We start from the raw sequence: 288358 nt of genomic DNA on the forward strand, positions 1-288358 counted from the left end.
GTATTTCTTATTATAGTCATGCTTATAATTTTCCTTTCCAGCAAAAGAAGCAGAAGGTGTATCAATTTAAAATAAACCTACATTCATTTTCACAGGAAACATGTTCTTATGGAGCAAGGCTTTAAGATCTCTAAGATTCTCACATTCTGAATATCAGTCTTGCATTTTAAAGTGTAGAAGCCTTATCTGTGGGTGTAATTAAAATTCAACAGAAATCCATAAATGTCCCAGAATCATTAGTATTTCTAGACAGTTAGGATCATAAATCATTTGTGAAACTTTATTGGAAACCCATAGAAAAAAGCTTTTCCCTTTGAAATAGTCTAAGACATGACCTTCAATGTTTCTATTCTGTATGGAGTTAGAGTAATCGCTTGTAGGAATTTTAAAGTTAATATTGTGTGAGTGCTCTCAAGAATGTGACAAACTGCCTGTGTTTCTCAAACCTTTGTACAGTAGGCACAGTATTTGTTGTGCTGTTTAACCTGGGATAACCAAAGGGGAGCTGTTTTCTGTGACAAACTTTTCTTTGACAAGACCAAAACTAAATTCCTGCTTTGCTCTCAGGACTCTGAAGTGGTTTCACGTTTTCTGCTAACAGTCAGTCTTGCATCTTTCCTCCTACCACTTGCTTTTTCTTCATGACACACAGATAAGGCTTAGATTAAAATATATTTCAGCAGGGGCAGGGCTGAAATGTGCTTGACACAAGGGAGAGCAACAAGAACTTCAGAACAAAAGGCATGTATTTAGCAGCTGAGGACCCATCTTCAAGGTGTGAGGTTGTCAAGTGTCCAGTCAACTACACTATGGGTGACACACTGAATCATCCCACAGATGAGTAATTTGCAGAATAGAAAAGGGATGGACATTATTGAAGGAAGTCAGGGTGCCTGTGGCAGGTGAGTGATTGAACCACTGGGTATTTCTAGTAGGAATCTGAATTCCAAAACCACAGAGATGCTTCTGTAGTCTGTTGGAGGTCCCTTAGCAACACAATTCAGAGGTGTTCAGCATATTTGAGACTGAATATATTAAACACACTTCTGTAAAATTTAAGTTTAGAATTTTTCTCTTAGGTCCCCTAGCAATTACTTTATTATGTTAGCTTTTCTCAGAATTGATCAAGCTAAGCTGGTGTGCCAAATATATTTTTCTTTCTCAGGAGCAGGTTGAATCAGTTCTCCAGTTCTGTGCAATGATTTCAGCATTAGCACTCTTTCTTGTCTTAGCAGCACTTCAGCAATTCAGCAGGCTGGTCTTATATGCCTTTGCATGAGGGATTTTTTTTTACATTTTCTCTCTCTGCTGTATCTAATGTGTAAACATGAGGGACAAAAGATTGGTCAGTGTTTCCATTATGGCACGGACCTCCGTGGGCTCATGTATATTCACTATTATTAGACGGTTCATATGCCTTTAACCCATCACTTAATGGAGCACAAATCAGTCAAGATTTGCATTTTGCTTGCTATTCAAGTTTTGAAACTCATGAGCTCCCTGCCTAACGACAGGAATATTTATCCAGGTTAATTGATAAAATCTCCTCAACATAAAGTGCTCTAGGAAACAATTTCAGAACACTTACATGTTGTATTAACATCTCATTATTTTATTGAACAACCCCAGAGCAAGTGGGGATGTAGGATGAATGATATGTGTTTCCTAATGACATTTTCTCTAGAAAATAAGCTCATCTTTTTTAAGATATCTGTATGTTCTTTTTCTTCAGATCCAAGTGTCCTTAATATCTTTTCGGCCTTAACTAACAAAACATGAATTCATACAAAGCAGTTGCTAGAGTTTGAATGCTGAATGGCTTGATTGCTTGCTGTATATTACAGTGAGTTTTAATAGAAAATTAAAAAAAAAAAAAAAAAAAAGAGGAAAAATCAGAAGAATTGCCATAAAGTCATAGGCAATATGTAAACAGAAATAGAACTAAATTTCTTAAATAAATAATTCATTACAAGCTAGTACTCCAAGCTTTTTTCCCACCTTTGCACTGTCTCTTTTTTTTTGCCTAAGGACAGCTTTCTATGAATTTACATCATGATAAATGTGTCTTTAAAGCAGTGAAGCAGAGATAAAATAGATGGTTGGAATTTGCTGTGGAATGTCACACACTGTAAAAACTCCAGTACCTCAGGTTAAATAGTTGTACAGATTTAGTACAAAAAGGATTTAGTACAGTTTATTCCTATTATCTGTAAAATATTTATGTAGCTGATTTTCCCCCCTATATTAATAAATGTTTCAGGCCAGGTAATTTCATGTCATCTCAGTATTAATTTTTATTGGCAGCAGACTGAAAGTAAACCCTTGTACTTTACTGCTCTGGTGGGAGAAGGAAGACTAATTGGTGTTATTGTAAAAGGAAATAAAGCTAAATACTTCTCATCCACTACTGAATTGAATGAAATTAGGGCAGAGGAGGCTGTTTGTCAATAGCAAGTTATGATGAAAACCAATTAGAACAAGTCCTGTGTTATAAATAGGAATGCAGCATCACCTTTTCAATCTATGGACAAATTTCTGGAATTTAGGAAGATATGTCTGTCCAATATGTTTATTTATGTAATGTAATAATACTTAATAAACTAGTAAAGTTAGATAAACATGTATGTGTCTTTAAAGTAAGTATTTTAGGTGTTTAATTCTCATCAACAAATACTTAATTTTGTCCTTTCAGACAAAAAAGTGCTGTCAATTTTTTTCTTGTTTTTCTTAAAAGATGAGGAAGTGGCTTTCTATTTGGTTGTCTTACTCATCTTCCTGCTCTAAAATAATTCCATTTTGTGGCCTCTTACATTTCACAAATTCCTTCCCCATGTTCCATCTCTAAACAAAAGAAGAAATGGACTTGCCACTTTGCTAAGACAAACATCTGGAACAGCTAGGAAAAAAAAAAATCTGACTCATTCTTGTCTATCATGTATACATTACGTTCACTAATATTTTTTTATATAAATATATCTTGCTTAGGCTGCCTTTTATGTCATGCCCACAGCCACTCACTTTCCTGACATTTTAATGTCAGCCAAATGTTCCTGCCAGGTATGGGAACAAAAGCTCCTCAGGAGAAGGTTGCTGTGTTGATGGGATATTACCAGAAAAACCCAGCTGTTCTAAGCAGTGGTTTTGATATCATTACTAGTTTTATCTACTGTATCAATAATGAGCACACAAGAATGGTTTTATTTTAAATGAAAATTAAATTCTAATCGCAACAGGGATTAACTGACATACCTGTCTGTTCCTGCTGAAATTCAATATTTAGATACCATATTATTACATGCAGCATTTCCTGTTTATGTCTTACTTTGTGCTCTGGTGAGCAAACCCTTCTGAGTTCTGAGGTTTCCATCCAGACATAAATACAGGCACCCTGCCCTGGCACTACAGAGCTGTGTGCAGCAGGGTTGGCTCAGAAGTCCCTCAGGACAGTAGCAGGTCCTGACTCTGGAGGACTTCTCAGAAAACAGTGACTCTGTCTCTGCCCTCTTTTGCTGCCTGGTTGAAAGGAGACCATCATACTTGGATTTCCCTCTGGTTTTGCAGGATCTGTTCATGTGAGTACTCCTTAAGCAAGAGATGGTGATTTTAATAGTCCAATCCAGAGTTAATATTACTCTGCATTAAATTTTTTTTTCATTACAAGATAAATTGTACTGCCCATGTTTCAAGCATCAAAAATTTTCTTAAGTTGTTACTTTTCTTAAGGTGGTTTTTTTTTTGGTGGTTTTTTTTTTTTTTTTTTTTTTTTTTTTAACTGGACTACTTTCTGTTCTATCCACCATCTCCTAAGTTTTTATTAGGAGGGAAAATGAGTATTCATGTTCTGTTCACCTTCTCCATTCTAATTATTATTATTATAATATATGTTCTTTTTTAATAAAGTATTTTCTTAGCCCATTAAGTTACCTTTCTAAACTATATGTGCCCTTCTACACCTTTTCCTCTCCTTAATTTTCTTTAAATCGTGCCCTCCATCAGTGTATGATTTTTTTTTTTTTTCATTTCTCTTTCCATTTTTAATTCTAAGCTATTCCTAAGTATTACCATGTGTTTTCTCCCTGTGAAATTATTGGAAGACTGGACAGATGAAGGTGTCTGACTTCCAAAGTACTTTATTAGCTGCTTCTCCTGCTTCCATTTCCATCTCTCCTTAATAGTTACCTATGTCATGGAAACCCAGCACTTCCAAAGGAGTACAGGTTTTGCTTTCCACTCATTTTGCCGTAGATGCTTTTTGGTCCCCAAAAAATATAAAATAACAGTTAAAGCTGGGCAAGTACCTTATTATTTATCATGTTCTTTAAATAGTCTGGATGTTCTAAGAACAAAATCATGAATCAATGAAGACCTGCTGTGTTTTGTTGTAAGTTTTCACTGAATAATTTCAGTGAGAGATTTTCACACTGAATGCCATTCACCAGTTTGGTAAGATAAATCACTTGATATTAGTATTAAATACATTTAAAAAGTTGGCTTTCTTTACACCTTTTCTGAAAGAACAAATATATCCCCCTCCCTTCAGTCCTGGTCTCCTTCGGAAATTGTATGGAAAAAGGAGGGAAACAAGTAAAGTTGCTGTTTTTTTCCCCCCACAGTATCTGGTTTATTTCTGCAAATCATTGATGCAAACTGAACTAAAATGAGTATTGATCTGGGGACAAATCTAGCCCTAGAAAACTTCTGTGTTTACAGCAAGCTTCATGAAGAAAAAAAGCTGTTAAAAGTTGTTACTTGTTTCACGTGTAATAGTATCAAGTGTACAACTATCAGACTTGATGATGATAGGATGCATACTTAACTCAAGATGAAAAGAAGGTTGACTGGTTCGTTTAAAGATTCAAGCAAGTACTACATAGAATAACAAGCTTCATAATTAAGAAATTTGATCTCTCTTATTTTGCTGAAGTATCTGATCTATTTGTCCAATGACGCTGCAACCCCAGAGGTACCAGACCTCTTATGCCTCACAAAACTGCTGCTGTCCAGGAAGAGAAACAGAGAACGATACAGAGCTGGGAGGGGGCAGAGAGAGAATTTTATTGGAAGCTGTTAAAGTGGTTGCTATGAGACCTTCTCCAGCTAACACAGGCACAGCAGTGTGTGAGGCTGTTAAATCATTGCTCTTGCATTATACCTTCCCTTTCTGCCTTTTTTTTTTTTTTTCTTTTTCCCTAACACAGCTTTTATAGTTGTTTAAGATCAGAGAAAACACCTGCCAGTTGCTTTTTCTTCTGTTTCAGTCCCTTCTGCTGCTTCGTGCAAGATGGAGCTAGAAAATGCAATGATCAGCTCCTCGAGCAGTTCTTCAGCAGGCTCCAGAGAGTACAAGGTGGTGATGCTGGGAGCAGGGGGAGTTGGCAAAAGCGGTAAGTTTCAGCAACAATATTTTGGGAGAGAAGGGGTGAATTGGGAGTATAAAGTTCACCAGAAAAGGACATTGTTTCGTTCCTCTTTCTCTTGCACATGGCTTGGATAAAAGGCTATAGTTCGTGACTGGGGCAATGAGTCAGCTTAATTTGTTGCAGACTGAAATGCTGCAAGCCTTTTTAATTGGTTATTTGTGTAGGGCTGACCTTGGGTGTGTTGCGTGTGAGGAGAGAGCAAGCCAGGCTGCTGCTGTGAGTTTAACAGCAAGTGCCTGTGTTGCTCTCCCACTTGGTGAGGGCTGGTGGTTTGCTGGACAGTGTGGATGTAACTTGGCCTGAGGGTCCTTGTGCTCCGACAGAAATCAAACTAACTGCAAAGTCAGCTGTACAATGCAGAGTGTGGGGGATGCCTGCAATGACTCTGTTTTTCTTCCCCACATATTTCTTTAATTTTTTTTTTTTTTTTTTTTTTTTTTTTTTTTTTGAGTATCATTGTGGCTCAGCTGAGTTTAGTCTCCTCTCTGGTCTGGACAGGTACAGCATGCCAGCCTGAGTCTCACTCCAGGCTATAAAGCAGATTTGCAACATATTTTAATATCTCTGTCTACAGCTGGCAAGATATGCTAGTGTCTGACAATGATATCTCTTCAGAGGAGTCATTATTTTCCCTGGACAGTGTTTTCTTTTTCTCAGATATTATCAGCTTTGATTTATTCTCACTGAAACCAGCATTCTCTGTTCTTACAAAGACTTTGCTGAACACGCAGAGTTTGTCTCAGAAGTCAGTATATTGAGCTGGCCACACAACATGAATTTAATTGCATCCTTTGGAAATTCAAAAGAACAACAGAAAGAGAAACAAAATTGCAAAAAGCAGGATTATATAATATAATGCATCTCAGCTAGATTCCAAGGAATTTTCTGGATAAATAGCTGTGACACTAAACTGTAATAACTGTGTAGATCAAACAAGTTTTATTTATATTCAAGCAATTATATGAAGTATAGGTGCAAAAAGTTAAAATGTGAGTGAACATAATTTTCTTTCTGTATCCATAATCTTTGTGGTTTTGTTATATTTGGCTTCAACTTCAATGGCACATCTCTCAATGAAAGCTATTTCCCATCTGTATTACTTAACCAAGCAAATAATTCTTGCACAGATGTTACTATATAATCACCATATAAAATGGGAAAGAACAAAATATTGGTAATCTCAGGGTAAATTTCTGCAAATTCAGATTATCTTTTCCATAGAAAAGCAGATATCCAGGATGTGCCAACTGGAACTTTCAGTAAAATATCTTTGGGTTTTTTTCCTTACTTAAGTATTTTTAAATTTCTTTTTTCTTTTTTTTTTTTTTTTTTTCCCTGAGTGTGTCCAAAAGATGGCAGCAATTTCCCCCACCCCTAAATATATGTTTGTAGGAAAAATGTAATATTGAAAATTTATTCACCACAAAGTATTACAAACTATACTACATTCAAAGCATGACTGAATCCTAACAACCAAACTTTACATGTAGGTGGAGGAAATTTCTGAGTTTCCATTTACTGTTAGATAAGAGTTGAAATCACAAATTTATTTAGTTCAAATTTTTGTGTTCAGAAAATTTTAGCTGTTAATTTAATGAAAATAAAACCTTTATATCTGTGGATTGAACAAGGTATGATACATCTCCAAAGCTGAGAAATACATAATTAACAAGTAGAATTGTGTGGTCTAAAGAAACTAAAATGGGATTAACTGGATATTTATGAAATTCTGTAGGATAATTGAAAACTTTCCCTTGTAATCATGAAAGTGAAACTCCTGGGTGAAAAAAAAGGATACCTCAGCAACTTAATATTATTAACAGTTCATAAGATAGGAAGTGGGCAGTTCAACATTTACTTTCTATGAACTTCTGATGTGTAATGGACAAGAAATATTTCAGTAGAATCCTGAGAGATAGTCCAACTGTTAGAATTCAGAGAGAGATAAAAAATAAAAATAGATGTCATTCCATAAATCATTAATTCATTCTGACTGTTACATAAACAGGATTAATTTACACTGGATTAAAAACAGAAAAAGGCATTAATGACTACTTTCATTATACAAGATGAGCTTTGCTTTCCCCTAGTGACCTAGATTCAATGTGTCCATAAAAACCATAAAATTTAGCCATAAAAATGAATCAGAGTAGAATAAGGATGAAAGGAAAAAAAATAATTCAGTTTCCAATTTTGATTTTGAAAAATCAGTGATATGTGGTTTGATATGTTGATAACATCCTGCCTTCTTTTTCCTGTCTTCTCCCTCCTTCTTTGCTTTTATATTGTGATAGAAACAGTAACAGCTGGGGTTAAATTACTGAGTGGGAAACCTCTTTCGGATGAAAGCCTTTCCATTCCTCAATTCATTCAAATATTAAATAATTCAGGTTTGGAATGTATTTTCCATAGGAACCAAGCTGCAAAAATGTCAGATTTCTTTTTACCCTGGATGTAGTACACTTCCAGAGATCCCCTGGGCATTTTGGTCTTGTGGATCCAACCCTCCCCTGCTCTCTACCTGTGACACTTGTGCATGGAGTGGAATGAGCAGGAGGAGACCGAAAATGAATGTTCTTTGGGCATTGGATTAACTCAGGCTTGTCGCTTCACTTCTCTGCTCAAAGATGGCAGACAGTCCAGGAGGACAGGCAACATCCTTTTATTTGTCCTATTCAGTGTGGTGTAAATTTCACAGGAATTTGTAAAAGAAGATGAACACTGTGTATCCCAGGCTGACACCCATCGCATGCAGAGTAATAATGTGTAAACTGCAAATGGTCTGAGAATTGTTGCTTATGGGTTCTCACATTTCAAAATCAATTTTAAAAAACTAATACTAATTATTAAAAAAAAAAAAAAAAAAAAAAAAGTCTGACCTTATTTTATAGGAGGAAAAAAACACCACCTCAACTTGCAGCTCTGGGAGAAACAGGTAATAGTCGCGTCTAATGAAAATGTACAAAGCTAGCTGTAAATTTTTATAGGAGTTGATTTCTGTACTGTAATTATGGAGTATATTCCCTAGAATGAGTTATCCCTTCTAAGACTTATGAAAACAGAATTATTTTTATTTTCAGAGCAATATGTTGATTTCTTATGTTGTGTAAGTTGAGCTCATTGTCAAGAACATCCAGTACAGGTTGATGCAAGTTCAGACCAAAGTTATGCTAGAACCAATAATTAAATTGAAATTAAACTGAAGTGAATAAAGTAAATTTTGTATTGACTCTCATTCAATTATAGTCCATATCAAAATTATGTGTTTCTAATTTTAGTTATATTTCAATTAAGAATTTGGCATCTGTTCTTCTCTGTTCTGATGACAAATATCAGGCCACCTCAGTGCCACTTAAACTTACATGAAGTTACCTGACACAGAGCTCAAACCCTGAGAACCTTGGAGATTCTGAAACCTGTTTTACTCACAAATACCTTTAGAGATCAGTAAACAAGGTCCTCTCATGGTCCTTGCCTGATGCAGATCAGACCTCTGGGGTTAGCTCTGTTTTTCAGTGTTACAAATAAAAAACATGCACAAAAGAGCCTTTCAATCCCAGGCCCACCCATTGCTGCATTTTATTTAGCAAACCAGTTACACTGATAGCAACACTTAACTGTAGCACATTCTGCAAAACATTAGTGATGATTAACCCAGGGCTTGCAAAGTGACTGCTAAAATGAACAAATTGATGTTCCTGTGCAACTGAATAAAATAAAAAACCTCCCTCTGATGAAAAATTATTACCCAAGCCATCTCCAAACACTGATCAGATTGCACCATAACCCACCTTTATGTGCATCTTCTTGGATGAATAAAAATATTGTTTTAGTGTTTTCCTGGTTTTTTGTTTGATTGTTTTTTTCCTAACCCTGGTTAACAATGATTTATTTAAGGCTGAACATGATCTACAGTTATGCCAGGTAAATAAAATTACATGGTTATGCATAGCATAGGTTTATCATAGGTGTAAAGTGAATTTCTATTTAGCTGTTTTATGGAAGTTTTTTCTCAAACTGATTGCCAGATGATCTGTTGCCACTATATAAAATTTGAAGATATTTTAAAATTGCCTAAAGACATTTGCAAAACTAATGTATTTCCAGTTTAATTGTATATTAGAAAGTATTTAGAAATGTATTTTCAGGCTTCAATCTTAAAAATAATAAAAAAGAATGGATGAGAAGAAATTAAGAAAATATTCTCTCAAGGACAGTGGAGTAATAGTGTGAGGAAATGTATTCTCAGACTGGGCTGGCTAAGAGAGGCATTCTTACCCATTGATTTCCTTGATTTTTGTTTTGTTTTGTTTTGTTTGTTTTTTCCAGTGTGGCATAGAGGCTGTGTTTCTACAGATGCAGGTGACTCATCCAATTAATTTCAAGATCATGTGTACACAATAACTTCCAAAATGTGTGAAAACAATTATGTTCTCTGTGATGTGGGAACTTCAGTATGAGGAATTAGATTAAATCTGCAATTTTCTTTCATTTATGTGCTCAACTGCCTTTTTTTTTTTTTTTCCTGGATGGGTTTTACCTCTTATTCTGCCTTGATAAAGCAAATTATGTGCCTATTATTTTCAAGCATGTCCTCCTGACAAGAGTCCCCAGTAAATAGAGCACCATGGAGTGTTTGCTGGAGAGCTGACCCAGTGCAGCTGTTTGCAAACTCCCTGGAGATAAATTAATGTATGATCCAGGTTACACTGAAAGGGATGAAGGGCAAAGGTAGAGATTCCAGTGGTATAAAAAGTGGTGAGCTTGAAAGCACCACTTGGGCCTGCTGATACTGTTCTTACCCCACCACTGGGCCTGGTGGGGTAATGGCCTCTCTGGACATCGATCAAACCCCTCAGCAGCCTTTTTTTTTTTTTTTTTTTTTTTTTTTTTCCTTTGGAGGGAGTTGGTTTTGATTCAGTTGCTTATTTTCCCCAGGAATATTTTCAGGTACACCTGTGCTTCCCTAAACGCCTGGTAAATGAGTCAAAGGAAAGGTTCTGGCCTTCTCTCATGTCCTGAGGCAAGCCAATCACCACGGTGAAGGTGTTGGATTTAATTACTGTTCAATATGAGTCAAGGTGAAAAAAGTTCCCTTTCAAGTGCTTGGGCATGCTGTGGATTAGACTTAAGGCAAACTAAATTCCTTTTTTACCCCTCAAAGTTCACTTATCTGTAGATTTTGCTGTTTTAATTTTTTCTTCTTCTCTTCTAACTGCAAAAAAATGCCAATTTAAGTGAAGAAATTGAGATATTTATTAGCAAAGACACAGATCTGTATGCCATCTGAAAATAATTGCTTGTTCCCTTATCATTCTCTGTCTGAAAAGCAAACAAGCAAACAAAAAAATAATAATCCAGATTTTTATTTCCTCAGCTGTTACAGGGAAATTATTGAACTTATTCAGATATAAAAAGAAATAGAAAAGGAAGGATGAAAGAACATGTATTTTTTTACTAGACACAAACTTCCTTTGTGGTATCAGTTTTGAAAGGGTAGGGGTACTGACCATTTAAAATGACATATAAATTCCTTTGGTCGCTTCATGGTGCTGCCTGGATAGTTCTAATGCAGAATTGCAGGTGTTTCATGCAAAATAATGGTGGCGCACATTGTATTTTTTGCCATGAAAAAGCAAACAAACACCTTGTAGAGAATGCCAGACAAACACATCCACAGGTATGGGTAAATTCCAGTTTTCTCCTAAACCAGATTAAGCTCTAGAATTGTACAAAGGCAGAGTTCCTGGTAGGTTTATGATCTTTGATAGCAAAACTGTCCATGTATTTTACTTTCCTCCACAGGTAGATAATTGAATTTGCTTCAAGCTAGCTTCAAGATTTTGTGTAATTCTAGCTTCTAGACATTTTATCTCTTGGCTAACAACTTTGCTAATAACTGTGTTTTCTGTTAGTAGTTGTGGACAATGATGAGCTCACACCTTGATTTTCTTTCACTGCAATACACTGAATATATGAAACTTCACTTTTAGGACCTTATTTTCCTGCTCAGAGCATCGTGTAAGCTTAATTATAGAGCCCTAATATTTCCACATCAACTTTCTGAGTATGAATTCCAAAAAAATTGACATGCTCTTCTATTAGTGGCCTTATTAGAAGAAAGACTGCCTACTGGTTTCCTCTGTGGAGTTATTTTTGTTCCTCAGAGAATAATGAATTCTTTTATTCAGGTGTAGTTCAGAGAGGTCACATATAGAGAAATATCTGCAGTAACTTGAAGCTATTTTCTCTTTCCCCCAGTGCAGTCACCTGTGCTATCACATCTCTCATGATGACCTAAATTCTACATTTTCATATATCTTATCTTATTTGGGACCATTAAATACGAGAATTCAAATTATTCTGTACCCCTTTCTGATATTCTTAATTTATCTTTAGTGTATATGTTATCCACTTAAAAGGGTCAAATACATTATTTATAAATAATTTTCTTTTGTCTATCGTCAGACCTTGTAGACAGAATTGTTTGCCTCAGGGAACTGAGTACAAGATGTTTTCATTATTTTGGCAGTTCACATAGTTCAGTGGTTATAGGGGTGGGGGATTCAATTATACCCTCTGTATTTAATGTAGGGAGTTTCTGCATGTGAGGTACCAGCTCAGTGCTGAGAAATCTGACTGGAGTCCTGGATTCTTCAGCACTAGAGGATGCCTGATAAATAGGACAGAGTTCAAAGAAAACCAACAGAGATGATAAAAGGAGTGACACAGTTTGATTTATGATGACAAACGACTATAACTATATTCAAATAGCTGCTGTAGACAGTAATTCATGATTCTTTATTGTGCAACTTGCATATGTATACAGAGATTCGGTGTAAATGGATGCAGCTGTGATGTGAATGGGTTGATTTATCCAGTTTCTCCTATCATAACACCCAGATGATGAATACCCACCTGGATAAGGCAAACAAGCTGGTCACTTCCATGCCCCTTTGGAACAAGGGATGGAGAACTCAAATATTTAAAAGCAATGAATAGCAAGAAAAGAACACATATATTCCAAAATTTGAGGAGGAAAGCAGCCAGAATTGCTTTGTGGAGAGTAACAAGTGATGAAATTGCAGTTAGAACATGTATAATTAGAGGTATTTTTGAGATCTTCAAGACAAACTTCCTTTGGTCAATAAGAGGGGCATATGCCCTTAATGATTTGCTTAAAAGCAAGGTGGAGCAAATTGTGGAGGAGTCTTTGAAAGGAATAGGCTGGTGAAAATTTTGTTAGTCTAAGGGCTTTACAATAAGACAGGACATGTTACAGAGATTGAACATTAAAAAGCAAATACATCAGAACAAGAAAAGCATTTAGAGTTTTCAAATTCTCTTATAGAAGAGAAGGACTAATATCATCCTCAAAATTATGAGAAGAGATAAAAGTCATCAGGACTGATGTAGCTTTAATTATGTAGATATACAACAGTTTTGTTTTCAGGCTGCTAAACAGAGATGCTTAAGCTAGTCTCAAGACTGGAATTGTTTGTTGTGTACAAAAAAAGGTAATTTATGTTGCTTCAAACAGAACTAAAATGTGTCCTTCTGACTATAAAGGCTCCAGCAGAGCTGGAAACATGCTGAGATAGCACCCTGAAAGTGCAGGCCACCTCATATGTGTGTTGGGTAGTGGTGCAGATGGAAGGCAAACAGATTTGTTAGCTCACCTCCTGCTCTTCTCTGCTCCAGGGGTGGAAATGGAATTTAATGACTCAGGGTCTTCACCTACACCGCCTCTATGTGAACAATTATGTGAAGGACCCAGGGCAATGGCCTGAACCTGAGCTGGGGGAGATTTGGTTTGGATATCAGGAAAAGGTTCTTCCCCAAGAGGGTGTTTGGGCAATAACAGGTTCCCCAGGGAATGGTCACAGCACCAGACTGACAGAGATCAAGAAGCATTTGGACAATGCTCAGGCAGGGGGTGGGATTTTGGGGATGGCCCTGCTCAGGGCCAAGAGACAGATTTGATGATCCTTGTAAGCCCCTTCCAAGTCAGGGTATTCTATCATTCTAAGTGATTAGTACTCACAGAAGGTTATATTAATGAGTCTGCATGGTGTTTCATTAAAGCAGAGTTTCACTTAGAGTGAAGATTTTAGTGACTTGAGCACTGCTCAGCTTTTCCCATTCACAGTGCTTGCTATAAAGAAACAGAAAACCTTCCGGGCTATTGCTCACCAACAGGAACTGGACTATCAAGGACTCTCCAACTTTCAGCCACGCACAAATCTGCCATTTGAAATGCCCAGATTGAAGTCTCAAACACGGGAAGAAGCACTGTTTCATGACAATGACTGGGCACTGTCGGTATCTTTGCTGTAAACAATCTGTTGAGGCAGCCACAGGAACAGTTTCCCTTCCAAGCCATCCCTGCTGCTGAGCCCAGCCATCTGCAGCATTTTTGGCATGTGCTATCTGCTAGAATTTGGATGAGATTAATTCCATTAAGGACACTCTTGAAAGCACAATTAAGATTTTTTTTCTTCTTCTTCTGTTACTGCTTTCATCTCTTCTCTTTCCATACTTTCCATTTTATTCCCTTCCATTCCTCTGGTTATCCTTTTCCACTTTTAATTTGTTCTTTGACTTTAATTAGTCTCCCTTTATGCCTGCAAGCCTGTCTAATTTTCTTTTGTGTAAACTGGAAGTCTCATCATGCTCACATGACTCCAGTGACAGGAATTGGGTGTTACAAGTGTTGTGCAGGATCCCAATTTCATAGGAATTGTGTTGGGAAGACGCTGTTCTGCAAACAGTGAAATTTGCTAAAGCATTACCTGCCCACTAAGCAGTGGAGACACTGGCTAAAATTACTTTGTTTCAAGGTGGGTGGGGAAAATCCAAAAGATGAGGGTGTCAATGTGTGCATAAAAGGCTATCTCAGGAGATGCCTAGTTGTGTATTGTTGGCAGTCTCCAAAAAAGTTACGTTTTCAACACATGTAGTCAGTGTTTTATGTTTTCATTAAAACCCTAGAACAAAACTAGTTATTTCAGGGGTCCTAAAGGTGGGCTCACAAATGTTTGTAAGTTTTAAAAATTAATTTCTTAAGCTTTGGCAAAGTAAGAGCTGTAATCAGCTGAGAGACTGATGCACGTAGTTCTTCAGCTTACACTGACTACAGCTATGAGAAGAGCTGTTGTGTAATTTCTTTCCTTGAAGTGCTAATGTAATTCTGTAATTCTTGTCCATTTTCACATGCCCCAAATAAATGAGTACTAGCTGAAAGTCATATTCTATGTCAAATCCCGATTCCATTACTAACTCAATTGCTCTGTCAGATTGTGTGATTCTTTCAGTAACTTTGCCAGCTTACTACCTGCAAACTTGCTGTTTGCACTGAACCTTTCTCTGCTGAACAGGATCTGGAGTGTCTTTTCAGAAATGTCTCTTTAGCAGCTTGCAAAATGTGTACTGTTATTTTAGATTTTTATTCAGGATGCTCAAAGCCAAACCCAAGTGCTGTCAAATTCTCTGTTTCAAAAACAGCAACTTCTTAAGTCATTCAGAATGCCTGGCAGGCTTTAAAAATCCCCCTTCTCTATTTTTTTTCTGGACTTTCTAATATAGAAATGATGCTCTCAGTTTGATTAAAAAGCAGTCGTTAGAAATTTTTTTTTGCTGTGAATGATCTTACTTGGGCTGCATGGTGACATGATCATTTGATCACACATAGCATGCCAAAGCTCTGTTCTGTGCAGTATCTGACAATGGGCACAGCCCAAGGATGTGTTCCTGGGATTCATGAGGGTTCCATATGTTTGTAGATAAGCTCTAGAAATACATTATTTCTCTTCTGGGATTCGAGGAGAAAAAGAAGAATCTATTACATCATACAAGTATATAATGTATAATATATGAGCTCCAGAAACCAGGTTCTTGTGCCTTTCTTCCATTTACAGCAGTTTCAATGGATTTCCCAGAGTAAAAAAAAAAAAAAAAAGAATTTGCAACATAATCTCTCTCTCTCTCTCTCAGTGCATACTCTGTTTACTAGTCTGTTCCTATAAAAGTGGAAGTCAAAACCCCCATTTTTCAAATCTTTAACAAGATAATTAAAAGTTATTAAATGCCTGACATAACAAGGACATGTCAGGTTATTAAATGCCTGACATAACATAAGCTTCCTATTTTTTTTTCTTTTTTCCCCCAAGTTACATGCTCAAAATGACAATTGGCTCTGATATTTGATGATGAGGAAGGGATTAGAAAAAAATCAAAATATATAAAAGAAGCAATCCAAGCAGTTTGTATGGGAAATATTAACAGGTATCAACAATTAAAAATAGAAAAAATAGAAAGATAGAAAAAGATTGAGAAAACAAAAAACTAGAAACAGATGAGTAAAGGAATGATAAAGCAGTAAAGGGATAGAAGGAAAATGAAATTTGTACTTCAAAGAGCATTGGTTTCAGATGCTGTCTTTCCACTGCAGTTATCCGACGAGGTGCTAATAGTCCGTGGTCATATCCCAACACCTGCTGCACATACTGGTAGCCAAAATGCACACAGAGGTCATGTTAGGGGATCATTCTTCTGCTTCTGTGAACTTCTTATCCCATGTTTCTCACTCAGTGGCTCTCTGGAGTAGGAAGCTGGAGAGGCATCATCTAAGCTGTAGACTGGCATGGGTCAATGTCTTCTTCCAGGTAACCAGCCACAGGACAAGAGAAAATGTCTTCAAGTTGTGCCAGGGGATGTTTAGGTTGAAAACTAGGAAATATTTCTTCAGAGAAAGGATGCTCAAGCATTGCAAAACGCTGTCCATGGATTCACCATTTCTGCAAGTATTAAAAGAACTTGTGCATGTGGAGGTTGGGGACATGATTTTGTGGTGATACTGTAAATGCTGAGCTAATGGCTGAGCTTGATGATCTTAGGGCTCTTTTCATACCTTAATTTTTCTATGATTCTGTAATTCTAAGTCTTCTGAGCACAGGCCTTTTTTGCTTTCCTCAGCCATGTAAAAAGCTGTGCAAATCCAACATTAATATAAATTTATGGGGTGCTAGGCAAAGCGATGCTTCTTGTGTCTGGTGTTCTGACAGCCATCCAGAATGGAGAGGAGTCTGTGGGTCCCAGCCTTAGCAATATGCAACACCCTGTGAAATCAGTGGGAGGCACAGCATTTATCGGGCTCTTCTGTGTTCTTTGAAGAACTAGATTCCTCCTCACACAAAAATCTTCAGCAGAATTGTGAATCACAGTGATGCTGGAGGGATATCTCCTTTGGTACCAAGACATAAAATTCTGTTTTCCCCCAGTTTGGGAAAAAAAGGGCAAGATGTAAAACAAATATATGTGTTTCTATATGTTTTCTTTTATCTTTTGTGACCCAGCTCTTAACTTTGCTCTCACTCCTCAGCTTTTACTGTTCATAACAATATAAACAAACCACTAATTCACTATAATAAATTTTGAACAAGTGGCAGTAGGAGGAAAAATCTAAACAAAATGCCAGTGACTATAAACAGATTTAAATACACATATCCCTGAAACATGCTCATGAAAGGTTTATTTACTGTAAAGTAACACACATTTTCACTCTTTAAGGAAAATAGTTGTTAGTGCCAATGTGTTATTCAAAGAATTTATAGAAAGCTGTGCAAAACCCATTGAGATAACAACTTGGGCTGATTGACAGTGACAGCATATTTAAAGAATAGGATTACTTGGTGATGGAAGTTTTTTTTTTGGGTTGTTTTTTTTTTTTTTGGTTTTTTTTTTTTTTATTTACCTAAAAATAACTACAGATCAAATTGGTTTGTGAAGCTGTGTTTTATGTTCCTAAAGCAACACTATACATGAGTTTTAGTGAATGAGTTTTAGTATATTAAATTTTTAGCAATATTTAAACCAATGAATGTTGGGATACTTTGGGGTGGTGTAATTCAAATACATTTTCAAGCTTGTGAATAAGATGCATTTCTGATTTGCTGTAAGTAGAAAAAATGCAGAAATTGAAATTTTTATTCCAATAAATTGTTAATTGTTCCCTTTCTGACTCCAAGCATCACAAATAAAGTTAGTAAAAATCATAGACAGCGAGTACTTTACAGGGATGGAACACTTGGGAATATATTTAGCAGCACTGATGTTAATTTAGTCACAACAAAAAGCAGGATGTGGATTGGGAACAGATGAGATACGTTGTAGTAGACATGATTGCTCAGGAAATGACCTAGGTAGACACAATTTGTACACAGTTTGTACTGTGATGAAAGTTTCTGAGGGGATCAAATATTTCCCTGGATCACAGTCAAAGTTCAATGCCATAGACAAATACTATAAATAATTATTTTCAGGTTGCATAACAAGCTGCCAAAAAATCATGAAGATGCTGGTGATAGAATTACTCGCCTCTGAGTACTAATTCCTTCCACCCACTTTTATCTCTTTTCTTCTTGCAGGGTCTCCCTTTAAGTATATGACAGAATTTACGAGAGGAGTAGGAAATGTAAAATATCACCTCTTTATGTTAGTAAATGGTGTAGACCCCATGCCATGTTTCAAAATTCTTTTTATTTTTCCCACAAACCTACTGTAAGTGTATTTCCTGCCAATAAAATATTTTACCAGGAAAATGACAATGTGGAAGGGCTTAGATTTGCAATCTAATGTGAAAGGGCTATTTTGTTCCCATTTTATTTTATTTATATGTCTAGTTTGTTTCTGTATTTATATGAATCTCAGGATGTTTAACATACAATGAATTTTTCACAATGGCACAGTGTTTAAAAGTTACCTATTTTCAGAACCCTCTCTAGCTAAACTGACAACCAAATACACATTTGTTTACTTAGTGGGAAACCAAGATAGGATGGGCCTTATTTGTTCTGTCAGTGTCTTATGTGTCATATCTGTTCAGCTCAGTGATTACTGTCAGTATTGTGGCATTTAAAAGAAGACCTGAAGAGAGTGGAAATGCGATTTGTGTTCTGTTCTGCCTCACACATCACAAAGAAAACTGGCAGCTTGACCTTAGCAGTAGAGCAAAAAGAATACAACTCTTTTTTTTGTACACTGAGAGTTCCAGCCAAATGAATGCATCTTAATGGGGAAGTCACTCATGCCAGAGTAGGTGGGGAGGGGAGGGAAACAGGGAAATATTGTGCAGCTGAAAAAAAAAAAAAAATCTGTGTTTATTCCTGACTCTTTGAAATTACCATAGAATGCCTTGACCCCTATTTTCTGCCCTACCTACTGAAATAGCTGAATTAAAGTGGTTAAAGCAGTGCGTGGTTAAGTGGGATGGAACAGAGAGAGGGAAAGATGAAGGCATTACCCTTGTAATTTCTGTAGAATTGGAGAGAAGCATCAGAGAGTATTGTGTCCAGCTAATATTATAACGCAGTTTATAAGAGCACTGAAAAAGCAATGAACCTCAAGAGTGTTTTGTGTTTGATACATAATGGAGGAAAACAGCAAACAGGATTAATATTTCTGGGCTGCAGGAGAGTTTCTAAAGTTTAAAACCTAAGCCTTTGGTTAAGGAATTACAGTGGATTGATCACAACCAACATCCAAAAGCAATTATGGTGGATTGATCCAGCTAGTTGCTCACTCCCTGGAAGGAAGTTCGGAAGTTCAGAGGAAAGAAGGAAGTTCGGAAGGAAGAAAGTTCGGAAAGAAAGAAGGAAGTGAAGGAAGCGTGGAAGTGCGGGAGGAAGGAAGGAAGGAAGGCAGTTCGGAAGGAAGGAAGGAAGGAAGGCAGTTCGGAAGGCAGGAAGGAAGGAAGGCAGTTTGGAAGGAAGGAAGGCAGTTCGGAAGGAAGGCAGTTCGGAAGGCAGTTCGGAAGGCAGTTCGGAAGGCAGTTCGGAAGGCAGTTCGGAAGGCAGTTCGGAAGGAAGGAAGGAAGGAAGGAAGGAAGGAAGGAAGGAAGGAAGGAAGGAAGGAAGGAAGGAAGGAAGGAAGGAAGGAAGGAAGGAAGGAAGGAAGGAAGGAAGGAAGGAAGGAAGGAAGGAAGGAAGGAAGGAAGGAAGGAAGGAAGGAAGGAAGGAAGGAAGGAAGGAAGGAAGGAAGGAAGGAAGGAAGGAAGGAAGGAAGGAAGGAAGGAAGGAAGGAAGGAAGGAAGGAAGGAAGGAAGGAAGGAAGGAAGGAAGGAAGGCAGTTCGGAAGGAAGGAAGGAAGGCAGTTCGGAAGGAAGGAAGGAAGGAAGGAAGGAAGGAAGGAAGGAAGGAAGGAAGGAAGGAAGGAAGGAAGGAAGGAAGGAAGGCAGTTCGGAAGGCAGTTCGGAAGGCAGTTCGGAAGGAAGGAAGGAAGGAAGGAAGGCAGTTCGGAAGGCAGTTCGGAAGGCAGTTCAGAAGGAAGGAAGGAAGGAAGGAAGGAAGGAAGGAAGGAAGGAAGGAAGGAAGGAAGGAAGGAAGGAAGGAAGGAAGGAAGGAAGGAAGGAAGGAAGGAAGGAAGGAAGGAAGGAAGGAAGGAAGGAAGGAAGGAAGGAAGGAAGGAAGGAAGGAAGGAAGGAAGGAAGGAAGGAAGGAAGGAAGGAAGGAAGGAAGGAAGGAAGGAAGGAAGGAAGGAAGGAAGGAAGGAAGGAAGGAAGGAAGGAAGGAAGGAAGGAAGGAAGGAAGGAAGGAAGGAAGGAAGGAAGGAAGGAAGGAAGGAAGGAAGGAAGGAAGGAAGGAAGGAAGGAAGGAAGGAAGGAAGGAAGGAAGGAAGGAAGGAAGGAAGGAAGGAAGGAAGGAAGGAAGGAAGGAAGGAAGGAAGGAAGGAAGGAAGGAAGGAAGGAAGGAAGGAAGGAAGGAAGGAAGGAAGGAAGGAAGGAAGGAAGGAAGGAAGGAAGGAAGGAGGAAAAGCTGTGAATGCAAGTACATTTAAGAAATTATTTACTAATTCTCGCTGCAGGCAGTTTTTTATCCTATTCCTGTAAATCAGGGCCTCAGCTCACATAATGGCTGCTCAGGAATACATATGCCCTAACCTTGAATGATTCTGCTTCTTCTTGCTTTCCTTGAGCTTTTATTACTGAGTGCAATATCATTTGATATGAATACCTCTCTAATCCGTTCAGATCAGCTGTCTCAGCTGTGTGTTCCCACAGGTTCTTGACTACTCCTGCTGGAGGCACAGTGGGAAAAAGGAATAGCCTTGATGTGGTGCAGAACAGTTCATCAATGACTAAAACATTGGCGAATTATCAACCCTGGTTAAGTCACAGAACCAAAACCTGCCACCAGACAGGCTGCTTTGAAGAAAATTAACTTCACCACGACCACCTCCTGTACACAAATTTATAGCATGAAAAGGAGTGAAGGAAATGTGGGATTCTTTTGAAGTTTGAGTCTATAACATCATAACTAACTGTACATTAGTACTGACATGCTCTTCTGTTTTGTTGAAAAGTTGGAGGCCACAAATCCTGTGGGAACGAGCATTGTTTTCCTTCTCTTTCTTCCTTGTTTATAACTTGACTAGTTTTTAAATTTTTTTTCTCACCTTTTTTTTTGTAGAAACATGATAGTTTGAAACTGACTTCTGTTGGCATGGAGATATTTGTATCTTACATGTGTATGGTTTTCCTGAAGTCCATCTGGAATATTCTCCGTCCAGCTGTGTTTCTGGGGGCACCACCACTGAATCCAGCTGAGTCTTATGGTCAGGTGCTGAGGTATTTACATAGTGTTTGAATTGTTTTCCACAGAGGAGGAAGTCTATGGCGCAGCACTTTTACTGCAGCTGAAATTAGGTTAGCACATTTAAGCATAATTAAATCATCATTGCCAAGTGGTGTGTCAGCAACACCAACATTCTTTTACCATTTTTAAAGTACTTATAGTTCCAAGGAAAGTTAAATCTGTTAGATTCTTTTCCTGGAAAGAATCTCTCCAAGCCCATAGTGACCAGTATTGCAGTCATCCTCCACAGAAGGCCTTTAGTTTCAGTTTCTCCATACAGCACCATATTTCCACGTCAGTCTGGGAGGCCAAGCTGCTTTTGAAGCTCAGGACTGTTCAATTCAGCCATTCTGTGATAGCTGAGGAGGTCTGGGCCAAAATCAGCCATATGCAGGAACGAGACACAAAGCACTGAGGCCAGTGGAATGGGCCAGCAGCATTCCCCCTGCAGAGCTGGTGCCATGTGGGACAGATCCCTCAACAGCAGTGCTGTTGCTCTCATCATCTCTGTGACACTGGATGCAGCACTCATTGTCCAAGTGGTTTCTTGGTTTATGTTTTTTTTTTTATGTTGTTGTTGTTGTTTGTTTGTTTGTTTTGGTTTGGTTTTTTTAAGGCCTAGTCATTGCTCATGCCTTGTCAGCATCTTTGGCAAATTCTTAGATCTGCTCAGTGGCAGGGAATGGTGATTCAGAACCACAGTAGTCAGTACTGAAGAATGCAGTGAATACTGATAGCTATTAAAGACAGATGAGGTTTTGTCCCTCTTTCTTTCAATTAAAATGATTTCATAAATCATAAATGCCACCAAAAATATATATAAAACTAACCCCCCCTTATTTTCTTCCCTATTTCATCTGATCTAATATAGTGCTTAAAACTGTAGTTTGTGGGTGTATATTCGTTTTGTTTCCCCTGTCACTATTTTGCGCCATACTTATTTTTGAAAAATGCATTTGTATTTGTTAATTTTTGGACATTAGAAAGATGCAGAAAGCTCAAGTGAAGTCCTGTCTAATGGTCCCTAGACAGCCATAAATCTTTGCCTGGATTTTAATTTTCAGTTTTTCATTTTATAAATGTGCCTCATTAATAAGCTCATCATTTACTTATAAATAAAAATAAATTTAAGTTACATCATGTGTAGCAATCAAATCACTGGTATTGCAACAGATGCTACATATGCTGGTTGAATTGAGAAAGCTATTGCAAACATAATTAATGAGTAAATGTAAATATCTTTCTGCTCTAAGCTTCCCAGTACCCTGACACTGTAACCTGGGGCTACTTTGCTCTGATTATCTGATGGCAAAACTTGCACTGAAAGACAGAATCTTTACCTCTTCTATGATTTACATATTTTGTCCTACTTTGTGGTCTAGTGTCCATCTCTGTGCTCCTGTTTCTCATCAGTAAAATGACACCAGAATTATCTGCCTTCCTTTGTATGCAAGAAGCTCTCTGAACTTCAAATGCAAAATACCTTTTTAAAGCTGTTAAGTGTTACATCTTTGCAGATGTTTCAGCCACAAGCTGCCATTACGTGCAGCTTAGTTCCATTACTGGTACCAGGTGACAAGTTCTTTGAACTCCATCCAGATATGCCACCTCAATAATCAAACTAAGAGATAACCCTAAACATGAGATAAATTCTGTAAAGATGATACAACTAGGCATAATGGCTCAAAGTAAGAGAATCTACAATAAAGTGTGGTAAATTAAACAATCAGTAAAATCTTCAAACAGAACTTTGAAGACAGTACACAGGTTTAGATGAGTTTTTAGGCAGATATTCCTGGCTGTGAGGGTGGTGATGCCCTGGCACAAGTTGCCCAGAGCAGCTGTGGCTGCCCCATCTCTGGAAGCGTCCAAGGCCAGGTTGGACGGGTCTGGGACCTACCTGGGATAGTGGAAGGTGTCCCTGCCCATGGCAGGAGGTGGAACTTCAAGGTCTCTTCCAACCCAGTCTGTTGTATGATTCTATAATACTTAGTTGCTGAAACTACTGGATTGTTGAGCAGATGTGGAGGCACAACCAGATCCTTTTTGTCTGTGTTTTGGGCAGGATCCAGTTTTGTTCCTCTTCCCTGAGATCTGTTCCCAAACAGAAACTCCAAGAGACAAAATAATAATTTCAAACCTTGGTGGCCTTATATATGGCACATCTCTTTAGGAGTTCAAGACTCAGGCAGATGTGGGATTTACCAGAAAGAAGCATTCAATAAATTCAATGGGGAGAAATTTGGATACTAAAGATAACTAATCCAGACAATATTCTGAATCCAGATATCTAGGCTCTCTAGGTTCATGGATTGAGGAGGGCAGTATTAGACACTTAATGCTTTCTATTGTTTGCCAGAAACCTGGATTAGTGAGCAATTGGGATGTAAAACTGTCAAAGGATAGGTGGGAATAGCCATAATTCACCTCTGGGCAAGGGTGATTGATGTAATTGATGCCAAGAGTTTTTGAAGATGATGAATTGTAGCATTCAGTAGCAGTTCCTATTATTGCATAGTTTTAATAGTGTTTTGTCTAATTTATATAAGATGTATCTGATGGAATAACTAAAAAAAAAAAAATTAATATATCTTCCCTCTATTAAAACCATCCATAGCTGTGGTGAAAAGAATGGCCTTGTTTATGTAGAAAATATATAGTGTACTCATCAGTGTGATGTGTATCTTCCTTGGACCTTAATCCACTCAGTATGTGAGATTTTTCAGTCCCTAACCTAAAGAGCGAGTTTCTTTTAGCTCCTGCAGACTGATGAATTTAACTTTGGAGTTCCCTAACACAGCAACCTTCAACATGCCCACAGGCAAAGATTGCACTTATATTCCACTTTTATTAAAGCAAGTTAGATTTATGAATTTTTTATTTTCAGCAAGGCAAGCAGTAAGCACTGGCTGTCCTACTGCAATCTTCTTTTCATATATTTTGCAAGGGAAACGATTTAGCTTCTACATATAGACAAAAAGGGGAATCAGTTATTTAGACAGTCTTAATTTTGTTTGCAGAAGGTACCCTAGATTTTTGTATGTATTTTACAAAATGTATGTTACTGTGAATAGTTTTAGGGATGTCTTAAGAAAGAAGCAACATCACAAAGTACATCTCTGCAAGGAATATTTTTAATCTTGGAGTAGCTAGGTTTTCCAGAAATGCAGGATTGAAGGCAGCTGACAGCTTGCAAGACTTTGCTTTGCTTGCATTCAGGCAGACAATTCTTACTAGACAGTTACTTTATATTCATAGTTTCACTGAAGCAAGTTAAGTCAACAGTTTCAAAATGGTATCACCATATTTAGAGAGTTTGGTGAACGATGAGTCAGAGCTTTGTGGAGCAGACATCTCTCCTGACATCGATATCACTTTGTCTGCCGTGCTTCTCACTTTCGCTGGCACTTGTTCTTGATTGATCTCTTGTTCTGCACCACTTGATTCATCACGGTCAGCGATCCATGGGCATGAAAAATTCATCCCGAGACAACAAATACTTTGTAGCCTATGATATTTCTTTCCCTTGGGTTTCAAGACAATTAATTCCTCCAGAGAGCAGAAAACTTACAGATAATAGCAATTTTTGTGGTGAGAGCAAGCACAGTTGTGTATCTCCATTCCCTCACACAAGAATAAAGGTAGCGTGTTACAAAGATGAATTATCTAAATAATCAAAAAGTAATTCATCTGAGTGGGTGTACAAAGGAATTTATTTCTTCCTTTATGCTAAGTACTGCTTAATAGTGTGTACTAAATTTCCAGAAAGTTGTATGGATCTATATCAGCGGCAATTTTTTTGTAAGGAGAGTTTCTTTTTTAAACTATGCATCTTATTAGATACATAAATTGCAATATGTTGTCTTAGTGTTGCTATACCTTTATTTGTTAAATGACTACTTGTCTGGGTCAAATTTAGTCTCTCACAAACATAACAGCCCTGTAAAATGTACTTCTCTCTAAACTTGCAGTTGACATCACCTTTTTCACCACAGCTTCCAACTAAAAAGAGCTGGGATAATATTCTGCCTCTAGATACTATGGAAAATCTGAAATTAAAACTATGAAATCAGCCATTATTAGGTGCAAGAGGTGAATAGAGAGCTCTTAAGTCACAGGCCAAAGTCTTATCCCTGAGATTAACTTTCCTCTTTTAAAATGGGAGTCAAATTTACAAATCATTAGACCTAGAAAATGTGATATTTGATAAATGCTGTCTGATGCCTTTTAGGTTATTCCTTGTGAAACAAAGTGGCATCTGAAACAATCAAAGAGACAAATGAAGTGAGAACTTTGCATAAGAGACAGATGATATGTAATTTAAGCTACCTAGTGGCTGACTACAGTAATTGAGTTGAATAAATTGCTTTCCTCCACAAGCAGTGGAGTTGTCTGGTGCAATATGTGCAAACAGCTTATGAACATGGGGTGGGGCTAGGCATTGAGGTGCATAACTGAGGTGAGGGGGTCCCAAATCATGCACCTGCTTGTGCCTAGGCTCTCACCACCTCACCCCTTTGTTTGTGCTTCTCTCTGTCACTATCTATTCAGATTAAACATATATATCTAGTTAATTTCTTTTTTCTATTTTGGAAAATATAGGTATTTTCTCTTTACATCTCAAATGCTGTGTCATATTACAATTCCTGTGTCACTGCAATATAGGACATCTCTTTATTTATTTTATTTTATTTTATTTTATTTTATTTTATTTTATTTTATTTTATTTTATTTTATTTTATTTTATTTTATTTTATTTTATTTTATTTTATTTTATTTTAATTTTTTATAATTTTATTTTAAATTTTTATTTATTTTAATTTTTTATAATTTTGCCTCATACTAAATCCCTAATAGTTCCTGAGAACTGACATAAGCCTGATGAGAGTAATTTATTGGAAAACAATCTTTACAGTTGCTTTGTGTGTGTTCAGGGATGCAGCAGCTCCATTAGTGAGCATTGCAGGTCAATTCCAGTCGCCCCTGACCAGTGCTGTGGTTGTAATGAGCTGTATTCCATTAAAATGTCAAAAGACATTGAGCAGAAGCACATGTTTAGATGCAACTGGCCAATTCTTCAGGTGACTAGATTTGAAAGCAGAATGATATCATGTCACTCTCTAATATATGGTAGCCTCCATGAAAGGAATTTCCTTGGCCACACCATTAAAATGGGTCATAAAGATTGAGGTTCCTATCAGATGATGTGTATTGGAAAGTCTGCCTGTGTCTGAAGATACTCTGTCTCTGTATTCTATTTCTGTCAGGTCATTATTTGATTGAGTCAATTAATTTTCAGACTGCTTTTCATGCAGCATAGGACATGGTTTGTGCTCTTGGCTGCCAGGGCTCACTGCTGGCTCATGCTGGACCTGTTTTTTTCACCAGCAGTCCAAGTTCCCTTTCCCAGGGCTGCTACTTGGCCACTCATCCCCAAGTTTATGCTTGTGTCCAGCATTACTCTGTCCCAGATGCAGAATCTGCCATTTGCTCTTGTTGAATTCTACAGAAGTGATGTTTGCCCAATGCTCCTGTCTATGTAGATCTCTCTGCAAGGGCTGTCATCCCTTAAGAAAGTCAGCCAAGAGGGATCTTCTAAGAATTCAGTTTCTATTGCTCCTCAAGAGCCCATCTTGAAAGTCAATCATAAAAATTAAATGGATTTTAGTAGCAATTTGCTGAATGTCTTGCTCTCCATCAGCTGTTGGACAAACCCCAGGGATTTCCCTGACTTTTTTCTGTATCTCTTTCTGGCCAACTGTATCAGAATGTTCAGTGCATAGCCAGACCTCAGGAGTAAACAAGGCAAAGCCAAGGCCCTCTAGAATGAAAGTAGCACTGAGAAAAAACATCAGCATTTCTTCTTGACCCTTGTCACCACATCAAATGACTTAGCAGTAAACATACCTGGAATGAGATCAGGTGTTCAACAGCTTCTATCTATGGCTTTCCAGAAGGCTCCAAAGGAGAGAAATGCAAACCAGATTCAAATAGGATGGAAAACTGTCCCAGTTCCCATTTAATAGCACATTGATACAGCTATACTTGTGGAGAGGATTACAGCAAACAAGGTCCCTTTATGAGAGAAATTGCTACTGTCAAGTGTCTTGAAATATATAAAACCAAGCTAAAGCCCAATTTCTGTTAAATATTGTACTTTTCAGAATTGATGTGCAGTTGATCCAAAACCAGCTCTTTACAAAAATCAATTCAGTAATTGCAAAATATGTAAAAACAAGCTGTGCACCTGCCTTCTCATTATCCACTTGAGGATAACATGCTGTCAAAGGAAGGTAAAAAGAAACAAATTCTGGAGGTAATTTACTTCAACAATAATCGAAGGAATCAACAATATAAAACTCCATGTTAAAAAATAAATGGAAAAGGTGACTCTCTTCTTCTGGATATTCTGTGAGTGACTGGATCACTCTGACTGAATGTTTGGTTGATTTTCCTTTCTGTTACATAAGGTTGTAGTTAACATAGTCCTCCAAAGCCAGCTGAAGATAGTGGCAAGATTTATGTTGACTTCATTGTGCTGTGAACAGAGGTGTAATCACCTCTCTGCACCAGAAGTTTTACTGTACATTCTTATACATAACTAACCCTAATCTTCCCTCAGTTCCCAAAGTTTTTCCCATGTAGTGATAAATACACAGCAGAAATTTTATAGGACTTTCCTTTCTACACTGACATCAGATAGGGGTTGAGTTTCAGATTTATGTGAAATTCAGTGTTCTTCAAAATGCTTTTTTTGGTTGTGCAAAACTGTTGAAGAATCTCAGATTGCTTATAAGTACTTTGAAGCAATAGGACTAAAATTTGTCCAGTTTGAGAATGCACAAACACAGCAAAATGCCAATTCAGTCACTGAGAATTAATTTTGACGTCTTATGTGATAGAAACCCACTTAATACATTCAAAAAGTTTTAGGCTCAGGTACAGAAGACTTTTCCTACTTAGAAAAGGACAGATCTCTATCTTAGCATTCATGCATCAAACAAACTTCTTGCTACTGATATTTAGAGTGTGAGGAGGACAGAGCAAGTCCTACATTTCATACATGCAAGATCTTGCTCTTGGGTTTAGATACAAAAAGATGCAATTCACTTGAAGGAAGCGCTTAAGGGTGCAGTTGTGCAGTTACTGTCTTGGGGGAAAGCGATAATCCTTGTCCAATACCTAAATCTATGGTTGTCCTTGTATCTGAAAAAAACCCCGGAAAGCCATCTCTATTCTTAGAACATAACCAGGGGCAGCAATTCCATGGAGAAAAAGAAATTAAATAGGTATTTAAACAATATATCAATGGATAAATTGAATTACATTCTAATATCTGCTTTTTTTTTTTTTAACCTTTCTATAAACTAATGAGCCTCATGTGTTCAAAAGAGCAATTAAAGAGCTCAGCTACAGAATAGTTTAATGACCTCCCACACTGAGAGGTTATTTGATATTGAATTTTTTTTCTCTTTCATCTTAATATGCAGATATATTTAATGGAGAATAGGGCTATTTACCAAAGTGCTGGGAAAATATCTCTAGCAGCATATGAAGAGAGCAGATCATATATTACACCAGCTATTTAATTCTGATTTTGATAATAAAAAATTAAACCACAGTGAGTATTTAAAAAAATAAAATGCCTAAATTATTTAGAGGAAGCCAAACAGACTATTGTTCTAAAAGCTCTGATCTTCTTTTCTATGAACATACACTTTTAATAGCTTACATTCTTCTTATACATTTTCAGAGTTGACAAAGACTTCTAAAATCCCTCCTACCTTTGCTGAGGTATTCTGAGTTTATGAAACACCAAAGAATTTAGATGAGAGTAAATTTCAGATCCAGTTACTTCAAAGAAGGTCCAGAAACAGATGTTTAAACAGATCTATTACAAGGAAAACTGGAGAAATCTTCAGATGTTTGTAATGGATGTTTCTCCAGGGAAGTGAGGTTTTGGAGAGTTATCATTTAGGGCACAGCAAAAGTGACTCTCTGAATCAAAAGTGATTCTCTGAAAATCAAGGTAAGGACTCCTGCTTAAGTTTATACTCAAAGACTGCTTAATGGAAAAAAAATGTATGAGCCTTCAGACTCTTTTAGAAACATTCTCTCCATAGGAAAACATGTTCCTGCACAGGTTGTACATATACTGAGAATTAATAATCAGACCAAGAACTCGAAAAAGCCAACTGAAATAATAAATAATTTATAACACTTTTGATCTGATACTCAATATAATAAATTGAGGTGATTCCATAGACTTAAATGAATGTGGAGTAGATCCTGTGTTAGGGAAAGGCTTCAGACAGGGCAGGCATCATTAAAAATGATGGAATTGGTGGAAACTTCTTTGTTAGATCAGCTCAGCATCTAAACTGAGAAAAAAAGGAACTCTCTGTTCAAATAAAATGATAGCTGAGCAAGTACATATGACAGAAAGCAAAAAAGTACTTCCCATACTTCAACAGAATAAATGGAAATAAAATCAAGCTGGATAAACTTTAGCTTTGCTGGATGATAACTTCTTTTACAGAATATTTTATAGAGGAATATTTGACAGCTGTTTTTTACATGAATACTTTGTCTTTATGTTGCAAGGTAAGGGATAAGCGTAAGCTAATCAAAGCTACATTTAACAAGCAATTATTTTAAAAAATTGAATCATTTTTTTATAAATGAAATGGTCAGTGATAGCTATTACTGTGCTCTTAGGACCAGCCTGTCTTTCTTAAAAATGAATCTGCTCTTTGTAAGCCAGGAGCAATCATTATTTTCTGCTGATTTCAAGCTTCTGTTGGAGAGAGAGCGCTTTTAACACTCCATAGAGACACTGCAGAAGAAAAGACTTTAATTAACAAAAAAACCTACAGTTAAACTGAAACTACATTAATTGACAGTGAGCAACCTTTGAAATATAGGGAAAATAGTAATTTCCTTTCTTATGATTTTCTCAAGCTTTTCTTCCTAGTCAAATATGTCATGGTCTCATTCTCATCCTTTGATTCAGGCTTATCAAAGATGCAAATGACTCCTGTAAAAATCAAGAATTTTCTAATTGCCTTTCCACAATGCATTATCTTTTTATTTTAACAATGTGGCAGAAGCTCAGACCCACTGTAAATCTTCAGTTTTTCATTAGGGACTTGAAACCATTTTTTGCTTTGTTTTTTAGGTGCAAAGAGGGTGATATTTCACTTCACACTTGCTATTTTATCTCCTCATTGATAATTTAGCTTGCTGACAGGAATGCTTTACCTTCTGGCACGAGTAAGTGGCACAGAGCTCATTAACCTAGTGACTGGTATCTGGGATCCTTTGGCCCAGACCATAGCTGTGGACAGCTGTAAGCTCCTGGTGCCTGAGAGCAGCTCTGCAGACTGTGTTCTTTGCTGCTGAAGACTTCAGTGATGTATTTTCAGCGTGCAGATCAATTGAAAAAGTGCCTGAGCAGCATCTGTTGTCTTCAGGCGCCTAAATTATTTATATGCCTTTTTAATTACACTTTTCTTTTGAAATGTCTTGTCTTTATATGTGATGTAGAAGTGAGTGTCTTTAACTGGCAACATTTGAACGCGGTTTTAACTTTCACAGTGTTTTCACTATTTCTCCAGCTTTGTTTTCAGCTATACCCTGTGTAACTGCAAGTCAATTGTAACAGAAATTATCACAGTATTTGTTAAAGAAGCACATCTGCAAGAGTCTAGAGCAATACTTGGGAACTAGACTGCATGATTTGTAATCCGTGGCCATAAAATGAGTATAACTATAAAATGACTGTTTTGAGCAGTTTTCTGGTCTTGAATTCTTCTGACACATTTTCCAAACAGAATAATGATATGAATTCATAATTCTGAATATTTCCTGAATAGGCAATACATGTCCAGATATCTGCTATATCACATCCAAAACCTGCCAATGAATCTTCAGGAACTGAGGTTGTCTTAGCCAATAGGTTTGTTGCTAGATGATCATAAAATCACAGAATCATGTAACCACAGAATGACCTAGGTTGGAAGAGATCTTAAAGATCATGTAGGTCCAACTCCCCTGCCATGGGCAGGGACACCTTCCACTCTTTGGATATACTTCTTATAGTGAAGTTTCTTAACATACATTAACAATAAAAAAATGCTACTCACTTTCTTGTAGGTGAGAAAACAAAATAAAGGTTTATCAAGGAAAACTTGTCTGTTGGTTTTACAGCTCTCAAGAGAAATGTGCTATTTATCTTCATAGTAGACTTTTAGGAAAAAATTGGGAAAATATTACAATAGTCTTTAAATGATCTTTTAAATCTCACATGTACCCAAAATAGCAAATATATATATTTATTTGAGATAAAATGTTCCTTTTACAAATTTTCTTTGCAGACTTATTTTTGAAAGACATGTACATTGTTAAAATTGTATGATACTGCAGATGAGTCAAAATCTCCCTGTTTTGAGTCACTTAACCTCTCATCCTCATAACCAAAAATGTCTTTGTATTGCAGAAACTGGTCTTTTTTTAGGTGTGTTATTATGGTTTTAACTTCTTGTGATGTGTATGGAGGTATTTGCTTACATTTTCAAGTCTTGGCCAATAAAACTCTGCAATAATCCTTAGCTTGTGTAGCTCAGTGGGACTGAAGATTTTACTTCTTTGATGTTGCATAGCTTACCTTGTAATAAAAATGGTCATTCAGTTTCTAATTGCATTGCACTTTGCAACAATCAGATCAAAACCTAGAAGGAGAAGGCAGGAATAATTCTGTAAAATTGTTGCTCTGCACTCTCATGAATTTTTCAGACTATTTTCTTTGTTCAGTGGTATTCTGAAGGAGCATCACTAACCCAGACTAATAATGTGCTGAGACAGGGACAGACTATAATTACACAGCGAGGAATACCTGGGCAAAAATGTAAAGTAAATCAGCTTACAGAGAGTAGTGTTCTTTGCTGAGCACAGAAGGGATCTGTCTGTTTTGCCCACTCAGAAAGGGGAAATTCACCCATTCTTGAGGAAGAGGGAGGAAAGGAATCTCAGCTGTGTGCGGCACACTGAACAGGGCAGATATTCACAAACCCAGATCCTGCCTTGCCTGATCTAGCAGCCAACAACCTTGTCTTGCAACCTTTTCTGAAAGGATCATTAGGATTGGTAACCATTATTTGTGCTGGTGTGAATTTGGATGCCATAACTCTTATTTCTTCATTTACTTCTTGCACTTCACTGTTTACGCTGTGGGAAATCTAGAGTGGCACATTTTCAGCTTGGGCACTTATCCAAGACACATGCCATCCATCTTTGCATATGCTGAGCTGCTAATACACGGGGAAAGCATTCCCTTAGTTTGTTTGTGAATTGCTTTATTTTCCAGTTTGGTCTTCTCCTCCCAGTGCGGCACACCATGTTCACTGTAATTCAGACAGCCCTGGGGTCCAATCACATTGATAGCACACACAGTAAAACTGACAGGTAGACAAATGCTGACCCATCAAACACAGCATGGTCAAAGATTCTATATATGCCAATCAATTGGATCAATGTGAAATGGTTCTATATATCTTTTTTCTTTTTTTTTTTTTTAATTTTCCATTGACTGATGTGCTACATCATGGGAGAGTAATGATGGAGGGTAAAATTAATTTTCATTGGCATGTGTCATCTTGTATTTCTATTTTAAATATTGAGGATATTTGTCAAAATACATGCCTTGTTGTCACAGATTTTGTCATTTATTTATCACTAATCTTTAAGGCAAATTTGAAACTGGAACATAATTTTCACAATGAGGTTTACGGCCCCAAGATCTTGCACATGAACTTTGATACATAAAACCCAGTGTTACAGTTTGATGCTGGTGCAATGCCAGCAGTCTTATGAAAATATACGTATGAAAATACCCAGGGATACCCTGGATTTATGATGTATGATACAATATGGTTTTCATTAAAAATATGTTATTTCTTCATGCTTTCCATGCAAAACCCAGTTTATTTCTTTAAATTGTCTCTATGTTATCCTATTTTGTGATAGTAGGCTTCCTGAAGTAGGTTTGGTTTTAAAACTCTAGTTAAGACTGGTCATCTAACAGACTTAGAGTCATCTAATTCCTTTCCTAGACAGCAAATAATATTTTTAATAAAGGAGGATCATATAAAGAATATGCATATTTGCACAATCATTAAATCGGCAGGCAGTGAAAAATGTGTATTTCGCTATATTTTTCATGAAGCCCACTAGAAAGCTATTCCTGGCATCTGGATGAACACAATCCCATGTGTGTTCTGCATGACACATGATTCACCTACCTCACAGCATTTAAAGATTTCCATATGTTCCTTGAATTGTCAGAAATCACTGGTTCAGCCATTCTATTGAAATGATAAAGTGCTGGGTGGCATTGAACAGGTAAATCACAACATTGCAGAGATGTGTCTGCTCTGGAGTGTATTTCCTACTAACATTAAGTCACCTCTCCAAGTTCACTACCTGATCAAGTGTCCAATAAACCAAGAATATGTCTGTATTTTTCTTTACCTGTGAGTTTGTACATCATTTTATCCAGCATTTCTGAAGTGGTTTTACCATGAAAATTATTATAAACATGTGAAATATTAGTCTTATAAACATCCACATTCTGATTACTTTAGAAATTAAAGCAAAATATCATGCAGAGATATAATTTTTAATTCAGTGAGTTCTTTATATCGAAATATGTTTTGGTGTTGACGAGAGCATGAATAAACTGAAGTAGGAAAAGCAATCACTCTCAGGATCATGCACCTATCTCCTATAAATGCTTCAAGAGTCTCAGTGCTATCAGATCTAATGATGCCAAGTATTCTTTCTGAAATTATATCTTGTTATTTATTTCATATGTCATGCTGAGTAAAATGGCATCATTTAGCAATGGAAGCTAAGAAAAGATTTATCTACAAAATTAGTGCATGTTGCCTCAAAATGCTGCAGCAATGAAAAAAGAGAAAAACGTTCAAGAGAGAAAACATTTTAAATACCAAATTCACCCTAAAAGGCTGAATTATAATCTTCACTGTATGCATCTTCAAATCTTCTCCAATTCAGTATTTAGTATTCAAATTTATGACCTTAAAATAAAGTCTGTTATGATCTTTTCTCAGTGATTCAAAACAGTCTTGTAAATTTTCTTGTGGGATGAATTCTCCACAACTCAGAACAGTTACTCCAAACACATTCAACTATAACTATATGCTTGAATCCTACTGAAAAAAAAATCTTAAATATATTCTTGAACACTTTCATAAATAAATTATTTAGCAGTTTCACAGAATAACATCTGTACCAGAGATTCTTAGTAGGATCGCATCTTGCCAACATATAGAATTGACCCAAAATTCAATCAGTTTTTACCACAGGTTTACGCCAAAATTGCTTAGGTCTGGTGACTAGAGGACAAAACATTTAATTATTTCAGCAAGAATGAGAGAGACAAATACCTAAAATGTATTTTTTCCCAAAGTTTCAGTTTTATGTTGACAGTTTTTAACTCATTTTTTTTTCAATAAAATTCTCTTCAGTTTCAAGAGTTTTTCTCCTTTTCATCTTAAACACATCCATTAGTGCTGGCAACACTGGCTGTACCTTTATTTTGCAGAAAACAATTTGATAGAGTTAAAATTCTGTCTCATTTCACTTCTATTAACTCTAAAGCCTCATCATAGTGTAGGACTTATAACTCTTTTAAATTAATATTGGTGGTTACATATACATAATACATATGTGTACACGTCCTTTATTGGTTTCTTTGGGGTTATGGGGTGGTTTTTTTTTGTTCTTTTCCCCTTTTCCAATTTCCTCAGACAATAAAAAGCCTCTCTAAAGATAAATATTTATAGCAAATTGTGTCTAAGACAAGTCTTCCTAAATACTCTAAATAATAGAGAAGGTATAACAAGAGAATGAAGGAGGAAAAAGACAAAAAGGACAATTTAAGGCTAAGCGTAATAAACAGTGGCGATATTTCAGCAGCCGTTTATCTGTTGCACTTAGGTAATTTTTTGGGCTGAGATTATGGAAATATTTAAAATGTTAAGAATTGAAAGAAACAGGATATGCAACTTATTTTGCACAGAATTTTACCTATGTGAAATTCACCTAACTTAAACATATAAAACATAGTTGTTTACAGCTAGTGTAATCTAAAGGCGTTTACGCCCACTGGAGAGAGTAGAAATTCTAAGACATGATTCAGCAATTGTTGAATAATGTCAATTGTTGAATAATGTAACTATGGCATCTTTTATTTTGTGACAGATATAAAGATTGTTGTCAATTATTTTAAATATATTTTTATATATGTCACTGCAACAGTAGTCTCCTCCAAGTTTAAGAAAATCTCTTTAGCCCATCTGTCTTGTACTATAAACTCAGCAGAGATTTCCAGAATGCTTCCGAGTTGTTGGTGAATAAACAAAAATTTGGAGCACCTCTGTTATGGAAAGAGGCTGAGAGCTGGGATTCTTCAGCTTCAAGAGTTGAAGACTCTGGGAAGATCTTTTTGAGGCCTTTCTTAAAGGAGATTTATAGGAAAAGACGGAGAAAGAATTTTGACTGAGACTGTAGCTAAAGGATGAGGATCTTTCTGTTTGTAACAGAAAGACTTAATTCAGAGCAGTACCTTCAAATAATTTCTTTTATGATGAATATGCTGGGGCAAGTGCCCAGAGAGTGCACAGGATGCCCAGAGAAGCTGTTGCTGTGCCATCCCTGGAGGTGTCCAAGGCCAGGTTGAACAGGGCTTGGAGCAACCTGGGATAGTGGAAGGCAGTGGCAGGATGTGGTACTCATTGAGCTTTAAGGTCCCTTCCAATCAAAACCATTCTATGATGCTTTGATTCCATGAAACTTAATGGTGCACAAGCTGTGAAATCACACCTGCCACTGTTTATAGTGATTACTGCCATGAAACATCACTTAAAGAAAATAAATCATATTGACTTAGAGACTTTTATTATTAACTAGTAACAGGCCACCCTGGCAAATGCTGTAATTTCAGATTTGAAAAACCTCCTTTATTCTTTGGATGCTGACATCTACAGCTATATTGGTGTCATCATTAAAATAAAGCAGAATTTCAGACAACTCACCTGCACTGTGCCTGGGTTTGAAATAAAAGTGGTATGTCACTTTTCAAGGCCTGTAAAGTACTAAAAATATGTCTAATTTAAATATGAAGTGTAGTTGTCTTGAAACCTTTTTAATTAGTTCCACAAAGGGCTCGTGAAGTAAGACTTCAGAGCACCTCTTGTATGAATATGAACAAATGGCAGTCTGGACTATGTAGAGGATATTTCATGTCAGCAGATGGTATTTGAATGTCAGATTTACATCCTTGTGTATTAGGTGAAATTTCGGGGTTAATTAATATATTCTACCCAAAAGTCTGTAAATACTCCAAATACAAGAACCTTTAATTTGATCTAATTCACTATATTCTCAGGTTATATATTATGCTTCACAGTAATCAACATATTTCCAATATAAATATTGCCAGAAGCTGAAATGTTAATTTTACACTTTCCCAGTTAATCAGGAAAAAAAAAAATAGCACTTTTCTACTTGATTTAACTTCAAATATAATTTCATAATCTTTGACTTTTTCCTAATATTTTTCCTCAAACCCTTTTATCAGGAAATATAATAAGTAAATTAAACTGATTGAATATGATATACATGCTGCCTTCTTAACAGAAAAAGATTGTGTCACATAAATTATAATGGACTTCTGGTTGCATTCAGTGTACAATTTGTACGTTCTATAGAATCCTAAAGGAAGATGTGTTTGTTTACCTGTGGTGCCTCAATAAATGTACTTTAATATTACTTTTAGGCATACAGTATAGATTTTTTTAGCAGTACTCTCACTAAACAAAGACAAGTTTGTGTTTTTTAAGTTGTGCATGAATAGATCTTCATTGTGTCCAATCTGAACATCACATCGTAAATGAGGTTGAGAGATAGAGGTTCAAATAGGCATTATGGAAGTGCAGAAATAAATGGTCTGCAGCTTGGAATATAAATGTACATGTGTGTGTTTATATGTTCACGTGTGTGTCTATGAACAATTATGTGCATGACTGTGTATATAAGCATAATTTTTCACCCTATGTTTAACATTTCTGTATGAAATGCAAAACTGGGCAGGTAAAACCATGATTTATTGTTGGATGATGCCACTAGCTGCTTATTCAGTATTCATCATTGCACGCAGTGCAAATTCAGCCACAAGATTTATGCTAAGGAAAAACTTCAGATAATTAATGAAATGCTAAGTTTTGTCTACATTTCTCAAATGTAAAAAAAAAAAAAAAATACATTGAGAAAAAATAAATAGCACTCCTTCTCTTTGAATTACTTATATGCAATGTTCCTCTCACATAGTTATTTTAGCAATAATTATTTTTAAAGCAATTAAAATAAGTGAAGTTTTTTCATTTGATTTTGGGTGAAACTCAAGCTATTGTCACCCAAAGTTCCATGACAACTTTTAGGAAACATGGAATTGTGGTAATGGGTAAGAAATAAGAGTTATCTCCCATTTATAGTCCTCCTCTTTTGTCTAGATGGTGCCCAAGCATTACATTGGTAAAACTGGGGGAAAAAAACAGCTCTTCTGAAGAACTGTGAGATAGCATTAATTCCTAGGTCAGCAGTGGAAATTCAGCTCCTTGCTGGTGTCTAGGATGCAGTTCCTTTGTGACTTCTTCAAGGCATTAAAGAAATCACAAGAGAATGCTGTTGAAATGAAAGGGAAGTGTGATGACATCAGCGAATAAAATGAGCTACAAAATTCTGAATTAAATTTTATCCACAGAAGAAGCTTGAATAGACTTTTGAGCAATTAGTTCAGGTAAAGGTGAGGATCAGCACAGGATTAGTGGTTTAAGGTTTTTACAAGCCCTAAGTCAGTGCACCCTCATCACAAGTCTATTATAATGAGAGACATAAAGTTTACTGTAAATTATTTCTTCCCAGAAATGGCCCAGCCATTGGTGCTAGACCAGATGGTGATTCTCCATTTTTGGCACTGCTCTGAGCTTCAGGGTGTTTCTGTACTGTTTGTTGTGCTCAGATGGCTCATGAAACTAAATTCTAAATATTGTGTGTAAGCTGCTGCACCTGTTCTAAAGGTGAAGTTACCTGCTGCAGATTCTCCAGATTCAAAACCTAGCAGTTGCAGGCAGCTGTGACATTTGGGATGTTCATTCTGCCTAACTTGAGCGCAAACATCTGCCTTATCAAACATCTGTACCCGAGCTGCTGAAATGAATGTTCACTTTAGGACCGTGGGTATGATGACCCAAGGACCACTTTAAACTGGCTTCAGTGAGCATCAGATGGAGACCAGAAGACAGAAGACAAATTTGAAAGACATTCAGCTCTAGGACTGAACACAGATGTCTATATGTAGGCCAAGACTAAAATTGCAGGGTCTCTCCCTAGTATAAGAATGAATTTCCATGTGACAATAAATATAAAACAAACCAAACAAACAAACAAACAAACAAAAACCAGAAAAAAGGGTCATAAAGAACTCATAAAGCCGAACTAACTCACCCATTGAAACATTTGCATTTGTACGCAATAGATTCATAATATTACACTACATCATGATGTCTTGGAAGTTTTGACTGTTTTATGCAAATAGACCTGAAAAATCGTCTGAGATTTCCCCCTTACTAAGCCAAAAGTCAGCTTCAAACTGCTGTCCTGTACATATTTGGACTGTACTTCATACATGGTTTTTTTAATTTTGCTGTTATTTATAGCTGGTAAATTAGACTCAAGCTGTAATTTAAAAGAACAGTTAGGATGGCAGCAGAGATAAACCCACCTAAAAATAAATAAATCCCCCACTGTAGTTTGGAATATCATTACTTCAGCATTTCAACGGCCTACAAGTCTTTATTAAAGAGTTTGGTCAGATCCTTCCCAGCTAGCCAAAACTCAGGACTTTTATCATCAAAGCCAAGGAGTCCAGAATCAGAACCTCCCTTTCAGAGAAATAACTTCAAAATTCCTAATGGTTATTGTTGACCCTGCTGTTTATTAAGGAAACGTGCCTTTGCTTGCCTGCCCCTAAATGATTTTCTATCTGACTAATAGCAGCTTCAGCTTTTTTAGGAAAAAAAAATACTGTGGGTGATAACAGGGAAGCGTGTAGGTCTATTAGAAAGGAAAATCCTGGAGGTAAAGGTGACAGCTTTACGGCACCAGTCCCTGTGTTATTTACAGTGACTCATTTTGTATCTAGTGTTTCATATTGGCGAAGCCAAGGGCTGGAGCTGTTTGTTATTTACGCCAACCCCATCAGGGGGATGGGAGTATCCAAGGGGGCAGAAAATAGGTCTGTTGATTAGAACAGTAAATTAGGGGAAGGCAGAAAGACAGAGGAGAATAACTGGATTCCACAGACATGCATAAACATTTCATGTGGTTTGCTGCTTGTTACTTGGCTTCCCTATAAACTGTGAGCCAGACATCTTTAACGTAATAATAAAGCTTCCCTCCTCATCCCACTCCCTGGGTTATTTATCTCTCTGGTTTGTCAGACCTTCTGTTTGTCTGACCTTTGCTATGGTTAAAAAACAAGGAGTTGTTTAATTCAGAGTGTTGAAACTGCCAAGGAGGCAAAACTATCCTCTGTACAGCTGCATAAGCACTTGTTTTTGACCTAGGTGAAAAGGAAACCCATATGTGGGAGGTAAATTTATCTTTTCCTTCTACCACACTGGATTTAGCTCTTCAAAAAATGCCCTGAGGGATCACTGGTCTCCATGCACCAGTTCAGAGATCATCACAGAGCAGTCTTCCTGAGCTGTAAGTTCTCAGGGGATTTTACAAAGGTCTGTTTTCTTTCATTATATATTTTATCAATATTGTTTCAACATCAATAAGAAAGTTTAAAAAATTAGAGTATCAACTCTGCCAACATATTAACCAATTACCAAGATGACATGCAGGACTTGTAGCATATTTAGTTTCTTCAGAAGTTTTGTTTCTCAAAATATTTATTTCTTTATTTCATATATAAATATTTTAAAAGTCACAAATGTATTGCACAGATTTCACTATTTATTCTTTAAATACATAGTTTTAATAACAGTTTCTCTAAATATCTGAATCTCTCCAGAACACTTTTTGGTTTGGTTTGGTTTGATTTTCAATATTGCACCTTTCTGCTATCTCAAAATTATACTAAAAGAATTCACTGAGGTTTGCTAAATTTTGCAAATTAGCAGATTATACCCAATTTTGGCAATTCACATGAGCATAATTTTGTCTTTAAACATACAAATAGCCTCATTGACTTTAAAGTAAAGTAATGCTCCAGTTTCAACTTCAAAAGCATATATGATTAGAGGTAGAAATGAACATGCCTTATGAAATTATACATTTTGATATACTGATGGTAACTATATTTTTTTTAATTCACTTCTCTTATTTGCTCTTTTTTGCATTATTTCTGCTTTCTTGACTTTTTGTGTCTGCTTTACAGACATAGTTGACAATTTTAAAAGCATTTAAAGATCTCACATACAGTTATTTTTCAGAAGTTATATCAGAGTAAGGAGAAAAAAAATGCCAAATGCTTTTGAAGAGGTAAATTTATCACACAGAAAATAAGGCAAATTCACATGAACAGCCAATGGTGCTGTGACCACTCTCCTTAGCTCCTACAGGGTGAGGCATCTAACAAATTACATCACTCTGAAGAGAAGCTGGAACGTGAAACCATTTTGTAGGTATCTTTTTTTTTTTCCCCAAAAAAAATACTCATGCATCTCTCTCTTTCTTTCTTTCTCTCTCTCACACCTGCTTTCTCTCTCTCTTTCTGTCTATTTTTCTATCTGTGTGTGTATATATATATATATATATATATATATATATATATATATATGTATCGATTCTGTCATTGTTAGAAAACTTCTGAGGAAGAATAAAATCTACTGAATGAAATAACATAGCTGAGAATAAAGGTCTCCCCAATACCACTGACAGCTCTTGCTCTGGTTTGATAATTAAGTGAAATCAGTCAATTTGCAAATGGCAGCAATAAATTGAACATGGCCCATATATTCTATGTTTGCTTGGGTTTCACCTATGCAGAGATTTGAAGATCCTGTATAATTGCAGTTCTTTTTTTATGTCTTGGCTAAAGGAGTTACATGAGCTCTAGATCTGAGAGTTTATAAAAGTTTCTTTCTTTGCAAGAAAAGATATTTTTCAATTAAAAATTAATCAGGAATTGATTAATTTATTTACTAAAAAAATCAAACAAAGTTGGGTTTGATATTGCTTCTTTCTTTTCCCTTTTAAAAAAAAATTATTATTTTGAGACATGAAATCATACTTGCATCAAGGGAAAGTTAAAGGTAATAAGTGTATGCATTTGCAAAATGTAAAGGCAAATAATTACAATGATATGTAGATAAAAGAGAAATTTCAGCCTAAATAAAAAGGTTTGCCACTGATCTCAGAGTCACAGTTTCACTCATTATGGTTTATTTTGAAGATATTTAAATACTCCTGCTGAAGGCCATTGTGGAAAGAGAATTGCACAGGTAAAAACTTACATGAAATGCCAGCTAATATCAATGGAGAAGCTCATAGTAATTTCTGTGTATCTTGCTTTATATCCTTCAAAACTTTTGTGCAACATTTATCTCTCAAAGGGAGAGCTTCCAAGCCCTATCATGTGTGTCACGTAAAACTGAAGTAAAATCTCTAGTGAAAGACATACTGCAGAAGAAAAAATATAGTTTCACTAGAAACTGGACAGAGATTATTCATTCTGTGCTTAGGTGAGTGCTGCAGAATATATATTCTCTGAATCAGAAACAGAGAGAAATACAAAAAGCAGATTGTTCAATGGATTTGATTTGGCACTAAAATGGTGTTCAGGTTATGGAATGCAGTGACCTCATAGTTAGATGTTAAAAACCAGGCTTAATATCCAGATCTTTTTTTGCTTACTTCCTTTTGATTGAATTACTTTATTTTCCAGTTATAAATCCGTGCCATTCAGCCAAAGACTTTGCTGACTAAAACACTGATGACGGATGAGTCATTCTGTCACATCTATATCACTGTACCTTTGAAAAAGACCTGATTCTCCCCTTTTCTGGTAACTGAGCTGAGTCATTTCTGAATCAGCATAGCACAATGTCCTCACACTGCTAGCATGCAGAGTACTACAATATCATCTTACTCACTGGGCCCCTAAAAAAGTCCTCCTAAGTGGTTATATATGTATATATATATATACACACTATAAGGAAACATTTCCAGTTGTTGTAACCTAAAGATATGTGGGTTTTTTGTGTTTGAGGTAGTCATAAATTTATCAGGGTGTTAAAAAAGTTCCTCTATGGTTTTCAGCTGCCAAATCATGATTTTTAGGGAGAGGAGTTATGATGCCTCAGCACCACCAAGACGAAATTTCAGTGTTATAATTACTGTAGAGACTGGGAAAACATAAACCCTAGTCCTGTGATGGAGCAGATGAAGTAAATCTCCCGACCCTGGGGGAAAATTATTTTTGTTAAGGAGATCTGATTATAGAACAAGTTTCCACAGTAATTAGAAAAATCCAGAAATGGCGACATATATCCTTCTTTTATGGTCTTTTATGAACAGGAAGTTAATCTTTAAGTATTGTTTTTCAAAGTTCAAAAAATGTTTTTTATTCATCCATCTCACCCCAATATATTGTGTTTAAAATTAAATCTCAGAAATCCTGAGTAGAATTTTGCCTCTAATGTAAATGTCATGACTTGCATAGGTACACCGTGTTTGTCTGGGGAGAGTGGGAAGGTTTGGAAGGTTGTTTCAGTTTGGCTTGGTCAGTCAACCGACTGTGTGGTTGGGATTTTTTTACCTGCTGCTGGTTTTTCATGGAAAGGTCTAGGGTCACCAAATAGGGCTTCTGTCAGCCATCAAGTGAAGGTGATATATAGCACCATAAACCCCTGAGACACCTTGTTCATGCAAGAATAAATGACACCAAGGGCAGAAATACACGAAAAGTGAGTTTAGCCCAGAAGAATGGAAGACTGAAACTCAGCGTATTCTGAGGCCTAAGTGTTCCTGGGTCACAAGTCATCTCCTTCCAGCTGTAAGAAAAAAAAAAAAAAACAACAACATTGTCAAGTCTTTCCATGTTGCTCATATTGAGAGCTTTAACATTTCTCATTCACACGGAGGATACAAGACTGAATAGGATAATGTAGGTTTTCTCTGTGAAATTACAATCAACCCTCAAACTTTTTGTATGTGTTTTGCAGCTTTCTGACCTTTTCAGTGGCACACTAATGCTGTAATAAATCACCTCTTTTAGTGCCTGAAGTGCTACCTTTCACCCTCAAACATGTCTGGCAACTGTGCCTGCCATCAATATATCACCATGTAATGTAGCATATACATGTGTCAAGCCATATGAATGTGTTTTTGGCAGATGTTAACTTCCAGCCAAGTTTGTACTAGAGAGCAGGAAGAGGATGAGAGGCCTCATTTCACCTTTTCATAGTTGTTCTTTGTAGTCTTTTGATCTCTGTCACTAACTTGAATGTCTCCTGCAAAATACTTGATCTCATGCCTCCTGCCTCCTTTCCTCCACATAATTTCATGTTGAAAGGATTGGTTAAGTTTGTTCTTTAAAATTTCATGGTTTTGCTAGCTTGATTTTAGGTGAACAGTTAAGAAATGCATTCACAGCCAAATTTTACACGGCAAGCCCATAAATCTCAGAGCTTCCTGTCCATGGTGTTGCCTTGGTTTTCTCGCAGGTTTGGAAACTGAAGCAGAAAAGATGCTGGTGATAATCAAAGGATAGAGAGCTGGTAGCAGTGTCAAAAGCTCAAAACACCTCTTCCCAGATTCACACAATCACATAAAACTTCCTCAGGAGTTTTTCAGTGATTACTATGTAAAATGAAACTAACAGAAAGCATAAGAGTCAGTATTCTCCTCTGGGATAGCTCATTATTTCCCATTGTTTTTTCTCCAAATTACCTGCTGTTTTCTGGATCTAGAAAGTCTCTTCTTCCTGATTACCTTCAGCCTCTAAAGTATTTAGATGTTAAGATATTATATTTCTTTCCATGCCCTTAAAATGTTAAAGCTACTGTTTAGAACTGTAGGATGTCTATTACAACAAGTATAAAATTCCAGGGCCATCTTGGATGGGATTTTCAGATACCTGATCTAGTGGGAGGTGACCCTGCCCATGGCAGGGAGTTGGTCTTTGAAGTCCTTTTAAGCCAAATTTTTATTCAGACTCTATTAATATTGTTACCTTCATGATTATTTTCCCTGCATGACCATATTCTAAGTTACAAAACAGAAGTTCTGCTCCATCCAGATCTCATTGTCCTCATTTCCAGGCTTTCTCAATGGTTTGATTTGTTTGTTGAGGAACAGTTCATAATTACCAGGCTTTTAGATTTGGATGTGTTGAGGTGTGGATGCAGGGGAAATAAACTGAGGAGCCTCACCTTTCCCTGATCTTACAGAAACATTTTCATTACAGTAGCAAAGACATTAAGAACTCGTGTTGGTGCAAGAGTTAATGTGGCAGGTTTGACTTGTGAAGTGACTTGTGAAGTGTTGCCTAATTAACTGAGCGAGAAAACATCTGAGATATGACAAGTAAAATATGTTGAGTGCAAAGTCACCTCAGGAGTGAGGAATACTTTTCCACTCATATAATGCAGATCATGTGGTATTTAGCTCCACCGAGATAAATAACACCACTAAGAGAAATGTAAATTGAAATATATGAGTAGGAAATAAATTATAGAGGACAACATTCTGGGAATAATCAAGAGTTTTTGAGGAACTGAAATATTTGTTGAGATTTTAACAATATTCTGGAGTCAGTTTTCTGATTTAAGATGTATCTTCAGAAATGCTTTCTTCTTTGTTAGTCTACTTCCTTTAAATATTATTTGACCACTATGGTTATTAACAGAAAAAAATGTGTCAGATATTGAAGAATGAGAAAATTTCTGATAAAAATGCAATATTTTAGATTTTATTTGCATTTTCATTGAATAGGAAAGCCAGCATATTAAGCTACCTTAATAAATAGAAATGAAAAAATAATTATGAAAGTGATAAATAATTATCTATAAATCATGTTAATTTATAGTATAAGGGTAAATATATGTAATTTATCATAAAATATATAACAGTAGTATTAGTAAATCAGTTTCATACTTACAAAAATGTTGATGTCATCAATTCAAACCAGTAAATTTTCCTTTATTTAGTACAGTTTCCTATCTCAAATTTCATCTAAACCAATTTTCTCACAGTGAAGTATTTCAATTTCAGTGGAAGTTATATCAGCAGCAGGAAACAAGATCATAACTTTAATCATCAACAACACTCATCACTCTCTACAGCTGCCTTGAGTGGAGGTTGGAACCAGGTGGAGGTCAATATCTTCTCCCAGGTAACAAGAAGAAATGGACTGAAATTGTGCCAGAGAAGGCTTAGATGGAATATTAGGGAAAAATTTCTTTACTAAAATATTTGTAAAGCATTTGCATGGGCTGCCCATGCAGTGTTGGAGTCCTCATCCCTGAAGGACTTAAAAGCCATAAGGATGTGGCACTTGGGGACAAGGGTTAGTGGTGCCTGGGCAGTGCTGGGTGAATGGTTGGGCTTGGAGGTCCTTTCCAACCTAAAGAATGCCCTGGTTCTATAAACTTTCAAAAAGACATCTGAGCGTTTGAGAGAGAGGCACAAAAGGTTATAGTTCAGATCACCATGGGCAGATAAGAACCTAAATCCTGTTTAGTCAAAGGGAATTAGCTGCCAACAATATCTGTGAATCTGGATGTTATCCTCAATTCACTATAACTGATACATTGAGAAAACCTGGCACTGGAAAGGAAAGAATGAATAAAAACCTCATCTCCGCTTCAACCCTGAATAAGATTTCTGTGAGGATTTAAATGGAAGAGTGTGTCTTCCTCTTTGATGTGTCATCAATTTTCCAGACCATAGGTTTGATGTTCAGAAAAGTTGGTACCACATTACAGAACAGCAGCTACTCTCTCCCACTCACAAGAAAATACAGCTGCTGTCACTGCCAATTCCTCACTGCTTGATGTATGGGGTGTAATTTCACATGGAAGGTAGCACAGGAGCTAACCACTAGTTTATGTTAGGAAACCTGCAAACAACCTCAATTTGCCACTACCTGAAACAGCAGCAAACCAAGCCTGAGAATCTCAAGTTATCATTACAGGGAAACATGTCAGCAGTTAAAAAAAGAATGAAAGAGAAATAAATGTGGTTGCTGAGAAGTTTGTTTGTTTTTTTTTTTTGGTTTTTTTTTTTTTTTTGGTTTTTTTTTTTTTTTTTTTTGTTTTGTTTTGTTTTGTTTTGTTTTTCCATTGAATGAAATGACTTTATCCTTTTTTTGAAAGTGATTTTTTCAGTGAAACCAGCTACTTGAGGCTGGTAGCAGCAAGCCAGAGCCCCCTTGTACGAAGAATGACCCTATATTTCTCTTGTTTGCTATATTCCCATTTTAAAAATGAGATTTATCCATTGACTTTAATTGAAATGTGTCTATCTGCAATGGTTCAAGATCAGTTCTATTCTTCTCTGAAATAATATGTGAAAATTGAGTCTTTCTAGCTTTATTTAATGTATTCTGCTTTAAAAATCACATTATCCTGGAACCTGCTTTAAAACCTATTTAAGTCATTATATTTTGGATTGCTCACTAATGGAAGGCTTAAGTTGCCATTGGATTTGCTAACTGAAGAACAGTAGAAAACACATTAAGTTTTCTTTCTGATTTTAACTTGATGGAAGAAACACAGTGGGAAAATGCACTAATGGTAGCATTTACCAGCAGTAATTTCTGTTTATTAAGGCATCTTGTCAAGTCACATAAGCTAAGCAGGGTAAGGAATGTTCAGTATTTTTGTGGGAGAATTTCTGGGAAGGGATCAGGGATACACTATGGAGGAAATGGTTTGTAAGTGGTAGCAATCTACCTTATCATTACCATTAATTTGTATCACATTATGATGATGTCTCTTATGTGGGCAATAAATGCAACTCTCACCTACTTCCTTGTTTCCTAACCACTAAATGGAATTTTCAACAGAAATTTTACAATGCAGTGTGTTCTGCCTCCTGACCTGGAACTGAGTCTGGGTGTAGGTATTAATGGTAGTTAAAAGTCTTCAGTGCAGCCATTTTTCACTAGATTGTGCTGATTCAGAAGACATGGAACTTTTCTGCCATGAAAGCACTTTTCCTGGATGGTGCTTTCCTACAAGTTTCTCATGTCTAGGATGAATTTTTTTTGCACATTTTCTGAAGTTCATCCTTCAGTCCATGCTGGAAAACTGTAACCACTTCCTAGTATTTGTCATTTTTTGAATAATGACGCCTTAAAGGAAAGTAATGAAAATTCATGTCTCTACATCTAATAACTATAGACCAGGGTGAGAAAGACCAGGGTGAGAAAGACCAGGGTGAGAACTGCTCTCTGTTTTTTTTTATGTATTCATTCAAGATCATCCAAAACAAAATATACTTTTCTACCATTTTTTTCCACTCACCTTCCTTCCTAATTCTTTATTTTTACTCTTAGGGAACACATTGTCTCAACATACATTTCTGCATTGAGTCCTTTATTTAATTCTGATGCAAGAGGAGTAATTAAAAACTGACTATTTTCCAAAGAAAGCATCTGTTACCACTAGCTCACCTCAACATATTTTGATTACAGTCTACTCTTATTTTACAGTGGTAAGGGTTACAGTGGATAAGAAAGAGTTCCCTGTTTCTGCTCCAGCTGCCTTAGTAACTTGATTTTCTGTTTAAAATTTGCATGGAGCTTTGTGCATTTAATTTTCATTGTAATAATATTAATTAAATTTAAAAGACTTTTGATTTTAAGACTATTCCTTTCTGATGCCTGATATTCTTTTCAGTGAACTTCAGCTTCTATAGATGAAAAAAACACCCACCAATTTATCAAAAAAAAAAAAAAAAAAAAAAAAAAAAAAAAAAAAAAAAAAAAAATCCAATGCTGTAGCAGCATCCCAGCCTATTCAGGAGATTGTGTTACAAAAAGATTCTGTACTTTTCTAGTACACCAGAATGTGCTTAACACAGAAATAAAATTCCACTTACCTTCATTTCAGAGCTAATCCTCAATAAATAATACATTGTAACACCTAAAAAATTAATAATTGCAGCTCACAGATTTTGCAGCATTCACTCCTGAAACAAGTGGCAAAGCTTTTGGCCAAATCCTTAAAGGGTATGACAACATAAAAATGGCTGTATTGGGCTGCAACAAAGGTGTCTTGAGACTGATCTCCTGTCAGTGCATCTAGTCTGTAGTGGTGTTTGGGGAAGAACAGAGTAAAAGACATTAAAACTTCTGCTTAGAAATCCTCACATCCTCTGGCACTATGAAGATCTCACCCCTTTTTTGTGGGGTGAGATCTTTGAGTTTACTGCAACTCAAAGTTTTTGATTTAAGTATACACTTTACCATTTACCATGTCATGGGGCAATCATACAAATATCTATAATCAATCTTAAAAATATAAAATATATAAAATATATAAATAAATATTTAAATATAAAAAGATAAAATAAATGCAAATAAAATCAAAAGAAATATCTTATGTACTCCAATCACATAGTCCTTTGGAAAACTGTCATCTAGCTGATGGAGACAAGTGTTCTTAGGAAATTATAGGAAAACAAACTCAGAAATGCAACATATTTTGTTCAAAACCATAAAGGCTGCAGATGGGCTGACTGTGACTTCATTAATTGTATATGAAACTCCCTCAGCTTCTTCCTCTAACCCTCCCACCCCAAGAAGATCATAAATCTAGGGCTATTAATTACTATTATTACTATTATTATTATTATTACTATTATTATTATTATTATTATTATTATTATTATTATTATTATTATGTTTTATGTTTTATGTTTTATGTTTTATGTTTTATGTTTTATGTTTTATGTTTTATGTTTTATGAAACAATGCTTTCCATATGAAAGCTTCTTCCTGGAAAGCAAAAATTTTCATAAAAGTTTCATAAAGTTTTTGAGATCTAAAGCATGTAATATTTTAGGAAACCAAAACTTCATTCTTTATTTCTGGAACTGATATTAGTTGTGTATCTGATTATAGATGCTATTCTTATTAAAATGTTATTCATTAAACTAACATTTTCCCTACTTGAAACTGATAATAGAGAGGGGAAATCTCTAAAAGAACCTAATAGTTCACTGATTCAATACTTTTACTTAAAAAACTCGTTAATATCAAAGAGGTTTTTTTCCATTTTCCATATCTGAATCTTGTTTCAGAAGATGCCTCATATGATGTCTAAAAATATTTTCTAGCCCATAACCTAAATTAGTTCATAGCTCATATTTCTCATTTGTTTCATAGCAAAGTTTTTGTTTCATTTTAATACTTTTTGCTTTTCTCATTCTTTCTGACCTTGAGTCACAAAACTTGCAGAAACTGTACACAGATGAAATCTTTCTCAGATTGCATTTAGAGAATATTGAATTTTTTTTTTTTCTCCTCCTAATGTACTTCATAATTATTGGTGTCTCTAACAACTCAAAGATACTGTGAGTGTTAATGCAATTCATAGAACTCATTAGATTCTTTATATTTATTTCTTCTCTTTCCATGACAATGTCTCTTCCTTTGTTTTTAGACTGTACTTTGCCACCTTCTCTATTCTAAAAATAGCTATATGCTTTCTTCTTTTTTTCATGAACATCATGAAGTAATGCTCAAATCCACTCACTTTACCATATTATATTTTTTTAATATCCATCTTCTATATGGGTCTCATTGAAACCTCAATATTTATAAAAAAACCACAAGTTAAAGATCCACTGGAAGGATGGATCTAAATTAAAATGATGTGAATCAACCCTATGGAATCGCTGGTCTCTGAGATGCAAATATTGTGATAATTTTGTTAGAGTGCTTAAAGTGTAGGATTTTGTAATGAGGGTAAAGATTCTGTTTGAAACAGATTTATTATACCATCACACCATCACCCAGGAGAGAGTCAATATGTGGAAGCTCTTGGGTGACTAAAGAGGGACAGGAAGAATGAGATATTCACATCAGGGATACTATTAGCATAACAAATATTGTGTAAGCTTGCAACGTACTCTCCAACCTTGAAAAACAGATGTAGGACTGGTTTCAAAGTTTGTGGTATAAATGAAATTTAGAACAAATTATGAGAAGAGTGGGATTCTATTCTATCTGCTTTCACAGCTGTAGGAGTATCAAAACATTTTTCCTATTGACTTGTGAGCCCACTCACATATATATGCTTTTAAGATTAATACTTTCTTTAGATGAATTTTATTACTGCTGTACTGGTTGAAAGGATGTTTCAGAATAAATATGTGACCTCAGCCTTTTTCTAAGCACAGCCATTTTCTACTCAGTGGACAATAAAATAGTTTTAAGGGGGATTTAGAATTATATTGAAAATAGAAGACAGAACAAAGTTTATTATTTCAAGAAAACATATATATTTCTATGCCAGCATAAGTATAATGTACAGCCTTTTAGATAGTTAATAAACATTGTATGAGCATGTTTGGGAAAAAAAAATCTGAAGGATTTGATCTGAAGGATCTGAACCCCTTTCTTGTTTTAAAAAGACAAGAAAACTTTAAAGTTGCATAGTTACTGATGCATGTCAGGCTTACATTTGCTCAGCTGGGGCAACCTGCATTTGCTTAGCCACAGATGGATATAAAGAAGATGCTATTCATCTGAAACAATGATCCTTTTACTTATCATAGCTTCTGTGTGATGTACATGTCCCATTTAAATGAAATGTCATAAAATATTCATTAAAAATTTTCAGACAACTTGCAATTCAAAATGTTTCACAATATCTGCTATGGATTAAAAGGGTTTTGCTTGGCTTGATTTGTTTTTTTAACCATTTCTTAACTGAAATTGTTTTTACATGTGTACATATTTAAGAATCAGTCTTACGAATTTATTCTATTTTCAAATCCTGCTTTAAAGCCACATTTCTTGCTTTGTGTGTGGCATAAATCAGCCAAGTGTCCCTAATTTATAGACCTGTAAAAATTTGGTGTAGTATAATTTGGATTTCCAAAGGGAAAAATTCACACAACGTTCAATGACAGCTTGAATTTGTTAGGTGTGAGTGTTAATTTATATGGAAAAAAAAAAAAAGGTAATGGATGAGGAAAACCATGGAACCAAGGAGAATATTTTCAACACACAGCATGAAATACCAATACCATTTTTCTGTTAGCTTTCAAAATTAATTCACTTTGGAAAATGACTTTGGAGCTGATGTTAGTAGCAATGAAGAAGCCAGCATATTCCAGATGAGGCAGGTGTCCTGCTGAGGAGCCCAGATAGGGCAGGTCTAATTCCCAAGGCTCCAGCTGAGCTTCATGGCTTCATGCCAGTGGTGATTGAAGGTCCTTTTCCTCTGGAAAGCACTCCCATCAATCTTCAGCCATCATTCAGAACTAATTTTTGCATGTCCAGCAGCCAAGTCTCTGGAATGCCTGGTAAAACTGGACAAAGCTGTTGTTACATATCAGATGTTTGGAGGCTTCTTTGTCTTTCATCCTCCTGGTATAAGGAACTTATTTTTTTGTGACGACAAATCAGTTATTCCTTTCCCATAGACAAAGTGACCATCTATGCCTGCTCTGAAAATACCTTCTGAAGTTTGGTATAGCAGCAAATGCAAATTTTTATCTTAAGGAACACACAGAGGAAGATGGGTTGCAATTCCCACTACCTATACATCAATTCCTTATCTTGCATTGTACTTCAGTGATTAAAAATATCAGTGTACCTCAATTGCTTCTGTACCTTCTACCTGGGAGAGAGTGCTAAATCCCTGGGTGAGAGGTGACAAAGACTAAAGAGGCCAAAGAAGTTCCTTCCTCAGGTGATTAGGAGGTATCTGTGACAAAGGGCTGTCAGGGAAGAAACTGTGGGACAAAATGAATAAAGAAGGCAGATTTTATTCATCATTTTTCCAAGGAGATGAATGTAAGGTGTTCTCATTTCATTACTTTGAGTGCTTCTTTTGACACATTTCTCAAATTCTGTACCTCTCCAGATTCATTTTATATACAATCATAGAAACATAGAACCATTCAGATTGGAAAAGATCTCTGAGATCCTCAAGTCCAGACATTAACCCAGCACTGTAAAGGTCTCTACTAAATCATGTCCTCACGTTCACATTCCTTTGGAACTCTTCCATTTTTTCATGCCACAATAGAAAATTTGATATTTAATACAACATGTTTCTTTCAGTCATGATTATTTCAGCCCTCTTGAATCCTGTGAATTTGATGAGGATATAAATGATGTATTGACTCATGGCTGTCTCAGGCGAGAGGAAAAACATTTACCATGAGTTCTGCCTGTCCTCTGAGAATTTTTGTTGCAATTATAACTGCAAATTTTGTGACGCAGGCGTAGCTCCAGAAGGAAACAGAATGAGATCAGCTGCAGAATAGTTTGGGGTGTTTTTTAAAGAAAAAAAAAAAAAAAAGCTTGGCAAGAAAAAGTAGCAGGTAGAGAAGCAAATTGAATTAATTTGTGGTACAGGGCCTCGGAAAGCTGGAAATGTGTAGGCATAAACCATATGAACACCATCTCTGCTAGCTGTCTCAGCTCCTAGGAGCAAACTAGGCAGATAACATCAGGCATGAATTTGTTCTTCATAAACCACTAACAGCAATCAGAATGGAGGTGGCTAAAAATCTGTCACAATTAAAACAAAACAAAACAAAACAAAACAAAACAAAAAAAAAAACAACAAAAAAAAAAAACAAACAAAAAACAAAACAAAACAAAACAAAACAAAACAAAAAAAAAAACCCAAAAAAACCAAACAGGTGAATCTCCTGGAAGCAAAAGTGTCAAACATGTATAGTGCTTAAAATAATGCATCTGAAAACAGATAATACAGAAGACATGAGTGTGGCTGTACATAGATTTATTGCTCCATAATATATATGGACTGAATGAGCTTTTTCTTACACAGTTACCCTCTCTGGGTATCTATGAATTTATAATGCTGCTTCTTAGCATTTATATTTGTCTACACTAAAGATGCAATAATTTATTAACATGCTAATAAATGTTTAATACTTCTTCTCTTTATAATTTTAAAAAACTGTTTCCCTACCCTCTGTTTCTTGAAAATATGAGAAAGACAAGCATGAAAATAAAACAATGCTGTTTGGAAAGTCAATGTATTTATATACAGACTTTTACAAGGGCTCACATCTTGCTCATAACCTCTGTCGTGCATGCTGTTGAAAGTAGCTGAGATGTTCAAGACATGAGGCAAAATCTCATGTTGGATTTCATGTGTTGTTACTGATATTTATGTTTCAAGTGGGCTACTTTTTTAAACAACTATCTATATAGTAGGTGTAGGTGGATTTTAATGCCAGAAAAAAAAAAATGGAAAGAAAATGGTTTAAAAATCAAGCAGTATTTTAAAAATTCTGTTTGACCCTATTTTTTCCCTTCTATTTAATTAGAATTCATATATTTAACTTTTGAAAGGCTTTTATTTACAACTGTCATTTTTTGGGAGATACATTTTTTTTTAAATTATTTGAAATTCAAACTTATGAGGAAAAAACAACAAAGCAAATGTAACTTCCCAAGTTCTTCTAAATGCTGATGGTGTTACTGTAGTCACTGAATACTCAAGTTTACTTTCATGGTTTTTCAAGGCCAATGAACTTCAGATGTCACGCTGGGCAGGATATGAAAGTTTATGTCTTCCTACATAAATTGGAATTCTACTTCCAGCTTGCCACCTGTTCCAAATGTCAGAATGCAGTTTTCCTGAAGTCTCATGTAACTTCCCTAAAATTTCTGAAAGCAGTTAGTAGTCAGTCATAAAACAGTGTCTTCAGAAGAAAGGTTCTCTGGGTGGTTAAGAGAAGCCTTCATCTGTTGCATCAGGTTTGATGAATTAGGTATCACTAAATACACCAGAAATCAAATTAGGCACTCCAGTTAGTAGCACGTTGTAGCACTGTGAAAACCTTTATGAATCAGCCTTGTAAGACACATTTTATGTTTTTGCCATGGCAATTTTCATCTGTATGCAGTATCAGATTAACAGTATTTACCAAGTGTTAAAAGCATGTAAGATCTTAACACAGGAGTGGTACAATGAAGTTTGGAAATTAAGACAATTAAAGAGATTTAATTCATATTTTTCTTCATTTATCAGTTCTGAGTTATCAATGCAGAGCCAATACATCGTTGCAGAAGTAGACATAGAACAAAATAGCGCTCACAGTCTGAGCTGATACTTGCATGAGTGAGTTATCCATGTGTTCTTCTGGCTGTTTCTATTTAATGGTGGTGATATAATTATTTTTTCTTCCCTCTCTCTTTTTCCTCTGCAGCAATGACAATGCAGTTCATTAGCCATCGGTTCCCTGACTACCATGACCCAACCATAGGTGAGTACAGGCTTTTCTCCCCTTCATCCCTTTCAGTTTCTCTGCCTGTGTGAGACTGTAAAACAGTGAGAAGCTGCCTCTAAAAGGACCTTAGATAGAAGCAAGATTTGCAAACTCTGGATTTCAGCTTAATTTTGTGATGGCAATTGAGTTGTGTCATGGTCTTACCATAGATATTTCTTCCTGTTGTTCTTTATACAAAATCTCTTTCAAAAACACAGTTCTGCATTCATGCATTGTAACTATTAATGTAATGCATTTATAGTGACAGATTATGAAACAAAATTAAAGAATTTTAAACTCAACTCCAGTCTGGAGTGGGGTTTGTTTGTCTGGTTTTTTAAAGTTCTATTATTTTAGTGCTATTTCCCAGTATTAAAGTCTTAGCTGACCTTCTCTAGGAACATCAAATGGCTGCTTAATTTAACAGAGTTGTGCTCTGGGATTACACACACTACTAACTTCGTTGGGTTTACCCACTTTATAAACTTGTGAATATAGAAATTCACACATATCTACTTTACGCTTTATGGCAATACTTGTTTTTATCTGAAATAAACTTTAAATGCTGTGTGACTGTCAGAACTGCAGGTTTATTCATTTAAGAGTGCCTTTATTACTTAGTTTTATTTATACTTGCATTTATACACACTATCCATGTAGAATATTTATTTATAATAAGGAAAAGATGGCAGAATCTGGGTCCAATAAGTGGAGAAGACACTAAAACCATTCACATTTACAAAAATTTCATTGAGGGAAAAAAGAGAAATCAATTCATCTCAGACAAAAAAAAAAAAAAAAAATTTTCTTTGAAATTTTCAAGTATTGCATACTCACCTTTAACTTCTGAAAAATTACTATATCACTAGATAGAGCACACAAGGGCAGTTTTCTTTATATTTTTTATTTCTATAGTATTCCACATTTCCTGGATTTTAAGTCTTGGTAAATGGTCGTGACTTTAATAATGAAAAAATGCAAAAACTCTTCATGTCACTAGTAATTTCATAGCTGTTAAAAAAAATTGCAAAACACCAATGGGATGTGTCATCTCTAAAGACGGCAAAACTACTGTGGAATTGTTACAAATTCATTTGCTTCTCTCAGGGAAAAAAAAATGAAACCATTAAATCTAATTGGAAAAGAGGTACATTATTAGTTATCGACATCACTAAGTTATGTACATACATCCATCCCTATTATTAGCTATCCACCTGCCATCAGTATTTATTCCTATATTGTATCTCATCATAATCTTAGATTATTAGTCTCTAGACACCACCACAATATGAATAATAGATAATCATAAAGAGAAGGAAAGCTTGTGGTGCATTCTAAGTACATGCTGCAGGAATGCCTTGAGGACTTGATCAGGATGAAGGTCTCCTTGAGTGAGAAAGTGTTTCTACTCAGTAAAACCAACACTAAAGAAGAGGAGAGTGGGTAAAGTGAACAGGGAATTATTGAATTCCATCTCACCCAGCTGGCTAGACACAAAACTAGAAGTACAAGTTTTTTCTCTCCAGCACTACTCTTACTCAGAACATGATGAGGACATCCTGAAAAAGTCTTATTATTTGGCCTCTAAAACACATACTAAACAGAAGAGAATGATCTTGGGCTAAGTATGCATGTTTTTTCTTAGGTAAATTTGTGGTACGGCCTGTTAAAATTGTACATAAAACCAAAAAAAACAAGTAGAAGGAATCACTTGCTGTCACATCTCTAAGAACGAACACATAATTTTCAAATGACAGCCCATTGAAAAAAATTATACTGTTGAGACTGTTTTTACTACTTTTAAGCTACTGGTCTCAATTCACAGAATTAGTGTCATGTTTGGTTATACATCCACTGGAATTATATTTTTACTAAAGAAAATAAGGGGATCCAAAATGAGCACTTCCAGGGCCAAGACTATGCTGATGCCAGGAGAAAAGGTTATTCCTCTAAAGTCATGAAGAGATAGACACAGATGCTTTGTGTCATGGGGAAGTCATCATCTAAGGTCAGAGCAGTGATGTCTCTAGCCAGAGTTTTGTTTCTCACTGAAACCCAGCAGCAGATGATGCAGAAATTACAAAACAAGCCACATATGAAATCTACATTCAGGCTGGCTGAGTGACAAAGCAGAAAATTAAATACAGCTTTTCTTCTCTCTCTGAGATCCCTGATTTCTCTGGATATCAATTTATTGCCTTTCCCTTGTACTATACATTTCAGGCCCCTTCCATTTCTCAGCAATTTTTATCTTGTTTATGGAACCTATGTGCTGCCCTGAACTGTTATGGACACCTGACCTCACTTTTTTTGGGTACTTCTTTGGAAATGTCTAGCTCTGTGTACCTGCAGTTTTATTTCTCTGGGCATTTTTAAGGAACAGAGGTTTCTGTGGAGGTCACTGAATGGGTGAACTTGTCCAGAAAAAAAAAAAAAAAAACAAAACTCTATGATGTGTTTAAATGATAATCCAGAGATTTCCAGTGTTAACCAAACTATTGAGACTACAGCTCTCCAGCTGAGCATTAAGATAAGGTGGATTGTCTCATTTGCTTGACATGAACATAAGAATCTAATAAATACCCACCTAATTTTTTTCTGATGTTCTTGCACTACCTATTACATCCTCTTTATTTTCTGTGGTATGAAATTGTGGTGGCAGCGACCATGATTCTCAACTGTGCAAGTTTAGCCAAGATTTAAAGAGGTAGTGCTGATAGAATTGATGCTGTCCCTCCTTGCACTTGATGGGACTTTTTCTAATTAATTCTCCTAAAGCAAATAGATGGTAGTGAAATAGAGGGACCACTGTAAACAGCATCATTGTCCTTGAAATCCCAGAAGTCTATCACTTTCAGTTTTAAGAGCAAGTTGTTGATGACCCCAGGCTACCAAAATATTGATAATCACTTTGTAATTTTTAACTTTTCATTGTCCACTTTAAGCATTAGCATGAAAGTGGAAAAATAATTTCAGCTGTTTTTCATTTCTGTGGATTCCTGTGAAATAGTTTGTTATACATGCATACATTTCAAACGTGTTAATTTTGATCTTGAAAGGGCTATGCAAATAGGTTTAGAATTATTTACATGTCTTTTCTCTCTATATTTATGATTTATGAAAGGAATACCTAGACTTTTGAAGAATTTAATGGATGTTGTGTGTATACACATAAATACAGAAATAGATGTGTCAGTATTCATTTAAAATATAGAGTAAACATTGATTAAAAAGTTGAATGCTACCTGGATTGCTAATTTTAATGCTGTCACTTTGAGTTTAATGCCACTTCAAGATCAAATGGGTATCATGGACATATTTTAGGTTTGCTACAAGCATTGCAGTTCAAAATTTTGAGACAGAAACATACTACTTTTATATGTAAAGGGTGAGCAGAAGGGTAAAATTAGTATTAGACTGTACGTAAAAAAAAAAATCAGAGCTTAGCACTTTGTGAAAATAGAATTATTTTAGCATATATTTAATATTTAATTCTAGTCAATAATGGGCATTAATTCCAAATGGCAATGGATGTGATCATTTTCTGGAACAAATGGCTAAGAGCAATTTGCAGTCTGCACAGGCTTTGGCAACATCACGGAGAGTTAATGCAAGTGGAGTGTCAGGAAAGGAAACACGACATAGAGCAGCAAACTGGACAGGCTCCAAGATGCTCATTAACCATGTGACTAATCTTAAAATGAATACATAATGCAAACGAGATGCGAGAGCAGCTTCCTGTTTTGGTGAGATATCACTGCATGAGATTGTGTCAAATGAGCAGTTGAGGGCGTTAAGGCTGTGTCAGTGTCAAACACTAATTGAAATGGGTGTGGGATGGAAAGCACTCTAGCATTTAGCACATGAATTTCCATGAGGTTCCCTAACGAAGTGGTGCATTCACCAGTGCATCAAATAAAATGCATTTACTCATCTTTAATAAGATGTTGGAAGTGCGGGGGTGAATTTCAGACAAAAAATATGTGAAATATAGCTGGAAATATTCTAGGTTTATATAATGCGTACCAAAAAATGTCTGTGATATAAAGATTGTATCTCTTTTGAAGGTACAATAATGAAAAAGTATAAAGCAAGGGAAATAACTAACTCATTAAAAATTAAAGAAGACAAAGGTGGGACACATCTGCTAGATCTGGGGAGAGGCATCTTGCCACAAAAGTTCCATTCACATTTATGTTCAGGGTACAAAAAAGTTTCTAGAACATTTCTGCTCTTATGTAAAACTTGAATGCATGTGTAGACCATCCCTAAATTAATTCTCATTCTCGTTTTTTATACTGAAAGTAAATAGATTGGACTGAGCATGTGATAACTGGATTTGAGCCACAAAATTGTTTGTTTTCTTTTTTTTCCCTTTTTTTCTTCTTTCATTCATCATTCTCCATATATTTATTTGCCTTATCCGAGATGACATAAAAAAATAATATAAATTGATCAATTTATCTCCAAGGACTGTCTCCCAAGGGTATTCACACTGATTATGTAGATGTAGCAATATTACCTCTATTTTCCATAGTCATCATTGTTCAAAACAAGAAATGAAGAATGTACAAAATACTGGTGCATTATTTTTAACCATATTCTTAAACTTGTGTTTTTATTTTTCATTTTGCTGTCTGCTGGCATTATTTGCATTATTAAGAGATTAATAATCACTTTTGGTGTAAAGCATTTTGACTTAGGTATATAAAAAAGAGCAGAGATTATGGATACTCTGTTTGACTAAGGCTCACATTTATACATCCAAATTATAAATTCTGCACATGAATCATGTATCTTTGTTCCAATTATGGGAAATTCAGGGAGATTTAGGACTGGAGATTCAGTTCTTTGCTCAGTTCCTTTATCACAGTTTGTGGGAGCCATTTGTGTTCCTCTGGAGCATGTCCTGAGAAGGGAGCAGAGATGGGGAAGGGTCTGGAGCACAACTCTGATGAAAAGTGACCAAGGGAGATGTGGGGGCTCAGCCTGGAGAAAAGGAGGCTTAGTGGGGACCTTCTGGCTCTGCACAACTCCCCGACAGGAGGGGACAGCCAGTGGGAGGGTTGGGCTCTGCTCCCAGGGAACAGGGATGGGACAAAAAGAAATGGCCCTAACTTGCTCCAGAGAATGTTTACATTGGATATTTTTTTTTTTTATCCCTGAAAGGTTATTAAGCAGTGGCATAAGCTGTCAGGGCAGTGGTGGAGTCACGAGTCCCCACCCCTAGAGGGATTTAAAATCCCTGTAGGTGTGGCATCTGGGGGCATGGGTTAGTGGTGGGGTTGACAGTGCTGGGTTAACAGTTGGACTCAGTGATCTCAAGGCTCTTTTCCAATCTAAAGTGTTTTTTTATGAAGGATTCTGCCCTGCAGTCCTGCTTTGGTTCAGGATCTGGGCCCAGAAGGCTGTAGATCTTCCAGAGGTCGTGTGTGGCTGATATCTGCCCCGCTGTGAGTGTGACACAGGATCTATGGGTCACCAGAGCCCTTCCAGTCCAGTGAATGAAAACCAGAAAATATTCCCAAGAGCATATCAAACATCAAGACTCCAGTATGGGCAACTAGATAGCGTCCACTCTTCAGAGTAAGGAGTTTTTAGCTACCTACCTCGCACACAGAAAAATAGTTTGTAGGTTTCTAAATCTAGATGCCTGAAGATGAATTGTGGTGCATTCTCTGACAGCTTGTCAGAGCGAGGACCTTCACAAATCACTGTGACACCTCAGAGTGTCTGGTTAGAGGAAAATGGAGAGTGAGACTTGCTGTGCACCATCCTTGCTAAGGTGGCAAAAGAAAGGAGAACATTGTCATGTGTCTGGCAGTGTAGGTTCTTCCATAGTTAGAGAAAAATAAGCCACACATAGAAAATTAGGGAGTAGCATCAAGAAATTAAGAATGGAAAAAGTGCCCAAACTGCTCTGTTGGTTTAGATTTCAAGGAGGCAATAACACGCCTTCTGCTTAGTGTTACTGTTTCATCCTAGTATGAAAGGAAATACAAATTATTTGTAAGTACAGAGAGGGGAGACTGGAAAAGCACAGCATATTTTTATCTCTGATGGAAACAATTTGACTTGAAAACCAAAAATAATCCTGTTTCTCTTTGAGACATTTCTTTTTAAAAGGCAGTATTTTCTCTCTAAAGTACACATTAATGATAGTGGGATAATTTCTCAACATTTCAGTATGGGATATGTTTGTCTTAGATGAAGTCTCAGATCATGATGAAATTTGATTCTTTCTGTTGAGAACTTCAGTATTTTTCTTGTTAAAGGACTAGTCTGGTCCTATTCTAAACATGCTGTGTTACTCAGTTACATGATCTCCTGCTCTAATGTTAAACTTTCTTTCTTTGAACTTTGCTTTCATAAGGCATCTGTTCAGTCCTAAATTGTTTTCAGACTTCACACAACAAATTATCAAGAAAGAAGTTGTGCTTTTTCTGTCTATACTCAAGGGGAATCACCCCTAAACTCCTGGTCATAATTTTATTGTCCAACATTCAGGTTTTCTTACACAAACAACTCATGGAATTATTTTTAGGGCTGTTTACATCAGGTGACAGTGCTTTTTCAATTAACATTTTCAAACACCAGGGAAATGTCACTTAATCTAATAATTTTCTTTTAGTAACATCTCTGATACAAACAATCTCAGAGAAGCAAATTTTTTAAAATTCTGTTCTACACAAAACAGTCAATTTTTTTCTTCATAGCAGCTTTGTACAGGGCAAAAGACCTCCAATTCAGCAATAGGTGGTTTTGGTTTGACTCCACCAAAAAACCTTTGCTTCCCCTGTTTTGATCCACCAAGTCTCTGATTGATAAATCTAGTAGAAGCAGAAAAAGAGCTTAAATGGTTCTGCTGACAGAAGAGGATATTCTCAGAACTGAGCTCTTCAGTCCTCCTCTCAGGCCTACAATTATACCCTAATTTTAACCCAAAAAAGATAACTGAGGCAATATCTCCTTCTTAGGTTCTTCTCTGATCTCCTGTAGTAGAGTTTCACAGGCACACTTTCACTGGGTTGAGCTCCACATGTGATCTGTGGAATTCAGCTCTGAACCTTTAGATCCTGACTGATTTTGGCAGCAAAAAAGGTCTGCATCTGGATGGTGACATCAGAGACAGGAGAATTTATATGTTTACCCAGAGCTACTATCCACAGTGAAGCCACGCACCTATTGTAGTTTCTAATTAGCAGTGTAAATATGCAAAGTGATAGAGCATGATTTTGCCACCCTAACTTCTGCATTTCACGTTAGTTAGATGAATAATTCCTTAAAATATGAAATACAATAAAGAAAGCCTAGGTTCTTGGGGCTAAGTTGGGGTAGAGTGTCATGTTAAGTGGCTGCTGTGGATGTCCAGTGTCCTGGGAATTATATGGCTGAAGATGGAGTGAAAACCAAACTCACTCTGTGGCCTTAGCCTGGTGGTTCTGCCATGGGTGTGACAATCCTCATTTGGTGATTGCAATTGCCATTAGGGTCATGAACTTAGAAGGACCTGAAGCAAGACTTGCAGCCCATGAACAGGGAAAACTTGCTTACCTGTATCCTGTATATTGTGATTAGCAAAATTATTTTTTAAAATTATTTTTGAAATTGAAATTGAAAGAGACACCCATGCCACGGTTTTCTAGAGGCGGATGATTTATCGCGCTCAATTCAAAATTCTTCATCACAGGACAAATATTTCCATTAACCTTTCTTTCATGGAAGCCAGCAGCCATCTACACCTTACTAAATCCAAGGCACCATCCATGCTAATAACCATGCAGATGTAGCCAACTTGCTAATTACTTCTCCCGAAATGACAAGAAGTGAATTCGTAGCCCTCAGATTCTCCCATCCAGTAGCGCAAGCACGGACTTGAAAGAGTGGTGAAATTGCTGCCTGCTATTCTTGTTCCCCAAGATAAGGGTACTTGGATTCCTGCTAATTATCATGTTTTGATTAAACAGGAGTACTTTGTTCACTTTGTTCATGTACGCCTTTGAACGAAATGGAATTTTTCTGGAAGCAGAGAAAGTAATGATATGCTTTTATTAAATATTAGTAGCATTATCTACATTGCAAGCAGTTCCTAACAGCAAGTGCAATGGTTTGCCTGAGTTACCTTTAACCTTAAGCTGCAAAATTGCTAACTTTTACAGAGAAATTGTAATTTCTCTGCAAAATAAGCTAGATCTGAGAAAAATAGCTTTATTCACTTGGGTGGGGGACACTTAACAATTAAAATTTAGCCTGTTTGGAGGATTACACTGCAAGTTCTGATGAAGACCTGAGCGAGTTTTCTGGGCAACAAACTTTGTCCTATACAATGATTAACAAAAAATTAGTCACATATGTGCATATTTGCAGATTAAAATCATAAATGGTGGCTTTGTTGATTACAGTATTTGCATCATAACTGAAAGCTGCTTCACCAGACCAAACTATTCAGATCAACTGTGTCAATATTTCAGTAAAATCCATGCTGGATCCTAGCATGGAGATTACTCAAACCAGAAGAATTCGATGTTTCACAATAGGAAAGATTGGAATGAGCTCCTCCATCCATGTGTTTGGGAAAATGAAGGAAGAAGGGTTGTAAAATAAATTTGATCTTGATCAGAACTTGTGGCCACTCTGTGACCTTATGAAAAAGCATTTTGCTTTAATTAATAATAATTTTATTTTGGAGGGGGAAATGTTTATCTGCAACTAGAAAATAAAATGTTGCAAACGGTAAAAAATTAATACATGGTATAGTATTATAAAAATACTCACTGTTTCTGTAGAAGGATATATTTGCATTGGTGTTTCTTGTGCTTAATTTTCAATCTGCCAATGGGCCTAATATTTTTCTCAGGAGTGGATAAAGCCACATATACTGTTATGCTCACATATTCTGCAGTAATTTATAAACGTTGGGCTCTGATGACAGAGATCTGACTAGGTGCAAGGTGGTGCAAGACCAGAAAAGGTAGCAAGATGTTTGCCTTGATGACTACCAAGGTTTATATTTTTACCTCCTTTGTCTGGAAATAGGTATCTTACCTTGAATTTTCTATTGTACATGGTGCTTTGTGTTCTTGTAGATTACTCCATATAGAAGAAATTCTCTCCCATGCAAAACTGTTCAGCACAATAATTCTTAATTTTAGCTGTTCTTGAAAGCTGGGCAGGCCATTGCCTCCATTTCCAACTGTTTTGTTAATAAACTTCATGATCATGAGAACCCAAAGAGAGAAGAGAAACTAAATTTAACTGGCTCAGAGTTCAATTCCCTCAGATTTCTGATCACACAAAACACTTTAGAGCACAGATAATGTTGTTGGTTTTTTTTTCTTTTCTTTTTTTTTTTTTTTTTTACCTACCATAGACTAAGTGATATTAAGATGCTTTTGCTTCCAGTGCTTTTCAGCAAAGAATGAAAGGGCACCACAGTAATGAAACAACAAGTTGACATTCAAGAAGAGGTTCTTGTACACATCTATAGGTAAAACTGAAAAAGAAACAAAATAGAAGATGGAATGTGCAATGGATAACCCATTTCCCAATTTAAAAGGCACTGAGTGCATTTCAGGTCACCAAGAAAACTGGCATCTACTTAGCCAAAACTGAAAATCAATCAGGCTGCTTCAGCAGCTCAGTGTTATCAGTCCTGCCCTACAGAGCACAGATCTGAAACATTAAGCAGCCCAACAAGAGGGAGAAAGTTAATTTGAGAGCAGCTGTTTTAAGACAGATACATAATGGCATTAGGAGAGGAGCACTGTGGTGAGGTGAGAGCCGAACAGAAATGCACATTAGGCTGAGGAAGCTTTTAGGTGAATTATTGAAAGCAGACACAGCCAAAGCCTGAGGTAATGGAGTCAGAAAAGAGTATGATGAAGGTGGATGCTAAAAACTAGTAATAATACATCGTGAGGCTGCATGAGACTTATTGGGCCTAAACTGAAATTTTTATTCTGCTACAACAGTTCTGGATGTTCATCAGGTTGCCAGAGGTGGTTTACTTCAAGGGAAGTAAACATCCCTGGAATTATTCAAGGGCAGGTTGGGCAGGGCTTTGAGCAACTTTAGTCTATGGAAGGTGTCCCTTCCCATGGCAGGGGAGTTGGAATGAGATTGTTTGAGGTCTCTCCCAATTCTAACAATTCTGTGATTCCATGGTTCTATGCACTGTGCCCCTCTAAGCATTTTGACACCACTTTTCATTGATTAGGATTAAATGAAGAGGATTTGTTTGAGGATCTGGACATACTCTAGTTGTGTTTCCGCTTTCCATTGAAGATATAGCAGTTCTTATATTAGGAGGACAAAATCAGCTACGAGATGTTTTGCTCTTTTGTTTTCAAACATAGATAATAGAATCATTACTTTTTTTGTTTAATTGTATTTATTTGCATCTTCACTCCTTGAAATTATGATTTATCTTATGAACTGCAAAATCACAAAATAATTTTCATTGGAAGGGACTTTAAATATCATTCATTCCAGCTGCACTGCCATGGGTAGAGACATGGGAAGGTGTAGGAACACCTTCCACTGGACCAGGTTTCTCCAAACCCTATTCAACCTGGCCTTAAACATTTCCAGAGATGGGGCAGCCACAGCTCCTCTAGGGAACTTGTGCCATTGAGAACTCAGGGATAATATTTATATGCCATTGAAGGAACAGAAACCTCTAAAACAGAATGCAGCAATTAGTTAAAAGCATATTATGACACTGAACAAAGGCTAAGTAAAGGAAACACTGTGTTTTCAATTGAAACTAGGGAGAGGTGGAATCTACAGCAGTGATATGCATTTGAATTTAGCAAGGCCATTTGAAAACATTACAGAATATTTTCTGAAGATGTACGTGACCAAAGCTTTGGTTCAGTATCTTATCTATGAATATTTTTATGGCAATTTGAATGCTAAAATGAAAACAGAGATATAGAGATTTCTGTATTTATTATCATGCAACTGAATGCACAGTGAATAAATGAATGAATTTCTTTTACTATAAGCACTTAACATGAATAATGTTTTATTTTTTCTCAGATTATTTTAATTTTCTCAGGGCCTACACTATAGGTTTTTTATAGGCTAGCTGGGAAGTAATATCTACATTAAATGCTGCATTACTTACCTACGTCTCTTTCATAGAAACAGCCGAGATGTTCAGAATATGTGGTTACTGAAGGAAGTGTTTCTAGCTGTGGATTTAGAAAGGAAGAGGTATTTTTTTCTCTCTTCTGCAAACCATCATCAAGATTCTTCTGCCTGGAATAATACTGTCTGTTACCATCACTTTCGTAGGCTGGTAACAGGCAACGTGTGCTGTTAATATGAAACTGAGTGAAACCTGAAGGATCTGACAAAGACATGACAACGCTAAAAAAATGACAAATGGCAAATACAGCTCATTTCTCATAATGATGAGAAACAAGTCATCCCTGGGAAGAAAAATTGGAAATATTCCTAATTGCAGATAGAATAACAGAATGAGCTGAGTGGGGAGGAACCTACAAGGATCAAGTTGGCTCAAGTCCCACTCCTGACCCTGCACAGGACATCCCCAAGAATCACACCACATATAATGATGTAACAGAGCTGGAACTGGAATATTTAAATAGCCTAGTACTAATATCCCTATTTGCATTATATTAAAGGATACTGCTATCTATGTGAGTATTTACAAAATACAGGGCAATCAAATCTGTCAGTCCTTCTCCTCTAAACCACCCACTGCTTATCATGTGTGCAGAGCTTATAGGAAGGCAACCTCTCTGACTTGGTGTCCTTGCCTGCAAAATGCTGATAGCAATGCTCACCCAAATTGTAAAACACTCATAGTCCAGGAAAATAATTATATGCTAAGGGAGGTTTTAATAGCAATGCATTTTGATGGGTAATTCCTATGACATGCATATTCTTATCTCAAAGAGGAGGAATTTATGTGTAGTATTTGGTACAGTGGTTTATGTCTATGTTCATCCAGTCTTTTCATTTAAAAAATTCCTTGCTGTAAATAGAAATAGCACCCACACAGGCAAAGACTCATGACCATCCTACAGCCAGGAGCATTGCTAAATTAAAATGCATTTGTAGAAGATAATCTAAGCACACCAAGAGCTCTGTCTCCTGCCGTTGCTTTGGCACACAGAGGGAGAACAAGAAGAGGCAGAATTCCAGGTGTGGCTGACTGAGTTTGGATTCCTTCTGCTGGCTTGACACCTCCTCAGTCAAATAAAATACCTTTTGGCTCTCCTCTGTATGTGAATCTGATAATTTTTGACTGCAATTGGTATTGTACAAGATAGAGAAGAAGGGAAACTTTATTTAGAAGGCTTAGAAACAGAATTAACAAATGGAAGAAAGAAGCATCTGACCTAAATTTCAGGGACTGGAACGTGTCTGTAATGCAGACAAAAAGCACAATACAACTCGCCATTAAACTGTACATCATTCAAATCTATTTGTCATGAAGCAGTTACCTGCTCATTACTGAAAAAGTACATTGATATATTTTTATGAATTCAGCTTCTCTAAGATAACTGGTCATAACACAACCTTGTATTAATTACCGTATTTCTGTCTCCAGAATTATGTCCTATAAAAAATGAAATCTGAAAAAATGATCATGAATTAATTTCAAACACAAAAAAGACCACAAAGCCAGATAACATAAAATTTAAACAATTTTTTTCTTTAATTTTCTAACACTGCAAAGGGCGATTAAAAGTGGAATAAAGAGAATAAACCCCCCCTGCCCCACCAAAACTTAGATATTCAGTAAAGGGGGAAATAATTTAAAATTAAAAAGAAATAGGTACCATTCAGCACAGTTGGATCTCTATTTTTTTGTTCCACTCTGCAATATATTAATCAGTCAGTATTAATTGAAGCCATATGATATCATACTCTGAGAATAATTCTGTATCTATTTTCATTTTTATTTTTAATCTTTGCAGGAAATAAGATTCTAAAAAAATAAACATTATATGCGGGGAAAAAATAAATTATCTTTCATGGTATAGTTCATATAGCCACACATGGTTCAGATTACAAGAACATGGGAGTTTTGTTTTCTTTTTGGTACCCTAAAAAATGTTCATTCTTGCAGTCAGTGTTTGAAACACAATTAGCAGTATCAGTAAGTTCCATCCACAGATTTTTTCATGCAATAACCTACCGTCCTGCAGAATTTTACCCAAACCAAAAGCTGAGACTTTATGATTAACCTCACAGAAAAACAACTAATCCTGAGCTTAATTGGAGCAATATAGTTATAGACTGATTTATTGTCTAATGTTTGATTATCATTCATGCCTATTTTGTATGTTCTTTTAATGCTTTACTGCAATAGCAGCTGGATTTTGGCCTTTTATTAAAAACCACTCCTTAGAGCTGTAAGATGTAAAGCATAAATACACATGGTATAACAGCTCCCAAATTAGTTTTATAGGGAGCATTATATTTATATTATAAATAAATTAGATTAAAGTTTACCACACTTTTACACTGTGAGTAGTGTAAAAACAGCAGACACTATTTCTAATGCAGATAATTTTTAAAGGGAGGATATTGGAGTGTGAGTTTATTAGTGTTACTGATGAAGATTTTCACAGTTTGTTTCATATACATTTAGATGCAGTTTCAGAGGAACATCTTCACTCCTGTTCTTCTCTGTCCACTTCTTCCTTCTTCTCTGTTCCTGCTCTTTACAGCAAGGTCTCAGAACTTCCCTTACCATGATCACAAACTGTACTATGCTGCTTGGACTAAAAAGACCAGCCACACATTGGGAAACGTGTGAAAATACCAGGATCTCTGCTTAATCTCATAGCTACCAATGAACCAATAAAATATGGGTCCAAGATACAGATTTATCCAACTCTTGACCTCTAGGAAGTGGTTTATTTCCAGGTTAATGCCTCTGCATTATAATTTTAAATAAAATAAAGATGTTTGCCCATGCAATAGACAGAAATGAGAATTAAATTTCTATTTACATTACTTTCTGAGATGAAATCCCAGTTTAAAAGTAGATCTAGTTTAATCCCAGTTTAAATTGTAGAGCAGAACTAAATTGTACTGCTCTTCCTCTTGGTCTTTATGACATGATATGGGAAACATGGGTTTCAATTTATGAGTCTTGCTTCTGCCTTGGAAGTAATGAAATGCCCAGGAGATTAGTGAATCCACAGGAAAATGGACAGGCAGTGCCTCTAGTAAGAGTGACTGTGTTTGAGCATTAAGAAGGTGATTAAGGAGGTGAAGCTCATAAGTGGGTGCTATGATTTGCTCTCTGGTATGAGGGCATGTTGGCTCAAGACAGTGATTTCTTTGGCAAGTGCACACTTTAGGACTTCCTCTTAAATGTGTGCCTGAAGAAAACTAGGGGTTAAAACTCCTACCCATTTTCCATCTATATGTAAGTTGAAAATACCCCTGCTTATCACACCCAACTGAGAGCATTTTTAGGCTTCTCTTTATTATCTGTACTATCCTGATTTTTGCACCTAGGCAGAGAGAATATTACAAAGGAAACTCGTATCTCCTTCCTGTTTCATCTCTGCATTTCTTGGAGCAAAATAAAATCTTACATGTGAAAAACATTTGCCTAGAAAACTATTTAGATTCATGTACTTGGTCAAAGCATATCAAAACATGTTTTTCTACTACCAACAGAAGACATCACCATACATCAAGAATGAAATTGAGACAGTGATTCTAACATTCCTTTATGAAAAGTTTTAAGGTCAGTAGTTAGGGAAAGCAAAATAAATGAAAATTATAAAATGTCTTTATACATTCAATATTATGTCTGCAAAGTAAAAATAAAGATAGTCTGCCTCCAGCTTTTAACAGCTGAAACTTTTCTGATGGCAGTGACATTGTATCAGGGTACACCTGGAGTAGCTCAGCAGGGTAGATATCTGAAAGCTGTGGCTTATATTCAGAAGCCAGTGGATCTTTTAGTTATAAATTACTCTGAACTTGTAATTCCTTTTTTTTTTTAAAAAAAAAAAAAACAAAAAAAAAAAAAAAAAAACAAACAAACAAACAAACAAAAAAAAACACAAAAAAAAAAAAAAAACACACAGGATTTATCTAGCATCATTTTTATCCAAGTAAAATTTAAGTAGGAAATTTTTTTTCACATTAACTGTTTTAAAACTTCTGTATAAATATTCATATTGGTCCAAGTGAAAAGGGAAGGAAGATCACTGGCTTTAGAGAATCCAGCTGCAGAGACAAGAATGCAAGCTAAATTTATGGAAGCCATATGTTAATTATGTATGCAGTAATGTATTGCAAATGGACATCCACCTGCATGGAAGTACATTAATAATGCTTGATAGCATCAAAAGAATTCATGTGAAGGAAATACCATGTTTGATTTTACATATATTGCTATTTTGTTTTTAAATTTTGGTTAACAGAAAAGAAGAAAAAAAAAAAAGGAAAAAAATCTACTGCAGGTAGATTGCACTGTCATGAAGTAATAAATTACTTAAACTGCAAGTAGTCCAATTCCTTTTATATGGTCCCTCTTTGCCACACAGTTTCTTATTCAGCAATCCTTACAAAATGATCTAACCAAAACATATGGTAGTTGGAGTGCTCTGGTTTTCTCAGCAAGGTAATAAATCATACAATTAATTAAGCCTCTGGGCCATCTTGATATCAATGGGATTAAGTATTTGTTTAAAGAAAGTCATGTGCCTATTTGCTGAATTGAGACCTAAAATAAAGGGGAAAATACTGTGTGTGAGTATGTCATAAAAGACAGCAATCCTCTGGCTGGACAGGAGGGGTCTGAGTTAAGGCTATGCAGGTTTGTATCCAAATGCTTTAGTTTTTTTTATTCTGCTGGTAGAAAGCAGATTTTTCCACACTTTTATAAAGTGTTGTAAGACGCAACATGTATATTATGGAGCGTCCCAAGAATTCCAACTACCTGCCATATAATCCCATATTATGATCTCAATATTATTTCAACAATGTTTGAAATGGCCTGTTCCTGAGAGTCTCTGCTAGGACTGACTCTCAGGACAGGCCCAGCCTCCTGACCATGGTTAATGACATTTCTCAGGTTCAACAAATGCAACTTGTCTTGTCTTCATGCCTCAGTGCACTTCCAGTGTCAGTCACAAAAACTACTCAGGCTGCTCTGAGTGATTGTTCAATTAAAGAGCACAGATAATTTCCAAGACTCTTTCAAGTTTAAACACGGGCCAGTATCTACACTCCTTTTAGTCTTATGAAGAAAATACTAATGTTGAGAGGGGAATGAAATTGAAATGTGAGGAAAACAGCTTCTGCAAATAGTAGTTCACCTTTTCTTTGTTTTTATTCTTCTAAATTTAGTTGACAAAATCATGAGCTAAGGGAAGGGTCCACAAAGCAGTGTTTCTCCTCCTCTGCCTAGATCCGTGATAAGTTTAAGGATGCAGATTACAGAATTTATTTTTAAAAAGCTTATTCTCTTCCTTTCTAAAGATATACAGAAACTAAAAGTTTAAATAAACTTATTTATTATATATATTTAAATAAGAAGTTTATTATATATATTTAAATAAGAAGTTTAAATAATTGCTCTGACATACCTGAGCCAGGACCCTGTTCAGCCACAGGGAGACTTTCCCAATAATTTAGACAATCTTTGAAATTAAACTATTTGTTAGAAAATCTCTTTGAATGTGTCATTGTGGTAAGTAAAAAAACACTCTGTTGAACAGCACCAGCACAACACTTCTGAATCCTTATGACCTAAGTAACATTTGGGGTCTCTATTTAAAGAAAGGGAAATGCTTCCCTTTTAAAGAAAGGAAAATTTAATTTTTGTATTTTGAGGTAGTGTGATGGAACAGACTCTCTTTTACTAATAGTTTGTAGTGATGAAAGAATTTCAAGGAACTTTTGAAATAAAACAATGTCAAGTCAGATTGGAGAGCTTTCGAAAAGCCTACTCCAAACTAGCAAATCTGCTTCATTTTCCATTCTTTGAGCCACTTATATACTTAAGCAAACTGCATTGTGTTTTTCAGAGGATGCCTATAAAACTCAAGTCCGAATTGATGATGAACCAGCCTATTTGGACATTCTAGATACTGCTGGACAGGTGAGTAATTTTCCAATGTGAGATATTCAATCAGAAATAAACTCAAAAATTTTAACCTCAGAGGTATGGATCAAAGTGCTTAAAACAAAGTTCCCTATTCAAGCATAAAAGAAGCAATGGCAGAATAACATAGAGGAATTAACAAAGGGGAAGATTAAAGGAGTGCTGCAGTATAGAACAGCATAACTTCCAAATCTCATCAGAGGAGACAGACAGGCTGAAATGAACAATAGATAAAAAGACATTTGTTTCTTTTTCTCTTTTATGCAGGAACATCTATCACAATAATGAAATTAATAAATACTGTGTTGATTGTTTTTCTCATTCTTCCTTCGCTATATGTATTACAGGAATTTTCTGGTCTACTTGTAGGCTAAGTATTTTGTTACATTTTGTCTTCTTCCCACGTTATATCTAAATATCAAATGCTCACCTATAAGGAAAAGACCTTAACACCAAAAGTAAAACACAGTGTTACATATGCAGGTTTCCCAGAAAAGTTGTGGCAAGAAGTGTCCAAGGCCAGGTTGGACAGGGCTTCGAGCAACCTGGAATAGTGGAAGGTGTCCCTGCAAGGGGGGTGGAATGAGATGAAATTTAAAGTTCCTTCCAATCCAAACAATCCCCTGATTCTGCCAATTCTATGACAGTGTGTCTGCTGTGTGAACATCAGCCAGGGAATTAAGCTTCATATACAGTAATGAAGAAGGAAGAGTTAAATACAATAACTTTCTCTACCTGAATCAGTTCATTTCCTTTCCACTTCAAGATATTTCTACTGTTTAATCAAAGTGCTACCACTTGCTTATCTTTTCCTCAGACGTGTCTCAGGGTCTGCTTGAAGGCTTTTGTAGTTTCTTGAGTTTCCACAGTGTATGTGCACCTCATGCAGGAACAAGACAAGCAAAAAGGAACTTAAACATACTTAAATAAACAAGGAAATATTTGGGAAGCAAAAGCCTGGTAACCTTGTTCTCAGCTTCCCAGAGGTCTGAATGCACCCAAGCTAGGCACTGCAAATGGTGGGAAATGCAGTCTGCTGCCAGAAATGTAAAGAAAGTTCAGCTATTGTCAGTCATTTTCATATGTACAAATTTTTCATGATTTTAAAATTTTTTTATCATATGAAAAGGCTAGAACTTAAACCTCATTCTTAATTGGTGGGAGGAGGACATGATTGCCAAGGTTATGAATTTTGTCAGAAGAAACAGTTGCAAGGTAAGAAAAGAAATCAGAATACTTCAGTCAGTGAAAAGTGGTGAACACAATGATACAAAAAAGCTGGAGTTTATCTCTAAGTTTTATCTCTATTAGGAGCAAAAAATCCACAATATTAGAGGTCCATGGTATGTAGTGACCAAGTAATGAAATGTGGTGAAGATATTTCATAGAATCATAGAATTTTAAAAGTTGGAAAATATCTTTAAGATCCCTGAGTCCAACCATTAACCCAGCATTTCCAAGCCCACCACTAAACCACATCTCCAAGTGCCACAGACATGTGCTTTTTAAATCCCTCAGAGGATGCTGACTCCACCACTGCCCAGACATCCTGAGCCAGGGCTTGATAATCCTTTCAGAAAAGACATTTTTCCTCATGTGCAATCGAAACCTCCCCTGTTCCCTCATCCATTCCTCTTTGTAGCAAGCAGAGGTGTGTGCAGAGGCACCACACAGCAGATTTATCATCCCAGGCCATTTTACAGCCTGAGCATAGGTATTTTACTTCTGTTGAAATGTTGAAATGAATCAACCAAGTTGATTTGATATGAGTAAATCTCTGTTTTAAATTCCCCTGTTGTTCCAATGCAGATTGTCATCACTGAAACACGTTCCCAGCATAACAAGGAAGTTCTTCCCACTTTCCCTCCCCACGATTTTTCAGGAGCTGCCCATTCTAAGTGTCCTGGATTTAGCTGCTTGTCTTTGTAGATGTCTTTGGATTTGTTGCCTCTCTGTCTGCACTCCACAGCTCCAGAATAAATCAAGACCTAATCCAACTCCCATTGAAGTCAGCAGCTGAAATAGGCTCTTTCTTCACAGAGCACTTAATGGTGCTCTCACTGAAGCTCACACAAATTCTGCTTTGACTTTGGTGACGCAGGGTAAAAATCCAAAGCACCCATTTGTGCTGCTGCTGATGTGTGCCTTGATGGTACCTAGCTGTTTTTTTTCCCCTTGGTTTTATGTCAAATTGAAGATGGTAATACAGCTTCTAAATCAGGCAGTGGAAAACTCATTTGTCTGGGTGTCCTCACAGTCATAAATACTTCATCATCAACTTTGAATAATGACTTTAATCACTTCAGGAGATCAAGCAGCCAAAATTGTGATTCATCCTTATTTGGGAAATACAAGAAATCAATAGCAAAATGGACTAAATTGAACGTATTTTGTTGTTGTGCTGGAGGATATGTTGCAACAAATATGTTTCTCCTTTCCCTTCTGTACCTATGGACTAATTAAGAATTTCAACACTGACCAAATTAACTACTAATAATTAACACAGTTTTTAATTGTCAAATCTAGACTTAAAACCCCCAGATGTGATTTCATACCTGAAACTGCCTAAAAATCGTAAATACTTTAACTGGTAGATCCAGCTTAAAACCTTTAAAACTTAAATGGTGCTTCAAAAATACATTTATGTTCTCAACTTTCTGAAGTTAAAAAAACAACCCAACATTAAAACAATGTGAAAACCAGAAACATTAATAAACTTGCTCATGTAGTTACTGATTTTTCTCTTGTGCATATACATAGACACTATAACATAGAACAATTGCTCATCTCAGGAAGTAAATTGATGTTGCATGGACTCTTTATACACCATCATTTGTCCTTTTGTCCTCTTCCAATACTGTTTTTCCACTGAAGGCAGAACAAGAGGCATTTTCTTAAAGAATGTAAGGGCTGGTGCAAGCCCTTACATGTGTCCCTAAACTCACTACCCCCTCTTTTCAGCACCCTTTACACCTGCCAGCTGGGCAGCTTGTGTTTGCTCACCCCATTTAGCTTCAAACAGAATTTGTTTGCCTCAGAGGACTTCAGGAGAAGGTATTGATGTAGCTCCTGGTAGCTGGATTGTCATAAACAGACCTAACCTGAGCTATCCCTACCAAAAAAGCTTTTAAATGTGGTGTGCTACAAGGAAATGAACAAAAAATTGATGCTGGTATTCTTTTACAGTGGCACAACTGAATCTAGAAGAAGCTGCCAGTAATTTCTTTGGCTCTTTAACTAGAATTATTATTCTCAACACAAAAATTTTTCTTCTTGCACCTACATTTCAATTAAAACCAAAAAAAAAAAAAAAAAAAAAAAAAAAAAAAAAAGCAAATTAAGCCAAACACATTGACTGTGTGACTGAATTAATAGTTATAAAAATGAGGAAGTTCATTTTTTTAGCTTTTAACTCCCAAGGCTAGCTACAATATGGCATGTGGAGTATGTAGGGCAAACTTCATGGAAATCTGCAAATGAAAATTAGTATCCATAAAGATAGCTTGAACTTCCTTGTTCACCCATATGGGACATTTTTTGAGTCACTTTCCCTTGAAATTCACCCATGTCCACTGAGTTTGGGAGTGGTGTTGGTGGAGATAATTCTGGGATTTCCCTTTTCTTAACCAATACACCATAAAAATAATATGCTTTTACATACATTTAATCTAAATTTACGCAAACTCTTTGGTTTCCAGCAAACTTGCAGGTGCAAACAAAAGGACATTCAGCTCTCAAGCACTTTATTCTGCATTCAGTTCCCCTCACAATTATTCTCAGAGAGTGACAACCCCCAACTGCTCCAACGGCGCGCAAAAAGCCTCCACACGGAGTTATAGAAACCTTCTGTTCGCTCATTTACGCTTTCTCACCTTCCCTTCTAGCTTAAAAATATGTTGCTACTTCTGGAGCCCAGAAGTATGCTCCTCATGGAGCACCACAGCAGTTATCTCTTCTGCTGTATTTATAGACTGTTGACTGACACAGGAGCTTTTATTCTTGCCACAGCTTTCCCCTGTATGACACATTACCCAATCTCTCTGCGTAGACCTCACGCCAAACACTAAAAGAGCAGCAGAGTTTCCTTCACTGAAAAACAATCTGATCTGACATGTAAAAGAGGCAAAAAATTGTTTTCAGATACAAAGCAGGCAAGAATGTGGAAAAAATGGGTTTCTGTGCCTGTCAGTGAGACAATACATTCTGAGATTATTGCACCAATTTCTGTTTGCTAAAACGTGAGCTTTTTATGATAAACTTAGTGCACCAGTATATTTCCCAGGTGTGAGTCAGAGACTTGAAAAATGGGCCCTAAAATGTGATGGCATGCCATTTCAGGCAGATTTTCCTTTGTCTGGAGTTGTGTGCACATGAATTCATTTCCAGGCAGACACTTTTCAACCTGACAACAACAGTGCGCTCTGTACCGAAATCCATCTCTCGAATTGCTAGCAAATCACAGGACATGTTTATCCTGCCAACCTGCAGGACTATGATTCTTGCCCCCTGCTTCAAGCTTTGAAGAGGAACCATATTAGTCCCAAGAGCCCTTCAGATAAACACGCTTTCTCAGACTGAACACTATAGTCCGATGATTCACTCAGGCTGTTATCTGAGACCCCTCTGCTTATTATCTAAACATGCTGCTCTAATCCTGAATCAATGGAAGTGAAATCTCAAAGTACACTAGTGCAGCTTATCTCAAGGAAATGTAAAATGCCTTTTTGGCAGTAATTATGTCTTAATGGGCCTTTACAACATGTTCTTATAAGGGGAAAATAATTTTATTGCACTTTCTGCTAGGTACTGTAGTGCATAAATGAAATCCATTTTATTTTTAAAGCATAGAGATACTGAAGTAAGTAGCAACTATTAACACAATGTATTAGATGAGAAGAGCATTAGTTTTATTTCCTTTATATGTTGTTCCACAGGCTGTTGAAAACATACTTAGAAAGTATAAAATCATAACACTGAAATTTTCCTGGGATCTTGAGACAAGTTGTTCTGTAGTTTCTGGGAGCAGCCAAAATGTCTCCCTTGACCTAGTAATTTTATTTGCCAATGGACAGATTGTGGAGAAACACTTATTTGGCACAGTTACAGAGTGGAAAAAACAGTTGCAGTAAATCACAGATGAAATTGTGGACCTGACACCAGCTTCCTTCAGATCATTGGCAAAATATTCCTTGACTTCAGTAGGAAAAGATCTAGGCATATGCTGATAAAAATGAGTGTATAACCTTGCAGCTGGCAGCCAAGACTCCTAACTTCCTTTTTCATCCCTGTCCATGGGTGAATCATGATGCAATAAAGGGTGGATCAGTTTGTATTTCTAGGCCTGCATTTATCTTCCTGTCAAACAGGTGCAGTAAAATGTTGCAGGGAACAAGCATTTAGGGTGCACATCAGCATTTATTGCGTCTGACAATACCGATTGCCTGCCCATTGCTACCATACCTCTTCAGCAAAGTCCGTGGTAGTGGTTCTGTACTGCAGGTGGTGGAAAGCTTTCCAGTTTTCTGTACTCTTTCAACAAAGTCTTTATTTTTTCTCACTTGAAATGCTTTTCTACTCACTGTTCTTCATCTTTCCCTAATTTTCAACTTTCAAAACCAGATAAATATGCAGTGATTCTGCTAAAAGTTTAAATATTTTTCTCTTTTTAATAAAATAAGAACATAGAAGAAAATATATTACAATTTTTGAAAAAAATTGGAAAATCTTTTTTTTTCTTCTTTCCATGCCTTTATTTGTAGTATTTCCTTGTGGGTTTTTTGTTTTGTTGCTATTGTTGGGGTGGGGCTTTTTTTTTTATTATTTTATTTGATTTATCTTTGAGATGGTTTTGGTTGTTTATTGGTTTTGTTCTGGTGTACATTGTATGGAAAACACCTATATAAACACATTCCACATGAGTAAACTACATTCAGATCAAGATTATGATAATGTAATTTTTCCTTTTCTCCCATCACTGGAAAATATTCTTCACTTTTTCTTTACACCAATGAATGGTACTGAAGTACTTTGAAGTTCCAGCAGACACTGCACATACTCTAAGTGTGTCCTGATTTCTTTATATATATGTGACTGTCCTAGATAATCTCACTAGGAATTCCATTTTACAGAGGTTTTCTATCAAAAGCTACTTGTTACCAAGCAGTTGTACACAAACCAGGGACACCAGTGGGCAGAAAACTGAATTCCACCTCTATCAGTTTTCACAAAGCTCACATCATAATGATATTTCCAGGACTAAAAAAAATTGGCTTGAATGCTGAGAAAACAACCACATATTACAGCACCACACGGTGCCCATTTCCCCTGAACAAATGACCAAGAAATAGTTCTTTTTGCAGAGCAGGGCTTTAATGCTTAATAGGAGAAGTAGGTTGCCCCAGAAAATGAGATTTTCAAAATTAAGTGTCTTTTATGCCACTCTGAAGCTTTGAACAGTAATGTCTCCAGACAAAGAGAACAAAAGCAAAAAATTATATAACGTTATTGGAATTATCCAAACATTTCACTTGCTAAACCACATGAGGAGGACAGCTGGAAAAAAGTTTTCTAAAAATGTAAGTTTTATTTCCCACTAGGAGGAAGGAGAATAGAAAAAACCTAAAGCCAAATAATATCTTTCAAGATGGAATTTCAATAGTTTTGACACAGAACCTGGAAGTGAAATTCCCTCCCATCAAGCAAACAAACACAAAAACTCCCAACAAATAACAAACAAACAAGCAAACCTTAGCAAATTTTGAGCTCCATTGCTTGTTACCTTGTTATAATTTGAGAAATGTTATTCTATAAATCCAGATTTTTCAAAGAGGGATTGATGAGCAAAGTAGAAACTCAATAAAATAATTAGTGAAAAAAAAATTCTCAGGGTTTTTTCATTTTTTTTTTTCTTAGCAAGCTATATTTTTGGATATATGTTTTTCTCACTTCCATAGAAGAAAGCTTGCACAGCTTGCATAGATTTTTATGTGTTTTTTAATTTGTGCCTGTTGGAAGAGGAGAATAAATTTTTGTCATGAGTGTTCCATGTTGTTATCAGAGCTGTGGGATGATGTGAGACAAACCATGCCAGGCAACAATCTTATCTTTTAATAAGACAAAAATTCACAAGTTTAGCAGTACCTACATTGACTATACTTGTGTCAGAAATCAGTGTGTTAATGCCTTGGACAAAGCTGAAGGAGTCAGACTCCTCTAACTTTTGGACATGCAGATGAGCTTTGGCCCTGTGTAGGAGAGTTTTGGCATATCTCAGAAGTTATTCAGTGTCTTTCAGGATCACAAAATCATGGAATACTTTAGATTGGAAGTCGCTGTAAAACCCCTGCCATGGGCAAGGACACCTTCCACTATCCCAGGTTGCTCAGAGCCCCATCCAACCTGGCCTTGGACACTTCCAGGGATGGAACAGCCACAGCTGCTCTGGGCATCCTATGCCAGGGCCTTACCCCCCTCACAGGGAACAATTTATTCCCAATATCCCATCTAACCCTGCCCTCCATCAATTTAAAGCCATTCCTCCTCCTCCTGTCGCTCCATGCCCTGTTCCCAAGTCTCTCTCCAGTGCTCTTGTAGACCCCCCTGGAAAGTGCCTTAGGGTCTCCCTGGATCCTTCACTCTGTCTGTTAGATCTGCTGATCCAACCAAGGTACCGCATGTTTTATTTTTTTAGAGCTCTGCCTTTATCCTCATGTTTTTTGGGTGGTTTTTTTTTTTTTTTTTTTCCCTAACACAATAAAAATTATTCAGAAATATTTGTGCAATGGAAATAAAAAAGCATGTTGGGAAGTCACAGGGACATGACAACTCAGTCCTTTTATGTCACAAGTTCGCTTTGTAAGCAGCTCAAAATCCATGCAGGATTGTAGCACAGGTATTTTGCATTCACCTTGGTAGTGATTTATGTAGTCCCCAGGGAACACACCCCTCAGATAAACACTGAGCTAAATTTCAGTTGCAGAAATGAGTGCACTATTGATTAAATGTTACAAAAGTCTAAAATAGGCACTCTGCAGATTGCTTGATTCTTCATTTCCCCCCTTTTCAGGTTCTCAGATTAAATTATATCTCTGCTGATGAGTAGGGCACAGGGGAGGGAAGAGAAAAACCTGTATGGTGGAATTTTTAAGGTCATCACACTTGTTAGGGAAATCATCATGAGAGAGCATATATGCAAGCCAGAGTATAATTTGCAGTCATTTATCAGAGCAATGAGGTATCTGACTCCACAGCCTCCTGGTTTACTTCTGCAAGGCTGCACAAGGCCTCGCTGGGGATCGTGGCAAGCCTGTGATGACCACAGAAGCTGACAAGAGCATGTCTGAATCCCTGCAAAGCCCTTGCTTGCAGCTGCAGGCATTACCTCTTCACTAGTGGGTTGTTGTGTGGTTTTTTTTTTTGTTTTTTTTTTTTTTTTTTAATCTCTGCTGTTCACCGAAATGTAATTATCAAGGTATTCATTTTTCCCTTTAACCATTTATGATGCATTTGTGATAAAAGGTGAAAACTGGCTCTTTTTTGCATATCAATGAGAACAGGGGAGAAAGTATTGTGTGGTGCATGATAAACCGAATGCATATGGGGGTGTTAGAGGTAGTTAACAATGAAGATTGCTTCAGTGCCTGCATTTAGAAGAAAATTGCTAAGGTGTTTATCCCTCAGAGAGAGACCATTAGCATGAATATGAAAGAAAAAGGCAGTTCTCTGAGTTAGGGAGTGTAGCACTGAGGAATTTTTACTGGCATTGTGGAGAATTGATATGGTGATTTCATCCATATTTAGGGGTGAATAAAAAGTAGATATCATCTCCCAGGTAGGTGATGGATTGCATCTTTTCATTACTGCACATGACAAACCATCTTGGGAAGAGCAGGATTAATAAAGTTAACAAAAGCACAGTTGCAGAAAACTGGAAAATATATTATCACGTGGAAGCAGGAGGGCAATTAGAGTGGGAACATTGGGAATCTTAGTGAAAAGAAGCTGTGTCTGGAGGGAGAGTCTGAGTGCCAGTGCAGGTTATTTACTAGCTCCTCAGTAAGAAAGAATGGCCACTCAGTGATGTTATATTTTGTAGTCCTGAGTTATTTTATTGGAAGTTGCTCAAATCTGTCTTTTTCTCTGCCTTATTTCTTTCCCTTTACTTACTTTTTTTCTATCAGGCTGGTGTGGCTCAATCTTTTTGCATAAGTCATGATGCAGGACATGTGAATACAGAATAGTGAGTCCATATAAAGTGCTCTGCAGTTAGGGAGGGGGCAGTGAAATTGTCATCCATCAGTGCTCAGGATGCAAAGGAACATTGACACCTGTTTTTCAGGAGGCTTAGTCCTGCATAGTCTGTGACTGAGAGCAGTGCCAGATAGCATGGGAAGCAGTATCACAGCTGAAAAGAGAAGGGGAACCTGAATCTATAAGTCCACTTGTGGGAAACAACATGATTTCACTGATGGTGAAAATAGATCGTGTCTAACAATGATTTAAAGTCAATAAAAAAAAAATAACATCACAAATCCATTATTTTCAGACAGGGTGAAAGCTTAACATACCAGTTCAGAGCCTCAGACTCATTTGGATGAAGATGAGAGCAATGTCATCATGAATTACCCTGATTGAGTAATCTATATTAAGAAACTGCTATCTTTATTTTTAATTAATTTCTCTTTACATTCAGAACATTAGTTGTGCATCAAGTCTCTTCTGTATTCAGAGATAAGTGATGTATTAACCAGTGGGAAGGAATCCATCTCTTTCCATGAGAATACATTAGTTTTTAGAAAGAATCCTGAACTGAGGTGTAATGCAGCATCATGTCCTTTCTGGGACTGAAGTCCTGTTTCTGTAGTAAGCAGGTTTCTGCTGAAGAACATAAGTATAGGGGAAATTAGGAGGCAGAAATAATTTTAGAAAGTTTTCAGCCAAAATGTTGTGAAAATCATGAATGTAAATCTATGCTTGAATTTTATAATCAGTGCATGTCTAATTGTGTTTCTTAAGTTGCTGATCATCCATTCAGTTGACCCTCTAAGCTTGGACAATCTTCTTGCCCATAGGCAAGGTCTTGAGGTGCTGTCAATCACTCTGCCCAGGTGAGCTAACTTGGAAAACGCCTAAGAATCAGCAGCTAAAAAGCAATGCTGCTATTTGTCAGAGAAATACCTGTGCCTTCTACAAAGAACACCTGTCATGAATATTCTTCTTCTGTTTCCCTTTCCAGGTTAATAAATTAGCTTAAACAGGGGTTGCCACTTGTTTTCTAAATTACAGATCAATTTCAGTGCCTTCTGAGCGTTATCCTTGTACATTCCCAGAATTAAGAAAAGGCAACTGATTTTGCACAACGTGGAGTTTGTAATATTGCCTTGGAAGGCAGTCAGATAAAGCTCAGAAAGCCATTAGTCTGCTGGGAGCTTGGACTGAATCTTTTTTATCTTCATACTTCTCCCGTCATCAGTGATGTGCATTTTGTCCCCAGTACAAATTCACAGAAGAAAAGGGATATTGCTGATTTACAACAGAAGCAAGAATTCTTTTCTGTAATTACAAGGCATGAAACACTGACTGATCATTAATCAAGGGACTGATTATTATAATAATCCACTGCAAGCTCATGGGCTAATTCTCATTTATACTAATCCCACTTTGAACTGCTCCTGAGTCATTACTAGAATGGGCAAAAAGGGTTGTGAGAGATGGGTTTAATGCTCAGTTAGAGCAATGCAGAGACTTGACGAGGAGAAGAATCCATCTCTGTCCTCTGTGTTTAAACCAGAGCCCCTGCATTTTCTTTGGTCTGTCTCTGAGCTGTTACTCAGCTCCCTTCCTTCCTCCCAGTGATGTGGCAGATGGTTTAGGCTGGCACAGGTTGCTGAGTACCACCTGCTGCAAATTTTTCACTCTCTTTTTTTCTGTGTAACTCCTTTTGTTGTTGTTGTTGTCATTTGCAAAGGATGGCCGGAAATAAGAGGGAGTCAAGAAGAGAGTGTGAAGTGATGTTGATAACGTTCTGTGCTTTCTTGTTTTCTGCTGCGTCATTGCTGGGAACCTGTGGCTGGTGCAGGCAGGGCTCCTGCGAGCAAAGGCAGCAGGCTGGGAACTTTGGCTTCTGTGGTGGAAAAAGTGTACCTTTATTATCTCATAATGTTACTCAACCCATGCTGAGGAACAGCATTTCCCACTGCTGAGTGCTGTGAAGGGAAAAATCCTCAATTGGCTTTAGGCATTAGATGCTGCATTCTCTTGATCTTTTCAGCTCCCCTGGAAATGAAAGAGCCTTGTAGAAGCTAAATGAAAATTTAAAATGGAGAGGAGGAGTAGCCTTATCATCCAAATGTGTGAAGGATATGAGTGGGCAGGGCCTGGCTGATATTGTGGACATCAGAAGCAGGGCTCTCTTATTTCGTCTCTGTCAGGGTAGTGAGAGAGGTGCAAGAGAAAAACACCCTTGGCATCTTAAACACTTCCCTGAGGATGGGTTGAGTTACTCTCTGGAGTCAGTCATATCTCTCTAATGACTGTAGAGAGAGGGACTTGAAGACTAAATAAAGAGATGATTCTAAATTTAGAATACCTCACTACCACTTCAGAAGGCAGAAACCACATGTAATAAAGCCTTTTGCATCTAGATTAATACTGGTATTATGATGTTTAGTCGATATAATATCCAGCTAACATCTTATCTGGAAGTTTTCTTATTTGAAATGCAACTGCTGCAGGTTTCTTGCTTCTTGCTATTACAAATAATTTTTTTTAAAAATACTTGCTTTTGTCCTCTCCTCCCCTCACAAAAACAAAACAAAACAAAACAAAAAAAAACCCAAAAAAACCAACAAAAAAAACCCCAAAAAAACCCCAAAAAAACCCAAGCAAACAAAACAAAAAAAACCAACAAAACAAAACAAAACAAAAAAACAACCTCACACACTAAAAAAGTCCATGAAATCCAGATAATTATCACAGCACTTCTCACCAGTGTACTTTTGTTAGGTAAATCTATTTCAAGAGGTAAAAGAAAAGCATACTTTATGACAAGCAGTGCCAGGTGGATGATATGTAATTCCTACAAAGTCAACTGTGGTGCTTATGTGTGTAAGAGAACTTACTATCAGATAGATAAAGGAGATTTGCATTTTGGCTTTAGAAAAGATTTGCTGCTAAAAACTAATATTGTATTGTATTGGCAAAAAAAAAAAAAAAAATCCAGAGACAGAATAAATTTTCAACTTACTTTTAATATGAAAATTCTGAGTGAACAATGATGTTTCACATATTTTTAATTTTGTTTTAATTTTTTCTTCCCTTACTATTTGAAGTTTTTTTCCCCTCCCCCTGCATCCTTTTTGTTAGTTTTATCCTTATTTGGTTTTTTGCCATAGATGAACAATATCCTTCCTGTTTGCAAGAATATATCCCACTCCTCAAGTGTTCACTATAAATATGAAAAAAAACAGTTTATAATAAGAACGACCCCTGTGGTAATCAGGGAGACAGTTTTGATTAAGAACATCTGTTAGCATATTCCTGGTTCTAAAGTCAAGCAGAACATAAGACAAGAAGATATAGAAAGTGACATTCTTCAAACTGTGAGGCTGGCCTCCCTGGGGAGGCTCTGACCTCTTCCAGAGATACAAGCCAAGATCATAAAAAAAAACCAGAACAGACATCAAAATGTGTGGAGTGCGTGTGTAGTTTGAAAAACATGACACCTTTGCTTCGGAGGTGCCGCATCTTTAAATTTCTAAGCACCACACTTCTGAGGAGTGTGGGGAAGGACTGCACTTGCAAGCTGTGTTTACTGCTCAAACACATCAACACACAATGAAAAAGGGGGGCAGGAATGGCAACCTTCTGCTCATTGCCTTGTCCATTTTTTTCTTTTTTGTTCTTCTCTTCTTTCTCTTCTTTCTCTTTTATCCTTCTTGGGGCTGTCAAGGCCATCTCTGAGCTATGCACAACATGGGGATCTGGGAGAAATGGCTTCACTTTAGAGCTCTGCTGGTGTAAAGTGGGGGTGTGGGAGATGCTGCTTCTAAACAACTTCTATTCTGAGTTGCATAAATGCTTTTCTAACCTAGCACTCCTTCTCCAGCATTGTTCAGGAGGAAACACTTAGGAAACAGCAAAGAAACAAACTGGCTTTGCTGAACTTAATTATACATCATTCTAGACTCTTTCAGTCAGCAAGTCAGGGCTGTCCTGAGCTTAACATGAGACCCAGACTTATGTTTTACAATAATACAGAGACCAACCCTTCATAAAGATCAGGGTATCTGAGTGTAGTGTGATTTTACTGCTCAATGACTTTGTTTCCTCTTCTGGACACATTAAGATAATGATCTTATTTGGAAAAGGTTCCGATCTCTAATGAAAAAAACCCAACATACAAGTTCTATTTATATACCCATTACAACAGCATGAACTTTAAAATTAATTTAAAATATTGTTTTTTTTGAAAAAAAATTATCTTGCTCATTATGAAATGTGAGATAAAAGAGTATCAATCAAGATGAAGGAGAGAAAACAGAGGTTAGGCATTTTCTTTTTGCTAAGTTGTTTTCTTAAAAGCTGCTAGAAAAAGCAAGAATACACAGGAGGACAAAATGTGGAAATAGGAACACTCTCCCAAGTGTATGGAAGTATTTCTTCAGTGTGAATGGATTGGATTATGAAAGACAAAGTTTTGCTAGAATTGGGAATTTTGAAAGATTAAAAGGGAATGAAATAGGCTTCTAAGATACACTGGCAACTGCACATAGGTCAGGAAAAATGTGGAGCTACTGCTGGAACAAGTGACGAGGAACATGGAATGTAGAAATGCACTCAAGGCTTCCTCTCTCCCCATCTTCAGAAGCAAGCTCTGCTCTTATGCCTCCCAGGAAAGTTTGAGGAAGGGAGACAGTAGAGGGGGATAAATTAGGGAGAAGTGAATCAAGCTGGGTGTAGGCAGTTCAGTACCACAGGATGAGATATCCAAGTACGTTGAGGAAGCTCCTTGATATCATTGTGAGGCTGTTCTGATACCTATGAAAAATCATGTCAGATGCCTGATCACTGAAGAAAGGCAAATGTGACATCTCTCTAGGAGCAACTTAACCATCAAGAGACTTCCTTGTCAGTGTTCTTCAACAACAGGTAGAAATATATAGTCTTATGAGGATTAGTGGATTTTTTTTTTCTTCATTCAATTACACTGGAAAAAGAAAAGAAAAAAGTTATGTTGCCTTCTTTCAACTTCTAGAAAAATTTTGTTTTGTTTCTGTCCAAATTTGATGCTTGTTCTCAAGTATTGCATCTCCTGAGAAGAATGATGATTTGGTTTCAAAAGAGTTTTTACCACACTTTTCAGTTAAGTCTTAGTCATAATACACAAGAGAGTACTCAAGATTGATGTCAAGCTGCAAAGTGCTGTAAGCATGACAAATCTTCACTTTAATTTTCAGAATTGATTTCCTTTTGAGGGGGTGTGATTTCCTTCTTTCTTTTCCCCTTGGCATTTACTGACTTGGGAATGTTTTGCATTTTTTCCCTTTATTGAGTAGAAATTTGTATCCAGTACTATTCCTGAATGATTTTAAGAGGTTCTTTTTACAGCAGGAGAATATTAAAGATATTAGTGTGACAGATGCACAGCTTATTTTTTTAAGGGAACCATATAAAATATAAAAATAAAAATACTGAAAAATCTGTAAAAACTTTGTCTCTACACCTGAACATTCACAAAACCCAGGTCAACTTGGGTTTTAGTTCTGGTTACTGTAGGTAAACATGAAAAAAAGTGGAATCTAGAGTAAGACTTGGAAATTAACAAAGAGATGTAATTTCTTCTTAGTCCTTTGTCTTTTTTATATGATATGCATACAGATTTGCAAAGATTTTAGTGTATTTATTGGTAATTAAATTAATTCTTTCTCTTAGTATGTATTATTATGATGAGGTTCCTGGTGAAAAGGAAAAAAAAAAAAAAAAAACAAACCACTTATTTTGAAATCAAAACACAGGCTTTTTTATGTTTGATCTCGGAACCCTTGACTTTGTACCGAGCAATCATGCCAAGAGAAAAAAGCTGAGAAATGAGTGTCAACATTAAAAAATTGCAATGGAAATGAGTAGCTGAGTTAAGAACAGAAAGCCAATGCTATGTCCTCAATCGAGTTTGCACAGAATATTTAATGCCTCTGAAAATGGATCATTTCAAAATTGACACTAAAGTATTTTGCCTGTTTAGTCTAATTTATCAGTGGTAATAGCATGTCATAATCAAAAATGGCATAGGTAAACTCATTCTTATGCTGAAAGTTTTACCTACGCCCTGGCATGAACCAGAATGTGTAGGTAGATAATTCTGACTCAAAAGTGTCAGTCCTAAAAGCTGAGAACTTTGTCCCTTTGGAATGATTCAGTGTGTGAAATTAGGAACCCAGGGCCTCCTATCAGTCAGGAAAAGCCATTAAGCATCCCTGGGGAGTGATCCTGGGAGTACTCATGCTCCAGAACATCACTTACTGTGAGTAACTTAAACAGGGATGTGTGACCTAATTCCTTCTTGGTTTGCCATAAATGGCTATAAATGAGTGTACAAAGCTCTGAGCACTTCCTAAAGGTGGATCACCTCACTTAAACAGAGTTCATTCTTTGTAAAAGGTTGTGCAGAGCTGTCATAGAGTGGTAAAGTAGTTGATTTATGAAATTTCTAACTCAAGGAGACAGGTCATCTGGGCTGGGCGTTAGGTTCCATGTGAAAACGTGTACTTTGATCTATCAGCTCCACTCAATTGTATAAACCCTCTAAAAATAAGTAATAGGTGCAAAAAATAGCTAATGAGATAACTAATGGTATAACTATTTTCCAGCATTAGAAGCAGCCTGTAGTCCATTAATGGCATTGAATTGTTTACCACTTTTTACAAAGACAGCTTAGACAGTGGACTGCAGCTGCACAGCCAGCTAAATTCAGAAGCCTAATCCACAGATTTAACTTCACTGAAGGCTTCCATTGTCTGCTCAGACTGAAGGAATCCTGAACTAGTTCTGTTCCTCCTATAAAGGAGACTACTCTCCTACTAATGGTGTAGAACAGTTCTAAGGGATTGGTGCAAAGAGGAGAAAATCAGGGTCACATGGGATGGGGGCTGCAGTGAGATCTTTGTCCTGGTATAAAAGTCTGGGGTCTGAGGGCAGATAATGGATTTAATGACTGTGTTTAGTCATTAGCACTCCCTGCTCTCAACTTGGAGACTTTGAATGAGATGTATAGTTTTGTATTGCATCATTTATTAATCTAGTAGCGTAGATGGCTAGAAGAGATCTGGGAACAGAGGCACAGCTCTGTTCTGTCTCTTGTCCAAACCACGGAGTGTGGAATCCTTTCTGTTTGATATCTTCGGTGTTCAGCTGCTCTACTGCTTGCATATCCAATTTCCAGAGGATGGGCTACATTATGACCTGATCCACTCTGTCTTGTAGCTTAGTAGTTAATAAACTCTCCTGGGATGCTATGGGGTGATAATTCAGAGATTTTCGAATTCTGAGTAAGCCTCAAAGCAGAATCCTACCCTTAAATTGCCTATTAGTCTGCCATTTTGAAGCTTAGTTGGATGAACTTTTTCCTGCAGCAGGTGAAATGTTTTGGATGATTTTTAAAGCCCTTGGGTAAAAGATACATCATAAATAAATGATAATGGTCAACATGAAAGTCTATTCACAGCAAGTATTGTCAATCAACATGAGCAAGTATTGAGAGAGATTTAAGGCTAAGACTTTTAAAAGAGCATAAGAAATCCATTTCCCTTCAATTTTCAGCAAGGCCTGATATATATATGTAAACTAAACTGTTCTAAAAAATCCTAAATTCTCAATAGAGTAAAAAATAGAGGATTTTATGCTGCGTGCTGCTGCTCACAGAAATGGTCCAATGTTGATATGTGCATTCCTTTTTTATCAGACCTTCCTGCATCTTAATATCTCTGGAGAACTGATTCTGTCAGGAGGATTCTGATCCTGACCGACTGTTGCCATGGTATTGGGTTATTCTGGGCTGTGATCAAGAAAAACAAACAAACTTGAGAAGGATACTGGCTTTAAAACATATTCTCAAGCCACGGTGCCTGAGACTATTTTTTGAAAACTAAATCTTGATTTTTTTGTACAGTGTGTCAGTTATTAAAAGCTTCTGGAAAAAAAAACATACCACTAACAAGAAGCATTGCTGTGACAATAAACATAAAATGAGAAAAATGCAGGAGGAGGAAATGGGGCCAATTCTTGCACTGTTTAAAATTGTTCATTCTCATTTAATGACGTTACCCCACACTGAAGTGAAACCTCCATCTTTTCTGAGACCCTTTAAAAAAGTAGAACTTTTTGAAGGACAGATCCCTGTTTTGTTAGGCATTGTTCCAAAACTGATGGCGACCAATGAATATCTTTTTGATATTACTGAGTTTTTGAATTGAGTGCATAATAAGGAACTTGTACTTGTCTCCAGTTCCTAGGTAGTAATATAGTTTCTTTTACATTGAATTTTAATATTCATTCAGTTGCAAGTCATTTGTACTGGCAGCACTGAAGAAGTTTCTGGTAATACCTTGAGACAATATTTTCTGTATGCAGGCGCTTGCATAATAAGTTCACATTCTTAGAAGACAGAGCTCCCTTGATGGGAAAAGAAAAAAAAGTCCTAAGAGAAATCCTTATTATTGGGGTTGATGAACCCAGAAGGATGCACAAATTTCAGCAAGCAGTGTTTACAAGGGTAAAACAAGCAATGTGAATTTATGTAGGGAACGAGGGAAGTTTTCTGCAAGTTTGTTATTTACAGATGGATAATTTTGTTTGCCAAATTACTGAGCATGTTCTTCCTGTTCTGCAGGCAGAATTCACAGCCATGAGGGACCAGTACATGCGAGGTGGAGAAGGCTTCATTATCTGCTATTCCATCACAGACCGCCAATCCTTTCAAGAAGCAGCTGAGTTTAAGGAACTCATTTATCGTGTCCGGCACACCTATGACATCCCTGTGGTGCTGGTGGGAAACAAAATAGACCTTGAGGAGTTCAGACAGGTAAGAGACTTCTCTTCTGGTTTTGGCTTGGTTTTGCTTGGCTGCCTCAGGGGTTTCTGCAGCATATGTTGTGCAGTGCTACTGAGAATTATTAGCACAAGAAGAGGTTTAATCAAAGAGCGACAAACTTGTAATGAATGAAAGTCTTTGCGGTGCCTTTCATTCATATGTTGTGGAACTTGAAGCAGCATTGGCAAATCACATCTAAACTTTCTCTGATTTTACTTGAAAAAATTTGACTATGGTTATCAAAAGATTTATATATATTCATATATATATATATATTTATATACACAGAAAGAGCTTCAGTGAGGACCTTTGTGGAAATATACCTTCGGTTTCTGCCATTAAACAGAGGTTTGGGTTTTTTTCCCAAACGTATTGGATTTGATTAAAGGTTTTTCAACCTCAGATTAAAAAAAAAAAAAAAAAAAAAAAAAATCTATATGAGACTACATCTGCCTGAAGATCCAGTGACTGTGCTATCAGAGTCTTCAGGTAAAAAGGGGACATACAAGACATGAATTCACTTTGATTTGTATACAAGATTTCAGCTGCTACCACCACCCATAGAGAAACAGAATTTTTTTGACTACAAGGTCAATGGCTGTGGCTCTCTCAATGTCTTTAATAATCTTTGCTCACTTTTTTCCTTTTGCTTCTTCTACTTCTTCCTTACTGTTTGCACTGGTGAGCTAGAGAGAGATCACATTAAAATGTCTTGGTTGTGGCCTGGTACTGAACAGAAAATATGCCTAATCTACAACTAGAACTGCTTTCAAATATCTGACTTCTGTGCAGACATATGTAACACTTAAATAAAATGGTGTTTTTTTGGTTCATTAGCATCTGTGCTCACACAATCCTGTCTACTCTTTTCCACTTATCCTGTCACTCTTCTCCCCATTCTGTTGTCTTCTTTATTCTACCTGAAGAAAATCCAAGACAGCACTGAGCTTGAAATGAGCCTTAAAGATCTGATTATGCATATTTAAAACGTTGCATCTGTTTTCCAGATCATTTGCTTCCTCCTCAGATCAGGCTGTGACAAAACCTTATTGGTGACAATCCAGCTGCAGTTTAACAGGGGTTTCAAACAGGAGTGCTATGTGCTTTTACACCAGAAGGGGAAGGATGAGGGTTTGGGAAGGATGTGAGTTCAGTTGTTTTGCTGAGAGAACTGGACATTCACTTAATTCCAAAGCAGGATACAATTGATTACCTACAGTTATCCCTAGATGAGGTTTCAGCAGTGCTCTATTTCCTAACTGGTATGAAGACACTCTTTTACAGATCTCTGCCACTATCTCTTTCTGATCTCAACTTTTGTTCAACTTTTATATTTTCATCACTGTCAACATACATAAAAATATATGCCTGGCTCTTTACATGCTCCTCGGTGATTTAGTCTGGTCTCACAAACAGGAAAATTATTGTGCATGAGTATCAGGATTTCACCTACAGCATTTTAGATTAAGGGGCATGGGGAGGATTTTGGGAATAATATTAGAAATTAAGCCTGTGAGATGTGATAAACACACTGAAAACTGCTCTATGAAGTCACCACTGATGATCCTGCCTGAATATGCGAATGAGGAAAATCCAAATTCTGGTCCTACATTTTCAAAAGTTTTCAATGAAGCAGAATTTAGGCCTTCAGAATGTTTTCCTCCACAAGCCCTCTACAAATACCAACACATTTGGCAGTGTCAGAAGGGTTTTCTCAAGTATTCTGCCATCCAGACTTTCACCCTTAAGTCAAAGACTAGTAAGGCAGTGTAGACCAGATCTGCTCCTTTAAATAAAGCCTTTGAATATGACTGTGTGTCAATAATGAACAACAGTAGAGAAAAGCAACTTTTTATGGAGTCCATATTTTGGAATATTGTTTTTAAATTTCGACAATCTTTACTCCATGGCTGTTGTCTGTATGATTAGTTGGTGCTGAGGTGTATAAGCTGTGCTCCTAGAATGTGTCTTCACTTTAATTTCATTCATTTCAGATTCCACTCCACAATTCAAAGCAAATCCTGGTTAAGTGAGCAGATACTGCTCTGAGTACCTTCCTGACCTAAACTGAAGCCCCAGTGTGTGAGATGACACTTTTGTGCCCAGCTTTAAGCACATATTAATGCTTTTCAGTGTTTCATTATTTCAGAACTGGGACATGAGGCTATGCTGTATGTTTAACAAACACTGAAATAAGTTTTATCTATGCTCACTTGTAAGGTTAAGCAATATCTCAGTAACTGGACGAGCTCTGGAAAGGTATTTCAAGGTCGTGCACTGTGGTTACAGCTTCATTACAAGCATTCAGATGGCCAAGAGTGACAGCCAACTAACTCTGGAGTGACAGGCAGCAATGAGCTGGTGATGTAGGGCATTAACATATCAATGAACAAACAGGGAGGCACACAAGCACACCAAATTCAAACAGCTGAAAAATAGTAGGTGTCACAATGCAATCGGCCAGGTTGGAATTTGACCGGGGCACCAGGGATAATATTGTTGCTTTGTTTAATGACATTTTTCTCCTATGAATTTCATTAAAACAACTGTAATGTTATTAATGCTATTTCAAGACATAACATTAAGTTCAACATTTCTAGGCATCATTTCCATTTAATGACAATTCTGCAACAATTAGACTGGCCGTAGTCTGGCTTGGCCAGACAAAGCTGTTGTCTGAAATGTGAATCCCCATACAGTACAGTTAATAATGTATGCTGCTTTCCTCAAATCTATCAACAGGACTACAAGAAAAAAACTAATCTGCAATTAAAATTGTGACTTAAGAGAAACACTGCTGAAAAACAAAGAACAATGAGTTTATTATTTTTAAATAATGTTTTTATTTTATGATGGCTTGAGTGAAATTATAGTCTTTATGCGTGCCTGTGATTTTTAATGTCCTAACGCCTAAATGGCATTGTCTATACTCCTTCTTAAAGCAAGTTTTAAGTTATACTCACCAGCCTATAGAACAAACACTTTCAATTTTTTCGGAACAACGTGGGAAAAAATGTGCAAAAACTGGGTGGAAAAGAGAGTAAATCATTATCTTGATGTTTATGTGGTGGCAAGGCACCCTCCATCCCCCACTGAGCAGGCATGAATTGCTCAGGCATTCACAGAATCATGGAATGGTTTGTATTGGAAGGGACTTCAAAGCCCATCTCATTCCAAGACCTCTGCCATGGGCAGGAGCACCTTTCACTAGACCAGGTTGCTCCAAGTCCCATCCAGCCTGGCTTGGAGCATTTATCTGTGTCCATTCCCTGATTTTTTCAGCCATTGCTCTAAGAAACACTCAAATATTATATGCATTAAATTCCATAGCTATTTGATAGAAAAATACAGAACTAAATGATTAGATAACATTTTCATTTCAGTGTTTTCAAACAGAGAAGCCATTAAATCAGTACATGTATGCTTGTATGTCTTTAATTATCATCAGATTTTCAGAAACATGTAGAACCAGCTGTTTGAAAATGCTGATACTTTCGCTTTAATGCTGATACTTTCACCTTGTCTCTTTACTACAGATGAACACCTGATTCATACTGTTTAAAACGTGTAACAGATGAATATCTAATTAGAACATATTCATCTTTAAAAAATACATTAAAGCTATTCAAGTTCATGCCATACTAATGTTAAATTGCAGCTTTATATAAAAAAAAAATTAATAGTTAGGACCTGTGGCATTACTGCAATGTTGTTTAGAAAATATACAAAAGCCTTTACCTACTAATCACTCCAAAACATCAATTACATTGAGAAATTTAGAGGGAAATTACTCAAGCTCCATTTAATAATATGCTACAACTCTGAACTGTAAAACATTCTTTCTAGAAGCTTTTCTTAACTTTTAATGTAGATGTTAGAAGCCCTCTTGAAATTCTAGCCATGCAGAAATATCACAGCCTTCATGGAGCAGTTTTTCTTGTTTTTGTTTTTAGACCCCAGAGGAATCAGCTGTGGGCTCAGTTGAGTCCGTGGATAATATGTTGACGTCTATTTTGTCTGAATTTAGGAGGGCGGCTCATGTTTCTTACAGCTCCTTGCCTCTCTGGGAATCCCGTCATCAAACCTGTTAGCTTTGCCAGTATGGTTTTGTTCTTGAAAAGAATTATGCAGTTGTTTACTCTTCCACCCATGAGTTGCCTTACTGGCTTCAAGCAAAAACCTGAGAGTAGCAGTGCCTTTGTGTCGCAGTGCGCCGTCGCGGGGCGTGCCGGGCGGCGAGTGCAGGGGCGCGACCGTCCCCCTGCGACTCTGCAATCCCAGCTGTCGGCAGGTTCGGCACAGGGACAGATAACAAAGACACGGGTCTTGGGGGAAACCAGAGTGTATTTATGGGATGGACAAGATGGAGCCCCAAGACAAAACTTGGGGGGGGGGGGGTGAACAGAAATTTTATACAGTAACTCAGGAGGACGGGTGCAGGAACATTAACCAATGAGGGTAAAGCTGGGGAGTGGTCTAAGGTGGGACTAAACTATTATAAACCTAACAGGGGAAATAGGGGAGTGGAATAACACAAAGTAACAAATAGGGTGTCGAGTATAACAAAATAGACAGGGAACACTCTGGAAGGAGGGGTAGGATAGGGAGGATTGACAAGGAACATTCTGGAGAAAGGGGTGGGAAAAGGGAGGACTGACAACTTGGAATGGAGGGGGTTAGGGAGGACCTTGGGAAGATTGGCAGCTTGGGAAAGGAGGAGATTAAGGGGGAAAACAGGGGGCAGACATGAATTTTAAACAAAACACACTACAACACCTTTGAAAGCATTTCCCTCTACAACCTGCTCCTTTAGTAAAAAATGAAAAGATCAACATGAAATCTACCTTTTTCATCCAGAACTGTAGTGGTGGAACAAGGGGGACTGTGTTCAAAGTGAAAGAGAGTAGGTTTAGATCAGATGTTAGGGTGAAATTCCTGTCTGCGAGGGTGGTGAGGCCCTGGCACAGGTTGCCCAGGGAAGCTGTGGCTGCTCCTGGATCCCTGGGAGTGTTTATATAGGGCCAGGTTGGATGGGGCTTGGAGCAGCCTGGGACACTGGAAAGTGTCCCTGCCCATGGCAGGGGGGAGGAAAATGGTGGTCTTTAAGGTCCCGTCCAACCCAAACCATTCTGTGGTTCTGTGATTCTATGATTTAACATGGAGCAATATATTACTTGGACTGCAAATGCATTACAGAGCTTTCATTGTATTTTTCCCCTGAAGTTTTATCATTCCAGAAAATAATTCTCAAACCATGATTACAGTAAGTTCTCATGATCAGAACCAGCTGAATATTCTCACTTCAATGAGATTTTACTCTGTATTTTGCTCAAGATAAGCCAACTGGTTATCAGACAATGTGAATGTCAACTTTTAGGTTTTCATTTTGACAGTTGCTCTATTTTCACGCTTCTCAAACCTTGAAATATCAGTTGAGTCTGAGACAGATAAAGGTTTTTGTTTTGTTTTGCTTTGCTTTGCTTTGTTTTTGTTTAGCTTTATTTTCTTAAAAACTTGTTTTCATTTGGTTTCTTCTGTGTGAGTAACTTTATATCAAAAAATTGTCAGTTTGTACCTTCTGGTGCCTGGTTGAGACACTGAAAATACTTCAAGAATTTGATATTATATTTTGCTTTTATTTTTATTTTTCAGTGCATGACTATGAAGCACTGTTTACTAGATGCTCCCTTACTCATATTATGAATCATGAATCTGTAGTATTATGAATTTCTTACCTTAGAATCAGGCTCAATTCTGTTGCTTTTGGGATTAAAACTCCTTTGAAATTTGTAACTGTACTTCAACACCAGCAGTTCCACTTTCTTTTGAAAACATTAAATGTAAGGTAGGTAGAAGTGTCTGTACTGAAGAAAGAGTCGTTTCCCATTATTCAGACCAATGTCCTACACAAAGAATGAAAGGTTTCAATTTTCCTTCTGAACTTGAACTGCAAGTCAGGAGAAATGAATTTTTTGCTGCTTATTAACAATGAAGAGTATACATTTGTGCTAATTACAAACATTTTAAATGGTGAGATTAAATGACTTGGCTAGACTCTCTATAAAATCCACGCAGAAAGCCAGGATTTATTACATGTCATAGAAGTGTCTCATAAAATGAGATGTATCTGCCTGGGAAGAAGTCTGTCTTGCTGCTGACAGCAGAGGGAGGCTCAGACAGCCATCTTCTTTGCCTTTTTGTGCTAGCATTTTGGTGAGATGAAAACTTATAAAATTGTTTCTGACATATTTTCAGTTTAGAATCCAAACTTACTGATTCATTCTGTTATTGCTGCTGCTAACTACAGACTGTACTTCTGAACCATGCACTCATCTTTTCTTTGATTTTTGAATAAACAAAATCCTAGACAACAACTACAAAATCATAATGGAAGTTTAATGGAAAAAATCCTGAGGAGAACATGGCACAGAAGAGCAAATTCTTCAAAACTATGTCATGTCCAGAAACGGGGAGCTAAGGAAGGGTCTGGAGCAAAAGTCTGATGAGCAGCAGCTTAAGGAACTGGGAAAAGGGCTCAGCCTGGAGAAAAAGAGGCTCAGGGGGGACCTTGTGGCTCTGCACAGCTCCTGACAGGAGGGGACAGCCGGGGGGGTCGGGCTCTGCTCCCAGGGAACAGGGACAGGAGGAGAGGGAACGGCCTCAGGCTGGGCCAGGGGAGGCTCCGGTTGGACATCAGGGAAAGATTTCTTTGTGGAAAGGGCGGTCCAGCCCTGGCACAGATGTCCAGAGCAGTGGTGAAGTCCTCATCCCTGGAGGGAATTAAGAGCTGTGTGGATGTAGCACTTGGGACATGGGGCAGTGCTGGCCTTGGCAGTGCTGGGGGAATGGTTGGATCAATGGCCTTAGAGGTCTTTTCCAGCCTCAGTGATTCTAGGGTTCTATTTATTTGAATTTTTTCATTGCATTTTTAATTCATTCTTTCATACATTTTGATTCCATTTGATTGTTCCTTTCCCATGGATATTCATGTAGTTCCATTTTCCATCAGTGTCTGATGAAAATGAATTGCATTTTTAAGGAGTTGCCGTCATCAGTTACATGCACCTGCCTACATATTTCCTTCCCACATGATATCACATCATATTCTTTGTTTGGGCTTCAAAGTCTGTACAATATAAGCCATTTTTGCTGTTTTGATGGAGCTATGACAGTTGTCTGAATATTTGGAATTAAAACTACTGAAGTTGTCATGGTGTTTTATTATCCTAGAAAACTGTCAGACCTTTGAATAATCACTTTCTTGCATTATCAAAATGCCTATCTGGATTCTGTCATGTTCTTCTATGACTTTAACTTCTATTTTCTTTTGATTGATTTTGATTTTTCAATGTTTCTTTTTACGCTGGCCATTGTCCTAAGTAGTCTTTCTCATATAGTTTTTAGAAAAGAATATTTATAATGTTTTTCCTTCTGAGAAAAAAGAAAGAAAGAAAGAAAGAAAGAAAGAAAGAAAGAAAGAAAGAAAGAAAGAAAGAAAGAAAGAAAGAAAGAAAGAAAGAAAGAAAGAAAGAAAGAAAGAAAGAAAGAAAGAAAGAAAGAGAAAAAAACATAAAGAAAATATAAAAAAAAAAGAAAAAAGGAAAAGGAAAAGGAAAATAAAAAAGGGTATGTTTTTTCATGTCAATGCAATTGTAGAAGAAAATCTGGCAGCTATAATCTTTTGGAAGGAAATTTTATCATTGTCAACAGTCTTTAGCAAATGTTCATTTATACAAAGTTTACCTCCTGTCATTACAGTGCTTTCATGTTTCCACAAGTTACCCCAAACCACAGCTTCACATTACCCAGGCTGCAGTAAATGCCATCAGACACACAGACAATTGTAATGAAACAGTTGGCTCATTTCTCAATTTATAATTGTGTTAACCTCCAGTGAATCACTCAGTAAGTCCTGTAATTCCTTCAACATGGAGTAGAAGACATTTGAAGGGGACTAAGATGCAGATAACAAGCTGCTTTGTAGGAGAAGGAACAACAGGAAAACAATAGCTGCACTGCAGATAATAAAATGTTTATAGTGTAAAACCTGGATATTCGGAGATAAAACCAAAGACAGCTAATTGCTTGTAGCTGAAGCAGGAGAAAGCAGGACGTGTAGCCAGGGGTATACACAGGGGAGGGTGTTGCAAGGTCACTTCACTGCTAGGGGTACTAAACAGCAGCACAATTTGTATTGCTTTGAAAGGCTCACAGTACTTCTTATCTCTACCTGCTCTAACTTCACCATCCACCTCAGAGATCTTTGTTCTGCCTATGTGCTGAATCCTGACTTGGCATGACCGTGTGTGACTTCAGTGGGAGAGCACCTTGAAGGAGAGGTTTGAAGGTACAGAGCTGCTCTCCCACCTCTTGCCTTACTGACAGAGGATGCTTCTCAAGGTGAACTTGGGCTGAAATTTGTCTTCTTGTCTTGCAAATTAACTGAGATTGACTCTTGCGAAGGTTTTCATGTGGCAGTCATGCTGGCAGGATCTTTCTTTGTGATTAAGGCAAGCAAGTCATGTTATAAAACTTCCACACAAAACTCCTGTAGGGTTGGAGGAGTGTAGGGCATGACTACAAGTGAGTTCATGGTGCTGCAGCTTTCCTTAGAATCCCTCAGAGGGAATGATGTTGGTTACACAATGACCACACAGAGAAGTACAGCTTGCAAGGGAAAACACAGTGGCATCATTTTTTAGGTGGCTAGTGTTTAGTTAGGAGCCTGTACAGATGCCTGTGCTGGATATTTGTTGTGATTTGACTCTAGCCAGCAGCTAAGCACCTGGCAGCCACTCACTCATTCCTTTCTGCTCCTGGTGGGGAGGAAAATTTACAAGCAAAAAAAAAAAAAAAAAACCAAAACAAAAAAAAAAACAAAAAAAAAAAAAACAAAAAAAAAAAAAAAACAAAAAAAAAAAAAAAAAACAAAAAAAAAACCAAAAAAAAACAAAAAAAACCAAAAAAAACCCACTTTAATAATTGGAAAAAAAAGAAAAAAAAGGCTTTTAAAAAGTATATTGATGATACTAATAATGAAAAGGAGAGAGCGGGAGGAACAAAGCCCAAGAGGAAGAGGAACAAGTGATGTCCACCACCCACTGACTGATGTTCAGTGTGTCCTCAAACAGAAATAGGCAGCTCCTGGCCAAATCCCCCCAGTTTATGTCCTTCATGATATGGAGTACCCCTTTAGCCAGTTTGGGGTAGCTCTCCTGGCCATGCTTTCCCCTGGCTTTTTGTGCACCTGCTCATGGGCAGAACATTGGACATTAAAAAGTCCTTGCCTACAGTGAGCACTGCTGGGCAACAACTAAAATTTCACTGTGTTGTCAACATTACTCTCATTCTAGATCCAAAACACAGCACTGTACCTGCTACTAAAAAGAAAATTAACTCTACCCTAGATGAAACCAGGACAATTTCGGAGAGAGCTCGTCATCCCTGAAGGATTCCCATAGCTCATTTTTCACCAGCATAGCAAGGTGTAAGGACAGAGATGTGTGTGGCTCTCACTCCACTTCTTTCCCTGCTCCAGGGCTGAGGACAAAATTTCATTTTATTAATTTTCCATGTATCTGCTGAAGCCTTCATTTCCCTGTGAATCTTGCTCTTGAGCACTGTGTACAAGCTCTGTGTAACCTTTTGTTAACACAGAGGAGGAAGAGTCAGGAACACACCACAGCAGGCAAGCTGGTGGGGCACAGTTCTGCCCCTCCACCTTCCAGGCTGAAAGCAACAGGACCTCAGAATTTATCCTGTCAATTTCCCTACAGGGGCACACATGCAAATGATGCAATCTTTACATACTTGTTGCTGTTTTTACAGCAGCAAAAAAAAAAAAAAAAGTTTCATCCCAACCCTTACATGTTACTTAGTACAGTTCCAGTTCTCAGGAAACTGAGCATATGCTTAATTAGGGTGGAATTAATAAAATTTTTTCAGTTTATTCTGCACTTGAGTGAAAACGCTGCCCTGAAAGTGAGACAGTAAAGAGCAACTTTGTAAAAATAAAAATACCTTTGCAAAGTAGTATATTAATATAGACAGCCACATTTACAGAGTGGGTTGTTTGCACAAAAATGTGAATTTCTGGGAACAAGGATAGCTTCCTATGTGGTTTTTTTTTGTTTTTTTTTTTTTTTTTCAGTAGGAGGTCAAACTACTTGAAAGTAGAAACTTTGCCAGAATTTAATTACAGCTCGTTATGATTTTATTAATAATAAGAGCATGACCTAGCATTTAAAGAAATGAAGATTAATCAGTTTAATCATCTTTGATTTTTTAAGATTGCTTGTATTATCGTCTAAATGACTCACTTTTTTTTTTTCCCAGATGAGTTAGGAAGTTAGAGAAATTTGTTTTTAATCATATCTAACAATTTGCCTAAAAATAGCAACTTTAGTTTCACACATTAAGTGACATTAAGTGGTGCAGTCATGAAACTCAAAATTTTTAAAAAGCCCCTTATCCCTCCCGCCTCCCAAAAACACTATACAAAAAAGTAAATTAAGGGGGAAACATATGTTAATACCTCATCCACACTATCCAAATTTTATTATATGAAATCTATGGAAAAATGGCAGCTTCAAATCCTCTGAGTAAATTGTTTGATATAACACAGTTATTTCAAGAAGAGCTGGTAAATCACCTATTTTAAAATGACATTAAAGCACATTATTGCACTTGAAACTCAAGATGCTAAATGTCTACAAAACATCAAAATTTGGGATTCAGTGTTAGTCATTTACATTACTAATGAGATAGTTTTGCTGATCAGAACCCCAGAGCCTGTCTGGGAGTTAGGGTATGGTGTGTTGTTTATTTGAAATTAATTGGTATTTGGTTTGATACAGCTCAGTATCTTCATCCACCTTCTCCTGATGAGTGTTGCTTCTAAAAGAAGAAAAGGATGGACATCCCTTCTACCATTACTGTATTTGTTTCCTCTGTCACTCAGGAAATATTCTTCCTCTCTGTTTCCATCTATGTCATTTTTCCCACTGACTACAATTAAAAAATGTTACTAAGGAGAAAAATATGTCTTGTTAATTTTTTTAGTCATCTGGTACAAGCTGACACACATATGCAGGGTTTTCTGTGTGCTTGTGTCTGTCTGCATGTTTTAACACCATAATTTAACACCAACATTGTGCTCAGTACAGGATATTCATCAGCACCACAGGCCACCCCTGGGGTATTCCTGTCATAAATAGTTCAACACTGAAATTTGGAATTAATTTTACATTTGCTCTAAGGTGGTGGGGACTAACATAATGATGTGACTAATATAATGTCTTGGTTAAAAAAAAAAAAAAAAAAAAAAAAAAAAAAAAAAAAAAAAAGTAAAATTGGCCTTGGTTCCCTAGATTCCATTCATTTTCACATCTTACAATTTCTTGGATTTTAAAACCTGGGGAAGCATGGTTGTTTTGTTGGATTTTCCACCCAGCCTATTCTAAAATCTGGGAAATATTATGCCAGATGTTCTTAGTCTGGAGCTACTTTAAAATACAGACCAAAACTCGTGACCTTCCTATCATTGTTTGAAACCTTCCTAGCAAATAATTTAAACCCCACACCACCTACTGTCACCAAGTCCTAGAATATTTTCCACTGAAGCCAAACCCCAGGATTATGCTGGGCGCAGGTGGTTAGGCTGAGAGGAACATTCAAATCCTCAGAGTTATCCAGGCATTTTCACTTCATTCTGAACTGATGCAGGAATGCGGGTGTCAGGTGGCACCCCGCTGATCTCTTTTGCTCTCCTTCTCAACAAATTGTATGAAGAAAACTGTGTGGATTTGCTCCACTCAATTAAAAAATACAGATCTTTTTTTCCTAAATTTTTTTTTTATTAATCGGTTGTTTGTTAGATCCCAGGAGGAGATTGAAGGTGTTTGTGTGTTTTGTATAGTCAAAGAAGGAAATAGAAGAAGAGGAGGGTGAAAGTGGAGGTGATTTATGCTTTCCTTGGAGTGAAGTACATCTTGAGCATTCTCCAGACCTGTGGCCTCTGGCTTGAATAGGGATACAGACCCATGTGGTTCGTTTCCCAGTGCCACCCACTGAATAAATGCTGCTCATGGAGAAGCTGTATTCCCTTTTAACCCCATTTTCTATCCCGCCTGAAGTGAATGAGATGATTTCACTGATGATTGCCTGTGACTACAAGATGGCTCTTAATGGCTGGTAACCTTGTCAAGATTATAGTGCTCCCAAAACCAGGAGGGGGTTAGAACCTGAGAGTGGTTTGATTTGATTTTGAGGATCTGCAATGCTGATAATCCCTGAGATCTGACAGGAAACAAACAAGTCCCCACCAAACACAAACCAAAACCAAAAGAAAACACAGAAACCAAAACAAAATAAAACAAAAAAGAGGTCCAAAACAAACAAACAGACAAAAGAATGGTAGAGTTAAAGCGATCATAGATGGGTCAGCAACACTTGATCAGTGACACTGAAGCCTGAAAGTCCTTTGGGAAACATCACCACTTCAGACATGGTGGTGTCTGCAAGAAATTATTGAGTCCCTAAGTAAGTATAATATAAGAATTTTAAAGGATTTAATGTTAATATACTCCTGTATTTTGAGACAGAGAGTATTTCACTGTCAGATATCTTTGCTCTTGCTAGAGTTTTAACCTTATTTGATAATTATTTGTGAAGAGAAAGAAGTTTGGGAGTGGTTTATAGGTAGCAGTCATTAATTACTGTTTTTCCTTGTTTAAAGCATACACCTCAGTCCTTTGTTTTATTAGGAGACAACTTTGGGTAAGATAATTTTGTGTAAGGATAACTCTTAGATTAAAAATCTCCATTGACCTTACTAAATTTCTGGGGAAGAATTTTGTTGTATTCAATGTTACTTGTTCTTCACTCACTGGAATCTGGAGCACAAAGACATGGCTAGATGGGGCATAGTGGTAAAAGTGCCTTTTTATTCTATTCTGGAAATCTTTTTTGACATTCTTATTAACAGGAGTGAAGAAATTCACATTAATAATAACTGAATTTTTCTTTATGCCAAAATATGTCTATCTAAGGCACAATTAATTTTTCAGAACTTGCTGGAGAATCTCCCACTGTTTGTACCATTGTTCTGTGAACAGAAAGACTGACATACTTTCCACTGCTGTCAACCTGGCAACATTTATTTCATTTAAATTTAACTCACACACACACTAAATACTGCTTTGACTAATTTAAAACCCTATAATATAAAAATAATTTTATATATGTCCCGTTTGCCTGACATTTTCAATATGGAATGTCTGTAAAAGAGAAATTGGTTTTTATGGAGCACAGGTAAAAAGGCCATGTGGGAAACTGAAGATAATTAATGAAAAAAAAAACCTCATAAAAAACAGTGGAATAGTTCCAATGAGAATCTGTTTCATTCTATTTGTGCAATAAAGTTAAAGGCTTGTTGTTATGCCAAAATTACACAGTAGCACAGAAATCTTTATTTTTTATAATCAGCAAATTCCTTAACCTTGTGACTAGATAGTCTGGTCTTCTTCAGAAGTGTTCCTCACTAAAGCAAGATAGCATTGGAATGGCTGTTTTCCTTCAAAAATTAAAAATATAAACAGCAAACTTTCATATTATTGAAATCTTCAGCAGAAAATACTTCTGTAAAAAAATGTGGTATTTACACAGAAAATTAACACAACGCAATGCAAAATGTACTGAAAAGAAAAACTAGCATGCTACCTGAAATTAAGCAATGAGCTGTTACTCAGAAACCCCATAAGACCATTATCCACTTAAATGTATTAAGCCTTCAGCTTCTTCAAAGCATGGTTTTATTTGTCTAGATAGTGATTGAAAATATATAATTTAGGTTATCTCCACTTTTCTATAGTGATGGAAGTATCAAAAGTGCCTATACTATATTCCTTTTCCTCCTGTGTGTGCTTCTCATTGGAATTCTACAGTCTGAGCAAAGTCTGACCTTAATGTTCTGCCTTTACCTGCCTCAATATCTGTGGTTTATCTTGATGAATAATGCACCTAAATGACAGGATTTTGTGGTATTTTATTCTGAACAATCACAGGAAAGACAGAGAATGCTGAGGTGACTTTGAATGATAGAAATGAGGGTACTTAATACTGAAAAATGGTGTAATGAAATTAAGTTTAATTTATTATTTATATCAGGGTAGGAGTGGTTGGTATAGAAGATCTGCCGTCAGAATATAAGCTTCCCAAAATTTGGAATTAGGAGTTTAGGTTTGAGGGTTCTTTAGTAGGCTTTCTAAATTCAATACTTGGGCAGCTTATAAAAATGCTAGAATTGAGAGGTTTTACAACTAACTGATAATATATCTGCTAACAAATCATCAGGAACAGATGGTATTCACCCAAGAGTTCCAAGAGAGTTGAAGTATAAAATTGCTGAACTATTAACTGTGCTTGAAATGGAATCAGCAACAGGGAAATGGAAGATGGCACGTGCAGAAGAGTCCAGGGAGCTGCAGACCAGTAAATCTGAGTTCTTCTAAGAAAATTCATAATTACTACAAGAAAGAGTAGGAATAACAGATATATGAAGATGAATAAATAGGAATAGCAAATATGTGAATAAATATCATTTTACAGGCAAAAGTTGTATAAGGTTTCAGAAAGATAACTTGTGTCTGACAAATTAAGTCAACAAACATGGGAAAAACAGGATTATGGCCATAAGTTTCATAAACTTAAAAGTAGTTTTATGTGAATAAAAAAAAACAAAATTGAAGAAAAATATGTCACGTGTTACTAAATGTCAAAAAGAAGAACTAACAAAGGTAGGAATAAATGGTGAAAAATGAAAAGTGATTACCTTTTTAAGTCCAAATAGCTAGAGATATTCCTCTTTGAAATAGATCCATCAATGTCTGGACAAAAAAGGTGATAGACTTTCTATTTAACTCTTTTGGTAAGTATTTAACTCTATTTTAGGTGGTAAAAATGACACTTAAATATGATGAGGTTTAAGAACAATTCTAAATATATTTAGAGGTTTAAGATTAATTCTCAATATTTTTAGTATAAAAAATATATATCCTTCTTAACAATACAAGATTGGAGGAAAATTAGTTGATTGAGCATGTTATATGTTTAAAAAATGAAAATTCTTTTCTACAGAGTGCACAACTAAACAATGGAACTCATTGCTGTAGGAATCACAAATGCAAAAAACTTTTTAATGGGTTAAATAAGTAATTCAACTGGATATGCAAGGAGTTTTAAAGGAAAACATGACATTCTTAATTCAGGAAGTTCCTGAGCCTTAGATTCCCCAAAGATGCAAGGAGACAGCAATAGTATTTCATAAGTTTCATCTACTTTCATGCCCTGTCTCTGAGCAAGTTGCTGCTATCATCAGTTGATGATAGCATGGAGGGACAAGACAGAGCTGACGTCTAATTTATTCAGTGTCACGGCTGTTCTGCTATAACACATATATAAAATGAACCATAACAACTGAATTTGAGACGGAAAACACACAAAAGTCTCATGAAAACAATAATTTACATAAGTATTTACATTTCCATGTACTCATATATAATACATTAATGTGTACAGCTGTATTAACACAGTGTTAATATAGAGTAATCACTGTAGTTATATTATGATTGTATGATTATTATATAATCATTGATATTATATGATAATTACTGCTAACGATGGTTGGTATGGGTATGGGTTTCCTCTGGGATTCTTTCAGTTTTCTTCCTTGTCTCTTTTTGTGAGGTACTCTTATTTTCCAAGCAAATGTTAGCTTGAAGCAGATGTTCAGTCTGCACTATAAAACAGTCCAGAACACTGGTCCCCAGAGTTCTTTCTTTTCAAAAGTCTATGAATCTCTTAATACTCTTTCCATTTATCTTTAAGTTCAGGGAGAGTGTTAGCAGTAGTCATATTTATTAGAATAATTTCTGGCAAGGAAATAGAAAAAAAATTATTAGATAACAAAGCCTATTCAAATAGAACTAAAGGTTTCCAGAAACCTTTCTTATATCTGTGTTCTCTAAGCTAAAGTACATTTTAAATATGCACATAAGACAAGAATCAGGAAAGGTGTTAGAGACAACCCAAGAACCCTGACTTCTACTCATCAGATCAAGCATCAGATAACATTGTCTCCCTTGTGCATGATTATATGCATTGTCTCATTTCAAAGCAGAAAATAACAAGTAGTAAGGGGTGGAGAGATTCACTGATGCAAGCTCCAAAGCCTAAGGCTGACGTTGCCTTTCAAAACAATTTTGGCTATGAGTGCTTACAAACAGATGTCAGGCTGGGGAAAAAACTGATCAGCAGTGCCACTAATTTGATGTCCTCAATGCTTCACTAGCTGGATGATTTCCCATCCTGGACTACTGGCCCATTAAACCTGTCTTTTATTACACAGTCATAAAGCTGAATGACAGAAAATACGTAATTGAGACTAGTCAAATAGAAAGCAAAGGATCTGTGTTGATCCCATTTGTCTGAGATAGAGAGGGACAAATTGGAATCTAAGGGCTAATATAGAGCAACATTAAAGTGTTTGCTTTCTATAACACAGAGTTGAGATCTTTATAGCTATGTGGAGAAAATGCTGGGTGCATAGACGGAGCTATTATCCCAGTTATCTGACATGCTGGGAATAAAAAAATCAAACATATTTCCTAAGGTCTTTGTGTTACATTAATTTTTGTCCTAAGATGAGGAGTCTGGATAAAATCTTTGTCAGTGGCATGAGCAGTGTAATCAAAGGCACCTCCAGTAATATTGGTGATAACACCAAACTCTGTGGGGCAGGAGGCAAGGGATGCCACCCAGTGGGACCTGGACAGGCTGGAGAGGTCGAACTGTCTGAAAAGTGTAAAGTTCAATAAGGCCAGGTGCCAGGTCTTGCAGGTGGCTCAGGGCCATCCCAGTCACAAGAAAAGGCTGGGCAGAGAATGGCTGGAGAGCAAACCTGGGGAGAGGAACTTGGGGGTGTTGGTTGATGAGAAGCTCCACGTGACCCAGCCATGTGCACTGGCAGCCCAGAAAGCCCCAGCTGTGCCCTGGGCTGCATCAGAAGGAGTGTGGCCACCAGGATGAGGTGGGGAGGGATTCTGCCCCTCTGCTCCTCTCTGGTGAGGCCCCACCTGCAGTGCCACATCTTTCTCTGGGATTCCCAGAACAGGAAGGTTGTCGAGCTCCTGGAACGAGTCCCGAGGAGGCCACAGAGATGCTTCCAGGGCTGGGGGACCTCTCCTCTGGAGAGAGGCTGGAGGAGCTGGGATGTTCAGCCTGGAGAGGAGAAGGATCCAGAGAGACCTTAGAGCCCCCTCAAGTGCCTAAAGGGAATAACTGGAGAGGAACTTTGGGCACGGGCCTGAAATGACAGGACAAAGGGGAATGGCTTTAAACTGAAAAAAGGGGAAGTTCAGATTAGGTATTAGGAAGAAATTTTTCTTCCTAAAAATTTATTTTTAGGAAGAGGGTGGTGAAGCCCTGGCACAGGTTGCCCAGAGAAGCTGTGGCTGCCCCATCCCTGGAAGTGTTCCAGGCCAGGTTGGAAGGGGCTTGGAGCAGCCTGGGATAGTGACAATTGTCCTTGCCCATGGCAGTGGCTCACAATGAAATTAACTTTACAGTGCATGACTTCATTAAGGCAGAAGTTATTCAACTTATTTGCTAAAACTTTGTTGCTCCTTCAGTCAGGAGGAATATGTTCAGGAAGAGTCTGTATGATTGTAGTCATTATCTTGGTATAAAATGCTTCATCTGTAAAAGCAGACTATTTCTACTAAATAAATATTAATAATTCAGGCAAATTTGAGATGCTTGTTCTACTCTAACTGCCTCTTTCTTTATGCAGTTTGTTTTCCTAATATTTGTCATCTTGTAAACTTTTTATCGAGGAAAATTCCAAACATATACATATATATATATATATATATTACAGTGTTTACTTTTTTTTTTTAAATCCCATATGAATTTCCAAAGTTGCCAGTCATACTAAACAACTTCAGATATTCACAGGATGTACTGTCATGTATTATAATATACCATGTCTCATTATTCTTTGCTCTAGATTCTTGAAGTTAAGACTGGAACTCTCGACCAAGATTAATGACTTGGGCCTAAAAAATATCAGTCTAATCTAATAACTTTGAATTTTAATAGCTTTTGAGTTTAATACAGCTGTTGCCTCATTCCTGTTCTACTCAGACATGTGGGTAGTGTGGCTTTTTCCATGACAGATCCTCAGGTTTTGCTTTTGTGACCTGCCTGCTAATCAATTCTAAGAATCAGTAAATATCTCTGTGTGTTTCAGTGAAAAAGATATTCTTAAAGAGCCTTCAGCAACAATACACCATTAATGTGGAGACTGATAAACCTTGTCTGCAATTTCTATTAGCAGCTTCTAGTTTCTTCCTTTCATTTCTTCTGTTAATTCTTTATCTTTAAGCTTTGTCTTGTGTTTTTCTTCACAGAAGCATCATTAAGGGGCAAACCCTGTGAAAAAAATCAGATTATTTCTTTTTAATAGAAAAGAAGATTAATTTGTTGTGCTGAATACAAAATAACATTTTAATGATGATTAGGGGTGTATAAATAGTTTTCAATAAGAGAGATTAATGCAGTTTTGATAACCATTATAGCAAAATATTGAGGGCAAACTGCTAATACATTGGCATCACTGATTTTATGAACTCATTTTATTTCAATTCCTGCTGTCATACAAAAAAGTGTCTTTGAATGTTGGAGAAGCATATATAAATATAATTTTCTAAGCCAAATAGAATGGTTATGGAATATGCAGCGAAAAATATCTGAGCAGTTATGCAAATTGTTATGACTCTTGGAAATCAGAATGTAACTAAGCATTTACGTTTTACTGCAATATTTTTATTATTATTATTTCACCTTTAATAGAGGCTATTTTGTGTGTGGGTGAACCAGAAGATTATGTTGTAGCTAGCAAGAATGTTAACATAATTTTTGGTACACTGCGTTAATAAAACAAGTGTAATGAGCCATAGTGGTGTGCAATATCAGGTCAATGTGAAAATTAAACTGCAAGTAATTATAATACTAAGATTGGTTGTATTCTAATTATCCTATGGCTAATAGTACAGAGTCGATTGTCTGAAACCAAAATTATTTGGGCTGGAGTTGTTTTAATATAGATGAATATTAGCTGATGCATTGTCATTGAAGTGATATTGCCATTTGTTTTCCAGTAATAAAATATCCCTTGAAGAAGCAGTTAGAATTTTCTTCTAAATGGAAATGCAAAATGTGCTGGATTGTGAGGAGCAGTGACACTAGCTCCCTGCATTTATTCTGGTTTTTATGGTGTAAGTAATGTTAAGCAAATTTGTATTCCACGTATCTCATAACGCAAGAACATGACTGTAAAAATGATGTCTATAAAACTACTAATTACCAGGGAGAAGCAGTAGATGGATATAGTTATATTCTGAACACAAATTGGACACCAGTCCTGAGTGAAAATTCACTTCATGCACAAGCTGTTTGAATTCAATCTTATTCTTAATTAAGAAGTTCAGGGAAATTTCCTGTTGTACTGAAAAATGCTGGAGAAAGAATTGGAGTTTGTTAGAGTAGTAAATCAATATCAACATAAAAGGTACTATTAGAAGTATACCCTCATTGGGTAGGACTCCCCTCATCTGCCAAACCTAAAAAGTCGGTGATTCAGTTGTCTAAATTTGGTCTTTTCACCCAATCTGTCACTATTCAAAGGGAACAACAAATGTTCTGTGCAATCATATAATAATCTGTAAAAATGATTCCTTGCTATGTAGTGAATACCTGTCTGCATTGACTCTTTTTGGTCTTATTAGCTTGAAGGGGGACTGATATTTGGAAAATAAAAAGTATGTTCTGCAAAGTATATGGATTTAGTTAACAAAATAGTTTGGCTTGGTGAATTTTGGCCCAAATGAAATGGTTCCTAAAGGAAGACTTCTGCAAAAGTCCCAGCCCTATACCCAGCAATTAACAGAGTTTGTCTTTCTAGTTTAATTGTTGCTTCAACTGTAAGTTAATTTACCTTACATGGAACTTAAATAACAAATAACATTCTCTCACAACAGTTTTTATCAACAGTAGAATTTTGAGCAAATTTATCCCCCTTTCTCATTGTGATTGATCAGTGAACATGCTTTTCCTTGCTTGAATCTCTTTATCATTCAAAAGATAAGAATACAGTTTATTTTAGAGATTGCTCATCAGTTTACTCCAAAAGACTGCTACAAAGAGTACTGGCTCATCATAATTTACAATTCTTGCTGCTTAATGGATTGCATCATGCACAGGCTTCTGGTTTTGCTTCTTTTTATTTCCCCAGTAAGAGGCCCGTAAGCAGGAGCTGAAGCAGGAGCAGACAGGCATGTCCCCTCTGCTGGGACCTGGGGAGATGTTGTCCTGCTAGACTCCTTTCTCATTTTGAGAAGCCTCACACTGGAGATTATGAGCCAATTCCCCTCATTTTCTAAGCTGATGAGAATTCAGGTAATAAGTTTTCTACACGCAAGGAAAGTATTCACCCATGAACGAATTCTTGTTATTGAAGTAAATGAAAGATCATTACATACTTCAGTGACTTCAGTGTAAAAACCAGCACTGGGCTAGTTACTGCTAGACAGCTGCAAGGGCTGGATGCTCTGTAAAGGCAAGAAAACCAGGAATCAGTAGTGAGGATCTGCACATTATCACAAGGCTGTGGCTTAGAAAACTTGTGGTTTTACCCCATCCAAACCCCAAGCTGCCCACATCCTCTTGCTCACTCCTCAACCAACAGGAGCAGGGAGAGAATTGGAAGGGTAAAAGCTGGAAAACTCATGGGTTGAGAAAACGACAGTTTAATGGGGAAAATAAAAGGCTTGCACACAAGCAGAGCAAAAAATAGAATTAATTCATTGCTTTCCATGTTCAGGTTAGGTGCTCAGTCACCTCCAGAGAGTCAAACCCATCACATGTAACAGTGACTTGGGAAAACAGTCACCATCAGTCCAAACGTTCCCCCTTCTTCCTCCTTCCCCCACTTTATACACTGAGCACGATGTCACATGGTCTGGAACATCCCTTTGGTCACTTGGGGTCACCTGTCCTGGCTGGGTCTCCTCCTAAACTCTCAATCACCCCCATCCCCTCCCAGCCTGGCAGTGCAAAAAGCAGCAAAGGCCTTGGCTCTGTGCAAGCTCTGCTCAGCAATAACAAAAACATCTCTGTGTCATCCACCCTGTGTTCAGCACAAACCCAAAACACAACCCCTGGGAAAAATCTAACTCTATGCCAGCCAAATCCAGTACATCAGCACAAGGTAGTCCTGCAGCATCCAACAGAGGTGAATCCAGGTCCTCAGATAAGTCTATGCTGAAGAGGCACATCCAAGAAGACAGAAGTAAGAGCTGCAAAAACAGGGTCAGGATCATGTCTGACATCAACCACTGTCCACAGATCATCAAGCAAGGCCACAGAGCTGATGCTATTTCATATGTGATAAAAAAAGAGCACCTCATGTCATTCATAGGTATCGAGGGTATGTTAATATTTTAAAGAGGAATATAGCAACCCCAGTGTTGTCACTATGTGCTTTGGGTCACGGCATTGAATACTAAGCAGGTCTATGCCTATTTTTTGCACAATTTTAGTGGTTCTGACAGCTTCCTTGTTTTAGTAGTAATTAAACTGTGTGTATCAAAACATTTGCAAAGAAGATGTAACTTCTGTTGCATGTAGTCATTTTATTTTCATTCTCTATCGTGGACTGATAGTGTAACTAAAATGATGTAAAAAACTTGCAGAAAGGATTTTCTCCTCTGTCTCCACTTCCCTCTCTCCAAGTTTCTTTCACAGTTATGTCTTGTTGATTAACACAGTGCAGACAGCATCAATATTCATACTTTAAGGACAGCTATTGAGATCTATGTGTCTCTGGCTCAGTAATATGCAGATTCTGAGGGACTTTTTTTTTTAGGAAAGCAGAAATAGAATTTAGAAAGTAATCTGTTTAAAGTGATTATTAATAACTAATAATATTGGCTACACTGTTTCATTGCTTTGCAATTATCTTGGAATAAGTCCATTAGATCAGTAGGTGCATCCTGTTTAACATAGGCTCAGAGGAATATAGCTCTTCTCCAGAAGGAGAGCCAATTCTCAAATCATTTAGGAATGAAAACAAAAGAAAAGTATAAAGAAAATCCTCCAGTCTATATTGCAGATGAAGGGCTTTTCATCTCAGTAAAACTAGCAGATTGTCACATAAAACTCAATTCAAGTTAGTGAAATTAATATTTGAGAGCTTACATCAGGAAATTGGTAACAAAGAGCCATTCGGTTTTATCACAGCACAGAAGACCTTTACTTTTTCAGGAAAAGAGGTCTAGGTCTGGCTTTCTCTCTCTCACCAACCTCTTTTTGTACATCTTCAAGAGACATGATAATGTGTAAGGCTATAAGTAGCTGGAGTAATGTATTTATTTATATATGCATCAAGCAATGGAATTTCTACCATTTTTAAAATTATGATTAGCAAGGATTTTCCCTGTCTCATTTTGAATGCTAACAAATTAAGAAACCATAGAAAACTGTGGTTTCAAACAAAAAGAGCTGACATTGTCTAGTTTCAAGATATCCAGACAAAAGCTCTTGTCTGGGTTTTGTATAATTACATTTATACAACGCCGTGTCCTGGTCTGTTCACGTCTGCATTTAGATTTCAGATGAATCTTTATTCCTCCCTGAATAACTGTGTCTGGCAGTATACAGAAGGAAGCTGATGTCTGACTGAGCAGACATACCCCTTATACTGTGCTCACAGGATCAGATCTTAAATTCACAACCCTTAACATCGTTAGGGTTGGGAAAAATCTCTGCTCTCTTTGGAAATCTTAAATGTAGAGCTCTACAGCAGGATGAGTGGCACTCTAAAGAGCATCTCTGGGTGAGCCAGAGATGTGGGAATGCTGATTTCCTTTCACTGATAAAGAGAAAATGGGGTCAAAATGACTGGCTCACATGGAAGGTTATTATGTTTTATTTTCGTAGAAAGTCACAGAATCATAGAATACTTTGGGTTAGAAGGGACCTTTAAAAGCTTTCAAGTTAAGTCCTTCTACAGTAATCAGGGACATCTTCAAACAGATCCAGTTGCTCACAGTTGCATTCAACCTGACCTTGAATCTTTTATGTACTGGGGCATCCACCACCTCTCTGGGCAGCCTGTTCTGGGGTTTTATCACTTTCATTGTGAAAAACTTCTTCCTTGCATTTTATTATCTTATAATAAAAATGGATCCTCCTTTTGCTTTATGCCATTACCTCTTACCCTATTGGCACAGGTGCTGATAATAAGGTTGCCCCCATCTTTCTTACTGGCCCCCTTCAAGTACTGAAAATCTTGTCTGCCTTAACTAGTCTTAGAAACTAGGATAAAACCATATCAAATCCCAGTGAAAATGAAATTTACAGCAGCCCATCTGTCAGAGCCTAGAGGTAGAAACTACTGCATTATTCCTCCTGAGGTTTTGTGTTTGCAATTTAGTATGGTATGTGTGGCGTGCTTAAATTAAACAATTGTAAGAGCACAGCACAATAGGTGTGTACTCAAGAGCATCTGTAATAGACAGAGAAAAATTAGGGAGACTCTGAACAACTCTCAGAAACCATCTGTTAAACAGGATCAGAAATAATAAAACAATACAGTGGAAATCCTTTGTGGCTGATTTCAGGTGCACTTATGGTTTGAGAAGGACAGTGATGAAAATGCTATTCATTAATTGCTTCCTGCAAAACTTCCTTGCAGAATCAATCACCACCTGGAGACAGAATTAGGTTTTACAAAAAGTTCCACAAATATGAATAATGGCAATAATAACAGTGCATACTTATATCAAGTCTAACATTTGGGAATCACAAGAACTTTGTAAATAGAGTGAAAAAAATCAAAACTAGTTAGGAAGTTATATAACAGAACTAGGAAGTCTTGTGGGCCAAACAGAAAACAACATCAGCTTTTTCTCTTAATATTTAAAGTCACTCCTGAACAGTCTGTGGTTTGCATGGGCTTCTAATTTAAAGTTTTCAACCAGAAAAAACCTCCATTTTGAAGAAGAGTTTACTCTGCTGAGCTGTTTGTGATGCTGTGCAAGAAACAATGCTTTTTGTATTCAGTGCCTAAACTGAAGGTGAATATTTAGAGTGATCTCAAATTATGCATTGTTTCAAAATCATATTCAACAAAAATTGTATATTAAAGAGACAATCTTACCAAAGAGAAAACTGTTTTATAGCGCTCCCAAAATAGTACAAGCTGTGAAGACATCAGTGTTGTATCAAACTCCCACTTACAGTCTTTGTTACTGGTAGTCATCAGATCACTGTACAAAATATGGATGATCTGTATGCGTGATCCTTTTTTTTTTTTTTTAAAGATTACAGGCTTTGATCTTTTACCAGGATATACCCTGAGCCTGTGATAAGCCTCACAATAACTATTTTAGGAATCTGAAGATTTACATGCCCTTCAGCACGAATAGGAAATGGGTTTTTTCCATAATAATTTATTTATTTAATTTATTAGGTTATTTAATTTCATTCTTTTGCAAGTATGTATTAATGCAACTCTCACTGATGCATTGTCTGAGTAGTTTCCTGTAGTACAATAAGCAAAATGTTCACCATCTGCCTCATGTGGCTCATTCTCAGCTTAAGAGAAGCAATATATGATCAGTTAAATGCTTTGCTTTGTCGATGTTTCCTTTTATTTGATTTTTAAAATAGAGTCTGTTTTATTTTTATCGTAGAAAAAAGTAGTTTAAGGAGAAATAATCTTAGTCTTGGGATGCAAGAGGTGATTTCAATTTTAGGTCCTCAAAAATGTTACTCCTAGGCTTAAGGAGCTTTTATGGATAAGGTTTGTTGTATCTGGAGAGAAACTTAGGAGTAGTTTAAAAATCCTTATTGCCTTTAAGAGTTAAAATTATCAACCACAGTTGTTATTCAGACTTATGATAATTCAGAAATTATAAATCTGTGTCATAAATGGCATAAATGTCATTGAGTATAATGTCAGAGGTTGAGGATATCTAAGAAAGTGATATCATGGGCTAGGAAGCAGGTCCAGTGCAATCTCTGTTAGAAGAAAAACTTTTACACATCAAAGCATGACATTTGATGGCTTCATGCTAAAGTTTACTGCATCATAAGCATGAAATGGGAACATGAGTTCTGCCTCTTAAAGCCTGTCCCTGACTTCCCCAATGAACCCTGTGCATGGCCCATCAGAAATTGCACAAGTTTGTTTAACAGCTAGTTTAATCTTTTAAATGTAGCACATGAGATGGGCTGTGAAGCCTTTGAAACTGTCACAGATGAGCGTGCACTCAGTGGGTCACCACTTCTGTTTTGGGCAGAAAAATCCTTTGAGACTCAGCTGCAGCTAGAGTGGCTTGAAAAATGGAGTTAGCTGCTAGGAAAAGTGCTTCCCTTCACCAGCCAGAGGCTAAATAAGCATATTTGGTCTGATGGTCTCTGCCAGGCTTTGCCATCTGACATATAGGTTAACTGGTTTCTCAGAACTATCTCAATACTCACAGAGTGAAACCAGAAATCTTGCTGTCTGAAAGAGGTGGGGAAAACTTGGGATTTGTTCAGGTTCAAAAAGAAGATACAGAGGTCACTTGGGGCTGGGGAGGAAGAAGAGATATTCCTATTTAAAAACTAATTCATAATGAGGATCTGTTGTCAAGAAGCAAATAGAGGAAGAACTGACAAAGTCCATATTTTGCTCTGTCTTAAAAAAATGAATCAACATAAACAGTACAAAAACAATAATCTAAGACAACTGTGAGAAAAGGGTGAAAGGATGGACTGGGATCCATCATTCTGAGAGACTGGCTGACACAACATGTTGCTGAATCATGGTCCCAAAGCTAAAATTTTCTTTGCTCATGTTTTAAAGAAATTCGTGTAGAAAAATGAGAAATGTATGAGGGAGTTGGTGGAGTGGAAATGAAAGTTGCCATAGTCAAGCTTTGAACTAAATCTCCGAAGTAAAATATCCTATCAGACAAATTGGACAATCTACATCATAGAATTCAAAATGAAGTGGAAGATGGAATAGCTGGCCTAAAGTTGTTTTTAGTAAATATCTTTAAACAGATATCAAACATATTGTCTGTACTTAAGGAAAAGAGACTAATGAGAAGGTTCTGCATGCTTGAACAATAATAGTATGTATATAAAATAAAACAAAATATTTTTGCATTTTCAAAATTAGTTGACTAAAGCTACATTATTTGATGATCCAGAAAACAAAGTTGCCAAAATTTATTTTTTTTTAGTTTTGTGATAACTTCAGGCTGCACAAGGAGCTACTGAGTAAAGTCTCCTGGGGAAATGCTTTTGAAGGTGCTGTGATGACCTCATAAGGACACAGGAGCAAGCAATTCCTAAATGCTGGGAGTCAAGCAAACAAAGCAGAAGGCTAGCTTGGATAAGCAGAATTTTGGTGTTTTTTTTTTTTTTTTTGGAGCCTAGGCAAAAAAAGACAGTGTGTTCTAAAGAAGCAATGTCAGGTGATGTGGGAGAAACACAGAGATGTCTCTTGCCACTGCAGGAAGAAAATCTGTGTGGCCAAAGTGCAATTGGAGATGAAGCTGACCAGAAATAAATTGAGGGGATGGGGGAAAATATTTTTTTAACATATATTCTTGGGTATCTTGGAAAGGGTCAGGAGTTGGACTCAGTGATTCTAATGGGTTGCTTTTAACTCAGGATATTCTCTGACTCTGCAAATCTGTGAAAATATAGAAACTATTTTGGATATTATGGAAGAAAGTATCTTTTCTGATTTTCTTTTTTCCTTTATTTGCATAAACCTCTATTTAATTGCAACATTAAACTGGTTACACCAAGAGTCCATTAAAGACTTAGTTACCTTCTGTGGTGAATGTTAAGAAGTTATTACTCAAAAGTCTATTTAAAAAGTTTAAAATAATTAAAATATATAGGCAAGATCATTACACATAATGAGATAATTTTCTAAGGAGAATGGTAGTTTGTTAAAGATTCTCAAAGGTTTTAGTTCTGAGCTCAGTAATTCAGAGATGAGAGTGGGGCTTTGTTGATTTATTGTGTGTTACCAGCAGTTTGCCCCAGACAGAGAATGCTGCAGTACAGTGTCTGGACTCATTTAATGGGGTATTTTTGGTTGGTTGGTGTTTGTTTGTTTTTTAGGGGGTTTTATTTGTTTTGTTTTTGATTTTGTTTTGGTTTTTTGTTTTGTTTTGTTTTGTTTTCTTGGTTTGTTTGTTTCTTTGCTTGCTTTGTGGAAGGGGGTTGTGGGGGTTTTTTTGTTGGTTTTTTTTCATGTTTTTCATACTTGGGTCTCGAAAGAAAAGTAATAACTAACCTCCAAAATTGACCCATGCTCCAAGCACAGATGAGTTTTCTGCTCAAATCACTGGAGAAATGTAAATAGGTTTTTTCCATTGATAATTTCAGGATCTCAATTTTGGTAACTTCTCTAATGGTTTCATTTTACAGTGTTTTATAGTTAGCATTTTTGTTGTTGCTGTTATTCAGAATGTTTCTAATTGAATTTTTATAGCTGAAGATATTGGTATTCATTTCTTTGCTCAAGGCATTGTTGGGCAGATCTATGTGTGGGAAATAGATAATCTGTATTTAAGGTTCACCATACTCTCATGAGTTTTTGCCAGGAGTTGTTAAGTTTTAAGAGATTCAAATAAATCAGAATCAAAAGTAAAGAAACCTGTGAAATATAATTCACAAATATTCACAAATTATAATTTAAAAATATAAAATCTGTGAATTGAGAGAAAAGCTTACAGAAAGGGAAATATGCAGAGTTATTAATAAAACTCTTATTACTTAAACAAAGTTGTATGCTGGTGCCTGGGCAATGTTATCTCACTATTTTTATTTCTCCCATATCAAAATGAATGCTAAAAACTTCTAGGCAGGTTTTGGTTTTGTATCCATAATTTCCACAAAAAGGGGTCTTCCTCCAGGGAGAGTCACTGGGAGATCAAGGTCATATAATTTTGGCAAAGAGATTTTTTTTTTTTTTAAGTAGGGTTTTAATTTTCACTAATAAATATAATCTCATTATATTTTAAGCTAATATATTCAACTCTCATCTGTACTTTTACTTTTTACTGTTTTTGTACTGTACTTTTACTGTTTTTGAATGTCAAGTATAGTTTCATCTTTGTATTAGTCAGCCCTATAGATATGGTTTCATTTTATAGCTTTTTCCCTCCCTCAATCAGCTGGTGAAGTTAACATTTCTTGCAAAATAACAGTTTTCAAAAAAAATCACTCATGTTCACTTTGCTGGTCTTAACAAGATTATTTGCTTTTTGTGGCCACTGTAAATATTATTTCTCTAAACATCGAACAATTTTTCTTGAACACACTGGCTCTACTCACTGTGTGCTGAGACACCAAGCAACAGTCTCTGGGTGCAGGAATTCCAGGCGGCACAGCCAGGAATTTGGTCCACCAGTGGGCCATAGACACCTGGGTTTTCCTAGACAGGTTTCTCGGGCAGCAAAGAATGAGACAACTGTAAATCAGGTAGAAAAATAGGGATGCAACTCCACTTTCTTGCTTTTTTTTTTGTGATGGCAGTGACATTCAGGGGTTCATCACACATGGCAGAGGTTTCCATGCTATTCCATGAACAGTGTTGCTAATATTACTCTGCACCAGCAATAAAAATAGCACCTTTTTCATCTCTCTCTCATAATATAATCATGGGATGGTTTGATTTGGAAGGACCTTACAGATCATCACTTCCCACCCTCCTGCCTTGGGCAGGGACCCCTCTCTCTAGACCAGGTTGCTCCAAGATCCATCCAGCCTGGCTTTGAGTACTTCCAGGGATGGGGCAGCCACAGACCCAGCCAAAAATCCTCTGAACAACATCTACCATGCCTTACAACCCTCACAACTAAGACATTTTCCCTAACATCTTATCCAAACCTGTGCTTTGTCTGTATGAAGCTCTTCCCCCTTGTTCATCCACTCCAGGTCCATGTACAAAGTCCCTCTCCACCTCTCTTGAATCTATATCTATCTATCTATCTAGCTATATAGCTATCTAGCTATCTATCTAGCTATCTATTTGTATGTCTGTCTGTCTATCTTTCCCTTCCCCTGTCTGTCTCATTTTAATACCAACTTTTCCTTTATGGCTCATTCTAGGACTCTGAAATTAATGGAAGATGGCCATGCATGACAGGGATGCCAATTCAGTAGGGTGATATGCATCCAGTGTTTCACAGAATAACTCATGGTTAAGGGGGCTTTTTAGTACCTTTTTCACCTGTTTTTTGTTCCAGATCTGCTGTGGAATGAGATATAAGGTGCAGTGCATTTTTGCAAAGATGTAAAAGCACACTCTTCTGACATTTGCTGTCAGCCTCTGTCCTTTAGCTCAAAGGATATCATCTCACTTGTTTTCACTCTTTACCATATGTGTCCAACCTTTGGCAACTGAAAAACATATCAGTGCAACAAAAAAAAAAAAAAACAACAAAACCATGCCGCCCAAAACAAAAACAAAAACAAAAACGAAACAAAACAAACACTCTGTGACACAGAATTCCCTGATCATCAGGAATCAGGCAACAGCAGCATTTCTCCTTCCATATTTGTGAATAGCTTCTGTTTGCATGAATGGCCTGGACATATGGCCTTATGGGTAATGATATGGGTTAGCTGTTCTGAAATGTTCAGTCAGATTCCAACTATTCTTCCTTTTGAAAAAAAAGAATAATGGGAAAGAACAGACAAGAAATACAAAATAAAGAGGTTTTCCATCTCTTAGAAATGTAATCAGCATACAGGGTGCAAAAGAAATTCCAATTACTGCACTCGTGATAACAGTAGAAAGACTCAAATAATTAAATGATTATTGTATACAGGGTTTTTTTTTTTTTTCAATGGGACTTGTAATTCACAAAAACTTTTCTTCAATTGTTCAAATTCCTAATGTGAAAAAAGCAAAGATTGAAAAGCAAATTGAAAATCCCATTAACCACTCCTGCTATCTTTGCACCTACACAGGCACATGACTGGATTCCTGTGCAACTTGCAGAGGTTTTGAGACAAAAGGAGATCTGCAGAGAGTGACTGCCAGAAAAACACTGTTTGTTCATGTGAAGTGGGCCAGGCAATTAGTAAAAAGCTCAGGGATCACTGTAAAAGCTATCTAACCCTACAACTAATGTTCCCTTGGCTATTAACAGTTCACCTGGGACCATATCCTGCCGATATGTTTATTTGATAATTTGCTGCCTATTGGAATGGGTAGATATGGCTGGAATATTTCTATTTAAGATGGATTTCTTTGCATTCACTAAGATTTGCATTCTTTTTTTTAAAGTCTTTTCTCCCCCTTTCACAGTATTAATACAAAATTTTCCATCAGAAAGTGAAAATAATTGTATTTATAATACTGGGGGAAATTGGATTTGCAATTAAGAGCATTTACCCAAAAACATTGCTTTGGTAATTTATTTGGAAATGAAAGTGATATATTCTGGCCAGCAATACTTATGACTGAATCATACAATTTCAAACACTGTAAATATTATGGACTTGACAGAAAGCTCATCAAAGTAAATGAAAGGAATTCCAGTGACTTTCATCATACCCTGTGTCTGGATGTAGAAAGCTTCAGAGTCAAGCCCAAGTATGTTATAACAATCAGTTATTTATGCTATCATCTATGGAGCCTATTGTGTTGGGATGCTTTTTTCACCATCTATGGTTTAGACTGAAATCCTCAATGTCCTTTCAAAGGGCACTTTGAGATCATGGAAATCTGTAATACCAAAATCTGTAGGAAAGAATCTAACATTGCTTAATTAACCAACATGAAATAGGATGATAGTATTATAAAAGTGAAAATAATTCTATTCATAGTTTTTTGAGTAATTGTATTTTCTACAAACAGATTTTAACCAAAGTTGTATATTCTGTATTATATTTAAAATAAAATATTTAGTAATATATTTAAATATTTTACAATATATTTTATTTTCTAATAAGTAATGTATTTTTTAGAGAGAGAGCACTTTGCTATAGAAGTTGCCCTTTCAAGTTCATGTGTCCTCTGAGAATCTAAGAGACCAGAGACTTGTCAACAAAGAGAGGGATAAACAGCAAAGTTATTCAGCAAATATTCACTGACTCGGAGCACTGAAAGACCTTAGGAAAGGAGAAAAATTCCACTGGATATGATATGCTGGCACAAAAATGTAAGGGCCTGATCCTTCTCTCAGGAATTCTTGGGAACACATCCACTGACTTTGGTGGAACAAAAACTAATGGGAGATTATTATGGAAAGAAAAAAAACAGATTCCAGGCTGGTCAACCTGACAGCTTTCATCATCACTTAATTGTTAAATTATACAAAAGAGAAACATCTCTTTTAAAAATAATAAAATGACAGCACCTTAAGTCTCTTAGCAATGTTTATCAAAAACCTTCAAATAGAATGAAAGCAATCATCTATTTAGTAGTTTCACAGAAATGATATCCTGGCTGATTGATTTTTATGATGACTTGAGTTTGCTTCTTTCAGTCCTAAGACTAATTACATTTTAGACAGGGACATTGATTAGATAATGCCACCCAAGCACCAGTTCTTAATGATGCAAAACCTGAGCCTCAGGACTAAATTGTGTTTTCAGAAATAACTGTGCCCACAGGGCCTCTACACCCTGTCAGTCCCAGCTTTTGCAGCTTGAGGCAATAGTATTGCTTTGTTATCTTAATATGGAGGAAACAAGGAATAGAAAAACAGAGGGAATTATTCCCATTGTATTTAAAGGAAGAGATTGTAAAAGGATTTTAAAGAAAAGATGTAGAGATAATTATTAATTAAAAAAAAAAAAAAACTATTCAGAGAAACTGTGATATTTTGGATTTTGGTTAATTATTTATAGTAGCTGTAGTCTCATTTCTACTTTCTCACTTGCTCAGCAGACCCAGGAATTTTTTTCCCCATTCCTCTCTCACAACTTCAAATTTATAACAATTCTTAATTTCAGCACAGGTTAAACAATTTAATGAGGACTGAAATAACATGCAGAGCATATTATATGTGCTTAGAGAACCTAAGGTAATAGAAAGGCTGGGCTTGGGCTAGGGCCAGAAAAAGCATTTGCAGCTAGGTTTAATTATTAAAAGTTTGAGATATTGGCTGTTCTCCAGTTCATTCATTGGGTTTATTTCCTTCTGGATGTTTTTAACTCAGTGTATTTTGTGAAAACATAATAGTCATTGGAGTGGCTTTACTCGTGCTGAGAAGGAGCTACCAATTCACACAGAATCCTGTAATGGTTTGGGTTGGAAGGGACCTCCAAGATCATTTCATGCCATCACCTTGCCATGGGCAGGGACACATTCCACCATCCGGGTTGCTCCAGCCCCTGTCCAGTCTGGCCTTGGACTATTCCAGGGATGCTCTGGGCACCCTGTGCCAGGAACTCACCACCTTCACAGCGGGTCCCCTGTGAGGGGACCCACTATCCCTGCCCCCTGTCAGTTTGAAGCCATTACATTCAAGCCATTGAAGACTGAATTAATAAAACCATAATTCTTCAATTTGAAAAGCAAAGTGCAAGAAGATCTGAATTTTTAGGGAAAATGTGGTGGTGATCTACCTCAGACCTCAGGATACCTTTTAGAAGTGATGGTGGTAAGGGGATTTGAACTCATGCAGAATTAATACATTCTTTTTTCTTCTCCTATTCAGAACTATTTCTTTTGTCTTCAAAGTGAGTGATTGTAATAGTCCATATCATTCTTCTTTGAAATGCAAAGTAAAAGAGCCTTGCTGTAAGGGAAAGTGAAACCAAAAGTGTGCGCTCCTACTCAATGGTAATTTTTTTTTCAGTGACTGATATTTATTTTTTTGCCACCATCACTTGTTCATGTAGAGAAGATTGATTCACAAAACAAAAAATAAAATTACAGAATTCAAGTTGTAGCTTGGCAAAATAGATGACTGAATTTATTGCAGTTTAACAGCACATCTTTTTTTTTCCTTTATGAAGAACTACAGAGTCCAGAAAGTAAAGATTAATATAATTCTGAATTATAACTAATTCAATAATTGGAGAAGCAACGATTTTTATCTCATATCTGCCTTGGTCATTTTAATTAATTATTAAATGCTAATTAATTAATGAAAAAAAATCTTTCAGCAAAGACAAAATATACGATGAATAAATATATCACCTGAACCCAAACCTTAGTGAAAAATAATTTTTAAAAAATCCATTTCCTAACAATGATGATATGGGTTATTCAGCCAGTCCATTAAAAATAAATGAATTCCAATTCTGTTGAAATGAAAGGGATCCATTTTTGGTTTGATGAATAGTTTGACTCATTCTGCAAATATGGAAGAACATGTGAAAAATGTTTAATATATAAGATCACAGTTTTATTTAATGGAGCTTGGAAACTTGCCTGAAGAATGATATACACAAGATAATGCTAAGTGTACATATATTTAAAAATATATAGATACACAATTTTGAATTAATTCCTTCTTCATTTATTTTAAGTAATGGTAGGAAAAAAAAAATCACAGCGAGTATACTTTATGCATCTCTCCATGGCATACTATAAAGATCCCAAACCTCACATAAAATAATAGAAAGTATGCAGATGAGAAGCATGAGGATCATTTGTAGTCCAGAAACAGTTTAGCCTCTTCTGTGAGACTGCTCAAAGCACTAATTAGTCTTCCTTAACTACACTGTGCTCAGAACCGTGTTGATAGAGCCATATTCCTTCCAGCTCTGGAGGTAACTATGGATTTAGGATGGTTGTTTCTGTATTGCAAGACATGAGTCTTGCAACTTCTCCTTTTGGCACATTGTCAGCCACTTCTCCTTGTGGCACAGCCTGGATGATGTGACCTTGCAGGGCAGACCACACTGTCCTGCAGTGCCCACCAGAGCAGCCCAGGGACATCAGCAAAACAGATAATGACCTTGCTTTCAGGACAAATCTAATCCTCAAACAGCTTCTGGTCAGAAGTTAATTTTATGCATGTACCAGTCCTCAGTGAATTTTTCTCATTCAAACTCCTTTTATGTTAAAGCGGTGTTTTTACACAATAATTATCCTGGTTTAATTTGTTGTTTTCTATTTGCCTTTTGAAAGTGGGAAGTTGTTCTTATTTCATCTTGTTCTTCCTACTACTTGTATAAATTTCTGTCTGTGATATCATTAAATAAACGTAACTGTTCAAATAACAGATGCAAAAAGAGCTCAGATAATAAAAGCTGTATAATTACCTGTGCAAATGATCAGGCTTTTCAGAAATGTCTTCTTTAGGGCCACTTAAGATTTATGAAAAAATTGTAGGCTCCATGTTTCTCAGAAATAAGCAAAAAAAAATATATATATATATAATGTTGGTGGTATAGTAAATAATAAGGTATGCAGTGCAAGGATATCATTGAAGGTTAGCCACACATGAGAAAAGAAAGGAAGAAATAGCAATCAGCTTCTTGTAGACTGTGTCAGGAAAATCTAGAAAAAAATTAATCTAGTAATAAATGAGGTATTTCATGATAGAATACTTCATCCCAGTGTTCTGTTTCATAGTTGAGAAATAGAGAAATTAAAAAGAATATATTACAATGTATTACTTGCTTAGAGACTTACAGAGACGTGATAAAGCATGAAATATGAACCTCTGGGCTGCAGGCTACCACAGTCCGTTTTCTCTTCTGCATATTTCAGTCTTTCCGATTCCTCTTGTTTTTCAAGCTTTATTTTTCCTCTTGTTTTTCCAGCTTTATTTTTCACATCAGCATTTTTGTTTGTACTGCCTGCTTCCAAGAACATTTTTCCATGGTTTCCAACTTCCATTACATTCTTCTTTGTTACTCTTTTTTCCTTCTCCTTATTGCTGCTTTGCCACCAATCTTCTCCTGCCATTTCTTTTGTATTACTTCCTCTACCTTCTGTTTGTGCTTTTTTTTACTCATGTCCATGCATCTTCCCAGAAAAAGACACCTGTTTAACTGGATGTGAAAGGCAGAGGGGGATTGCTTACCTCCTCTGAGAGCTCCAACTCTGCAGAGAGTAGGAGACCTTTTCCTGTGGCTTCCATTCAGAAGTTTCCTGTACACAGCACAGTAGATACCAAATCACTTCTATTCTTTCCTGAAAAGGGACAAGCCAGGGAACAGATCTCACTACTGACACCATACAAGAGAACAGAATGACATATATTGTGAGAGAAAATAATCCTTGGTGTATGATCTCACTTTCATTCAAAATAGCAGAATACTGGGCCGTTTCCTTGAAAACCTATTTTAACTCAAATCTGTAAACATGTGTTCTCATGCCACAATTGGAAGCATTCATTCTGATCCTCTGAGGAGGTAGAAATGTATTATTGGTGTTTTAATGCAATATGTGCCACAAAAGGTTAGCTTTTCATTTCTTATTGTCCTCCATACTATGTCATGCTGCATCACAGAACGTGCTGTCAATAGGCATAGTGACAAAAGACAAGCTGATGTGGTGTGACAGGACAGGCAGAGGTCACGTTGCTACTACATGATGTAGCTTTCTAGAAATGTGCCAGAAATGCTGTAGTCTTAATAATTTTTAAGCTTTCTGCTGTCGTATAATTTTATGTGGCTGAGCCACCTCTTCATCCCCACATCTTTGTGATATGCTCTGTACTATTTCACTCTGTTCTCCTGAGGTGTCTCAGGCATTTAAACCTTCTTGTTTACAGAGAGAAAGGTGCAAAAGCCCCTCTAGTCATTTGAGAGCCCCCATGAGAGTCTTTTATGCTGTATGCAACAAAGGTGTCAGAAACAGCCTTATTTCAACAGCATTTTGTATGGCTTCTTGCAAATATATGAAGAATTTGCATTATTCATATCTATTGATTTCCAGCATATTTATTTCCATCATCTACCCAGTACGAGGATCTGGCTATAGGCAGTTGGATCATGGCACAATACTTTTTAAAGATGAGTGTGACTAATTCCCTCATTTTCTTATTACCTTGCAGTCCATTATTCAATGTATCATGTGCTCTGTACCTACAGTATCTACATAAAATGGGGAGAAGTTATCTGTTTGTGACAGCTAAGCATGTGTGGGTTTAGTGAGTTATAAACTGTAAAATAAATCAGGTTTCTTTAAAGGGGAAATAACTGCTAGGCAGTGGTTCAATTATGCATTTAAATTCAATGGAATTCTGTATTGCTCTTCTGCTCAATGGAAATAGACATTAGCTGTGTGGACATTTTCACATGTTTCCTTTTATTCATTTTTAGTTACTATTCTCTAGTAATGCTGCTAGAAAGCTATTCAAGAATAATAATAAAAAAAAGGTAAATAAATCAAAAAGTCAAGAAGGCAACCAAGGAGAAATGTCTGTTTGCAGCTGCGTAGTCATTGCAAGAATGAGTTAATTCTGGTCTAGTTTTTCTCTTTCTAGTTACAATCTATGTCAAGTGAATAGATGAATTTTTCCCATTTTCACTTCTCATTACAGGGTTTGTCATGAAAAGTGAGTTATCACAGGATTTTATTGCCTGATATATTTGGTGAATTATGACTGTGCAGAGGACATTTGACCTCTTTCAATAGTGTGTGACTTGTCTGACTGTTCCTGGGATGCAAGGGGGTACACAGGAATTCAGTGTGATATTTCCTTGCGTACAAAAACAAAGATGAATCTTTTCAATGAAGAAAAGAACAAAATTAAACATGTTTAAGTGCACATTGTAATCAGGCAATGCTACCCCTGAGCAGTAATCTTGAAAAATTAAAGAAAAAAATAAAATAATGCTGCAAGTCATGATTACTGAAGTGTTTAACACAGTTGAAACATTTGGCCTGTAAAAGTGTTTACTTTTACTTTGCCTGAGTTCTGACCTCCGGGGTGATTTTTCTCTAAAAAGATTTGGTTTGTGAATTGAAAATGTTAACAAATAAAGGGAGTATTACTCCTTGAGAGAAACATTGTCATTTGACAGTTTTCAGATAATGTCATGTGTTATGAGGGGTATCACCTCCCTTTTTTCTTCTATTACCAGGATACTTCCCAGAACATTATCCAATTACAATAATTAGGAAGAGCGACAGAAGAGAGGAGATAGAACATTTTAATAGTCTGTATACTTTGGCTTCCCCCTGCCACTCATCTGCAGCTAGGCATGTATATTTGATCCATGGAAAGTGGGGAAAGGAGAGTCGATTTTACTTCATAAATGCTCAAGGAACACATGTTTCCTTATGTCACACATTACAGACATTATCAGATAATGCCTTTTTATGGTACTGTCACATTTGATCATAATGGCCTTTATATTAAAGATCTCAATTTAATCTAAGTTATAAATATCCACTACCTATTTCTAATAACTAAGTTAGTGGACAGATGGGAGGTATGTTGTCCCAGTAAAAACTAGACACTGAAGTTGCAGAGTCACAGAAGAGTAATGGAAGCACACCATGGCCATCAGTGCAGAGATCACAGCCTTGGCTTTTCAGTAAACCCACACCTGGAACTTTGTTATTGATGAGGAGTCTGCCAATGCTTGGAGGATGGTACGATCATCTTTACCTGGCCTTGCAAGTCTACATTAAAAGCATGCAGAACCTCCTTGACTGAGGATCTGCAAGCTGCTACTGGAACACAAAACACACACACACACACACGTGCAGTATATATTTAGAGAGATACATGCATATGCAGATATATAAAATTTAATTTTAGTTAATAGAATAGCTGAGGCCATGCTGTAATGTAATGCTGTGGAACAAACAGGGAGTTTCAGTGCTGGAAGCATGAACTTTCTCAGTAAGCAAAGAAGAATGCAGCTAGATCAGGAAAGAAAAGGCTTCATGGTCTGGTCACTGCCTCCAAGGAAAATTGCCATGGTTCAGACATATGTTTCCTTTTTAGAGCTACCATCCAGTGTGTATGTTACCCTCACACAAATCTCTGTATTTTTTTTTTTTTTTTTTTTTTTCTGGAGAGAGTAAACTCAGTTGCTAGCCTGTCTGAGGCTTCTCATGGAAGTCCTGTTGGCTTTTCAGGACTAAGTTCTGTTTTACTGAGTAAAAGTCACAGAACTGACCTTTGTAAGTTGTGTCAAAGTTTCATGAATACAGTTGTTCCAAAGTGAACCACCAGTCCTGTATCCATACCCAAGAAAGCACACCATAATTTCTTTAATCAATCCCAAAACAAGTAATAGCATACATAGAAAATTTAATGTGTTTTAATCAAAGGTCACAATCATCCAGATCTAAGGGGTGCTATCAGTCACCCAATTCTGCCTGCCAATTGTGCACTGTGTTGAGGTACAACAAATCATGTGCAAAAGCCACTAACATATTTATCATAGAATCAGGTATAAGGCAGATTTATGTGTAGCCAAAACATTATTCCTTACAACACAATGCATCAGCTGTGCCTAAACCTGTTCAAGTAATTTAGATAATGTGTGCCACAGTGGAAGAGACCACAGTACTGCTCCAGGGTAAAATGATTCAGAGGCTGGCCTGAGCTTTACAGACATAAATTGACTATTCATAATAACAAATTTATCATTGAAAGCCAAAGGAAGGGTGGGGTGTGATCATCAAAGTTGTTGTCATATTCCGAAATCCAAGTACATCTGTTCTGACCAGGTGGGAGGAAGAAGGTAAAATTATTTAGCTTTGTTTGATATTGGAACATTGTAACTCTTATTCCACAGCAGGCAACTTGTCCTGTTCTTGGAACCACACCAGTGGATCAACATTCATCAATATGAATATGGAGAATGTTATTAATATAACTAAAGAATCAGGGTAATATGCTCTGGGCATCCAAAGGGATGGGATCTAAAAGCAGTATTAGCAATAGCATCGTAATTTTATTTATAGTACTGTTTGTGGTGATGGCTATTTGAATAGGTAAAATTCTTCTAAAAATTAATTTTTGAGTGATCAAAAGGGTGTACATTCTCTTGACTTAAAGCAGTGTATCTACTCTGAAAGCATCTAAGATCCTTTTGAGACAGTGTACATGAGAAGGTTTTAGAAAGGTCCATTGGCCAGATTGCCTTATTTCTAAAACAGTAACTCTGTCATTTCTGTGGGAAAAGCTCCTTAATCCAGCTCTAAATTGCCAGAATCATAATCCTTCTATGTGAATACTTTTGGGTTCTATTTTTGATTTGGATGAACCATACATTTAGAAGTGGATCCTAGCCAGGATCATAAGGAATAGCTAAACACTGCCTGTGCAAAAGTTTGTGTAATGTCTATAAAAAACACGTCCTGGGGATAATTTTCATCAGTGTTCTTAGACTGTAGGAGGAGAAGTGCATATGTGTAAAGCTGTGGTAAATTATGTTTCATATCACATAGCTGACTGACTGCTGTCTCGCAGTGAAACGCAAATTAGACTGCAAAAATTAAAAATCAGGAATATTTTCTGAAATATTATGTGCAACTCTAAAGTACTGCTCATGACTGATTCGCTAGCAATGATCAGGGAGAAATATTAACTTATTTTGCACCCTTGGGTCTTCATCAAGGGCCAGATTCAAGATTGCTTGGATTTCATTTAAAAAAGTTCCTTCATCGGGTATTTTACTGCAGTTTGTTTTAGACTCCTGAAATTGTATATCACCCATCAACAGGAGTTTCAGCATCTCAACAAAGGCTCTCAAGCTCAAGGGCTTACTTCTTTCTTTTCTATTGTCCTGGCAAAGAAACATTTTGATTTGACTCTGATCTCAAAACAGCTAACAGGAGCATGTATATTTTCACAAGCACCAAGGCAATATTTGTAGACGTTCTTCAGGAATGTTGGCAGTTCAGGGGCCAATAATATGGAATTGCACTGAAGCTGATCACTAAGCAGCCATGCTGTAATCAGGCCACTTAAGTCAGTTTTATGGGAAGGATTTAAAACAGAATGATGATGTAGTATATTGTGGAAAAAGCTCAAATCCCAAACTTTGATGAATCCTGATTGGTATATTGGCAATCCAAAGTATAAAAGTAATAACTTTTCATCCACTTCTTGGACAGCTGCGTGCCATACTGTAATAATGTTTATTGATCACCATCCTTTATCACTTTCCATTGACCATTTATGTCCGTAGTTATGCATAAGGACTATTGATTGAGTAGTAATTACCCTCTAATGTAGGTCAGCTAAGGTCACCAGTACCAACTTGCCCTTCTTGATTTTTGTTAATTTAGTTTATTGGGATTTTTTTTTCTCATTTTCAGTTTTGGAATTGATTTCCTTTTTTGTGCCTTTTTACATGCCATGCAATATTTAAGTTGTTTACAACCTGCAAAGAAACCTCAACTTTGTAAATTCTTTCAGAAATATCTATTTCCACTGTTATTATATGCTGATCTTCAAGAATCCAATATTCATTTTCTGAGTAAAATCTAAAGTACAAAAAGAAAAGAAAGAAAATTAGTGTAAAAAATACAACAAACTCAAAAATATTGGTTTTATATTTGCTCCCCTTTGGGACAATTTACAGGCTGCAACTCAGATTACATCTCCTCTCGTAAAAGAATACATAATGAATGCACCTTCTTGAAGAAGCTACTGAAGTGGGAGTAAGGTGGGATTGTATCTGAAGATATGAGTCAGAATTTTAATTCTGGTCTTATAGTCGCAAGAGTTGAGCCAGCACAGGGTGTGGGAGTATTAATTTACTACTGAAGTGTGGGTCCACAATGAATTATTGCACTTTGCAAGCAAATAATTAGAGATAAGATCATGAGATGGGGATATTATTTGTTACTCTTGTCTGCTATGTCTGAAATTGAATCTTGAGTACTTCCAGGGAGAGGTCATATGTTCCAATTCGCTTTCCAATGAACCAAACACACGAGGCACCTGATCATCACCAAGTTTTTCTTTGAGATGACACAGCCACAGAAGTTATGATAAGCAGTAATAGAGTTTATTCAACCATTGAATTATGACAAAAGTGGGTGACCTACAGCCCTGGGCTGAGGGGCTGCGGGGAGTGTGGGCTGGGGATCCTGCTTCTGCAATAAACATGGCAGTGAGTGCAGAAAGTTGAGGTTTGTTTTTTGGGTTTTTTGGGGGATTTTTTGGGGGTTTTTTGTGTTTTTTTTTTTGTTTTCTTTTTTTTTTTTTTTTTTTTTTTTTTTTTTTTTTTTTGGTTGCTTTTGTTTTTTATTTTTTTTTCCATCAGTCTGCCCTGGTGGCCAAGAACTCAAATGGCTCTCGGCCATATCAGGAATAGTGTGGCCAGCAGGAGCAGGAACATCATCCTTCCCCTGTACTTGGCGCTGGTGAGGCCACACCTCAAGCGCTGTGTCCAGTTCTGGGGCCCTCAGTTTGGGAAGGATGTTGAGATGCTTGAGCGCATCCAGAGGAGGCAACGAGGCTGGTGAGGGGCTGGGAACACAAACTCTGTGAGGAATGACTGAGGGAGCTGGGGGCGTTCAGCCTGGAGAAAAAGAGACTCAGGAGTGATTTTATCACTCTCTACAACTTCCTGAAAGGTGGCCGTGCTCAGGTGGGGTTGGTCTCTTTCTCCAGGCAGCACTGACAGAACCAGAGGACACAGCCTTAAGCTGTGCCAATAGAAATATAGGTTGGACATCAGGAAAAAATTCTTCACTGAAAGAGAAAATGGGCAATGCCCAGTGAGGTGGTGGAGTCATCATCACTGGATGTGTTTTCCAAAGCCTGGAATGTGGCACTTTGTGCCATAGTTTAGTTGATGGGGACATGATACGTCATAGGTTGGACTTGAACTCAAAAGGTCTTTTCCAACCTAGTTCATTCTGTGATTCTGTGACAATTTTGGAGGCAAGAAAGCTAATCAGAGATTATTTTGCTTTTTATAGACTTGTATGTTAAAGTAAATTTTTATGACCACACATACAAAGGATGTTTGCATTTCATGACACGCAGATATCTGAAAGATTACTAACACTCCCTGAATTTTCCCAAACTAACTTTTTTCTTCATATCAACCAATAAAAACCCGAAAAAAACTTCTCTGGATTGTCTTTTATCTAACTCTATGCTATGACTATGTTTGCACATTCCACAGAAAATGATTTCTAGTTGTCTCCTTTCTAGGCAGTTCAGAACAGTATTATTGGTTGCTTGAGTGACTAAGCAGTTGGGACATGTTTGTGGGAACACTGAATCCTTTTCTGTGAATTAGGATCATTGTAGAAGATATATGACTTACACATAGAAAAAAATTAAGTGCATCTTTTTATCAGTAAGGATATTTTGACCTAAAGTACCACAAGTGATGCAAACAAACAAAAAAAAAAAAATGCAGAAAATATATTGAAACATGTTAGTCTCTTGAGTCTTTGCTAAGTATAAAACAGATTTCATAAAGTGTTTCATTTGTTTCAGGCTGTCCAGGCATCAGAACTACTGGCTGTAGTGCTTTGTCTTTGGAAGGCTGGAATTCCCCATGGCTGTTGCTCACACTGACCTTTACATTGGCTCATTGTCCATACTTGACATGGGTCAGACAAACAAAAGCTGCTTTCCTCCTATCAGTCAAACTGAGGCCTTTCTAATTTGTCCTTTAAGGCCATGCCATGCCTTTTGTGAATCTTTTGGACATGACAAATCATATGAGAATGTGTTTCTTGAGGAAGGGCAAAATGTCGTACTCTTTTTTTTTTATAAAAACTATGAAAATCCCTTCAAGCATTTACTCCTGCTACTATGTACAAAATAAAATTAAAAAAAAAAAATAGAAAACATCAAGGTGCATTAGAGATTCACACAGGTCTCTAGGATAACTAGGTTATCCTAGTCTTAAGATTAACCTCTGCCTTTTGAATTGCCTGTCTCAAGAAATTTTTTATGTGAAACAGCTATACATGGGGAGACACTTCCCTGATCCCCTGGGAGGGTAGCTATAGAGTCAGACATGGACAGACAATTTTAGCTGGTAAAAATCAACCCAACTCCTCCTTGAAGAGCACATTAACTTGAAATTTTGCCCACAGTTACATGTTTTCTGGACCAGAACTGATGTTAGTCTTGCTGTTGCAAAGAAAGAACAGAATTAGCGCATGACTCCTTTCATTAACTATCTGAATATGCCTTGTCTGCTGTTATGTAACAGCCTCCTGTGAAAACTAAATATGCCTGTGGGATATTTTTCAGAAAATAAAATGATTTCTGGTGCTAAATACATGGGCCAGAGGTAACACATTGTTCAGTGTGGCATGATAAAATCAGGCGTTTTCTTTCTGTCCAACAGTCAGTTGCTGTTATTTACATTTAGTTTCAGGACTTGATGAGCTCTAGTTACCGTGATTAACCCTCAAAAGAAAAAAAAAAAAAAAAAAAAAAAAGGAAAGCAGAAATGTAAAAAGGGAACATAAATTAATTAACATATTAAGAAAGTTATTTAAGAAAAGGAAATATCTAATACTCTGAAAATACCCTCCAGTTATTTTGAGTTATTTGCTTATATATTATGCCAGCTGATTTCCTGGCTGCAGAAATTTTTGAAAGGAGCTGAGTATGAGCCAATGTGGCTGAGGTCAGCAGATAGCAGCTTCTCTTAGGATTAGGGCAGAGCTACAAAGTAAAATGTGTCTCAACTTACTAAGTGGTTTTGAAAAAAAATCAGATGGCCTGTTCTATGGGCCCTTGAAAAATGGATTTTCACAGCATTATTTTACAGCATCTTAAATTATCTTGCAGTTCTGTGTTATCAGGAAAGCAATATTAAAACACCCAAGTTGGAATTCATGCTGCTGCTTTTAAGAAGGTTAAAAATAAATTTCTAAGCAAATCTTTTGTTTGAAGATCCTTTCTGCAATCAATAGAGACAAACACTTTCAGAGAACAACCCAACTGTTCCAAAATTATAGGTTCTAAAAGTAGCAACAGGCGGTGCACATGGCCCTGTTGTTATTTAGCTCTTCTCCTAAGTGTAAAAGGAACCTAGAGAAGGAGTCAAGAATTGGTTCTGAATTTCCAGGTGGACAGACTTAAAAGACATCATGTAATTTGCAAGGTATTCTTAAATTATGCACACCTATGACCCTGAAATTATTCAGACAGCCTTTCATACAGCCTCTTGCTGCAGGTATGAAATGGAGCTTTGTTCCTCTTTGGGACTTTCTATCAGATTATCCTGGTCACACAACCAAAGATATAGATTTGTTTAGTAAATATATCAATACAGACTTAACTATAAGTTTCATGTTGTTAAGTACTAAAGAGTGTGAAAAATCTCACTTGGCCAGAACTCAAGAATTGCCATTGATTTACAAGCACTTTTATAAAGAAGAATCATTGAGTCATAGAATGGCTTGGGTTGGAAGAGGGCTTAAAGACCACCTTATTCCCACCCCTGCCATATGCAGGGTCACCTTCACCTATCCTAGGTTGCTCCAAACCCTGTCCAACCTGGTCTTCAACACTCCCAGGGATGAGGCAGCCACAGCTGCTTTGGGCAACCTGTGCCAGGGCCTCAGCATCCTCAGAAAGGAGAATTTCTTGCTTATCATTTACACCTATCCCCTCTGAGTTTCAAGCCACTACACCTTGCCCAAAATGAAGCAACAGACCCTATTTTGGGTTCATTAAACTCTGTTGATCTGAAAGGTATGAAAGCATCTTGCCTGGTCTCTCCCTAGTTGCATTTACTGATGGAATAAGGTCACGTAGAGGACTTTCACCTCATCAGCTCATTCAGCAATATTAAGTGAACTTTGTTTTATGTTCAGACAGTTTAGCAGTGATGCCTTTTATATGACTAATTTATGTCAAACATGTCAAGATTGTTTTTTCAGAAGTACTGCATCCAATATGGCATCAGTTACCAGCCATTCAATACACAGCTGCATACCTAAACAAGCAAAGCATCAAACTTATATCTTTTCTATTTAGAAAATATGTCAAAAGTAAAAATATGGCAGAATTTCAATATACAAAGTAGATTTTCTTGAGATCTTACAGTAATTTTCTGTCTTGAGAACCATTTTTTAAAATTTTATTTTAGAGTGCAATAACATTTTTTTTTGTCCTATTCAGATAGGAAGAAAACAAAATCCAGCAAGAATTTTTAATGCATCAGGAAAAGAACGTGTGCAGGCTTATAAGACAGCTGTCATATGGCATTGACAATGTTGTTATCATTGCCAGGGAGTACAGTGTTATATCCAAATGAAAAGTTATGACTGAGATGTAATTTATTTGACTTGGACTGTGGCCATGTTTTTTGGCCATGGTTAATATCTGTAAGAATGTCAAAGTAATCTAAATGCTTCAGCATGAAATGCTTCAGCACTTCTAAAAAATTTTCATCCAGCAAGATTGACTCCCAGCTAAAAGAGTTTTTCAAAGAATACTAAGTATTTATTTCTATAACTAGAAATTTATAAACAAGCTTGAAGTTGTTTATTTGGTTTTTCTTTTAAATAAATGTTCATGTTAGATTCCTAATGCATATTGAGACACTTCTTGTCCACCATGGAGGGATCATTTCTGTAACACCCTCAGAATGCGCACAGGAGACGAAAAGAAGGAAATTTATTCCTTTTTAGCCCTTTTGATGCCTTCATAGAACATTGAAGGACCTGACTGTTTCAGTGTAGTCCTACATACCAAAACATGCAATAAAACCATGACCTGTGGAATATCAGGTCAGTTTGGAATGCACTGCCTTGGAGACATCTCTGGTGTTTGAAGTACCACATCATTTTCCAAGAGCATCCACTCTCCTGTCTGCCTCTGTACTGAACACAGTTCAGGTAACTCCAGCACTGGCTTCAAATTACACCTTTCATTCTTCTCCCTTTAAGACACTGTATTCAATAAATATAATATTAAAAGAAGATACCACACTTAAAAATTTAATAAAATGTTTCTCTTCAGTGTGGCTTTGGCTGTTACAGTATTGAAGAGAAGACGTGAATGTATGTGATGTATTTACTGATATCATGACTCCTTGAGACTGTAAATATTTCAGATGCAAAAGGATTAAAATAGGACAGATTTCATCACGTGTTTGTGAGTCATGAAAGGTGTTGTTGATCCTATTTACCTACCTTAGATTCAGTCTCTAAATTAGGAACTCAGTATGCTGAAATTGGCAATTTTTCTTCTTAGAGAGTGTATCTAGTAAAAGGAAGTCTTTTGGAGTAAAATTGCCATTCCCTTTGAAACAATTTCCATATAATTTAAAGTTTTTGCATTAATTTGCAATAAAAGCAAGAGTCCACAAAAAATAAAAGTAATTTTAAAATTTTCACATATTTTTTCATTCATTCTTGGGAAGTTTTTTCTACATCTAATGAAAGGTCAGTCCTGTTTCCTTTCTTACTTTGTTTTTGGTTTTGTTTTGGGTCTGTTTTATTTGGTTTTTTTTTTCCTGAAATTATATAAATGTAGCCAAACTCTTGAAAAAACATTGCTTTTTAAATTCTGGAAATTATTTTACAGCAGGAGAAAGAGAGACTAGTCCTGGAATTTTTTGTCCCAATTCTTTATTTAGCTTTGAAGATATTGTATTTGTTCTATATATTTTTGAGGAGAATTCAAGTGAAGCAAAGAGGAGTTTAAAACTAGTATTTATAGACTGAATATTTGGCCAAGAAACATATTAAGAGAAGATAGAGCAAAACTCAAAACCCAGACATAGTATTTTACAGGTCCTATAGTTTCAGTCCTAGAGATTTCAGTCTAGCTCTTTCAGCAAGACCATTTGAAGAAAATGTAAGCTGAGAATTTTGTTATGATCCTTTAAGCCCAAAGTTTGATTAGATATATAATTATCTCCTATAACTTCCCTGTTCCTGGGAAAAATACCCAGGAAAAAGGAAAATGGGGTAAAAAGAACCTGTGAGAAACACTGAAAATCTTTAGAAGTGAAAAAAAAAAAAAGAAAAAAGAAAAAACATTTTTCGGTTTTAAGTCAGGCATAACATTTGATAGTAAAGGAAGTGCTGACTTTTAGTTTTGTTGGAGGAGACTGATAAGGCTACATTTCTCATCGTGACATTCACTAAGAAAGAATATAAATTTCTTTTCAGTCTCTATTACATAAAGCAAGCTTGATTATTCCTTTCCCAGAGAGAAAAAAAGGCTCATATGAGGAACAGGCTGGAAATAGGTTTCAAACAAACCTATATCTCCACTACTCAGTTTAAAGAGTTGCTCAGTGTGTATGCAGGACGGGTAAAACAATTTAATATTGTTGTAGAAGACCAGCAAATTACAACCCCTTAAAGGAAGGAAGAAACAGAAAAGATATTATGATTTAGATGTGTAATGATACTTCCACAGGCTGCTGCTGTCTAAATGCTACTCATACATCAACCCTTGCTCTCGGCTGTATGTGAAGTCAAAACAAGAAGATACTAAAAGCTGAATTCATGGGGAGAAATCCCAACGCCACTGAAATCAGTGAAAAGAATTCCACTGTCTTAAACTGAACCCATCTTCCACACCTGGTATTTGCACAGTGTGATGAGAAGTTCCTGTTCCAAATATTGAATGGGCTTAAAGTAGCACAGACATCCTGCTGAAACAATGGTGTACCTTATTCATAAAAATTTCTACCCTGTGGTTATGTGATGCTCTTCAAGTTTTTGGTTTTTTTCCTTGTGTAGTTTTCTGGCTTATTAAAGACTTAAAAAATATTTAGAGTGGTGTTAGGATGAGGTCGGGCTCAGAAAGTAATTTAATATGAATATCATTATTAAAATCCCACTGCTTCAAATGATTTTTTTCAGATTAATAAATCTGCTGAGATATAAAATTATCTGATTTATAACCATGCATTAATGGATCTGAAATGTCAGTTATTATCTCCCTGTTTAATACTTTAATTGTTATATAATTTTGTGCAGCTTCTAGAATATGTTCAAAAGGAAGAGAAATAGGAATTTTTCTAGCTACTATGTCAATTAGGTTGCCAGTCAAGGGAGTAACACTCAGAGTTAAATTTCCTCTGATTAATATAGTCTGAAATAAGATACCATAGTGTTAGTAATTGGCATTGTAAACACTTTCATTGTTTAATTGAAATCCAGGAACTGGGTACTTCAGAAATAATTTACAGTACAGTAATATTGTTTCAGCAGTATTCTTAGTCATTGTGGTGCATACTCTGATAATAAATAAACTGAAAACTGTGTATTGTCAATAAAATAGTACAAAGATATTAATCTTACAGGTTGTACATTAGGTAAAAATCTTTTGTGGTTAAGAACAATATCTTGACCAGACTCTGAGCAGTGAGAAAAAAAATCACTGGCAACTTTTTTTCATAAATGATGAATTGCAGGGTTATTAACTGCTGAAGCTATAGGCCTCTTTATACAGCATGAAAGTCAGAAACCTGTCTCTGACTGCTAGAGATCTTCTTACACTGAGAATAAGCAGATAAAAAGCTCTCTAGTTAATTCATAATTTAAAAAAAATTGGCAAGTGACTTTATTGGGGCTCTGAATTTATCTTATTCTTGACACAATGCCTTATTTTAGATCTCATTTCCTTTGGTGAAAGTTTTCTCATTTAGTACCTGTCCTGTTTTTCTCTAAAATATAGTGCAATGGGAATGCAGACCTTGTGCAGAAAATGGATTAACTCCTGGCGGGTTTCTATGTGCAAATTTATTAGAAAAACAGAATGTGATTCTGCAAACCATGACTGTTCTTTGCTGAAAACTTATTTTGTCCCATACCAACACCACTGGGGTTTCCACATCCAGTTCTAGATGTGAAATGTAAAGATTTCTTTATCCTACAGTGTGTAATGGCTTGGGACATTCCCTGAGAGGAAACACCCCAAAATAAGATTTTTAAAAGTCTTTCCCCTCCACACACACGCAAAGTATATTTACCTTTAAGTAAAAATTTTAATCTTGAAGAGAAAGCAAAACAAAATGCAAAACACAAAGGAATACCAAAACAAGCCTTAGGGCCTTTTTCTGGAAGAAAAGTGCACCCATAGAGCTACTGCAGCTAGCAAAATCGACTGTGGAGCTAGCAGGGACTCTCACTTAGCTGAGAAACCAGCATCTGGCAACGACTGATATAAAAAGCCTAGCTCACACTTTACCTTGTGTCAGTTGCTTTTTTGGGTAAGCACATGATATTAGCACAGTTAGGAAAACATAAATCTCAACGTTAAATGTTATAAACCTCCCTTAGTCCCTGTGAATTTCTGGAGTTGATCTATGTAGAAGATTTTTTGTAGCTGTTGAGGCCAAGGACAACTTTGCTCATAATTCAGGCCCCATTTCAAATCACAGAGCCATTACAGACAGAATACACGAGTTTAGGGTTCAGGTTCAACATCAGACATTTAGTTGGAAATGTTCTGCCCATGTACAGTTCATTTTACATCTTCCATAATAAAACTAGTCAAAAAATCTCTTCCAGTTACCCCCTCTGCTCGTTTCACAGGTATGGCTAGAGCTATTCTCATTATTTTTATATCACATCCCTTTCATATTAATGTTCTGCTGGTCTCCAAAATCACTGGAGGACTTTTTATATTCTTGCACAGAACACTATTACTCTCTCTCTGCAGCAGGCAGAGACATCTGAACCCCCAAGTCTCAGAGCTGTGCCATGAAAAATTGTCAGGATGGTCAAAGCCGAGGAGTGGTGGTGAACGGAATTAAATTGGTGGCCGCTTGCTGTTGTGTTACCCAAGGCTCATATTGGAGATGGTCCTGTTTAATATCTTTGTTTATGATCTGGACAAGGGCATTGAGTGCACACTCAGTCAGTTTGCACATGACACCAAGCTGGGTGGGAGTGTGGATCTGCTGGAGGGCAGGAAGGCCCTGAGGAGGGAGCTGGACAGGCCGGATCCATGGGCTGAGGCCAATGGCGTGAGGGGCACCAAGGCCAAGTGCAGGTGCTGCCTTTGGGTCTCACCAAGCGCTGCAGCTCCAGGCTGGGACAGAGGGGCTGGAAAGGGAAAGGGCCCTTTGGGAAAGGCCCTGGGGGTGCTGGTGCCAGTGGCTGGGCATGAGCCCAGGGTGCCCAGGTGGGCAAGAGGCCAGTGGCCCCTGTGCTGTCCCAGCCAGGCTGTGACACAGCCCCAGTCCCTGTGCTGGCACTGCTGAGGCACCTCCAGTGCTGGGACAGCTCTGGGCCCTCAGGACAAGAGAGACACTGAGGGGCTGGAGCGTGTCCAGGGCAGGGAACGGAGCTGGGAAGGGGCTGGAGCCCCAGGAGAGGCTGAGGGAGCTGGGAAGGGGCTCAGCCTGGAGAAAAGGAGGCTCAGGGGGGACCTTGTGGCTCTGCACAGCTCCTGACAGGAGGGGACAGCCGGGAGGGTCGGGCTCTGCTCCCAGGGAATGGGGACAGGAGGAGGTGCAGAAGGACAAAGAGAGGTGGTTCAAAGTCACATCAAAGGAGGTTTAGGTTGGATCTTAGGGAACATTTATCCACTGAAAGGACTGTCAATCATTGGAAGAGGCTGTCCAGAGCTGTTGTGGAGTCACCATCCCTGGGGATGTTTGAAAGATGTGTAGATGTGACACTTCGGAACAGGTGTTGTTAGTGTACCTGGCAGTGATGAATTCAATGATCTTAGAGGTCTTTTTCAATCATAAGGAATGAATTATTCTATGATTTTGGTATAGAACTAAAAGTCTATTGTTTTTTTTTTGTCTTCACCACAGCCTACCAAAATATTTTAATCATCATTTGTATGTTTAATGTAACAATGAACCTCATATCTCAATAAATTATTTGGATTTGAATAAAAATAAAAGAACAACAAAAAAAAAGCCCTATAAAAATATAGCACCTTCATTCTCACATATAACAATTTCAAAGGTTTTAATAATTTTTGGTTTCCTAGGACTTGATCATTAGTAACACTTCTGGAAAATTTACTCTGGAAACTGCTCTCCTCTAGGTTTTCAATGCAGCTAGAGTTGTGTCATTTGGAAAAAAATGTTTATACTTCTCAACTGAGATTTAAAAATCACTCCTAGGAAAATCAGAAGCGATATTAAATGGGTACTGATATTGCAATTGGACAACAGGCTCCTGTTAATCTTCTCTAAAAAGCACATGAAACATAATTCTTCGCATAAAGCTAATTCTGTGGTTTCCTGGTTCCTGTGGGCTGTACTAGCAGATGGTATCAGCAGCATCCCTTCAGCTTTGGCTAAGACTCAGCTTTTCATTTCAATTTGTCTCTTTTTAATTTCAACCATGGGTACTATATACAGTAGCTGCTCGAGTTAGTAAAATAATTATTGCAAAACACCATTTGTGGTGAAATTTAACATCTACCTACTGAACAAGAGCTTGCAGATAACAATTTTTTGATTTCTTGGCAGCCAGAATTAGAGAGAGTCCAAATGATCTTTTTTCATAAGGCATGAAGGCAGATTCATGGATAGGTCTTGGATAGGTCACAGGGCATTCTTCCCTTTTAATGTTTGGCTCTCTTTTGCTGTGTGACTTTCCAAGTGTCTTTCCGTATCAGTTATGGGCTCAGCTGGCAGTACAAAGAATCTCAGATCTTCAGCAGAGCCTGGGACTGCCTTAGAGCAGTTTGGAGCTGGTGCTGCGTCTCCTCACTGGTAGAGATGGTTCTCCAAAAGGTAGAAGTCTCCATCCAACAACTTTGTCAAGTATGGTTAACAAAATTTTAGAAGGTAAGAAAGTACTAGTAATTCAGCTGAGAAAGGGTTACTGATCTGGATAATGAGGGTGAAAGGCCAGGTAGATGGGCAGAATTAAGACATTATGGAAAATATGGTATATAATTATATTAAAAAGTGGACATATGATAAATAAACATTTTATTAATTTTTTTACATGAGGATGTGCATTGCAAAATTCTTCATATTACATTCCTAAAATCAAACTTAACTGATGAGACTGTGGAAAAAGGGAACATAACCTTAGTGGAATACCTGAATATGAGCCATAGCACAAGGATTAAACTTTGTATCTTTTAATTAATTTTATTGATCTCATGTTGACATATTTAAGCTTGTTCTTCATTAACTGCATACACTCAATTTTTATTTTTACTGATGTGTTTATAATCTGTGATAGTTATTTTTAAATTCATTTTTACCTACAAATAATGACTGTTCACAAGTTACAAGGTCTCTTATTTAAATAACAGAGACCTGTTTGCTGCAGAGGAAAAAAGTTCATTTTAAATTAAAAAGAATGTTCAAATATTTCTAATTATTATTACTTTTTTACCAGGATGGTAACAATTTATTAGGAAAATTCTGCCTGTAGTCTTATGATAAACTAATGCCACACAAAACTCTTATCATGAGATTATGAAGAATATCTATTACCTCAGTCATTTTAAATGTCATTAAATTTCCCACTGAGATTAAAATAACAGCATTTTCCTTCCTGATGTAACAGCATGAATTTAGTTATGTCTTTGTAAACATTTCATAAGGTACACCTTAGTACCTTTCGTACAGTAGAAGATTTGTGGCTGGGAAAAAAAAATCCTACTACTTTCTTTTGCTGATTTTAAACCTCTTTGAAACGTAACTCTGCCCTTGATGACATTCATCAAATATTTACCAAATGTGTCCTTCCACATCATCTTAGTATGTAAGTGATGAAACATTTAAAAGCTGTCAACAGAGCTATATTTATAAGTTTGACTGCAAAATCATTACATTGCCTATAAATGTTGCCATGATGCACTAAACCTGTGAAGAAAAAAATGCAGAGAATGTCCCTCTGTTATTTCCTGGGCAGATGTTGTGGATTTTTTGAGTTAAAAATTTGATTTCACATGTGCCAGGTGTCCTCTTCACACACTGAAGTGTTGGGGTGGTGCTGGGGAATGCTGGATAGGAGGGTCGTTGGCACTGTGTGATTACTGACACCTTTAGTTACTTTAATGATGAGAGGCAGACAAAATTATACCCTTTGATTAATTAAATATATAGATATGTAGAACAAAATATCACAATACTTAACATCCCCCTTACTATTAAGGAATGTAGAGTGTGCCTTAACATTTATCAGCGTGTATCTGCTTTGCTGGATCAAAACTATATTTGTTAAATACGAACCTGTTAAGAGGATAAGGAGAGAGAGAAAGTTAGGTCAGCAGGAGAAGAGGTGATGTTCAGTGACCAGCTGTGACAATAGATGATCACTTAAAGCGGGCAGATAGATAAGAGTAAAAGGAGTTAATAAGTGAGAGGATGAAACCAAGAAAAATAAAGATTAAGCAGCACAAATAGAGTTGCTAGCGCCAAAGTCTATTAGTGTATGAAATTATCTGCTGTAGAAAATGATAGATATCCTATTTTTTGACTCACTGCACACTAGATAGGATAAGTTATTCATAAACAGACAATAGTAGGGGAAGAAAAAGCTCTATTATTAAAAGCAGAAAGGCAGCAAAATACCCTTAACAAGACTTTCCAATTTTGCAATTTCCTTGGGACAACTTACCTGACTTAGCGGCAGATACTGCAGAGCAGTCTGTCTGTCTGAGATTTTTAATAGGTTGTTTTAATAAGCCTTTCTTGTGATTTGTGTTTCTGATACGAACAGCAATTACCCAGCCAAGTAATGAGACTCTAATGAACGTGTCTTTCCTAGATTACTTTAGAAGTTCATCAGAGAAGCTAATAGCATTGTAAAACTAAAATCTCCCTTTTTTTTTTCCTCCTGTCAAGACACATCTGATTGTTCTTCTAAGTGCCTTTATATAAAAGCAATGGAGAGAAAAATAAATATATATAGGTCTGTACACATGTGTGTGATAAAAACATGTTGGTTTTATCTACAGTATGATATAGAACAAAGAAAATAAATTTGTTTCTGCATGTTCTGATCTACATGCGTTTATCAATGCATTTATTTTCTCTGCAGGTTTCATGTCAAGGTGTACCTTCCATGTGTTCAAAAGGAGGTTTTCCTAATATTTTGGAAATGTTAGTTAGGGCTGATTTCCTCTCTTTTATCACACATAGAACCTTCTAAAACTAATTCTACTGTTTAGTTCCCCATTAAATAAACATTTGATCAGAGGAATCCCACCATGAACAATAATTCCTGAAGGATGCGACTCAAAAATATTCATGTCAGTAAGTCCTAATTGCAACTGAGAAAAGTTTATTTTAAAGGGTAATTAATGTACGTAACAACCTCATGACTTCAGATGTTCAAGGTTGACCTTGATTTCTGCAACAAAATAATACTATGAATTGTTTTACTGGAATAGGTTTAAAAGCAATTTCAATTTTTACACATTTTGATAAGGTGATGTGTTTTGTTTTGTTTGCATTATTTTCCCCAGGTGATTTTATTTACTGATTTGTTTGTTTGTTTTGGTAGATATTTGCTTCTCACACTGTGTCCTTAAAGAAGGAGAAGAAAGCACAACAGAGAGTGTAATATCATTACTTGGAAATAATTATTTCTAAATAATCATATCTAAATGTTTCCCAAACAGATTTTCTTTACAAGAAATTAATAGCAATGTGGTGAACTCCAGGTGAATGTTTTTCCGATTCAGAAATTCAAATTCCAGTTTCAGGCTTTAAAAGCTTTTAAGGTGTTGATTTTAAATGTTTATTCTTTTAAGGTCAAAGAGGAAAAATAAATGTTCAAAGAGTAGGAAGTTTCATTTTCCTACATATAGTCAATAGAAGGGAAAAAAACCCAGGTACTGTTAATTTTTTGGTGATTTTCTTGACACCGCTAAAATGAAAATCACTGATAATTTATGTCAAGCAAGAATCAGTGAAAAAATTATTAGTTCAGTCCTGCCATTTTGACTAAGAAGATATATTAATAGTAGCAGCAATAACTTTTTTATCCTAGAGAGAGACCTGGAATGCAGATTCCTAGCCCAAGGACCTCAGAACTTTTCCTCTTGGAACTCAATTTCTTTCCTGCAGGTTAGAAATTACACTCCTTGAATTCAAAGCATGTAATTGGTGAGATAAACAATTCAGGAAGAAACCTTGCCTTGCAAATTGATGGTTGCAGATTGCTGGTGTACAATGACAAATGATGACTCTGCTTGGGATGTGTTTGCAAGCAGAGAAGCAGAGGATGGACTATGTGCATCAAACACTTTAATTACACTGAATAATGTGACTGGTTGTGGTCAATAGTGAGTGGAAAACATCAGAAAACAGAAATAGTGGTTTCACAGGGTAGAAAAACTGGCACGGTATAAGAGACAGAAGGGCTGTAAGGTTTGGGCAGTTTCTGCAGAGATAAAGGTTTGAAGCATTCAAACCTTAATTATATTCAAACCAAACTATACAAACAGAGGAGCAAAAAGAATATCAGGAGGGATAGAATACAGGAGGTGGAAGAAGAGTCATAACTACTGATTTTAATTAGAAGTTATGCGGTCTGTGTCTTCATCAAAGTGGTGATCATTGGAATGGCATGAACGTACTTAAGTTCAGTAAATGGATCTTCCTAGCAGGCATCTGGTGCCAGAAAATTAAATCCTTCAATAAATGCCATATTTGGATTTGAAATTTACTCTTGGAACCATGTAACTTATGTCACTACATTCCATCACCATGGATGTCCACCCATGAGTGTACAACCTCAAGCACCAGACTGACTGCAAGACTGAGCACTGAAAACAGAAAAATAAACTCTTAGGTGAACAGAAAATATAGAGGAGGGAAATAATAAGAAAAAAATTAGTTTTAACAGTTAAACATTCATGTATTTAGACACTGACCAAGACACATCTAAATATTTTTTCTTTTCTTTTCTTTTCTTTTCTTTTCTTTTCTTTTCTTTTCTTTTCTTTTCTTTTCTTTTCTTTTCTTTTCTTTTCTTTTCTTTTCTTTTCTTTTCTTTTCTTTTCTTTTCTTTTCTTTTCTTTTCTTTTCTTTTCTTTTCTTTTCTTTTCTTTTCTTTTCTTTTCTTTTTTCTTTTCTTTTCTTTTTCTTTTCTTTTCTTTTCTTTTCTTTTCTTTTCTTTTCTTTTCTTTTCTTTTCTTTTCTTTTCTTTTCTTTTCTTTTCTTTTCTTTTCTTTTCTTTTCTTTTCTTTTCTTTTCTTTTCTTTTCTTTTCTTTTCTTTTCTTTTCTTTTCTTTTCTTTTCTTTTCTTTTCTTTTCTTTTCTTTTCTTTTTTCTTTTCTTTTCTTTTCTTTTCTTTTCTTTCCTTTTCTTTCCTTTTCTTTTCTTTCCTTTTCTTTTTTTTTTTCTTTTTTTTCTTTTCTTTTCTTTTTTTTCTTTTCTTTTCTTTCTTGGAACATATTCTCTTTTGCTTAATTTGACAACTGAATACACTATACACAGAGTTCTAAAAATAGCTTATAACTTTTTGTTATAAGGTTTGTCTTTTTATATTTAGCTTATATGCTAGCAGGTACTTTGTAAGTGCTTAAAAAACATTAAACAGTTGTAATTTTACAAAATTATACTTTAATCTATTCTTGTAATAGCCTAAAAGTTTTCCATTGCTTCATGGAAAACAAATGACAAGAAAAATGTCATTGCTAGAGAATAGGACTAATGTATATCCCTCATTTATAAAAAATAAAGGGCGAAGAGTTCTAGAGAGTCAACTCAAAAGTCATACATAATAGAAAAAAGGTTTCAGAATTGATTGAGATAAAGAGTGTCATTACTCACAGAATGCACAGAGGGAAGTGAATTACCTAAGAGAAAAGCAATAATAAATATATTATTATTGAATAAACTTTTTGTTTTGTTCATCTCAGTATTTTCTCTGTCAGTGATAACAATGAAAGGAACAGGAAAGACAATGCAATAGACCTTTGGAAATGTCAGTGCCTTGTGTACAGTTACTTCAGTGTTTTCTTCATCTCACTTTCTGTTTGACTCCTTGGGACATCATTTTGTGTAAATTCCCTAGGAAAAAGACATTGGTTTGTGTTTACACTGGCCAGCACTGGGTGGAAAACTCAGGCAAATTGTGCTGCTGAACATTGCTGCTAACTCTTCCTCAGTAATCATAGCCACAAGAAAGTTATGAAACAAACACATTTTAATTTCAGAGACAACGTCTTTTGATATGTTTTTATCCTATTCAGATTGAGATCCCTAGGATTTTCTCTGGGATTTTTGCACATATGCTGCTGACAAGCAGCTTATCTTCTATAACTTCTGCATTTGTATGACTGCTGTGTTTAAGTCACTGTTCATATCTGAGCCACGGTTTTCTTCAATGCAAGCAAATTAAAGTGGATCTGCCAAAGCCATACATCCCTGTAGTCCCTGTAGAAATGAACCGAGATGCATAACACTTGCTAGAGCAGTAAATTAGCAAAATTAATGGGAGATTTCCTCTTACCTTGTGAACCCAAAAATACATCTCTTTCTTCATACTAGATTAGTTTTACTTATTGCAAGTGGCCCATCCCTAATTTTACATTCTTCAAAGATAATGAATAATGCCAGACTGTAAATTTCCAGTACAACACTTCAGCAAGATGTTCTCTGGGATTTTGATTTCAAATCTACCCTGAGACTTGAAAAGTTATTTTCATCAAAGGTATCCTGGTCCCTGGTTCTGCACATATTTATCCTATGTCTTCAGATTCACGACATATTTACTTTGTAAAAACATCTCCATATAAATAAAACACATGATGATTTATTTATAAAATACATGATCACATTTACTTATGAAACACATGATCACATGATCATCCTGTCCTATGATGATTCCCATAAAAACATCATAGCACAGGAAGCTTGAATCTTGTTGCCACTGTAGAAAAACCATTTGGCTTTTCTGTGTCCAGATACAATTGGAGCACATTGTTTGCAGGTGGAATAAAATATAAAATATAAAATACTGAGCTTTTTCTTCCACTGCAAGTTATCCTTGCATCAAAGTTATCCTTGCAGTGACCTACTACTTCAGGAATATGGAATTGCTCCAAACAGTATGAAGAGGTATTATAGAATGTGTTTCTTTCTGAACAGGTGACTAATTTAATTAAAATAATTTTTATTTTATTCATAGACTCACAGTGTCATTACCTAGGGCTGGTAGGGACCTCTGAAGAGGTCAAGACCAATATCCATCTTCAAAGCAGAGTCAACTACAGCAGGCTGCTCAGGGCTGTGTCCAGTTTTAAACACTTCCAAGAACAGAGAATACACAACTTTTCTGGGCGATTTTTTTTCACTGTCTGACAACCCTCACAGTAAAGCAGCATAGAATCACTAGGGTTGAAAAAGACCTGCAACATCATCATGTCCATTTCATCCTGTCCTTAACTAGAAGTTCTTCAGATTCAGATAAATAATGTGCTCAAGTGCAGCCAAAAGTATAAGAAATTCAGTTTTTCAATGGTCAGGTTTTTAGAGGTAACAACTTTGATAACTTTTTTCTTCCATCAGTCCAGGTAATGCTGTAATTTCAATTTGTTTTAGAATGATATTGCAAAGGTGATAGCATAAGTAACCTATATTAATTCTTTATGTAAAACCTATGCAAAATCCTTACTGTAAAGACCAAGTGGAAATTCAATCAAGTTTAGGTTCTATATTTGCGTTGGTAATAACCATGTCAGAAAAAACTTGAAAGACAGCAATGGTTCCGATACATGTGAAAACTATGAATGTACGTAGCAGAAGCATAAATATGAGCAGATCAATAGGAATCTAACTTCAAAGGGGCAAGAAAGATGCATTTGTGCTATTTTATAGATGTAGAACAGCGCTACAATAAAAGTTCATCCCAGAAGATCAGTAGAATAAATTTAAAACCTGTTTCATTTGGAAAAAGAAACTCCAGTAAAACTGCAAAGCACATTTCTAGTAAACTTGTAGTCTAATATGTTCTGATACAGGTCAAGATTCTTGCATATATTAACTTTTTCCATTATTTAAATAGCCCCAGAAGTGTATTTGTGTTTCTTTTTCCACAAATATTACAAAATCTATTCCCTTTTTCCTAGGGATGGATGTTGAATGAAGAATATTAAGTGCTAATTATAAAAGGAAGATTTGAACTATAAAAACAAAGAAAGTCATATGCTTGGTTGTCAATATGAATTTCTTAGTAGGCATAAGGACATTAAAAATATGTGGTGAATAAAACCCCCTAAACTTGGACATTAAATAGCATCCTCATTTGAAAAAAATATTTAAGAAAGATTATTCCTATATATGTTTTCTAGAATCAGGTACTCTGGAGGCCCTTTTAGCACCAGGGCCTCAGATCATACTACATCTTGCACAGAAAATAATCCTCAGAAGATAACAAATTTCTCCAGATACAATAATCTGAGAAATGCAAAGCCACTTATTTGCACCTAGATGAAGAAATTTGATTTGATATTTTGGGATACAGCATTATGACAGTTGTTATTTTCATGAGCATTCATAAAGATATAAATAGAGATGAACTTCAGCCTAGATTAGATAATTTCTTAGATAAATAAAATGTTATATGCAATTAAGAATTAAGTCACTGTGGCTTAGAAACCTGTACAAGGGTAGCCTTAAAAGAGCAATTCAGGTGTAAGGTGAACTGACTCTTCTGTTCTTAACAAATACAGGCAGCCAGAACTGATTATGCCATTAAATTACTTAAATCCTGAAAGTTCATGGGATCAAAACAGGTCTTTGCATCCTGTATGTATTCTGGATCAATGGTATTCTCAATATAGGGAGCCTAATTGAAATTTAATCTAAGTGTTTTATATCTCAGAAGGTCTCTGTGGCTCAGTCTGTGGTCAGCTCCAAAGCACAGAAAAAACCTTGCTTGCATAAAGCAGAAATATGGAAGTTTAAGTGAAAAATGTTAAATGACATCTTCTGAAAGACAGAAGAAAATGAAATAATGAAGCACATTAAAATTTAAGTACTTAAATACCAGGCTGAGGATTCAGAAATTGTAATTGTTTTTTTCTTCATTATCTAAGTCTTTTTTATTCAATATATTAAATTATAGGTAATGAAACCTTCATGAACTCTTACTTTCTTACAAAGATATAGGTCCATTTTTGCTGAGGTTTTGAGGGGTTTTTTTCTGCTTTCTGCTGTATTGCAATCTTGAAGACAATAGATAATCTTTTTTGGTTCTCTCTTATCCTGCAGAGAAAGAATCTGTATAATAGCATTACAGCCCAAAGCAATCCCAAATCTGTAATAAGATTATAATGTTGTTTTTGTGCTTTCAGGTCATAGGGCTTTTTTGTAGGGGTAAATTGTCAGCATCATCTTGTGCTCTGGGGAACTCAGGTTATCTTCAGTATGATTTGAAAATTACCATTAAACAAGGTAGAGGAAGCTAATTCTTGTACTCTGCTTAGATACTGTGGAAGCAAACAGATACAAATCACCACCTCCAACATTTCGGCAAGCCCCAAATTGCTTTTTGTTTAGATACTCTTCCACTGCCTTGCTTTTAGGCTTTATTTTCTCCCCCTTCCTCCCTCCTCCTGAAACTGTGTGTGTGTATGTAAGTATGTTTGAAAAAATGTAAGATTGCATATTTGTAATAAACAGCTTGTAAGAGTTCTTAGAGTCAATTTGGTATTAGGGTATAGTCAAATGACCTGTTTAAGACTAACAATACCTGAATGTTGTCCAGATACTCCAAATCAGAGCCTAAACGTGCATTTTCATTGATGTTCTTCAGGTTTCATTTGTTTAAGAATTTTACTCATTTGAATATCAATACGAATAAATGAAATAGTTTTTTTTTTTTTTTTTAATTTAGGTTACTAAAAAGTCTTGTATAATTCTGGATGTCTTAGACATCCAGAATAAGGTTCTCACTTTGTTTTCCCATATTTCTTCAAGACAAAAATAGGGATGGACACATTCAAATCCCTGTAATCTTGTGTGAAGCAACTTTTTTTTTTCTTTTTTTTTTTTTTTTTTTTTTGGGGGGGGGTTGTTTGGGGGTTTGTTTGTTTGTTTGTTTGGGGGGGTTGTTTGTTTGTTTGTGTTTTGTTTTGTTTTGTTTTTCTTTTACTTTTTTCTGATGTAGAGGAAAAGCCCTTCCCAAGCACTGTGCAAACTCTAAGGGACTTGTAAGTGCCAATGCACTGAGAGGAGAGGCAGTTTCATGGCACATAGCAGGATCTGGTGTGGCTTCTGCCTACTGAAGCCTTCAAAAATCTTCAGACTACACAGCCACCTCCTAACTCATCTCTGCATAACTTTTCTTGGCTACCTAACACAAGCAGGTATATTAAACACTATGATTTTAACATTGTTTTTGGCATTGGACTCATGAAATGCTATGTCCAGGTCTGGGCTCCTCAGGACAAGAGAAAGATGGAGCTCCTGGAGCAGGTCCAGCAGAAGCTACAAAGATGAGGAAGGGCCTGGAGCATCTCCCTGCTGAGGAAAGGCTGAAGGAGCTGGGGCTGCTCAGCCTGGAGAGGAGCCCCAGCTGAGAGAGAACCCCATCCCTGTCTGTCCCTGTGTGCAGGGAGGGCCAGAGCAGGGCCCAGGCTCTGCTCAGGGTACCCAGCAATGGCACCAGAGGAATGAGCAGGGACTGAGCCCAGGGAGTTCCACCTGGACATGAGGCAGAACTTCTGTCCTGGGCAGTGACCCAGCACTGGGACAGATTGTGCAGAGAGGGGATGGAGTCTCCCTCACTGGGGATATTCCAGACCCCTCTGGACACAATCCTGTGCCCTGTGCTCTGGGATGGCCCTGCTTGAGAAGGGAGGCGGGATCAGACAACCCCACTGTCCCTGCAAACCCAAATCACCCTGTGTTTCTGCAAGCTTGAACTTGAACTTTAAGCTGACATTTGTCCATCCATATCATTTTATTCCCAATAAGCAAAGGACCTTCTGAATCATGGTATTGCTGCAGCATATGTCTTCCTAGGAGAAATCATCAAGGTGCCATATTTTCACAACATATCGTTTGTAAATTGCTTGACAGTTATTTCTCCCATTATTATTTATCATGTTTCACTCCTCATAAACTGGGAAAAAAAAAAGGTTTATTTTCTGGTTAACAGGGTCTAAGAAGAAGATGTCTCTTGATAAATGACAGGATATGAATCAGGGTATATTGCACATTGTGAAACATTTTGCCATAGTAAAAGTGCAACAAATAATAATTCTATCAGCTTTATTGGATATTGGTTGTTCAGTCTCATGTTAAATGGATCTTGTGCAGCAACTATCAAGTCTAGTATAGCTGTAAAATGCACATTCCTAAGCTTTCAGCACCTGTTTTTATAGTGTAGGTAGGGAGAAGACAAAAATACTTTGTAAGAAGGCTGTATTGAGCAGGGAAAACAGCTGATAGTGCATACAAGGAGTGAGGAACAATGCCAGAGACTTAAAGTAAGGATGTGCTTCATAATTGCAGATACCAGATATGAGCCATCCCAGTGTCTGCAACTCTCCTGTGTCCCCTCTCCCCCAAAACAGTCCTGAGCAGCAAATAAAGCAACAAATGACAGTAAATCCACCCAAATATCTGCCACAAAAATCCAAGGCATTCCAAGGTACACAGAAGCAATGATGTATGAGAATAACAGCTCTGAGTAGGATGTCAATGGGAAATTTAAAGGAGTGCAAGGCTACAGGCTACTTCAGAGAGATACTATAGACAAAAGGACCTTTCTTTGGGGTACAGGGTGAGTTTAGCTACATAAATTTAGGGTTAGAGAATAGTCTGTGGTCTATTTTATTTATCGAGATAGTTTTAGATGGGATAAGTAATTTCTCAAACAAAAAGCTCTGACAGACAGTCTGCATAGGACAATAAATGGTTGATGCAGTTTGTTTCCTGCCTCAGGCACTGCATGACATAGTCATGCGATGTAACTTTTGTGGCCATACATCAGCAATAAAATGTTGCCATTCTTGTAATTGGAAAGATTTTGATAATGGGGGTACTGCCCTGTACAAACAATTTCACGAAGTGCAGAGGCACCAGCTCACCAAGCAGCCAGAGTGTGTTGGCAGATATTTTACAAAACTGTTATTACTGCTTTTAATTTAAGTTTTTATCTGAAAGCTGTTTTCCCACACTTCAATGGTTGGGAAGAATTCGGGCAGGAGACTAAAGGAAAAAATTCTCCAGTACACGCATCAGGAGCAACATGTATATAACACATTATATAAAAAAATGAACAAAAATCTCAGCTTACAAATTGTGCTGTAATGCAGCCAGGGTATTTATTGTCCTCTTCTGGTATCAGCTGGCTACTACTGCAGAGAAGATACTGGCCTTGCTGAAAAAGGAGAATCAATCACTACTGCTCCTTCTGTGCTTTCCTCATTCATGCTCCAGAGAAATGCAGGGAATATAGCCAAGACGAAAGCAGCAGCTCAGAGAGCAAAATCAGACACGTGCACTAGAAAAACCCAAAGGGCCATATGCCAGCACAGCGACTGAACTAAAGAGATCTTCATCTCAGGCAGCACTGTTTATAGAACACAGTTACAAATTAATTTAAAGCAATATGGAAGCAGGTGGGGCACTCCACAAAGAATCAGAACTTTTTTTTTAAATCCTCTGCCTTCATAGAGACCTTTTTCTGTGAATTAAGTGGACAGTTTTTTCTCTTTGTGTCTTGTTCTTGCTCATCCTTTTTTCCTCTGGTCTCTGAAGACCACTGTCCAATCTTGAGTCTGTCTTGTTATGGAGAATGAAATCCAGCCTAACACTGGTGCAGTCTCCAGACACCACAGCAGTAAGAGATCTACCCATCTTCACACTGTGCTTTGATTTGGAATTGAGTTGTCCTTACTTCAGTTTCCCAGTACTACTCTGGAAAACTACATTTTTGACTTCTAGAATAGTTTCTATATCACACTGTATTGAATTAGAATGGGTCAAAAAAAAAAAAGTTCTTTTTTCATGTCATAACATATATATCATCATCCCAGCAATGAGGCCTGCAGGACACATATTACCATAAGACACTTAAAAGAGCTCAGTCTGTTTGCCTTATTAAGCAGAAGCTCGGAGGGTGGCTTGATTTCTGAGTTTAAATCTCCCAGAGGGAATAGAGACATGGGCAAAATCTTTGCTACATCCAGCATTGAAGCAAGCAGCAATGCCTGGAAGCTGAATTAAATTGCAGCTGAAGCCCATTCGTACTTGAGAAGAGGCTCAGCCTTTTCTGCTGTGCTTGACCACTGCAGCATGACGCCTCAGAAATTTCAAATCTTCTTCTTTTCAAGGTGCTGAGATGAAACTGGAGAATTGAAAGTGTAGAGCCTTTGTGTTACTCTGAAGGAAGTCTAATTAGTTAATTCTACTTTAAACCCTGAAAATATTATATATTATTATGTCCATATACAATGTGCATTTGAGACTCTGTTAATGAGGAAAACACTGAAGCAGGTTACAAATCTGTTGGCACCTCTATTTAATATTTGACTAGAGGAACCCATAGTAAATAAATAGGTTCAATCTGAGGCTTAATGAGTCCAAAAGAGAAAAGTGTCTCAGTGGAAAGAGCTACTTACTGGGATCATTATTGCTATTGCTGTAAGCACAGACATAGAGGTCAAAATTTACCACATTCTTCTTTGTGGGAGAGAGGTTTTTGCTTTGAGGGAGATATCTGCAAGTCTTAGAAAGCAGCTCTACAGACTGTTAAGAAACTTACTCTGACAGGCTATATAAAATGGATAATTCTGATTTTTTCTGAAGAAAGCAATAAGTTACTTTCTATTAGCACAATTGTTCATAAAACACCTTTTGATGACTGCTTTATCTGATAACCACAATTATTCGTAATGGGAAATGGAGTGTGACATGTTTATATTTAAAGACAACTCAGAAGAGCCAGATATGATCTGCATTACCTCTAAAATACTCTGCTTCTCTGTTTTTTCCCTTATGCTGCATGACATCAAATATCTGAAAAGGGGGTGGGGAGGACAACCAGTCTGTGAAACATAATTTAGCTTAATGCATCACAAAGATTGCACAAAATACCAGGAAAATATGATAAAGATTAAACCTTTTCTGATAAAAAACTTAATATTGCTACCTAATCATTTAATTGCATTACATTTTTCAACAATATGCATGAGCCACACAGCCAAGTAAATTCAACTGTCTTTTTGACGTTTGGCTGGTTGATTAGGTTTTCTGTGGGTGACTGATGACTGTCATTGATTTCAGAGTGATTCTGATGATGGTGTACGTGTGATATGTGGTTTGATTTTCAAAAACACCTCTTGTTGGCTTTGCTCTTAAGTATTACGGGTCAATAACACAATTGTAGTAAAGTTAAGTCACTGATGAGTAAATGAGGGGAAAAAATCCATGCACAATAGATTTTGATTTTTTTTTTTTTTTCAGGGAATACTTAAAAATCATCCTTTATCTAGAATAGGTAGTTGAACCTGACCTTTGAAAATTAAGACCAGTGAGAGGTTCACCCATCTAACAATTTGAGATACTCAAAATAGTAAATTTTGAAAGTACTGACCAAGACATGGAAAAAAAATAAAAGAATATAATACTCTGAAAATGTATGTTACATTTTGCTTCAGTAATGAGAAGGAAATGAAATTATATTCTCACAGAGCTGAACTCACCTTGCATAAATTTCAGGGAAACTACATTATTCAGAAGCCATGTTATTCTGAAGAATGGTTACACTTGATAATTATTTTAACAATCTGTTGTTTTCTAGTACAAAATAAAAGACATTATGTCACTGAGACTATATTAGATTGTGTGGTCAATCAGCAGATTTATGGATCTCTGGACACCATGGAACAACACTGTGTAGCAAGGACTGCCAAAGAGGTTACACTGCTTGGGTGATGGCTTTTAAATTTACCTTTCAAAAGATGTGATTATATTTAGGCATCTTATATTTAGGCATCACAGAAGCACTGGAACTGACTGAACCATCACAATCATACTCCAGGATAGTTTGTAGAAATGCTGTGAAAACATCCTGGCATAGAGCCTTGTACATTCCAGCCCTGACCTCATTATAATTCCTATATTCCCTAAAAAAAAAAAAAAAACAACACCAAAAACTGTCCAGCTTTGCCAAATTCTGCCAGGTCAAGGTGGCTTCACTGTAGAGACTAAGATGAAATGCCAAGTTTATTCCCCTGGGTGACCCAGGCAAAACGAGGTTTGAAGGAGAACAAGATACTCCAATACCCCACTTCATACATGGAAAGACATTCAGCCCAAGGGATAAATATAAAGATTCCATTAACTCTACAGGTAAACAGGTGTGACATTGTACTTTGCTTCACTATGGTGGCCACCACTGCAGTTGGAATGCTCAATTTAATACAGCTAATTAATTTTTTATTTTTTTTTTAAGGATCACTGTATAGGTCAAAAATTATTTTATTTCCTTCTATGTAATGCTCATTATCCAAATATGCTTTGGATACTCATAATTAGATTTTGACAGGTATTATGAGACTATCTTATACAACAGCTTGATATAAAACTTAATTTTATATCTATAGAATGCTCTTAACTTGAAAGGAGGTGTGCTATACTGCATATTCTGTGTGGTGTATGGAAGCGTTCTAGAACAAAAAAAAAAATGCTAGGAATTTGCTCACAACTTTTTGCCACTTCAAGGACAGTCTACACATTCTTAAATATACCTTGAAAAACAAAACAAAACAACCTGCAAAAAGTGGAAAAATTATATAGTTAAATAACTTCAATCATAATTGTTGGATTTTTCTATTGGTTTCTTCTACCATTTTTTACTTCATTTATTGTATAATGAAATTCAGTGTAGTGTCATGAGAATGACTTTACAACTGTGTTGCCAGAGGCAGACAAACATGGTACAGATGCTTAAGGGAGATAATAAAAATAAATGCTAATATTTTACTAATGTTAAAAAAAAAAAAAAAATTAAAAGCATCAGGACAGCAGTGGTGTTCACAGATTTTTTTTTTCTCTGTTAAAAGAGTGCTTCTCACATATATGGGGCAGTCGCAGTTTTAAACACATAGATTTTATTTCCATGGGTTTTAGTGCTGGGGAATGTGACAGAGTTGTTTCTGACAGATTGCCCTGAGCGTATATCTGATCTTTCCAACTGCTGCCTCTGCGGTTCACTGAGAGGAGATCAGAAGGCCTGGGGTTGGCAGGTGGCAATGCAAGACACACAAACCACAGGGTTGTCTTTCACGGCTTTTTTTTTTTTTTTTCTTTTTTTATCCCCAATCCTTTTTTTTTTTTTTTTTTTCCTTCACCCCCACCCTTGCCTTATCACTGACTTTCAACAGTTTGGTCTCTCCAACTCCCCATCTGCTCCATCCCCATCTCCAAAAAATGGCAAGCCTGCGCAGTTAATTCACAGAGAAGCCCGAAGGCGTTGGATTATTGGAATTAAAGCTGTGCTGCTGACCAAGCCTGGGTCTTGAACCAGGCTCCCCATAGTGCTGGGAGCCAAATGGAGGGCTATTCTCAGAGTGGGGTGTCTGGAGAAGCACAGCTTTATGGCTCCTTGCCATCGAGCATTTAGTCTCTGTCAGCTCGGTATTTTCACGTGGAAAGCGATGCCATTAGACTATTTTCACTCAATGTAGCTGGGAAGTTATAATCACACATTAATAAAAATAGGGACAGTCATCCAGCATTTCATAAATCAGCTTTTTCTCCACTATGTTCTGCACAACCGTAACAGATGGGTTAGTTGAGATGGGCCAACAGAAACGGGTGATTTACTGGCAAAAAAAATATGACAGCTGGATTGCACACATATAAAACCACACACACTCTTAAATTTAAGTAACGTTTTAGAAGGAGAGGATTTGGGTCTGGCCCACCAGTTGGAACTGGATCTAGCCTTAAGGATATTAGGCGTTACCCTTCAATTTGCTGATCTTTAACTTTTTCATTAATGACCTAGGCATAAAAATGCAGGAGGGTTCTGACACAATTTGCTGATAACACAAAGTGGGAACATTTTCTATCTAGAAGAGACAGGATTATTGAAGAGGAAAAGCTGTGTGACCCAGAGGAGTGATAGAAGTGGAATTAAATGCAATTGTAAAAAGTGCAAGGCCATGTCCTTAAGGACTAATAGCAAGGCTGTTTACTATAACGCATCAGTTTGGAGGAAGGAGAGAAATCTTGGATATATCAGCCACATGCTGGGTGATTATAAACTACAAACATCATGAAATTCTGCATAAAATAAATGCCACTTCAAGAGGCATTTGGAGTGATTTGTTTATCAGGGACATGGAAGCATTGAATATATAAAATATACAAGAGAAAATTCAGTTAAGATTAAGTGCAGTTGTTTATTGATGATGATGATGGAAAGTTCAAATTGAAACAGATGCAGAGCATGTGTATCAGGCTGGTCCTATCAGAGAAAATTAGAGAAAGTTTAATTTCTTTAGCATAGGTAAATGAAAGTAGAAGTGTGATAAAAGTACACACATATGCTGATAAGAAGTGAAGGAACATGAAGAATTGCGAGGAGGAACTATTTAAAACAAAGGACAATGATGGAACAATATCTAATGGCAGCTTCCTGGCAAGGAACACATTCTGCTGAGAAGTTAGGTGATGATTACTGACTGACCCATGACAGTACAGAAGCTCCAGGACAGTTGTTCACTGAGAAATATATGGAGCATAAACCTCTCCTCTCCTCTCCTCTCCTCTCCTCTCCTCTCCTCTCCTCTCCTCTCCTCTCCTCTCCTCTCCTCTCCTCTCCTCTCCTCTCCTCTCCTCTCCTCTCCTCTCCTCTCCTCTCCTCTCCTCTCCTCTCCTCTCCTCTCCTCTCCTCTCCTCTCCTCTCCTCTCCTCTCCTCTCCTCTCCTCTCCTCTCCTCTCCTCTCCTCTCCTCTCCTCTCCTCTCCTCTCCTCTCCTCTCCTCTCCTCTCCTCTCCTCTCCTCTCCTCTCCTCTCCTCTCCTCTCCTCTCCTCTCCTCTCCTCTCCTCTCCTCTCCTCTCCTCTCCTCTCCTCTCCTCTCCTCTCCTCTCCTCTCCTCTCCTCATGTCACTGCTATTCATCTCTTGCTCTCCTGTTATTTGCATTCAACCTGGTGACAACCAGCTCAGAAATTCTTTTTTGGGTTGCGCCTAAGGCAGCTCCAAGGATCCTTACCCAAGACAAGAAAATTTGTACAACTGATGGGCAGAGTTAAACGTTTGTATTGTCTATGAGTAACCTTACTGATTACACAGAACTGCATGGCTTACAAATGCAGAGAACACCAGCAACTGAAAAGGAAGTGAGGCAACATCAGACACCTAATCCCTAAAATACCAAGGAAATTGAAAACTGTTGAATCCTACTGTGGGTGAGCTGTAGTGTAATTTTCATTTAAGCTATTTACTCATCCTATAGGTACAGCTTTTCTGCAGTATGCAGTGAGTCCTACCATCACTTATTATGGAGCTCAAAGTTCAGTACATGTTCCAGAATGAAAGTAGTATTGAATGGTGGATATAGAACAATATCATTCATCTTTCACCAGAGACATCAGGGAAAAATAACCATTGCTACAAATGTACATAGGAAAACAAGGGCAAACCAACCCTTTTAATGTGGGTAAAGCTCAGTGTCAGACCTGTATGTGATGAAAAGGTGCAGTCATTCTGGATATAAAACAAGTTTTCTCTTGGACCATCTTACACCATCTGTGCTCAAAACTCTTCCTTCCCTTCTTTCACTGCCCCGTGTTCCCACCCCTTTTAATTTGTTATGAATAGGTATAGCATCTGCTCAGGGATGGGTCACTGCTTGTTACCAGACTGTTTCTTCAGGGTCTGAACTAAGGTAAAACAGAATTTGTTTTCCATTTACTTCAGTAATTTGCTTTATTTTTTCATGCCTATATGGCAGGAGAGTTGAGTACTTCTACTCTATTTTCTGTGTCTCAGGTTGTGAGCCCTTCTTTCTCATGTCATCAAGGCCTGCCTTCCTTGATAATATGAAATCTACTTTGGATTTGCACTCTTTTTGATTTAAAAAAAACTATTAAAGAAGTGGAGTTTGAAGTACCTAATCAAGTTTTTAAAACAGGTTAAAAAAACAAAAACAAACCCAGAAAGGGATAAAGCAGAAATCCAGCAGGTGCAAAACCTCAGATTTTAGTTCAAAATCTTTAACTTGTACAAACTTTCACTTGTATTTACTTACATGGGAGAGAGGTGTCCCTTGTTATGATCATCTTGACTCATCAGTTAAATTTTCTTGTACATTCTTTGAGCATCCTGGAAAGAAGCTTCAGTGAGGTCAAAGTGAAGGATCTCATCTGGTGAGTGTGCACTCCACTTACCTGAGTTAAGCAGTTTAGAACTAAACCAGTTATTCTGGTTTTCAGCATCTTTTGCCTTCAGAAGATATGGATGATGTGTTTATTAAGCAAGCCCTCCCAAAACACCACATCCAGGCACATGAAGGATAAGAAAGTGCCTGGAAACATCTAAAATGTGGATTTACAAAAGGAAAATCTTGTCTGAGAACCTGAGTTCTGTGGTGGTCTTCATGAGCGGATGACTGACTCTGCAGATGAAAGAAGTGGATTATGTTTCCCTTCACTCTAAGAAGGCTTTCAAATCAGTCTCACGCAGTGTTATTGTAGCCAAAGAAGTGTATCTGAAGTACTGTGGCTGTTTGGGGCTTTACAGCACCAGAAATAACTTGACATAGTGAAGTGAGTTCAGGAAAAATCCCCAAGATGGTCTTGGGGTAGAGCGTAAATGAGGAATAGAAAAGGCTGAGATACCTGAGCTTGTGGATTTGTTCAGCTTGATGGATTGAAGGGAATCTCATTTATCTTAGAATAAAGACAAATCCAATGGAGATGGGCAGTGAAATGATTAGAAAATAATAAAAAAAAATATTTGCAGAACAAGAAAATATGATTAATTAAGAAAGTTGATTTTTGGGGTTTTTTTGGGCTTTTTTTTTTCACAGGAGTGAAAATAACCCCCAAAACGGCTGTGAGATTTCCTTCCTGAAAAAAAGGAAGTTCAAACTTGGTTGAATATTACATGAGTGATCTGTCCAAGGTGGACCCATTGTGAGCAAGAGTGTGCATCAGGTGACCTACAGAGTTCTCTTCCATAAGAAACTATTCTGTGATTCTCTGATTTCCATATATCTTTCAGCAGAAAATATTTAATTGCATCTTGAAAAAGATGTGTCAACCATAGCAACTGCCTCTTCTTTCTGAAACAGGGTGTACATTTACTTTTCCACATATTTTTCGCAAAGATATTATACCTATCCTCCTATTAATATCCCTTTCAGCACACAAAAGAAAACTTTACCACTGGCAGTTGTCATTTTCTAAACCATTTAATAACATTCATTTCTACAGGTAAAAAAATAATGGGGTGATAACATGTCCTGAATTGCTCGTGATAGTAACTGTTAAGGCTTCAAGCACTTACTGTTTTTCACCAGCTGTTGCTTTTAGCACCAGCAATTTTGTTCCCCCAAATCTATTCTTATTTACCCATTTAAGAAAATTAGAGAAAAAGAGCCATTAGGGAAAAGTAAGCAAGCTTCCTGGAAAAAAAAAACATCCCAAATATGTTGCTATCTGTCTTTGTCACTGTCACAAGTTTGCTGATGGCACCAAGCTGCACAGTGAGGTCACATGCTGGAGGGAAGGGATGCCACACAGAGGGATCTGGACAGGCTGGAGAGGTGGGACCATGTGAACCTCATGGAGTTCAGCAAGGCCGAGTGCCTGGGGTAATCCAACACAGAAATACAGGCAAAGCAGAGAATGGTTTGAGAGCAGCCGTGGGGAGAAGGATTTGGAGGTGTTGGTTGATGAGAAACTCCACATGACCCAGCCACATGCAGTGGCAGCCCAGAAAGCCCCAACTGTGTCCTGGTCTGCATCAAAAAAAGGTGTGACAGGATTGGAGCAACCTGGTCTAGTGGAAGGTGTCTTGCCCTTCTTGCCCAGGGGTTTGGAACAAGATGGTTTTTTTCAGTCCCTTCCAACCCAGACCATTCTATGATGATTCTGTGATTTCCACTCCATAGCCTGAGCTGTGGTGTTGCTCGTTCAGGCATGGAAGTCAACCTGCACAGGTTCCAGAATTATTTAAGAGTGACTGGGATTATCAGTGATTAAATACTGATAATATTTAATCAACCAGATCAAGTTACTTCTGAGAAACTATATCTTTCTTCCCCCCACCCTTAATACAATTCATGTTTTAATGTATAATTTGAATATGCAACTTAATGTATTCTTTTCATAGTATTATTTATTATATCTTCTGTGTTATCTGTTTCCTGAATTTCATTTTCAATATCTTTTTTTCTCATTTTCACATTTTTCTCTATGAAGGGATGCAGAAATTCTTCACTTGGCTGGTTACAGCCCACCATTTTTTCCTTTACAAAAAATTCTGGAAAACCTTTAGAAAAGGGCATCCTGGCTTGCAGCATCTACACATTCTGAATGGTTTTTTTTCACATTCTGATAGGTGTTTTTCACCTTTTCACAGGCATTTCCAGAGCCTTTCCAGACTGAAGGCTTGTAATGAATCAGTTGCATGAAGCATGGGAAATAAATAAATGTCAGAAACCATTTCTAATGTGCAGAGGAGCTAATGCTGAATGCCCCCCAGTCCTGAAGGGACTCTTTAGAATGGTGTTTTGTCAGAATACAAATCGAGGTTTTGCTGTAAGGCCAACTTTTTCTGCTAGGTGTAATGGAAATGTTCAACCTTCTAGCAGCATTTGTGGTCTCTGTGTGTTTGTGTAGATGCTTATTCACACGTGCTGCTGGGTAAACTGAGCTACAGCTTTATCAGTGGTGGGCTTAAAAGTCTATTACTCCGGGTAAGAATATGAGTTGATCAGTTATAATCATGATTTGGCCTCACAGGGTGCATTAGCATAGTAGTTTTTATATATCAACAGTATCTGCATAATTGGAAGGATACATCACAGATAGAAAAGGTTAAACAGATGCTTCTAGCAAGGAATTTCTTTCATTTTGTTTGTTAAGACTATTTTCTCATTCTACCCTCAAGCTAGCATAATAAAGATGTAATCTGTCTTCCTCCCTGCCACCATCCTTCCACCTTCACTCTTCTGCTTCTCTCTTCGCTTATTATATCCTTTCTTTCAGGAAATGAATAAGAAGAAGAATTCTTGGTTTGGATTCAGAAAAAAAAAAATAAATTAAAAATCTTAGGAAAAAAACTCTACTTATTAACCCTCAAGCATCACCATTGCTTAAGTTTCTGTTAGTAAAGAATCCAACAGCTCTTGGGGATGTAACAAGAAAAGTTTTGTGCTATTTTGCACAAAATTAAGATTCTGCCAGCTATCAGCTGCCATTTTGGTTACTTTAGGGTGCTCAGTCTTATTACAAATCAAAGCTCATGGGCAGGAACCATGGAAGGGTTATCCAAAGAAAGTCCCCCCTGAACAGGGAGCTTGCCAACAGGACAAGTTAACCACAGATACGTGAACAAATTACCATGGAAACCATCCAAGTCTGTGATCTTAACCTGCTGCAAAAGCAAGGTAATTTGAGCAAAGTTAGCAGGCAACAAGAGAGCTTGTTATGTCTAATTAGCTAAATGTGTTCTTACAGCTCTTCCTACCCACTGGCCATTTAAGATTTTTTTTATTTTTTCTCCCTCTGCACATTAATTTCTCATTTTTATCCCCTTCATATGCAACTCTCCAGACTCAAGATTTTGTTATCCATTGTCCAAATGGCAAGTCACATCACATGATGGAAATTAATAATCCTTATTCGGCTGTCATTCCTGGTTTGAAGTTCATGTGTCATGGATCTCTCACTTCAAATGTTCCTCTGACCACAAAAAAAGCACTCTTCCCTTCCATGCAGCTCTCCTTTCATCACACTGGAAAGCAGCTGAAAAACAAAAGCTCCATAAAGCTCCCATAATTTTTTTCAATCAATTCATATTCTGCAAAAGTGTAAAATTTTCCCTGAATTAGTATTGACATGGGGAAGATCAATGCCATTAGTTTAATAAAGATACTCTGCAATATTTCCCATAATGAGATTTTTTGACAGACCTTCCTAATAAACTTCAAAATTACTAAACCCTCAAAATTAATTAAACGTTCCAGGACAAACAAACACAATGATTCACCACTCCCATTTTCTGACAGCTCAACTCCCTCTCATTGTATCCAGTAACTTTTTCTTTTAAAAGAAACTCAAGTAAATCTTCATCTCATTGCATTGATTAGCGATTAACTTTTTTTCTTTAAAAAGCAGCTCAAGTAAAACGTGGAAGAATGAAACATTATTCTGTAGATTATGCATAAGACACTTTGATATCTCATATATTTTAGCACATGCTTGCTTCAGTAAATGATTTATTTAAAAAAAAAATCTATTTCAGTCCAAATATTTATAAATCTATTATAAATTCTTCCTCTGCCTCCCTTCTGTCAAACACTTCAGCAGCCCAGATAGAATCCCTGAATCCCAGCAGACCACAATTGCGTGGAAATGAAAGGAGGAAGGAGAGTCTCTTGCAATTTTCTTTTCACTGCCAGAAACTTAAGATGGTGTTCCCTGTCTGCCTGCAGTCTGCATCTGAGAGTATGTTTAGATGTGAAAACTGTACACCAGAATATATGTGTGCTGCACTCAAAAGTGATGGGAAGCAGTGTGTGCTGTTAAACACTCTTTACAGCATATTTTTGGTGACCCTTTTATTCCAGTGTTGGAAACTCATATCCAGCTGAGGCAAAAGGTTCAGAACTTAATTCCAGTAGTCTGTCCATGTGTCTAAAAATGAAACATGTAGCTGAACACAAGCTTTAGCTACTTTGGTTCAAAATATTATTCTACTGCTGTGAATCACTAATACTTTGGTTGTGGGGTGTTTTTGGTTTTTTTTTTTTCCTTAATTACAGCTCTTGTTTGCAGCCGTATATATAAACATGCACAAATAAATATACACCTATTTCTGCCTCTTCTTTGATTTGCATTTAGATCTCCAGATTTCTTTCTGGTTCCCTTAAAACTTCTTGAATCACATTTCTCAGTCTTTGGCAGACAACTGAGGAAAATAGAACACTGAAAGCAGAATCCTGATCTTCCCTTCTTACTGACTCCTTCTTTATTGTCTCATCTTTTCATGTCAGTTGAGGGCTTTCAGGACAAAATATTGCTGTTAGAGACAAAGCTATATAATACCAGGGAGATCTGCAAAGGTTGCCAGGAATTAAGTTTATTTACTCAGTCCCCAGTGTGCTTAGTGCCCGTGTCCTGATGAAGAACTGAAGTCGAGTGGAAATTTAATGCCTAACACATAACTGAAAATACCTTACACAAGTTTACAGATAGATAAAAGATAAGGAGGCTGTCTTTACTGAATTGATAGTCAACTTGTGCTCACAAAGCAATAGAAACCACTAACAGTGTTAAAATAAGAGTTGAATGCCACTAATTTTCTATTTGCTTAAAAAGAAGTCTAAAATGTACTTTTGCAGGTCCTTTTATATGTACTTTTTTAAAACAACCGTCTGCTGTTAGCAGATGATAATTGATTTCTTGTTGCTTTAAAAAATTGAAAAAAAAATCCTTTCTTGTGAAAATAGCACTGCAATTCCTAGATTTTTTCCCTTACAAAAAACAGCAGATGTCCATGTGAAACTGATGCAGAAATGTCTTCTTTTTGCAACCATCTTATGGCCATCTATGTCTTCAGCTGAGCGTTGCAATCAAAGAACCTTTAAAGATGATGGACAATTTAGAAAATTGTCAGATCTCTGAAAAGTGCTTTGAGCAATTGACCTGAACTTATTCATCTTGAAGACAGATGCTAAGGATTTAACACTTCCACATTCTCTTCAAATTAGACCCAGAGCTATTGCTGACTGATGCAGGATCATGTGGCTTTGAGTATCCAATTCAGTCAGATCCTGAGGCCATCTTTTTAGAAACACTTCCTGATGTAAAGATGCTTTAACCACTCATCAGTCATGCTTTTGACAAGATAAAGTCAAAAGGGTACAGTCTGTAGTAGAGAAGAGCAGCTTCAAAGTCTAACCTGCAGACAGCACCCTGATTCTGCAGTGATTCTTGCATGAAATGAGATGTTGATTCAGTTATTTAGCATTATATCTGTGAAATAATGAAACAACATTGTCACAGGTTGGAAACAATAGACCAAAACATGTGCTTTGCTAGATTTGCAGCTAAGAAACTGCATGGAGGATATTTATCTTTGTTTCAAACTCTTGCCCAAAGCAGGAATGAAATTACCTGGAGGAATAGCTCCTATGTCACAAAAATATTCTGGATCCAAGAGGTGGAAAAAAAATAAAATTCCAAAAATAAGAGAAAGGCTAGACAGACATTAGTAATCTTCATCACAAAAGATGCTAAAAATCTGCAGAAATTATTCAAGGGTAAATTGAATCTAGAAATTTTTATGCATGAAAATGCATGAGATATATATTTAAATAGATAGTGTAAGCTTTGAGTTTTCTTGCGTGAGTGTAGAAATTACTAAAACAGAGAAAGTGTCAGTCTAATCTAGCAGGGGTCAATAGTGAATTGCATAAGAACAATTGTTCAGTGGTGCTTCATCAGATTTCTTTCAAAATCCCTAAACAATTTGCAATTCCCTTGGATCAAATAGAAACATGTTTTTTCCATACTCAGAACATACTTTAAGTATGTCACATCTTTGTGACTAACCAGGTGAGAAATATATTATTTAGAACAGATCAATCTCTGGTTTTGTATAAAAATTTATTTTTTGTCAAGCCTATTAAATGGCATTCCTTTAGAAAAATGATGAATTAATTTTACAATCCCATACTCCCCACCCTCCATCCGCTAAAAATAACACACAAAGATCATTACAGAAGAGCTGGACAATTCTATTATTTTCTTCATTGTTAAAGCTGCATTTTCCTTCCTGTCCATTCCTTCCTCCTTAAAGCAAAGTCCAAGTTACAAGGGGAAGGGAAGGAATATCTGAGCCTCTGTAATATGAATTTCTTCAGAGGCTGGGGCAGCTGAGGGTGCATTGCTGTGCATTGCTGGGCTATGTGCTATTTCCATGGCATCAAAGCTCTTCAGGACACAAATTCACACAGAAAAACTTCATCTTCTCCTTGTCCCAGTCTGGTAATCCTGCCTAACACCCATGGCCATTCAAGTGCCCCTTTCTGGTCACCAAAAATGCTTTAGCATGAAGCCAGCAAAAAAGCATCACAGAGGGACAAGGCCAAAAGGAAAACATGGAAAACTCTTACAAGACATGTCTCTTTAGAGAGGGAGAAGGAAGAACAGAACTAATTGCAACATTAATTATAATAATTAATTCTGTGGTCTCACAGTCCAGAATGCCAGCAAAACTGAGCTTGCAGAATTGCCTTCATGAAGTCAGAGTGAGTTTTCTCATGAAAGCATTGATACAAAATTCTCCTTTAAAGATTCTCTGCCATGTTACTCATTAACTGTGCAGGCTCCTGAAAAGAGGATTGCTTACTCAGGGACTGAGGGAAAAAGTAAGGTGCACTTCCTTGGTTTAATGAAAAATGCTGTTTTCGGACAGCGGAAATTAGTGGCGAACTCCAGGGGATTCATGGCCAAATCAAGTTGTTAACTGCATTTGGGAATGGGACAATGCATGAAAGTTAAAATATTTATGTTTTCAGGAAAAAAAGTTTCAGCATTATACTTCTAAGCAGTAATTAACTTCAAAATTAAGTTAAAATCCTGCAAGAAAGCAGAATGTTTGACACTGAGGGAGATAGAAACAGGAGGTTTTAATGACAAAGATTTCCTTTTAACTTTTGAATTTTCTGTGCACTTGTTTAGACCTGAAACATAGTCATATTGAATGTCTGGCCACAAAAGGTCATGCTGGTTCCACACAAACTCTAGTCTTCAACATTTTTTTCAGACTAAATTGATTTTGAATTGATCTTGGTTTTTTCCCTTCTTTCGGAAACGTCATTGCTCAGTGGCGAGAATATGATAGGCAGTTTATAAGTGCAAAGATCTGAAGAAGGAGAAGAAGGGTAAAATGCCTTGGAACACTTTTCTCATTTTCTTTCAAAAAGATATTCCATGACATGTATTATGTGAACAAATAAAAACAGCGCTTCTTGTCTTAAGAAGACAGAAAGATTGATTTTTCTTGGGTTTTTTTATGTTTCTGCTCATGTTTTAAGCCCCAGCCACTGCTGTAATAGCCAAGTGCTTGAGCTTTGACCTGAACAATAGCATTTCACACTTGGAAAGATCCCTATTCCAGCCTGTAGGAAGTCTCTGACACCATGCCTCTTGATACTTGTCCAAGGGAAAAAAATAATAACTGTCAAAACTGACGTAGGTATAATGGATCTGCTCTTTGCTTAGTGGTTTGCACCACATGTTTCTCAAGACACAATTCAAATATTTACAGTGAATGCCTTTGGCTGTAAGAAAGGCAGATGGCAATATAGAGGCAGCCAACACAGCCTTTGCTGGACACAGTCCTATCCATCAAAATAGAGAGCTTCTCCCTGTTCCAGGCAACAAGCAGTAGTATGGGAGAAAAAAGGCCTCAAGTTGACCAGGGAAGGCTTGGATTGGATATTAGTGAAAATGTCTTCACTCAAAGGGTCGCCAGGCATTGGAACAGGCTTCCCAGGACAGTGGTGGAGTCACAGTTCCTGCAGATGTTCAGAAGACCTGTAGTGTGACACTTCAGAACGCGGTTTCGTGGTGGGTTTCGCACTGTTGCATTAAAGGGTGGATTTGATATTATAGGCCTTTTTCAGCCTAAATGATTCTGCGACTGTATGATTAATGAGAAAATTCACAGGTGTTCTGTGGGAGTGTCTTAGGCATAAACTTGGTGGTCAAGTGCTAGAATGAAAAAAATCACTGCTCATGTCAGTCAACGCTGATTCTTTCCCATTTTCTTGTCCAGGATGGCATTCTTTTTCTACACCCATAAGATTAATTTTCTCTTTTTCTTTTGGCAAAGTTACTTAGTAGAGACTGAGAAAAATGGGAATACTTTTGATCTCCACAGCTCTTTAATATGTTATGGGTTTACACCTGTACCAAAAGCTTATTATATTTCTCCTGATATGCCAATGGAATGGGCTGTGATGGGGAGGGACCCAAACATGCATGTGGATTCTTCCTGATTGCCTGCCTATCTCCAAACTGATATCCAGGTGCTAATAAACAACTTGCCACCTGGTTCTTATTTTCTGAAATGGGACTTATTGAGAAACAGAAAAAATACCCACCAGACATGAAGAGGAAGGATGTCGATCTTTCTGGGACATTACTCAGAACTTTTCCTAGTCCTATTCATGACTTTTCCTATTCCTTTCATTATTTACTGTTTACTGGTGCTAACAAAGCTGCTCAATATGCTGCTGCCCTCCTTATTCACTATCTTTTCCTTACAACTCTCATAAATTATTGCCTGTCAAAAATGCAAATCATGATCAAAACCAACAGAAATTCCTCCTATTTCCCTCAGTGGGATTTAAGTGAGCACTCTGTTGAGTAACATGTGCACCCTTCTGTCTCTGATCTAGACCATGTGCCTTCACAGAAAAAAAAAATACATACAAAAAAAGGTGTTTGGATATAAAATTATCCAGAATTATATAACTGAGTTATATGATGGCAACCAGGGTAGAAGCCTGTACAAAAATTTAGGTGAATCCTTGCAATGCCTAGCACTCCACCTGCAGCTTCCAGATTTCTCCATGGCTATCTGGAGGTCCCATTTATGAGTGGAAAACTGCAAAAGCCATCTGAAGTAGACCATGCTGCAGCAGGGATGAAATGCACAAGTGGAAATGCATTGCTTCCCTGCCTGAAGACCCCCACTAACTCACCCAGAGTCAAGCTGTTGACTCTGATAGCAAAATCTCCATCAGTGAAATCTACTTTGGGATCCTTCTGATGCTGCCATGACCAAAGGAGGTAACAAAGCTGAACACAAAATAGCCTGATCCTGATGGAGATTTTCCAGCTAATGACAGTCCAAGGGCACAGGAAGACTATTGATCTGTTTAGTTTCTGTGCATTTTCCTTCTCAGATACAAGTATTCAGATACTTTTATGTCTGCCCATGGGGGCCAATGATTGCCAGTGCCTCCCCACCCACCACCCAGCCCAGGTGGTTTTGTGCAGGAGCTGACTTTAGTGGGGAACTGGCTGTCATAAAGATGTCAGCTCATCCATCACAGCTTTCACAGGCTGTCAGCGTTGCATTTAATCGCACTTGTAATTTTCCAGGGGAGGTTTGCAAAAGCCACAAACAGAATCCTAATGCTATATAATGAGGTTTGTAGCCAGTGAATGCTTCCCCTGAGGAGGAAGCTGGGCTGTGTTCTAGCTGCCCTCAGCTATGCAGAGATGGGAAATTCCCAACTCAGCCTACAGTCCCATGTGCTGTTCACGTGCTATTGGAATAGGTATATCTTTTCTACACAAGATTCAGTTAAATGTTGTCACAGGTATATCTTCCTTCTCAACTCACACGTGCTCTCAGAAAAGGGCACTCAGAATCCTGACCTTTAGAAAATAAGACTTTTCCAGCCACTAACACATTATATCCATCAGGCTTCATTCCTCTTTTATGGATTTGGGAGCTCTTGCTCATTGGTTGTGCTGCAAGTTTCAAGTCCTTCTGTAAATCCTGATCAAAACCCCACCCAGACAATGACAGTTTTTAAAAGTTTGAACCAAAGTCAGGAAAACATCTGTCAGCTTCGAAATTTTCATTTTTCATTATGTTCACTGCACCTATCTTCCACCTTCATTCCCTTCTTGAGGTTTAGCAGCACAGAAATGAGCTAAGTTGGAATCAATATGACCAGAATTACACTCTTGCAAACAATGCCACATTCAATCAAGAAGGGTTACTCTAAGGATGAGATATAAAGCTCTGCTTCTGATATATATTCAATAGAATGACCTCTCTCCATGACCTGTCTGTCTGTGTCATGCTGCCAGATCATATCTTCCACTGATACAGACCCATGGAAGCTGCAATTTGTCAACAAGTACCTGGGCTGTGCAGATCTGGAATGGATTCCTACAATACAGTTTCTCTTCTGACAATAAGATGGGAACAGGCTAAATCCCTGGAATTATGTGGGCCTCAGTCACCTCATCAAGCTTTATCCCTTGTTTCTTATTCCACAGGTGTCTAGCCTTTTGACCGAATAATGACCCAAGAGGAAAATGTGTATTTTTTTTTCCTAGACACCTCTTTAGATTTACAGATTCTTCAGCAAACAGATTAGTTAAATTACTATAGCTATATTCATTGGTGCTGGAAGCAGTAATGATAATTGTTGCAATGTTATATTTAAAAAAAAATATGTTTTCAGCCTTGAAGCTGAAAAACATCAGCTAATCATCCTGAAATTGTTTGTGCCAGGTGTCCTACTCATGCTGAATTAGCTTTTAAAATTTCGCCAAAGCAGTTAATCAGTTCCTGAGGGCAAGAATTCAGAAATATGCCATGCTTTGAAATGAACTATCACCATTAATAACTTTAATGTTGTGTCTATAATTTGGCAGAAAACTGGAGTCCAAAACCAAACTTTTCTTGCTATTTAAAGAAACTCAGCCAAATTTGGCCAAGTTGCTAATCTCCAGCCACAAAGATATTGGGAGAAAGTTTTTCTGCATGATTTAATTCTCCTGAGTATTATCCATTTCTCACAGCTCTTAGCAGTCTTGTTTCTTTACAGAGCATAGTATGTCTTCCCTGCAGTTATTCTTCCTTGTAGGGTGAAGAAAACATATTTTTAGTCCTATTAAAAAAAAAAAAAAAAAAATTAAAAAAAGTTTAACAAAGGAGAAGCAAAGTGGGGTAAAGACTAGAAATTTACATAGAAAAAGAATGGGCAATTTTTATATTTGAGTATTATTGTGCTGACATCCTAATTATATTTACAACGTTGCCATTATTTAACATAAGGATATTTTGGTTCATGTGGATTTTTCTTCCTTTTAGGTAATAAATGTATGAAATCTTCATTGAAATGCATCTCTGTGCAATCATTTCCTTAGAACTGCAGCATCTTTAACAAAATCTAAAAAAAAATCATTCTTCAGCTCAAATAAAGCATAGCAAGGAAAAACCCTTCATTATAAGGTCCAAAATAAACCAAAATAGTCTTCTATCCAGACAATCAATTTCTCAATGATGCCCAATAGACATATTGAATCATGAATTTTGCTTACACAGCTGCCCAGAGAAAAACAAGGACCATATTGCTACCCATCTCTTTTTGCAAAAGGTTGGCAATTATAGCACTTGGAAAGTGGTAACCATCTTTTATTTTGTCAGGAAGTATTATTCAGGTTGGCATACAACCTCCATGCTTACCCTCACAATATTCCTAATTAAATTAAGATTGTACCTGGAGCATAGAGGCCTGATCCTTGCAAATGCTACAAAGTTTGTGACTCAATGCAAGGGAGGTTTCTGAGGAATTCTGAGGTCTGTGTTATACAGGTACAGGCTTGGTGCAGATTTACCTCCAGGCTGGAATGAACAGATGTTTTGTCTCATCCCAAATCCTGTTTCTCACCATATCCAGCCTTACAGATAGGTGGAATAAATGCAATGAAGTGGTGTCATAATTTAATCATAAAGGGCATTTTCTTTATGGTAGGTATGAGAGAGTGTGTTTGTATCTTGAGTCACAGGGCTTTATTTTCCTAATAAAGATAAATGGCATTTTGGGTGCATGAAGCTAGAAATCAGAAAAAAACAAAACAACAAATCCAACTAAAACAAAACACCAAGATAAGTCTTGTGGCAGACAGTAGCAATTGAGAGTTTCTATAGTCTATTATGTAGCCTTTCACAAGGCCATCTTAAAGTACTGTTTTGCCTTTTCATAAGGATGTTTGAAAAGTGACTTGAATAAATCATGATATGCAAATGTAAATAAAAACAAAGCCTGGGATTCCTGACCTAGAATTTGAATATACAATTCATATAATTCATTTATTCAGATTTATGTCGAAATACTGAAAAGAAACCTGTTGGCTGGGAAGCTGGGTTAACATTTAGAAGCTCACAGGGTTTGGTTTGTGTTTTTCTGTGGACTTCCTTCATGACTTCTCAAAGTGTAAAAAGTACCTTAATTGGCAGACAGTGGCAGCTGTTACAATAAACATTTAAGCTCTATTTGATGCACACATTAATCAGCATGCTGAGCACCCTTCCATTTAGCAGGCTGGCAGGTCAAATGCCAAGAGATAGACAATATGGAAATTTCAGAAAAAATTATCCCTGCTTAGAAGTCAGTGAAAAGAGCTGTCTTGTTTCCCTCTAGGCTCATCAGTTCCTCAAAATACAGACACATTTCCCACACATTCTACAAGAGCAGTAAGTACACAAGGCTACTTAAGGAAGATGAGCTGAAAAACAAATAGATTTTGGATCTTCATATACAGCTCAGGTATGAGTTCAGTGATAGGATTACAGGCCTGCAAAGACCAAACCACTCCAAGGCATGCTCAGAAATTAATGTGACTGAAAAATATTAGGGTATGAAAGCTGGTGTGCTTAAAGAGTCAAGTTGCCTCCAGGATTAGGTTAATGCTCAACAAGGATTTTCGAGGGCCTTCTGTGTAAGTCTTTCTAGTCATCCATTCCAGCCTAGAGAATAAAAGTACCAGGACTGTCAAACCAAGGATTACTATACTAAAGAGAGGAAATACATGGAAAAAAATGATGCATCAGAATTAGGGACATAATATACCTGAGCAAATGAATATTGCCAGTCTGCTCTGTTCAAATACCTCATGAATTCAGCCTGATCCTTTTGCCTTTGAATCTTATCTGTTCATTGCTGTCAGATTATTTCCCTGGTCAGTGATTTGCAGGATCTAAGAAGTCAGTCTATATATATTGTAATGTTCTCATGTTGATTAATATTTTGTGCAGTGTTTATGGAATTTTCTTTTCTTTGTAGGTGTCAACTGAAGAAGGAATGAGCTTAGCCAGAGAATATTCCTGCTCCTTTTTTGAGACTTCAGCTGCACTCCGCTTCTACATTGATGATGTCTTTCATGGACTAGTGAGGGAAATTCGAAGGAAAGAGTCCTCAATGTCCATGATAGAGAAGAAGATGAAGAGGAAGGATAGTCTGTGGCGGAAACTGAAGGGATCCCTGAAGAAAAAAAAGGAAAGTACAACCTGATGGCAATTTTCCATGAGCCACTCATCAAGAGCTGACCACAGTAACCTGTAATAGTTCAAAAAGGCAGCATTGACACAGCATCTTCCAGGCCAAGTCCTGGAGTTCCTTCCCTTTGGCTCTAATGCAGAAGTTGCTCCTTGAGGGTCCAATTAATGGTTTCCCTGTGACTCTTCTGTTCTATAGTGTCATTTTAGCATACCCTCTCATACCTTTTCTGCAACTCTGAGTGGAGAAAATACTGTGATTTTAATGTGTGCTCCATGACTGGTCTTCAAATGCTATGAGTTACGCATCCAAGGCAGAATGCTTCCACCAGCTCTAGGACAATGGATACCCTTATTGCCTCCTCCTCTGCATGCACAGGTCATTTCACCATCCCAGGAACGAATGGCATTGATTTCAATGGACATTTTGACTGTTTAAGGACTTTTGGGATGTGACCTCCAGCTTTGCATTCACACGTAGGTTTAGGGTTAGCGTGTGCTCGGCCTGCACGCCCGTGTCTGTGTGTGAACGTGTCTGTGAGCCAGGCCCAAAGGGAACCTGGGCACTCACAATTCTGACCCCGCACTGCCCCATCCCCATTGTGTCCTGCCCAGACAGCAGTCAGGTTTTGCAAGCAGGTTTTACAAGTCGTGCACCAGCCCTGCAGAGGCTGCAGGGTACTGCTCTGTCTCCTGTGAGCTGCACTTGCCAGGGCTGGCTGGCAGAGGTGCCATGTTCTATAGACATACCGTGCATTAAAGTCATACAAGAGTCTGTGTTGGAAAGGAACTTTTAAAGGCCACCTGGTCCAAATGCCTGCAATGAATGGGGAGGCTTTCAACTTGATCAGGTTCCTCAGAGTCCTGTTCAGCCTGACGTTGGATGTTTACAGGGATGGGGCATCCACCACCAATCTGAGCATCCTGTGCCAGTGCTTCACCATCAGCCACACTCCCCTGTCCCATCAAGGAGCTCACAGGTGCTCTGTCTGTCCAATGCGTCCCAGAGCCCTCCCTGGAGCAGTGCAGCTCTGTCCCAGCATGTAATAGCATCTGTGATGTAGCATACAGCCCTTGACTTACTAGACAATTTCATCGGCTCAGTCACCATTGCTCACAGTCCTTGACCATCCAACTGAACCACTTGATTAAGCAGTTGGATAAGTCTTTTTAAATATTCCTTTTTGAAGCTGGCATGAAGTAGAGTATATGTTCCCAAACATTTTTCCCCCCTGGAGTTTGTTGTTGCTATTTATAAATTTTATAGATAGAATATGCATAAGTTTTGTCAAAATAAAATTGTGATTTCCATGGAGCCATACAAGTAGTCAGTGTCATTTGTGTCTGATCTGGAGTGGTAATGGATATAACAAAAAATATGTATCTTTGTTATTAAATGTTCCTTTATCACTTTTCTTCTGTGATTATTTTGCAGAGTTTCAACCAATTATATCTTGCATAGTCTGGGTGGGAGTAGATTTGTTTTCCTCTGTAAAATTTGGAAAGGTTATGGTATTGTGAATAACTTTAGTTCATTAAAATCTAATATTTTTTCTTTACTCTCCCTTCCTTTCAAGGTAGTCTGGAGATATTTTGTGACTTGTCAAAAATCCTTCATCAAAAGTAGTGGTTTGCTGTACATTTTTAGATATATGTGGCTATATTTCTATTTGAGAAAGATTATTTTGGAGGAATACAAATACACGTAACCATTTAAGGTGAATTTTCTGCTCCCTGTCTCTGAAAACCGAAGTCTGCATGTATACCATTGTAATTAATATTATTATTTTATCTGTATTGCCACAGAGATTTTAGGTCCTAGGGTGTCCTAGAGACGAAAAGATGCATTTGCCCAAAGAGTTTATAAGCTAAGTATAAGCGGAGGGACAGCAAGAAGACAGAAGACTGCACTGGACAGATGGCAGCTCTGAGACAATAAATAACAAAGGGAAACATCTGTGTCTGTTCCAATCCTGCACACTGCATAGGGGAGAATGGAGCAGTCATTCCCTGTGTAAGAGAGCATAGAAATTACCACCCTGAGAAACCTTGAGGGATAGTTTTTGGTTTTTTCAGCAGATGCCTGAGTTTTGAGTCAATTGAAAATCATTTAGTGTTGGCTATGTCATTTCACACCCCCCCCCCCCCAACTATAAGGAGACATATAATATCAACATGAACTTGGCTCCGTATTTTTACTGGTACCTTGGTTCAAGTCAGTTTGCAAGACAAAGAAAGGTTGCAGAAGACAGCATAAATACAGTCTCCTATTAAATCTTAAATAGTTAACTTGATTAAATATAACTACTCACTGGCATTAAGGTCATCTGGCACAGAGCAGCATCTTTTCATATTGTTAAACTTCTTAGCCTTCACAGCAGGGTTACCACACACAAGCTGCTCTTGGAAGTGATTCCTGGACTGTGCCAGGTTCTGCCCCATGCTGATCAAGAGGTCAAAAAAGTTCTGCTCTTCTGTGGTCTGAAACCAAGATAGGCATCATTCTAACATTTTGGCAGTAAGGATGTGCTCAGGTGTCTCCTGGGATATGTTCAAATTAGTGGCACAGACACAGGTTGCATCACCATATTTTCAGATGCAGCAAGTCCATGAGAACACCAGGTTCTGCGTGTCTTCACAACCAGCTCATTTTGAAAGGCATTTGATGCCAGATTATTCTCTTCAGGAAGAATGAGGTCTCATACCCTCTGAGGATATTCTGTTACATCTTCTATGAGTAATTTCAGGCATTGAATACGTCTTAGACAGAAAAGTCTGTATTTATCTCACTCCACTTTGACCATGTAGAACTTGAGGATGATACCCAATCATTCAGATCCTCTCTTTGCTTAATACAGAGAGAGATGTTGGTGATTTATCCCATGTGGCATGGATGGTTAGCATATGGTAAATCCCTCCTGAACTGGCTGTCTCTTTCCAGTGACTGTATTTCCCTCCACAAAAAAAGAGCCCAGACTCACAGCTAACATTTTGATGTCTAAATCCACGTGGGATAAACCCCATCTGTAAAGATTTTTCTACTCAATATCAACAGCAGAGAATATTTCTACAAATGCTAGGCATTGAGCCTTGTCTCTGAAACACCTCACCATCCGTTATTCTAAGTAATTCTGATTTACCATGACCCAATTCCTCAATAATCTATAATGCTTAACCTCAGTTAATTGAGCAGAGCTGATGGAAGTTAGAGTCAGTAAGGATAACATAAGTCATAACTGCACAAGAGGCTGGGTGCAGCTCCTTTACCTAATTAATCACTTTGATTCCATCACAGAAGATTGTATTTAGTTGTCAGACCTAGCTAAGAGAATTTAAAAAAACAGCAGCTCCATGTCTGAAGACTTTTCTGTGTCTGACTATTCTCTCATCTAATTGTGTCTGGAAGATTTGAAGAAGGAAACAGATCACTTTATTTTGCTGTGTTGCCTACAGTCCCATGAAGGTAGCAGCTATAACTTATTCCACCGTCAGACCGTGTTGCAATTGAACCATAATTCAGGTTCCTACAGGAATATAATTAAAGCCAGCTAATAAATAAAATAAAGTAATAACAATTTGCAAAAGTATCCTTGGTGTCTCTCACAAATACGTAATATATGACAGTTAATTACCCTTCACAGCTGTGGCAGATCACATGTTGCCTCTAGTTGAGAAGTGGTCTGGGGAAGGCTGTAAGTCAAGGTGGTATATTGCAGAACTTAAGTTTTCCTTTATACATGGCTTTTGCACTTAGAACTTTTGTGAAGTATCCTCCTGTGTTCCCTCAGATTGGCAGTTCATAACTGTGTTAGGAATCTGATGTCTTTACAAATGATTGAAAATAGTTTCTTTACACACCCAAAAATGTCTGTTTTGAGACTAAGATGTAAGAATGCATAACTAGAATGAAAAGAACTAATTATCTTTATTTTGTCCACTAAATACATAATATATATATATAAATATATAGGCAATATTCATATACTATAAGATATATAGGTTCTGGATGTCTCTTATTTGTTAACTTAGATATTTGAGCCCTCTCTCTATCATGACAAATAGGGAAAAAAAAAACAAAAGAAAAACACAAAACCATGCAGAAAGCAAAGCATAGTCTCATAGTGAAGATTTAAACTCCACAACTGTGTCAAATTCTCCTCCCATGTTGATCATTTCTCTTGGTGGCCCAGATGTGAAATTTGTGATAAGCAATATAGCTGCAAGTGGGTCTTCTTGTAGCAACAGTAACCAAAGGTACCTACTGCAGCCACCTCAGATGGTGACACTGAACTAATGATGAGTGCTAAACTGACAACTGTCCGTGTATTTCATATAAATCACAAAAAGTTTGTGGTTAGCTCCTAGAGCTAACTATATGTACTAGTCTTGGTCAGAATTTGTACTAACAATAGAAAGAGGGATATCTAACATGGACAATTATGCTAATATAATTCAATTAAGTATGCTTACAGCAGTTAGCCATATTTAGACATTCCCTTTAGGGATTCTTATTTATGCAAGGGTGCATCACACACTGTTCATTGCTTATGACGCTGAAAAAAATCTCTGAAAATTAGCAGAGGAATGGTAAAATCACAGAATGTGACTTTAATGCAATATGAAAATCACTGTTCTCATAACTTTTAAAGGTAGTTGAATGGAATAGTGTCAAAGACCAGATCAAGCTCCCTCTTGGTACTATTTCTAGCTTGATCTGCCCCTTCAAGCATGTGGAGTTAAGATGTCTGCCTGGCAAAATGATTTGTAATGGGGATGGCATTGTCTCACAGACACTGTGAAAGTCACCCCAAGGGGCATTGCCCTGCACCTCTAGCCTGATTTATCACTCCCTGATGCTCTTGGCTCTAAACCTTCTCAATTTGAGCTCTCCAATTTCGTTACATCGTGGTGAATTATGGGGTTGTTTTGTGATGAGGACAAATGTCCACTCAAGAGCACCAAACTCATTTCATGATCTGAACTCTTTCCCCAAGAGGTAATAAAGACAAGAACATCCAAAGCCATTGCATCACCTGCTGTATATCTTCTGTCAATAGATAATTAATGTGACAATTAGATTTCCCATTCTTGCACTTTGTCATGCATCATTTTTTTGCAGCACTTTTGGACTTACAACTATTTCAAAAACTGTGTGAACATATTTTTCATGGTGCTCTTGGAACAGAATTCCAGTAAAAGTATAATTTTAGGAGGGTAAAGTAAACCAGGTCCTATAATAATATTATATCTCCTTAGTTGTATAAAAAAGGCCCAATATAATTTTACCTTATAGATTAGAAGAGAAAGATCAATAGAAGAGAAAGGCAGTCTATTTCACATCTGTGAAATTCACTATAGAAAAATCTTGTATATTTATGCTCTTCCTGCATTCAAGCAAGATAGTTTGAAATTATTTTTCCTGGAAAGAGAAAATCAGGATAGAACTAGTAGATTAAATAACTGTACTGTAAGCCATGGTTGTGACTTCATTTAGCCCATTCAAAAAGTTTATTATGCAGTTCCTTCCACTTGTCTCTTTGCAATCCCAAAACACCAAGGGTAACCAGTCTGTCTTTAGCTCTATCCAGACAAACTCGCTCTTTTTCATTTTACAAGGGCATGTAAATGTTCACACTGCTCACATTGTTCACCCTGAGGAGAAAGAGTAATGTTTTCCCTGATAAAGTTCTGCAAAGTCACTCAGCTTTCTGAATAAAAACTGAATTTGCCTCCACTTCTAGACACTGCTGACTAAATACAGATGCCTCTTTATGTAGGACGTTGACTGAATAAGCTTGAATACATAAAGCATTCAGCCAGCATAAGTGGGTAGCGCCTCTGAAGGCAGTGGAAAATCTTACAGTTGATTCACATCTGTCTCCAGAACAAAATTGCACATTACGACGTGATAATGAATATACTTCAATCACACAGAGGAAGATGAGTTTTCTGTCACTGAAAACCTACAAAATCCATAACCCAAAGCAAGACAATTTAAGACAGAATAAACATACTATCAGTAACGACAAGGATAGGCAGGAGTAGAGCAGAATACAATATAAGTAAATATATGAAAATCATAATATCATGGAATGGTTTGGGTTGGAAGGGACTATTAAAGGTCATCTAGTTCAGCTCTCCCTGCTGTAAAAAGGGATAACTTCAACTAGATTACTTTTTACAGAGCCTTGTCCAACCTGACCTTGAATTTTTCCATCTACCACCTCAGTGAGCAACATGCTCCTCTACTGAACTTGGAAAACCTTGCAGCATTCTCCACTCTAGGTGAGCCTTACCACCTTTTGGAAGGGAACCAAGAGCAGATCAAATGACAAAAAAATATTAGGCAAAATCCAGAGATTGGTTCAAGTGCACCCATCATAAGAGCTTGGTGGAGGATATTAAGATGAGATGAGTGATATTAATAGAAACAGAAATTGATGATGATTTGCTTCATCCTTCATGTGGATCATGAAATTTGGTTGGCTTAGAAAATGAAGGGAAGAGATCAGAGAATTTACAACTGCTGTAAGTATGCAAGACGGTTTCTGAACTTTTTTTGATGTAAATCAAATAAAAAGAACACAGCACAGAATGGAAAATGGAGCAAGAGGGAACAATACCAAAACTCAGTAAAGTGAATGGAAAGTTTGTATTTCCTCTCACATCAAGTTTCTAATGACAATCTGCTTGAAGCTGACTATGGAATAAGTTGGTCCCTCACTGAAACTTCTTTAGACACTTAAAAAACCAAATCTCTCTATGGTCTTTGCTGTCTCCCTGTGCTGTGTATGCTTCAGGAACTAAAAGAAACTCTTTCAACAGAACAGTTGGGGGAAAAGTAGGATGCTCAGCTTTGTACTTTTGGAAGGAAAGCAGCAAAACCTCATTTGTATGCCTCATAACTAATATAAAAGATGGCATGATAGCTCCCTGCTGAAGATTTTAAATGATACTTCAAATATATAGTTTCATCTGGGAGAGCAGCTACCAGTTTGCAACCAGTGCATGCAGATCTTTCGCTGCTGGCTTTTTCCCTCCCACTGTGCTCAGACCAGATGTTAGTGAAAAATGTAGGAACCTTTTTCTGCTCTCCTGTTTAGTTAATAGGGTGCTCACTGAATACTCCTAAGTCTTTATCTAGCAAAACTGGATGAAATCCAAGTTATCAGAGAATACAGCAGGGATGTCTTTAAGGAGGCAGATGTTCAAAGGAGTACTTTGAAGAGTTTTTTGACCTGTGAGGAGTTGATTACCATGATGTGGATGAAAGATGAGAAGAAAAATAGATGAAACCACAAGGCCTAAGAGAATATGCTATACCTGCCAACAAAAAACTTCAGAAATACTTACGTTATAGAAGCTGCAAAATACTGGTGTGATAAAAGTTCTGAGCGAGGATAGACCTTCAGGGACTGCAGAGAAATTTGAGAACACTCATTACCGTCTCTGTTCTTCCACCTGACAGATTTTTCAATCCACTTGTCACTGAGTAATAAAACTCCTTACAAGGAATCACAGAGGTTCAAATAGATGGGACAGGAGAAGCTATATTGTGTCACAAAAAGATCTTGTCTTGTGTCACTTTTAGTGGATAAGGAGGTCCGACTAGTTTGAAGATTGCCCACCATGAGTTAGATTTTGTAAATTAAGTGCAAGTTTGAAGACCATTGCTAGAAGCCCTCAGTTCACCCTGGACATAAATCAGTGCCAATTATTTTGCTGATATACAAGTGAAAATGCTGTTTGTCAGCCTGGTACTGAAGCAGCCTGTCCTCCTTGGCCAGCATCTTCCAGATGCTGCACAGGACCTGCAGCCCCATGTGCTTTTCTGTTGCCAAAATGTTCACCAGCAGTGGGTGAGTGCTGAACCTCAGGCTCTGCCTTGCAAACCTGCTGTTGGCCACCTCTGAGTCTCACCCAGGCAGAGCCGGGAGGAGGAATTTCATCCATCACAACCCTTTGGGCTGCAGCAGGTCCTTTCCCCTGGGGTGGGTGTGAACTGGAGCAGGAGAACCACCACCCCTGGGAAGGCATCTGAAGGCAGATGCCCTTTCCAACCATCCTTGAGCTGTGTTAATCAAATAGGCAGCAACAGCTCTTCTTGACATATATTTTTTTTTTCTTTTAGAAAGTCTTAGAGTGGTACAGTTAAATAAAATTTACCAATTTTTACCACTTTAAAACTGCATGTGTTCTTTTTATCTTGCAGAGTGGGGCAGGTACTACGTGACTACTTTCTCCCTGGAAAATATGCACCCTATACACCCAAATATTCTCAGAGACACACACATATACAAATACACACTGTATTCCAACCCCAGAATTTAATCTGTGCCCATTTATCATTCAGGCTGCATCTGAAATAAAATAGTAAAATAAGGGTGATTTTTTTCCACATCTTTGTACTACCAGAGGGAAAAAAAAATGGATCATGCACTTCATAATTTTGCTGATAACACCCACACCATCTATTTTCTATGTGGCCCATGGGTATCTTTCAGTCATTTTTCCTAAACATAGAAATCATAATTTTCTTCTTTTCACTGCAAAGAAATCCAGAAAAAGTTGTTTAAATTAAATGTATAATTTTAATGTGGCCATATTTGCCTAAAATAAGTGATAAATTTGTTCAAGTGCATCAGATTTGGGTTGTAATAATTCATGGTGAAGATAAGCAAGATATTGGCACTTGGTGGAGTACTTGCATATGACTTATCTTAGGTATTTTTAATCTCTGTAAAAAATTTATGCCAGTGAGACAGTGGAGTCTGCTGAGATGACTTTGGGTATGTACATTAATCAGCACTAGCAGAAAAAAGTAAATAGAGGTTCAATATTTGGCTAACTTCCAACAGTTGAGACACATTAGATAGTAGGCAAGGCTTGCAAGGGAACTGGTAAAGGCCTTTACATTTAGGTCACCTATATTTAGACAAGATAAAGCACTATGTCTTGTCCTACTAAGAACTGTCCCAGATTAATACATCATTTCTCTCCCCAGCTTTCACATTTTTGCAGAGGACTGCTGCGCTGCTGCCTACAAAACAATGCCTGGATTTGAAATAAGTTTGAGTAAGATTTAACCAAAAAATAAATTGCATTTATCTTTAGAAAATGATAAGTTGAAAAGGATAGGGGTCTACTTTACTTCGAACAACTCATAGTATATTTTGTGGTATATTTTTTGGTTAAGTCTCTGGATTTAAGTAGTTGCAGTGCTTAGGTAATATGAGTATCATTTACCATAGGTTTCTCTCTTAAAGGATGAGATTTTCTGTAGATCCTCATTTTGGTATATTTCCCAATCCTTACCTTAATTAAAGTTTTACAAGACAACAGAACGTATTTTTCATACTGCATCCAATGAAATGGCCTTTTACTGCTGAAGCCAAAGCAGAATTCTCAGGAAGCAGATGAAAAGACATTCAGGCATGTTGTCTATCCTCCTTCAAATACTGTTCAGTAGAAACCACATGATTCAGAACTTATAGCCGAGAAGTCGGCAATCCTCAATTGAGACTTTTTCATAAAAATGTTTTGAACTTGTTCTGGAACTTGTTTTTGAACTTGTAAACTTTGGCATCCAAGCCAAAGGCTAAACCTTTTGTATCCAGGTAAGTTGCATGACACCCTCCTGAGAAACCTTGAGAAACACAAATTATTTTCCTATTTTTATCCAATTGCAGAATAGACACAAGTGTCATATAAGTTTACAAAAGTCTCTGCAGAAAACAGCATTTGGACAGCTAGAGCTTGATTTCCATAGCTGAATGTGGGTTTTTTCTTGCTTCTTGAGGGTCACAAGTCTTTCTGTACAAGAAGCCAGAAGCTCTGCACAACACTCCGGGCCATCCCAATAGGATTCTTGGGCAGGTGGGTATGTGTGAGAACACAGGAGCCAAACTAAACCCCAACATACGTAGGTGTTTCATTGTGTCCTGCTTGCATGGGATGGCTCCTGACCCATGACAATGTCCCAGCGGTTCCAAACCAAACTGAAAAGGTGTTACCCTCAAAACTCTGAGAGGAGTTAGATCACAGAATCCTGGAGTGGTCTGGGTTGGAAGGGAGATTAATAATCCCTTCATTCTAAACCCCCTGCCGTGGGCAGGGACACCTTCCACTACTCCAGGTTGCTCAGAGCCACACCCAGCCTGGCCTGGAATGTTTCCAGGGATGGGGTAGCCACAGCTTCTCTGGGCAATTGTGCCAGGACCTCACGATCCTCACAGACAGGGCCATATATATCCACCCACTCTGTGCTGTGGGGCCATATACTCTAACACTCTAAAATAACCAGTATCTAAACCCCCCAAACTGTTGTTTTCCCCACTGGCAAAGGGAACAAATTACTTCACATTTCTCACAGCAGATCCTTGAATAAACTTTGAATGCTTTTGTGACACATGTGCAGGACCAGCGCAGCAACAAAATCATTACTGACCTATTTCCAAGTGACTATACTATGGTAGAGATGTTTATGTGTTATGTTTCGTTGTCTTGTAAATACAAAATAAGTTTGAGAGAATTGCGGCAGCTGCTCTGAGGTGTGATTGAAGCTCAGCTTCAATGGGTCATTAGGAAGAAATATGTGTAGTCTTTGAGTTTGCAGTTTGAAAATGAATCCTACAGAGTCTAGAAGAAGCACTGCATTGAGCAAGAGCTTTTTTTTTTTTTTTTAATGGCCTTATCCAATGGGAAAAACATTTTAAAGCAGATACTCATTTACTTGAATGCATCTTGAGGTCCTGCTCCACACAGGCTTTGGATGACTCTGCATGCTGTTCTCTAGTTATGCTTATTTTACCTTAGTTCTAATTGCCTCATCTGAGCATTGAAATCAAATATGTAGCATTACTTCTGTGGGTTGTATAACCCAAGCTTTAGGGGTATTTTAGAAATCCTCTCCAAACTCTGTTTTCTAGGGTTTTTTCAAAGTTAGTTATAAAATTACCAGCAAATTCATTGTAATGATCACTTCTTATAGAATCACAGAATTACAGAGTTGTTTGGGTTGGGAGAAACCTTAAAGACCACCTGCCAGAGCCTTCCCCCAGATTGGGGTGACTCCGGGTGGTGGTAAAGTCTCTCCTCCAACCCGTGCCTTCAAAGAAAGACTCAGTAGTCTTCAGTCATCTGGTCTCAAGGCAGTTTATTGCATGTTATCTCAAGGCACACAGACTCCCTGACATTGTCCCTGACTCCTTCTCCCTCTGCGTCTCTCTCCGTCTCCCTCCGTCTTCCTTCGTCCTCTTCTCTGTCTCTGTCTCTCTCCCTCGAGGGGCTGGTGCCATCTTTTATATCACACATTACCTATTAAATGTTTATAGTTTTTCCCCAATGCCTATTACCTATGTTGAACAGTGACTTTCTACTCTAAACCAATCTGTGAGTGCCAACACCACCAAGAACATGGGGAATAGGAAGAAGAAAGAAGGAGGACAGGGCACGCCCAAATCCCTCCATCTTAGAACCTCTGACCCCCATGTACAAAACTCAGACCCCTCTGTACAAGGCCTAAACCCCCCTGTACAGCACTCAAAGATTCTTCCTTTCACTTTGTGACTACTTCTATTATAATATCTAAACTTTTGTGATTTCTTGTTCTTCCTGCAAGGTTGGTAAATTGTTCCATGGGTCAAACTCAAGACCACAGGGGTTTCTGGCTGCCTGCCAGGGTCTCAGAGGCTTCTGCCCTGAACCCGGAACATCCAAGAGTGTCTGAGGGACACCTTGGGTTCCGACAACCACCCAGTTCCAACCCCCTTCCATGAGCAGGGACATTTTCCACAAGACCATGTTGTTAGTGGAAGGTCTTCTTTCCTCAGAGTTCAAGTCAAGAGTCTAATAAGGTCACTGTCCAATAAAATAAAAATGCACTCTGCTATTTACCTCCAAAGTACCTCAAAATTTCCTAAACATGTAAACAAAATAAATATACAAAAGTGCCATAAAATAGCAAGAAGATATTTTTCTTACAAAATAGGAATGAAGCTAGAATATTTGGGTATAATCAGTTCTTGATTTTGGCACCACTTAAATAGGAAACCCTTTGTGAAAAATGAGGGAGGATATTAAAATTAATTTTAGTATTGGTTTCTTGAAGGTTTTGTGTTACAATACCCTGTTTAGTGAGAATTTTCTTTTGTTTTAATATACAGTGCATTAATTCTGCATTCTGAGATATATGATTTTAAGAACATATTTTTTGCAGATCAGATATAAAAATTAAAAATGTGAAGTTATATATGCATGAAATAAATATATTAACTGGAAATCTGTTACTTTTTGAACAAGATTAAAGTTGAAAAGATTAAAAATTGAAAAGATTAAAGTTTTTTTTTTTTTTAATTATAAGGAATGCTTTGCATGTTTTTTTTCATTTCCAGTTCAAGTTTTATCTCCTAAACACTGAAGAATTTTAGTTTTAGTGTTCCATTGAAATTAGAGGGGGCCTAAAACACTCTCATGGGGATGGGCCAGCCATATCTTCTCTGGGTAACCTGTGCCAGGGCCTCACCATCCTGATAAAGAATTTCTTTTTAATGTTCCAATGTAAATCTATTCTCCCTCAGCTTGAGGCTATTCCAGTTTTACTCCCAGTCTGCTAAATCTAGTGTCCAAAGTGGGTTTCTAGACTTTAATCAAAGCATAAAAAGTGCTGGGAGATGAACAATGGGATCTAAAGGCCAACCCTGAAAAATGATTGAGCTAGTCCACAGAAAACAGTTCAAGGAGATTGCATGAGATCCCGCTCATTTCATAATTTAGTGGATCCTTTAAAACTCTGTGTTAAACACCTGTATTAGGCTTATGCCTTCTGCTGTATTTAATCACCTAAAAGTGTTTATTCTCTCTTGAAATGGACTGAGAAGAGCAGACTGGGATAGCACATGAAGATCACCCTTGATTCAGGGGCTCTAAGGCAAACAATTCATCCAACCACAGGCCAGACTCATGCATCTGAGATGGCTCCAGGCCTCTGCCTGGGCATAAACCAAACCAAGACAACTATGAAAGTTATTAAAACATAATACACAACAAAGGCATCGGGCAAGCATTTTCTTGGGTGAATTTATATTTCTAAATTCCATGGCAGAAGTGGAATATCTGCTACCCTCCAGTTCACGTGCCTTGACTTGGAGCATGGTAGTTCCATTCTGCAGCTTCTGTCAAAGTTTCAAAACACATTACCTGGCTGAGCATCCTCCTAAAGGGAAAACCATAAACAGTTAGATTTGAAAATGAAGATTAGAAGCATTTCTTAAGGATGCTGCTGCCTGTTATGAAAACGTGTTTCATTTTTATCAGGTCTCTGCTGTAATTAAGGGACTGACCAGTACTAGTAGTTACATAAAACCACTATCTCACTGGAGCAGTAGAAATAATGTTGCCAAGGTGATTCTGGTTTTTGTGATATTCTAAACATATGGTGAGACAAAAACACTGTAATACAAAGGCTTAAATCTTGCTGGGCACAAAGGCTTCATTTCAATTCTCAACTGAGAAACTGGGACTTTCATTACTATGATAATTCCAGGTAAGAGGGCCAAAAATAGTTGATTTTCCTACAGACTTGAAAATTAAAATTCTTGAACAACCTGGAATATCTTAGTACAGCAGCAGGTTTTTATGAAGATAGTGTTCATTAACATACTTGCACTACTGTATGTTTCAGTTAAAAAAAAGATAAAAATTCCAAGTTTTGTTGGATCCAGATCAAATCATCCAGGCAAGCTTCCAGAGAGTGGGCTGTTTCCCAAATGACAGTAATTTCATTAGTATACTTCCTGCAGCTCATCCAACATGCTAAACCAAGCACTTGGTAGTAGGTGATGTTGTCTAAATATTTTGTGCTCCTATAACAAGGGTTTGATAAGTGATTTAACTCTGTTTTCACCAAACTAAATAGGTGATTTCCTCTTGACACCGGTATGAAAGGAATCAAAGCAGGTACTTTATGCACCTGCAGTTTATAAAGCTTCCTTTGACTGGGTGCATCTTGAGGTTGTTTTTTATTCATCACCTCTTTCTGAAGGGGAGGAGAGAAGCCAAAAGCGGACACTGGACAGAAGTGACACAGCTTTAAAAGGGTAAAAAAATCACTTAAAGGAATCCTAGATTTTATTTCTGGGCCAGAGAAAGTAAGGACTATGTTAAGGAAATTAGGAACTGGTAAAAATTAAGTGAGGAAGATTCACCAGGATGTTGGCAAATTTTCACATCCTGTTGCAATGTGGGAAGCTTTGTGTCTGGAAAGGTCAGAAAACTGTGCAAAGAGCTCTCTATAAAAGTCCATCAGTTTCTTGTGTATTTCAGCCTAAAATCTTTACCTCAAGTTCAACCTTTGTTCTAAATTTGCCAGTTCTGTCTTCAAGTATTTCTTGTTAATTTTCCTCTTTGGAGTAAAACAAGTGAACCCTGAACAAGAACATCCGCACTTTATTGTTATCAATGACATTATTACCATTATTTCCTTAAATTCTTTGTGAGTTTATAATTATTTATGTTCCTGCCTCCAGCTCTACCTGATTACTAAGGAACTGTTTCAGTATGGGATTTTTCATTATGAGATTCAGTTGTGCACTCAAATGTGTCTGTCTGTGCACCTCTGTTATGGTGGGAGCATGAAAGAGAGTTTTGGGAGGAAAAGAGATGAGCCTCAGCATGCTTTTTGTCATTGTAAACAATCTTTCACAAGTGATCTATGTGTTTTATAAGCCTTAGCTGTTGAATATCCACTGGTAAATCTGCCCTCATGCATTGTCAGATGTGGGAACAGAAAGGCAAAATAATAATGATCTTAGGCCACAGATTCTCCACCACGTGAAGTGCAATAAATCTTTCCTAAATAGTTTTATTATTTTCCTCTGTGAAGCACTTCTCTACATTTTTTAATAAATTATTACAGAAAATTGGCATCCATTTTGAAATTCTGAGTGTCAGTAAAATTTATAGAGCAAAACTTCATTGTAATTAACAATAAATCGAGAAATGCAGAGAAAATTCAGCTTTCTCATCACTTTAGCCAAGCATATTATGGTTCTATAATCCAAAAACATTCTAGTATGTATTTTATTATCTTCTGTGCTGATACAAATAATTATATGGAGTCAGATCTCTTAGGACTTCCAAATTTCAGCCTCATTTTGTTGAGTCCAAACCGTTCAATAACCTTGATTAAATGCCAGCAAGGGATCTGAGTCTGAGACATCACATAATAAAGCTGAGTCAAATATTAGTTCTGTGCAATCCTGGCTCACTTTGCACCACCTTTGGGAATGTTTTAAACGATTGCTGCTCAGTGATTTCTACAGTATTGCTAAGACCACTCCACTAGCATATTTCCAAAACTGGATCCCTAGGATTGTGGAGAATGTGCAAAAGTTTCTGATTTGCATTTTATTTTCAGGAGGGCAGTTCAGTTCCATTCACACAGAGTTTATATTCTGAGTATGTATGGTCACAATCCATTACAGTTATTTTTTTCCCATCAGCAAACCCAGGCTTCAAAGGAAGGGAAGGAAATGCAATCTCCTTGCCCATGAAGGATTGTCATGGTGGTGGCAGGAATGTCAAATCTTTCTTTCTTTCCTAACACCTGTTTTGGGCTTTTTTTTTCTCCCTATCATCCGATTTTACTCATTTTCATTACAGCTAACAAAACCCATCATAAGCAAGGAAAATACCATCAAGATAAGCAAATGTTAGATTAAGTTAAAATATTTTAATATGCATTGTCTGTGTCTATAATAGAATTGAGATGAGATGGGAAATATTCATGGGCACTGAAATCTGGTTTTCTATGCTACTGATCTGACAAAATATTTACCAACTTGCTTTATTCCAAACACCTTCCCTAAGTAACTCTCAGACATCATTTGGTAATTAGAAGACTTGAAGGGCCTTTCTCTGTAAACAATTAACATGCTGCCTCCCTGCTTTTAAATTTTGATCAATATCCTGGCATAGGGATGGGGTATTTGGTTGCTGTTGACCTCCATGTCCTAGAATATTCTCATGCACACTCAATATATGGTATTGGATTGACCTGAAATTCTCTTATTTTGGATCTTCCTTGACTTCAGCTCTTCACATCCACTTACAAAGCAAAACAAAATAGCTGTCTCTGAAGCAAGGAGACTTGCTGCCTTGTCAATTTACTTTCTGCCATTGCTTGACGTTGGTAATTAATCTCTTAATTTCTTCCAGGGTAAAAATGAATGAATGAATGAATGAAAAATTTCATTGCATACAGGTAACATTTTTGGGTTGTTCCTTGTGTGCAGTGTCAGGTGCCAATGAAAAGCAGAGCTTAAAGTGTAGCTAAACCTCAGCTAGAATACTGGCACACTTTCTCTCTTCTCCCTGCCAACTTAATTTGATGAACCTTGTTAGAATTTCTCTATCTAAAGTACCCACTCCTTTGTCAAATATGGTTGCAATTTGGCAAATTGATTTATAAGTTATTACAGCAGCAGGTAAATCAAAAAAGAAATAGACACATGTGCAGTCATGCAGAGCTGGGCCACACAAGAATTGTTTTAATTAGAAAATCTAGCAAATGACAAATCCTCTTATAGTTTTTATTATCTAGCTTATTCAGAGTCTTTTATTTCAAGACAATAACATCAGAGATTTCATTAGATGTTTAAAAAAAATAAAATTAACATGTTACTGGTGAATTAAAATATTGTCTTTCATGGTTCATACAGCAAAAATTTAAAATAAAAAAAAATAGTGAAAAACTTTGCCTTGTCACATATTTTTCTTTGGAGGTCCACAAATGAAGTTCACAAACATCTTCAACTTCTAGTTCTGGATAGAATCTCTGAAGCTTAGTGATGTAGAATAAAATATAGTATATAAATAACTTCAATATTCTGTCACAGTGTTCACATCCTATCAAATCACTTTATAAAGATTTGTCTTGCTCTGGGACTGCAGTGTGTACATGAGTAATTTCAGCTTTTTGGAATTGCATCTCTTTTTCTTGTGCCCTCCTAGCTGAGGAAACCACAGGCAAAGATACCAAAATCAGATGACGACTAACATTTTAATTTGAACCTAAAATTTCAGAAGTTTTGTGAAATCAGACACAAAAAGCAGCAGAAATAAACTCACAAGAGTAATCCCCATCACCACAGGGATTTATATATAGTAAGACTCTGGAAACTCAAGAATTTTTATAATGTATTTTATAAACATTAATTAATCACATCTTACTGGAACAATACTGTGGAATGTGAATTATTAACCTTCGGTTTACACATGGGTGAACAGGCACTTCACTTTAATTTCTCTCCTCCATAGCAAGTCATACTTGTATTCCAGTATATTCTGAATTATCCAGAAGGCTTCAAGACATTACAAGAGTGTTCTCTCTCTTTTTGGTTGCATTTTTTGTGCTTTCTTTTTTTTATTGGTTTTTATTGGATTTGGGTTTTTTTCAGTACATCCCCACTCCTCCTCCCTTTCCATCATCTGCAGTTTAGAAACTGGTTTACTGTGTTTTGAAGTTTTGCATGCAAGTTCTACTTTTTCAGGCATTCAGTTACATGTCTCTGATAGAATTTAACCACAGATGTGGTTGTCTATCTCTGTCTGTGGACTATGTAAGACAGAAAAATCCTCTGTAAAATACTTGTAATAGCCTTTATTTTTTTAAGGTAGGGATGAAGTAAAACATGGAAGAAAATGAAAGAAAATAATATAATTTCAAGAAAAAGGTTAACACAACATTTCTTCTGCTCCACTGGAAAAAAAAGTTTGGCATTGTTATCAGACAGATTCGTTGCATTTTTAAATTCTTGAGAAAGCTGAAGACTTTTAGCTTTAAAAGACTGAGAAATAGTGGTGAAGACGTTCTAGTTTCTAACCTACTTCCATCTACGTAAGTAAATTTCATTCTTATTATTTCAATTTTCTGAACATTTTTGAGGGGGAAAGTTAGTTTTTTTTTTTCATTACAAAAATAAATCTACTGAAAGGAGTCTATCCTTTGTTGATTGGTCTGCTGGTTTATATTAACAATAACTTCTCCATTTTCAGTCCTATGCATATGTGATATCACTTTTGCAGGGAGCCTGGGACAAAATCTTTGAGGTCATTGTGCTATGGTAATGGATAAAGTGTTCAAAACAGCAAAACTTTGGAGGCTGAATGCCAACAGAAATTTCAGTGGAAGTTTCTGGCACCTGAAGTTGCCTGAATGAAAGCCAGGAAGATCTGGATGAAGCTGTATTTGTGCTGAGCCAGGATCTTGGTCAGGCGTGTCCTGTCACGGGACTGCACATGGTGTCTTCACATATCTCCTGACTCACATGAACCACTTTTAGCCCCAGAAACAAATGTGTGCTCATTCTTGGGATGCTCAGTGAGTCCAGTGGTGTGCAGCTGTCTCCTCTGTTTGTGCTCAGTCAACCCGAGACATCCATGATGCACAGATCATTTGTTCTGCAAGTCTGACATTTCACAGATGTGTCAGGATAACTGTGAATGTGTAGAGCTCTTTTCCACACATGTTGGGCATATGTCCCAGATTCCTACATATCTGGCAGCTGTATTGAATAAATTTTTCCTCACAAAGAAAAAGCATCCTGCCAAACAATAGAACCTTTATTTATGCCAGCCAACTTTTTCAGGTAGAGAAAAAAAAAGAAAAAAAGCCCAAACATAAAAACAGATTGCTGGAAAATTCCCATCTTTGCTGACTTTGTGCTCCTCATCTTCCAGAGAGCCTAAAATCTTTCTGGAGCTCATTGGTCAATATTGCTGTTAAGAGCAGTATGCTCCTGTGTGCCTTTATCTTCTGTCTTAGATTTAGCACAGACAGGGTGAACTGCCTTATTTTTCAGTTTTTACAATAATATATTACAAAACAGGATGGTTCTAAAAAGAAGAGAAGTGCAATGAATGTCACTCTGTCCTTTACCCCAGATGTGGACGAGCTGAGATGTCCTGGGACTAATCATTAATATGTCCTGGACAAATGAACAAGAGGTGCCAAACTGTCTGCAAAACCCAAATAGATCTGCTCATATCATCCAGTAATACCAGCTGCTGGTGGGTATTAATCATTGAAATTATCCACAAAATCTGGGCCAAGGCACCTCGGGGGACTTGCGACAATAATTGATATTTTTGGCTGACCTCCATCTGTTCCTTTAAACTTGAAATCTGAAAGACTTTCCTTCACCTTTGCTTACTAGCAGTTGATTTTGTCCACTCATAATGGTGAACCTTTGCACTGATGGATCAAAAACATTCTGACATAATGGTATACTTGTCATTTCTCCTAGGTAGCTTCTATCCAAAGTCCTGATGTGTCTCCCCTTTGTCATTTTCTGCTACTGGGTCGAATTTGAGCAATTTTCAAACCCCAAAGGGATGGCCACAATGAAGATCACTGCCTGTTCAACTATGCATTTTTTGGCACACACACTGTGCCAGCATTAAACAATTTTAGAAAATATGCACTATAGACTTGACAATTATTATATCTCAGCATGTGGCTGTCTGTGGTTTTAATGGTTTCCAAACAATGGCATGTGAGCCAGATTGCATGAATAGCCTAGTGTTGTTGAGAAGCAGTAATGAGGATGTCAGCAGAGAGCATTAAATAAGCTTCCATTAGTCATTTAAAGGATTTATGTAAGTATTTGGTCGTTTGTCAACTTCATATTACATGAAACGAGTACCCCATATTTTTGTATCAATGGGTTATACTTGCATGTTCAAACAGGAGGAGAGGCAGAAAATATCACTGAGTTCCAGCCATGCTCTTCTTAAAATCCTTGTTGCAAACAACACAACAAAAAAACTAGATTAACTTATGAATAAGCCAGTATCTGTAACTAATACTGCTTGTTTCCTATCCACAATTATCCAGATTTCATGTACTCTGTGCGCCGCTGCTGCTGCAGTAACTATAAAACAACAAAACTCCCCATGTAGCATCTAATCACATATACCGCAAGCCATGCTGATGCATATTTATGCATTTAGTAAGTGCTGAGTCCAAAACACAAACAAAAATACACAGCATTTTGCCTTTGCAAAAGATGTTTGTTTAGAATTTTTTATTTATTCAGCCAAATGAGATGTTGCTGAGTGCAAAATACTTCATATAGTCACGACCAAAAGACATGTTCGTTAAAGGCTTCACACCGTCTCACACCTGCAGCTGCTAAAACTGAGCCAGAGCCCAGAAACCAGAAGAATCCAAGATCAGTACAGCAATAAGGATAAGAATTTCTTGTCTTTAACCACTTGATTCCCTGAGCACACTTGAGCATTAAACAGGTTTCAGTCAAACACTTTTTGGTTAGCCACCAGGAAAATAAAAAAATCCCAAAATGTATTATTTATTCTTTTGATCATAAAAGTAATTTTAAAGCAGGTTGCTTACAATAGAACCCTAGAATGGCTTGGGTTGGAAGGGACCCAAAAGATCATCAGGTTCCAATCCCCTGCCATGGGCAGGGACACCTTCCACTATCCCAGGTTGCTCCAAGCCCTGTCCAACCTGCACCAGGGAGGGGGCAGCCGCAGCTTCTCTGGGCAACCTGTGTCAGGACCTCACCACCCTCACAGCCAAGAATTTCTTGTGTATATAAAACCTTAAATTTCCCCTTACTGTGTTTGAGCATATTCTTCCTTGTCCTGTCAATACAGCTCCTTGTGAGGGGTCCCTCTCCAGCTTTCCTGTAAGCCCCCTTCAGACACTTAAATACTGCAACGGGGTTCCCCTGGAGCCTTCCCTTCTCCTGGCTCAACAGCCCCAGATTTCTCAGCCTGTCTTTCACACAGGAGGTAGATCAATGTCCTGTGGCCTCCTCTGGACTTGCCCCACCAGTTCCATATCTTCATGTTGGGAGCTCCAGAGCTGGAGGGCAGCTCTGGAGAAGAGGGTGAGAATCCCTCTCCTTAACCTCAGGATGCAGCTCAGGACTCATTTGGCTTTCTGGGCAGCCAGTGCACACTGCCAAGTCATATTGGATTTTTCACTCACAGACACTCACAAGTCCTGCTCCCAGTCGCTTCTCCACCCAACCTGGGGGTATGCCTGGGATTGCTCCACCCCAGGTTTAGGACTTGGCAATTTGCTTTGTTGAACTTCAGGAGTTTCACACAGTCCCACCTCTCCAGCCTTTCCAGATCCCTCTGGATGGCATCTCTACCCTCCAGTGTGTGACTTCCCCACCCAGTTCTGTGTCCTCTGTACAATTTTCCCAGACAGTTTCTATGGATTTCTCTCACACAGACCAGAAGGGATGTAATGAAGAGGTTCATATTCCCTGTCAGGAGAATTTGGGGAGCTCAGATTTCAGGATGCCATTTTCAGTTTTCATTTCAGCTCCAGACAGATTGAGCTGTGCACCATAAGTTTAGACCCTCTTTGATGGATGATGACCCATCTCTTCAACTTTTACTTCTTACCTTAGTGCCTGGAATTTAACCACAATCAGGTAAAAGATATGTAGCAAACATTACAGTAAAACACCCACGAGACAAAGGCAGGGAAGGGAGTACCAGAAAGATCCTCTGGCACATAAAATATATTTTTATTTTATTTTCTCTCTCTCTAGGGGAAGAAACAGGAAAATGAATTTTTCCAATAAAGAAAAGCTGTATTTCAAGATGTATTTGAAGATCATCCAGAACAGATCATCTCTCAAAAAAGTTCATTATTTTCTTCTCATTCTATGAAAAATACTGAATCCACATTTCCCAACATGATGTAGTTATTATCACCAATTTCTGATGCAAAACTAAAGAACAGAGAGATTATATTTCTAGCCCAATGTCACAGTGAAGATTTCTTTCTTTGCAAATCCTCTCTCAGAAAAAGATTGCAAAGACCTTCACTGTGGCCAGAATACATCAGACAACCTTCTGATGGCTTTGTCCTTGTTTGTCTCTCTTTCTTGATATAAAAAATGGGGTCAATCTGGCATGTGGATCTTAAAATGCCTCCAGTATATTTTCCCACCTGCAGGTATTATGGGGTCAGGAGACTGAGGCTATATTTATCGCTGTTTCTGGAAACTTGCATTATTCACTTTAAATATTTCAGGAATGATCTCACTGAAATGTGAATATCATAGTGAAGTGACTTTCTCCTTAAATATTAATGAAAAAGGATTCTGAAGGTAACAATGCTGCATAGAAATCATAAGCTGAATAAAATTGAGTCTTTATTAATATGCACCTGTGCTCCTGTGGCTGGTATAGAAATAATCCCATGTTTAGAAAACATTAAAATGACACCCATAGAAGCAACCTCTCCATCCAACAGCCTGGTGTCAAATCAATTTGTCAAATGATTGATTTGATAGCCACATAAGAAACTTGACTTTCATTGTCTTAGATCATCCTTAAAGCAGGGATTTTAGTTTTCATAGCTAATATTGCATTTAATATAGTGATAATAAAGTATTTTTTTTTTGTTTTGTTTTCTCTGTCTACTATGGTTTAAATCCAGTTAGAATCAGTCCCTTTAAGTGATGTTTTTTGTTCTTGGTTATATATGTGGAAATTAACGTGTTGGATATAAATACAGCAAGTATTAAAAATATATTTGAGGGGGAAAGCTGCGTTGATAGACTTCAAATTCTTTCTGTTCTGCAACAGAACCATTTGGAAGAGTTGTGAGGAAACCAATTCCCATCTAATATTTCTCCCCTCCTCCAGTCTGTCTCAGGACTGTTGTAAGAGCTGTCAAATTTGCTATGAGGAATGAGGGTTAGAAACCTGAATCTATCCATAACAGCTAATAGCCCAACCATCACCTGCTATGTCTGAGAGATATTTTACATTCCTTTTCTCCTTTTTACAGAGCAAAGCCTTGAACCTTCTTATGTGTGGTATCAACCTCTAAATATGAACTACAACAGAAAGAGGGTTCTAACCCTCCTACATGAAATATTCCAAATTTTTCCAAGCAGATAAATACTATTTAAAGATGGAAACCAAGCCAGATGTTTACATGACATAAGGTTCAAAAATTATTCCAAGGCAACCTTTTTGCATTTTGTAGCCCAATTCCATTGGGGACATAAAACTTCAAACCATAAAATGTAATTCCTAACGGTGCCTGATGTTTTGCAGCCTGTAGTTCTGACCTTTTCATATGTGTGTGTGTGTGTGTGTGTCAGTGTCTGTAGGAGTAGACCTCCCCAAAATGTGTTTGCATGACAGATACGCATGCTTTCCCCATTTTTGATTCAGTTAAAATTATCCTTGTCCTGTTGATTCAAATGCCCCAAGGCATTTGAAGCACCCTCCTGGAGATTCATCGTCTCTGATGCTCAGACTCTGAGAGCCATCTGCCTCAACTCTCTGAGGCTCAGCACAGAAAAGGAAAATAACACACAAGGTGTCAGGAGGCAGGAACTGGGAGGACAGCCCTTTGAGAATCAGTATTTTCACAAGCAAACCAAGTAATTTCTGGGTGATTAATTTTTGCATGAGCCTTTTCATAGGTGGAGGTCTGAGAATGTATTGTCTACAGAGAGGTTTTTACGAGGTCACATTTCCATCTGGAGCCATAAAAAGGCGCTCCTAATCTAACACAGGGGCTCACAAAATGGAACAAATGGTGCTTTAGTGCCTTGTTTAATTGATACTCAACCTGTCCCCTTCATTCTGTGTTTGTTTTCTTTAGCCTAAAAGCGCCAGCAGTGGAAAAGTTGCCATCTCCCAGCACACAGGGGCTGCTAATCTTAACCTCCTTCTGTGCAAAAAATGGCTTAGATTGACTTAATTATTTAATATGCCTTCGTTGACACAGGCTAGTAAAAAAAAAAAGATCAGCATGTTAATGCTCCTTTCTAGCACTTTCTTCCCAAAAGCCTTTAAGAAACTCATGAATATTTAATGCCTCTTAGTCAGTGCTGAGGAGATGGCACTATTAAGGATGAAACCAAATGCCAGTCGCTGTGTGTGCATCCCAGAGCTGCCCAAAACCTTCCAGCAAGGCCTCCTCAAATGGCTCTACCCTCCCAGCTCAGCCTTTATGACCAAGTAGTAAAGGATAGGATTTTCCTTGTTTTCTCTTTTCCTCTTTTCCCTGCTTCTTTTTTTCCCCCCACTGGAGAAGGAAATGGATCACTTAATGAAAAAAATAAACCCCTGGCCATGTGTATTATTTTTGAGCCTGACATCTGTTCAAAAGCATGTAAATGGGACTGTGTTAATGCATAAAAAGTATAAAAAGTATTCAGGCTTAAACACAGGGAAATTATGTTCATTCACCAGGGAACAGCAAGTGTCATTGACTTTTATTTTCCTATACACACTAGGAAAAAACTACATCTTTTTGCCTGGCATTCTGTATGAATTTGCTGAAGTAGGAGTGGTTGAGTTTTTTATGTCTGTAGCTAATGCACACGGTAATGTATGTGCTTTAGATTTTGCTTTTCTTGGTTGTTGCTTAAAATTAAATAAGTAGAATAATTCTGCATATCCATATGCTTAAGTGGGTCAAAGTTTGCTGAAAAGTAATAAGTGTTCATATTAAGTTCTGTAAAAAAGAAAATACAAATTATTGTCATGATGGCTTTTGGATGGAAAATTACTTTTTTTATCAATTATATTTTTCAATTTCAAATATCCATGATGCAAAGTATCGTTTTGTTATCCCAGCTTGTTTTGTTTTAAAAAAAGGCCCTGTAAACTGGCTGAAGACTGAAGGTGGCAAATGTATTTAAAAAATTTTGCATTGCATTATGGAAATAGTTTTCTTGTTTCTTGTCTTCCCATATCTTCTGAGTGTACAGTCTGTTGAGAAGCACATGCTCAAGGAAATACATTGTCTAATCTACCCTTATTTTCCTCACTTCTCCAAAGGGGTAAAATAATGGAAATTATTATTTGATAAGACAGTCTGGTTCATAATTGTGATATAAGCATAAGACTTCAAATTACATCAGGTTGCACTAAAGACTTTTAAACAAATAATGGAGCTGGTCAGACATTTGCAAATGCTATCTCAATTTTTCACAGTTAATCCTAAACCTGTTTGAAGATGAATCAACGTTATTATGAGTTCCCTTATTTTTTCATTAAAATACTAAGGTTCTTTTAAATCCGTGCATCCAGATGTTAATTAAAAAGCTGTTTTCAAAATGATAGACTATTTTTTTAATCTTTCTTTTCAATTCTGACTAATCCTCATAGAGGACAGGACCCAGGTGAGTTAATTTTTCTCATGAAAATTTTAAAGACTGACGTTTGCAAAATGTCTGCTGTAAAAACAGAATAGGCAAGCTTACTTCAGGTGAGGTTCCCATGAAAACCCTCTCTTGGTTCTGTGTTTGATTTTAATAGACAAGCAATATTATAATAATATATTTATTTTCAAGGGCAAAAAAGAATATAATAGTGTATTGATAGACAGCTTGGTTCCATCAAACACTGTTGTCATTATTTGATAGTAGGTAATACAAAGAGCAATCTCCAAAGTCCAGAACTTGTGAAAGAATCTGAAATAGTCACAGAACCATTGAGTTTAGTGGTGAGATTAAGCTAATTGAAGGCTGTGAGATATTTAGATACACCAGAACACATGAAGCTAAAGTACTGCCTCCTTCCCCACAAACAAAAGTGAAATGAAATGAAATGAAATAAAATAGACGCATAATGAGCAAAAACGGGACACCATTCAAAAATACCTATTGTGGGCCGATGACTAGATACGAAGGTGATCCTAGCAGATTCTTCTTTATTCCTGACAGCTTTTTGCAGTCAACAGTGCTTTCCTAATCCATGTGAACAGGACTACTGGTGCTGCCTCCTGGGTCCTGGGGGATGCTTTTGATCTAACAAGGCAGTGCCATTATTAGAAAGGCTGCGGTGTAACTACCACATCGTTGCATACTGTCAATTTAGTTTTGCATGAGCCCCTTGGCTCGTGACACTCTAAATTTAATACTGCTCTACAGATAAACCAGAATAAATATTGTGAGAACAAAGCTGTCACAGAAACACACTCAGAGTCTTTCGACCCCATTCAAAGGCCCTTCACTATAATTGTCTCTGACAGAAGGCTCCTGTACAGCAAGTACTTTAGTTGCCAATGACCTTAAACACGATTATCATTAGCCTTCTTGTAATACTGCCTCTCCCTTGAACTCAAATTACTGTGCTCCTCAGATGGTTTTGCAAAGAGAGCTCAGTGTTGTAGTTAGCATAATTCAAGCTGTTTTAATCAACGCTGTGTCCTTTGTAAATAAAGTTGCATTCTGAGATGCATGCCATAATAATTACAGCCATAATTTGTTAGAGTTATTGAAATAATTTTGACTACACTAATTTGAATTACAGCTGCAAACAAGCAGTAAGGAAATAAGCAGATAATAATACCTATATTAGCATCAAGCCTAAAGTTGGCATTTGTTAAAGCCAAGAATCTGAATAATTTAACCATTTTTCAGAGGTGGTAAATTTGCCTTGATTGAAAGTGGAACTCATCTAGTATCTCTACCTTTCTAATCTCAAAAGAAAATAAAAACACGTGCCTTTTTTCCTGCTTCTACTGAAAGTACCCAAAGTTGATGTCTTGCCAAAGGCTGACCAGACACAGCAAATGAGCAGAGATCCCATCAGCCATAGGATGCCTCTGTGGAAATTAATTTCCGGCAGTGTTTGGAGTATGTTAATTACCAGTAAAACTTCTCATGGTGTAATTCAGTAAGTAAAAGTCTTATAAAATAAGCCTCTTTAGGCACATTTTAGAACTCTGTAATTGTAAGACACAGAGACATTAAAAAATAATGAGAAGCAAGGATTGCCTCAAAACCAGTTTTCCATATAATCCACCAGCCATCTCAAATAATCCCTTTCATAAACAAATCACCTCTTAAATGGGGTATATTTCTCTTCTTGATATCCTAAGCATACAACTCTTTCCTGAATCTCCCTTGTTTTATTGCTAGAAACACGGTAATTTTCAGACTAAATATGTTCATTTAATATTATTTAGATTCAAGTTTTCATTGTCATTTTTGCCTAAACCTTTCATCACCCTTCCTGCTTCGTTCACAGGTATATTTTTATGACCCAGGATCCACAGGCAGTAAAGGCTGTAATTGACATCTTTTGGAATTTTGTTAAATTATTTCCTTAAGGAATTAATTGTTACTAATTAATTAATTGGAAAAAAAATTAAAAGGAGATGCAATCCAGACTTTATACTTATGTGCTACTAGAAAGATACTTTGCAATATTTACCAAAATTTCACTAAGCTTCATCATTTATTGTTAATTTGGCTTTATATCAAGTCAAATTTATATCATAAAAATAAAAAAAATAAATAAAAAACACCATCAATGCCTGTCTTGAATAGTCTTGGAGAAACACCATTAATAAATCTTCTCTAGTAATACAGTTCAGCTCTCAAAAAGATAATGGGTGCCTAGATTGCCAGAATCTTATACATCATGCAATTATAATATTCATCCCTTTCTTCCTAAATATCACTGGTATTTCCTTTGCATACCATATCAAATGTTTCACTGAAGTCCAAACAAATGAGACCTAATATATTCCCCAGACAAAATCAATTATCTTCTCAGTGAAAGGTACCCTGCTAGTTCAGCTTGGTTCAATCTGATGTTAAAAATTATAGCAAGGCTTCTTCTATGCCCTTATTTTTAAATCTCTGAGGGCAAGCTCCCAGGACTGTGGTCCCCTGTAAAAAAATTGGAACTTTTTCTTTTTTCTGAGATATGGTGCTGTGTATTCTGTGCAAGGCATACTCTGCCATCTCTACATTAGTAGGGCACTGCATTTTTCTTTCTGATTTATACTTAGATATATATATTAGATTGACCTTTTTTGCTGCTAGGCTCATTTGCACACTGATTTAGTACTTCAGACCCCATCACCAACAATTTTAATGGAAATTTGATCCAGTTATGGTTTTTGTATTTTCTCCCTAAAAATTAAAGTCTGTTTCACACAGGAGCCAACTAATTGAGAATCTGCAGTCCTTGTTAATATGGAGGTATGCAGATGGCTATAATTTTCTGTATCTATGTCTTATAAACCCGGAATTTTAGTTTTTGCTGTGACCATTAAGTTTTTACTGCATCAGAATGTAACATCCTATGTTAAAAAATAATTATACTTGGTGATGACATTTGAAGCTAGACATCCAGAATCTGGATATTCAAAGCTGTTTGGGTTTTGGAATAAATTCATTTGCCTCTTTCGGATTTCTTTTTTCTTTCGTTTCTCTGGTTGAGGTTTTGAGTTCATTGTTTTCACTTTTTTAAGAACTTGCTGATAAACTTTATGGTTTTTAGATTTAAAACGTGGTGGTAACAAAATTTCCGGTCATTATCCTTAGCACTTCAACAATCAGGAAGTTCAAAACCCATCAGAAGGACCCATGTTCTGAAAGAAGACAGCTCACTGAACTGTTGGATAGAGACCAGTGTGATAATATTGACTGTCTTCTTTTTTCCTTCACATCCTTTTCCTGTATTTCCTAAATTTAGAAGAAAACTAGGATAAAGTACTATTTCTAGGCAAAGAACCTTCAAATCCAAAACCTCAAAACAAACAAAACTCACAAAAACCAATCAACTCAATCAAACTCACAAAAACCAATCAAACCAAACAAACCTCAACAAAATAAAACAATAAACAACAAAACAAGCAAAAACCAAAACCACAAACAACAAAACAAAACAAAATAAAGCCAAAACCCCCCTCACACCCCCAACATCCAAAACATTATTTGTGGAAGAACTTCATATTTCAGACCTTTTTCATCTAAGCATATGCACAAGAAACTAATGATAGGAGAGTCCCTCTGCCACGTGGTCTACTGAAGCATCGAATTTGCACCAAGCCAGCCAAAAGCCCAAGTGGTGAAATTGTTGAGCAGCAGCTCTGTGTGCAGCCAGGTGTGTTCTCATCCCAGGTCTCATTGGAATGACTCTCCATGAAGGGTACTTACCTCATAAAGGGGATAGCAAGGAGAATTGAATTTTCTTATAATGAGGGTTGAGATGGAAACAAAAAAAAAAAAAAATAAAAAAACAAACCAAAAAAAAAAAAAAAAAAACCAAAAAAACCACAAAAAAAACCCCAAACCCAAAAACAAAACAAAAAAAAACCCAAAAAAAACCACCAAAAAACAACAACAACAAAAAAAAAACAATCATCAATTGCCATAAAATGGCAGGCACTAAAATTTATGATTTCTGGACTCGTAATGTCACTCATTTACTCTCAGGGAACGTTTCTTCCCTCTCTGCCACTTTCTCAGGAGTTCAGCCACATGGTTTTGCTCACTGAAGTGGCAGAGGAGCCACAAGTTCACTCAGCAAGGCAAGAATCTGTATCAAAGCTCTTCAGTAATGGGAACAAGATCCTAAATATTTATTAGAGCAGGGAATGCTGCATTCTTTCATTGCATCTCCCTCAAACTCCACAGAGAAACAGAGAAAGCTTAAATTGTGCACATTGCTTGTGATCCCTCTACTCCTCTCCCTTTGCAGCAAGGATTTATGACCACTCAGCCTCACAAAAAGTAAGGAAGAGAAAATAATTTTTGAAAAGATACCTGCCCTTTCTAATGAAAGAGGGTACAAAAAGCTCTTCTGCCTATAGAGATTGCACAAATGCCTGGCCTGCAAACAGCAAGCTCTTCTGCCTTCCCAGCTTTTGGAGGCACAGGGTTTAACAATCTCTCACAGGATTTCCAAGTTTCCCTATTCCACTTTCTGGTCATGCAGGTATTTACAGCCTCCCTGTAACCTCATTTGAATACATGAAAATGTAAAAATTGGGGTTGTCTTGCTCTCAGACTATAATTGTCAGTCTGGCTGCTCTGTGGAGCATCCAGACATCGCTGCCAACCCTTCCTCTGGTGTGTTCCATATGGAGATCATATGGAGATCAAGAGTCAATGTGTTTGTGTAAGACCAAGGAGCCTTTTCTTTTCTAGCCCCCAAATATGGAATTACACATGTTGGGGTTTCCCAAGAACCTCTAATTAAACAAAACACATCAGGATAAACAGGAGATTTTCCCCCTTGTGCTACGATCCAACAATTCTTCTAACACTTTTGACCTTGAAGGCATTGCTTTAACCTGACTGTTCAGTAGGTGCGGCCCCCATGGGAGGGATTGGAAGTAGGTTATCTTTAAGGTCCCTTCCAACCCAAACCATTTTGTGATTCCCTGAAAAAGCCTCTTACATTGTGTCTCTGACAATTGCAGAAACCACTAGAAGCTCACAGAGGAGGAAGCAAGTGCCAGAAAGAAAACTGTGTGGCAAAAACGCCACTGCCGAGCACTGAGGAAGAGGAAAGAACCCAGTAATTCAAATGTGAAATGTCCTGGGGAAGGACAGAAGATTATGGAAAGCAATTAGAGGGGCTCACTCATAACAATTTTTGCAGTTTCTGACTGTAACCTTCTTAAAAATTAACAGAGTGCCTTTAAATAGTACACTTGAAATTACAGAATGCAGAGCTGCAGAAAATCTATTACTATGTTTCTTATTATTTTGATTATCATAATTAGCTTTGCTTAAAGTGCAGAAAAAGAGAGGGTGGTCTACACTAGAATTTTAAATGACACCTACTGAGCAAAAAGACACCACTTGGAGGGGTTACTTGGAACTGTTCAAGACAATTTCAGCAGTCAGCTTAGCATACAGCTGCTGAAATCTTAGTTCTCTACATCAGTAGGGGTTTTAAGATGGCTTCAAGGAGGTTAATGAAGTGTCTCAGCAAATATTCATTATATTGAGATTTTCCTATGTGTGCAAGACAGTGTGAGAAAAATGTCCAAAAGAGAGTAAGAATGTTTCATGGAAAGGAAAATTCCATTGAAACCTGAAATGATTTCCTTATTATTTTTCTCTCTAGGATCAGAAATCTTTAGAAATACACAGTCATAAATCTGTGAACATAAAACATATTTCCTATCTCTCTTTAACTAATACTTTCAATGAGGAGGACTTTTTATTCCTCAGGTTTTCTATGGCAACTCCACAGAGAGGAAATTGATGGTTCTTATTCAGCTTGCTGTTCACTAGAACCCTGAATCTTTTTACAAAGAAAAGTAATTCCCAGGCTCAAGACTTTGCATTTCCCTTTGCTGAACATCACAAGATTCCCATGGGTGCATTTTTCCAGGTTTTTGAGGCCTCTGCAAAGGGAAATGCAATCATTTTGTGTGTCAGCCACTCCTGCCAGCACTGCACCATCATGCCCATGTATTTCAACTCTGGAAAAATTCTTCACCTGTCCAGAAGAACCAGAACTTGGATTTCTGAAGTGACAGATTTTAGCCTGGTTTCCTAAAGGGGAAGGTTTCCTGCAGTTAAGATCTCATTTTGCCTGTCCAACTGTCAGTAAATTTAACTTCCTCTAATATCCCTTAATATTCTTGTCAGATTCAATGAAATTTGAGAGAAAGACAGCATTCTGAAAGACGTCAAGTTCCTACACATCTGGGTGAAGAAAATATTGGATGCTACTACTTGAGAAAAGGTAGAAACCCCTCAGCCTTCATCCATTTAAATTTGGGTGTTAATAGCAGATCAAAATCTGCATATTTGCTGATTGAAAATCTTTCCCAGGCATAAGCCAAAAAATCCATGCACAGAGAAGAGGGGGTGAGTTTAGGTATTGGGAGGAGAAATTAAGCAGAGTTATATATGGTACTTGTTTATGAATAAGCTTAGGAGTACTGAGGGAAATGGAAAACTGGGAATCACTGGAAACAGTGGAAGGGCTCAGGGGTTTTGCCAGAAAAGTGGCCAAGGAGATGAATAACATAAAAATTACTAGGTACTTTCATTACATTCTTTATTCACAAATCAACTTCTAATTGTGGTTGAACCTGTTTGATAATAAGCATTTCTGGTCTATTGCAAGTTTTTCTTTTTCTACCATGACAAATTATGGCATAAGTGTGCAATTTAACTTGAAGATGGAAGAAGGGCTAACAGGAGAAAGTAGAAATATTGAAGTAAAAGAGAAAAATGAACAAGTTAAAAATATGTGAAAAAATGTAAACACCCACTTTGATGTAAACAAGTGATATAAACAACGGTATGCTAAAAAATTATTTTGTTTAAGTGGGAAAAGACCACTGGATGAGAGAGTTTACTCCTGTACCTGTGGCTTCCACCAATCTGCATTATTTAATGAGTCAAGAATTTTTCCTTATGCTGAGTGGAGTTTTTGAGCTATTTTATTTGCAAATACATATTTTGTATTTGATTTTTACTGTTATAATTACAAACACTTCAAGTTAAATATGATTATTCTTGGTGGGGAGTTCGAGTTAGTGCAATATTAAATGCAGGGGATAGTTTTACCAAGATGGATGTGGAGCTTTAGCTTACAGACATGGAAAAATATTGCTTTTACCTACCAGGATGTGTTCCTTGCTTCCACATTTAAAAGGAGAAGGTGTCAGAAGTATAATAATGCTGCTGTGTTCTTCACTAGAGTCCAGATCAAATTGCTGCAAATCAATTGGAGAGAGCTAAGGAGCATTTGGCTACGGTAACTTCTTCTTTTAGGTTTTTTGTTTGTATGTTTGTTTTTGGTGTTTTTATTTGTTTGTTTGGTTGTTTTTTGGTTTGTTTTGTTTTGGTTTTTTTTGTTTGTTTGTTTGTTTGGTTGGTTGGTTTTTTTTTATTATTATTTCTTTTCCAAAACTTTTCACAGCTGTTGGAAAACCACTCACACCATTCTTTTTCTTCATAGGATTCCCCATGTGAGAAATAGTGACTGTCATAAAAAAAAGCCATTTTCCTCTGCCTTTCTTACTGTTTCTGGATCATTCTGAAAGGGGAGTGTTACACGGACACGTTTTTTGCATTGATGAGTTCAACATTATTGTCATCTTCTGGTCTCCTGTCCTCAGTTGTTCCTGCTCTTTATTGTATCATGTCCTTCACAGAGACTCTACAATGTGCATAACTCATCTTTTCTACTCTTCAGTGTTTTTCTCTTGCTGGGGAATGGTTTCTGTCATTGTCCAGTGTGATATGCCTCCCTTGGGCTTTGAACCAGTCCCTGTTGACTAGCAAAATGCAGGTGCTGATTCTCTCAGCAAACATCCTCCTTTATAAGAGCTCAGACACCTCCTCTTTCCATTTACCATCTACTCAAATCCAGTACTTCTTATGGAGCTCTTACTGATTGAACTTCCCCCCCTCCCTCAACATCTTTTACCCATTATACAAGCAGTGGTGTGGGCTGCATCAAAGCAGCTGTTTCCTGAGTGCTGATCAAACCTCTAATGACACACAGAACACAATGCTTTCCTAATGTTTCTTTCCTCTACACCTACATTTTTTAATTCCTTTCAATACTGTGATGCCCTTCTCTTGTCTCTTTCTACCCAGTTCACTGTTTACAACATCTGCAGCACCTTCTATCTCTTTGCCACTTCTTTTCCTGCTTTTTTCTTCCTGTAAAAATCTCACTAGCATAGCTTCTTTGTCTTTTTGATGCATTGATATGACATTTTTTTAAAAAGTCAGCTGTATATTCATTTTTTAACAAATTTTTCTTGACAATTTACAGCATTTCTTCCTCTGGGCTGTATGTGGTGCCAGTACAAGTGAACTATCTGCTCTGATATACTCTTTTTTGCATATTTATATAATTTGTGGTTTTGCATCACCATTTCTCACTTGTCTTTATTCCACTGGCAATTTTGGTTAATAAATCAAAAAATGCATGGACAAATCAGCTCTATATATTTCTATTCTGACACGAGTCTGGATTGCCAACCATCTGGCTTAGCTTACAAAGAACAATTTTTTCTTTTTTCTTTTTTTTTTTTTAATTCAGCTTGTATGCCTGATGGAGCCAGCTGCTGGTCCAATCCAATTTCATTTCTATTGCAAAACCTTGTTTTGCAAAAGATGGAAAATATATCCTGTAAATCTTCTGTTACTACATAGCAGGATTGAAGGATTTGAAGGATCTTTCCTTCCTTTTGGAAGTGTTCAGCAGCCACCAGTTCTTGCAGGCCTCACCATGCCAAATGCTCTGCTGTGCTCAAGATCAGCCCTGAAATTTCTTGCATGTGAGCTGAACTCTGATATATTGACTAAAATGTGCCACAATTTTTCCATATTTCGCATGTATCTTAGGCAAAGTTTGAGCAGTTGGGGTAGTAAATCCATGCAAAATTACTGGATGCAGTTCCAATCAATAATCATACAGTGAAAATCAGGCTCATTAATCACAGTCATAAAATCATAGACAATCACTACTTGGTAATTAGTGCTGTTCTGTATTAGAGGGTCAGTGGATTCAGTAAGGAACTCCTAGTGTGGGCAGGCTGAATGAGTAAATTGTGCATATTTGCTTATGCCACTTAAAAATAAAATTATAGAAAGTTTTGGGTTGTTTGGGTTGCAAGGTGCTGTAAAGATCATCCACCTCCAGCCCATCCATGGGCAGGGACACCTTCAACTATCCCAGGCTTATCCAAACACCCATCCCACCTGGACTTGGACACTTCCAGGGATGGGGCAGCCACAACTTCTCTGAGCAACCAGTGCCAGGGCCTCACCACCCTCACAGAGAAGAATTCCTTTAGGCACTGGAAGGGGCTCTAAATTCTCCCTGGTCCTTGAATATTTTGCTTTTTTCCAACACTAATGATTATAAACATTTTTTTTTTCTTTTTTGGTTACCAAATCTAAAGTTGCTTTGTACTTCTTAAGAAAGAGTTTCCACCAGGAAAAAATTATTTTTTTTAATTTGTATTTTTATTTACATCTGTGAAATCAAAGTCAAGTGCGTAATAATTGTTCTCTAACCTTAACAATAATTTAAGACAAGTTATAGAGGCTATGGATGATCTGCAGGTAGAGAAGCTTACTGTGCTTTTTTTCAGGACCTTTAAATTATTATGGATGGTTATGTCAATTAAAAAGAGGGTAGGAAATGTTTTCATCCACAAAAAAATTTTACCCATGGATTCCTGAAAAAGAACCTATGTATTGAAATTATTTCTTCATTTAAAAGAGAATGTATATTTTTTGTTCTTTAATTTCTAAAGTCCTTTATTAGTTTTATTCTTTTAGGAAAACTATTTGGACAGTTGACACTTTACAAAACAGTTTGCACTTAGCTGTCAAAATCTCTTTAAAATGGAAGATAAGAAGCTTTTCAGTGAAATTCCCATTTGCCATGCGCTCTACTCTGTGTAAGCCAGGATGACTCTATCAGTCTCTTCTCCTCCTGTGGATCCAGGGGAATATCTGTCTCCTACTGATTTAGGTACAATGAGAGAGTTTTTACACATTTTTACATATCCTGCTCCGCAATCATGCCATTACTGTCCTGCCTTCCACTACATGGGAATACATTGTTTCTGATGAGCCCTGGGTTTCTGCTGCCAAAAGGAACACAGTTGTGCTTTGTACGAGCACACATTTCAATCTTTCCAGTTCGCTCAACAGCACCTTTTCCTTCAGTTTTGGTTCAGCAGCATCATGGCTCCCCAGCCTGCCCTGCCACTTTGCATTCAGCTGTGATTTCTGGGTGATCACTGTCACACCACGTCCCAAAAGCCCGTTGTGAGGAGCAGCTCCCTCCTCCCCTCAATCTTGCTGATGTCCTCCACGTCCCAAGTCACTGATTTCTCATCTAAAAGGAAAACTCTCTGCAAAGGCTCTGGGTTTGGCCTGCTGTCTGTCTGAATGTTATTTCCATTCAATTCCTCTGTTTTATTGGGGATGAAGAGTGATCCCTACTTTTCATACCTAAGGACTATTAGTCTGAAGAAAACCAACAGGAGCAGTAATAAATACAGCAGAATTTGAGTCTATTCAAAAGTAGGATCAGACTTCCTGGAAGTCTTTGCTAGCACAGCATAAAGACAGGCCCAGTTCCTTACAATTTTCCTTCTAAACCTTACACAAGAGACACAAAGAGGAAAAAAATCAGACAGGGTAGAGCATGAAAGAGCAATAAACAAGAGATAACGAAAATATCTCTGTTGGTACTGCTACATCACCAGAGCTGTTATCAGTTGTTGGGTCACTTTGTGAAGAGCTGACAAAGCTCACAACCCCTCACAACCTTGCAGTGGGGTTGGATGTAGATGCTCTTTAAAGTCCCTTCCAACCTAAACCATTCTATGGTTCTACAAACCCAGGAGTTGGGGCAGGGAGGAGAGGAGGTAGAATTGCTTTCCAGAAGGATGAAAATACTTTATATTTCACTTTGAGTGTGGTTAAACTCTGTTAAATATAAATATCTTAAATTGATATAAGTTCTTTAGGTGAGTCTCTGTCTCTCTGTGCAACTACTGCATTCAGTAGATGCATCTACTTAATTATTAACTTAGTTTGAAACAGGTGCTTTGATTTTCTCTGTAGTCAGCCATGCTGTCAATTCTCTTGATTTTTAGAGGACTAAAGTTAAGTGAGAAAACCTTCACCTGTTTTACAGAATCAGCCTGATGAATTCTTCAGGAGCCCTTAGTGAGAGAGCTGGATGAAAGTTCTTTCAATATGGAGTATATTGGATCAATTTTGACTTTTTTTTTTGTTTAACTTTTTCTTGTTTTGAAAGGCCTTAAGGCCTTTTCTTTTCTCGTTTTGAAAAGCCTTAAGGAACTAAATAATACTTACAACTAAGATTAAAAGTAGGTCCCTGACTCCCAAAACATGACCAAGAGCAACTGCTCTCTGCCTCCTTCTCCAAGTGGCACAGAAATACTACCTACAGTTTACATGATCTAGTCCTCAACCAACAGAAATCAGCATGACCATCCTAAAACTAATGTAAATGCTGCTTTGTGGCCATAAATAAAGATCTGGGCCTCCAGTCAGGAGCATTTATTGTAGGTTTATTGGCCTGTAAAGGGAGTCTGAGTGGGTTTTTTTCTCCTTGAAGGTATGGGCCCTTTGTATTTTAAAAAGTTATTGGCGCATTAAGTTTAATTGAATGAACAACTTAATTACTGTGAGCCTCTCAGATCAGAACACATACTGTGCACTTGAAGTCTGATACATCTGCAACTACACAACTTTGCAGGGATGATGCTTCTCAGGGATGAGTGCTCCTCTCTGCCGAGACAGGCAATTCTCACACCTCCTTCCATCTTCTCCCAATAAATCTGCTCTTAGGACCTCTGAGTTATGATTCTCTGAGTGGGATGCTCTTATTTTTTCCTACTGATATTCACAATTCTCATGCAGAACATATGCCAAATTTGTACTAGATAAATATCAGCCAATATATTTACCAAGTAGGAAGTAAGAGTAGTTGCAGCTGACCTTGTTTTTGGCACAGAGAAAATGCAGTCCCTTTTAAAATCTTTTGATATATCATGAGGATATCTGCTTATGAAACAGAAAAGCTATTGCACCTGAAAATCCCTTCCTGAACTTGCTGAATTGGAGTTAGGAAGTGACAATTCTTCATCCCAGAAATACAATGACAGAGGTGTCAACATATTCTGTCTTCAAGAACAGAGGAAAAATGTGGAAAAAAGAAATGGGAGGGAAATTTTGACACATATGAAATACATCTGTAGCTTGCACAGTTACACAGAGCATCCATAAAGTCACAGGATCCAGTTGCAACTGCATTTATTAAGGCATGTTTCCCACTGTGCCTTCAAACCACAGCTCTTTAACTGGACTGACAGACATCAAAGGAGCAACAGAGGCTCAGTGCTAATGCAGGGAAACATTGCTCTGCTACAAATGCAGAAGACATTTAACAGGTATTGCTAGAGTCCAGTTCAACATTTTCAAGGATATTTTTCCCCCGTTTTCTGCTTTTTTGCCTCTCTCTTCCACACATCTTTCATTGCCACCAATCTTCCCAATCACAAGAAAATATGACATCCAAGCCAGGGAAACATCGTGTCTGCATTAATTTATTCTCTTCTCTGCATGAGAATTAAGCTGAGCTGAAGGGTTTCCAACAGCCTCTCTCCCTCCCTAGCTTGTCTTTTTCCCCTTGTTTTTTTCCAGACACTGAATTTACAGAAACAGCTCAAAAAGCAATGGCTGGAAGGTTCCCAGAGCCGAACCCATTACTGCCAACTGATCGTATTCACCTGAACAGAAGCTATAACATTGATATATGGTGTCAGCAATAAATATGTTAAGAACAAAAAAGTGTTGAAGAAAAAGGTTTAACACGGCTTGAAATTTTTTTGCCATCTGTCCACTGTGATAAGGTCATGTCCCTTAGAGCTGGTTGGCTCCACATTACAGTGGCTCTGATTAACATTAAATGAACAGTTTAAGACTGGTTGCTGCATACTTGTGATTGTGGGGATTTAAGATTTTTCAAACAAACTCTGTGTTCAACCAAAAAATGTTTATGTTGTGGGTCAATGGAATTAAAAATATGCCTAAATTCATCCTAATTAGATTAATAAATTTCAAGTCTTAAGCATCAGAACAGACATGCAATTAAAAATACTTTCTCCCCAGAATCGCATTTTTTTAATTCCATCCTTGCTGAAAAGGTTCCTGCGACAGTGGTTTTCTTACTAGGCTTTTGCTTATCACAAGCAAAATCAAGACAAGTTCAAATATCATTCTTTACAATTAAAATAATGAAAACATTTATGGAGTCTTCAATAAGTCTTTACTTCTAAGCAAATTAAATAACTTCTTCTACCATCATTTTAACTGATCAGGTTTTGGGTTTTTTTAAAAGAAATTTCTAGACTCCTTGGCTTAAATATTTATAAATTTAAAAAAGTTTAAGCTTGAATTGCCAAGTCACCAAAAGAAAAGAAGACTAATTTCTTCATATTTTCAAGAAGATTGTACTGAATAACATAAAGTGCAAAGAACACTTTTATTTGCTAGCTCTTCTATGTACCTTTACTCAATAACATAGGAATTATGTGTGGGTTTGATGCTTTTTCTTGCACTTGATTTTGACCTGAACAGTTCTCTGTATCCTACAAGTTATGGTATATATATATATATATATATGTATATACTTTAAAGCCAATGGCAGGCAGGTTTTATACCTCTTTGTCAAGCTACATCCATCCTTAAGAAATTATTTCATTCTTGGAAATTACTGTCTTGTCTAATAAAGGCCAGTAAAGTTACAAAATCTTGTGCCTTTGTCCAAGATCGTAACAGAAATTATCTTGGGAGCTTCAAGAAAACACAACTTTTCTCTGTGCCCGAATGCACCATAAAGGGAGATTTATCTGGATGCTAATGATGTCTATTATGTGCTCTAGGAGAGCGACTAGAGAAAGCAAGCTGCTCATTCAGGGAGACATTATCACTACTGGCATTCTGACACCTTTGATAAAAAACAGCAGTAACATCACTACAAAATCTTCTTTAAAATCATCAAGTTTCTATCAGCAGTTAGCAGGAGAAAGCCATAGGCATTTATCTTGCAGGACCTTGCTGGCACTTCTGATTTCCTCTGAGATGTTTTAATTGAGGTCATCAGGTGCCATGAAATTTAGCATAAATACAGTTTAGAAGAATTCTCTGTTTAAGAATTACAAAGTTAGCAGAATTGACTGGGGCCCTTTCAGCCCTGAGAGACCTTTGGTTCATTCAGGGTCCTAGCAAAGTTAGACACAATAATGTTGCTCCGTAATTGATGGCAAACTCTGCTTCATCCTGTATCAGCTCATCAATTAAATATGACTCTTACAATCTTGAAGAAGGCCTGCACAGCTTTAAACTGTGATTCTGACATTTCTTTTTTCTCCCACTACCTCTGCAGCTTTAGATTAGCTCCTGAACTTTTTCCATCCCAATTTCCCCAGCTCTTAAACAGGAATAATCACATTTTGTCTGTCCATTTATATAATACATTGGTTCTGAGTACACATCACTTACTGCATTAATTTTCAGTGTTTAGAACAAGCAGGAAGCAATGACACATAGGAGAAGTGGTGGGGACAGGACATAAACGAGCACAGAGCGTGAAATGTAGAGCAATGTTCCCTGCTTGGAGGACTTCAAAGTGAATAAAATGTGAACAAGAGGCAGCTGCACTCAGGATTGCAGGACAAAATTGCACTTGGATGATGCAAACAGCCCTGGATGATGCTAGCTGCCAGCTGCTGGGTGAAGTACTCACCAAGAAAACTGCAAAACCTCTTATGAGTTCTTTGTGTTTCAAGTCAGTTTCTGGAGCCTGAAAGTTGGTTGAGTCGTGACCCAGATCTCAGAATCACAGAATCAGAATATCCTCAGCTGGAATGGACACTGGTGGCCCTGCACAGGACAGCCCTAAAGTCAAACTATTTGCCTGAGGATGTTGTTAAAGCACTTCAGGTGGCTGCTGCGACCACTTCCCTGGGGAGCCTGTTAGAGTGTTCAACTATCCTCTGGGAGTAGAACCCTTACTCAATATCCAACCTAGATGTGGAGGATGGGGTAGAAAGCTGATTCATTGAGGCAACTTTATTTCTTTATTCTAAAAATGTAACAATCTTCACCAAAGTGGAAATGCTAATGAAATATTCCCAAAATCATAAACTACTCCAAAGCATCGTAGTAAACTATAATGTTCTAACAGTCTAGCAGCAAATCCTCTATACACCGAGTTATAAAATTCATTATGTCTGCAAATGACTGTGGGGGGGATTCCTGTAATTCCCTGGGCTGGGAAGGGAGGGAGTGTTTTCTGCTGAAACTAAGAAAGCCTCAACTGCAACAAATTATTTTATGCATCAAAAACACCCAGCCTTTGTTCCAATATGGAATATTGATAAAGACTAGACTATGACCAGGACTTTGAAGCATAAATTGAGAAACAAATGCTTCAAATCTGTTTTTAATAGACTAGATGGTCATCAGCTTGACTTTCCAAAATGACCATCTGTAAGTGGAAACTTAAAATGTAACCCAGCCTTTGAAATTTTGAATGTGTGATAACTAATAAACTCACAGAATTATTTAAACAGGACCTTAAATCTCTTCCAGCTCCAACCCCTTCCAGTACCCCAGGTTCCAAGCCCTATTCTACCTGGTTTTGGACACTTCCAGGGATGGGGCAGCCACAGCTTCCCTGAGCAAACTGTTCCAGGGCCTCAGATTCAATTCAGTCCATAACTGATTTTAAAAGACCTTTAACTTCTCTGAATTGGGAGTGTGAAAACAGCAAAGCAAGACTGAAGCTGTATTTTCAGCATCACAGCTAAGTAGAAACATCACAAAACCCATCACTGCTTTTACACCACACTGGCAATTACAGAAGTCACAGAGTGAAGATGTAGGTTGAAGCATTGCACTATGCACTATGCACTTCATTTTACTTCAAAAATTAAAAATGTAATTTTCTTAGAATCTCATTCCAGGTTAGCATTAAGTTGCATGCATTTTGCAGCTTCCTCTCCCCCTCTTTTCCTGAAACCAAAACCCCAAATCACGTGTTTAAGCTCCGTTGCTCCACTGAGCAAACACTTACTTCACAGCAGGCCCTGATATTATGATACACATAACTCTGTGTCGTAACCTACAGCTGAGACTATTCACTGGTTTTCCAGTTCAGAATCCACTCTTCTGTGTAAAAAGGTGACTCTCTTACTTAATTAGAAATTATTTTTGCAAAAAAAAAAATGAAGGTCTTCTTGGCCCATGCAGGTATGGCAATCAGGAGCTGCCCTGCAGGATACACAAGCCGACAAGGCTTGCAGCTTTCCACACAGCACAACTCCTGTAACTCGTCCAGCCTCATACAGCTTTTAACACCTTAATAAGGAACATTACCACAACATTCCTGTGCTAAGCAGAAGTTGAAGAATTTCATGAGGAATGTATCACTTGTTGTGTGAAGCCTAATTTAACTTTTCACATGCCTTTCAAATTTTCAAAGTACAGGGATGCTAATGTCGGACTGGGTCTGATTTTATTTCATGAAGTCTCACAGTCACAAACTCACCATGGGATTGAATAGAAAAATCTTGCAAAAGATGAAAAACTGTGTGAAGTCCAGATAAACGATTTCTGGCCAGAGGGCACAGAAGACTTTCAGTTCAGCGAAAAGCAAAAGAGCTGCTAAACTGTGTGAATCTAAACATGAAGCTTTGGGACATTACAGAGTCTTGATGCTCTCGCTTTCACCAAGCTGGAGGGAGGCTGTCACACTGCCTGCTCCCTGGCACAAGGATATCTCGACAAGACAAGCTCTGCTTGTGGTAACAGCGAGAAACCCCCAGGTGAGGAGCTTACCGTCAGCATTAGGTGTGGTCTCAAACCAAGGTGCAAACACAAGGTCAGCTCTTGAGGTACCTCTCTAGGTATCACTCTCTTTTCTCTCTGTGCTGTAGCGATTTACAGCCTGGGCAGCGCCCTGCATGAGGCAGCAGGGAGAGGGGACAGAGCCAAGACCTCACCTTTTCCCTTCACACCCTTAGAGGAGTGTGAGAGCGATGTGACACATCTCCTGTCTCTCTTCCAGGGGCAGGAAATCTGTGTAACAGCCCAGCCCTTAAAGAGTGAATCACCCAGGTGAGTACTGATGCACACAGAGGCTGGTTGCAGAAATTCTCTCTCCACCATTTTTTCTGAGGATATTGCCCTGGCACAGTTATTCACTTGCAGATCCCCCTGAGTGCACAGGCATTACTCTTTTAATCTTAAGCTCACTTAGTTTTGTGGCTTTCCCCTAGTGAACATCACCAGTCCATTGTAGCAGTCATTTTTTGAGAATGGCTCTATTTCCAGTTGTATTTGTAGAAAAAAAGCAAATAGTTTTGCTCAGTATCTGGATCTTAAATTTTTTCACCCTAAAGTTCTGCAAAATTTATTTTGCTTTTCTCCATCTCCTTCCTGTGAAATAAGTGAAAATATTGTCTGAAAAAAAAAAAAAAAAGACAGACAGAAGAGACCTGACTTCTACCTGGATTATGAAGACATCTGAAATAAGAATTTTGTGAGTTAAGATCACTGTTTTAAAGGTCCACTCTCAAATTAATAGTCAGAAAATGACAAATTACTTTTATTCTTGGATTTTTTTTTTTAAATTTAAAATGCCCTTCATATTACATGGAAGTGAAACTTATGTCATAATGGTTTACCTTTTAATATTACCAAGCTGAATTCTCTGCCCACCCTTCTTAACGATAGAGGAGAATTTACTCACAGAAACACTGGTTGGAAATATCTTCAAAATCTCTTACCTGCAAAGTTATCAAAGCTTTAAAAGTAGGATAAAAATGTACATGTACTCACAAACATTATATATATATATGTATATATGTATATATATATATAATATACATATATATGTATATATGTATGTATGTATGTAGGAATATACAAAATCCCTTTAAAAAATATATCTCTGCCAGGTTTTATTTCCTTTCTTTACACTGACATCAGACGTACTTAACTGATTAACACCTCCCTTCCATGCAGGCCTAAAAAATTCTCTTATTTTATATAAACTGCATCCCTCCCTGCCATGGAATTCAGCAGATTCTGAATTTGGGGCCTGGGAATTTATAGGAGTAGGCACAGACATGGTGTAGGTGTTCCTGCTGCATGCCAGGTCTGAAAGGAGGAAAGAGCCCAACAGTATGGAAGCTGTAAATGAAGTTTATTTACCCGCATCCAAGCACTCAGAGAAACCTTCCTCTGGAATAAATAACAAATTTATATTAAATTGCCATCTATCTGCAAGATGCCAATAAATGGAACAGGAACATACTATTGCACAGCACAATAAAAATAAATACTATTCAATATGCAATATATCAGAAGAGATAATTACACATACCCCCAAGGCAAGCAGGATTTAGCAAAAAGACTGCTTGATACTATTCATAGCATTGCTTGATGGGCTCTTTGGAAGAGCCATAAATCCTCTGTTTTCCTGGCAGATGGAAATAAAGCCAAAGTGATGCATCAGTTAGCCTCAAAATAAGTCCACTGATATTCAGCAAAAATGTGAGATAACAACCCCAAATTCTATATTCACCAGGGAAATTCAGTGCACTCTGTGCTTAATTTTCAATGCTTAGTTATGTAGTCTTCTTGTGCTATCTGCATCCATTGTTAGTCTGACATGATGAATTGCCTCCTCGGGTCTCAGCAAGGATAATTATTCTCTGAGCAGCTCACACAGCCGCCCTCGTTGCACACAGAGAGAATGCAAAAGTCAGGAGAGTTTGGCAAACTAGGAAAAAAAAATTTAAAAAAAAAGAAAGGAAAAAAAAAAAAAAAAGAGATACAAAAGCTACAAAAGAAAACAACAAAAACTTTGGACTGCTTCAGTTCAGCAGGTGATTGAAGTCCAGTGGAGCAGATAAACCCAGCAGGGTTGGAACTAGATGATCTTTAAGATCCTTTCCAATCCAATGCAAACCATTTACGCATAAAGTGTCTGCCTGCCCCCCCACCCCTGTTTTATGACAGTGGTAAGAGGATATTTGACTACAGTCTCACCTCCACTTCTCCCCTAAGCATGAATTTGACATTTTAAACTCTTCATGGCAGAGGCTGAGAACATGATCACCTTACAGACTAGTTGGAGGGCTCGCTCCTCTCCACTCCCCAAAGCAGGGATGGCATTTTAGTATAAGATTTGTGTACATCATAACATACCCAGGAATACTTGTACATAACACTATACACTTACATTTTGCAAGTATAGTAAATTTTTCCTCAATATTCTAACTGGAATCTAAAACTTGTTGCTTCAATAAGCTGCACTATTTGTAAATCTGTGTTCACAAAAGTACCTATTGAACTTGGCCAGACATAGACTGTCAAATTGGTAAACTGTTTTAATTGGGAATTTGTGATCATGATTGTGACCAGAATAACAGTGTAAGCCACACTGTTGCTGCATCTAAGATTTATTGCACGTAACCAGGCTTAAAGTACAGAATTGGGTCTAATCAGAAATTAAACCCAGCCACACCCAACCTTTCTAACTTTTCTAATCTCTGAGAATCATCTGGAAAGCAAAGGGGTCTTTTTTTCCAAATTTCTACGCTCTAAACACATCTCATCAGGGTACAGGGTAGCTGCAGTAAAAGGGGGAAGTCTCACTCTCTGGGCACCTTGTTGTCAGGTGAAATGGGTTCTCTTCCTCAGCCAAGCCATCTGATGGGCAGTGCTAATGCTCACAGCATGGAGGAGATGAACTGCATCAGAGAAGGAGTGAAAAGGAGTGAAAAGGAGAAAAGCCAGCAAGGGCAGGGAGAGATAACACCACTGTTATTGATTTCTTTGTGTGAAAACTGTTCAGATATTGTGATAGGATGTTAATGTAAAAAAACCTACACAGATGAACAGGCAGATACATTAGAACAGATTGATTTTTCACTTTTATTTTCCTTAAATATATTAGTGGGCTTTAAGTGGCCAAAAAATACCAAGAAACTCTCCAGTTAGGCAGCTTCTGAGTGCTAGTATGTGCCAAATGTCCCACCTCACTTCCCCTTTCATTAATAACTGCACTACAGCTCACCAAGGACTTCTGACACTGGAATTGGCCCAATTTACAAAATGCCATTTTACCCTTGATTAGAAACTCAGCCTAAGAGCTTATATGTATACATGATATGGGCAACAAAAAGTGTGGAAATAATAACAGATCTTATCTCTATCACCAGAGGTAAGGAGGCATAGAAAGGTTAAGTGGATTTCTCAACCTGTGGAAGTGTCGAGACCAAAACACCTCAACATCTTCCCTCTGTGCCATGTGCTGACTGGAAGGGATGGAGATATGCACTGACAGGGATGGGCACACTAGAGACCTGGAAGGTTTTGGCTTGTGAAAGAATTACGTTGATTACTTTTGTTATTTTGCCATGCTGAGCGGGAGTTGGATCTCTGGAACCTTTGAGAGTTTGAAGCCAAGCTTACAAACCTGCTCCTTCCTGGAGGGCAAGCAGAAAGATGGGATTCAGTCAATAAGAAGTTATCAGCTGAAATCTTGCTTTGCAGAGTAACTGATCTGCAGACCCATTTCTCTAGAAATCTACACAAATCTTTACTCTTCAAAATGCTTTAGACTAAAAGCAAGCAAACGGCCTAAGCCTGTCCCTTCACAAGCCTCCACTCACCACCTCCTCACAGTAATTTTTAGAGGAGTCCTTTGTGTTTTTCTTTCTATTTTTCTTCATTTACTTCAACCTTTGACAAGTCTGTGTTCTCAGTAGTCACATGGCAGCTGCACCATAATTGTTTGGAATAAATATAATGCAAGCTGCTGCTGTGCTGTTTTCTTGCATGCCATATAAAACTGGAACATATACAAGACATGTAAAATAGCTTTGTAAGGAGCTAGAAAGGATAATGATACCAAAGAAATAGTGGGTGATTGCCCTGGCCTACACATTTATGCTACCAAAATATTGATAACAACAATTTTGGTGGAACAAAGTCCCCAGTAACTCTCTTTTAAATTGCAGAAGTGGGCCAGGATTAAATATTTGCATTTTACACACTGTAAAGTACATAGAACAGAGAAAATATACAAACTATTCAAAGAGATGTTGATACTTTACCTATTTACATTCTTTAGACTTTTCTTCTTCTTGTTTGGTTGGGTTTGTGGTGTTTGGGGTTTTTTACAACTGAAACATAATCTCTATTTCCTTCGAGTTCTCAGAGCCTTGCAGTCTTTCTGTTGTCTACAGGAGATCAGGCTGTTCAGAGGTCTATTAATCTAACACTTGTTTTGATGTCCTTCCCTTATTTTACTCCCAGCACTTCCCTTGCCCTCCACTACAGAAAATACTTTTGTCATAGGCCACAGGGAAATGTGATGATAAGCATTTGATTACTGACTTCTCTCTAGCAATAATGCATTTAGTGTGAAGTATTTATTAGAAGGAAATGAAAGATTCAGGCTTTTTGAGGAACGGTAGCCAGCTTTCAAGATTAACTGACAAGAAAATATATTGTACACTACTAATGGGAGATGTGTCCCATACTGCTGCTATCGAAGCTGCCACACAAAATAATGAAATATTCTACAAAACATGCCTACAAGGTAATTTATACAGAACCAACACTTGTCATACTGTTGGAAGTGAGTGACCTATGCTGTTCTGCTTTGCTCCACAACCTCATTAGTTATGGTGGCTGTGGGGAGCTCTATGGACAGGTGTCCTGGGACTCTGTGATGGAGAGGAGAGGGGTCATAAAGCCAGACCCGTGCTGACTGCTGTCTAAGGCTATTGCAGGGCACATTTTTAAAGTTCCAGTGAAAGTTCCTATATAGAATTGCCACAGTTAACACACAACCCCTGTTCTGAAAGCTGCCCCCAGCCAAGATGTGAAGGGGAATGACCTGTGCTACATCTCACAGGCTGACTAGCTCCCTGCATGCAGTGTCAGTGGAGGACAAACTCAGAGCTACACAGGCTCCTGGGATTTGAGAGTGTATTTTTCCCCTTTCCCTTCTAGCCGGGAACTGAATGGGTACAGCCGTGCCCCTCTTTATATCCTCATTTCCATGTCAATACTAACCTGAAAATGGCTCACCTAGCAGAACAAAGGACCTTGTCTCTGTCATAGAACTCCCTCTTTCCCTCTCTTTGATGTTGAGTGACAAAAGGAGGACATGATAAGCTGAGGACAGGGATGGGGAACTTATCTTGTGACAGGCACTATGTCACTTCACAGGGGACAATGTACAGCACCAACTGCCACCAACAGTCAACATCTAAGCACTAAGCAGGAAATTTCTAAATATAATTCTAACTTTTCTGTTAGTCACCATTTATTTATCTCTCCTAATGCTCATCATCTGCAAAAGCATGCTGGTTACCAGCAGCTTGAGACCAAGGACATGAAAATAAAGAAAATTTACCAGGAAGAAAGCTTTGACGAGATGGAAATAAAATCAAATCCAAATCACCTTTAGTCTGTAATTAAAGAAGTACAGGATTAAATTTAGAGATTATGGAAACACTCATGAGAACGTACTGGGCTGAACAATTGCTATAAATGAAACCCTCTCTTTCTTCTCTTAGCACGTCGGCAAACAACTTGATAAAGAAAAATGCAATACTGATCAAAGTACATGTGTAACTAATTACCTGATTTTACATCCTTCCTCCCCTCTGTGCAGGCATTAATGATGAGCATGAAATACGGGAGTGAGAGCAGATCAAAAGAACATTACCTGAATGTGCATGAATCTCTTACATCCCTGCTTTCCTCCGAAGACTACACTTCTCATCTCTCTTCTGATTTTAGATGCTATTTCACATCTATTATTCTTTTTCGTCTCCTTTTGTTTTGACAGGACTGCGCTGCACATATTGGGGACGTGAACCAATGATTATTTCAGTGTGACACATTCACTTGATTTTAGCTATCCAAGCTTGCAAAATTTGACCAACAAGTCTAAATTTGCTTCAAAATGAGGGCTAAGTTTTCTGTTAGATTGCAATTCAAGACCTCTATCTCAGTTTGAATCTGGCAGCCTCGTGAGCCTAGGAGATATTGGAATGACTTTCTGATCCTGTGTGGGTTTTTTTCTTCCCTTTGTGCAAGCAGCAGAACTCTCATGAGAATATCCATCTTTATGACAATGTCTCTATCTCTTCCTGTAACACTGTTAAAGAATGATTTTTCTTGTGGGATTTCAGCTTCTTTCAAACTGTAATCAACAACAACCCACTTCCCCCATCAAAACATCACATAAAACACACAATAGGAAAAAGCATGTGGTGCATATTCCTTAACTTTGTGATGAAAATGAGATAAAATCTGTAATGCTTCCTAACATCAGCATGTGCTCTCCCAGTTTATTTCACTTTCTCCTGCATTTTTTCCTCTCTCTCTGCCTCCTTGGTAGATCAGACAGTCTTTTAGGCAGCATATTATCCACAGGGCACACACCAAGGACCACTCAGCTAAGCATTTAAAGCAGATGCTCAGTCTGAAAGATGCTGCATACTCCTCTTTTCTAGGCACTCTGAACCAAGCTCCCCACTCATTTTTTCAGTCCATACAGCTTTGTTTCCAGAACCTTCCTAATGCTGCTACTGTTGTTTGGATTTAGCTTTTACAAACACAAATCTGTGCTTTGGTTCCAGCACAGAGCCCCTTTGTTTCTGTTAATCCCAGCACAATTGCTCTAATACATTTGTTTTTACCACAGAACCTTCCTGCAACAGAAGACCCTAGTTGTGTTGCCTCTATTAACTAAGAATAACTGTTGATGAAATTACATCCTCAAGGCCTCTTTCATTAGTTTCTTTTGAACTTCTGAATGCTTTCCCAGGGATTTGATTGCTTTTAGACTGGCACTTCCTAACAAGGCTTTTGATGTAAACTTTCATGCCACTGTTACTATGACAATAGTGTAATGCTCCAGCAGCATTAATTGGAATTTTGATTATTTCCTTGGCTCAGAACACTCTGTGCTTTAATAACTGGTTCAACTGTGCTTCAGATCCATGCTGCAAGGCAAAGCTGAAACCTTTGAGTTAAGAGAGCTACTAAGAGGAATAAATGGAAGATGGAAGTGACATCATAGCACCAACAATATTCCTCTCTATTGTTTATGTGATTCATGAAAATTAGTCATTATATAGAGAAGATGCACATTTTCTTCCAGGCTAGGAAATTATTACATAACTCTACCTATTCTTATACCCAGATTAATTTTCTTTCAGATGCTGGAAATAATGAAAAAGTGTGAATGTGAATTCCCCTTAAACAATTCATGTTTGAACAGGAGTGGATGTGGGGGGCTTTGTAAAGGCATCAGTTATCACCACTGCCAACTTTTAACACTCCTCATTCCTCAGAATTTGAAGGTGCAGCATATAACAAGGCAAGGCATAAATGTTTGATGAGAAATATTTAACTTTTCCTGTCCCAGCTTAGTATCAAATCCCAATTAGATATTGTCAAGGGACATAAATTAAATGTATCACAAAATTAATTAATCAAGAGACAGAAATGAAATGTGTCGCAAAATTAATTAATCTCATTCAACGCTCTTTATTACCAAAACTAGTCCCCAGTTTTAACTCTGAACAGTTCATCATATTTTGGCTACAGGTATGTGTGTGTGCATACATACACATACATCCTTCTTTATTGAAGCCAACCTGTGCACCTTTTAGGCCTAATCCAACACCTTTTTAAATAATTGGATACAAGTATTCAATTCCTTCTATTATTTATTTATTTATTTATATTCCCATATTTCAACCAATATCCAACTAGAAATTTCAGTCTAATTCCTGAAGAGGGAATGCATCTGGACCAGAAAGAAGTTTTTTCCCATCAAAGGTTTCCAGCTAAATTGCACAGGCTCTTTTTGTTGATATTTTTTCTGTTTGTTTGTTTTCTGGGTTTTTTTTTTGTTTGGTTTTTTTTTTTTTTTTTAAGTAATGGAAAATCTCACAAAGAAATTCTTCAATTTTTGAGATTTTTTTTTATCTCTGATAAAGAGAAAGGAAAGCTTTAAAGCCTGTTTGCACAAACAGGCTTGCACCATTACAATAAAATGACTCAGCCTTGCACCATTACAATAAAGGGCTGGCCTTTGGAAGCTTCTCAGAGACATAAAACTAATCAACGAAACTCCCCACCTACAAAACCTGTAGCCACTATTCTGTTCAGTGCTTTTTTTATCCACAATTAAAAAGCTCTTAGCAGCCCAGTCACCAGAACTTACCGACATCAACACAACCAATAAAACAAACCACAACACACACATGTAATGTTATAAAACCTTTTACCTCTTAAGCAACATATAAATATGTGGGAATTTATTTACTTTTTTTTTCTTACTTTTTTTTTTTATTTTTTTTATTGCAAAGCATATTCTGATATTACTGCAGACATGTAGGGATGCATATCTCCAAGAAATCGATGGGAGCTGTCTTGAGTGGTTTGATCAATGGCTGCCCCCGCCCATTTCAGCCTGGTCATTCATCTCCTGTTGTTCTTCAGACAGTTTACAGATTAATAATGAAGCATAAAACCAAGTTAGTGGTAACATATGAGGGCGGGAGGGGGGGAGATGCAAAGCTGAACGTCTCACATTATGGCCACTCTGCACCAGCCATCCATCAGACTGGTTTGCAATCCAACATTTGTGTAGTTTCTGGTGTCTCCTCACAAACACCCACAAATAAAGAAATACAGCTGATTCATAAGAATCCCTCTATTCTACTTATGAAAATGAAACCACTGGCCTTTTAAAGTGCAAATGCAATTGGTCTGGTTCTCCCATCAATCAGACAAAGTAAATCAGAAGTCACTATATTGAATCAAGAATCTATGATGATTTACATTGGTTATTAAAAGTAATTATTCTATGTCAAGTCCAAAACAGCTTTTTTTTAGCTTTTTTTTCTTCAGTTTTTAGTTTTTGAGGCTCTTTCCAAGATACAGGATCAATAATACTACTGGGAAGAAAGTAGATTATTCAGGGTGACAAGTACCCTGCTAAGATCACCTATATTAATTCTATGATTATGGTATGACCTCATCTGGGACAATAAATTTAAAATTTATTCAGTGGAGTCTCAGGCTATTCTACCTAGATGGATACCTATTTTGCTTTATTCATTTATTTCACCTAAAAGAATGTCTAGAAACTGTAAGATTAAAATAAAAATAGAGAGAAGCTACCAGTCTGTGACTCCTTTAACTGCCATATTATCTTTGTGTTCCCACATCAGCTGTTTGTTTTGGCTATCAAATTCACAAGTTTTGCAAGCAAGGTCATGTGTGTCAAGCCTTCCTCAAAAGTAGCTGACACACTATAGCCACACAGCAGATGATAATGAAGACAAGAATAAACAATTTAAAATTCAGCATTTCACTTCAACATCAAAATTAGAAATAGAAAAACAGAGGAGGTCACTAACAACAGGAAATCATTTTAAGACTTTTTTCAGAAGATCTACTTATTCTTTTTTATATACATAATTCATAGGAAAAAATATGGTTGGAGTCTTAAGCAAAAAAGAGAAAATCAATCTAGTGGTATACAAAAATAAAACACTTAGAAATCTCCATTTTTCCACATTCCGTTGCCTGCTAAGACTGTATTTTTGTTTAATATGAAATTGTTTTCATGGTAAAGATATTCAAGGTTATGCTGTAAAAGGAATATGGACAGTTTTCTAGTTATTTCCAAATAAACCAATTATGCTAACTTATTTTTATATATTTTATTTTATTTCCCAAAAATTCACTAAAATCTATGGGTTTTGACAAGTGAGAGAGGGAAAGAAGAAACAGACATTTTCTCTTTACAAAAAATTTACTTCTGCTTGAATTAATTTGCCTTGCCTTTTCATCTTCCTGACAAAGTTAATAAACTCCAGTAAGAATTCATAAGTGAATCAGAATTTGTTAAACACTTGCAAACAACCAGGCAAAGGTGGGCACCAAGAATCTTCACAAAAAGCTTTGCAAGTAGCCAGAGCAAAACACAGCAGCCCACACTGAACAGCCCAACAAAGACTTAATCCACTCAAACCAGTGAATTGATCCCCCTTAAAGAAACTGAGATGCAAACTGTGGTTATTTAGGGGATTACATACACATTTTGGCTCAGTGTCTATGTTGGCCTCCCTATTTCGATAATGCAGGGTGAATGTCATCAGCAAAATTATCAGTCAAATGCAGATATAATAATTGCAAAGAAGCTTTTGACAAGATTAGTTGCCTTGCAGGACCTCTGTGGGAGATTCACCATCCTATCAAGTCCAGCTTTTCACCAGTCTCCAGGTTGCCAACCAGACCAAAGCACTGCTGCCATTAAAAAAAAAAAAAAAAAAAAAAAAAAAAAAAAAAAAAATCTGTGCTGTCTCTCTACTGGGACTGGCTTGGTGGAAATTCAGTTTAAAAACTAAACAAAATAAAAGGGAAAGAGAGGGGAAAAAAAAATACCAAACTCTCTGTTCCAAAAGAGTGAAGGAGGAAAATAGGCCAGGCCGTATAGGGAAATGTGATATGAAGATTTCAAATTTTTATGAAGTATGTGGTAATATAAAAACTGAATAGCAACACATTTTCAGTTTTTTGAAGATTAAACTATTTCTATTTGTCATTTTGGTTAAATATCTTGAGTTACTAGTTCTGCATCCTGTTATGGGTGTTGTAAATGGCTCCAGGTGGTTTGTGATTACTGAGTGGAGAGCAGAGTGAGGACCCTGATCAGAACCAACAGCAACAACATTTAAACAACCACTATCAAAACCAAATGTAACTGAAAGTAAACAGCTATCAGTTTAAAACCTTTGAAACGGTGATATACAAATCATATTATCACACTTAAAGTATTCTCTTCACTTACTGGTTTGGAAAAGGAAAAAAAAAAAAAGTCTTCTACAGAATTAAACATAGTCACAACTGTTGAGAAGTCCTATTGCAATACTCAGCAGAACTAGTCCAAATGTGATTTCATGAGACTGTGCATCAAAAGAGGTTAAGGTCACTATCCAAAACCATGTGTGAATGGTCAACAGCCTCAATGGGCAAATAACAAGGAAGAATCCTCCAGATCCACTCACACATCTCTGGATTTTCAGCTGAATTGTCTGATTTTTCTTTTTTTTTTTTAATTTGCAAATTTGAGCTGGAAAGCTAAGTAGAAACAATTATGGTATTTTCCCTATTCATATCAGGAAGTGTTTTGACTGGAATTTTGTGTTGTATTCTGGCTTTTCTTGTCAGACATGTGTCCCCTTTTGTAGAGGGTGAAAAAAAAAAGACCTAACTAAATGGATAATTAACAGTAGGTTTTTTATAATTCTGCAAAGTGATATGAATATGTCAAAATTTCAGAAGAATCTGCTTCCTATCTTGGGTAAAGTTAGGATGAAATGTACCACAAGAAAGAAAAATTCTGCATCCCTGAGCCTTTATAATTCTGTGAAATCTCATGGAAGAGAATTGTATTGAGAATGCTGTTTTCTGACATTTGGATTTACAGACCAAAGGAAAGAAAATAATCCCCTGGTTGGTTTATACTTTCTTTTCAATTAAATAAAAAATATAGCCTTTTTCTTGCTGTAGCCCCCAAATCAGTTCCACCATACTTTATATATATTAACCTTTTCCTGTTTTGCTCATGTTGAGTGTCTGTGATATGTATTCCAAAGAGACTGACGGAGAATGGAGGAAATATCTTGCTTGTGATCCTAACTGCAGCTATATGAAAGATATAAGAATCACCAGTAAGACAAAATAGCACCAACCATTCAGAAATATCTAAAGGTAATCAAAAGTGGACTCATAAAAATGAGATCCCAGCTGAGAAATGAACTAGAATTGCTCAATATATTCATCTTCAGATCAGTACAAGCAAAAAAACATTGCTGAAAATTGCCTAAATTTCAGGAAAGCACATGCTACAAGCTTTTACAATCTTACATTGAAGATCTGAAATGGAAATACATAAATTTAGAGAAGACATTAATAAATGAAGGTGGGGAAAAAGAAGGGTAATTAAAACAATGTGTAAATAAAATGGAGAAGAGTTGCATTTTTGTTATGTGCAATTTTTTCTTGAAGACTGCTTTTTTGTTCAGAAAATCTGAAACTTTTTTGTATTGTTAGTTTGCATCTGATACAATCAGACACATCAAGTGTTTTCTATATCTGGTTCTGCTATGGGTTGTGTACAAAGCAATATCTGTTATAAATGCTTAAAAAAATAGATTTCCACCTTCCAATAAATGGAAACAGTGCAGAATACACTGGAAAGCTTTGTCTGTAAAATTCAGAGTTAGTTGGAGTGTGCTGCACTAGCAGCTTTACTGCTCTGTTAGTACTTTGTTTACCTGTCAGTGTATTGGAAATGAAGGGTAAATTCCTGGGGTGCCAGTGCAGTGTCAGGGGAAGACTCCTCAAAGCTACTGAACCATAAAGCACCAATTCCAATATTTGCCACCTGCTGGTATTGGTCTTTGTGATTTAGAAACTGAATATAAACATATTCTTCTTCAATCTTCTTTTGTTCCTTTCTCTCTTATTTTTGGTTTATTAGTATTACAGAGGATGAGTTATTAGGGAAATACCTCTGAGAAGTTCTGACTTCTCCAGACCATTAGTTCTTCTGGTTTTCTAATAGTTGCCAATTTTGCTGAATTTGTACGGGTTGAAATGTAAATCACTCCTTGGATTGTGATGGCATAGGAAAATCTTTCCATGTTGAATCAAAAAAAAAAATTCAAATAAATAATGGAGAATACTTGTAAGAGGCAATTATGGCTTTCTTCTTATCTAATACCATGGTTTACCAGGTATCAAGCTGTAGATTATTGCAACTATTTACTAGGGTAGATAGTAAACTTTGACTCTAATAGCACCTGACTTACAGTACATCACATGAATTGGTTTCTGTTATCTGATGCTTTATATTTATGGAGGAGGTAAAGCAGAAGAGATGCTTAACTTCACCATTTTTCTGTGCATAATGCACTACATATATTTCTGTTCTCTCATGTTCCCAATGGGAAAACAAAACAAAACAAAACAAAACAAATGTCTTCATGGATATATAACCAAAGATTTCAACACTGAATAAGAGTTAAATTGCTTAAAATATGTTTGGTCTGTCTAGTCTGGTCAGTGTCTAGTCTGACACAATTTCTGGTCTTATTTTAACAAGCTGGCTTTGGTTAACATAGTTTTTCAATTCACCATAATTTATTAAGAGGCCCAATAAACTTGGTTCTGTTCTTGATTATCTCTCTGAAAATGCTAGCTTAAATTTAGCCTTGTTTAAATAGCACTAAATCAATGAGAGATCAATGTTGAATATAGTACTGCCTCCTGGAGAGACTTTGATCAATGGAGCATTTGGTTGGTTTTATCTGATTGAGACTTGGTCTGAGACTAGACAATTACAGGAAAATAACTCCTTGAAAGTTAATATATTTTCCTTTCCCTTTCCTGTGTGTTCTGACTACAGTGCAAGGGACTTGTGACAAATGCTGTATAATATATGTTATAAAATACTTGCAAAATATATAGTTGTTGATTGTTTCCATAGGCTGCAACGTATTTCTTTTCCAGGGCCCACATCAATATATCTTTGTGTCTGTGAGGATGGAGGAAACTGGGAATGTTAATGCTATCTCTGGCAGTAGTTTTTGCCATAGCTTTTGACTAGGGAAGCCCTGTCAGCTATTAAATTGCCCTGTGGGGCCCAAATGTCAGCATATGAAACCCACAATTTGTAATTCTAAAAAAACCAAATTATTTAAAGGTAACTGAATATGCCCGTATAAGCTACATAATCTATAAAATCAGTACTTCTCCTGGATGTTTAGAGATGGATTGACATCTCTTTGAGCTCATGTGTCTACAGGACCACTTTAGGGGCATTCAAGTAAAGGAAGAGAGGGGCTGCCAGGGACCAAGGCTTCATATGCCATGGAGGTGGGGAAGGGTCTAGAGGGCAAATTCTATGATCAGCAGCTGAGGGAGCTGGAAAGGGGCTCAGCCTGGAGAAAAGGAGGCTCAGTGGGAACCCTGTGGTTCTGCACAACCCCTGACAGGAGGGGACAGCCTGGGGGGTCGGGCTCTGCTCCCAGGGAACAAAGCAGAGAACAAGGGGAAATGGCTCCAAGCTGCACCAGGGGAGATTCAGGATGGAAATCAGGAGGAATTTCTTCATTGAAAGGGTAGTTGAACACTGGAAGAGGCTGCCCAGGCTGGAGTCCACATCCTTGGAGGTGTCCAAGGAATGACTGGACACTGGACACAGCATTCAGTGCTGTGGGCAAAGTGACAAGGTGGGGAGCTGTCACAGGTTGGACTCGATGGTCTCAGAGTTCTTTTCCTACCTACACTATTCTGGGATTCTGTATTGACAGAAAGCTTCTTTCTCCCTGGAGATTTTCACTCCCATGATTCACGGAAAGTTGAATATCCAAACTACAATCCCAGCAGCACACAGTAGTAGGACTCCTCACAAGGATATGAAGAGCATTCATCTAAACCATGTTTGTTTGTTTGTTTTTTTTCACACACCCTAATCCATGTGGTCCTAGTCTTCTTTGTAGCTGTATTGAAGACACTGCTACTTACAATTTATGACAGAGAGTTTAGAAATAATTCTTCAGGCCAGTCTGTAGTTACACAAACTCCAGATTAGGCAGTATGAAGAACAACTCCCCTGCTGGGCCTCAAAAGGGTAATCCTTGCTTATCTCACTTCCATGTCACAGGAATGACAGCATTGCTTGAGGCATTCATGGACTCATTAAGGTTGGAAAAATCCTGTAATATCATTACATTAATGTAATGATATTATATTAATATTATATTAATATTAGATTAATACAAGTCCAACCATTAACCCACTTCTGCCAAGACTACCAGTAAACCATGTCCCAAGCGCTACATCCACAGGATTTTTAAATACCTCCAAGGTTGATGAGGTTGTAGAAACAACTGCCCTGGGTAACCTGTTCCAATGCTTGACAAACCTTTCAGTGAGAAAAATTTTACAGGTATGCAATCAAAACCTATCCCGATGCAGCTTGAGGCCATTTCCTCTTGTCCTGTACTTTGCTCCCTGGGATCAGAGCCCTACCCCCACCTGATTGCACCAACCTGTAAGGGACCTGTGCAAACCCAGAAGTTTCCCCGAGCCTCCTTTTCTTCAGGATAAACAATCCCTGTTCCTTAAACTGCTCCTCGCCACACCTGTGCTCCATGCCCTTCTCCAGACATGCCCCAGGAACCCAATGTCTTTTTTGGAGTAAGTGGCCCAAACTGAACACAGGATTCAAGAAGTGATTTCACTTTTACATCAGACAGAGAATGATCTACTATTCAGATTTCCATACTGCAGTTTTGCAGGATCCTATACTCTGCATTTTCCACAGCACCACCGTGGTGAGATGTTCAGCCTACTGTCAGCAGGAATCTCAGAGCTGCTGTAAAACCACTGAGTTCCCTTTCTGGAAATAGCCCATATTTTTTCTTTTCTGTGAAATAACTTTTACATTTTTAGCATTGTTTCATAATTTCAGTCTCTCTCTGCACATTCAAATACCAATTTATCCCAAATGAAATGATGGAATCCTCATTATCCATGCAACATTTTCAGAAACTCACTCTAGAAGTCAGTAGTCCTTTTATCTGCATCTGCATTTTTATAGTTCTATCTCAACAATTCTAGTGTTATATCATTGTAATATAAACATTTTTCCTAATTTCCTGGTGTCCACTGTTAAATACTTTGAGGACACTGCTTGCATTCTCCACAGAAAAACACTTAAAAAGTAACCTTAAAAAGTACAACTTATTGTATTTAAAAATACAAATATGGTCAAAAATCACAGAAAAGTCCCAAAAGAAGGGACTCCCAAAACATCTTCTGGGAGCAGACATCCTGGTTTAATTGACAGCAGGAAAATTTAAGGTTGCTTAATAAGCTGCATTTCTCCAGTCGTTCTCGGCCCAGAAGTCAACACAGACTTCTTTGCTTGCAGACATCAACTCAGGGTGTGCAGTTAACCCTTGGAGCCTGCAGTGTTCTGCACTGTCCTGAAACGCTCCCCTTCCCTGTGTGACAATCTGTTATAGCCCAGTGCCAACGCCAGCTGGCAGGTAATTTTCCTGTGGAAGACTTTTCTTCCCAGTGAGCGCTGTCATGGTAATATTCAACCCCAGCCATGTAGTTAAAAGAAATTGAAAGGAATAGTCATTTCCCGAGGATGCCTCAACCCATCCAGAGACAGGCGTGCGAGATGGGATAAATCACTTTTGGAGATACTTTCATCTCTTTGCCAATTAGAAATTAGACTACACACCAGACTTTTATGTGCATAAAGCTTGTTGGGATAAATCTTACTCCAAACATTTGAGTTCTGCGACAGGCAATTCCAGTAACAATAACTATAAGGCTGCCTGAGATAGAGATACATTGGAAAACCAGATATTGTTGCTCACAGATTATGGGGAAAGAAAGAGAGGAACACGGCCAGATTTAACTTTACACATAATGAACTTACAGAAGGAAAGACAGGAGAATCAAACTCTCATTTAGGATTAAGGAAGAAAGACACAGCTTGAATCTCCAGGATGTGGACAGACAAAGTGTAACACTATTGATCAAACACCTTGTGTAGCTGGCCATGGGTATTTAGAGTAAATCCCCAGTCACCAGCATCCCACCTTTTAGAATAGCCTAGCTGGGATCCAGTGGAAGGCATTATCTGTGGGTTTAATTTTACTGCTGCATCAGGAGCTTTTGAAAAATATGCTTTCAATAGCCCTATAATTCATTGTAGATCATAAAGAAAAAAAAAAAGACAGTTCAAGTGAAAAAACAGGACAGACTCTAACAAAAATAGCAATGAATTCTCTCCCACACAAAGGAAAAAAAAAATAATCAAGTGCTTCGTGAAATGCCTTGTGCCAAAATACCTGACATTACCATTAGTAAGAAAATTCTGACCTTTGCCTTGTCCTAGTTTTACCCATAGAGTATTTGGATGTCAACCCACATACATGGGACCAAAAGCAGATAGTATTTCCTTTCCTGTGACTCTTTTCAGGCATGGAGTCTTCCATTTAAAACCTTATTTCAGGCTAAAATTCTTATATATATTTATACATGTATGTTTAGTTACAATGTAGATGGTTACATATAAGTCTGCTTCAGTTCAGAACAAAGGTTCTGAATTTAAGATGATTGATTATTCATGTTATTTCACTCTACTTATCTATTTCAGTTACAAGGTAACTAAGATGACTGTTGTGTATTTCAGTCATCTTGAAATCCCATTGGGATCCTGATTTGGTTTGTTCCATTTCCTTAACTTTTCTCTTCTCCAGAGATGATGTTTCTCGTTGACCAGCTGGAATACTGCTGGATTCCTTAAAAGAGAACTCTCCCCCAAAGCATGCCCAGTTTTCAGTTGTCTTTGAAGCTGATTACAACTGTAGCCTGTTGTACCAAGGTCAGAGCACAATGCCTGCTTGGCTCCAGCTCAAGGGAAAATGATAAATATGTCTGAGCAAAATAAGGATTAGTCTCAAATAACTATTTCATACAATGAATGCTGCTTTCAGACAGCATCATTAGTCCAAACAAGGAGTGGAAGAGATGTATCTGACAAACAAACACATTTATCTGCCTTGGTTATAAGACTACCTTTCCTATTTTTAATTAGTATGAGACCTCCACCTTTGCAGTTCATCGAGGTGCACCGTGGTTGATTCATGCTTTTTGTCCCTACTCACAATAAGGAGAGAATTATGTTCATAATGACTTTGCATTTGACAAGAACCATGAAAGTCTGGGTAGACTGTATCAAGATAGTTGTGCTGCAAAAGTGTTCACACTTGCTTATAGGCCAACATTTTCATTGGTAATATTATTTATATGAAATATAAATAACATTTTTTCAGTTTTTACTTTTCTAGTCCTCCTGTCTTGTCCAAGAAAAAGGAAAGGGTAATTAATTCTTTTAATGAATAATTATAAAGTTCTAAAATTTGCAGCATGAATATTGTGGGACATGTTGGAAATGCCTTATTCTACCAAAAAAATTTTACCAGAGAAATTTTCCTGAGATACTGCAGGAGGTGATGCACTATATACACAATGAAACTCATTAAATGTCACATTTTGCTGCAGAAGTCCAAGTCCATTCATTAAAATGTCCTGGTTTAGATACCAAATTTAATGGAATTTCTCTATAAACTCCAGCCTCCTTATCTTTTTCCTGTTAGTTTCTGACATGCTTTTTTGTCAGTTAGATGATGGTAAATACATAAGCGATGATGTGACAATTTTAGGACAATGCACTGAGTTTATTATCACAGTTTTGAGGAAATCTACTTTGAGTGTAGGACAAAGACGCCACTTTTGTTTCATTCATAACAGAGAAAATGCAAAACTTACAGAATATAAAGGCTTTAGATGCTGTTAAGCAAGAAAACTAAGATAACAGCTTGAAAAGCAAGGGGGGAAAATAAAAAGTGGAATTAATTGCATTATCCTGAAATAGGTGCAGAGCAGTCAAATCCTCTTCCCACAGTAAGGTCTTGTTCTCACTGAGGTAACCAGTAATTTGGCCTAAGCAAGGATGGCTTTAATATTAAGCACTGGCACTTCATCTTCTAGTCAGGTAGCAAAGACAAATCATTGTCTTCCTGTCAAGCATACTGGGGAAAAAAGGATTAAGAGCTATAGTTTAAATGATAAGATTGAAATAGTCTTGAAAATGCAAACATTTGCTGGCAGAAAGACAGATGTAAAGCAAACAGTCCATGATCTCTGTCTGATTTTAGAGGTTTTACAACATTTGATGGAAGACAAGAACGTCATTCTTTACCATGTAATGTCTCAATAATTTCTGCTTTGTTTTTCTTCTTAGTAGACTTGTTTAACACTCTATCACTTGCTGCCCTGGCTTCAAAACCACAAAGTTTTAGCCAAACCTTTTCTTCTGGTTTGATTCACAGATGTCTAAACATTTTTCTCTTGGAATTATTGTTTCAAAGGGGAAAAAAACACAAGTAGGAGATTAAAACTGCATATTTAGTTTTCATCCTGACTACAATTTCAGTGTTCAACATTTTTGACTGCTATTTTAAGTGCTGGGAAAAGGACAAATTGGCTCAAAGCAAATGTTCATGCGCCATTGAGCATACAAAAATACAAGGTATTTGATGTGAATTCACATGGAACTATGGAAACAATATTCCCCTTCTCTTTATCACATTATAACTACAGAAGAGGAATTCCTTTTGGACTGCTATAAGTCAGCAAAAAAAAGGTCCCTTATTAAAGAAAAAAAAAAAAAAGAAATAAAAAGAAATTAATATCCAGCAGTATCAGCCTGAAAGCAAAATGAAAGCTACTGTGTCAACTGTGAAGGTCTGAATGAGTTAGTACATGCCATTTTTATACTTTATTTCAGACTGACTGGAGTATATATCTTGGGAATACACAAAATTAGAGCCTTGTTTTAGCAGTCTTATTAGGGCAAAAATTACCTTTGAAACTGAGTGAATAGAGAGAGACCTAACATATTTACAGGGCCCAGACTTGAAAAAAAAAAAAAAGGAATTAACTGTGTAAGAATTGATTTATAGTATCCAAACTCATAGTATTATCTTGTAAGCAGACACCAAAAACAGTTCCAACAGGGACAGCATTAGAACTCAAGGGGAAGGACTGGAATAATTGATCCCATCTGTTAACATCCCAATCACTACCAATGATCAGCTCAGGGCTGCCTTGAACAGATCAAGTAGATTTTCAAAGAGTGACTATTAACAACAATCTGTTTAGAGAGATGTAAAAACTTAGGTCCATTGGAGATCTTATACTTCCAGCATTCTGTAAAGACAGAACAAAAGGTTTAAAATTTATCTTAATAGTCCCATGTGTTACTTATATTGCCCAGAACTTCAGGGCTGCAGTACATGAAAACAAAATGTTAAATTTTACTTAAGTAAAAGAAAAGTAAAATATTTCCATTAATAATCCAGGAAGAATTATGGTGCATATGGGAAACAATTATTAGTTTTCATAAATAAATTGTATCAATTTCCTAGATAATCACACTGCACTTGCTTGTTTCTTTGGGTTTTTTTTTAAGAAAGAAATTTAAGTATAACAGGTTTGTTGGAAGGGACCACAGTGGGGTCATCTGGTCCCACCTCCCTGCTCAAGCAGGGCCATCACAGAGCACAGGGCACAGGATTGTGTCCAGAGGGGTCTGGAATATCCCCAGTGAGGGAGACTCCATCCCCTCTCTGCACCATCTGTCCCAGTGCTGGGTCACTGCCCAGGACAGAAGTTCTGCCTCATGTCCAGGTGGAACTCCCTGGGCTCAGTCCCTGCTCATTCCTCTGGTGCCATTGCTGGGTGCCCTGAGCAGAGCCTGGGCCCTGCTCTGGCCCTCCCTGCACACAGGGACAGACAGGGATGGGGTTCTCTCTCAGCTGGGGCTCCTCTCCAGGCTGAGCAGCCCCAGCTCCCTTGGTGTTCATGGATGCATCTTATAAGGGACAATGGATTTGTGGGTTTTGTGTTTGCCTGGCTTCTCCCTGACCCACTCCTCCTTGAGCTAGGGAAGATCTTCCTCCCAAGATTCTTTTGCCCCGGTCTCCTGTGCCAGAGATCCCTGGGGGTTGGTCTTATCAGTGAAGACTGATGCAAGGAAGGCATTCAATAATTCTGCTTTCTCTGCCTCCTCTCTTAGCAGGGTCACTCTCCATTTACTAATGGGCCCACATTACCCTTTGTTTTTCTTTTGTTATTAATGTATTCAGAAAGCCCTTTTGAGTTATCCTTGACAGCCTTGGCCAGATTTAATTCTTTTTGGGCCTTGGCCCATCTAGTAGGAGAGCTGGGGAGACTAGTGCTAGTGTATGCAAATCTGAAAAAGAGTTTAAGCAGTAAAGTGCTTAAAAAATAAGGGCATGAACTTAAGTAATAGGAAAGTTGGGGTCCCAGAGAGTTTAGCAGAGAAAATTCTACGCATAGAGGATAAGTGATGTCCTAAGCGGGACTCTGACAGACTTTCCTGAAACCTGAATGATAGCAACCCCTCACTCCTTTTTGGGTTTTTTTTTGGAACAAGGGATTAAACAAGCCGTTTGGGAGCGACAAGTGAAGATGAAGGTGCAGAAGGATCATAGAATTGTTCAGGTTGGAAAAGTTCTCTAAGATGATCAAGCCCAGCCATTAACTCAGCACCACTGTGCTCATCACTAAACCACATCCCTAGGTGCCACATCCATATCTTTAATTACCTCCAGGGATGGTGACTTCACCACTGCTCAGGGCAGCCTGTTCCAATGCTGGACAATCTTATCCATGAAAAGGATTTTGTTTTTTTCCCTAATATCATAATTAAACATCCCCTGACACACCTTGAGGCCATTTCCTCTTATTAGACAGAGCCAGGGAAAACAGAAGCCTGGGTTTTATTTGTATAAATACCATTACTGTGCTTTAGTTAATATTTCCATTTTCTAGCAACTACAACACCACCTAAAAGTCCAAACTCCAGGTTACATGCAGGACTAAATTCTCATGAAGACATATGACAACTTTATGCTTCTGTACACCTTTGTGTATTCATAAGAGAAGTTATAAATGTTAAATAACCATCTGACCCATTAGAAAAGTAAAACTATCAATCATCAGAATTCCTCCTGGCTGCAGTGTCTCCTTCACAGCTCCATGAAGCTGAGGACACGAGTGCCATGTGTGCTCCCTGGGGACATAAAGAGCGTCACATTCCCATCATGAAAGCAAAACTCTTCCTCATTAGGTTACATATCTGTCACAACACACTGATCAATCTCTTGGTGTGACATTTGCAGCCAGCACAGAACAAAGACTACAAATGCCATCAAAACACAAAATAGAGCAGCAAAAAAGCTTTGTTTGGGGGAAAACACCCACAAAGTGACCAAAAAAACCCCATAGCAAGAGAACAGAGACCCATCAGTGCCATCCCTCCTCCACTCCTGTGTCCTGTTCTGATGTTCACACACACAGACATGATCACAGACAGCTGGCACAGCACTTGCCATGAAAAAAATTGACGCTGGCATTCACCATATTATTTTGAAATGTATTCAGAGTGCTGTTTAAATTTTAACCTATGATAAAATCAGAGAGGTTTGCACATCTCAGTTGCCAGATTTGCTCTCCCAAAATTCCCAATTCTAATGAGTATACTTGAAAATTATTTTCCATGGGACAACTGTCCTGTAGAGGAGGGAAGCAGAGGGTTACTGCAGCTTTCCTTAGGGTGAAACCTTGGTGAAATCCTCTTACTTGATTAAAACCCACCACTCATAGGACAGGAAAAGTCAGTCTGTCTAATGGTGTGTTACGTCATGCAGATCTTCAAAATTCATGTTTCTGCTAAAATTTTGTAAATTCTTCCTTAGTTTTTTAACTCCCTGGTTGGATGTACAGCAGAGTGATAACCAAAACAAAACAAAACAAAACAAAACAAAACAAAATCACAAACAAACAAAAAACCCACAAAAAAAAACGTAGATGAGAGATTGCCTTTTATGCTGCAGAAACTCATTGCTAAAGAACATACCACAGATTCTTCTAAATGCATGGATTTTGACCTACCTAATTATTGAACAAATTGGGCCCTTGGCATTGCTGAGCAAACCAAACCCAGGGAAACTCTAGTCCTGTAAGGGCAGAGGCGCTTTGTCCACATTTCCTCCTGGGCATCCCAGACAAGGAGCCTGGCAGATGGTCAGAGCTGTCCACTCTGCCATCCACCAACCTCCCCTACCAACTCTGCTCAGCACATCCCCTTTGTGGGCTGCTCCCTTCATGGTGACTGATTCATCACTGCTCACGGCGCAGGAATCCAAGGGTAGGATTTGTCTTATCTCATTTGAGCTATCTAAAGGTTAGAGATCTAAATCTGAGCTGGTCACCCTAGGCTTTTTTTTTTTTTTTTTTTTTTTTTTTTTTGTCAGTGGAAATAGGACAGAGGGATGAGTCTCTGGAGATGTTTATCTCCTAGTGGTGTGAATCACCATTTATATAAAGCACCTTCTGTGATGTTAGAGATCAAGTTTATGCTCTATTGTGTTATAGCTAATTCTCATACCAAAGCACCTAATAAGTCTCAGGCATGACCCGTCACCACAGTATGACTACAGCTCTCTGCTTTATTCAAAGTGGATCCTTGTAGTTTCTCTTGATGGAAATTTCCTGTGTTTTTAACATTAGTTTGAGTACAAGACAGAGAAATGGTCACTATTTATATTTCAAATGGTATTTTCTAAGGCTTACCTATAAAAAAGATATTTTAAAACTTTAAAAATTTGATATTTCCACACAAACTTCACATATAAAAAATTAGGACATCCTAGAGACTCAAAAGAAATAACTTTTAAATAAAAAATAGAGCTGATCAATAAAATGTATCCTATTCCTGTGTATTCTTCTTTCTTAGGCAGTGATTCAATACAGAAATTTCTTCTATAATGTGTTGAACGGGATAAAAGAGGTTAAAAACCAAAGCAAAGTAAAATCTTACAATATTAAATTCTAATGAATGCAAAGACCTTGAAAACATCAGTGGCTCTGCAAGCCAAGTGCTGATCCCTTTGATAGAATATGCACGGATAAAATGGTTAGTAGCTGAAATGCTGTGGCACAGTAATAATTGCTTTGCACCTGTAATTCTATCTCTCATTTCCCTATTTACTGTTTGATGCTTTTGTTTATCACAGAGTCATATTCCAGTCTCTTCATTTGTAGTCCATTTCTGCAAAATAAAGCATGCTGAATGTTGAAAGGCACAAAAGAACATGATAATAAATTAAACAATATTTCCTTCTCACACTATTTTTTTCCTAAGCACAAAAGCATTTTCTCTTGTTTTCTTTTTCTTTTTCTTTTTCTTTTTCTTTTTCTTTTTCTTTTTTTTTTTTCTTTTTAATTAATTCCTGTGTGGGATCCCAGGGTTTGTTCCTCTCTCATTATATAAAAACTTGACAACTTTTGGCAATTGTTAACATTATTATTTTACCATCACTGCTATTATTTTGCCATCACTGTTATTATTAGGATTCAAATCAAATTTTGTAAATTAATAAGCTTGTATGGAACTTATCTGAATGCAAACCAAATTATAATTAAGGTTTGGAAACTTCTGCTTTGCATGGCAGGAAGGCAGTTTTTCCACACAAGTCATGAACAGAAATTGTTATGGAGCACAAAGGGAGATGTTAGCTACTGTTCTTAGTGAGGACTAAATTTTGACTGAACCAGTGAAGTTAAAGGCACAAAAAATTGATGGGTTTAAGAACCAAAAGAAGGTTGAAGAAGAAAAGGGAAAAAATGTCACACCTCCAAAATAAGTGCACATTCAGATTTTCATGGACAGATGAAAATCAGACTTAAGTGAAGCCATCTGAGCTTGCTGTCCTGAGTGCTTATGATCTTTGCTGGTCATTATAGGTCACAGTCAAACATTGTAAATATTTTCCTGACATGCTCTGGAGCCCTTCAGGAGACCCTGGTCAGGACCTGGGGACAGGCCCCCATTGGGAGCAAAGTTGTCACCAAGAAGACAGGAAAGGGGAAACAAAGGGAACGTTGGAGTAAGTGACAAAAGGAGAAAGAAAAGACAATTTGGAGATGTTTCAGCCAGGAGGTATCCCCCATGCTGCTGACACAACACAGGAGGAGGAGGAGGAGGAGGAGGAGGTGGAGGAAGCAGCCGTTGAAGGTGAACATCCTGGCAGCAGAGCAACAGTGGGATGACTGCTCATCTTCTGCTGAGAACAATCACATAATGTCAGTTAGTGACCACTTGATGATGCTTTCTTATACAATGATTGCACTCAGGACCAGTAATGAGAAGTTTAGAAATTAGAAGTGTCTTTAATGAAGGATATTGCTTCATCATGAAGAAAAAATTCTCAGCCTTCACTTCACCGTATTATCTTCTGATACTATTATTTATACTTCAGATATTTGCATGTTTATAATTAATTTTTTGTCTGCAAATTTCTGGAAATGTTTCTATGTGATTAGCACTGCTTAGGCAAATTATAGGTGTACTCTTTTTGCACCCAATATTTCAGGCAACCAAGTTTGCACTGTTTTCTGTACTTTTTCTTCCGTTTACCCCTACTTTTCAGCAAACTTCTTCACTGTAATCTGTGATTTAAAAATTAATAGCTTGTTCTCTTTTCCACCAAAATATAATGTTGATAGATCAGCATTTCCAAAATCATTTAGAGCCATCAGTGTCACTTCTAAAGTGGTTGCAAGAGTTACTGAAAAGTCTTCTCCTGTGGTAACTGTAGGGCTCCCATCTGACTATTCAGCTGATGACTGAAAGAATTAAATTTTAGTTTCTTCAATCACTGAATTTAACATTTAACATTAAACTCTGTCGCATGAGACATTATGAACTACACAACACTTTTCAGGAGGAAATAAAGGCTTAATGTTGTTGGTAAAGTGTGCACATATTCAAGGAAGCAGAGAAAACAAACTTAGAGAAAAGGACCCAGCAATGAAGAGGACTTATAGAAAAGGATATGAGACAAGGAGGAAGAGCACATTAATTAGATGGGAGAAAAGGTAAAGAATAAGAGACAAGGTCCAACATAAATATTTTTGAGCATTGTTAGAGCCAGCACACACACAGACAGTAAGAAAGAGCTACCACAGTTTCCATATATTTACTCTGGGTAGGTAAACCACCAAGTATACCCCAGGTCACTCTGAACTGGTGAAGACCATTAGCACTGTGTAACGACTCCCCCTTCCAGGAGACCCCCTGATAGAGTTGTAACACCTAAGCATGGCTGCACTGAGATGCCAATTTAATTCATCTTCAGAAATAATTTTTTTTTTTTTTTTTTTCCCAGAAATCTTTGATAGAAATTTTCTGGAGTCTTTTCTCTTTTTGCTTTTGTGCGCCTGGATGTTTAAATCAATAATCAACTCAGTAATAGAGAACAAAGTTAAGTAATTTGTGCCTAACTTTTGTAAATAAGGGCAGAATTGCTATAGTAACAGCAGAAGGCACTCAGTCACTGTGACAAAAGTGTGGCAACCTGATAGCAGAGGCTAATGAGGGTGTTCAATTTCAGCTGAATTTCATTAAACTCAGCTTCTCTGCACTGCAAGACAGGAGGAGGGAGGGAAGAGAAAGGGAGGAGTGGCCACCGAGGCAAAGACTAGCCTAATATTCAACTTAATTTGGAAGTGAAATTTGTCTGAAAAAGATAGGAAAGGTTAAAAAATGTGAGAGGAACACAACAAACAACAACACAAAACAAAGACAAAAAGAAAGTGTTTCTGTACTGTGGCTTTTTTGATGAAAAGAAGAAAAGTCCCATGCCTAAACTATAATTTCCTTCAATTTCTCTTTATCTTTCTGTTGAAATGGCTAGTATTTATTATCATCAGAAATGGACTCTCAAATCAGGAAAAGGCTTAGAGGACTTAGTTTGGAGTCTATAATTATTGAAAATAACACTGCTGAGGTAAAGGGGCCCATGTGCACTTCAGAGAGTGAGGAGCTGGATGTGCACCAGGCAGCACTTGGGAGTCACAAAGAGTCTTGGACACGTTGTTCATCTTGGAAAGAGCTCTGGAGACCTTCCCCTGACAATGCCTTGGAAGTACTTCTGAAAATCTGGTTGATTTGCAAACAATAATAATAATAATGGGTTTAGGTGTGTGAGCTGGAGCACTGAGGTTTGTCACTTTGGGTATAAAGAGCTTTGGGGAAGGATTATATACAAAAAGCTGTCAAAAGCGTTTTGTTGTCTCTAGCTATAAAACACTTAGAAGAAATAAAGTGTTTCCATTAAGAATGCATTTTCTTTGACCAGTGTTGAAGTAGAGGAAAAGAAATAACAGTCCAAATCACCCTCTTGCAATTACTTGGGCAATGTGCTTTAAAACCCACTCCAAGTGTGTCCTGTTCCTAGAGCTGCTGAAAGTGGGAGGTTGTCACCTGGATTTATGAACCTGCCTATTACAAAACATTTATGGGCAACTCTAACTGATGGTCCCTAAAGGAAGTTAAAAGTGATATTTAGCTTAAGTAGTCTGTCCCTGCTCTCTGTTGAAATGCAAGCATTGCTTTGTAGCTTCAGGCCATGAAAAAACAGAAATTCATGACATGGAAAGTTCCTAAACACCTTTTTTTTTATTATTATTATTATTCCCATTCTTTGTCTTTTCCTTTTTTTTCTATTCTTAGGAGAATTAATCTTTCAGTCATGCTCAGTGTCATTTTTCTTAACTGAGTGGCTTTAGACTAGTTATAAGAAATTCTCTTTCTGCCTATAAAAATGAGTGATACTTCAGGGATTATTCTTTTTTCTTGGGAGGGAAGGAAGGGTGGGAATAGAATCCAACCCCTTTGCTATCACCTAAGGTTGAAGGTCAGGTGTAATGTGCACATTTTAGATTTTTAGACAAATGAAAGTTGCATTTCCAAGAAGCTGAAATGAAAAAAACTAGAAGAAAACTGTTGCTGCATTGAAAGACATAAGGGCACAAATAAAATTTGGGGGAAAAAATATTTTCTATTTAGATGGGTTTTGTTTCTATCTTTTAAACTCTTGATAAATACCACATGAACTATTCAATGGAAAAAAAGAAATACTAATTTAGACTATGAAATAGTAATATTTTAAAATACCACATGAACTATTCAGTGAAAAAAATTAAATACTAATTTAGATTATGAAATGATGTCATATTTTAAAGAATAATCAGCCATGATTTTAGAGAGTAAGATAACAGAAATCCTATATTGTTTTTCTAGAGAGAAGCTGTGAGAGCTTGGGGGCTGGATGGGGCTAAATGACACCACCTATTTTTCTAGATTGATGAGAAATCATGTTCAGTTAGGGCCACGCATAAATACTTCAGTTTCTCATTCCAATGTATTTTTCCATTCACTTCAGGCTAAGAAGAGAAACAACATATGTTTTCACAGAGGATCATTTATGAATAAGAAAATGTCTGAATTAGGAGGTTTCAGCTTTCTGATGTTGTCAGTCACATCCTGGAGCTAAGTTAATGACAAAACTGCTCACTCTAGGCTCCTTCGGCAACACATGAGGATCATTTGACTTGGTCTGAATATGATTCAGGTGTTTTAAGATCTGGAACCATTCTCCTCTTGTATCCACTGTAAAAACTCCTTTAGGCTATTAAAGCAGGAAGATTAAAGCTAAGAAAGATCAATCACGATTGAGCTAATATTGATTCTAAATTGGTTCTAGTTTTATCTTCGACAAAGTGGCAAGAACAGAATGCTTGCACAGCTTTTCCTGTTTAGCGGCTGGTTTGTGGTGTTCAGATTGACACCTTGTTTGGATTTGGGTTTTTATTCCCCTATTCAGGACTTTTTGTCTGCTTGTTTCATTTTAGTGAGCACAAAGGAAATCCAAGGCTCTTGATTGCTGGATACTCCCTTTACCCCAGGGAGCCCTCCTATGAATGAGGAAATTCATTATTGCTAAAAGGGTTGCTGTTGTAAACACTCCATCACCATAATGAGGGATGTACAGCCTCCTCCCCAGCACTTCCTACACGAGTTTAGATTGCACTAAATATGTATTTTATGGTAGTTAGTGTAATGCAAGGGAGGAAGTGGTGCTTCATCTTATGAAGTGACATCAAGTGCCTCTAGTGACTTTGGCCGAGAACCCTGGGACCTGGTGGTACTGGTATTTTTTTTTGACTGAGATCCAGTTAGTGCTCTGGGTTTCAGCTCAGGTGGAAAATAAAACAAAATCACAGGCAGGGACAAAAGGCTTGTGCCCCCAGCTCTGCAGCAAGGCAGAATACTGGTATTTCAATGTGTCTGTATGCACCATCCCTTATTGATAAGGTACAGCTGAGGGAAAGTCCTGTGTCTGCTGTTGGACTATCCCTGGTGTGCAATATAGCATTTGTAAAACACAACTGCTTTTTCAAAGCCTGTATTTCAGGGAATCATGGAATCGTTAAGGTTGAAAAAGACTTCTAAGACAATCAAGTCCAACCCTTGGACTGTCAAGCACACCAACTGTCAAGGAAGTCCTGAAGTCCAACATCCAAACCACAGTGATGTTTCCAACACTGCCCTGAGCAGTCTGTGCCAGTGTTTCACAACCCAAGTGAAGAAATGTTCCCCAAGATCCAATATAAACCTCTCCTGGTGACTCCTGAGTCTGTTCCCTCTCCTCCTGTCTCTGTTCCCTGGGAGCAGAGCCCGACCCCCCTGGCTGTCCCCTCCTGTCAGGAGCTGTGCAGAGCCACAAGGTCCCCCCTGAGCCTCCTTTTCTCCAGGCTGAGCCCCTTCCCAGCTCCCTCAGCCTCTCCTGGGGCTCCAGCCCCTTCCCAGCTCCGTTCCCTGCCCTGGACACACTCCAGCCCCTCAGTGTCTCTCTTGTCCTGAGGGCCCAGAGCTGTCCCCAGCACTGGAGGTGCCTCAGCAGTGCCAGCACAGGGACTGGGGCTGTGTCACAGCCTGGCTGGGACAGCCCAGGGGCCACTGGCCTCTTGCCCACCTGGGCACCCTGGGCTCATGTCCACCGCCAGGCCCAATGGTTGGGCACAGACTCAGCCATGAGGAAGATGATGATCCAAAGCATCTCCTCTGTTTCAGGGATCAAGGAGATTGATTTGATTTGATTTGATTTGATTTGATTTGATTTGATTTGATCTGATTTAGTTATTTTATTACCCCTCTTTGATCTGCCCATCCCTTTAGCCCAATTTGGCCAGTGTTTCAGTTCCTCTGTGTTTCCAATTATTGACACAGAAACACCATTCCGCACAAGGAAGTGAGATGGTCTTTAAACCACAGTTACCAAAAGATGTTATAAGGCCTGGAAAGGAAAGCTGACAGGAACAGTAGTTTCAACAGGCATAGAGATGCCTTCCTGATGGTGTTGTAAGCAAGAGTGAAAAGATCTCATGGTGAATGATAGCAGAAAAAGAAGATGAAGAAATAGCAGGGAGTTTATAGAAACAGTGTTATGTGCAACCACTTGATTTTGCTTCCAACTGAAAGGATTGCTCTTCTGGTTTTGTTTTCAAATGTGATGATAATGACTGTCACTATTATGCAGTGTCCCATTTTCTTTTAATAACTGCAAAAACATAAAGAGATTTATTTTACAGCATTGATAAATCCTTAAGAAAATGAAAACACAATTAACCTGAGCTGGTTAATCTCTTATACATCTTAATTCAGTAAATTTTCCTTCCTCAGAATGAGCTTGACCCCTGCATAATAGCCAGTGATTGCAAGGCCTGTGATGAAGAGATAGACAGATACTTTCAGAGAGAGATAAGTGAATCCTGGAGAGCTGGAGAATTTGTAAATTCAGTTCAATGCTGAACCTTTCACCTAGTGCTCAAAAACCCTCCTGTTAATGTAAAAAATTATTCTCACGAACAAATGAGAATGTACACTCCTAAAAAAATCCAGCATATTTTTAGCTAGAAATAAACAGAAGCACAGCCTGTCTGCAGTTCTCATTCACAGCTTCTTTATTCTGCCTTAATGTAAATGACAATCAGGTCTTAGGCATTTATCTTCCATGCAGCTCATGCTGTGTCTCCTTTTTCTTTTTTTCTTTTTTTTTTTTTTTTTTTTTTTTTTTTCTCTTCCCCTCTTTTTAACCTTGTTTCTAATGGATTTTCTTTACCCTTTTATGCATTGGTGGAGATAAATCAGGACTGAACTTGGACCTGGTCTTCCTCTGTATAGATGATGATTTGTATCATGCAAACTGGACAAAATCACTTGGAGAAATAGGTAGTGTCAGTCAGGAATATAAAATAGGAATTTTCTCCAGAAGGTGACTGGACCAAGACTATAATTTTCCAAATAGTGTGCTTGTCCTGAAACAGAATATGTATAATCAGATCATGAAACATAATAGCTTTTATAAGATCATTTTAATGGCTTTTTGTTTGTATGATTTGAGATGTGCACTCCTAAAAAACGCTCTGAGAAAGGAAATAATAAAAGGTATTATTAGAAATGTATTGCTGCAAGATATATCCTGATAATTTATTTTATAAATCCATGCAATTTTGTAGTACTGTAGCAACATTAAGCAAAATTAACAGAATAGCAATTTAAAAGTGTAAATTACACAGAATCACACACAAAATGGGTCAGGCTGGAAGGGACCACAGTGGTCATCTGGTCCCACCTCCCTGATCCAGCAGGGTCATCCCAGAGCACAGCATTGTATCCAGATGGTTCTGGAATATCTCCAGTGAGGAAGACTCCACAGTCTCTGGTGTCTGCTCCATCTGTGGCCAGCCACACACCAAAGATGTTTTTTCTCATATTCAGGTGAAATGTCCTTTTTAAAAAAGCATTTAAACTTGTGCTTGCCCCTGACACAGGTACTTAAATGCTTTCGCAGAGTAACAAAAATCTGAATGTTGGATCTTCTCTCCAGTCGGGCCCACGGCTTCCCAGCTTCCCTCTAACGCTTCTGGAATTCAAATTGCATCATACACTTAAAATACTTCAGTTGATGCAGTTTGGGCGTCTACTGCAGTGTTTGTCTGGAACAAAGCTTCAGCTTTCAAATCCTCGTGTAAAATGAAGGACGGCTTAGACAGACTGAAATGCATGGGTAGAATTCCAGTCTCCTGTGGTGAGGTAGAATTCCAGCCTCCTGTGGTGTGGTACCTTTACACCAGCTTAAACTGAGCTTTTGTGGGAGGCTTAGAGAAACTGGAGGTGCAAGTGCTTAAATATATATGTATATACCACAGAGTCATAAATTATTCTGAGTTGAAAGGGACCCACGGGGACCACTGAAGTCCAGCTCCTGGTTCTGCACAGGACCACCCCAAGAATATGTCTGTAGGTGTGTTTGTGTCTGTGTGTGTGCATATATATATATACAGAAAGAGAAAGAGAGAGATATATAAATATATAGGTATGTATTTTAGATTTCAGGGGGTAAAAAATTATAATTTGAGAGAAAATTTCTCTACTTGGAAGCAAAGGTTGACTTTAATATTCTACACCTATGGATGTTCAGCTACAGTAACAGGGACAGTCTACAAGATATTTGTTGCAACTCTTGGTCTTTCCAAGAAGTTCTCCCTATGGCTATTTCCTTATTCTCTCTCGTCTGGTCTAATCTTTTTTTCCATAAATATGAGGTGCAGACATTGCCTTAATCATCGTGCCTCCCTCAGAATAATCTATTTTCATGGCCCCAACTTGTATTGTAGTGACCCAGACCTTGGGAACACTTGAGATCTTTAAAGAAATCTTGACTATTTCTTGTCAGCAAGGCTGAGCACTGCCTTGTTCAAACCTCTGTGATTCAGGTGCTGGACTAGGAGGTGATGGGAAAACAAATTCTAAACTAGAGAGGGGTATAACCACCAATCTTGTGGCCTGGTGGAGAATTGCCTCAGTTTTGGAGGCACATCCACGGTGGGGACAAGGCTCTTGGTAGTTCCCCTGACCTTGGACTGACAACCCATGTTTCTGTCAAAGAAGTAAGCTGCCCATCTTCTGTAAAGCAAGTTGAAATCCTGTTTTATGCTCTGTTGTTGACTGGAAGGACCTGCCCCACCTGAGTGACGGGTGTCAGTGGGGTCTGCACGGGGTCCCCCAGGCCTGGGCTGCCTGTCACTGTGCTGAGCACAATGGGCAGAGTGACAGGCCCTTAACAAGAACAGCTGCAGCAGGCAGCAGTCTAATAAAAGTAATCCTATTTACAGCCTGCCTTGAGATGTTCCTGTGAGTTGAAAAGTTCACCTCTGGCAGTTTCCTGGGATTGTCACCTTTTCTGCCATTTCCTTTGCATGTAGCTCTAAAGGCACGGGGTTTTACTGAATGGGAAATAGAAATAATAAATGCAAAAAAAAAAAAAAAAAAAAAAAATACAAACTAAAGCATGCTCCTGAATATGGCAGGAGTCCCATCTCCAGGAGTTTAGCGGCAGCACATTTTCGTCTCCCTGTCAGAGAGACAAAGCCATTCTTATAAGCCTAATCTACAATATCACATATCCTTTTTATGTGGCTGATATTATTATCTCCTATCCATGGGCATTCAATCCTAACTTAATTAACTTGGCAAGCAGAAGCATTGTGCTGTCTCACAGTCAGTGTCTGTTACGCTCTCAAACCATCCTACCCAGCTGGGTACCAAGACTTCTTACCTGCCTGCACTTTTGATCTGTGTGGCATACAATAAATCCAGTCAGCAACCCCAGAGAGCCTGGCTCTATATCACCACTTTGAGGAACGGACAGATCACTTTTTCTTCAGGTTTTTTTTTTTTTTTTTCTTTATTCTTTTCTGTAAAATTAAAAGCCTTCTGTGCTCACCAGATGAACTTGAATAAAGTCTTATTTTTTCACTCTTCGATTGAACACCCCCTTAGAAGATCATAACTTAGGGACTATGAATAACTGCTGGAACGGCACATTAATATTCACACACAGCAGTAGATTCAAGTTTCAATTATGTAGCAGTAAAAAATAGAAAAAAAAAAAAAGAGAAGAATCTGGTCTGACGTAGTTTGGCACTGTAACATGAATGAGAAAGACATTGGGATGATTTACAAGATTTTTAATTATAGGATATAGGCACCCTGAACCTGACCTTTTTTTGAGGATTAAATGATTTCCAAGAAACAGCATCTCTTCTGTTCCCTTTCCATCTCTGTTTGCTCATCCTTGTTGTATTCTGATCTGTCACATTTTAAATGGAGAGAAGTGCTAAAGTATTACAAAGAACTGTCCTTGTCTGGAGACTAAAATCATAAAAATAACATCTTAGTATAGCCTTCTAGGCTATAGCAATTTAAGGAAAGACTCTTGATAGATTAACAAACCTTGTTACTAAATCACCTTATATTTTCAGTTGATAAATTTCATTACCATACATAAAAATTATAGCCAAGATAAATATTATGTAAAATTTAGATGGTTTTGGTTCAGAAAAATGAATATTTTTTATAACATCAATAATAATAATAACAATAAGCAAGTTTAAATTTTTTAATTAGCAGTGTATTTGTGGCTATAAAAATATATATCAAAGTATTGTCATCAGAATCCCTTCAACAGCAGCACTAAGAACCAATGACTTGATCTTCCTTGTGGCATCTCTCTTGAATAGTCACTACTTAAAACTGAAGGTCTTATTTCAGGAGAGAGAGAGAGAAAGAGGAAAGGCTGGAGAAATCTGAACAGCTGTCAAGACAGAGGGGAAGAATTTATATCAAAATCTTCTGTGGGGTTTTGTTAGGGGACAAATTAAAATCAATACTTCTCATTCTCTGTAGGCAATGATAGCTGTGTCTCACAGATTAATTAACATTAAAAAACAAGAGCCACTTTTCTTTTTAGTCATTTTTGCAGGAAATATGTATTGAATTTTAAGTGAAAATGAAGGGCTATGTTTAGATACAGAGCTACTTTGAGATGTTAAGTTGTGCTTGGTAAATCTACATTTAATTGTGGGAAGCAGAAAAGTCAGTCTGTCTTCCTAAGAGCTCATTATAAAAATTGCTCTTTAAATTTTTTGCACCACAACAGTTTTCCAAACTGAACTTAACTTTTATGTGTTCAGATTTGATACAAAGATGTACACGTAACCTTTCAAATTATAACCACTAATTCCTGAAATGGAATAATTTGATTGTAAAGCTCAAATATAATTTCAAATATTGCAATACCCATCTGATGTAAGCCAGGAATTTCTTTAAGGTTCTTCTGGTGTCAGTTAGAGCTACAAGATCTTCTAAATATTAAAAACAAGAATGGTCTTGTGAAGAATTGGAGAACTCTCATTTTGTTGAATGACCAAAATAGGGTATAAATGTGCTAAAAGCATAAAGAAAATGTTATTGAAATAGTGTATTCAAAACTGGTCTAGTCTAACAAAAATGGATTTGAATCAAACTTCAGTCAAAAAGCCATTCACACATCTGTCACTTTGGAATTCATGCATTAAAAATGCAGTGGATCAAACTTTCCCGATAGCAACAAATTTTTGTAAAGAGATACTTAACAACTTTGAAGAGACCTTCATCTTTGTTACAGCATCTATTGGCTGAAAATTACAGATTAGGATGTGTGCTGTGAGTTCATTGGGGATATTGCCACTCACATCTCCAACCTAAAATGGGATGAACTGGGAATAACTGTGATTACCCAGATAATGATGCTAAAAATTAAATAGATGAAGCTGATCCTTTTTAATTTTACCCTTTTTAAAAATTTATTCCTTCCTGAAATTGACTATTTCAGAAACATATACAATTTTTTTAAATTGTTTGAAACTACGGACCAAATAATCTTGGTTGTATTTACCTCAAGGTGTCCAGACAACATAGTTAAGTTTCTTTCAGTAGTGGGTACTGAAATATAAATGTTGTCAAACTCACTTCCCCCTATTCTAATATATATGTCTGAGGCCACAAAAAACAAAAACCTGAAGGTCTTGGTAGCTCTCATTTGAGGACACTCAGAACCTGAGTAGTGACCTTAGGTCACATTTAAAGAGTGGCTCACTGACTATCTGTTAAGAGTAAGCTCTGCCAAGTGTCCATTTCCCTCTTCAAGTGGTTGTTTGGTTTTTTTGTTGGGTTTTTTTTTTTTTTTGTTTTGTTTTGTTTTTGTTTTTGATAACATCTGTGTTGCTCCTGCCAGCAATGTCTAATCCAGAAGTTTTGTCTAATGTTACTAAGCAAGAATCTGTGAAAAAGTAAATCCTGCTCTTATAGTGGGACACAGGTGAAAGTAGCTCCATTGCAAACATCCCGAGACAGGTCCTTGAAAATATTGTTGAAACCTTCTTTAACCTTCAGGTGAGGTGAGTCTTACTTAGATGTACAAGTTAGGTGAGGAAGACAATAATCTGTAAGAGCTTTTAGTTGGAATCCTTCATTTGCACCTAATTTGGGGGATGGGAGCATGACTGAGAGGCTCCCCTAACCAGATGAATGAAGGATTTTATTTTTTTTTTCTACTTGAATCCCTCAGCTGGAGTAAGTTGCCTTTTCAATTAACTTGGTTTAGCTTGTAGCCTGAAGAGGAATGAAGACAAGGAGTTGAATAAAGCTGTTCCTTTCCATTCATCCCAGCTGAAAACCAATCCCACACCCAATTCCTGCAAATTTCTCCCCAGATCTGTGCTATACTTGGGACATCACAGCTGTCTCAGCTCACATCTCTGCAGCAGGTACAGAGACAACTGGGCTGGACTGGGTTATCACAAACCTGGAACTAGAGGCAATTTCCAAACACAGTGAAAATTCCACCACACTCCCTGCTCTGAGTTAGCTGTGCAGGAGCTTCTGGGGATGCACAGGTTGTGCAGTTGTGAGATTCTTCCCTCTCTTTGCCTTGCTCTGTCTGTGATAAAGACCTGCCCCAGGAATCTTGGAAATGTTCCTCACACCACAACTCACCGTGCTGCCTACACCTGAGAAAGCCCAGAGAGTGCTGGATTAGGGCCCAGCAGTCACCAGGGAAGCCCTGAATTTGACTGTCATTACCTCATACCAGTGGGGATGTGGTAAGTCTGACAGCTGATTTCCTACAGCATTCTGCATTTAATTTTTTCCTAGTAAGAAACAAAGCCAAAAATACTCCCTATTTGTTCACATTCCCCCCAAACAATAGCTGGAATAATTTTCTTTGGCTCACAGATTTCTCCTTACAGCCACAGTTTTCACCCACACAAAACTTTAGAAGTGAAAAGAAGAAAATGCAAAGGAGGAAACTCGACTCTGCTGCATCTAATACAGTAATGATCTAGTCTCTCCCTTGCTGCACTGGAGAAAATTAGTGTCATGGTGATGAAATCCAGCTATATCACAATTTCAAGTGATGCACTAGTAACCATGGCAACAAGGTATTCCCTTCCAGTAAATGCCTGTAATGGTGCTTTTAAGATTGTACATCAAAGCCAAAGCATGGCGTTGAATCACCCTGGAGCAAGTACTGACTTCAAAGCAAAGAGGTCAGAACAATGGGTTATCCATAAACAGAAAATAATTCTTTTCCAATTTGCAAGTTTTCCTTTTTTTTTTTTTTTTTTTTTTTTTTCTTTATGAGGCGCTCTGAAATAAAAGCTGGAGCAATTTAGTGGATTTTGCACTATATTTGTGTGCCCTGGGATTACTACAGCAGCTCCTACGGTCTCCTGGCTTCCTACACAGCTTCTGCTGTTCTCCAAGGGCTGGTGATCATTGCTGTGTCTCTGAGCTCCATAGCAGGCAACATGAATTCCTCTGAAAAGGAGGCAAGCCAAACTTATAGGAATAGATGGTTGAAGGCTTCTAGTTCTGGTTAGGTATCCCACTACACTCGTTCTGAAAATTTAGCAGCAAATTGAAAAGCTAGGCAGTGAAAAAACATATAGAGGGGAACAAAACAGTCCTTAAAATTTCTTTGAAATAAAAATAAAACAAAAATATGTTCATATCTGAGGAATAGAAATGTTTTTCAAGGAATATTAAAGCTATTGCTAATTAATCATGGAAGCATTAAGGCTGGCAAAGACCTCTAAGTCTCCAACTACTGACCTGGAACTACCAAGCTGACCACTGAAGCATGTCCCTTAAGTGCCACATCTTTTAAATACCTCCAGAAATTGTGATTCTACCCTGCTCTGTTCCAGTGCTTGACCACACTAATAGGAAAGGAATTTTACCTATTATCCAACTGAAACCTCCCCTGGCCCAGCCTGAGGCCATTTCCTCTCCTCCTCTCCCTGTTCCTGGGAGCACAGCCCAATCCCCCTGGCTGTCCCCTCCTGTCAGGAGTTGTGCAGAGCCACAAGGTCCCCCCTGAGTCCCCTTTACTCCAGGCTGAGCCCCTTTCCCAGCTCCCTCAGCCACTTATCAGACCTGTGCTCCAGAGCCGTCCCTAGCTTTTTTACCCTCCTCTGGACATGGTCCAGCAAGTCCCACAAAGCTTAAAAAAAAGTGATTGAAGAAAAATTCCTTGACACAGAAGAAAACTTTTACATCATTAATCAGTGAGGCCAGCTATCTTTCCTAAAACCTGGAGCTCCATGTTTTACCTCTGTAAGATGATTTCTGTTACATACCATTTCAAGACTTAATTTTTCCTGAAATATTTTATTTTCACTCCTATATGTTTACAATGGAGTGTCCTTTACCATGTGGTGAGTGTTATGTCTAGGTCAGGACACTGATGCTCAGGGGGATTTTAATTAGCAGTAACTATGGGGAATCTAACGTGCTCACATTTGGTAACATTTGGCTGAATATCTGAAATGGCTTACTAAGAGGTCAGAGATTTTTTAAATTATTGAATTCTTTATGTGATAGATTGTGCAAATACAGAGATTGCTCCTTTAGCTCAGTGCATATTTCTTTGTGTGTGTGTGTGTGTGTGCGCGTAAGAGAAAACCTAACACAAATCAGAGTTAGGGGCATTTGAGTAATTGAAGGACCTTATAATTTTGTTTTAATGCCTTGAGCATGAATTTTAACATTTTTCCAACACGGATAAAAAGAAAATAAATAATTTTTGAAAAGCTATAAATGTTTAGTAATAGAGGCTACTATACTATTGACTAGGCTTCTATGCTAATGATTTCTTGTCAATCTGCTGAAGAAAGAAATTTTAAATTAGTCATGTCTTGGCAAAGACTATTTTCTTTCTTTGTGTTGAAAGAAACTCTTGATCATGACACTATTCAGACCAAAGAAGGCATGATATCAGATTTGGCACATGTAGGAGAGTAGTTAAAAATCATACACAAAAAAAAAGGTCAGACAAAGAAAGACAGTAGCAACAACAGACTTGAACATAAATCTGAAGCTACATAAGCTTTAGATGATGAAAGAATTTAAAATTAAGATAGAATGGTGTACACCTTGTTGATGAACGTGAGATAGAACTCTCTAACAGGTACATCTTGTACAATCTCAGAAGGTCTTGAAAGTCAATGAATTCAAATGAAGTGACATGAGAAACCTGCAGCTCAAAATACATGAAGAACAAGTGCTAGGTGTTATCTATTCATTGGTCATGTCAAGCAGCTGAAATCTTTCCCTTCAGCTTTTCAGTGACATTCTTTCCTTATTTAGCTCCACTCACTCAACTCTCCTTGCCACAGCCCATCTACTGCATTGCACCGATGCCAAAAGCTCAGAGTGAGGATTCTGTTCACTGCTGACTAATTCTATCAGGTTTCTGTGCAGTTTTTCTTGCATGTGTGTGTTTTTCTTAACTAGATGAGATGAGATGGCAATTGATTTTTTCCAAAGGTTAATACTTCTCACCGCTAAGTCGCCAAACCTATTTAAACAAAAATAAAAATAATGCACCATTCAAGGCATTCAACCAATCTTTTTGCAGGTGACAAATTACACAGTGGCAATACAGAAATTCATCTTTGTAAAACTTTCATTCAAAGCCCATAGTGTGTTGCTCAGTACTACTCAAAATTGTGCTTGTTTTGACCATAAGAAGGCTGATAACTGTGGTCCAATAATTGTGCAGTTATGTTGCTGTTTGTCTGCTTCTCATTTGAGAAACGCAGCCTAATTAGAATTCCAATTTGTTTCACAGAAAAAGCTGCCAAGTGCAAGATCTGACATTCAAAACAAAATCAATACTTCTGTAGAACATTTAAGCATCTTGGGTAATATCACAAGACTGGAGTAATTCGTGTTGTGTAGTAAAGCTCTAATTAAAGATGCGTCAGGAGTAAGAATTGTATTTCTTCATTATTTAGCCTGTGCTTAACTGCTCGGTTCATACGAGGGTATTGATTAAATGTTCATGTTTATTATGGTCCCCCTCTCCAATCATGAGCGTGAGAAATGAAAGTTAGGGTAGATGAAAAATATTCTCTGCTTGTCAGGGATAAGAGACACTCAAGGTCAAATGCAGATAAGGAGAAGCAAGGAAATGGAAGGGTTTTGTTTAGTTAGTGGTGAGCTACAGATTAATATCTACTTTTTTTTTTCATTTTCTCCAAGAAATATGTCTGAATGTCTGTCAAGGGAATAAAGTATCAGTACAGTTCTTATTTCTTTAAAAAATGTTAGATCTGATGAGCTCATAATATCTGTATCTAAAAGTTTCTTTAGCCTATGAATTGACTCCTTAAGATCAAATTATAGAAGTTCATATGGATGCCAAAATACCTCACTCTAGATATAAATCTATTTCTCTCAGAGAAGTAATTAAAGATTTAAACCATAATTTGATATTAACTAAAAGGGGTGGCAGAGACTTACAAAAACATCATATTTGCCACCTCTCTGCCTTGACAAGGATATCTCCCAAAACTTAAGCACAACTACTGCAGGAGACCTTTTCAGTAACATCCTTGAAGCTCCAGCGATTCATTTGTTATTAAAAACACTTTCCTTGCTTTTTCTCTCTGTCATTTAAACCTTATTTCTCAACTATTCTACCTTGGACAGGGGGAATTTACTATTCCCTTTCCCACACAGCATTTTTAACATGTTGGAAGCCAATTAACCTGTTCTTACCAAGCACTTGCTGGTATCTTTCTCTTAGTCCTGAGTTAATACCCCTTGAGAATCTGAGGTCTATATGTTAGAGAGATCTATATGAGGTCTACATGTTGTCAAATGGAGGCAGATAAACTCATCACAAAAAAAAAAAAAAAAGAAAAAGTTTTGAATCTTAAGTGTAATTAAGGGAAGATGGATAAAGCTGGGTTTAAGTGGGTTTTTTTCAGAAAGCTTTAAAGCCTTTATTCTGTGTGGCAATAAAATTCTGGAGAGGTAGAGGTAGAAATAATAGAGAAAGTAGAGTTACATAGGTCATCTTCTGGTTGTCTGTGGCTGAAAGACAAGAAATGAACAAGTAAGCCCTGGGGCTTCTTAAGTAATTTTAAAGAGGTCAGGTATCAACTTTGGAGATAAGACCATTTGATTCAAAAGGAACGGAACGGCTATTTCAGTGGGAAGAGTTGAAGAGGATAAATACACTGTCAGCAGTCGAAGTGAGAAAAAAAAACCCAGAGTTTCTTTCTTGGGGTTTTAACAGAATTGAGAGGCTGAAGTCTTACCACTTCTGATTAACATGGAAGAATATGGAGAGAAATAACTACAGGACAATTAGTCCTCTGCTCACTGTGTTCTACCTGTCTACACCCATATCAGAAAATAGAAAGCTGTCTCTGAATTGTAAATAATTAAGGACTTTATTCATGAGCCTTCACCCCGATGTCTTTTACAAGAGAAATAGTCCAGGCAATGCTGTTTGGTCTCCAGCTCTAGCTCCAGGTGTGCAGAATCTCCCTCATAGAGATATAGAGGTCATAGAGTCATAGAGTCATAGAATCACAGAATCATAGCAACACAGAGTCAGAGACTCATAGAATCCTAGAATGGTTTGGGTTTGAAAGGACATTAAAAATCAACTAGTTTCAACTCCCTGTCATGGACAGGTAAACCTTCCTCTATCCCAGGTTGCTCCAAGCCCCATCCAACCTGGCCTTGGACATTTCCTGGGATGGGGCAGCCACAGCTCCTCTGGGCACCCTGTGCCAAAGCCTCACTACCCTCACAGTAAAGAATTTCTTCCTAACATGTCAGCTAAATTTTCCCTCTTTCAATCTGTACCCTTTATTCCTTGTCCTGTTACTACAGCTCCTGATGCAGAGTCCCTCCCTGGCTACACTCTAGGCCCCCTTCACATGCTGGAGGTGCTGTGAGGTCTCCATGCTCCTTCTCTTCTCCTGGATCAAAAGCCACAAATTTCCCATCCTGTCTTCACAGGGAGGGTGCTCCAGTCCCTTTACCAACCTCACAGTCTCCTCTGGACTTGCAGTTTCATGGACAGTTTCATGTCCTCCTTATCTTGGGGACAATAGAACTGCATGCAGTATTCCAGGTGGGAATACTGATAGTACCAGAAGAGAGGAGGAGAATCCCCTCCCTCAATCAGGTGCAGATCAAAGGTCCTCTGAGATCAGCCAGTGCCCTCTCTATGTTTTGCATGCCCGAGAATATTTCAAATGGCCTCAAGTCCCCTAAGTGTGGGCAACAAAAGGAAATCTTAAATCTCTGCATGCTTGAGGAGATGCCCACACAAGAGTCAAAGGCCTGGAGAGGAGGTTAAGGTCTAATCCCAAAAGCAGTGCTGCTGCATCAGCATAACATTACAACAAGGATAATTGACTTTAGCTTGCAGTTATCTCTGGGGTTCCTGCTCTGGGGTGAACACACAGCTTGTAGGGCAGAAATGTCGAAGAAGACTTGACAGAAATATCTAGAAACATATTTGGAACACATGGAACAAGAAAATTTCTGGAACACATGTATTTATACACATGCTAATGAGGTTTTAAGACATGGAATCCTTCAGAGATTAATCTGTCCCAGTTCTAAAATAAGAGTTCTTCAAAACTCAGAAAATATTACTTAAAAAAACAATTACATTGAAGATTTCAATAATTTAATTTTTCTGGAATCCCACTGCATTTCCTGTGTCATTTGCTCTGGAGTGACCCTGCTTAAGCTGGAAAGTTGGACCAGGTGAGACCATTGTGGTCCCTTCCTACCTGACCCATTCTGTGGTTCCGGGTTTCAACAAACAAAGTTCTGGGATAATAATGCAATATTTACTTGCATATTTTTTTGTTCAGCAGACTCAGTGAGGAGAAATCTTCCTAAGCTGTTTCCACAGCTCCTTGTTCAGTGATGTTCTACTTCAGCACCAATTTTTTACTAATTGGATTGCAATAAAAATGCTAAATCCAAGTATTTATACAGCTTCCATTTTATCACAGATCTTGTTTCCTTTTACTTTCCTTTTAAATGTAATGATAATAAAGAGCCTAGATGAAATTTTCTTTAATATCTTTAAAGAAAGTATCCTTAATAGCTGTGTATTTAGACAAAGTGCAGTTTTTAAGAAAGGTGTTCTATCAAAAGAGGTATCACAGAAAAAGACAAATTTGCTTCTAAGATAACTGGGAAAATGATTATAAAGACTGCTATTCTCTCAAAAGAAGAGAGAATAAAAAGTGGAATAACACTAAGATTTTCTTGCTAGAAGAGACAGCATTTAGTAATAAAATCAGAGAATATGGAGTTTTGGCAGTTTGATTTTAGTTTTTTTTTTTCTTCTTTTTTTTTTTTTTTTTTTTTTTTTTTTTTTTTTTGTAAAAGATGAAATTATATAAGACTGAATAATACAGAACAGCTTTCTGGAATATATTTGCTGATAATAGATATAAGGCTGGCCTATTCACTGAGGTTACACACTGCGCAGTTCTTTGCTGTATTAAAAATTACTGAGTCTTTCAGAAGTAAGCCAGTGTAGTGTATGTAGGCATTCAGGTTCTGTTAGCCATTAAACTAAATAGAATACTATTTCATGCATGATTTAGCTCAGCTAGATGGAGAATGCAGTAGTGGGCTCGAAGAGGTAAAGGCTAAATGTGGAAATTTATATAAATAAATGTTTCATTTTTGTTGCATGGTATTTACCTGTGATTGCAAATGCCTTATTAAGAGATCTGCATAGTTTCCCCACTGATGTGTTACAAAAATGTTAACAGATTGATCTGCCCTCAATGTTGATAGCATAGCCATTTGTAGCTCTGCTGGGAGGAAAAAAACAGTTATTAATTAGCCATTGACGAATGCAAATTCTTTCTTAAGTGAATTCATTGTTTCTCTGAAAACACTTGATTGGGACATTCAGACTGGCAATGCACTGCATCAAATAAAAAATGTGATTTATTTGAAGTTAGCTGTCATGTCTGAATTTTATTGATATCTCTTTTTCTTACTGATATCTCTGAAGTGTATTCATTGAATACAGTGTAATGCAGCTGATTTGATGCCACAGGAAGGGGAAAAGTAGTGTGGAACCACTTTGTGGATCTAGATGAAGCCTACTAGCTATAGGGTGAATTACCATAGGTTTTATGCCCCTCACCTAGTTTGTGATTGTCCTCTTTTTTCCAGTTGCTCTCCCTTTCTACCACTGAGCTCGAAAGCATACCTGTTCTGCTCAGTGGTTATGAAAAAATACACAACTAACCTGCCACAAAGAAATTCCCAAATTTCATTCAACTTCCATGTTTAATTTTATCCTTCTGATAAAAAAAATAAATAAAAAAAAAAAAAAAACAAAAAAAAAAAACAAAAAAAAAACCCCACAAAAACAAACAAACTAAAAGAACCACTAAAAAAAGCACCCTTTGAATCTCTAAGTATACATATATTGTTTGTGATATGTTTGAATGTTGTTTTCTGTTTGTTCATATTTATTTGTAATTCAAACACATTCAATATTTTTTTCCCTGATGGTAATGAACTTCCAGAGATGCTTAATTTCTCCTGAGTGACCACAACAACCTCCCCAGCAGTTATCCTGCGAGGGGGAAGGAAGCACATTTTTTAAGACATTTTTGCACTCAGCTCTGCTAGAGCTATTGCATCAAGAGCAGTTTGTAAAGATAGAACATATTTAAATTTAAAGTAGCTATAGGCTGGCATGTAACTCACCAGGTCAGCTGCCAGAAATTCCCCAGACTGATGAATTGAGGGGTTTAGTGTCAAGTGAGCTGTGCTATGTCCCTTTTTCTGGCATCAATAGCTAAGTTAATGGTTTAGAGTAAGGTTAGAAACACCCATGTGAATTGCACAGGCAATTTCTGGAGGGTTAGGGACATTCAGCTGAGCCTGGGGATTTTAGTGAAAATTATGCCATGCTAATTCATTCTTTAGGGTCAGGCAAGGAGGTGAGTCAAATCCACATGTAGCAATTGCTCTAAATACTCACAGGAAATCACTCCTGTGTTGAACAGCCTGGCTGCAATTTTAAAAGCACAAATAACTTTCTGGAGTTACATTCAAATAAGGCATATTGATGTTCAGCAGCAGTAAAAAGGGCTTAGCAGGAACACTTTTAGAATTTCATGTGACTGACTTTGTATCATAACACTTTTAAATCATCTCAGAAACGGAATTTTGAAGTATACTATAAAGAATCCTTAACAAGAAAGCTTTAATGTATTATACATTTGATGGTATTAAAAGTAAGCTCCAGTGTCTTTCCTTGAAAGTTTAGAATATCCTAGAGAAATATTCAACATATTATGTCACCTAACAGTTTCTCAAAGTATATCAAAACTAAGAAACATCACAATTAACACAAATATCTCTCTTCAGTATCTGGCTCACAGAGACTTTTTTTCTGTTTTTAAACTATTTTTACAGCAGAAATCTTTATCTGAACCCTATGTCTTCTGTAGCAGAAAAATCTGTTCATGAATGTTTATATCAATCTCTCCTTAACCTTTGAAGGACTTTTCTAGTGATACATTTCTGCCCAATTAATCCTGATGCACTCCAATAGACATTGGAACTGAAAATGCCTGTAGAGAAATTAGTGTCCAATGCATCTCTTGCATGGTAGTACTGTGTTGCTGAAATTTGTCAGCATCTTCGATCTTTGCCTTTTTTTTTTTTTTTTTAATTCATGGATATACTTAACTGTATTTACAGCAAAAACCTTTCCATTCCCTTTAAAAGCTTAGCCCAGCAGCACTTTATCTTTGTGTACATTGCATAATTTATAGCTTACTGGGGTTGGCAAAGGTTTGCTCTCATTTCCTTTTGTACTTGAGGCGTTAACCAATCATTTAAGCCAAACTCCCATACAGCATTCAGGCACCTTACAAAGCAGCAATGTATTTGAAGGTAGTCCTACAAAATGGAAGGAAATATGATCAGTTGGTCTTGAGAGTACATTTAAATGAGGAAAAAATGATATACTTTTTATTTCTTTAGGGAGGCTAATCTACAAATAAATGACTGCAAAAAGAGACAAAATATTCAGTGTGTGGTTTCTGGGTAGTTTCTTGAATATGTATGAACTGTCAGCATAAGATCACTCTGTGATGGCTGAAGGAGAATGAGAAAGACACTAAGACAAGAAGAAAATGAATTTCAGAGTTTATTGAATGGTAACATCCAGAACTGTGCTGGTCCTGCAGTACTGACTTTCTTATACTACTTACAGATCTGTGTGAAAGTTGTGTAGGAAGAGGAGATAAATTTAAATCCATTAAGCAATGTGCTCTGGAAAAGGAGGAAGACCAGACTAGCAGGACATTTAAAGATCATCTATTAATCTTAATCCCTGCTACAAAGAAGTACCATTCCTGTGGCAGTAGCTTTTTATAAGGAGAGGGAAATTTTCCAGATATCAGTAGGAGCAGACGACTGGAGACTGGATTCTGAGCAGGTGCAAATATCTAAAACATCCTCTAGACATGTTAGATGAAAAATAAATTAGTTCAAAAAAATCAGTAAAGTAGTACAATTATTTTTAATGCTGATCAATTTGCATCCTCACAAAGGTTGCTTAAATACTTAAAGAGTATTTATTATCTGATAAATCAGTTTCATTCCCTGGCTATATTTCTGATACTGTGCCTCCTTTTTTACACACCAAACTGCCTGTAGTAACCTTTTACTGTTGTTCTTGTAAACTGCAGGGCAGAGAACACCTTGCTTTTCAGAGCTGAGCAGTATCTGTTACCAGAGGGCAGGGTAACTGCTCTGATGTTTGCTTTCCACTGCCTGCATACTTGCTTAGGAAAAGTGAAAATGCCACATATGTCAATCCAGGAGCTTACTGTGGTTATAAGTGAAGTATCAACAGCCTAATGTGAATTCTTAGTAGTCCAGGAGTGATTATAGTGGAAAGGAATAATACTGTAGAATTAGACCTAATATGAATAAAACTACCTTTTCCACAGCAGTGGTATGAAGTTCAACAAGGGCAAATTCTGGAATCTGCACCTGGGTTGGGGCAACTCTGGATGTGCAGGCAGAGTGAGGGATGATATCCTGGAAAGCAGTGCCATGGAAAGGGACCTGGGGGTCCTGGTCAGTGACAAGTGGAACTTGAGTCAGCAGTGCCCTGGCAGCCAGGAGGGACATCCCTGTCCTGGGGACATCAGGCCCAACATCAGCAGCTGGGCAAGGGAGGGGATTGTCCCACCCTGCTCTGGGCTGGGCTGCCTCACCCTCAATACTGTGAGCAGTTTTGGGTGCCTTGGTATAAGAAAGGTCTAAAGAGTTTAGAGAGCCTCCAAAGGAGGGCACCAAGGATGGTGAAGAGCCCTGGGGGGAAGCCGTGTGAGGAGGGGCTGAGGGCACTGGGTCTGTCCAGCTGGAGAAGAGGAGGCTGAGGGGAGAGCCCAGTGCAGTTACAGATCCCTGTGAGGGAGCAGGAGGGGCAGGCTCTGATCTCTGCTCTGTGGTGACAGGGACAGGACCCCAGGGAACGGCCTCAAGATGTGTCAGGGGAGGTTTGGGATGGATATCAGGAAAGGTTCTTCACCCAGAGGGTGTTGGGGCACTGGAACAGGCTCCCCAGGGAATGGGCACAGCACCAATCCTGATGGAGTTCCAGGAGTGTTTGGACAATGCTCTCAGGGATAGGGTGGGATTGTTGGGATTCCTGCACAGGACTGGGATTTGGACTCAATCATCTCTGTGGGTCCAACAGAGGATAATCTACCGTTAGTTAATAAAACCCTATAACTGCAGCATACAAATACAAAATAAAACAAAGTAGACAGTGGTCTGTTGTTAGAAAGCACTGTTTTCGCTTAAGTACCTAAGACAAAGCCCCAGTCAAGAGAACACAAATTCAAAGTAAGCCAGACCAGCCTTGCTCCTGAGGTTCTGCAAACCCACTACAAAGCCTCTTACGAGCAGTAGCAATATTGTGTTTACTGGGCTACGGTGCTTCAAAGTGATATTCACAATAACTCCATGAACTACTTTATTAGATCCAGGTTGCAGGAGGACAGCCACAAAAATTGCAGTCCAAAGTTGAAAAAATTTTATGACTTCTGAAGGAGACATGAAAAAGCCTGGGAACACTCATCTGTAAGATGAAAGAAAGGTAAAACTGGAGCCACATAACCCAATAAAGCTGACCGGATCAAGGATGTTTTTCACTGCTATCTCACGGTCAATTCTTTCTGGGGCAGAATTTCTTCTTTGGACAACTGTTTCTTTGCATGTGATTGCCTGCAGCATCTTCTTCCAGGCTTTTGCCTAGAGGTTTCTGTTCTTGGGCAACTTTTTTCATGCAGCTGTTGCCTCAGGGACGCTGTGGGGATAAGTTTATTAAGGCTTGTAAAGCACTCAGAAGGTATAATAAGAAAGGCCAGATAAAAGCCTTATCAAACAATGCAAGCAGGATATATCAGGCCTATGGAATCATCTTTCAGAAATACATTTGTGAGACAGGGCTAGTGCTTCCCTGAACTGCTCAGCATTAAAATTTGCTGCTGTATAATCAGTTCTGCACACTGACAATTGAGTAGCTAAACAGTTTGGGGAGAGCATCATAACTAACCAGTGAATCACTTATTTACAAATAGTTTCTTCCTTTTGAGCAGCAGCAACGTTGATTGATCTGAGACTCTCCATCAGACAGTGAAATAAACCTACAATCATTATATGTTGCTCCAAAGCCTGTCAAAGCCAATGAATCTCTTAATTGACTTCCTTGGGCTTTGGAATAGCTTCCACTTGTGTAATCTCTAGAAGCTGTCCAGAGACACACTTTGCAACTTTTTTTTGCCTCTATTACTCATCAACAAGAGAGAGAAGAATCACTGAGAAGCCTTTTATTTTTCACTGTACACCAACCCAACTGAGATGCAATGTTGCCTGGGAATACTGGAGACAGAAGTGGTGATGAAAACACGGCAGAGGCAGAACAGTTCGAGTGGGAATTATCAAAGATGGAGTAGACTTGGTGAAGCTGAAGAACAAATCATGTTAAAGAAAACATGTGCAACTTTAGATGGTCGAACAGGTAAATCCAGATGTGACACAAAGGATGCTGCACAGTGGAAAGACTGATTTTTTAAATTAATTATCTTTTCCTGATCTAATAATCTAAAAAAGATTCTGTCCCTGTATCCTCTTACTGCTTTGTGCCATATTTTATCCTTTTCTTGTAAGTTTATTTTTTTGGGGATTTTTGTTTGTTTGTTTGCTTGTAGGTAAAATATTTTTTCCACATTTTTCTGAAGTTTTGTAGGCATTTCTCTTCGTGAAATAGGGAATTTCCAAAAGAAATGACTACTTGATATTAAACTATCTATATAATAAAAGATGTTTACAGAATATCACAGCAAGACATATAAATATTACATAGGAAAATAAAAATCTAAAAAAAAAAAAATTATCATGGGAATGATGCAGCTTTAAAAAGTTATATCCTTTGGAAATCAAGTAGAATCATGCAGAATGAATGGATCGGGGTCATGATGGAAAATTTATTTTCTTGATAAAGAAAGAAGCTTAGATGTATAGATAATCTTTAACCTCATAGACCTTGAAAGAACATTTTGAAACCTCATTTCCTTCCTCCTTTGTATTCATAGGATGTTTGAAGAGGCTATTCAGTGCTGATACTGTTTTATTCTTTGAAATTAAACCTTATGTTTTCAATATTACTTGTCATTATTGGACAGGACAGACCTTCTCAGGACTTATACAGGTGATGGTTGAAGTCTAAAATTTTTCCGGATATGGAAGAAATTAACCCTGTGAGCTAATTTATAACTTCCCAGGGATTCTGTTCATGGATCTCATTTGATACAAATAAGAAGGAAGAAATTTTCACTAAATCTCATGGAATGTGCTGCTGGCAGACCTGGCAGACATTAGTAGTGAAAAGAAGGAGAAATTATCTAAGGCATTAGGTGCTTATTAGTCTTGGAACAGTAAGATCCAGCTATATTAACTCCTGCTGGTGACCACTACTAATTATGTTATTGCCTAATTCCATAGCACCACAGCAACTGCTCCCATCTGGCATTTTCTGATATGCAGGGTGGTGAACTGTTTATTTAAGTTGATTAATAATAAGCTATTCAGAGCAGTTTCAGTTTTAATTTTAGTTGGTCATGCCTAATCATTACTAGACTTAATAAAAGATGGACTATGTAATGGGAAAAAAAAGGCTCTGAAAATTGCGACCTCAATAAAAAAATCAGTACAATTAGGTCAACTTCTGAATCTTCAGTGATAATTGAAGTGTTCTAAAGTTAACAGTGCTAAAACAGTGTGAAGAAGAAGACAGTGCAGAAAAAGGGGCTCTGAACTTCTTTAAGGTATTATTAGATCTTTTGTGGGGATGGCTGAGGAGGGGACAGAAAGCATCAATCAAAACCCTTGTATTTTGACGTTGTGGAGATCAAATAAAATGAAATCAAGTGATACTTCAAAAGAGATGCTATGGGTTAAGGAGCTCCTGGCAAAGCACTATTTCTTAATAACTATGTGTGATGTTGTAGACAAGATAGGCCCCACCCCCATTTTTTTTTAGATTGTTTGGTTTTGACCAGCTATTCAATCATGCAGTCTAGACACAGCTTAGTTGGCATGAGAAATGCTCCCTTTCATGTTGCACCAATTGATTTATTCATAATAATTTCTTCATACCATAATAGTCCAGAAAGTACTGAGATGTGCAAGATCTGAAGGAATTATTTTATTCCCTCCCCCCTGCCCCCAGGAAGCTACACACTGAAGCATGCAAGGCCCTTCCTCATTATTTCATACTTCTGTTGTGTGTATACCTAAATCTTTCCATCTCCAAGGAAGGTGTAAGCTTAATTGAAATGCTGTTGCTATGTGCATCCAAAGAAAGGATTTACAACTGTTTTGTATTTAGTACTCCGTAATTATGAAATTATTTTGTATTCAGTGCCATTATTATTCTGTTGTTTATGAGTGCACATGGTTATTTAAATTCAGTCTGTCTTAGAAGGTCTAAGTTCAATGATACTGTTAACTTCGGAGAAAATGTCTCTGTTCAGCACTTGAAGAAAAATATCTCCGTAGTTTAAGGTTCTCAGCTCCCATATAAATTGTTTACTTCATGAGTTCTCAAATAATTTGTCAAAAGATTTGAGCAAACAATTCATTACATGATCTCCTATTTACGTAGAAAAGTAGGCTAATTATGAGTTGCTGACTTTTAATTAGCTTTATCTGAGTAAAGCTAATTCTCCAGCCCTTATTCCATACCACTTATGTCATGCTCAGGCTCCACAGCCAGCCAATATATCCTCACTAACCACATGCTCCCCTTCCCATCCTTTGATGTAATCCACAGGTATCATGCCACTAGTCCTGCAAAATACCCACAAAATGTACCTTGAGTTTGTTTAGTGCTTAGTCCACGACCTAGGGCTCTCTCTGTCACAGTGGTCACTCAGGACAGGAGGTGTGGCATGTTGTGTGGGGCTCTTGGGCAACAATGCCAGGCTCAGTCTGGGTCACTGTTGCTCTTGCACTGCTTCAATTAAAGCTTCACCTCCACTGATTTGGGTGCCTTGTGTTACAGCATGTCCTACAAGATGCAACTCAAATCCTGGGTATCAACAATTTAAATGTTTCCATTACAGTCTCCACCCATCATCCCTTTGAACCAGACTTTCTGGTTCAACATTCCAAAGATCTCTCCCTGTAACCCTGCTCTTGCCTGAATTAATCCACAAACAGCAGACCCCTAAAGCTATTCCTGCTCCAAGCAGACTCTCATCTGTGAGCCACAGTCTCATCAGTGGCTTACCTGAGGCTCGCATATTCCAGAATGGCACAGTCCATGGGCCACAGAAGGCTTGAGGTGTCCTGCTCCCACCTGGACTCGTCCACAAGTCACAGCACTCCCACCCGAGCTCACACTGGGGTTCCATCCTGTCCAGCACAGACACAGCAGAGGTGTGCTGGTCCAGCCCAGGCACATCACCACTGCTGCTATCAGAACACTTATTGTAAATACAGGCGAACCCCGTGGGAAGAAATGCCGATGTCTGACTCCAGTTCAGAAGGCTGAATGATTTCTTTATTATAACTATACTATAATACGCTAATATACTATTTAAATGAGATACTAAAACTACCAACCTACTTGTTCTAACTACCATATCTAACTCACAACTCGTGACTCTCTCTCTCTCAAGTCCAGACACAGGTGGATTGGATTGGCCATCAGGCTCAAACAATCCTCACCAGAATCCAATCAAGCAATCACCCCAGGTAAACAATTCTCCAAACACATTCCACATGGGAAAAACAAGGAGCAGAAATAGAAATTGTTTTCTTTTTCTTTCTCTCTGTGCTCCTCTATGAAAAATCCTGAGAGAAAGAAGAATGTGCCTGCTACATTCTCAGGCACAGTGGAGAAAGGGGATGAGCAGCACAGCTCTACAGTGAGCAGAGAGAGCAGAAAGCAGCCACTAATAGGCACGAGACTCTGGTAAACAGGAAGGAAGCTGCATGGCAAGCACAGGAGCCTGCCAACTGATCCCTAAACAGCACTGACAGATATAAATTTTATCCAGCACTTCCCAATCATATCTCTCATTACCTTAAACACTTTGGCACACCAAAAAGAGCTGTCATGATTTAACCACAGCCAGCAACTAAACACCACACAGATTTTGCTCCCCTCCTCCTTCAAATGAGAAGGGGGTGAAAAAACAGCAAAAAAAGAATAAAATTTGTAGGTTGTGATAAAGGAAGTTTGACAGGACAGAAAAGGAAAATATACCAATCTTAAAAAAAAAAAAACAAAAAAAAACCAAAAAAAACCAAAATAACTAGAACACACAAAACAAATGGTGCACAATGCATTTCTTTACCAACTGCTGATCACTGCTCAGCCATCAGCCCCTAGTCAGTGTCTCCCCCACAGTTTATACCCCGAGCATGATGCCATAGGGTATGGAGCATATCTCTGCCCAGCTTGGGACAGCTGTCCCAGCTGTGTCTCTTTCCAATTCTTGTGCCCCCTCAGTTTCCTTGCAGGAAGGGCAGGATGAGAAGCTGAAAAGAATTATTGACCGCTGCTTAACAAAACATAAAACCAGTGTGTTATCAGCAATATCCTCATCCCAAATCCAAACCACAGGACTGTGTCAGCTGCTGGGAAGAAAATTAACTCTATATCAGCTCAAACCAAGTCACTGGTTTCCCTCTTGCTAGGATAAGAGGATTTCTAGGATCTTTCTAAGCACTTCTAGGATATAATTCATCAAGCTTGAGATGATTTGTTCATGTTGCACTCATGTTACCTATCTCTCAAAAACCTATTTCATGGTCTATTTATATGACAAAACTAAACTGATTCTCTGAATTTCATAAGGAAAATAAATTTCTTTCAAGTTAACATAATGACTTATTAAGAGATGTTAAAAGTATTTTTTAAAGAATTTAGATTAAACAGTTGTGATATGGAGTTACTTGTGATACTAAGAAACTGATTTGCATTTTCATGTAAACCCACATTGTACCAGAACTTCCTCATGAAAACCCATTTGTCTGTCTGCTGTCACTTCCTCTTACGTCTTACATTTCAGAATCTCAAGGGCAAGATTGCCATTTGTCTTACCACAATACCCTTGTGATTTAAAACTTCCCCTGGTGTCATCGTCCAAATAATGACACCTCAAGAAATCATAATCCCTGAAAATTTTTCTGATATTGGTTTCCCTTCCTTTATTTCTTGCAACTAAAGCTAAATCTATACTTTTACACATGATAATTTATTCACATCTCATGCATTTTCGACGTTACATAGCCTGTACTCCATTTTTTTTTTTATGATGACAATGACAAAGGCTGTGAATAGAAAGTTGTAAAGGAGCTAGTGTGATAAAAGGGAAACATTCCTATTCCTAGTCTAGGTGGGGAGGAAGCAATTCCTTCTTTCTCTGGCAAACTACATTAGCTTTTCTCCCCCTTAATGCTGCAACACCACTGAGTAGGTCCCTGACACAAAGGCTGCATTACCCACCGATGGAAGAAGCAGCTATTACTGGTCCGTGCTGCTGCCCAGGGGCAGCTATAATTTCACTCTCTGTGTGTGTGTGTGTGTGTGTGTGTGTTTCACCTGCAGCCTCTCCGAGGGGCTCATCTGTATGCAGCAAGGCTGAGAGCCCGGCCGGCTCACATCCTGCCCCCGTCCACGGCGTGTCACGGTGCCAGCACCTAGGAAAGGCATTAATATTTATGGGGAGCCAGCACAAAGAAATCAAAGCATCTCTGTCTGCCTTTCGATTTATTCCCCTCCTCATAAATTTAATTTTGGAGGAACTTTTGGAGGGGCAAACCCTGCACCAGTTACAGCGAGGCAGGAATGCACATGTGTAATATTCAACTGTAATTGAGAAAAATTCATGTTGATTTTTCCTTCAGTGAATTTGAGATTCCCTCCACCTTTTCAAAATTTAACATTTGTTCTAATTTAAAAAAAAAACAAATATATATATTTATATATATATATATATATATATATATATATATAAAAAATAAATGCTTTCTTCCTCATTAAGCATCTCTCTTAATGAGGAGGTAAAAGGATACCTTTTCTTCCAAAGTCTGGAAATCAGTTGTGCAAAACCAGGTTATCAAAACCCACGTTTGTAGTGCCACTTCCACACATGAAACCATCCCAGAGCTTCACAGTAAATCATTATTTCCTCCTTCCCACACCAAGTACAGAATGACCAAGAGCTGTGTGTTAGTGCTCAGGAATCTTCCTCCTCCATCTCCCTCTTACCTCTGAGGGCTCTGCAGAAGAGGCTGGAGTTGAAATGTTTCCTGTGGGTAAATGGAATTAATACAATTCCCAGGGTGGGATGCCTGAGCCACAATCTAACAACTGAACTCTGTGGTGCTGTAGCTTTGCCTACCTCAGCCCTTCCAAGTCCTATATTTTTTTGTTTGTTTTGTTTTTTTTTTTTTGTTTTTTGTAAACTAATGTGTTGCACCATTAAGGCTGTGACCTCCCTGTGCTCTGGGGGCTCTGAGTGGCTAACAAACCACCAGAACTCTTAAGGTGAACAGTCTCCTGTAGGCAGCTGTACTGCTACATCAGGAACACTGATGTTTCCTGAAAAGAAAGACTTGCTCATCCTGCCAAAGCAGGGAGGTTTTAGAAATTGGGTTCAAGTCCTTTGCCCCATCTCTGTGTCCCTGAGTCCCTGTCTGCCCTGTGCCTAATGAGTGGTACATTCTGCAAAACAAGGACTGTCTCTTGCCTCGTGATGGCCACAGCATGTAAAAGTCTTTTGAAAAATGATGAATTTTGTTGCTTGAAATGGGACAGGTGTGCTCTGACTGTCAGTAAACAAAGCCAAGCAGGCAGACTTCTCTTCCCCTGAACGTGGTCATCTCCTCACTTTGGGTCACATAAGGAGACGTGAGGCCTGCACTGCATCTTGCACAAGCAATTCCTTTATCCTTTCGTAGTTTTCTGTAGGAAGGGAATGGGTAAAACTGGACATGTCACATACATTCTTCTGGTTGCTGTGCAGAGTGGAAAATTCACAGTGCTTTGGAGCATTAGAAAATAACCTGGCCAGGAAGCCAGAGCTGTGGTAGGGACCAGGAACTGGGGCCAAGACCCTACTTCTCTGTCCAAAAGATAAAAGCCTATTTCAATAGCTTTCTGGTAATGCACCTTTTGAGGCCCTGGCAGGGGAAGTTCAGAACGGACATTAGGAAGCATTTCTCTACAAAAAAAGGGTGGTCAAATACTGCAACAGACTTCCTAGAGAGGTGGTCAGTGACCTAAGCCTGTCAGTGCTTAAGAGACATCTGGACAATGCCTTTAAGAACATGCCTTAACCTGGTCAGCTCTGAACTGGTCAAGCAGTTGGATTACATGATCATTGTAGGCACCTTCCAACTGAAATATTCTATTCTTCCCTTCCTTCTTTCCTTTGTTAAAGCATTCAGTTATTCCCAAGGTCTCATAAAGGCTTAGGCAAAGGCAAAGGTTTTTCTGCTTTCCGTATGAAAAGTCTCAGCTTTCAGCCCAGATACTTCCAGGGTATTTCCAGAGCTGCAAATCTCCTCCAAGTCAAACCACCTGTGCAAACCATAGGATTATTAAAAAGGGGATTTGCCTGATTCACAAAGAGTTCAGCCCTTGACTGTCTGTCAAGGCTACCATGACAACAAAAGGCTCAGAAACATTTTGGTTCTAGAGATGTTAGCCCTGAATCCCCTGAGCTGCTTGACTTCACTTAAGAAATTCCTCATTTAACATGTGCGTGCAGGCTTTTCCCAGGCTCTTGGGTCTCAGACTGGCTCCCATTTGTGACATAGTTTACCATTTCAGCTGCAAAAATCCTTCTTGAAATCTTTTCAGCTTAGTTACAAAACCTACTGCCCTTCATGCTAAAAGGACAGAAAATTTATAAACACAATTCTCTACCCCTCATGTATATAACACACCTGAATAACTAATAGTTTCCAGTGACACACTGGGATACTTTAAAATTTGTTATGTTTTGCTTCTGTCTTCTGATGGTTTCTTATGACTTGGAGGATGAAAGGAAAGGCAAACCAGCCAATCTATTTAAGGACAGGTCCCCTTCCACACCAGTAGTCATTGACAAGGATCATGAAATCCTGATTTTGCCAATGCTCACAACCCCAGTATCTGGTTTATCATTTGGCAGCCCCCTGCTCTTGATACCCAAAACCTACTTGACAGTATGGTTTAGTGGCCATGGCAGTGTTTTTTTGAAGGTAGGCCTTGATGATCTTGGAGGTCTCTTCCAGCCTTAACAATTCTATTAATCTATTTTATTCTGTTTATTTCTCCAGCTAAACATAAAGCCTGTTGACCAGCAGCTCTGTGTGACTGCAGTCTGTCTGCCCCCAGAGCTCTGCTGGAAGCCAGAGTGAGCTGACTCAGGGTTTGTTTCCATGAAGTCAAAGGTCTGGAGCAAAGATGTGCATGTAGTTATGTGTTTTAACTATGGATAGCACCGGGTGACATGAACCCTGCTTTTAATATGCCACCATCACAGGAATAAATATTTTATATTGATGCTGTCAGCAGCAATTTGAGTATATACGGCCCTGGAATAAAAAGTTGGTTCATCCTTTTTTGGGGCCCCTAGTTTGTTGTTCTCTAAAATCGTCATCTTTACTCCCCAAAAATCCATCTTCCCTGAAAACAGACTCTGTCTGTTATTTTGGAAGGATAATAAAACATGAAACCAGTGCCACAGCTCCTATGATTTAATTCTGTGTTACTTACATATCAACAAAATGTTTTGGTTTTTTTTCTAAACTAAGTATTACAAATGCATTATGGTTTGGCAGACACACTTGGTAGTCCTGGGCAATAGTCATTTAACTTGTTTACCACATGAAATTGCTTTGTTTTCTCTACCTTTTTCCTAATTTAAGGCAGTAAACATACCAAAATTTAGTATTGAAACAAGCTTACTTCAATTTGCAAATCCAGGCACTTGAAGAAAAGGCTTAAAAAAAAATTAAAATCCAGTTAATTCCATTGCTCCCTTTCCTGCTGTAGCAATAAACTGTAAACCTTCATGAAAGTTAACATTTACTCTAGATAGGTAGTAAAAGAGCAATATCATATATGCTAGATTAGTCATACATTTTCTTCCTTGGAGGGAAAAGTCTGAAATTACCCTCAGCAAATTCAGAAATATAAGATAATTAATAAAAATATTTATAAGAGTTATGACTCATAAAAATATAGACAAAATAAGTTTGAACTCAGATAAATGTTGATTAATCTGGAATCCACATCAGAGCACCATTGTATGTTTATATATTTTACAGTATGTGCTTGCGTGATACTTGAGATTAATTGAGCATGGAAAGTGTACAAGTTTCTCAAATCAGTGTTCACCAGTCAAAGTCTGATATGTCCTGATAAAGCCAAAACTAGTACCAACTACATTTAAATGCACCTTATCCTAGAAGGAGATAGTGGTGTAAACCTTAAAAATATACTGGTAGCAATTACTATTAATCATCAATAATATAATTCTGGTATTAGTTCTGTTTATTCAGGAAAAAAAACCCAACAAATCTGACAGGTATTCACCTGTAAATGAAGGTTTTGCTTCCATATTTGCTTTCACTGCAGAGTCATTTTTAACTGTGCTTGCTTTAACAATGGAGTCCAAGCAAGGAAATAAATCCCTAAGTATCATTTATTCCCAGAAAATACCAAAGGAATAATGATACAATTCTACATACACATATATATATATATATATATATATATATATATATATATATATATATATATATATATATATATATATAATATATAATATAATACAATATAATAATATAATATAATATAATATAATATAATATAATATAATATAATATATATTATTTTTATATATTGTATTAATTATGTTATATTATATTATGTTATATCATGTTATATTATATCATATCATGTTATATTTTAATATTAATATTATGTATTAATTATATACTATCTAATATATTATTATTATATAATATATATTATTTTTCCTAATTTACAATTGGGAAATCATTATGATTATTTAAGAAGCAGATTTTCTAGTGGGCAAAGAAGGGACGGCCAAGTGGTTACTGGAAAAATATTGTAGTAAAAGAAAACCAGCCATTTTTTGGAAAGGCTTGTAGGCACTCCTCTTTCTTTTTTATGCTGTTCAGATTTGGTCACAAATACTGTTGCATTATTTTTCTTCACTGTTGTCCCATTCAAGTGTCAGCTGGTGATTTGCTTTGAGGTATTACTGGCTTATTGCAAGTATGAGAAAAAATAATACTAATAACAGCGGTAGTAGCAGTTTGAATATTGTTTATTCACAGATTTACTATTACTATTATTATTATTATTATTATTATTATTATTATTATTATTATTATTACTATTTGTTATTTCTTTTTCACTGTAAGGATTGCCAAACACTGGCACTGGTTGCCCAAGGAGGTTGTAGAGTCTCCATCCTTAAAGTTACTCAAAGCCTGAATGAATGCAGCCCTGAGCAACCTGATGCTGAGCAAAGCTTTGGAACTAGATGGTTTTCATTGATCTTTCTATTATAGAGTCATAGAAGTATAGAATATTCTGAGTTGAAATGGGCCCACAAGGATCACCCAGGTTCAGCTCTCAGGTTTTTTGCACAGGACAGCACCAACAATCAAACCGTGTGCCAGAGAGCGCTGTCTCGCCACAGACATTGTGAGAATTCTGATTTATATTTCCAGATGCTCTGTCCTGGAAATCCTACTGCTTTTGCTGACAGCAAATTGTAGATGAAGGGGCATGAACCTGGAAAGGAAATGCAACTAAGTAATATTTGTTCTCATTTCTTTCAAACAGCATGGGTCTTGGGGGGACTTGAGGGATGGCAAGTAGTCAGCCAAGAAGTCCTGGAGTCCTCACACTGACAGTCAAGCCATCTTGATGAACTGTCACTTTCTAAGGAACAGGAAGAAAAAAATTATCAGGAAAACAGCTTGACATCCAGAAAGTCCTTTGGGTGGTTGTTTTTTCTTGTTTTGTTATTTGTTTGTTTGTTAGTTTGTTTTTTAAGTACTTATAATTTCTTATAATTTCTTTCTGAATTCAGAATGGCAGAGTCTTGGAAAAGTACACCCAGTCCATAAAGGGAAGACTTCAGTTGCATAACTATGGGTATGTGCTGCTGTTTTAAACAGGGGAAATACTTCAATTATCACTTGCTGCAGCTCTAGAGAGCTTGGGTTTCCTCTGATTCTGTTAAATAAATTACACATATGCAAAAATCTTGAATGTTATCTGGCATCTCTATTGGTACAAGGTGTGTATTTACCTGGTTGGGATTCAGTTCTCTAGCACTCAAAGACATTTTTACTTTTGTGTAGCTGTATCAGCAGTGGACAGATTTATCACATTCTTTTACACAGCCACAGAAAGAGATATTTTAACCAAACTGTAAATAACTTCATCAACCCAACGAGACCTGCTAACGGCTTGCTTTCTGTATGCATGTTCACACACTACTTTGCATAATTATTTCATGAAAATTTTGTCTCTAATGCCTTAAAAATCCTCAGCTCTCCTTAGCTGCTAACAATGCTGCCTGCCTATATCTTTGATAAGTGTAGTAATATCAAATAGATGATCTGTGTAACAGGATATGACAGCAGCCTCGAAAAGGCCAAAAGAAAAGCAAATAAAGACCAAGCATTCTCCCACCTTTCAGTACCAATTTCTGATCCTGGGGTTTAGCTTTGTTATTTCTTCTAATCTGTTTGAAGAAACCACTCCTGGGCAGGGCATCCTTATTGCAAGGATCATTAATTTGAAGAAAAGCGAATGAAAAATAGGGAATTTGTATTTCAGTCACAAAATAGATCAAAGGAAACTTTCCTAGGGCAAGGTGCTGTTGTCAAGATTGTCCTGAAGAAAGGAAAATCATTACAGAGGATTATCTATAACAGTGTTCTCAACCTTTCTTTCAGCTTCTCTACCCCAAGGCAGAAATACAGTGTGACTGATTATGATTACCACACATGCACACAAGGACTCGCTCTTCCACAGTTACATTTTTGCACGTGTCTTTAGTGTGACGTTATTCCTAAAAGCAGACCTGCCACGTACATATGCTCTCACATATGCTCAACCTTAAGATTATGATGATTACTATTATAATAATTATAGCAGTAATAATAATAATAGCAACAACAACAAAACAACAATAATAATCATCATCATCATCTCTTTGAGGTCTCAGTGTGACTCAAAACACAGGGAAAAATAAATGCTCTGTTTGCAGAATGATGTGGCAGATTTGTTCCATATTTCTTCCTCAGTTAGTGCTCACTGGAGCTTCTCAAAGGTCACCATTTTAAGTTGATTTTTCTGTTGAAGCATTGATCCTTTCACTAACAATTATCCCTAGATGAGACATGACTGGTGGAAACATATATTTTATTAACTTGGAGCAGATTTGGAGCTTGCTCAAGTAGTGGGACCCTACCAAAACCTACACTACCCAATAATGCATCCCATTCTCAAGGCTCCATAACTCTGCAGCTGTTTGCACCTGTGCATCTAAATCTGCTTTCTCCCCTGAGATCCACATGGCCTGGCACTTGCTGCCTACTGGGAACAGTGTTTTGTCATGCTACACATGAATTCCTGGGATAAATTGTCCTGGACTAAAGACATGCAGGAAGCATGCCAGAAATTGACTACTATGATTTAAACACGGTTGAATGCATCACAGTACTCAGGACTATACTGTGATCCTGCTTAGATTTCCAGGGTTTGTGCAGCTCCTGGGACTGGAGCATGTTAAGATGATGGAAAAAGATCCTATTATTATAATAATCATGAGAGAGACACCGCTGCCCAAATTGAGGTGCAAACAAGAAGACCACAAGAGAAATGTTACAAAGAACATATTTCATTGCAGAGGATTCAGGATTTGTTTTCATAACATTTCAGCCTCAACTCAAACGATGTTGGAGGTGATGTTATGGTCATCCATAACACAATCTCATGCACTGATCTCTATGTTAGACATGAAAGAGATGAAATCACATGCAGGACAGGAAAAGAGAAGTCTTATTTCTTGTTTTCCATCTTGTCCACCAGGTTTGGTGCGGGAGGGCAGCAAAGGATTTTTCCCAACTTATTTTTCAATTATTAGAATTGGCATAATGATACCTTCCTCACAGTCATTGCATAAATAGGTTATCTTTAGGTTCATTTTAGCTCCTTTGCTAGATGTTTTGAGTGATAGGGAAGAGTTTTTTATGGCATATTTTTATGACATTTCTTAAATAGTTCCTAGGTCACACTCCAGAAAAAAGAATTTCCTCCTAAAATGATAATCAAGAAGAAATGCAAAGAAAAATGAAGGTTATCAACTTCCAGGCTCACTAAGAAAAGGAAAAAAATTGCTAACAAAAAATCAAGTGACAAAAATACAAGGATATATAACATGAAAAATTATATTATAATCAGAGAGCTGCAACATGTTCCCTATGATGAAAGGCTGAGAGAGTTGGAGTTTTCAGCCTGATGAAGACAAGGCTCTGGGAAGACCTTGTAGTGGCCTATCAATAATTAAAGGAGCATTATAAGAAGGCTGGGCAGAGGCATGTCCTAAAGTAATGAAGCAAGGGGAAATGGTTTTGAACTAGAAGAGGGGATATATATTGCACTTATATTGGATATATAGTGGATATATTTTGGATATATATATTGGATGTATACTGGATATAAGGGAAAAATTTTTGACAGTGAGAGTGATGAGGCTCTGGCACAGGCTGCCCAGAGAAACTGTGGATTCTCCAGCTGTGTAAATGCTCAGGGCTAGGTTGGACAGGGCTTGGAGCAACCTGGAGTAGTGGAAGGCATCCCTGACCATGGCAGGAGCGGGAATAAGGTGATCCCACCCTACTCAAACTATTCTGTGATTCTGTGAAACCCTAGCACAACGTACCATAATATAAATGCATTTTCCCAGACAATCACAAACAGAATTTTTATGCAATCAAATATTACAACTGGAGCACAGAAACACTGAAAATTGGTTGTGTTCTGCTGTGGATTAGGGAGTTCAGTGTTTAGGGCAGTGCTTAAAATACCTCTCTAGCCTTTCTGTGGTCGAATCCCCTCTGGAGAGGTGCTATCCTAGAGATGAAAAAGGCAGAATGAAATGAAGTTGCCATCACAGCATGCTTGAGAGAGCTCAGTTCACTGGGATTACAGATGTGACACACTTCTGTGTTTCTCTTGGAAGGCAGACAGCTGTGCATTGCCATAGAGGCACAGCAGATGCCAAATGCCAATTGTTAAACCCTAGTGGTTACTTTAATTGCCCCTCTCCACCAATTTCAGATTTTGCAATGGTAGGAAAGCCACAGAGGTTGCTGTCACTCAAGTTCTCTGAACCCACAGCTCTGAGAGGAAAAGAATAAAAAATGATAGTAAAAAGGACATAAAAGCAAGAAAAAACCCAAATAAACAAACAAAAGTCCACAGGCTTGTGACAAGCTTGTAAACAAGAATATAAAGGGAAGGGAGAAAACAAGTTGATTCAGTTGCAGAATTGAGGTTTTACCTGAAAGTTTTGTAAGGCAGCTATGAGTGTTTTTAGAGAGACAGGATCATCAGCAGCAAAGTTACAGCATGATGGACTCTGACATTTTGCAAAACTGTAAAATGTGTCAGTAGCTTTAATAAGCAGGAATGCTTTGACCTCCTGAGGTTCCTGTCCAATTTAGCCATTGCAACTCTTCGATTCCTACAATTAATTGTTACATTCAGCTGAGGCAGGGAGGGAAAAGGGTGACAGGAAGTGTCGCCTTCAAGCCAAGACAGCACTCCTTTTCTTTTTTTTCTTTTTTTTTTCTGTTCTAGCTCCATTATCAGATTTTTCCCTCCTAATTCTTCACTGTGTGTTAGATATTTTCACTGCTTTAATTTTCCCTCGGTACCTATATTTGCAAGTCTCTTGCTCTGTAAATACACGTTAATGGAATAATTCCAAGGGATTCTGATCCTTTGACTAAACAGTCATAAGGTTATTTTGCAGACTTTTTATTTTACATTTGCTAGCACTAGCACAGCACCCACATTAGATTGTTTGTTTTGTTATTTCCTCCATTTTGAGGATAATCCTGCTCTATCTGCAATTTAAGGATCATTGCTTTTCTCCAGAGGGAAAAAAGAGACCTTTGAGACCTTGCACATCCAAAAGCAAGAGCAGATACATGGGGGGCTTAAGCCATTCTTAGACAATGAGAGTTGCTAGCTGTTAGTAAGAAGGTGACAATTTAAGAGAGTGCTACAGTCATTTCTTTCCCTCACATTGATACAAAAGAGATAAGACATTATAAAAACAAAAGAATGCTCATTTCCATGAGATCAGGAGAGGAAAAGCTCTCCAAGGGGCTTGAAGTTTTAACAGAGCTGTTGTTTTAACACTGCTGTTGGTCAAACAGCAGTGTGTGCTGCCAAGGCAGGTACCACTCATGCAGAGTTTCACTCCTGTTCAGTTACATGAAAGAAAATCGAGATCTCACCTAGGGATCCAAATAAGATTTACCAACCAGATTTTATCCCTGGCAGTGCAGGGTACCACACATTTGTTACAGACTTGTCCCATTTACAACACCAATTATTAGTCATGTATTTGCTGCTCCAGCGTACTCCTAATGCATATTTTTTCCTGGGGTTTTCTAGGTATAAGCAGAAAGATTCAGCAATGGAATTCCCTTCCCTGGGATGCTGTAGATGTAAAAAGCTGGCAAGGAATCAGGAGGAGACTGGACAAGTCTGCAAGAAGGAAATCTGAGCCTGTACAGTAAATGCATGGAAAGCATTCATGTCCTAGAAAGGTTTAGTATCCCGTTAATAAACATCCGTGAGAGAGATCCAGGCTGGAATCACACATACATGCTCTGACTCTTCACTTTTTTATTGGCATCCAGATTTGACTGGTGTTGGAGATATTAGAAGGACCTCTTTGACTCTCTGCTGCTCATCTTACATTTTTATGTTCTCAGAGATCCTTAAATGTGCTCTTTCAAAATGTCTTTCTCCTTTCCCTAAATAAGGACTGGGGGCATTTAGAGAGTGGAGATGCCCCAGAGATTGCTTAAGGTGTCATGACAGGGAAGAGGAATTGCATGGGGAAAATTAACAATAGAAAAAAATAAGATTAAAAATACATTACAAGCCTGGGAAAGGTGCAAAAGACTGGAGAGTGGAGATGTAAATGAAACTTGTAGCTGAGCACAGATTCTAGAAAGAAAGAGAATCAGTCTAATGCCAAATGTCAGGCTTATACTTCCAGACTCACTTAAATTATTGTTTCCCAAAACATTCACAGATATATATCTTTTCCTTTGAAAGGTCCTCATAACTCAGTGAGATAGATTAGAAGATCATAAATGCTTGGAGGTTGGGGCTGTACCCTCCCTTTTTGCTCATAGAGGAGTTAGCAAGAGGGATCATTTCTCACTGTGAACAATTCCTAGTATACACATTATTACATCTTTTTTGTCATGTTCTTCTGTCAACCTTGCAGGTATTTTTCTCTCAGAAAATCTGCACATTAACACCTTCCATATCCTACCCTGTAAGACAAAACAGTAGCAAAAACATCCCTTAAAAAATTCCACTCTTTCTTTTACCTGAATATGGATGCTAAAATTCAGTTCATTGCTCATCTGTGGGTCTCCATCTCTGCACAGAAAGTGATTCTTGGGGCCAGATTGCATTTATTCAAATATATCTAGGTGGTAACTAGAGATGAGGTTGACTCCAGTCACTGCAAGAAAACAATTTTTCCACGTCTTGGAGTAAAATGCCTTATCTGTGAGTCTTCACACCAATTCCATTTTCTCAGAATAAATATGTGAGAAAATAGTTATTTTATTTTTCCTTCCAACTCGTCACTGGTCATGAAGTCTTTCTACTGCCACAGAGTAATGCTGGTTAATTTTCAGTAGTTTGGTATAAATATCATATGAATAGAACTATAGGATGAACAAGATGCTGACAGCTGAAACCCTTATATTTTGTCCATTTCTGTCCAATCACAAAGAAATCTATATCCTTCTTCTCAGAGCTGGAGAGCAATTTCAAAATATAATATATAAATAATTAAAATTATACCTAAAAATGGTGGGGGGTTGTTTAACGTATTGTGTTTTTTCAATATACAAATTGGTATTTATTCTTCACTAGTTCATGCTATTCCATAAGAGGAAGACCCAGAAATATGACTGCATTAATAATTCACAATATATTTTATTTTTGTCTCCCTTACAAGGCATATTAAAGGCAAATGCTAGAGTTATGCTATAACCCTTGCAAGAGAAATAAGTATCACAGCACTGATCCTAGAGATGGGGAAATTAGTTTATGAAGGATATATGGGTGATATTGTGGGGACATAAATTGCTCTGTGTCACACACCCTCAACAAACTCGCTGAAGGAGGTATTTGACGCTTTAAGATTTTTGGCACGGGACTTGACTGGAATTTCAATGGTCTGCACATTTCCCAGACTACTTCCTCAAAATCATGAGAGGAATCCAAGATACAGTCTGCCAAGACATAGGTTTTTAACCAATGGGAATGCTAGGAAACTAATTTCCATTTAGAAACCTAAAGCAATTTCCGAATATTGCATGTATTGCATGAATTTTATAGTTTAAGCTTATTTTTATACTTTCCCTAGGTTATTACTAGGTACATAGAAATTTGACACTTCTCCCTTTCTGTTCCCTGATTAATCTCTTCCTGTGACACTCACAGTGTTGTGCCTGTCTTGAGTCCTATTTCACAGACAGCAGACATGCAGGTGGATCCTAACAGGGAATGGCTCCTTTCAGGTTTACAAAGGAAAAAAAAAAATATATACACATATATACTTAGATTTGCAATGTTCTTCCTTTCAGCTGAGATTCATCTTGCCTAACTTAGCTGTATAAAAATTAGTTATTTCATTAAGGTAGTCACCTAAATTTCATCTCTAATGAAAGGAGAGGAAAAAGGTCTCTTCAGAGAATGATTCATCGTGCACATGTTAAACATCTATTTTAGGGTAGGATTAATTCCTCTCTGGTGATACCGTGTTCTCTCCCATGACTGTGGAAACAGTTTAAATATGGGTTATGACCAGAAACACATAGTTTTAAAAGGATAGAGTTGGACAAGATAAATGTTAGTCAATTTTTTTTTTTTAATTTTTTTTCATCATTGTGCAAAGCACTAGTTGAAAATGAAGCTATAATTTTACATTTCTTACAAAACAAATATCACAAAGACCATGAATCATTTGCACAGGAGGCATCGGTGATGCAGTACACGTGTGTCATTCAGGAATTGACAAATTTTGTATTCTGAATTTCAAAGACCCAGGAAAAAAATGTCATAATATTGTCAACTGAAGTTTAAAAGGAAGAAATTTCTTCCTTTTCTTATTCTTTATGGCAGAAAAGGAAGTAATTGTTGGCGGGGGGTGAAATGCAAAGAGCTTTTCTCTCATCCTTACTTACTTAATTCTTTAAAATCCACCTTTCTCTCAAACTTTATGAAGGCCATGGGTTTCACATGCACTTTTCATGTAACATTATTAATAAAGGAGAAGTCTCTGTTTTGACTGCCTACAGGCATTCTTACATTTGAAGTCAGCTATCCAGCTCTGTCATTCAGTTTTATACATATCCGCAAACTGCAGCTTTTCAGAAAAAAAAAATAGGTTGCACACCATGAGAACAATAGGAGGGAGGAAAAAAGATAACACTCATGTGAAGCTTTAATTAATGTTAAGCCAATGCTGGCTTGTAGGAAATGCCAAGTGCCACTGGATAAATCAGGGCTGCTTCTTGGTTTTGCCACTCATCATGTTCTGTGTTCAATAAGATGCCAGGCTGCTTATTTTGAGTGTCATTTATGTGCAGTGTCTTTCATGTGGTCTTAGAATAAGGTGCCAAAGTTGTCTGGTTCCCCACTTTATTCCACGATTAATAATGCATTAACCTAGCAAAATATTTGCTCCTGTTATTACTCTTGAGGTTATGAAATTAAATATATATAACCGAAAAATACAGTAAGTATATAGGAAATATATCTTTCTCTGGTCTCCTCTTACCTGTTTTAATTCACAAGGCAGCTCCCTTAGTTATAAGAACAGCTCTTGACTTTCAAAATGCATACATGAAAAAAAGACTTCATTAAACTTGCTCAGCTCTGATTTGTCTGCCTTTGTGAGCTTAAAAGCCCATCAATGCATAAACCTAAATTCTATTCCTCACTCTGATAGTGCACCTTTATACCAAAACAGCTCCCCTGAATTCAACACATCAGAAGCTTCATGTAGTTAATAATATTTTTATTGTATCATATACATTTTAGGTTATAACTTCAACATAGAAGGATATAGAAGTCCTGATTTTTCTTTTTCAGGAGAGTTTGGGGAAAATAACTTTGAACTTGGATTCAGACTTGATAACTGCCCATGACAAGCATTGTGCTGCTGGGTTTGCCAGCATACTTGCTAGGGGAGGCACTCACTGTTTGTGTAGTTGTGCTATTGCAAACCCCTACAGCATCTTTTTTTTTCTTTCTTCCTCCTCCTCATTTATGCGTTCTGTTTTCCCCTAGATCTTTTTTTTCCTAAATCCTTTGAAAGTTCCCCATGATCATTCTCCTGTGATGGAGCAGCTGAGGAGACAGAGAGCACCAGCTGTGGATGCTGAGAGAAAAGTGCTCAGAAAACACTGGAATAGCAGGTTCTATCAGACGTCTTTTTCAACTTCATAGATGTTACAGGATGAGTTTATTTGCCCTCAAGCACTCTCTCACCTGTAAATACCTATCAGTATGAGACCCTAAGGCTTTGCATGTTCTAGGTGTTTGGAAAGTTGTGGGAGTGACTAATCATTTGGTTCATCACCTAGCCACAAAAGCTTGGAATTAGTAACAATAATAAAAAAGACCCCAGAACTGTTTGCAATATTTCCCACATTGTTATTCTTTTGTAATTAGGAAAAAAAATGAAAAAAAAACCTTCCAGGTCTTAAGGAGAAGTCTTGTTCTGTACAATAGATGATTATTATTATAATAATATATATATATAAATTATTATTATTATTAATTATATATAATTAATACTTATAATCAATAAATTACAAATTTATTGTGCAATTTGTCTTTTAAACCACCTATTTTGGACAATTTTCTAAGTAAATAACTTCATTTTGAAATATACAAGTGACACTCTCAAGAAAGACTTTACTTTTCAATTTTGTTCATTTTCCTGTTAATAATCTTTGAAAAATTAGACTGATGACCTTCAAGCTGTCAGAAAAGAAGTTGAAAGTATTTTTAAAACAACTATTTCTGTTATTTACGCCTGAAATATTTTTTTCTGTGCTAACCAAATCCTAGAGCCTCACAAACTTCAGAACATGATTATTTTAGATAGAATTGCCTGAATTCCCTCGTCTGTTGATGCTTTTCTGTATCAAACATGTTTGCCTAGTTAAATTTCTTCCCAGACACTTATTCATGACTGGTGCTGAAGAGAGAAGTTTGGGCTTGATGACTTGCTGCTGGATGCTGCAAGCTCACCCTGGTCTTCCCCTGTTATCTGATATTGAGTGTGGATGACAAGGAGGATTGGTGTTGGGTGTAGACACGCATCAGTAATGGTCAGAAGACAATCAGGGAGATAATTAGATTGTAACAGCAATGAATAATTAATGCAAGGTAATGGGAAAGATCCCAATCAGTTGCACCAGTGGTAAATCCAAGGTAACCCTATTAATGTCGAGGAGAGTTGTTTGCATATGTTGTACATTGATTTAACTGAGGTTTGATTCAGGCTCATTAAGTGACACATTTTTCACTTGTATCGTTTGGATGGGCAGACTGTGGATGATTACCCTCAGCTTGAATGGCACTATATATTAACTGTTTTAAGACATGTGAATTAAACTCTGATCAGGTGCCAGAGATCCCCTAAGCAGAAGTGCAAGCCATGCCCATGCTAAATTCTAGGTTCCTTAAAGAAAACAGACTCCAAGGAATGTTTATCAGCAGCTGTGGGTGCATTAGGGTTTTAAAACAGTCCCTGCTCAAAACAAAGAATAATGTTTCTTGTAACTGCATGCAGCTTTTGCTAATTTGTTTGTTTTGCTATTTACATCAGCAGCAAAGAAAATGTCATTTAAAAGGCAAAGAGCTTTTAATGGAAATGGTCAAAAACTGTGCTCTGCAGTAATGTATCAGTATTCTTCATAATATAATGGTGTCCCATAATTCATTCTAAGGGAAATGGTGATGGAGAAAGAGAGGCAGCTCACTTCAGATCAGTCCATGGAGTGGCTCTGGTGAAAAGGGGTCTCTGGAGATCATCTGCTGCTCTGTAAAGCAGGTTGCACAGGATCCAGATATTCTTGGATATCTCCAGAGCAGGACGCTCCATAACCTCCCTGCACAGCCTGTGCCAGTGCTCAGTCACCCTCACAGCAAGGAAGGTGGATCTCTGTCGTGGTGCCAATCTTCTGTGTAACAACAGAGAGAGCCCAGCCACCTGGCTTGGCTTAAACAGGAAGCTTTTAGCCTTGGCTGTTCGCTGAAATGATTTCCACTTGTTGTGTGATAGATACATAAAGAGCCAATGCAGCCATGTGCAGCCAGGCACATCACTTTGTGAGCCATCACTCCTGTAGGGAAATGCAGACTTAGGGGGATTTGATGCAGCTGTCCTGATGTTTTGGGCGCTTTTTTTTTTTTTTTTTTTTTTTTTTTTTTTGATTGGTTTTTTTTTTTTTGTTTTGTTTTTTTGTTTTTTTGTTTTTTTTTTTTTTTTTTTGTTTTGGTTTTTTTTTTGGTTTTTTGGGGTTTTTTTTCCCCTTTGGGTGTTGTCTTTAAGGGTCAAGTCAGCTGCTTTATTTCTGGAGAACACAGAGAGGACAGGAAATCATCTTAGGCTCCAGAAGAGGGTGACTGCATGCAGGCTGCCTTTGGGAAACAGGCCCTCATTGGCCTGACTGCCAAAGCACATCTCAGCTCAAGGGGGATTTTAGATTAGTTAGGTTTTATTGTTATAGACAGTATTACTGTAGGTATTGTACAGTATGAAGTGATAGAATTAGTATTCTAGTGGCCAACCCAGATGTACTCTGAGCTGATGTAAACCAAACAGTGAGAATTTCTTGATACAAAGAGTGACTCAAAGCCCAATTAAGTTAACAGAGAAACTCTTTTGATTTCCTCCTGTCAGAAACAGGCTCTTGAATTTTCACTGCACATAATAACATGCAGTGGCTCATCTCAATATCAGCTTCAAAGAGAATGGGAGATGCTGCCCTGCCTCACAGAAGGGTTGCAGAGGTTAGTGCCTGTCTGCTACACATTTGGATGCTGCAGTGATGATCATTATGAAGAGTCCATAACGAGTTGAAAAGTTGTGGAGGGTTTGGATAGTTCGAGGTAAATACATCCTAGGCCTGCATGTTGCATGAGGGAGAATAAAGTGTGGTGTAGAGGTATAATGCATGCCCTACTCCACCAATTTGTGAAATTGATCAATGCCTCTGGGCAAAAAAACCCTCAAGACTAGAATGATAGAGACTATCTGATAGTGCAACAACAGAAAAAAAAAAAAAAAAAAGAAAAAAAGAGAAAAATTAGAACAGAATGGAACACTTTGCAACATTTCATGATTCCATGGTGTTTATTTTTCCAGTTCAAGGCTAAGTCCGAAGTTTGGAATTGTATTTTTAATTGAAAGGTGATGGTTTCTCAGGACATGAGATTTTGGCAGCTTTTCCTAACATGTCAGTGTGCTGCCTCTTCTGTTTTATCTTAAAAAAGCTGTGCTGGTGTGTAGGGTTTTACTGGCTTCCTGGCTTACTTCTACCCTAGACTTTTTGTGTCTTTGTATGGCAACTATACTTTAGCTTCCAGTACTTTTTTAAGTGTTTTGGCAATTCTGCCGCTTCTGCAACCTCTGTAGTATCTATTTGGGTTGTTTGCTTGGGTCATAGAGAGGATAAAAGACAGTTATTTTGTCATTTTGGTTTTTTTTCACTCTCTATTTCTGCTTTCACATATATTTCTCCTCTCTGTATTTATATTAATTTTTAAAACATTTTTTTTCTTTGTCTCTTTTCCCCCACTCTATGCCTTTAACCACTTTTTCTGTTTTAGATGCAAATCAGCATTATTTCCCTTGAATTATTCTCTATTCTTAAGACAAAAAAAAATTAATTTTTAGCAAGCAGGTGATCTTTTGGTTCCCATATTTTTAGCTCACTTTCCAGATTTCTAATTGCTAGTGTTTCCAGAACCTTGACAGCTGTTTGACAACACTGTCTACCTCTAGTCATACTTTAGGCATTATGATAAACCACAAAGGAAGCTTGGTTTCTCTAGAGAAAATTCACTCTTGCATCTCATGTTAAATCTGCAGGTCTAATATGATATGCAGAAAACCAAATTTGAAGCTTTCTCATTATTATTTAAGCATAGCAATCATCTTCACTGTTTTTATCTACAAAGTCACACACTGAGAACTTTGTT

General features: G+C 37.4%; 1 protein-coding gene across 2 annotated transcripts; it reads left to right on the forward strand.

Moving 5' to 3' along the window:
• Nucleotides 1–3484: 3484 nt before the first annotated feature.
• On the forward strand, nt 3485–241887 carry RIT2 (Ras like without CAAX 2). 2 transcript variants are annotated; one of them, XM_054003129.1, is made up of 6 exons: nt 3485–3572; nt 5259–5384; nt 54572–54628; nt 71668–71741; nt 89629–89820; nt 173768–175335. In XM_054003129.1, exons 2-6 carry the CDS (start codon nt 5282–5284, stop codon nt 173993–173995), a joined length of 654 nt encoding a protein of 217 aa, XP_053859104.1. In that variant the 5' UTR covers nt 3485–3572; nt 5259–5281; the 3' UTR covers nt 173996–175335. The 2 variants fall into 2 exon arrangements, 1 of the variants encoding a protein (XP_053859104.1); XR_008441241.1 differs by lacking the exon at nt 3485–3572 and adding an exon at nt 241874–241887 and having other exon boundaries at nt 5115–5384; nt 173768–175220.
• The last annotated feature ends 46471 nt before the right edge of the window (nt 241888–288358 follow it).

This window comes from Vidua macroura, chromosome Z (genome assembly GCF_024509145.1).
Source record: "Vidua macroura isolate BioBank_ID:100142 chromosome Z, ASM2450914v1, whole genome shotgun sequence".
In the NCBI taxonomy this organism is placed as follows: Eukaryota; Metazoa; Chordata; class Aves; order Passeriformes; family Viduidae; genus Vidua; species Vidua macroura.

What these genes read in the sequence shown, in the direction of transcription:
- RIT2 (XM_054003129.1), top strand. Translation starts at nt 5,282, where the DNA reads ATGGAGCTAGAAAATGCAATGATCAGCTCCTCGAGCAGTTCTTCAGCA. An exon ending in AGGGGGAGTTGGCAAAAGCG is followed by an intron (nt 5,385 to 54,571) that starts GTAAGTTTCAGC and finishes TTTCCTCTGCAG; the next exon opens with CAATGACAATGCAGTTCATT. An exon ending in TTCTAGATACTGCTGGACAG is followed by an intron (nt 71,742 to 89,628) that starts GTGAGTAATTTT and finishes CCTGTTCTGCAG; the next exon opens with GCAGAATTCACAGCCATGAG.